This window comes from Pseudonaja textilis, chromosome 1, assembly GCF_049901715.1.
Source record: "Pseudonaja textilis isolate UNSWEBS1 chromosome 1, rPseTex1.2, whole genome shotgun sequence".
NCBI lineage: Eukaryota > Metazoa > Chordata > Lepidosauria > Squamata > Elapidae > Pseudonaja > Pseudonaja textilis.
Window position 1 is genome coordinate 10,389,527 of NC_141990.1, and position 280,755 is coordinate 10,670,281.

Sequence of the window (280,755 nt, forward strand, 5' to 3'; positions counted from 1 at the left end):
TGTTAAGTTTATAGTACACAGCATTGCTTCCTTTAAATGACAGAATGCAACAGTGGGAAAGAAGGATGTCGTACATTAACCGTTACTAAACACTAAAGATCATCAAATCTTGTTATGTTATACATGTACAGCAACTAACTGCTTTACAAAAAGCAAAATAATACAATATATTGTCACATGTATTTACAGTATAGTAAATATACTTTTTTTTCTGTCAAATTTTACACAAAAATATTTACAGGGTGAATATACGGCATTAAAAAAAGGATGTGGCAAATGCAAAAAAGTGAGTTCTATTAAAGTCTGTTGCATAACATTAAGACGTGCTTCATGGGGGAAGACAAAATTAAAGCAGAAACGATGTTGGGGTGTGGTAGGGAGAGGAGGTCTCTAATCCCCCCACAAACAGATCAAGAGAAAGAGCACCAGCCGTATCCTCAAATATTCCATCCTGCAAGCCCATGGGTTTTCAAATGTTCCCTGCCTATGGAAAATAAAAGGATGCACATCCGAGTGGAAAGCACAGATGGTTTTAAAAGGATTTTTTTTTTATGCACACAGGCACACGTTTTTTTAAAAAAAGCATGTTTTCAATTCAAAATCAAGGAAAGATGGCAGAAAAGCACAAGGAAAAAAAACCTGCAACCTGCTAAATATATACAGTACTTCAACAGCACACTCGGAAACTATGCTTTTAACAAGGAGTGTCAAAAGTTAACTTTTTATTTCCCCTCTTGAAGTTCTGACAGTTCTACACTGCAGGACAAAACTAGCTTTTCATGATACTGAAATCCCACTGGGATTGGTCAGTTGTAATACAGTCAAGTTTCTAGCCCTCTGCCAACACCTGCTGATAACCAGAAGTTGAGACATGCTGGTTGAGAAGTGCAAATTCACACTAGGCTTGCACAGGCAGGAAATCACTCTACTCTCCAGCAAGTTACATTACGCAGGAAAGCTTTGTTTCATGGATCTATCCTTTAAAAAGAGAAGGCACGTGGATACTCACCAGTCAACCCCTCCCCTCAGCAAAAGACACACTTTTCCCCTCTCCCGTGCTTGTCATATTTTTGGAGACAATTTTGATCGGTTGAAGTATCTTGGCTCCCTCCCCCCCCATGCTCCCTCCAACTTTAAAAAAAAAAAAGGAAAAGCAGGGATGTTGTAACTTTGGCAACTTTTAAGATCTGTGGACCTTAACACCCAGAGTTCCTCAGCCAACACTGTTGCTTAAGGTTGCCAAGGTTGGACACCTGTTTAAAGCAAGGGGGCATTTGAAGGTCCGCTGTCTACTGTGGGAGATACCAAGACAAGAAGAAAATGGGGGGGGGAAAGGACCTCAGCTGGGGGGGCAAAGGAGAGGGTGCTCCCCTCCCCCACAAAAATAAAAGGAAGCAACAGTTAAGGCACTGAGCAACTTAGCCAGAAGGGGTAACAGATTAAAAGAGTTAGAAAGGACCTTGTAGGTCATCTAGTCCAACCTCCCGCCCAAGCAGGTAGTTTTAAAATAGGAGGGCGCATCACTTCTGCCCTCTGGTGGAGGGAACAAGCATTTCCAGGCTGATTGAGAAGGCAATGTAGGGACATCGCTGAGACACAATTTAGATGGACATCTTGTTAAACTGCCAATTGTGATCTCAGGGGCCCTCAAGTGGTTCAGTTTTTGAGTAGTCCAAACTATCTCAGGCACAACTTTTCCGTCAGTCTTACTGAAATAAGCATTGTTGAAATTTGAAAATCTGCACTATTTTGCAGGCCTGAAAAATTGGAGAGGGTCATACATTTTATCACAACCTGGGTTAACTTTTACCATACCCAAAGGACTCATAGCATTTTGGAAAGGAAGAGATAGACTGGGACCCAAAGTTCTCTGGCTCGGCTCAGAGAAATGGTCAGGCTGAAAGAAGTCACACTTTGGACTGTCTTCACACAACACGCTCAATCCTAAACTCAGATTAAGAAAACATGGTGGCTCTCCTGCCATTAAAGGCTCAAACAAATACGTATACAGGAAGGTAGGTACCTCTCGACTTAAAACAGTTTGTTTAGTGACTGTTCAAAGTTACAATGGCACTGAACAATGTGACTTATGACCATTTTTCAGTTATGACCTTTGTAGCATTCGCATCATCTTGTCATATTTATGACCGTTGCTGTGTCACAAGGTTATGTGATCACCTTTTACAACCTTCTCACAAGCAAAATCAATGGGAAGCCAGATTCACTTAGCAACCGGGTTACTAGTGTATCAAGTGTTGTGATTCACTTAACAATGGTGGCAAGAAAGGTTGTAAAATGGGATAAAACTCATTTAACAAATGTCTCACTTAACAACAGAAATCTTGGGCTCAATTGTTGTCCTAATAGAATAGAATAACAGAGTTGGAAGGGACCTTGGAGGACTTCTAGTCCAACCCCCTGCTTAGGCAGGAAATCCTACACCACTTCAGAAAAATGGTTATCCAATCTCTTCTTAAAAACTTCCAGTGTTGGGGCATTTACAACGTCTGGAGGAAAGTTGTTCCACTGATTAATTGTTGAGGACTACCTGTAGTTTAAAGCAGGGGTCGCCAACCTTTTGGACCTCATGGACCACCAAACTCATAATTTTAAATCCTGCGGACCAGAGACCCTGGGAAAATCCCCAAAAAAGTCTGCAGGAAAATTCCACACCCCGTTTTCCTACCGATCGATCATTCATTATTTGGGATCACAGGATACCGTCACCAGCTCTGTTCTCGGGGAGAGAGAGGGAGACTTTTGGCTTCATGCAAGGAAAGCAGCAGAAGCAGCAGAAGTCTTTCTTTCTCTCTCCCAAACTCCACCAGAAATGAGCTTTTGTGAAACTTGTCGCGCCAGTGTAGCCTCTTGGAGCAGGATGCCTTGCAGGGTCCTGAAGACTCATTTCTGGCAGAGTTTGGGGGAGAGAAAGAAAGATTTTTGCTGCTTTCCTTGCATGCAGCCAAAAGCAGAAGAAGAAAGGAGCGGAAAGAAGCAGCCCGGTGGACAGGACAGGCGCGTGGGGCGAATGGGGCAAGTTCCCCCCTCTGCCCTTTCCCTCCTCCCCTAACTCGTGTTGTTTGCAATGCAAGCGACGCAAGCCTTGTGTTCCCACAGGCCATGTGGGTGGTACAGCCTTGTGTTCCTGCGCAGCCCGGATTAATTGCTTTGGGGGTGACATTTCTTGCAGACCACCAAAATTTTCTCACGGACCACCAGGGGTCCCCGGCCCATTGGTTGGCGACCACTGGTTTAAAGCAGGGGTATCCAATCTTGGCAACTTTTAAGACTTGTGGACTTCAACTCCCAGAATTCCCCAGACAGCAACTGAAATCCACAAGTCTAAAAAAGTTGCCAAAGTTGGATACCCCTGCTTTAAAGTGTTGTCCAAGCTCACCCAACATGGCTGGGTTTCTGAACCACAAACTGCCCAGCCTTACTTCAGCTCAGATTTGATGTGTGAACCTATCCTGATGGTTTCTTATAAGGGGAGACTTAACCACATACTATGGGGAGCACATCTGGGTGCATTCATACTGCTGTTCCTGTGCCATATCTGTCCGCCCCACAAAACCCCTCTACCCCCCCCCCACTTTTCTTTGTAAAGCTGAGCCCACCAAGGGCTTCAAAAGGTCCCCTGATACCCTGGAAAAAGGCAACTCTTCTTCCTCCTGCAGGTGAAAAACTTTCCAGCTGTGGTGCTGCACAGGGGACCACAAAGATGCTGCAATGAAACCAATTCTAAAATGGAATTTAAAACGTTCTTACAATTAGTCTGAATCCATGCCTCTTAAAAGTTCTCTGGGCGAAGAAAACCAGTTTCAGCAACTCAAAAAAGCTAACTTGGCAGGATATTTTTTTTTTTTGGGGGGGGGGGGATTAGCAAAGAGGAGGAGGACACAAAGCAGAGGGCTTCTTCTCAAAACCACCAGAAGTAGGACATTTACTAATCCCAAGGTCAACAAGTAACCTAGAGGTTGTTATCAGCTTTCTCCAGCTTGGTGTCCTCTAGAACAGGAACTTCCAAACCTGGCAACTTTACGACTTGTGGACTTCAACTCCCAGAATTCCTCAGCCAGCATGGCTAGCTAAAGAATTCTGGGAGCTGAAGTCCATAAGTGTTAAAACTTCCAGGTTTGGAGAGCCCTGCTCTGAAGTCGTTGGACAACATCTCTCAAAATCCCTAACCAATACCGCCAGCATGTCTCATTCTACAGGGAGACCAGTTTGGCCTCCTTTAACTGATTGATATAAGTACAATCTGGTTTCCTAGTTTCCAGGCAAGACCAAGCATCCCACTGGATGTAAATTTTAGGAGCAGCCGCCTTCCTACGTCTAGAAAAGGCCAGTCTAGAATGAACAGGCTTGTTTGGAATAAGATGTTTGGCTCTTAGATGGAGCCACCTCTCCAGGTGTGGTTTAAGTTACCGAACAGATGCAAGTAACCAGACAGAAGTCAAAAAGATTTGGGGCCCTTTTTGAAGAGCCTTCCTTGACTGCCAGCGAAATTTCCCCAACTCACCCACGTTTGTTGGCACTCAGTGATAATCCGCTTGGCTTCCACCTTTCCACACCACTGATTTTTGGCATGTGGTTGTGTCATCTGTGTGGCACATGGAGCAATTTTGGCAGAGTAGGTGTAACTTCTCCAAAACATCGGATTTGGCACAACAACATATATCACAAAGAGACCAGGAAAGAACCTGAGTCTTGGGACAATGCTGGGCCTCCTCTGAGTACAGAAATCTTCACTTAAAACCTGAAGGAACTTCCTCTTCTTCCATCTTTTTCACTCATGCTTCAATTAAATTCATTTCAGCTACAGATCCAATGGTTCAAGGGAATCCTCTCTTTCCCCATCAACTTCTTTGTGACTTTCCTTGGTTTGGCAGACAGTTGGCATTTGACACTGTATTCGCAGCCTGCCTCCCCTGACGTAACAAGATTAAACAGTTCTTCTCCGTACTGATACAATAAAAGCAATTATTTTTATATATACAAAAACACAACTACGCTTTGAATGAATTGCTAATATCACATGCTACCTGACAGTAATAAATCTGGACCTTCATTGTACCATCTCTGAAAGATTTAGCTGTGGAATTTCACTTACTGAAAGTTCATTACAGGGGTTTTAGGGGTAGTTTGGTTACTTGTGGAGGTGGTGGGAGTATAGTTTTCAACAATTCATTTTTAATTATTTCCCTGTTTAAAATCAAATTCAGACAGATGGAGCCTTTTTGGACAAAGTCAGCATGGTAAGGTTAGTTTATTCTGTTGTTTTGTCAGCTGAGGCTTCTCAAACCTTGGGGGAAGCAAGCGTCAAAATGTCAGAGAAAACAGCAAATCCAGGATATTCCACCTCCTTTTGGCCATAAAATTCAGGGGGTGGACATGGGTCAGTGATTTTTCTCTGTTTATTACTTCTACTTTACTGTGAAGTGTATGCAGCATAGCAATCCAAAAATATTCTGTAAAAGCACTTACCATAATTTAGGTCAGCCAGAGGGATGTATATGTGTGTATGAGTGTGTGTGTGTGTGCGCATGCAGGTATCCATGCACAGTTTGTCTAGGGAATCTAAAAAACAAAGTGGTGGAAAGTTTAACAAAACTCAAAAGAGTTTGTTCACTCTTGTACAAGGTGCCATTTTTGGAAGCATCAAGGGATACACCATCTCCTCAAATATCTAGATCATTATTTCTCAACCATGCCAATTTCTGAGGGAGTGGACTTCAACTCCCAGAATTCCACAGCTAGCATGGCCATTGAGGAGAATTCTGTATGTCAAAGTCCACACACCTGGAAACTGCCAAGGTTAGGAAACCCTGGTCTAAATGATTACATAAAGGAGTATCTTGACAACCTAAACTGTGTGTTCCCCTTACAACTTGTAACATTCAGAACTGGGCTCAGAGGACCAGTAAAAGGAAGTCCACAGCTAAAGAGGACACTACACTATGCAAGTTTATTGGCCCAAAAAAATTCTCACTAGTGTGCAAACAAGATTGAATATTAACACTTTAAAAAAAGTAGACACAAAATAAGCTGTAAAAAACAAACAATCCCCCCAATCAAAATAATCCCTCAACGTAAAAAAAAGAAAAAAAATGAAGCTATCCGAAGTAAGATGACCATGATTTCTGTGTCTTCGGATACAATTATCATCACTTCTGCCTATTATTCTTTTTTTTCTTCCAGTTCCTCACGTAGTCCCACTCATCAGCTTTGAAATCACTGGTGTGAAAATGATCAGAGGAGGAGCAAGTCTTAAAAAAAAGGCAGCTGTATGAAATCGAAGTGAAAATCCAAAATAAATGTACAAGAACTGTTTTAAAAGTTAATTGCCTGGCACCATGTCGGACAGGGGTGAGAAGGTGGGAGGATCAAATTTAAGTGCGGCATGATTGTTTTGGGGACATGGGGCCAGAGAGAATAAGTCAGGGTTGTTTTTTTAAAAAAGAAAAAGCTTCACACCATCTTCTTAACACTGTGGCGCTTGAAACTGCCGGTGCTCCGTTGCTTCTGCACTTGGCTAGCTGAGCCATGGCGAGTCCTTCCACTGTTGGAGTGTGCGGCCGTTGGAGAAAGTTCCACATTCTCTTTGTCGATTCCTTGAAAAAAATGAAATGCATCAAGAAAGAGCGAGCCACCGATAGGCAAATTAATGTAAAATCTTTGGCAGTCGATTATACAAATCTTAAAATAAGGTAACTGGCTGCATCAAGGGAATTTCAAAATAAGGGATAAGAGAGAGGAAGGAAGAAAAGGGGAGGAAGGAAGGAAGGAAGGAAGGAAGGAAGGAAGGAAGGAAGGAAGGAAGGAAGGAAGGAAGGAAGGAAGGAAGGAAGGAAGGAAGGTAGAAGTGCATATGGAGCCGAATTGAACTGGAAGGCAGCAGAGATCTAAGCACTCCCCACATGCTTGGGATCCAACCTCACCATCCTGCTGGCTACCAAACAGGTAGCTCAGGCTCCTGGTACCACTCAGTTCCAGGGAAATGGACTACATAACTTTTAAATTTATATAGATATAGACAAATAATCCTTGTGCAAGCCACAAGATCAGGCACTGTGAGAGGAGCAGTTAAGAGGCAACCTGAGTGCTTCTTGAACTTAAAGTCCACCATATCCCCTAAGATGGAGAGAGGTACCCTATTTTTCAGAGATTTAAAGACCAGGGTTTTGGATAGGTTTGTACCTATTTCCACCTTTCCAAAGCTCTTCTCCCCCTAAAACAGGGGGATATCTATCCAATTTAGGGAGGAATTTAAAGGTGAAATGAGTACCCTGCAAAAACTTCAGAAACACTGACAAGGAAAAAAGAAAACACAAAGTTCAGTTGGAAAAGCACCTTTTGGGATTGCCATGGCTTGGATGATTGAGCATCTCCATAGATATCTGTCAGGTCAACATTTATGACAAGGGAAGTCACAGAATACAAAATGCAGGCCTGAAGGTTTGTGGGGTGTGGGCTAAGGATTGAAAATGCTGACTCAAAACCTTTCCACCAAAAAGTATTTCAAATTTTTTAAAAAGAGGGACCATCTAGTTCCAGCCCATTTTGTGATTCAACAAGAGGTCGTGATCCCTCCATTTCTGGACTGCACTTTGCCTGGGCTCCAGCTAACCCCCCACTTCTCTGTCCCCCCACTTTTTCAGTGTAAGGGTGTGAACTGAATGTTACCCAAAGGATATGCAACTTGCATCTCTTTCTGAAGAGAGAGTATTTTTGAGATTTTAAATCAGGGACATCCCACCCTGGAACTTTTACGATTTGTAGACTTCTACTCCCAGAATTTTCCAACCAGCCAAAGTCGCCAAGGTAGGCCATCCCTGTTTTAAATCAAATTAATGGGTGGGGCGGAGGTAAAAAAATGGTTTAGAAGGAAAGAGAGAAATGGGTCAGAAAAATGAGAAAAAGAAGGAGAATGGAAAGAAGATGTAAGCTAGCATTCATGGGGAAGAAATTACAGAAACAGTTCAAAGGACTTAAGTATTCTCTAAAGAAGGAAGAAGAGCCTGAGAGGCACAGTAGTTAAGAGTGCAATACTGCAGGATACTTCTCCTGACTGCCGGCTGCCTGCAATTTGGCAAAATTTGGCAATTCAAATAGGTTGACTCATCCTTCTGAGGTGAGTAAAATGAGGACCCAGATTGTTGGGGGCAATATGCTGACTCTGTAAACCGTTTAGAGAGGGCTGTAAAGCACTGTTAAAGCAGTATATAAGTTCTAAGTGCTATTGCTATAAAGTACTGACAGATTTGGGGAGCAGATTTTTTTTTAAAAGTCAACTAAGGGATTAAGATAGAACATACCGGTATATGCAGATATGGGAAAGAACCCAGAATTATTTCCTTCTTTCTCCTGTCACTTTAAAACTGGAGACCATCCAAACGTAGTCTATTTAAGAAGATTTGGAGCAGATAGGGGAATGTCCCTAATATAACTGATAAGAATTTCCTAGGAGAGAGCCATTTAATATTTATCTGTAACCTGAATTTCACGGTCAGATCTTCAATCTCCAGGGCTAAGATAGGTAGCCCTTGACTTACAACCACAAATGACACCAAAATTTTTGTTGCTATGCGAGACAGTTGTTAAGTGAATTTTGCCCCATTTTACGATCTTTCTTGCCATGGTTGTTAAATGAATCTCGCTTCCCCATTGACTGCTTGTCAGAAGGTTGCAAAAGGTGATCACACATGACCCGGGACATTGCAACCGTCATAAATATGAGCCAGTTGCCAAGTGTCTGAATTTTGATTCCATGACCCTGGAGATGCTGTTGTGTGAAAACTGGTCATAGTTCACCTTTTTCAGTGCTGTTGTAACTTTGAACAGTTCCTAAACAAATGGTTGTAAGTCAAGGATTACCTGTACATTGTCTTCACAAAAATGGGGAGGAAGCAGGGAGGAAGAATGAGGTTTGCCAATGCTTAAGAAGAAATTTATCATTCAGCCCCATCCTAGAGTTGGAATTACCTGGCATAATCATTTTCGAACTTGGGTATAGAGTTATCACTTTGGAAAGCGGTTCTTGAAGGCGATTTGAGAAAGGCAGGGTGGGGGAGATGTACACTGATTACAGGTGAGACTTATGTTTGGTCTTTTGGACTTAGGTTTGTGGATGTTTCACTCCCCAACCGTGCACTGAGGATGCTACCTAGTTGGGTAATGAAATGTCTGCAAACAAACAATCAAGCTCTGAGAGCATCAAGAACTTCACAAAAGAAACAGGTTCCAGACAGATTCAAACAGTAATTTCTCAGATGGACTTCCACCACACCTAAAGCTTCTCAGATGGACTTCTACCACTGCTAAAGATTCTCAGATGGACTTCCACCCCAGCTAAAGCTTCTCAGATGGACTTCTACCGCTGCTAAAGCTTCTCAGATGGACTTCCACCACTGCTAAAGCTTCTCAGATTTACTTCCAGCGCTGCTAAAGCTTCTCAGATGGACTTCCAGCGCTGCTAAAGCTTCTCAGATGGACTTCCACCGCTGCTAAAGCTTCTCAGATGGACTTCCACCACTGCTAAAGCTTCTCAGATTTACTTCCAGCGCTGCTAAAGCTTCTCAGATGGACTTCTACCACAGCTAAAGCTTCTCAGATGGACTTCCACCACTGCTAAAGCTTCTCAGATGGACTTCCACCACTGCTAAAGCTTCTCAGATGGACTTCCACCACTGCTAAAGCTTCTCAGATGGACTTCCACCACTGCTAAAGCTTCTCAGATGGACTTCCACCACTGCTAAAGCTTCTCAGATGGACTTCCACCACACCTAAAGCTTCTCAGATGGACTTCCACCACTGCTAAAGCTTCTCAGATGGACTTCCACCACTGCTAAAGCTTCTCAGATGGACTTCCACCACACCTAAAGCTTCTCAGATGGACTTCCACCACTGCTAAAGCTTCTCAGATGGACTTCCACCACTGCTAAAGCTTCTCAGATGGACTTCCACCACACCTAAAGCTTCTCAGATGGACTTCTACCACTGCTAAAGCTTCTCAGATGGACTTCCACCACTGCTAAAGCTTCTCAGATTTACTTCCAGCGCTCCTAAAGCTTCTCAGATGGACTTCCACCGCTGCTAAAGCTTCTCAGATGGACTTCCACCACTGCTAAAGCTTCTCAGATTTACTTCCAGCGCTGCTAAAGCTTCTCAGATGGACTTCCAGCGCTGCTAAAGCTTCTCAGATGGACTTCTACCACTGCTAAAGCTTCTCAGATGGACTTCCACCGCAGCTAAAGCTTCTCAGATGGACTTCCACCGCTGCTAAAGCTTCTCAGATGGACTTCCACCGCTGCTAAAGCTTCTCAGATGGACTTCCACCACTGCTAAAGCTTCTCAGATGGACTTCCACCACAGCTAAAGCTTCTCAGGTGGACTTCCACTGCTGCTAAAGCTTCTCAGATGGACTTCCACCGCTGCTAAAGCTTCTCAGATGGACTTCCACCGCTGCTAAAGCTTCTCAGATGGACTTCCACCGCTGCTGAAGCAACATGGTTCATACTAACATTTCCTATTACCCAACCTTCTTATAAAGACAAAACTGGAGCTGGCATTGTGATTCAACAATGGCAGACTCCAGAATTCACTACACTTATACCTTGCCTCGCTCCAATCCCCAAAGTAGAGAGATTAACATGCATGAAGGACTCTAAATAGAATTAGCAGAACAGGATCAGTCTTTCGTAGAAATGAAAGCAAAATTGACTGTTGACTCTGTAACATCAATTCCAAACTAATATCCTGCCTCGTATATGGACAAACAAGGGAATAAAGGAGAGATTGGGTTGTCAGGGTGTAGCACGGAGTCCTTGCAGAATTGTGTAAGGATGGACAGTTTCTATAACACTTTGGCCAGCTTCGCCAGGCATCACTTGAATTATTATGTCCTGCAGCAGGAATATATACCCATTATATTCTTGGCAGCAATTGTGCCAGTTGCCACTTTTCTGCATGTAAATAAGTCTGCCCAGAGGCAAAGTTTTTTTGATGGATAATCTGAAGATCTCAAAGAAATGGGGGACAATAGTAGAATTAAGAAACAAAGCAATTCTGATTAAATCAAGGTTTTGTGAAAACCTCTCAGAACAGACATGTCCCTGAGTGAAGAGATTGCAATGGTTTGAACAGTTACAAGTGGGCAAGATATATTTGTGGCCTATGAAAGTGATCTGGCAGCTAATCATGTGCTAAACCATATCTCTCATAATCCCCAGGGCCATGCTGCCTCAGAATTATGGCAGTTGCACTCCAACATCCTTGGAATGCCCTACATCCAGTAATGGTTTAGATCTGGGACTCCATTGTGAGAGAGATCCAACCAATGTCACCCTCTTAAACATCAAAATTTTGTAGAGGAAGATCACAGAATAAGGTGAGCAACGCTAGCAAAGAAAAACAGTGAAGAAGACATCTATTAAAATTGGTAACCCAAAGAACCAAAGGGAACTTCTTATTCAGGAGCCCTGGTGGCGCAGTGGTTAAAATGTAGTACTGCAGGCTGACTCTGCCCACAGCCTGGAGTTCGATCCTGACGGGGCTCAAGGTTGACTCAGCCTCCAGCCTTCTGAGGTCGGTAACATGAGAACCCAGATTGTTGGGGGCAAGATGCTGATGTTATAAACCATTTAGAGAATGCTGTAAAGCATCATGGGACAGTATGTAAGACGGAGTGTTATTGCTATTGATCTGCCTCCTACAGAACAATGGCCAGAAACAATTTCCTTCAGTTGGGCCCTTCTGGGAAACAGGCTGCAGGACTCAACTGGGATCCTTGTCTTTTTCAAACCTCATCCTAAAATCTCAATGGGACGGGATCTCATTTTTTTTCTAAGACTCTGCTCTTCCTGTTACAATGACACTATTTGTTAAAATCCAAGACGCCAGTCCAGCATGAACTCTGAATCTATAGCTCGGAGGCGCACCAACATTTTCGGGATGAAGGTTGCATGTAGCACTCTAGGGAAACACGCCCAAAAGCGAACAGGGCAAGGCAGAAACCAAATTTGATGTAAACTTAAATAACATTAAATCACCAAAATTTGTGTTCTCTCCTTGTGTATTTAATAATTTATTTGTTCTACCACATTTAGTTTGGAGTTTATTGATGTGATGCATTCCACAGGAATAAGAGGCAGGTCAGTGCAGATGTGTTGTGTGAGAGAAAGAGGGTGAAAGCAGTTCCTCCGTAATAGTTCCCAGGGTTTTATATGGTAGATGCAGACAGTAGAGTGCTTAGGCTGGCAAGCTTCTATTTATAGGTGTGGTGCAATAAATAATTCACTACATGTCTTTCTTGGTTCTGGGGCCTTACATCAATCTTGCCCACATGAAGCATATCTGCCATATTCTCTCACCCTCTTTCTCTCGTATCATGTATCAGGACTGGGCTGCCCCTTATTGCCCTGGCACGCATGCCCCCTTCCTCCTGGGAATCCAATCTACTACATTCCATCATAACTGGCAACTTTGGAAGAAAGGATGGGGAAATGCCTGCGAGGCTTTGGAAGGGAATAGAACCAGATCTCCATCAGAGATGGAGCAGGACATCCACTGAAGGCCCAATCCATCCTGTTGCTCCTGAACGTGTCCTGTCTCTCCAGCATGGGAGCAGAAGCATTGGGCTCAGGCACTGGAGACCTGCACTCCCCTTTGCCAAAGGAATCATAGAATAGTAGGGCCAGAAGGGACCTTGGAGGTCTTCTAGTCCAATCCCTTGCCCAAGGCAGGAGTCCCTTATATCATTCCACACAAATGTTTGTCCAATCTTTTCTTGAAAGCAACAGAGCATCTACAACTCTCGGAGACAAGCTGTTCCACTGATTGACTGTTCTCACGGACAGAAATTTCCTCCTATTTCCAGGTTGAATCTCCCTCTGATGAGCTTCCACTCATTGCCTCGTGTCCTGCCCTCAAGTCCTATGGAGAATAAGTGGACACCCTCTTCCCTCTGACAAGCCCTTCAAGTGGGTAGACATCTTTTGACTAGCCATGTTACCCACCAATCAATCAATCAATCAATCAATCAATCCTTTCGTTTTCTAAAAGCCATAGCTCATGCAAGTAGAATGGAAAAGATGGAGGGGGAGAAAGAGAGAGAACGTGTACCTGGGCGAGGAAGGTTGGATGAAAACGGCTGATTTAGAGCAAGGCAGAGATGCTTCACACACACAAGATGAGGGAGGTAAGATGAGCGATCAACCGTCAGGATTGGGGGAAAGATACAAAACATTTACTGGACAGGGATAATATGTACATCTCTTTGTCCCTCCCGGTGTCCTTCCCCTGCCCAACTTATGCAATCATTCTTACTTCTACACAAATCGGGTATACAGAAAGCCCTCAACACGTTTTTGTTTGAATGGTGCACTTTTCAAGAGAACATTGGAGAAAGCCTCACTCTGGTCCCAGGGCCTGTTTCAGTGCAGAAGGAAGAGGCAAGCAAAACCACTGCTTGATGCAGCTATCATACCGTATGTCAAAAGGAGACCGGTTTTTTTTTTAAAAAAAGTCCTTTTTGATGTCTCTAGCTCACTCTCTCTCAGTCTTGACAACTTTTAAGATGTGGGGACTTCAACTCCTAGAATTCTCCAGTTAGCATGGTGGTTTAGGAACTCTGGGAGTTGAAGTCCATGCATCTTAAAGTTGCCACGGTGAAGAAACCCTCTTCTAGTCTAAAGCAGAGTGTCTTATTGGAACTTCCAAAGAAACCTCAACTAGAAGAAGTAGACACTATTATACATTGAAAGAATAGAAAATATTGATAGCTCGGGCTTTAGATTGTGGCAGTGGTTTGTTCTCCAAGCTTGTTTCAATTTAGTTTCTGAACATTTCATTACCAGACTAGGTAACATCATTAGCAAGATTTTCTTGTCCTATCCTCCTTGGCTTATAAAATGTATTCTGTGCCAGTTTGGTCAGTTGGTCGTGTGATTGGTTGTTTGTTTGGAGCTATATTTAAATTCTGAGCAGCAACAGGAGAACCAATCAGCTGCTCACAATTTAAATATAGCTCCAAATGAACTATCACACGACCAACTGACCCAACTTGCCACACTAGACATTTTATAAGCAAAGGAGAACGGGACAAGAAAATCCTGAGGACGGTGTCACCTAGTCTCATAATGAAACGTTCAGAAACGAAATTGAAACAAGCTTGGAGAGCAAACCACTGCCAAAATTATTATACTTTCTCCAAAAACTTCCAGAACTCTCAAAACTGTTCATATAATTGCTTCTCTGACTGAAGCAATCCTGCTTGGGCAAATCAAGAGATTTGCCCAATGTCTTTGAGTAAAAGTTCTCCCTCTGCTTCTGATGTAACTTTAGGAAGTGCAGAAGAACAAATACTTAGTCCTGCTTCTCTCAGCTGTGGCTCTGAACCTGCCTTCTGGCCGTTATTGCTTCAGATATTCACTTTGTCGGTCAAAGATCTGGCAAATTCCTGCTTTCTCGGTTTTTGCTTTTCACAGAAAACTCACTGCCCTCGCCCATGAAGAGGAATGAAATAGGAATTAATCCATTGAAACAAAAGGTAAGTCAGGGAAGGTTGAAAACCAATTTCTACATTTTTCTTTACAGTAATTCCATGAATGCTTTCAAGTAATGGACCACTGTATTTTACATGGAACAGGAGAGAAACCATGCAGCCTCTTCTCACGTTAAGGTAGAATTAGGAAGTACAAAACTATTTCAGTATAGGCCGTGTTCATATAACATGAGGGAACAGCAATAATAAAAATGCAACAGTGAAACAATCTGTCAAACAAACAAGAAAAGCCTAGTTCCAAATCAGCAACGTGTATTGAACTATACAATCCCTTGCTATCCCTCTACCTGGGAGAAAAGCCAGCTCTTGCCAGCTTTCTAGAAAGCAAAAAGATTGCAAGTTTGTTGGATGCCAGGAAAGGATGTTTCACAGCACAGGAGCTGCTACAGAAAAGACATGCTTCCTAGCTACCACTGAAGGGCGATGTTTGAGGGAAGAAAGGGGCCTGGAAGGGGATTATCACTCTTTAGTTGGCTGCTAGGGCCTGTCCAAAGATGCTTTTTCAGGAGGCAAGTGGACTTGTTTTTTCTTTCGAAGACGTTTGGCTTCTCATCCAAGAAGCTTCTTCAGCTCTAACAGGATAGTAGGGAGCTGAAGAAGCTTCTTGGATGAGAAGCAAAACATATTTGAAAGAAAAAAAAACAATGAAGTCCAGTTGCCTTCTGAAAAAGCACATTTGGGACAACCATGACCTGGATGATTGAGAATCTCTACAGATTGCTAGGGCCTAATTAAGGAACTTCCAAGAAAAAAACAACACCCCTACCAACACTGACAGGGCAAGTACACTGTATAAATAGAGAACAAACCCTATTCCTTTCTAGCATTGAAGATATTATCTGGTTGAGTAATGAAATGTCTGCAAGAAAACTACCAAGCTCAGAGAGCACCAAGGGCTCCACAACTGCATCATTCACCTGGATAATGGCATTGCAAGGCTTATTTTGTATGGTAATGGGTGTGAGTTAGGAACAAGCCGCAATTTGTTTTAGGCAAGAATAGTTGGGAAGGTAAAAATAATCTGTGACTCTGTACCTGTGTGCAACCAGCTGATCCTTCCTCCAATTATTACACAACCTTTAAAAATATAAATAAGGGAAAGATGAAGAATAGCATGGGAACACCATCAATTCTGATGTTCTGGCTATGTATTCACCAGAAGCTAAACATATTAGTTGATTCTTCAATCCAAGCTCATGGGTCTCCTTAAGTAAGTAGGAGTGGCAAACCTACTGAAGATGGGGACTTCTGGTGCAATGGGTGAGGAGAGAAAGGGTCTCCACCACCCACCACCCAAGGAAGATGGCCAAAACTGGAATTGGAATGGGATGACCTCAGGTTGAGAAATGGATGGCAAACTGACCTGGGGAATGCTGGGAAGTTGCAAGTGAGGTCATGGAATTTGAAAGGTTCAGGTTTGCAGTGATGCTGAGCTGGCTCTGCACTGCAGGAGGGTAGGGAGATGTTGGGGTTAGAAGGGACTCTTCGCTGATTTCCTCGTCCATTCCAGGCAAGTAGGTATCGATCAAGGCGTCCAGGAACTTCACAATAAGCTCAGCGTAGTCGGGTATTTGACTTTGCTAGAAGAAAATGAAAAAAAGAACTGAGCTTACTATTTCTTTCTTTGTTTGTTTTTGGTGGTGTCCTTGGTGAGTCTCCGAGCTTGGTTGTTTTCTTGCAGATGTTATATTACCCAACTAGGTAATGTAATCAGTGCTGGAAGAGGGTGGCTTCTATTCTCTGTTTATTTATAAGTAGCCTGCCCTGTTGATATGGGTGGGAACTGTCTTGGTGGCGCTTGGTTAGGCTGTTGGTTCAAGGAACCATCAAGAAAACTTCCACCAACTAACACAGCAAGCCATTAGACTAGAATATAAGCCCTACTCCCTTCTAGAACTGATGATGTTATCTAGTTGGATAATGAAACTTGTACAAGAAAACAACCAAGTAAAGAGATCACCAAGGACCCATAAGTTAAATGCTGAGCTACAAATATTTTATCAGAATCATTTCCCCCCTTATCTTAATCAATGGATCCCACACTCCCCAAGAGGTCTTCTCCAACTGGGACAACTCCTTTTACCCTTTGCCAATGTCAAAGTACTCCAGATCTAAGGCCAAATAGACTCCAGCTAATAAAGCAAATGGTCAGTCAGAAACTACGTGCTTTGAATCAAATTCTCTGAAAAAAGTCAACTGGATTGCACATGTTAAGTTCTTAACTATTTGATTTTTCCACAAAATAGGAAAAAAACCCAACATTCAACTACTTTTTATATATTTCTGATGGTACTTTTGACTACCTGTGTCAAATTTTTTAGGCTACCAAAGCTTCATGCGTTAAGAAATACATAGTTAGACTTCAGGTGCATGGGTCATAATGGCAGAACCCCTCAGTTAAAATAAGATTTTTTTAAAAAATAGGAATATGATTACCTAACACCACCCACTTCTGAAATCATGTTTCTTTGTTTCTACCAATTCAAAGTCAATTTGAGGTTGTGTCCATCCAATGTCACCTTGGTAACAAAACAATTTCTAATGTAGCATGTTAAGCTAATGCAAAATTGCTCATTTGGTTCATGGCTCAGTAATTCTAGATGGCTGTGAAGGAGAATCTCTGGAGAAAGGGGTGCTTGGTTTCAGCTGTGACTAGATATTTATCATCTGGCATAACAGGAGGCCAAGAAAAGGAAAGAGAGGCCTGGCGTTATGAAGAGTGAATGAGAACTAGCAACCAACAAGGCAAAGGATGGCACAATGGACTGGACCTAGATGCAGAATAGACTGGCTAACAGTGCTTGAGGCATCCATCTTGGCTTAATGGCTAGCAATGCTTGAGGCATCCATCTTGGCTTAGTTTCTTGACCTGAAGTATTTGGAGGTTCTTAGTCTAAAAGCACTTATTACACTGGAACCATTCAGGGAGGAAGGGTACAGCTACAGTAGAACCTCTGGTTGCGAACTCTTCCATTCCCGACCAAAGGGTGGCGATTTCCCCTTCTGCGCCATTTTTATTTTTACACGCATGTGCTTCCGGTGACGAGTAAATCAGGTGATGACCAAATTTTCAGAACGGATTAAGGTCATCACCGGAAGTTCCACTGTCTTCTTATCAGCACAGTTCTAGGACTGACTTTTGAGATTTGGAAGTACAGAAGCTTCCAGTTTATGTAAATTCAACAGAATTCTAGGAGAGAGAAACCTAGCTCCATAGAATCCCAGAACTGTCAAATTGGAAGGGACCACAAGAATCATCTAAGTCCAACCCTCTGCCCTACAAGTAATCTTCGACTTACAAACATTCATTTAGTGACTATTTGAAGTTACAGCAGCACTGATCAAAGTGGCTTATGACCAGTCCTTGCACTTACAATTATTGCAGCATCCACATGGTCATATGATCAAAATTCACAATATACGAATATGATATCGTATGATATATATGTCTGTAAAATATTTCAAGACTGAAAACATCCAAATCAGAAACATCCATTCCAAGATCAAAACAGATGGTTTGCCCCTCCCCCTCCAGCCCCATAACTGCTCTGAGATTAGTCTGTTTCCAGTGACTACTGATAATTTCCTTATTAACCCTCCAGCGGGACTCAACTCTCACATCCACCCTGATTTTACCAAGGCCACCATGTGGCATTCAATTGGAAAGAAGCCCAAATTACTCACCTTAGAAAATGGTCCTGCAAACCTCCACAAACCGTTAAATCCAAAACCTGCAAATCAGCAGCAGCAGCAACAAAGAGAGAGTAGTTTTATTAGGAAAACGATGAGAGAAAGCTAACTGCCACATAACCCGCAATCATTCCTTCTTATTCTTCGGTTGAAGCCTGGTCTACACATCCTGATTAATCACTTTGATGCCTGTACCACCCCAGGAACCCATCAAGGGACTCACCCTTACGGCCATAAGCACAATTGTCCTATCACCTCAGGTCCTAGAACTCCATTCTATACCTGGAGGTTAGTCAACAGGTACAGATAATTGAATGTATAGCAGACAAGGGAGATTTAATTCACACTTCTAAACCAGGTTGGGTGTGCAAAATGTAACATATCTTTTTCACTCTCTGAAGTGTTATGCTTGTTTAACATTCTTCAATGGTTCAGCTATCTATACATTTATCATCAAAATCGTAACTAATACTCCAACAATGTCTCAAAAACAGACATTTCCAATACATGTGCAATAAAATACATACAGTAGTCTAATGCCTAAGGCAGGATCCATACAGTTGTTAAAAACGCAATTGTTAAGGCATAAACCCTATATTTAAATTAGCCCTGAATTTGCTTTCTTGCAGTTCACCCATTAAAATGGGAGGGGAGGAACAACTTAAAACAAAGAGAATTGAATTGAGACTGTGTGTGTATGGGAGAGAAATTCTTCTGAAATCCTCACTGAAGGGAGATGGCTTTACTTCGTAAGTGAGTGGCATTTGTGTTGCTTTAAAACCAGGAGTGGGATTCAGCCGGTACGGACTGGTTTGGGTGAACCGGTAGTTCCGGTAATTATTTGGCCCTGCCCACCGGCCCCTGTGCTATCCTGTTCTATATTTCTTTTGTTTAAAGCCCAGCTGATAGGCATGGTAGCACCAATTGTCATGCCTCAGCTTTTTTTACTCACCGGGGCTGCAGTAAACAGTAAGTTTTCTTGCTATTTTCAAATGCAACGCACGCTCTCTCGCTCACCGAACTGGTTGTTAAACTGGTTGAATCCCACCACTGTTTAAAAACTTTGGTTACCTTTTTGTAGTTTTTAACCAACCTTTCTTATAAGAAATCTGCATGAAGGACAGTCATCATGAGGGAGTAAGTACCCAAAGGGCATTATTTTTAAATGTAAAATAAAATAGAATTAGTACTCTTGGCCGTTACTTTTAAGATAAGGCAATCCCTTTGCATCCCTCTGCAAACCTTTCAGATGAAATTGTGTGTGTCTTTTTGCAAAAGAAGTCAGAAAAGGTACGGCACAGTATTCCTTTAAGCCAAGGCACACACAACTGAAATGGACCATACAGACCATGGATTCCAGTTCTCAGTGGAGCCTTTTCAAGAGGTGACTGTCTGGCCTTCAGTGAAAGGGAGCCCACAAGCTCCCAGGATCAGGTGTTCCACTACAGTATCAAACTTCCTTCCCCCTCTCAAGAGGTAGAAGGGAGCGGGGAGGGAAATGTTAAAAAATGCTGTGCTGTTTCAATGGAGAATGAAAAAAATCCATCCCTCAAACAGCCTTTTGGTGTTTTACTACAATTCATTTTACTATACAGTTTTCTTTTGAAAGTAACCTAAGGTAACTATGAAAGAGGGTTTTTTTAAATATACATTTTAAAACGTTTACATTTTTTATATTTCTACATTATATTTGTTACATTTATATGCCACCCAACTCACTGTTTTGAATGACTCTAGGCCTCTAAATCACAATGTTTCCCAACTTTGGTCACTTCAAGATGTGTGGACTTCAACTCCCAGAATTCCCTGTCCAGTCTTGCTGGCTGGAGAATTCTGGGAATTGAAGTCCATAAAGTGACCAAGGTTGAGAAACACTGGCTTATATGCTATAAAAGATAAATATTGTGGGGAATACCTAAAATTATATACTCTATATCTGAGCAGACCTTTTCCCACCCAGTTCTTGAAAGAGTTGGAAGATACATACTCTGCAGGTAAGACGTCTGGTATTGTGGTGGAGATTCTTCGTGGTAAACCACACTCTGAACAATCCCATGAATGGGATTCAATAAATTTGGATCCTGACATTGCGATAAGAGAGTATTTATCTTGAAGTCCAATAAATTGTGCCTAGACAACAAAATATATGCAATGTTCAATCAGGTTACCCCGTTCAAGTTTTTACTGCAGCAAATAATTGGGTTTTCAAGGGTGTTTATCCATCAAGGTTTTTATTACAATATAGAAATGAGTATTGGCATAAAAATGGCTGTGAAAGTCAATTATTCTTGCCAGAGAATTTCACTCCCAGTGCTAGTTAGACAACTCATTCTTCAACACAGTGACTAAATTAGTAGACCAGCAAAATACTGTGGACATAATACACTGCTCAGAACAATAATAAACACAAAAATAAGACATCCTAGATCTGAATGAATGAAATATTCTTATTAAATACTTTGTTCATTACATAGTTGAATGTGCTGACAACAAAATCACACAAAAATTATCAATGGAAATCAAATTTAGCAACCCATGGAGGTCTGGATTTGGAGTTACACTCAAAATTAAGGTGGAAAAAAACACTATAGGCTGATCCAACTTTGATGTAATGTCCGTAAAACAAGTCAAAATGAGGCTCAATAGTGTGTGCGGCCTCCACATGCCTGTATGACCTCCCTACAATGCCTGGGCACGCTCCTGATGAGGTGGCAGATGGTGTCCTGAGGGATCTCCTCCCACACCTGGACTAAAGCATCCCCCAACTCCTGGACAGTCTGTGGTGCAACATGGCGTTGGTGGATGGAGCGAGACATGATGTCCCAGATGTGCTCAATTGGATTCAGGTCTGGGGAATGGGCGGGCCAGTCCATGGCATCAATGCCTTCATCTTGCAGGAACTGCTGACACACTCCAGCCACATGAGGTCGAGCATTGTCTTGCATTAGGAGGAACCCAGGGCCAACCGCACCAGCATATGGTCTCACAAGGGGTCTGAGGATCTCATCTCGGTATCTAATGGCAGTCAGGCTACCTCTGGCGAGCACATGGAGGGCTGTGCACCCCCCTAAAGAAGTGTCGCCCCACACCATTACTGACCCACTGCCAAATCGGTCATGCTGGAGGATGTTGCAGGCAGCAGAACGTTCTCCACGGCGTCTCCAGACCCTGTCACGTCTGTCACATGTGCTCAGTGTGAACCTGCTCCCATCTGTGAAGAGCACAGGGCGCCAGTGGCGAATTTGCCAATCTTGGTGTTCTCTGGCAAATGCCAAACGTCCTGTAATCACAACCCCCACCTGTGGACGTTGGGCCCTCATACCACCCTCATGGTGTCTGTTTCCGACCGTTTGAGCAGCCACATGCACATTTGTGGCCTGCTGAGGGTCATTTTGCAGAGCTCTGGCAATGCTCCTCCTGTCCCTCCTTGCACAAAGGCGGAGGTAGCGGTCCTGATGCTGGGTTGTTGCCCTCCTACGGCCTCCTCCACATCTCCTGATGTACTGGCCTGTCTCCTGGTAGCACCTCCATGCTCTGGACACTACTCTGACAGACACTGCAAACCTTCTTGCCACAGCTTGCATTGATGTGCCATCCTGGATGAGCTGCACTACCTGAGCCACTTGTGTGGGTTGTAGACTCCGTCTCATGCTACCACTAGAGCGAAAGCACCACCAGCATTCAAAAGTGACTAAACCATCAGCCAGAAAGCATAGGAACTGAGAAGTGCTCTGTGGTCACCACCTGCAGAACCACTCCTTTATTGGGGATGTCTTGCTAACTGCCTATGCTTTCCACCTGTTCCATTTGCACAACAGCATGTGAAATTGATTGTCAATCAATGTGGCTACCTAAGTGGACAGTTTGATTTCACAGAAGTGTGATTGATTTGGAGTTACATTGTGTTGTTTAAGTGTTCCATTTATTTTTTTGAGCAGTGTATATTTAGATTTCAGCAAGGCATTCGACAAAGTAGACCACAACCTACTCCTTAGTAAGCTAGAAAAAAAGTGGAATAGATAGCACCACCACTAGATGGACTCACAACTGGCTGGCAAACTGTACTCAACAAGTAGTACTTAATGGGTCTAAGTCTACATGGAGGGAAGTAAGCAGTGGGGTGCCACAAGGTTCCATCTTAGGCCCTTAGAATCTTCAATATCTTCATTAATGACTTAGATGAGGGAATAGAAGGGGAACTTACCAAATTTGCAGATGATACTAAGCTGGCAGGAATAGCTAACACCCCAAAAGACAGGCTCAAGATCCAGATGGATCTTGACAGAGTAGAACACTGGGCCATATCTAATAAAATGAAATTCAATGTAGAGAAAAGTAAAGTCCTACACTTAGGCAAGAAAAACCAAAAATACACATATAAACTGGGTGAATCCAGGCTCAATAGCAGTAACCGTGAGAGGGATCTTGGAGTCTTAGTGGACAACCAGCTAAATATGAGCCAGCAGTGTGCAGCAGTCGCCAAAAAAGCTAATGCAATCCTAAATTGTATTAACAGAGGGATCAATCAATCAAGATGAGGGGAAGTACTAATACCACTCTATAAAGCCTTAGTAAGATCACACCTAGAGTACTGCATCCAGTTTTGGTCACCACATTATAAAAAAGATGTTGAGACTCTAGAAAAAGTACAGAGAAGAGCAACCAGGATGATTAGGGGACTGGAGGCTAAAACATACAATGAATGGTTGCAGGAACTGGACTTGGCTAGTCTAGTAAAGAGAAGGACCAGGGGAGACAGGATAGCAGTCTTCCAATATTTGAGGGGCTGCCACAGAGAGGAGGAAGGGGTCAAGCTATTTTCTAAAGCGCCTGTAGGCCAAACAAAGAATAATGGATGGAAACTGAACAAGGAGAGATTTAACCTGGAAATAAGGAGAAACTTTCTGACACTGAGAACAATCAACCACTGGAACAGAAGTTGCCCATGGAAGTTGTGGGAGCGCCATCACTTGAGACTTTCAAGAAGAGATTGGACTGCCATTTGTCAGAAATGGTGTAGGGTCTCCCACTTGGGCGGGGGGTTGGACTAGATGACCTACAAGGTCCCTTCCAACTCTGATTATCTGTTAACTCCATAAAACCTTTTAAGCACCATATCAAAGTATAATCACTACCAGAATTCTAGGGTGCAGATGTAGGTAGATAAACCCACAATTGTCATGTTCATCTCGAAAGCCAACTCTTGTTTTTATAAATCTATAATCCCATCAGCTATACTATACTCTTGGAAACTGCATGACAAATTTGGGTGGGTTTTGGGAGGATCACACAGATGTTGGGCTGGGGAATTCTGCGAGTTGAAGTCCATCCATGGCTTAAAATGGCTAAAGTTGAGAAATGCTATTTTAAAGGCTGCTTCAGACATCACACAATTTTAAACTTGAGCACGTTTGCAGGGACTTCTTTAATATTTATGTCCCACCAAATATATTCCATCACATTCTTTCTTTCTGCCTGCATGATTTCAAGTGAACTCCTCCAGAGCCGGAGTACACAGGGAGATGTTCAAAAATCACATCTTGCAGATTAAGATTTGGCAAGGAAATTACTTCCTTTAAAAAATTCAACACTTACACAACAGGAAAGACCTTTGGGAAAACCACACTGGCTTCTGCTAAATACTCATACAGGATTCGCTGGTCAAACTCATCTGCTGTGTACTTTACCAACGTTGCCTGTCCAAAGAAAAAAGTGGGAGAGGGAAGAGGAGCAATGATAAACATTAATTAGCAATTTCTAATGAGCTATTAAGCTTAAATCAACTCTAGTTACAGACAGCACATAGTCAAAATGGGCAGAGCTTTTGTCTTACACACAGCACATAGAACCACAATGCTGGAAGGGAATTTGGAGGTCTTCTGTTTCGTCCAACCCTGTTTAAGGCAAGAGACCCTGTACCATCCCAGGCAAATAGTTGTCCAGTCTATTTTTGAGAACCTCCGGTGGATGGAGCACCCAGAAGCTATTCCACTAATTCATTGTTTTCACTATCAGGAATTTCTCCTTATTTCTAGGTTGGACCTCTCTTTAACAAGCTTCCACTCATTACTTCTTGTCCTGCCTTCTGGTGCTTTGGAGAATAGACCAATCCTCTTCTATGTGACAGCCCCTCAAGTTTTGGAAGACAGGCAATCATCTCCCCCAAATTCTTCTCTTCAATAGGCTAGATGTATCTAGTTCCCTCAACCACTCATCATATGATTTAGTTTTCCAGATCCTTTATCATCTCTGTTGCTCTTCTCTGCAAACTTTCTAGAGCAGAGATGTCAAACTCAATTTCATTGAGTGACATATCTGGGTTCTGTTTGACCTCGGGGGTCCAAGGTGGGCGTGGCCAGGCTCGACATCACTTGTGTCGGGGGCGCCTGTGGTGGCCCAAGCACTCTGCCAGCAAAAACAGGCTCCCAAGCTCCGTTTTCGGCTGTGACCCTCTGCCAGTGAAAACAGAGCTCAGGAGGGCCGCATGCAGTCCTCCCGAGCTCCATTTTCACTGGCAGAGGCACCGTAGAGCGGTCCTTCACAGTTTCCAGGACAACCCTGCAGGTCAGATCTAAGCATTCCGCGGGCCGGATCTGGCTCTAGGGCCTTGAATTTGACACACCTGTTCTAGAGCATCTTTTTTGTATTGAATATGTATGCCATCCTGACATGTTTTGTTCCTCAGCCTACCCTGGTTTGTGCAGAAATGCTTGGTTAGGATTTGTGTACTTTCCTTTCCATAAGTACCCAAATTAAGGACTTTCTGGAACAGGTCTCCTTAGGAAAGGGACCACCTATCATTGCAGTTGTTATTCTTCAAGCAGTATTTCCAGGAAGGATCGTCATGTGATCTGGATGATATACTTACAAGGACAGTCAGCAGCAGAGCTTGGATTTTGGGATCGGTGAGGACTTCCTCATCTAGGAGGACGTTAGACTCGGACACAGATACTTTACGGAGATGGGGGTGCTGTTGGGGTGATATCCTTTGTGTTTCTGCAGGAAGGAACCCATGTGTTATAACCAGGGATAGCAACAGCTCTTATGTTCTAGGTAAGGCTCACTCAATAACTATGAGACACAATGAAGTTTCAAATGAAAGAGTTGGGAAGACGACTGAGGATTCAATTCCAATCTTATCTCAACCATGAAACATCTCTGTAGTCAGACCAACAGTCATTGCTGTAACTAGACTGGCAAAAGGGCCTTTTTTCTGTGAGTGTCTTTCACACAGTTTTATTTATTTGTTAAATTTATTTGTCATCTCTCTTGCCATGGAGCTTCCCCAGGCAGCTTACAACAACAACAAGGAAGAAATAGGTAAACTGAAGTAAGATAGCAGAACAGTAAAATAAACAATGACAACATCTCATAGCATGCAAATGTTTTTATTCTAATTTAAACGTTTCAATTAGCGAGATCTATTTTATACTTCTGTAAGGTCCCAATTTTGGGCAGAAGCCAATGAACAATATCTACTGCAATATCTCTCTCATGAAACGGGAGGAAGAAATTCTCCAATGTACCCTTAGAATCTGTTCAGAAGGTGCTATGCACGGCAGATTCAGGGTGTGAGGTCCATCGCACAAATTAATTCCAACCCTGGGAAACTTTGCTCTATTGTGTATTGGTAGATTTTATTGTACTCTAGCATACCAAGTGAGCAACACCAAAATAAATAATTGTACAAAGCATTTTAATTAAATAAACACAGCAACTAGTTCTTAGGCCATTCTGCTTAAAGTCTTACCCATTTCATAATCATTTTCTGCTACTCTCCTCATTTTTGGAGGTGTGGTGATCCCGGATTCCATTTCTTGTCTTTTAGGGGCTTTTGTGTCCGACACTAAGTGGTCAAAACTTTTTCGGGTACCTATGAAAATGAAACCAGTTAAACTTGCTTGCTCCTGTAAGCCGTTCCTGTGTAGTCCTTGGTGTTTCCTGAGCATGGTTGTATGCTTGCAAATGCTTCATTACCCAACTAGGTAACACCATCAGTGAACACCAAGCAGAGAGGACTAAGGACTCCACAGTTCAATCCTGAACTACACATATTTTCTTCTATTGGAATCCACTTTGCAACCTGGATTAAACAGAGATTGCAAATAATAGTTTGTGATTCAAAGAATACTGGCAAGAAATTAAGCAGGATTTCCTGTTTTTTTCAGCAACAGTAGCCTCCATAGGCTGCAAAGTCGCAGCCTGGTGGAACTGAAGGGAGTATGAGATAACATGATTCTAGATTCTATCAACGTTCCACCTCTCCTCTATTTAATACAGGTAGTCCTCGACTTACACCCGTCCACTTAACAACGCTTCAATGTTACGATGGCCTTGGAAAAAGTGATCTAATGACCTGAACTTGCACTTATGATGGTCGCACCACCCCACAACCACATGATCGCAATTGGGGCGCTTGGCAACTGGCTTGCATTTAGGACTGGTTGTAGCGCCCTACGGTCATGTGATTGTGATTTGCAACCTTTTTTGTTGATTTTCAGCAAAAAAAAAACAAGCCCATTGGGGAAGCTGGATTTGTTAACGATTGTGTGATTCACTTAATGTCTGCGGTGATTCACTTAACAACTGCTATAAAAACTGTTCTAAAATCGGGTCCAACTCGATTTACAACTGCAACAACTTACAACGGGAATTCCGATCCCAATTGTGGTTGTAAGTCGAGGAATACCTGTATAGAAAACAAAAGGTATATTTGATGAGAATGTCTAAAGCAAGTTTGCAAATGGGCCTTTGTCTGTTCTGGTCGTGTTAATGCTTGTCCCAAATCTTTGTGGTTAAAAGATTGACACATCCAACCAACCTAGCAGCTTTTTAGTGTTGGCTTGAGAAGGCTGTCCCATATCCAGGCTCATGGATTTCCTTGTGCGGGGACTGATCTGCCCAACAGTTGGGTAACTAGCAGCGAGATGTCTGTCAGAGTTCTTGGGAGAAGACCAGGGCTGGTTTTCTCTTAGTGTCCTAAAGAGAAAAAAGAAAGCCGTCATTTCAAAAACAAACCATCTCCACACAGCCAGTCATTGGTCAGACAACGTGAGCTTTCTTCCTTTTACCAAATCGAGTGCAAATACCTTACATCTAGTGCTTTGGCCCAAAGTTGGGATGATTCAATGCCACAATGGATCTGAGCATTTTCCCAAGACATAGCTGGAATTAATATATTGATGCTGTGGACTTAATGATGCCATCACACAAGTGATGATGGATTTCATGGTTTGCTCGATGGTATCACGACATGTGTCACGTCATTTACTCTCTTACACCTCAGCAGATGCCCAGGTTCTACTGCCGCTTCTTTAGTGTCCGTTCTACTAGACTCCCCCAGAAGGAGACATAAGTAATGCGGCAGCGTATTTGGCGCCCAGACAATGAATGAATGTCATATCTTGTTTTAGGGTAATTTGAAAGCAGTTTGTTGAAAATTTATTCAGTGAAACTATGGGTTAATGTGAATGTGTCATGTCATGAATGGTTTGTTCAGGACAAGCTTCTAACCTTCAAGGAAGAGGAATTCGGAAAGATACAAAGCAAGCTCTATCTGTGTCCAAGTCTGACTCTGGCTTGTTCAAACAAACAGCAACTTCACACAATGGCTGTATACACACGAATCGCTAAACCACAACCACATCTTACCAGTATTTGAATATTCAATCTTTCTAATTCTGAATATTCAGTCTTTCTGATTCTGCGACTGGGGTTATACAACCCCAGTCACAGAGTTCTTGGTGTTTGCTTGCAACTGTTTTATAATCTGTATTATTAGCTAGATGGCATTAGCCTCAGAACTGATGATATTACCTAGTTGGGTCATAAATGGCCTGCAAGCAAATAACCAAGCTCAGAGACAACCAAGAAGCCCACAATTCATCCCCAAACTATAGATATTCTCTTCTATTGAAACATGTGGATTAACTAGAATGAAATAGAATGATTTATGGTTTAGCATATTATGAGAACTAGCCAGATTACTCTATGAACCAGGCTCTCATCCATAATTTATTTCAGTATAGCATGTCTCGTAAATACAGCGGTTAGATTATGTTAAAAATATTCCATAAAGTCAGCCCAGGAAACTGAATTCAGTTACCCTGGTTAATCTAACTATCATTTAGCATATTGTTTGAATGCAGCCAGTGTATGAATCTAGCTAGTGAAACACCATGCTTGAGCCTTCCAGGGTCAAGTCCTTTACAGCTCTTTTTTTCCCCAGAATAATTTTAGTTGCAAGTAATTTTGTCTTTTGCCTCCCACCTTTCCCCATTTTTTTTTCCTGTGCCATAAATCATTTATCCATAAATTATAAACCGCCTTTAGTAATTTGCAAAAACAAATTCTCTCCCAGCTGGAGAATAACTCGTGGGTTGAAGTGTCTTTCCAGGACCCTTCTTAAATGTCATTTTGCACCAAAGAACAGCATCAAGGGACAGATGTCTGAATTTAACGCACAATTCTATTAGATAGAATATTATAGAACTGTCCGTATCCTTAATAAAGTTTTCAAAAGTCCACTGACCTACAACTGGCTTCGTTGAGGTGCATGGGGTATGTCTCCATCGGAACGTTTTCCATTGAAATATCTGTCAAGAGGAGCGATTTCCTATGCTTTAAGCTGCACCGGCTCCTAACTTCCTCAGACATAGTCAGCAGAGCTGAACAGACAAAAAGAAAGGACATAAAAGTTCAAAGGGTATTTTACGTATTTCACATTCTTCTTCCAAAAGCAGAGATAGCATTCTTCTTTTAGAATTTAGTGAAAACTCACTATCAACTATTACATCAAAAACTCAGAATCTTGAGAAACTCAGTTCTGTTCATTTTCATTTTAAAGAAATAAAAATAAAATTCGGGGGGGGCGGGGGGGGGCGTGGCACTGCCAGTTCTCCACTGTGACAAAATTCTAGTCTCCAAAATTCTAAAGCATGATATGACTCTTGTTCAATCCTCAACAAAAGATACCCATCCCCCAACATTTCTATTACCATTTCTATTACATCTTGGCAAACCCTCCAAATGATTTTGGCAAATCTGCCTCTGGGTTTCCACGTGATGACAATGCCTACATAAGGAACCTCAAAGGAATACTGAACTCTCACAAGATTTTGGATATTTCATAACATTTCAGTCTGCATCTTTATATTATTATTTCAATGGAGGGGTGCAGATAGTGTTTTAGGATCACCGGATGCTATGATGATGATGATCCTTGTCTTAAAAGAAAAGGCTTATGGACTTAAACGGGTATGGCTCGTTCTTGACTTAATGCCACAATTGAGCCCAAAATTTATGCTGCTAAATGAGACAGTTGTTAAGTGAGTTTTGCCCCATTTTACGACCTTTCTTGGCATAGTTGTTAAGTGAATCACTGCAGTTGTTACGTTAGTAACATGATTGTTAAATGAATCTGGCTTCCTCATTGATTTTACTGGTCAGAAGGTCGCAAAAAGTGATCACATGATCCTGGGACTCTGCAACTGTCATAAATATGAACCAGTTGCCAAGCATCTGAATTTTAATCACGTGACCCTGGGGCAGCTGGAAGTTGAAGTCCACCTACCTTAACGTTTCCAAGACTGAGAACCTGGCAATTATAGTGAAAATATTCAAAGAAGGTCTCTAAGTGTTATAGCTGGGAATGGGGGGATTGAGTAAGGACTGAGATCAAGCCTTTCCATTTTAGGCAGTGTCATTACTATTATATATAGATGGCTATGGATACAGCTCACATTTTGTTATGGATTGAGAGGAACACTTTCATGCTGTGTATTACCCAGTTTGGGTTGGACCGGAATGGATACAAACCTCATAGATTTGGGGTTTTTACCTGCAAGGTAAGCCACACTCTGGGTATTCACCTCAAACTTATCACAGTTCCTATGTTTGTTAACCAGAGCCAGGAGTGTATGCAGAATCCTTACTGTTCTTGCTACTATGGTCGGAGATGGGTGCCGGTAACCTAGTGAAATAAACAGTGTGTTAAACAATCAGGTATCTGCAAAGAAAGAAAAGCGACGGTCAAAAAGTGGGGAAATGTCTTAAAGAGATGATGCATAAACTTAAACGGGCACTCAGAAACCGGGGTAGGAGTTGAACAGGTTTAGCCATCCAGTGAAAACTGGACTTCAGTAATCTGCATAGCACACGGCTGATTCTCATAACTAAAAGGTTTGTGCAAAGTTAGCAATACTAACCACTACTTTTTAGTGGTTTCCAAAGTGAGTGCGAATCTCCAGAAAGACAGCAAGAATGTACTGCAAGTAATCAAGCCTTAGAATCTGGGATTCTGGAGGAAAAAAGATGGAGAGATGGGCGGCATATAAATTTAATAAATAAAAAAAATGTGGTGCATTTTTGAGGCTTTTGCTCAAAGGGAAGAAGCACTGTTGACTCGAATTTAAAATCCCAAGTTTGAATGAAGGGACACTGAAAGGGATTGTGTTGTTTATTGTCAGGAGTATTGACACATCAATCCCTCAAAAACGCTAGGCCTAATTTACACAGAAAGATACCGATAGAACAAACATTACAAGATGGGAAAACCAGAATGATTTCTAAGCCTAATTGCTCCTCGGATGCAGAAAACTAGCAGTTCAGGAAGGGGGAAATTCAACAATGGCCAACATCTTGTGCTGCTACTTCTTTACTTACGCTTACATATATATTTTTTCACTCATTTGTTTTTCTATATGTAATCTGAAAGAGTGAGGGCCAGGTTTGCTATACTGGTTAAGGCATCAAGCTAGAATCTGGGAGACTGTGAGTTCTAGTCCTGCTTTAAGCAAAAGCCAGATGGGTGATCTTGGCCAGTCACTCCCGCTTGGCCCTAGGAAAGAGGCAATGGCAAACTACCTCTGAAAAACGTTGCCAAGAACATTGCAAGGGCTTGCTGAAGCAGTCTTTGAGAATCCGACACAATTGAATGGAAGAAAAAAATTTTTGAAAGAGGATAATCTATTCAACCATCTTGAATTCTAAAGCAAGGCACAAGGAGAAGAAAAGTGGGCAGCCACTTTGGCCTCTAACACATAGCAACAATTTCCCTTTGTCATCCAGAAACAATTCTTGAACAATAAACAGATCTTCCCTTTGCACCAATGACCCAAGTCTCAAATCAGGGCTTTGTTTGTGGAAACTGTGTCTTTTCCTGAAGTGCATCTCAGTTTCTATCACAACCGTTCCTTTCAGCCTATTAAGTCTAGGTATTTTTTTTTCTCTTTCCCCCTCCCGTCTCTCTCTTCAGTGTCTTCTGTTCCCCTTCAAGGAACTCTAAAGATCCTCTTCTGATGCAGTTCATAGGCACAGTATACAGAATACAGAATTCCTACAATTCTGGACACAATTGTTGTTGTGTACAGTTGACTGGGCCTTACAGCAAGAAAATTAAGCCACCACATTGCCTTCCTACCTTTTAGCAGATGTCCCACAAGTGCAAAGTTGAAATTGGAGTTGAAATTGAGTCCTACAAAATGGTCCATCTGCTTACAGTGCCACTCTAGAGGCCTCCTGATCTCCATGAAGACTTCCTCGGGGCTCTGTCCGGGAAGAAGCCAAGGTGCAGGCATCAGACACTCCGTCAGAAAAAGACCCCACACTTGCTCAATTCATTCCATGGAGACACATTCAACAGTCAACTCACGGAAGAAGAAAATATTTGTAGCTCAGGTCTGAACTGTGGAGATCTTGGTGTTCTCTGAGCTTGGTTGCTTGCTTACAGATATTTCATTACTCAACTAAGTGACATCATCAGCGGACACCAAGCAGAGAGCGGACCAAAGACTCCACAGTTCAGACCTGAGCTCCTTACATTCGCTTCTATTTTGGAATTCACTCTATATCCTGGATAAACAAAGACTGCTAATAACAGTTTATGGTCAAAGAACACTGGCAAGTAATTAAATTAAGTAGGGTTTCCTTTTTCAGCAGCATCTGTGGGCTGCAAAGTGCTCAAGATTGAACTGAGGAGTACTTGCTTCTTTCTAAGCTTGGTGGTTTCCTTGCAGACACTTCATTGCCCAACCAGTATTGGCTGGGAGTGTTCTTGGTGATTCCTGGAAGAGATTGTGTAAACATATCCACTATGTTTTATTTTATAAATCAGGATTTTAAAAAAAATAACAAGAACTTTTGAACAGTCTTTGGTCGGATTCACAGATAAGACCAACAGATTTTTAAACTGTGGCTTCATGTCTATGGAGATTCACAGTCATGCAGATCATGGTTGTCGCAAAGATGCTTTTTCGAGAGGCAAACTGGACTTTTTTGTTTTTCTTTGAAGGTGTTTCACTTCTCATCCAAAAAGCTTCTTCAGCTCTGACTGGATGATGGGGAATAGAATGATTTATACTCCTCGCAGACAGCTGGTCATTTGTATTCTTTTAGAATACATTCCATACGTTGCAGGAATGTCTGAAACATTCAGGATGATTTTCAACCAACACAACATGCGTGCACACTTTCAATCCAAGGATACACGAAAGCAGAAGCTTGTCTACCCCACGGATACCACAGACACAATGTGCAAATCTGCTCATTGGAGAAACAAAACAACCACTTCACAAACGCACGGCAAAACATACGAGAACAGACCCATCAGGACAAGATTCAGCAGTCCACCTGCATCTTAGAGACAAAGGCCACTGTTTTGAAAACAGCAAAGTCTACATTTTGGACAGAGAGGACCACTGGTTTGAAAGAGGGGTCCGAGAAGACAAGTATGTCAAAATTAACGGCCCTTTCTCAACCGGGGAGAGGGGGGAGTTACAACATCATCTATCTCCAGTCTACAACACAGCCCTTTCAGCAGTTCCAAGAAGGCTCCACACCCATTTGCACTTCTCAGGTGACCCTGAGGACAGAGATAAACTTCCAAGTGGACTCAATGACTCTCTAAAAGAATGCAAATGACCAGCTGTTTGTGAGGGGTATAAATCCTTCCATTCCCCACCATCCAGTCAGAGCTGGAGAAGCTTCTTGGATGAGAAGGGAAATGTCTTCAAAGAAAAACAAAGTACAGTTGCCTCTTGAAAAAGCACCTTGGGATAAACTGTGGCTTGTTGAACAAGACAAGTTGGCCTTGGTGGTATATAAAAAGTGAGCTAAAGTGATTGGAATTATATCTCACAAGAAACCAAAAGCAGTCTAAAAATACCTCTGGGGAAAAAAACAGCATAAGGTGGGTGCATCCAAGATCTATTTGTCTTTGCTTTTGTCTTCCACGTTCTATTTTGGTCTGCAGCCCTACTGGTCAATTTTAGTATGCATCACCTAATCTTACGACAGCGCTTGGAATTTTACTGGGATATTAAAAATAACCCTGGGCGCGATGAGATAAAAATCTCATTTCTTGAAACTCAAGGAACGTCAAACAACATTACATTCTTAAAACTCAAGCTACTTTTCAACAAGGAAGAAGCTCACTTTTTTCAAAACTGATTCACCACTGGTGAAAAGATGACGCCTATTACAACAACGCTAAAAGAACATTCAGGTTTTCTTTTGTTCTTGTGTGTTCTGGGAAATGGTTTGCTTACTTTATCATTAAATACCCGGAGGTTGTCCAGAGTGTGAAGGTTCTGCTCAAGTAAAGCTGTGCCTGCAGAATACAGATTGACCTCGTCCAGCTGTAGAACTGCCATGGCCACCCAAAACAGTACCTTGTGCATAGGTGAGTCCTAAACAGAAACAGAGGAACAAAATGACAGAATTGGAGCACGTCATTTTGATAGAAGGGAATACTTGTAATATAGGGTTAAACTGTGGGGTCTTTGGTGCTCTCTGAGCTTGGTGATTTGCAGCTTACAGACGTTTCATTACCACACTGAGTAACATCATCAGTGAGCACTGATCCTCTGAAAACAACAACTTTGGGCAGATGGAGTAGGAATATATGAACAGGCTGCCCCTTCATATTGCCCATGAAACTGCGTCAAACATATTTATTTTAGGAAAACTGACATGGCTATCCAATTTACCTGTGCTAACTCCAGGCGGCTTACAGAAATAAAACCTCAAATACAAAACCCAATAAACCCCCATGTAACAACAATCAATCCAACCACTTGATTAGGCAAGAAAAACCAAAAGTACACATATAGACTGGGTGAAACCAGGCTCAATAGCAGAAACTGTGAGAGGGATCTTGGAGTCTTAGTGGACAACCAGCTAAATATGAGCCAGCAGTGTGCAACAGCAGCCAAAAAAGCCAATGCAATCCTAAATTGTATTAACAGAGGGATACAATCAAGATCAAGGGAAGTACTAATACCACTCTATAATGCCTTAGTAAGACCACACCTAGAATACTGCATCCAGTTTTGGTCACCACATTATAAAAAAGATGTTGAGACTCTAGAAAAAGTACAGAGAAGAGCAACCAGGATGATTAGGGGACTGGAGGCTAAAACATACAATGAACGGTTGCAGGAACTGGACTTGGCTAGTCTAGTAAAGAGAAGGACCAGGGGAGACAGGATAGCAGTCTTCCAATATTTGAGGGGCTGCCACAGAGAGGAGGAAGGGGTCAAGCTATTTTCTAAAGTGCCTGTAGGCCAGACAAGGAATAATGGATGGAAACTGAACAAGGAGAGATTTAACCTGGAGAAACTTTCTGACAGGGAGAACAATCAACCAATGGAACAGAAGTTGCCCTCGGAAGTTGTGGGAGCACCATCACTTGAGACTTTCAAGAAGAAATTGGACTGCCATCTGTCAGAAATGGTGTAGGGTCTCCTGCTTGGGCGGGGGTTGGACTAGATGACCTACAAGATCCCTTCCAACTCTGAATATCTGTTATCTGTTATATCACCCTGGGATCCCCAGGCCTGCTGGCAGAACCATGTCTTCAGGGCCTTTGAAAGAATATCAAGGTGAGGCCAATCTTATCTCCATGGGGATGATGCTCCAAGAGGTTCAAGGGAAGGAGCCACCACTGAGAAGGATCTTCTTCTTGGTCTCACTAGATGGGACTCCTTGAGAGAGGAATCATCTTACACTCTGCCTCCCACTCTTTTGGGTAGATATAACTTCTTGTTCATGGAGATTCTCAATCATCCAGGTCAAGAGTGCTTTGCCTTCACTGACATGTGAAGGCGTTGTTCAAAGCTCCTTTTCCCCAAAAAGGAAACTGGACTTTCTTGGTTTTTTTCTCGGAAAACATTTCACTTCTCTTCCAAGAGACTTCTTGACAGGGGTGGGATCCTACTGGTTCGGTCCAGTTCTATAGAACCGGTAGCTCCGAAGAGCAGCTGACACTGAACCAGTTCACCGGGACGAGGTTTCGGTCTGCTGTTTGGCTCTCCCGCCTGGCTGGGCTCTAGGCTGACCTTTAGGGGTTGTATTTTCATCCTCAGCTGCTTTGCATGGCACAGCTGAGTGCCGCTCATCAGCTCGAGAAGGTAAATGTTTGGTAGCGTGCATGTGCGTGCAGCACACGTCTGATGCACATGCGCACGCTCCCCGAACCGGTTGTTATGCCAGTCGGATCCCACCCCTGCTTCTTTGGATGAAAAGCTAAATGTTTTCAAAGATACAAACCAAGAAAGTCCAGCAGAAAATAAAACATCTTTGGGACAAACCTCCCTTTTTCCCCTCCCACTTCTTTCTCTGAATATGGCCAAATCAATCACATGTCAGTGAAAACAAATTACTGCTGACTCTAAACAGAATTGGAAACTGCGGTTTGGACCGAATTTGCTGAGAACCAGGAAGCGATCAAGAGGCTGAAGGGAAGGAGGGGGGAACAGACACACCAAAACGATACCTCCAATCCTTCAGGATCTCCAGTAATCTAATAAATCATTGGCAAGATTTTCAAGATTTTCTAGTGAGCAATAAGGAACAGGTTTTAAAAAAAATGCAAGCATCGGCTTCCAAACATCCCCTCACCTGGAACATTCTAACACCCACTTTTTCTGCCCAGTGAGTCACACAGAACAAACTGCTGGAGACCCTACCAGTTTACCTTATTAAGGAGTGGCTGGAGCTTAGTCAGGGCTATGACGGTGGCCTCTATCAGAACTTGGCTGTTGTAGTTGTCTGGCCCTTTCAAGCAGCTCTCCAAACCCTGTCATTGGTTTAAAAAAACAATCAAAGTAATATCAGCTTATTTACACTGATTTTTAATCCCTGCAGATATGGGTTCTCCTTTCTTGTTTCCTCGTGCCTCAGTCAATCCAGAACGCCTCTGATAAAAGGAGTCATTTTGTTCTGCCTTGCTTTTCCTGGAACTGAGCCATTAAAACTATAGATGTTTCACTTTCTGCTTTCTCTAGCCTCGGCTTTTATCTCCTTCTGTGCTGATTTTTTAAAAAATTACTTGCACTTCACTTCTGCCTTGATTCTTCTCCATGACAGATTTCTTCCTAGTTAACCAAAAGCTCCAATCCCACGATGAGGAACCTTCATCCTCTTTTTTAGTTGACCTGTTCTACCAATATATTCCTGGCTAGCACATTCCCACTTGTGTACAGCTGCAGCATTAGCTCAGGGAATGAAAAACATTACGAGTGGATCCATATAAAACACAATTAGAAAAAAACAATCCACCTCTCTCTCTCTCTCTCTCCCCACATAAAACGAGGAAAAGATCAAGTATTTTAGTATCTAGTGGTCTCTCTGTGTGTGCATGCAGCATGTGTGAAATGAGATTCAGTACATGGTATCAAAGATGACTAGCACTGGATATTTATTAAAAACTCATTAGATTTTACTTCCAACTGTGGGTTGATCTGATTACGTAATTGGCATTTGTGGGCCCCAAACAGTTTCATGCGATGCTATACAGGTAGTCCTCAACTTACGACCACAATTGAGGCCAAAACTTTTGTTGCTCAGTGAGACATTTGATAAGTGAGTTTTGCCCCATTTTACGATCATTCTTGCAGTGGTCATTTAATGAATCTAGCTTCGACATTGTCTTTGGTTGTCAGAAAGGTCACAAAAGGTGATCATATGACCCTGGGACACTGCAGCCATCATAAATACGAGTCAGTTGCCAAGCGTCCAAATTTTGATCACATCATCGTGGAGACCCTGAATTGATGTAAGTATGAAAAACGGCCAGAAGTTTTTTTTTTCAAGTGTCGTCGTAACTTCGGACAGTCATTAAATGAACTGTGATTACCTGCACAAGAGGCAGCCTCAATGATTGGAGGAAAAGGCAGAGTTGCAGGAAACCAGCCTTCTCTATGATAGACCTGATAATTCCTTACTTTTCTCACTGGCCCTTTATTATTTGAGTAGCAAAAGGCCAAGGTGACTGTGGGGTTATTATTTGAGTAGGAAAAGGCCAAGGTGACTTCCTAAAACTGCCTGTCCCCAAAGGTTTACTTTAACTTCACCCTGGTGTATTTATCGTACTGCACGGACATTGCCTTGAGGACTGGATCTAGATGTACAATAATTTCTCAATCCTTTGGCCTTCAAGGGACTGTCCAACAATGGATGGAAACTAATCAAGGAGAGAAGCAACCTGGAACTAAGGAGAAATTTCCTAATAGGACAATCAACCAGTGGAACAGCTGGCCTCCAGAAGTTGTGGATGCTTCATATCACTGGAGGTTTTTAAGAAGAGACTGGACAGTCATTTGTCTGAAATGGTATAGGGTCTCCTACTTGAGCAGGGGGCTAGACTAGAAGACCTCCAAGGTCCCTTCCAGCTCTATTATGAACTGAACTGAATTTAAGGGATAGGAGAGAAAGGCTTTTGGCCCAGTACAGCTTTGCATGTTATAAAAACCAGACATTTAATGGTGGTATTGCGGTTTAATTTTCTACAATACAGCCTACTAAAATTTCTGGTTCTCTGCAGCATAAAGAGAAACAGTTGTTCCACTCAGTGTAAAATTCAGCACAGAAGCATTCGTTTAGTGACCATTCAAAGTTATAATGACACTGAAAAAAATGACTTACAATCAGTCCTTGCACTTATGACTGTTGCTGCATCCCCTAGTCACATAATCAAAATTGGGGTGCTTGGTAACTGGCACGTATTTAGGATGGTTATAGCACATAGAGGTCACGTGGCCGCCATTTGCAACCTTCCAATCCGGCTTTTGCCAAGCAAAGTCAATGGGGGGAAGTCGGTGTCAACTTTGGAAGCCACATTAGCACCAGAAGCTTCTACGCTGCTGCATTCTTGAGCCTGGGAAAATGGGAGGGGGGAATTTCGTGGAGCGTATGTAGTTAGACATAATAGCATTTTTCTTTAAAATCAAGGTCATGTTATTTCTGCACCTGGCTGAGGAATGGTTGAGGGAATGTCTCAAGTTGGGACAGATGGTGGTTTGGGGCATGTGATGGAATGATGGGTGCAGGGGGTGGATTTGTAATTTTTTATGTATTGGAGGGAAACTCGGAACTTTCAGATTCCCAGATGTGCCACTTTACTACTCTAATAAAAGGAACCTTTAAGAAGATGTCTGCCTCAGAGTTATTGATTGTAGTTGAGGTTTTTTGGAACACTGACAGTTGGATTCATTTAACAACCACATGATTCACTTAACAAGTACAACGACCTGTTTAACAGTGGCCAAAAAAACCCCAAAAACCGTCATAAAATTGGGCATGACTCACTTAACTGTGTTGCATAGTAATAGAAGTTCTGGTCCCAACTGTGATCATAAGTCAAGGACTACCTGTATGCAAATACAAAAGGAAGAAAAAAAAAGAAAGAGAGAGAGAGAAAGTTCTGGAAAGTCAAAACTGAAGGACACACCTTGCTCAGAATCCGGATGATTTGCTTTATCTGTCCATGTGACACCCGTTTGCTAATGCAACCAAACACCACAAGGGCTCGTGGCTGGAGGGATGGATTATACTGGAATGCAAACCTGTCAAGGAAGAAAGCCGGTCAACACCACTGATGAAAATGCCTCAGACAGAAATAGAAAGTAACAAAGTGACCCAGGCAAAGTCTGAAGGCAACAGGACTTACTTCTGAGCTAGTTCCGTCCACTGGTCAAGCCATTTGCAGGTTGGGATATCTCTCATGCACGCCTGCAGGAAAATCAAAAGGTCAGTTTATCTGATTATGTCATATTAAAGCATTTACTCAACCAAAAGTGAGCATTTCTGGAACAGGGACAATTGTGGTTTTGTATTTTACATGCTCCGGGAACTGAAAAAATAACACCCATTTTCTCTTTATTTTTCTCTGCTGGCAGCCTTAAACAATGGAAACAGTCCTCACTTAATGTCCATTCATTCAGAGATCGTTCAAAATTACAATTGCATCAGAGGGACTTATGACCTGTGCCCAAAGTTACAACTGTTACAGCACCCCACCTCCCATCGCTTTCGTGATTGCAACTTGGGCATTGGGCAACCTGTTTTCACTTATGGTGATTTGCCAAGTGCCCTGCGATCATATGTGATCCCACATGTGCCATTTTCCCTGCTGGCTTCCCCAGAGGTGGCTAGAGGTGACTCCCTCTGGGTCTTGAGGGGCTGGCTGAAAGTGGAAGGAATTTCAGGAGAGGCTTTTTCACACCCAGCCTCTATGAGAGCAAAAGCACAGCCTGACAGATATTCTGCAAGTGTTTGTGCTCTCAAGGAGGGAGTCCCTGCAGATTTTACTCTGCTAGCCATTGTTGACTACAGGAGATAGCGCTCATCCCTGTTTCAAGGGCCATTGTGATAGCACTATCTAAAGATGTTTCCATGGTCACATGGCCAGCATGATGTTGCAGAGCACTGTTACCTTCCCACTGAAGTGGTACCTATTTATCTACTTGCATCTGCATGTTTTCAAACTGCTAGTTGAGTAGGAGCTAAGGTGAGGATGGGAGCTCACCCCGTTGCGCAACGCTCAGGTCTCGAACCTGGACTGTTGGCTTTCCAGCCGATAAGCCCAGCATCTTAACTGCTTAGCCATTGCACTGCCTTCCCCAAGGAGACTGGGTGGAAAAAAAAAATTCCTCCCGAAATATTTCAGAACAAAATGTCTGCAGCACAGGGCGTTTGCAGCCAGTCCCCAGAAATGAGAGAACTTCCTCCTCTTTCTAGTGACTGGCCCAAACACCCAATGATGCAAATATTCCATCCTGCATGGATTTCTGGTCAATGTTCTTTTCTGCCATGGAAGGGAGGGGAACTTCAGCACTCGGCTGGAGAAGAGAAACCTGGATCTTGAAGATCTGAACTTCTTCTCTCCAGCCCAGCACTGCAGTTGCCTTCGGCACATGGCGGGGAGCTGCCTGACCCACTTCTGCAATCACTGAATGGGGAGAGCTGAGACTGCAGTTGTTGAGCCACATGATCACCTGAGCACCTCACTTAATGGCTGCAACAACTTATGACCTAATTGCTGAATTGTTTGTTTATCAGAGAGCACCAAGGATCCCTCAACTGTTGTTCTAGTGAGCCATGATGGTGCAGTGGTTAGAATGCAGTACTGCAGGCTACTTCTGTTGGCTGCCAACTGCCAGCAGTTTGGCTGTTCAAACCTCACCAGGCTCAAGGTTGACTCAGCCTTCCATGGTCAGCCAAATGACGACCCAGATTGTTGGAGGCAATATGCCGACTCTGTAAACCACTTAGAGAGAGAGCTGTAAAGCACTGTGAAGTGGTATATAAGTCTAAGTGCTATTGCTAAGCTGAGGACTATCGATACGTACTCACTGAGTGTAGATGCAGTACATACTTAAGTTGTGTCTATTCTCTGACCGCCAGAGATAGAAAATAATTTACAGATTTCCTCCCACTCTCTTTCTCTATTTCTTATACACACAAACACACACACACACAACTTTTACTTAGCCATGCATACATAATAGCCATCTATTTCAGCAAGAGGAAATGACAGTTGAATTTTAAGATAGGAAAATAGAACACACTGCGTTAAGTGTGGGAAAGGCTCATTTTTGAATGTTCTATTACATGAAAATAACAACCTAATCCACGTTTATAAACTGCTCAAAAAAATAAAGGGAACACAAAAATAAGACATCCTAGATCTGAATGAATGAAATATTCTTATTAAATACTTTGTTCATTAAATAGTTGAATGTGCTGACAACAAAATCACACAAAAATTATCAATGGAAATCAAATTTAGCAACCCAGGGAGGTCTGGATTTGGAGTTACACTCAAAATTAAGGTGGAAAAAAACACTACAGGCTGATGCAACTTTGATGTAATGTCCTTAAAACAAGTCAAAATGAGGTTCAGTAGTGTGTGTGGCCTCCACATGCCTGTATGACCTCCTTACAACGCCTGGGCATGCTCCTGATGAGGTGGCGGATGGTTTCCTGAGGGATCTCCTCCCACACCTGGACTAAAGCATCCCCCAACTCCTGGACAGTCTGTGGTGCAATGTGGCATTGGTGAATGGAGCGAGACATGATGTCCCAGATGTGCTCAATTGGATTCAGGTCTGGGGAATGGGCGGGCCAGTCCATGGCATCAATGCCTTCATCTTGCAGGAACTGCTGACACACTCCAGCCACATGAGGTCGAGCATTGTCTTGCATTAGGAGGAACCCAGGGCCAACCGCACCAGCATATGGTCTCACAAGGGGTCTGAGGATCTCATCTCGGTATCTAATGGCAGTCAGGCTACCTCTGGCGAGCACATGGAGGGCTGTGCACCCCCCTAAAGAAATGCCACCCCACACCATTACTGACCCACTGCCAAACTGGTCATGCTGGAGGATGTTGAAGGCAGCAGAACATTCTCCATGGCATCTCCAGACGCTGTCACGTCTGTCACATGTGCTCAGTGTGAACCTGCTCCCATCTGTGAAGAGCACAGGGCGCCAGTGGCGAATTTGCCAATCTTGGTGTTCTCTGGCAAATGCCAAACATCCTGTAATCACAACCCCCACCTGTGGACGTTGGGCCCTCATACCACCCTCATGGAGTCTGTTTCTTACCATTTGAGCAGCCACATGCACATTTGTGGCTTGCTGAGGGTCATTTTGCAGGGTTCTGGCAGTGTACCTCCTGTCCCTCCTTGCACAAAGGCGGAGGTAGCGGTCCTGATGCTGGGTTGTTGCCCTCCTATGGCCTCCTCCACGTCTCCTGGTGAACTGGCCTGTCTCCTGGTAGTGCCTCCCTGCTCTGGACACTACGCTGACAGACACTGCAAACTTTCTTGCCACAGGTCACATTGATGTGCCATCCTGGATGAGTTGCACTACCTGAGGCACTTGTGTGGGTTGTAGACTCCATTTCATACTACCATTAGAGTGAAAGCACCGCCAGCACTCAAAAGTGACTAAACCATCAGCCAGAAAGCATAGGAACTGACAAGTGGTCTGTGGTCACCACCTGCAGAACCACTCCTTTATTGGGGATGTCTTGCTAACTGCCTATGCTTTCCACCTGTTGTCTATTCCATTTGCACAACAGCATGTGAAATTGATTGTCAATCTGTGTTTCTACCTAAGTGGACAGTTTGATTTCACAGAAGTGTGATTGATTTGGAGTTACATTGTGTTGTTTAAGTGTTCCCTTTATTTTTTTGAGCAGCGTACATTCAGCATATGTATCAGGAAACAGACTGGGCTAAATCCTTTTTCTTTTTGTATATTTGTTTTACTTGCAAGGCATTTGTTTAAAATCTTAAATATATTATCCATTTCTTGATGTGTAAAATCCATTCCATCACTTTATTCTGCTATAAAGATTGTAAGCACAAATTCTCGATCAGATTAATTTAATATTTTCTTTTTTATTTCCTATCATAAAAACATTATACATCAGACTAAAACCAATCTTAAAACTTGTCAATGTATCTTAACTCTAATCTCTGCTGTGTAAAATATGCCCTTGCCATAATCAATGTACTAAAGTGCTCGTACTTGGATTATCTACAAATGACATATTTTGCAATCCTAATATCTTACTCATGCTTGTACACTCATATCGTGATGTCCTTGTCATACCTCCATAATTTCCAGCAATGCTTCTGTGACTGTTTCCAGAGATGTCAGTGCAAACGTTTCTCTCTCATAGGAACCAGGAGAGAATGACCGGTCCCGATAGCTGGATCGGAATGCAATGACTGCTGCCGATTTCACTTTGCTAATTCCAAACAGCAAGTAGAATTTGGGTAGCGAGAACTCCGTTAAACTCAGCCTCAAAACCTGCTTCGTTTCCTCTGTTGACAAAAAAAAGGAACAGACATTAAAGACTTTGATGTCAGTTCCACCTTTGAAAATAGAAATGCTTCAATCTCCACAATGGATGAATGGCTGCAAAAGTGGATGGAGTTAGCAGAGATAGCCAAATTGACTGCTTTGATCAAAGAAAAAAACACAAGTACGTTTGTTTCTACTTGGAAACCAGTTCTGAACTTTGTGCTTGGGATGGAAAAAAAATAAAACTTTAGAAATATAGGAATGGCTAATTTATACTATTGTGTAAAAGTAAAAAGTTGAGATTTGATGTTACTGTCTTATTCTACTGCACCAAAGGGAATCTGAAGTCAATGCCTTTTTTTTCTTTTTTCCTTTCTTTTCTATATTTCTCCTTTCCCTTTTCCTCCCCTTTCCCTCCTACTATTTGCTTTTGTATATTTGTATTTTATGTCACAAACTAATAAAAAATGAAAATTGAAATGCTAACACAAGTGTCTGGGAACTAGCTTATATTAATGTCTATTAATGAAAATTAATCCAATGTTTTTAGACTTTATATATAGACGTTGTTCCGTTGGCTTTGGGAGTCACCCACCAGCCACTCCATCATTCAGACATGCAAGCCCACGATGCACAAGCGAGTTGCAAAGTTTGCATGACCACATTCGGTAGCACCAGTGGCAGAGGAGCTGTGGAGAAGCAAAGTTCACCGGTTGTAAAGAGATGAATGCCTCTTTTTATTATGTCAAATATGTACCTCCTCAGGTGAATGGGGATACTGCACATGAGGTATAAGTATATAACACTGAACATCATATATAATGCTGAGCGCCACCAGCACATTGAAGATACCTCTCCCCCAACTTCTGGAGGAACTCTTAGCAGTGGGGAAAAGATGACCTCTGTGGGCCTCCACATGACAGCCATCACTGGCTTGATCCGTATCCTCCTTCCAAAACTGAGGTTATCCATCGAGGAAGGCATAGAACCCACTGTAAGCACCTCATCCCCCAACTCTTGTGGGTAATCAATAGCTCTGAAGGCCAAGGAAAGGTCCCCAAAGGATGAGAAGATACTCTCTTCTAGGTCCTAAGGAAGATTCTCACTTCGAACGACCAGTGTTGTCTTGGTTCCACGTTCAGGCTGAAAACCAGACTTCTTTCATGTCTTTTAGGCTACTCTGCAGCTAAATCCCACCCTTGATGGCTTTCCTTATTTTGTTGTTGACAGTCCTTCTTCAAAGCAATGGGGGAAATCAACTGTGATTGGAGGAAAGGCTCCAGGGACAAAAATAGGGGTTAAGAAGCACATTTGGCCATCCCGGCTTTTGCCACATACTGTAGTAGAATCATTGGCTAGAATAGAGGGGGTAGAATAGAGGGGGAGTAAAGAAGGGATCTAGTTTGGAATCTCTCCGTGGAAGAGGGCAGCAGGAGCCAGACTCTTGAAGTCTTTATCTGCCGGTTCTCAAGAGAATGCAGTTAGTCTGGCATGATCCTTGTAAATAGGTGATCAATAATAAAGAAACTCTTTTGGCCTATTCATGGTACCTTGCACTAAGTAGACATTTGGTGATTCTTGCCTTTATTGGTCTATTTTTTATGGATCAACTTTAAATCACTCTCTTAACCTAAACTGCTTCTGCCTTCAAGACGTTGGGAAAATTATGAAACACAGTGCAATTAATCAATATATGATTGCAACAAGGAGCCTACACTTCTATGGATTTGAAATCAGTGGCAAATGCATTTTGTTTCAGAAACTTCTGTTTGAAAGCCAGGGATGCTTCCTTGTTTCTGCAAGAGGAATTCTGACATACTGAATGACATAATGAAACAAAAGGCCTTTTGACATTGTGAACGATTTGGTAATCTGAGTCACACGAACACAAGGCATGTTTATATTATTCTAGGCATACTAAAATGAGTGTGTTACTTCTCAGGAATCAAATCTGAACAGGTGGAATATTCCTCTGTATCATTAGATGCATGGATTTGAGTAACATGGAGATTTCATTTTCCAACTATAGCTTTAAGAAGATTTCTACACGTTCAGTTGTAGGAAAGCTAACATTCCTATAACTAACATGTTAAATTTAATATGAAATCCAGCACTGCCGTCAGAGGAAGCTCCAGTGGAGTTTAAAAAAATGTGTAATATGCATGTACTTTACCCCTTGGGCCACACACAGAAGATATTCAAGGTATTGTCTTGTTCAACATATTTTCCAAATTATTTTCCCAGTTATTCTGTATTATTTCACTTAAAAGAACTGTGTGTGTGTGTGTGTGTGTGTGTGTGTGTGTGTGTGTGTATACAGGTAGTCCTTGATTTACGACCACAATTGAGCCCAGAAGTTCTGTAGTTCTGTAGTTAAACGCAACATTTGTTAAGGGAATTTCTCCCCATTTTACGACCTCTCTTGCCACAATTGCTAAGTGAATGGCTGCATTTGTTAAGTTACTAACAAGGTTGTTAAGTGAACCTGGCTTCCCCACTGACTTTGCTTGGTCAGAAGGTCACAAAAGGTGATCATATGACCCCAGGACACTGCAGTTGTCATAAATATGAGTCAGATGTCAAGCGCCTGAATTTTGATCATGTGACCACAGGGATGCTACAACGGTGAGTAAGCTTGAAAAATGGTCACAAGTCCTTTTTTTCCAGTGCCATTGTAACTTTGAATGGTAACTAAATTGAACTGTTGTAAATCGAGAACTATCTGTATATATATTTAACCTATAGCACATAATCTTTAAAGAAATAAAAGCACTCTGTTATTTCAATTCTGAAGGGGACTACACCTTTATTATGAAAGCAATCATCTGCACTGCTTTCGTAATTTTGTTATATGTTCTAATTATAGTTCCACATTCTCCTGTTTGGAAATGTTACCTACTTCTCAAGAAATGCTGTCTAGCTCTTTGAGAGACTTAACTTTTAAAGGTGGACTGGGTAACTTTGGGGGAAATTTCAGAGGCTGCACTTTATTAAAATCATTAGAAACTGGGCCATAATTAGGTAATTAACTGGGCATCAAATCTTAGAAGTAAAAAATATGAGGGGTTAGCGAAAAAAACACCGCCCCAGCTATGCTGGCTACCTGTATAGGAAATATACTATAAAAACTTTCCGAGTTATTACTTTATTTCATCCTTCAAAATTTAATTTCCTTCTACAGAGATAAAAGGGTAGGACTGAGGGGCAAGGAAGGCTAAGCAACCTTGTCATAAGTGTCGCAGAGGCTTGTAACAGATCCCGTTACACTAAAGACTGACGGCCACCTGCCCTACACCCTATTGTCTTCCTTCTTTTATATTCAATAAACGTGTGTTCACATGACACGTTAATGATTAATCATAGTTTTCTGGATATTTACTTCTAATCCATTTTTTTCTGTTTGCTGGGTTCACTTAATATGCTGACTAAAATGTGCCAATCTTTAGTTCGATATGTGGTTCAGTTTGATCCACAATCAGTTCTGGATGACCACATCCCATTTGTTGGCATGGAAAAGGTGTGCCATCAGGAGTCGCGGTGTGAGTTGTATGGCCATATAAATCTATTTAATAAACAAATATTCCTATCTCTCTACGACAGTAACTGAGCCTGCAATTACAGTCCTAAATTGTGATGGTCATTAAGCAGGTCACCACACAATTCTATGACCTTATTTGCAAGTCATTAAGCAAATGAAATGGTTGTTAAGTGAACTCCTTGTACCCAATGAGGTGGGGTGGGGGTGTCAGCCTTCAAGATCTACTGCTTTGCATCTTTTCTACTGCTTTGCATCTTTTGGCTGCCATAAGTAACGGGGGGAGGAGGGGCGGATATGGTCTGGGAAGAGAGCTGGAGGTGTTACATTCTTGCGTTGTGTAAATGAGGAGTGAGGGGAGTATAAATTCCTGCTTTTAGGTTTCTATTTCTCGCTTAGCTTTCTTTTCTCTGCGCAGCTGCAAACCTTTATCAAAATATGCCAAGGTCAACGGACAGAGGCCTCATCACCACCTGAAGATGCCCACATGATCATATTCACAACTTTTAATTGGAATAATCTTTTGAACTATGGGGGGTGGGAACAACTTCATCACTTTGTATATGTGATCTGCACGCCTAAATGCTCAGATTCAGAATCCTATTTGATGCTACCACTTCATTTTTCAGTAAAAGAATTCTTTTCTCTAATTTATGGAGTCTAAGTATTTCTTTCTTGGATTTTGAATGGAGCACCGGCTGACACTTGCCAGAAACTGGAAGTACACCAACACTGCACTATACAGTAGAATTCAATAGAGTTACTGCCCTGGGATAGAAGCTGTTTTTCAGCCTATTTGTCCTTGTTTTTTATTATTCTGTACCGTTTGCCAGATGGTAATAGTTCAAAAAAAGGGTGCCCAGGATGAGATGGATCTTTGAGAATGTTTTGAACTTTCTTATGGCAGCGGGAGCTATAAAGCTCTTCCAAAGAGGGGAGAGGACAACCAATGATCTTCTGGGCAATGATATTAACCCTCTGGAGTGCTTTCCTATCTGCCACTGTGCAATTGGCAAACCATACAGAGGTGCAGTATGTTAAAATGCTTTCTATGGTGCAGTGGTAGAAGGTCACCAGCAGTTTTTCATTCAGTTGTTGTTTTCTGAGAAGTCTCAGGTAGTATAATTTTTGCTGGGCCCTTTTGACCAGGGCTGCAATGTGGGCACCCCAGGTCAGGTCCTCTTTTAGGGTAACAGCCAGAAACTTAAAACTGGCCACTTGCTCCACTTGCTCTCCATTGATAAGCAAGGGCTGGATGTCTGAACTGTTCCTTCTATAGTCTACTATAAGCGCCTTGGTCTTATTGGTGTTGAGGACCAAGTTGTCGTCTCCACACCACGAAAACAACCAGTCCACCTCATCTCGGTAGGCAGACTCATCCCCCCGGAGATAAGTCCCACCACTGTTGTATCAGTTAGCAGCAATTTCAACAGTGAAATGTCAAGTTAACAAAAGGCTGCATAGCGGACATATGGTCCCCTTGTGCACCTATCTCAATGTGATGTAATATTTTCCCTATGCTAAATAATGCTTACATTGCTCTTCCACAAAATGAGATTAAAAATTGCTTAATTGCTTCACATTTTCTGCACTACTGATCTCTGCAGCACTGTACTGTTACTTAACCACAGGCACAAGCCCTTGTCTACCATTCTACTTTTAAATGTTGCGAACATTATATGTGTTCCTAATTTAAAGCCATGGCAGGCTCTAAATTGTACTTGACAGTGCTAATTTGTACAGTTGAGCCTGGATCGATCCTGTACTCTTTAGAGCTTGTTCAGGGACTTTAAAGATCCCATTAAAATGTCGCTTACTGAAAAGAACAAAATATATACATATATATCACCTGCATCTAAACATGAGACTTGAATATTTAAACATTACCGGTAAGTTATAAGGAGGCTAGAATCACCAGAAAATATGAGGCAAAGGATTCCATAGCTCTCTTCATACAATGAAATGATAAAAGCTTGGTTGGAAATGATTTGTGGCAAGATCACTAGAGGCACTGGGTCTTAAATCATGACTGATGAATTTAAAAAGACATCTGTGACATGTAACATCCTCTTCTCACATGTAAGAAGTTATACCTTCTGGCTAAGTGGCTAATAAGGACTCCCAGTTTAATTTGTGGTTCTTTTGATGTCTTCACTTTATTTTAAGCAGGGCTAAAGTGAGGATAGAATTAACTTATTGTCTGAGTTTTAGCTTCAGTATCATTATGTCCCTAGTGCTCTTTTCACTATTCATGCTGAAGGGCCCTTGGTGCTCTCTGAGTCTGGTTGTTTTCTTGCAGACGTTGCATTGCCCAAACTAGGTAACATCATCAGCACTGAAGAGGTTACCTAATTGGGCAATGAAATGTCTGCAAGAAAACAATCAAACTCAGAGAGCGCCCAGGACCCCTCATTTCCAATCCGAGCTAAAAGCTTTCTCTCCTATCAGTACTATTAATTATCTGAAATTTTAAAGGAGCGTTTTACCTTTTTATTTTATTACATTATAACCCCCTTGAAATTTCTTGGCCCAGGATAGCCTAAATTAATATTTTCCTATTGTAAAACTATCAACCCACAATCTGCCACTAGGGGATGGTAGCTTAGTAATGATTCAAAACTGAACTATTTGTGGGTTTTGAGCACTGGAGGGTCTATATGGGTTCAGCCCATCCAATGAACACAGCCATGCACCCCAGCAGCTTGTGGCACCATAAAAGTTATCCTCGCCTTTCTCATATTAGCATCTGCCCCATTTTAAAGAAAATAAACTGCTAAGCACAAGGTCACCCCCTTAGTTCTCTTGTTATTTTAATTATTATACATGCAGACAAACACACACATCAGAAAGACAGGCTGGCTACAGACTAAATCAGCTGAACCCGCTTCACACCCAAAGCAATAAACTATGCTTTAACTCCGCTTGATTTGAATTGGAACTAAATACAGGTACTTATGACCTACGACCACAATTGAACCCAAAATGTTTGTGGCTCGGTGACACATTTGTTAAATGAGTTTTACCCCATTTTATGACCTTTCCTGCCACAGCTGTTAAGTGAATCACTGCAGCTGTTATGTTAGTAACCCAATTGTTAAGTGAAACTGGCTTCCCCATTGATTTTGCTTGTCAGAAGGTCACAATAGGGGACCACAGGACCTTGGGACACAGCAATGTTCATAAATATGAACCAGTTGCCAAGCATCTGAATTTTGATCACATGATGCTGGGGATGCTGCAAAGGTCGTAAGTGTGAAAATGGTCATAAGTTACTTTTCCTGTGCCGTTGTACCTTTGAATGGTCACTAAACAAATTTAAAACAAGGACTACCTGTACAATTAATTTTATTGGGATTCAACTGGCATGCTCCATTCCTAGATTATGATAAAGTAGCATAAATTGGTGATTTATTGAACAAGCCGTCATGGCTTGGTGGGCACATCCATACATGAATAGAATAGAATAGAATAGAATAGAATAGAATAGAATAGAATAGAATAGAATAGAATAGAATTCTTTATTGGCCAAGTGTGATTGGACACACAAGGAATTGGTCTTGGTGTAAATACTCTCAATATACATAAAGAAAAGGTACATTCGTTAATAATCAAGAATCATAACGTACAACACTTAATGATAGTCATAGGGTACAATCAACAATCAAATCATACTAGGATGACAACTGGATGAATTATACTATATGACAAGTGGATGAGTTATATTCCACCCAGGTCAATGGTTGGGGCTCTGGCAGTCATTGTGGCCAACAAACAGAAATGAAACAAGGAAGAAAATGAACCAAAAGGGAGCAATGGACCATCAGAGTTGTGCAATGAGGCACTGCTAATCTGGGTTACCCTTCTAAAGATTAGTAATAGGTATTAAAATTTCAATTTTCAGGTCTCTTAACACATGAAGAAGCCATCAAACTGAGGAAAGCTAAGCTTCTTGTCTAAAGCAAGATTCCTTTTGTTACTTAAATTAATAATCTAAAAGGTCCAGAATTGGGGAATGATTCTGGGAATGCACCTTCCCACAGAGATATGGGGAAGTGTGCTAACCACTGAAATCTACTTTGAGTCTCATTAGACCCGAGGTCTCCAAACTAGCTATGCTGGATGAGGAATTCTGGGAGTTGAAGTCCACCAGTTTTAAAGTTGCCAATTTTGGGGACCCCTGCATTAGACAAAAGGAGATGGGTCTTAGGTTTAAAAATAAATATAAATAAAGACTTACCACTAAAGTGAAGTTGTGAACATGTGCACAGAGAATGAATGATGTTGATGACCAGGCCGTGGGTGGAAGCTCTGAGAGAAAGAGGACCGGTGGCCACCAACAGAGTAACAACGTGGAAGAGGTAAGGGAGATGTGTGGCCACATCGAGGGAATTGTTAAAAGACAGCATCAGCATGTAACGGGCTAGAATGGCAATGTCATCCCACATGAGGTGCTGCTCTAATGTAGCTGTTGGAGAGAGACAGGTCTTGTCGATTATCTTGCACATCCGTCCAATAACCTGGAAGGGAACAACCAGTCATGTTGAGTTACAAGGTGTGTGCTTTAGAGTAGACACCAGAACAAAAAGCTGACTTTAGGAACACCAGGATCCTATATCTCTAATCAAGGAAGAAATGAGGTGGAAGAATTAATCTAGGCCTTCCCAGGGGAGAAAGCATCACAGAAATTTTGGTGCATTTTGATAAGGACTCTCAAGTTATCTTGAGGGCTGATTTTCTTTCTCATTAATATGGACATAATAAAATCCTACAAAACCTATTAAGTACCACTTCTCATTCCTTTGAGCCATCTCCCAATACTCGCTTCTTCCAGGAAGCCTTTGGGCTTCAACTGTAAGCTTTATAAATATATGTATATGTATAGGATTTAATATATGGGGAAAAGAGTTTGTTCTCAGTGGGAAAATCTTGAACTGTTCCTCATTACACACACACACATATAAATAAATAAAAATAAAGGTTCCTCTCGCACATGCTAGTCGTTTCCGGCTGTAGGGGGAGGTGCTCATCTCCATTACAAAGCCAAAGAGCCAGCGCTGTCTGAAGGTGTCTCCGTGGTCATGTGGCCGGCATGACTAAATGCCAAAGGCACACAGAACACTGTTACCTTCCCACTAAAATGGTCCCTATTTTTCTACTTGCATTTTTGCAGGCTTTTGAACTGATAGGTTGGCAGAAGCTGAATGGGAGCTCACTCCTACACGGTGCTAGGGATTCGAACCGCCAAACTGACAACCTTACTGATTGACAAGCTCAGCGTCTTAGCCACTGAGCCACTACATCCCTATATATACCTACCTACCTACCTACCTACCTAAACATACACACAAACACACACATGTATGTATGTATGTATGAATGTATGTATGTAATGAGGAACAGTTCAAGATTTTCCCACCAAAGAACAAATTATTTTCCCCATATATTAAATCCTATCTATATTGGTCAAACAAAGAGCACAGAACTTTAGGAAGATCGTATGTCCTTGACCTATGACTGCAATGAACCCTGGCCATTATGATTGCACGTCATAATGGTCATGTGACTGACCTAACTTTATCACCATTTTTGTGGTGGTTCTCAAGCGAATCGCTGTGATTCTCTCCCCCACAGCCCCCAGGAATCACCCCAGTCAAGCGAATCCAGCCATTAAGCAAACCAATGGTTTGCTATGAGGCATAGTTTTGACAAAAATCGGAAGTGCCCATTTTAGGCAAAACCGTCACAAAATGTAGCCACCTGAGCACCAGATGTTGCAAACGGTTCTATGGCTGAATGCCCAGAGTTCTGTCACATGACTGCAGAGGGGGCCTGACTGAAGTTCGAATCCAGGTTGTAAGTCCCCCTTTTGGGGTCAGTCATAACTTCGAACAGTTGCCAAGTAACCGGTCACAGGTCGAGGACTTACTGTAATCCTGTCACTGGCTGTCCTATTTCATCCCTGTTAAACTTGTGTGCTACCCAGAGTGGTCAAGAGGCTATGTAGCTTCAGAAATGGGAAATTAAAATGAACAATCAATCAAATAAGCTGTTTGGAAAAGTTTGCGAAGAACATAGATATTACTGTATTGTGACGGGCTGAAGGGCCAACAAAGCAGTATTTCAAGAGCTACCACATCAACAGCCTGGAAATCCAGTTTCAGTTTACAGAGAACAATATATTTCTTTGAAGCTGTTCTTGTGGAGAAGGGTAACCGGGTAAAAAAAAATCCAGTGAATGTGATCGACAATATTGAAATTGAATACTTTTACTAACGCCTTAAAGCTGTGCTTCTGAGCTTCCCAGAATTATATAACAGTAACTGCCTGGCTACAGTGCATTGACCAGCAGGCTCATATTATTTTTGCTGTATTATAAAGGTAGTCCTTGACTTACGACCACTATTGAGCCCAAAATTTATGTTGCTAAGCGAGACAATTGTTAAGTGAGTTTTGTCCCATTTTACGACCTTTCTTGCCACAGTTGTTAAGTGAATCACTGCAGTTGCTAAGTTAGTAACATCGTTGTTAAGTGAATGGCTTCCTCACTGACTATGGCTTTTTTAAAATAAACTTTATTAGTCTTTTATATTTTTCAAAACCAAACAAAAAATGTAAATATTATGACATTAACAATGTGTGACATCTATCTCATATACTTCTATGTTGTGCTTATGTACAAATATATAAAATTTATGTGAATATGAACATTTAATCTATAAATTGCTTATCACTGATTCTTTCATCACCCATCTGTCTTAATTCAATCCAATCATACCATTTCCCCCAAATTCTATAATATTCAGACTCCTCTTTCTCTCGTAACATCAGGGTTAACTTATCCATCTCAGCACACACCATTATTTTTTGAATGATCAATTCATCTGATGGTATACAACTGTGCTTTCAACACTGAGCACAGGCAATTCTAAATGCTGTTAAAATTGACTATGTTTGTCAGAAGGTCGCAAAAGATGATCACATGACCCCAGGATTTTGCAACTGTCATAAATATGAGTCAGCTGCCAAAGCATCTGAATTTTGATCATATGACCATGGGGATGCCACAACGGTTGTAAGTGTGAAAAACAATTGTAAGTCACTTTTTGTCCAGTGCTGTAATAACCCTGAATGGTCACTAAGCAAACCATAGTAAGTTGAGGACTAATTGTAACATTTTTTGATATGGACATTGCTTAGTACCATCTGGTTAATATTTTTCCTGCTATCTGACAAAAGAAGGACAGAGGACAAGTGAAGGAGGAGAAAGAAATACCATTCACTGATTTCCATCCACATGTGAAGAGGTTAACTATAGTTAAATTCAAGAGGAGAATGCTTACTTTGCTGGAAACCAGCTTCACGTTTCCAGAAGCAAGAGCAACAGCTGTATCTGCCATGACCTCTGCTTTGATGGACCCCAGTCCTCCTGTGGCACTGGTTTTGATAAAACTGTCCAACACCACATCAAGTAGATCAGTTATCTGTCGAAAAGGCAAGAAAACAGCCGTGCTCAAGAACAGAACAACAGAACAGAATAATAGAAAAACAGAGTTGGAAGGGACCTTGGGAGGTCATCTAACCCAACCCCCTGCTCAGGCATGAAACCCTAATGCCATTTCAGACAAATGGTTGCCCAGTCTCTTCTTAAAAACTTTTGCTTTTGATGATAATAATGATGGTTTTGATTATTATCATTTTGTTGATGATAATCTTGGTGTTAAACTATGCTCATATCAGTCTTGTAAGTAGCTTCTTGCTAGCATCATTCAGTATTAAATGCCTATCAAAAGGTTGAATAACATATACAGTAAGCCACCTAGAGTCACCTCAGCGAGATTGGTGGCATAAAAGTTTGATAATAAATAAATAATCTGGTGTTCTGAAGGTTTAATTATATAGAAACATTCCTTGGGTTAAAATTAAGCTTGAATGTAGACAATTTTACTTTTCTAAATGTTTTTATCACTTTCATCATAAGAAAATGGTTAAGTGCCGAGAGCCTTCTAAAATAATGAGATAAAATGAGTACATTCTTTAATCAGATAGCTTAACCCAGATCTCTGTGAATTTTGCCCTTGAAAATAATATGGTAATAATAATAAATCTTTCCACAACTGTGCGACGCTGGAAGGTTGATTTTGACAGAAATGCCAATTTTTCTGCACATGAAAATTGATTCATTTACCAGCTTATTATCAACAAAAGTCCTGAAAGACAAATCCAAATAAACACCATAGTAATGTTTAAAAGATATTTAATAGTTTACTCGGAACAGGGAAAAAAAGGACAGTGTGGGGTAATGGCTATGGACTTGAGAAGTCCCAAATCCTCCCTTAGGCATGGAAACCTGAGCTACTTCCTTAAGAGCCAGTGTGGTTAATATAGTAGACAGAGTGGGAAGAGGGATAGAGGGAATGACCAGGCTGAGCCCAAGGGAAGAGTCAAATGCATCATCAATCTTGAGTCTCTTCCCATCCACAAGAGATCCAAGTCCAGCCCACCTTGCATTCCACCTTGAATTCCTATCTACCACCAATCTGCTTTTACTGTTAGTAGTTCCGATTCTTGTAGAGAGCATTAGCACAGAATAAACCTATATTTATTTGAACTGCCTGGGCTCCTGATTTCCTGTGCTCCCTTACGCACAGAAGCTGGCTGGGTGACCTTGGTCCAATCCTTTCCTTTTGGCTCAAGTCAGTGTCAGGCTCTGCAACCAGCCGGTTCATAAATAAGAGCACTTATCTTATCGGGTTATGTTAGCTTTGTTGAAAAAACTAGGTGACACTGCAGAAACCAGCAGATCCTATAACCACAGGGAAGAAATTGTAAAAAAAAATATTTCTGAACATAGAACACTTGGATTTTAGCAAATGTCCTTTCAATAACTTCACCAGGACATGGCAGAAATGGCTTTTGTGGAGGATATGTAAGTATAGTCTTGCATTGAATAGTACTGGATATAGTAGAAAACATATAGTTTATTCTTCAACCAAAAACTGAAAGCGGGGGACGGACAATCAAAAACAGTACCTGTCCCAAACTACCCCATATCTTGGCTTGAATGGAAGGATACATCTGTTTCTCATTTATTGTCATTGTGATAAGCTTATCAAGAATTGCTGTGACTCGCTGGCGCCGAGCATCATCATTATGTTTGCAGAAGCGGACCAGATTCAGTAACCAGGGGGTCATATATTCTAGGCAGAGATGTTTTAGTTCAATACCTGAAATTCGAATAAACAAAGAGACATATGAGAAAATAGTCTTGCGCAAATGTTTTGCCCAATTATCTTTTGGAACAAAGCTTGGTAGTTATGAAAAAAAAAAAGTAAAGTGTACTAGAAAGACGGCAAACAAGGATTTCTCTGTGCCAAGAGGCCCTGGATTGGTGATGTCCAGGCCCCCGTTCTTGAAAGGCAAGTTGTCTTTGGCCCCAAAAGTAGTGTGAGATATGATGCTGAATATGAGAAGAAACTAACAACATCTCTAGGTGTTCTACAATGTACCCAAATGGGCCTTGCATGGCAAATCGAAGGCAGGGCACCTTCAAATACAACAACGCATATATCAGGCTTCATGGATAAGACTCTCCAAATATTAGCAGAGCTGACAGCACCCTCTTGACTTTGTAATCTGTGTTGAATTCCTTCAGCAAGTCATGGTCATTTCCCAACAGAGAATTGTTTTGAGAGGGGAGATATGCCCAGGGCAAAGGAATCTTGGTTCTTCCCCTTAATTTGGACCATATCAAACAATTTCCTCAACAATACCAGGAAAACAGGCCAGACAGGGTTTTTTTTTTTTTTTAATTTCTCACACCTATTCCATGAACCTCTAAAGTTCCGTCTTCTTGGTGACTCTGACTTGTAAGAGCCGGGGAAGATAGTTCTTTTCCTTTTCCACCCACGCTTCCCACTGGAAAAACAGAAGGGATGTCAGGTGGGTGGGTTGGAATTTATTTTGAGCTTACAGACTCATGCTTGCTGGGAGGAAGGGGGGAAGAGAGGGAGAGAAAGAGAGAGAGAGAGAGAGAGAGAGGGAGGCTTCTACTACAACTTGGGCCAGAAGAAGAAAATGAGCAGGTGATTAATTCATTATCTTCTCAATGAAAGTAGCATGCATCATGACTTCTCAAATTTCAGATCCTGGGTTGAGGAATGCAAATTTTCAGCAATGTATTTCCTTGGGTGTTGGCCAAGCCTGAATACGATTCAAAACGTGTAGCCCAAGACTTAGGTTCAGCCCCCACCAAGATGACATTTCTGAACATCCTCTCGTCACTTCTTTTATTTCACCTCTTATTGTATATATTTATTGAGAAATTTTATATGTCTGCTCAACTCACAGCGACCACAGGTGACTTGAAGAAATAAAACCCACGGAAGATCAAGACCACCTCATGGGTTCACCAGGGAGGCAGGCCATGCTTAAGGACTACTTAAATAAAGGATTTAGGAGCAACCATTTTTAACGATCACTGCCTACTAACGAGCCTATTCAGATTAGGTGAGAAATGAAACCACTCTGGAGACATAGATGGGTTCCCCTAACCAATTTGCTCAGACTGAAGAAACTAACTAGGATAAGCAGTGAAATGTTTCAAACAAAAAAGAAAGGAAGTTGCCGTGACTTAACTTCCAGACTCTTTTAAAGAAACAGATCATTAAGAAACTGTAAGTTCTTTCTGCTACATTTGAGTCAGCATGCCTTTTGCCATCCTGAGGAGGGAATTCTGGGAGTTGAAGTCCACATATCTTCAAGTGGCCAAGGCTAAGGAACACTGTATTATATGTAGCATTTCAATCATTCTGGTTATCCATAGATTTTTTTTAACGAGAGCTGAGATTACATTTGCATATATACCGTAAAAGAGATGGAGCCTATTTTATTTTTAATATGGTGCTAGATTTGTAGAATTAATTCAGGGTTCCTAAAAGTGTATTTTGCTCTACATATTCAGGGTTTTTTTAAAGAACAATTCTCATATTTCAATGTAAATCTGCCTTTTACTAATTGCTGCACTCTTGGATTCACTAAAACTCTTAAATGTACTGAGTATGTGCTTGGGTATTTTGCCTACATACACACTTCTCTAACTCTACAACTGTACATTTTTTCATGTAATGTCTTCATTTTTGATGCCTTATTGCCACGGTGGCCCCTGCTACACCCTCTGGCACCTGGCAGTAACCCCCCCTTGGTTACTCAAGGCAGTAACCACCCTTGGTCCCACCACACTTGTGCTACAACAGCTCCTTACACACTTACAGGCCTGCTTGAGAACTGCTTACGACTTGTGACTTCGTGCTGGCTTTCCCATCGACTTTGCTTGCTGGAAGCTGTCAAGAAGTTGCCCAGAGGTCATTCCTTAATGACACATGATCCCCGCTTAATGACAACAATGGAATTGCTGGGGTTGCCGTTGCTAAGCAAGGTGATTGTATGTTCTGACCTAGGTTTCCCAAGACCATGAAGAACCCTTTTTATTTAGGTTAAAGGGAATTCCTCTCCATCAAAGTCCAAGCAAACAGTCTTTCATGAGATTTCACAACTACAGACCTTTATCAGGCTTGGAGAGTTGCCAGGCTGGTATCTTCCAAACGCCACACTATAGCAGCAATTACTTGGCAAGAAATGAGGAACAGATCTTCAGTCTAATGAATTGAACTAATTGTCTCCCGCAAACACCACTCCCCTTTCGCTTCTCTTTATTCCCTATGGGAGGAGCCATTCACCTTCCACCTGAGCCTTTATTCACGGTCAATCTTAACTGTTTCCTTCTCCTGGCAGCTCTGTGCATGCACACACTGAGAACAGGCTCCAGCTGTTCTTCTGCCCCACTGATCTCCGACTCCAAAGGCAGCTGATAACTGTCAGACGGCCCTGGCCCCATCTCTGCCTCCAGCACAGAGCACTCATCAGAGCCTTCCCCAGACTCCAAGACTGGCCCATGTTCCTCCCCAACCTCCTCACTATCCGAGTCTGCTGCCAGCTCTGCTGGCGGGCCACAACATCATATGACCTCATACTTTTTGACCACGTTTACTTAGTGACAGAAATTCTGGATCCAAATACCATTGTTAAGTGAGGATTCCCTGTATGATTAACTATTATTTAATATAGCTACAGCTCCATTTATCCCCAATATATGCGCTGCTGACTTCCTCATTGGAGCTGTCAAGCCATATTTGCCTTATATAAACAGGAAAAGTGAAGTAATATTACTTACTAGACTTGCTAAATCCAGAAATGCATTCTTCCAAAAACTCTAGGGTAAGGTGGGGTTCATTAGCTGCCAGAGTCTTACTAATGGAGACAATGAAAAGAGTGTTGTTTGCAGGAATACAAAGACCTGATGTTTCCAGTAATTGGCCTTCAATCTTTAAATTAAAAGTACAAGTTAAGGCACAGAGAAGATTATAGGCCGCAGACCTGTAACAAAAAATAAGGAATGCGTTAAGAAAACGTTTCCTTGGGGAGGTCCAGAAAGTCTAGTTCAGAAGACTATTTCTTTCTTTCTTTTTTCTTTCTTTCTTTCTTTCATCCATTCATTCAATTTCTATATCTGTCCAACTCAACCAAGTGATTACTTAGATATCAGCATATTTGGCCTCTGACCCTCCCAAATCGACTCAAGAATCTTATTTTGTCAGCCATAGAGAGCTCTCTCTATTAGGTGATGATGAAGTCTACATAAAACTAATCGGTGAAAGATTACAGGTAGTCCTCGACTTACAACAGTTTATTTAGTGGCCATTCAAAGTCTCAATAGCACTGGAAAAAGTGACTTACCACTATTTTTCATGCTTACAACCATTGCAGCGTCCCCGAGGTCACGTGATCCAAATTCAGGCGCTTGGCAATTGACTCATATTTATGACGGTTGCAGCGCCCAGGTTCATGTGATCAACTTTTGTGACCTTCCCTTAACCAGATTCACTTAACAACCGTGGCAAGAAAAGTTGTAACATAGAGCAAAACTGAACTGTCTCCCATAGCAACAGAAATTCTGGGCTCAACGGTGGTCGTAAGTCGAGGACTACCTATCATATCATTCTAAGAAAAACTGCATGCTCTATTTTAGATGATATAAACAAGCACTTTTCTTGGCATTACCTTAAAACAGGCATTCCCTCCTGGGAGATGAAAGAGTGAGGGGTGGGGGGTGAGAAATGTCTCTTTTGAAGGGTGCCAGCAAACCTACTTGCTTTTTTTTAAAAGTATTTGTATTCAGTAGAATAAAGACTTTTAAAAACATACTAATTGATTAATCAGAGCCAGCCTTGCAGTTCATCCCAATGCTTCCAAACTGGGCAATCTGACTTGAGTCATAAAAATCAATGAAGGCATGAATTGGATGCATGTCCTCCCTCCCAAAATACACTTTACAGAAACACTAGTCAGTGAAAGGAAAACAAATTACGCACAGGTGGTCCTCGACTTACAGCAGTTCGCTTAGTGACCATTCAAAAGTTACAGTGGCACTGAAAAAAGTGAGTTACGAACCATTTTTCGCACTTATGACCGTTGCAGCATCCCCATGGTCACGGGATTTACATTTGGATGCTTGACAACTGACTCACATTTATGACAGTGGCAGTGTCCAGGGTTGTGTGATCCCCTTTTAACGGCCTTCTGAGAAGCAAAGTGAATGGGAAAGCCAGATTCACTTAACGTTGCCAAAAAAAAAAAAGTAGAACAGGGCTAGACTAAATTTCTCACTTAGCAACTTTAAATTTTGGGCTCAATTGTGGTCATAAGTTGAGGACTACCTGTAATAGGGGGAAAAAGGCAGGGGAAAATAATCAGCCTCCATATTGAGTTAAGGAAAGCAAAGAATTTGGAGGAGGAAGAAATTCCGACTATGCAGAGCAATACATCTCTAGTTTTTATTCAGGTAAGTTCTCGACTTACAACTGTTCACTTAATGCCCATTCAAATTTACGAGGGGACTGAAGAAAGTGACTTATAACCAGTTCTCACACCTATGACCATTGCAGCATCCCCACAGTTATGTGATCAAATTTTGGGGGCTTCATAACTGGCGTATATTAAAAGATGGTCACAGCATGTTTTGGGATCATTATTTTCAACCTTCCTAGGAAGCTTCTGATAAGCAAAGTCAATGGGGAAAGCCAGACTGGCTTTACATATATGATTCACTTAACAGCTGTAGCGATTCGCTTAACAACCATGGCACAAAGGTCATAAAACGGGGCACAACTCACCTACCAACTACCATTGCTTAGCAATGGAAATTTTGGGCTCAATTGTGGTCGTAAGTCGAGGACTGCCTGCAGCTGGACTCAAAATCCCTACACAAATTGAAAGTGAGACGTACCGTAGACTTGGGTCCGAGCTCCCTAGATTAAGCAGCGCGATGTTCAGCAGCGTTCCTGGCACATCCTTGGGACGGATTTTCGTATGTTGCGGTATAGAGTCGGGCTGGGATAGTTCCCATCGTGTCCGTATATGAATGATGGACTGTACAATAGCTTCGCACTCCTGGTGCATGAAAGTCAGAGGTGTGCCTTGGTTGGCAATGGTTAAGGTGAACTGGTTTTCATCCACAAGGCAGATTTCTTCTATTTCAGAGGCATAGTAAATGTCATTCAGGAACACGGTCTGGCCCAGGACTCTGGTGCGCTCAGCTGAAGTCACTTGGACAGCGGTGGAGCCAACCTGTGGAAGGCATTGAGTTTGGTTGGGAGAAAAGGAAATCAAGGCACCCCAAATAGCGCCAGCTAGGGCAGGGGTGTCCAACATGACAACTTTAAGATGTGTGGACTTCAATGCCTGGAATTCTGGGAATTGAAGTCCACCCATCTTAAAGTTGACAAGGTTGAACACGCCTAAGTAATGGTACTCCCTTACAAAGATAAAAGGGTATCTCTCCCCTGCGATAGGCTTTCATATTCTTTCGAAATGTTTTGAAAATGGCATCACAATCATTACATCATTTTGTTACAAGATTCATAATCGCCTGGAATCCAAATCGAACTATTCTTAAGCAGGGGTTTCAAACTCGATCCTGTCATGGGCCACATCAGGATTTTGTTTGCCTTTGGGGGAGGGCTAGGGGGGGGCATAGCCTTGGTATCGCAGCCAACTAGGTAGGTATGACTGGGGCCGGTCCCTCGTCATCTCTGGCACAGCCCTTGGGCCAATTCCATGGCCTATCGCAGGGCAGATTCAGCCTGCGGGCCACGTCTTTGACACTCCTGTTCTTAAAGGTCAACTTTTTTCAAGTAGAAAGTACACGACTTTCATCTGACTTAGTACAGCTAGCTAGTTAGTTAAAGCAAGTAGCCACTGAAAGTTATGCAAAATGTGGGCAAAGAACTTTGTGTATAATATTAGGTCAAGTCTATCCCAATGTGTCCAACTCTAAGGCACAGTGTTCATCTCTGGTTCTTGGCTGAGGGAGCCAGCATTGTCTGAAGACATTTGCTGTGGTCATGTGGCCAGTATGGTATATGTCAAAAGTGCACAGTTTGCTGTTACTTTCCCACCAAAGTGATACTTATTTATCCACTTGCATTTGTATGCTTTTAAACTGCTAGGTGGGCAGGAGCTGGGGCTGGGGCAAGGAACAGGAGCTCACCCCATTGTGTGGCACTTGGGTCTCGAACCTGGGCTTTCCAGCTGACATGCTCAGTGTCTTTAACCACTGAGTCTTCACACCCACTCTCAGATATAATATTATGCTTGATTAAATATGAGCCAGCCATGTGCTGCAGCTGCCAAAAAAGCCAACACAGTTCTAGGCTGCATTAACAGAGGGATAGAATCACGATCACATGAGGTGCTAATACACTTTATAATGCCTTGGTAAGGCCACACTTGGAATCCTGCATCCAATTTTGATCGCCACAATGTAAAAAAGATGTTGACACTCTAGAAAGAGTGCAGAGAAGAGCAACAGAGGATTCAGGGACTGGAGGCTAAAACATACGAAGAATGGTTGCTGGAACTGGGTATGTCTAGTCTAATGAAAAGAAGGACTAGGGGAGACATGATAGCAATGTTCCAATATCTAAGGGGTTGCCACGAAGAAGAGGGAGTCAAGCTATTCTCCAAAACACCTGAAGGGCAGGACAAGAAGCAATGAATGGAAACTAATCAAGGAGTGAAACAACCTAGAATTCAGAAGAAATTTCCTGACAGTTAAAACAATTAACCAGTGGTACAACTTGCCTCTAGAGGTTGTGAATGCTCCAACCCTGGAAGTTTTTAAGAAGAGATTGGACAACCATTTGTCTGAAATTGTTGTGGTTCGCTGGGAGCAGGTACGGGCGGATGAGGAGAGCGAGGACTCAGATGAGGGGCCAGGACCATTAGAGAGTAGACTGCTGCCTTCAGAGATTGTGGGGGCTGGCAGCAGCGATGAGGAGGTTCCTGAGGAGCCTATGCCAAGTGCTCATATGTGCAGGATTGCTCGCAGGAAACAGCTGTTGTAGCTGTACCTTGTTGAAGCAAGGTAATGGCCCCTCTTTCAAGAAGATAAAAGCCAGCTGTGAAATGAACACTCTTTGCAGAAGGCAAATATGTTTTGAAACTCCAGCCTTGTGGGCATTCCAGTATCCTGAGTTTGTATTTGAAGATTCTTGTATTGCAAATTATTTCTTGTCTGTTATCTTTTGGCAAGTCTTGCACAGTTTGGCAAGTCTGGTGCTTATCACTGCTAATTATTTTGCAGAAGCATTAAAAGGTTTCTGTTCCCTTTGGATTGTGTTTGATTTGTTGGAAAAGGCATGGGTCAAAACAATAATGGCATGAGCAGAGGGTCGCCTGAGCAGGGGGTTGAACTAGAAGACCTCCAAGGTCCCTTCCAACTCTGTTACTCTATTCTATTCTAATCCTGGATTTGAGTTCACTCAACTTACAGTGGCCGTGGTTGAGAAGCATTTACTACAAGATACCAGATTGGGAAAACACTGCTGTAAATGCCAAAAATACAGTAAACTGGAGATCAAAAGCACGCGACTTACTTTAATGGAAACTTTGGTGTCTTTGTGGGCCAGTTTGAGGGCATTGTGGAAAACCTTCAGGTCTTCTTCCAAAGCCAAAGTGGCTGCTGGAAGTTTCTGCTGGTCATGGTCTATGTGCTCGGCCAATTTCCCAGGCGAGTCAATGAAAATGAGCCTCTTGCTGCCTTTCAGGCCCGTCAGGAGTCGCTCATGGTACTTGGTGTACTCCCTCACCCACGAGTTGCAGTTGTAGATGAAGACGGCAGAGACGTTTTCGTAAGCGAATCCCGGGAAAACTACAAACCACTTGGACAGGAAGTCTGTTTTGAAACGGTTGCTGGGCCCGGCGTGAGTGAGGTCAACTACGATCTCATATGGCTTGGCATAGTAAGGCTTCAGCGTCAACAAAACATGATATATCAACAGGTCACCATTGATTTGGCCGGTCTTAAACCTAGATGGGGGAAAATAAATCACAATTATACAATATACAAAAATAACAACGGAAAATAAATAACAAATTAGCTGTCATGATTTATTTATAGGTGAATTTAGCCAAGTGATTGTTAGAGGTATGTAGGATACAACACAATAGTCCATCCTTTTGGCATGCCTGGGCTGCTATGAAGAGAATTGTCTTGGACTACATAAAATATATATAATATACAGTAGTCGATGTATATAAATCACATAATAATGTTAGAAGTTTATAAATCTTGTGGGGCCATATTTACTAGCTTTCCAGGGTCACAGGTGGCCTATAGGTTGTCGGTTGGATACATTTGCACCAGAACCAAAACAACAATAATACAATCATATACACTAAAACCTAACACAACATGTACATATGGCACAATTGATCCCAGAAGTAGTAATTGATCCCAGAAGTAAATGCCTGGTGCTGAGAAACACACAGATTCATGTTCCAAGCTGCCTGGAAAACTAAATTCTTAGGAGTGTCTAGGAGGCTATAAATAAAGGTAACTATCAGTAAGAACTTACATACTCCAGAAATAGCATTCCTTACATCCCCAGCCAATATAGGTAGTCCTCAATTTACAACCGTTCATTTACTGATTGTTCAAAGTTACAATGGCACTGTAACCATTTTTCACACTTACAACCATTGCAGCATTCGGATGCTTGGCGACTTACTCATACTTACGACAGTTTCAGTATCTCGTGGTCATGTGATCCCCTTTGGCGACCTTCTGACAAAGACCGGGGAGGGGGGGAATCCAGACTCACGTAACAACCGTGTTACTAACTTAACAACTGCAGTGATTCACTTAACAACTGTGGTAAGAAAGGTTGTAAAATGGGGCAAAACTCACTTACCAACTGTCTTTGCTTGTGGGCTCAATCGTGGTCATAAGGTGAGGACTACCTGTAGATTACTGAAGATGTTATCTACCAGTTCCCAAGGGAATGCAGTCAGTCAGCTGAGATTCTTGTAAAATAGGTGTTCAATAATAAAGAAACTACATTGGATTACTCATGGAGTTGTTTGGGTTCTTTGCACTTCACATTAGGAAATAATGCCCTAATTTACAAAGTTACTGCAAGGACTACATGATATCCTGTAGAAAGTGCTTTAAGCCCCTAAGGGCTATGTAGTCCATCTTATTTGACAGAACTTTGCTACCTTAGCTTATCTTGAAAAAAAGCTAAATAGGCTTGGATCTGGTTAGTGCAATGTTCTCAACCTTGGCAACTTTTAAGACTTCAACTCCCAGAATTCCCCAGCCAACTCTGGGGAAACCACCAGGAAATTCACGTAATAAGCACGAGTTAAGGTGTTTTCACCTTATTAATTATCTGTCTTATTTTAAAAGGTATGTTTGAAAGCAAAATGGTCAATTGAAAGAGTCCATTGGATTGAGATGGGTGGCTATAGAACAATTTATTGAACAAATAAATAAATAAAATACATAATGGACAGCGATAGGCATTCGCAAACATGGATTTCAAACCTTTTATTAAACAGATGGGAATCCATAATAAGAACATGCTTGAAGAACACGCAATCCAAATTCAGTCTCTTGAAAGCAAGGTGGAAAATAGGTATAGGTTGTATTGCAAAAGCTCCATATATGTTATGTTTTATTGCAGCTTTCTCCAAGCACATGCCATCTATATGCACTGAGCTACAACACCACAATTCCGAGCAATTGACCATTTGGTTAATGAGGTTCTTCTCCACCTTGGGGAATGCCGTTAAAACAGTATTAAAATATGGAGATCTATGAATTAGAAAGGATTATTATTGACCCTATAAAAAAAATAAGGGTGTCCCTGCGGATTTTACTCCACTAGTGGTTACTGAGTATGTGGGGGGGAGTATTTACTCTGTTTCAAGCCCATTGAGCCAACGGTGTCTGAAGACATTTCTGTGATCACATGGCCAGCATTACATCACAGAGTGCTGTTACCTTCCCATCGAAGTGGTACCTATTTATCTACTTGCATTTGCATGCTGTTGTACTGCTAGGCTGGCAGGAGCTTGGGTGAGGACGGGAGCTCACCCCATAGTGGGGCAATCAGGTCTCGAACCTGGGCTGCTGAGTTTCCAGTTGACAAGCCCAGCATCTTAACTGCTGAGTCACTGCACCCCCATTATTGATCTTATAATCTCAACACATTACTTCACTATTGGTCTGAAAATCTCTCTGATGGCGGAAGTGGCTTCATAGATCACACACACACACACAGTTTTTCCACAAAATTCAATGATGCACAGAGAACTCTGTCCAGAAGAAATAGCAACAAAAGAATGATTCCATCAATGATTCAAAAAATTGGGCCCATTGGACATTGACAAACAAACCGGAAACTATCTCTCAGAACGAGTTCCACATGAAATCCCTATTGAATTGTGTAGTCTGCAAGTGTTCACATTACGCCCATGCTGAAACATGAGAATGAGGTCACTTATAAGAGCAGTGCTGTTGTAATTAATTTAACTACTGGCACTTCACTTACAAGCCCGGCTATTTAATGAGATAATAATTCAGATGCTTAATTTGCTGGGAGTTGAAATGTGGTGTCGTGCTACTTAATTGGATGTGTCCAAAAGCATCCAAATGATTAAAAGGAGATGAGCAGAAATATTGAGATACCTTCAGGATATCAACAAGTTCATTTACAGCAGTTCTTCTAACCTAGTTTTAAAAGTTCACTGTTTTCAGGGGGAAGATAAGATCTTAAAGATATTTAATGCAGCAGGTATTTGCAGATATTAACCAAATCTGGAGATATAAATAGTACATTAACACTGGAATAGTTGAGGGTCTCCTGGATTTTTTTCTTCTTACAGTTTAAATAATGCACTCAGAATCTGAAACAGTTCTAGGATTAGAAAAATACTGTCTTCTAACTAGTCACAACTGGGGTGGAACACTTTTAAATGTACTTTTGCTGCTACAGCTGCATAAGATCAGAAATTTGTTTGGAAAGATTATCATTAATAAGATTCAGAGAGCTCATCTGAAAAAAATGTACTCTCATCTTTCCCTGACTCTTTCAAAAGTATTATTCAGAGGATCCTAAGATTTAGGATCATGTGGTGTGCACATATATTTGTCTCGGTATGTACGGGCCATCTCTATGTTTGCCCACATGGCAAAGGTAGATAACATGGTGTGTATGTGTAGGTGTGTAGACAAACATAGTTTATATCCACTGTATGCAAAATTACCATTATTAGTGTCCAACCAGCTGGTAGCCCCTGGCTAAGCAGGATTAGGTCTGGTTAACACTTGGATGGGACAAGCCAAAGTGTCCTCTTGGAGTGGGGAGATGGGGCTAGGGGGGCAATGAATTGTGTTTTGTTTGTTGTATTTTTTAGGATGTGATTTTTTCAAGGGGGGGACGCCTGTCAGCTTTGAAAGCCATACTGAGATCAGATGCTCCCACATTGCCACATTTTGAGCCTGGGAAAATGGGAGGGGGGGAAATTCTTGGAGTGTATGAAGTTAGACATAACATTCTTTTTCTAATTCAAGGTCATGTTAGTTTACGCATAAATGAGGGGCAGTCTCCAGTTGGGACGGATGGTGATTGGGGCAGGTGATGTGATGATGGGTGCAGGGGATGGATTTGTAGTTTTTGCTTATCGCAAGGAAGCCCGGAACTTTCAGATTCAGGATTCCTCAGATGTGCCAATTAAAACAGAACTTTTGAGAAGATGTCTATCTCCGAGTTATTTGTTGGAGTGGAGATTTTCTGGAACACTGACAATACCATTGAAAATACTAATGCTGTAAACTAGATTGGGAAGTAAAAAATGAAATAAAAAATCCCAAGAGAGATGGCAAACCACTTCCATGTTGTTGCCAAGAGAACTAGAGAGCCATGTTCATCAAATTACCGGAAGTCAAGCTGACTCAAATAAGACTTTCATTTTGCCCAGCTAAGTAACTGATTTCAAAAATGAAATAGAGTAAGACCTGGACAGACCATGGTTAGGAAACCACCAGGAAATCCCAAGACGGCTAGACCAGAAATTGCAAAGACATTTTGGAAGAGGGCAACAACAAAACATTTCCTTATTTTTGCCAAGAAAATTACATGAAGATGTTCATGAAGTCAGGAGTTGAACATGACTCATGTGGAGACTTTATTCTGAATCTTGGTTCTGAATGGTTACAACAGAGTAGGTGATTTCTAACTGTATTTGCTCTTCTTACCCAGGGCAAAGTATCCATAAATGGTCACTACAGTACTGATGAAATTCAATCCCACTCAATCTAGCTACAATCTTGTGACATAAAACAAACAAAAAACCCCAATATTCTGAATCGATAGCCTATATTCTACCTGTCTTTTCTTAGGGAGGCTATTTCTAACAGTCACCCCAAAGATCCTTTTTCTCCTTCCATGTAACAGCTGGACAATTTGTTGGTCTAAATATAATGCTGTTGGTTTATCTTGCACTGGGTGCCACATATTCAATACCCCCATCTGTCCAGATCAATTCTACTTAGGCAAGGAAACTAATTAAGTAACATTGAGAGCCACTTTGGTATAGCGGTTAAGGTGCTGGCCTAGAAATAGGGAGACACTGAGCTGTAGTTCTGCCTTAGGCATGAAAGCCAACTGGGTGATTTTGGGCCAATCATCAGGAGACTGTGAGTTCTAGTCCCACCTTAGTCATGAAAGACAACTTGTTAACTTTGGGCCAGGTGCTCTGTCTTAGTCCAACCCAACGCACAGGGTTATTGTTGTGGGGAAAATAAGAGGGAGGAGTATTGTGTGTATGTCGAATTATTTAGAAAAATAATAAAGGCAGGATTAAAAACAAACAAATAAATAAAATATATGAGAAGGGCAAAGTGACATGCAGAATTCTTCAAAAGCTAACATTTCTTGGCCTCAAGTTAGTGGAATGTATATAAACTATAGCATGCTATAGGGACAGCCACATTTATCCATTTAACTATTTAATCTGAATAGCAAAAGAGAAAGAGACCTGGTGTCAAACAAATGCAACTAAAACTGAGCAAAAGAAAGGCCTTTGACACAATCCCTGAGATGTTTTTGTGCCTTTATTCTGCAATCTTGATGGCAAATTTGGGCAGAATGGTGATGGTTCCTCCTCCACCCCTTCCCTTTTTCCTCTAACACATCACATTATGCTTAGAGCAGAAAGGAAATGTGTCATCTTTGTGGTTTAGTTTTCTAAATGGAGAACTAAACCCCGTGTTTCAGACGCACATTCACTTTTAATACATAAAAACAACTCCAACATCCAGGCGGTGCAACGGTAAAACAGAGAAAAAATATCTCTGGGTTAGATTATCACCAATTTGCACAACAATACTTTCTGCTGGTGTCTCCTTCAGGTAAGTCTGCATTACTTTTGACATGACAGCAGTGTTCCAATATTTCGGGGTGGGTGGGTGGGGGGCTGCCACAAAGAAGGGAGGGGCAGCCTATTCTTCCGAAGCACCAGAAGGCAGAAGAAAAAGCAATGGGTGGAAACTAATCAAGGACGGAACCAACCTGGAACTAAGGAGAAATTTCCTGACAGAACAATTAAGTGGAATGACTTTCCTCCAGAAGTTGTGGATGCTCCAACACTGGAGGTTTTGAAGAAGAGATTGGTCAACCATTTGTCTGGAATGCATGGGGTCTCGTGCTTCAGCAGGGGGTTGGACTAGACGACCTCCAAGTTCCCTTCCAACTCTGTTGTTCTGTATTCTGTTATGTTTCCTTCTATACCTTTTAACTTGCTCTGTACCGTGGCTTACAGTACAAAAGAACCGAAAGTCTCCTACTGAGGTTGGCTTGGACTCAATGCAGGAAGCTTGTGGAAAAAAGAAAACAGGGCATGCTCCTAATTGTATCTTAAAGGTTATTAACACAGGAAAAGAGGGAGGGAGGGACAGAGAAAAATGCTTGGAAATTGGAAAGCTATCAGGAACCCGTCAAAGTAACTAGGGCAAACCCAACAAAACATTTTCTCAACAAAACAGACATGCAGTCAGAGGGAGCTTCAGTGGATGAGGGGTTCTGCCTTGGCTTTTGTCTGCTTAGGGTGAAATTCTGAACTCTACTATCAAGCACCACAATTAACAGTGGGAGCTTTGTGCTGGCAGTGGCAGTACTATACACAGACAGCTCTGTAATGATCAAGGCATGGTAAGGTTAGACATCTGCAGATGCTCTCAGTACCATGTTAATGATCCAACATCTTTGCAGCTCAGGGCTGGAGAGAAAAAAAATCAGCCACCCCAAATTGGAGTTAACTCAGTGGCAAACGTATACCAATTTATCACATGGTGTTATTCTGCTCCTCCTTGTGATATATACAAATGGGATGGGGTTTTAGGTGGGGTAGGGAGGAAAAATAGCAAGGCTTCTACATGCTTTGACTGTATAAAACCTCACATTTAGTCCACAGTATCTTCATCTTGAAGAGCATTTAAAGAAGGTCTAATACTAGCCACCTCATCCAATCTTTTGAGACTTCTAGCATTTGCCCAGAATTTCGATCAGCAGGATTATGGGTGGTAAGAGAGACTGGAAAACCATTTGTGTGAAATGGTACAGGGTTTCCTGCTTGATCGGAGGGTTGGACTAGAAGATCTCTGAGGTCCCTTCCAACTCTATTATTCTGTAGGGTGAGCACTTTAATTCATCTTCTCTGGTCTTTAGGAATGAACTTCTGTAGAAACGCTTTTCAATGCATAGGGAGAAACAGTCACAACATTTATTCCAATTTTATCAAAACCTAAGACACAACAAATAATCTCCATCCACTTTCCTCCCCAATATCTGCAATGACTGAAAGCTAGAATTTGAATTGTGTACAATCAAATCTTACATCTTGTGCTATTTGCGTAGATCTTCCTTCGCTTCAAAACATATAGAAATGTTCATTCAGTTCTGAATTGTCAGGGTCAAGAAGACAGAAATGTATTAAGCTTGGGGAATTCTTGGTGAAAGCCACTGTTTCCCAGTCTCAAATCAGGATGAACTTCAATCTGTTCTAGACAGCAACAGTCCCTACCTTTTAACTTTCTCTATAAACATGTAAATTAAACATACCGCAGGCTACTATGTGATTTATACATGCTTATAGTAAAAGGTTATCTTCAGAGATTGTTATAAATCTAAACCCAGTTCTATCATTTTGTCTTTTTTGCAGGTGACAAGATACCTCATAAATATGAGGCTGTTGGATCACATAGGCTTAGGATTTCTTCTGGGGATCATCCTTCCACCCTGCTCACAAGTAAGAGTGACGGCTGATTTGATGACAATTACATATTCTGCTCCTACTTCTCAGCCTTCAACATATCCAAAATCAAATCCCAGTCTTGTGACACTGGAATCACAGGAGACAACCGCTGACACAACATACACTTCCACTTCCGAATCTATTGCCACTGTCAGATCCAAACAACTAACAGAGACACCCACCTCTACAGCCCTACAATTATCTTCAACACTTCCAACAGAGGGGCTGCCTTCTTCCTCTGCTCTTGCTAGTACAGATCCTGAGCTCTCAACTCTTGGGGGCGATCCAACTAAAAACAAACCCTGTGAAGAAAATTACAAACAACAAATGCTGATTTTCCTGATCATAATTGGGGTGCTTGCATTCATTTGCGTGGTCCTGCTCTTGGTCATCGTTGTTACGGCAAGCAAACTGTCTTACGACAAGAGAAAACAGCCTAACAAGCGTTTTCCGAGGAGTAATGGTGATTTTCTAAGTACCAACAGCCTGTGGCCAATTGGATTGGAGACACTACAGAGGTTATCCACCGAGAGCCCAAAGCCCCGAGGCCTAAGCCTGGAGAGACCAATAGAAGGGCAAGGACAAAATGGGGATGAAATCAACAAAAAGCTGGTTAGTGAAATAGCAGATCGACAGAAGCAGAAGGAGATATCAGCAAACACATGCAAAACAATCATTACCACTGTTGAAATTTAAGCCTCACTTAAGACTTCTTATTTGGGAGAGAAGAAGAGGCATGGAAAAATCTGTGGGTAGTTATACTGGTTCCTGGGTGCTGGTAATTTTTCAGGTATTATACATAGTAAGATAGCATCATCTCAACCCTGTCAGGGACCATGTTAACATCAGAGGCCAAATCATCTTCACTACTACTACTCAAGGATGAGGATGGTTTCATTTCAACCAAAGTCTGACATGCAGGAAGAGAGCAAACTGGGGAAAACAGAGCAAATGGTTCCCAGCTCTATTTACACCTAACCAGAAGTATGGCTGAAAAGGCGAGACCAGCTTTATAAATACAGTCTTAAATATGCAGATGTTCATTCTTCCTCCGTTGCTAATGAAAGCTGGACCTCAGAGATGCTGCAAGCATACCTATCCACCACTATTCGCCTCACCTTAGCAGCATGGACACCAATTGGACTAGGAGACAAAATGCCTCCCTTACCTGTTCTTGCATGAAATTCTGGGAGGCAGATTAAGCCTTTGTGTTGTTTATCAGAGCCCTGCGGGGTCACTGGGTCCTTTCCTGGCCAACTTCTCCAAAACCTTTGTGGGAGGACATGATTTCAACTCCTTATGATCTCCGTCTGTTGAACTGAACGCATACGTTCCAAGCAAGGAAGCAAGCCTTTCCAAATCAATCTCACCTTCTCCTTTGTCCTGTCTGTTGCTTAGAGAGAAACTTGAGCAGGACTAGTAAAAATGCACAATGGAGTTGCCTTGACACAGGCCAACTGAAAATTTGATTTGCATCTACATAATAAACTAAACTTGTTTTGTTTTAATTTTAGATTATTCTTGTAGCTTAGAGCAGTGCTTCTCAACCTGGCTGGCTGAGGAATTTTGAGAGATGAAGTCCACCCATCTTCAAGTGGTCATAGTTGAGAAACACTGACTTAGAAGGTTATGTCATCCCATCACCTGGGTTTATGATTTTGTCTCTGTTGGGATTCCGAAAGCTAATTCTTTCTGTAAACCGGTTAAATGTACTATTTAAGCAGAGCTACTTTTTCCCTAAGGTAAGAAAACTACAGATCTCTCTCCTCAACCACACCCATCATCATAGCCTTATTACAGTAAAATATGTATGCAGTTTCTAAGTCCTTTGAGAATAATTTGAAATCGGGAAACTCTATGGAGACTTGCATATACAAAGAAAGGACCTAATAAGTCCTTCCACATATATAACGTTACACTAACCCTTTCAGCAGCAGTTATTTTACAAGACACTCTGGAAAAGTTAACAAACTAAAACTACTAATTGCTAGTGTCTAATAAAATCCTTGATTTCTTCCAAACAGAAGCTCTCATGTTTAAACAGGTTCTTTCTTTTTTTAAAAAAAATTTCTTCATTTATGAATCCTAGGGATAAAATTTTTCCTCTAGGATAGGAGCTAAGCATAGATCTAAGCAGGATACACATTGCTAATAATTCCAAAGGGACCTAAAGTAATTATTAATGGTGAAAATGAATTTGGAATGGGGAGGATTGGAAAAAATAAACTCCTCCATTTCACGAATTTTCTTTCCCCCTAGAAACCAAGAATAAACCTTTCCAAATATGGGCAATGCAAAACATCCAGCATCTGTCCAGAATACTTCATTCAGTCTGTGTTGAACGGAATTTGGGAAGGGGGTGTCACAGGTGTCCCAGAATCTGCCTTTCGTTCTGCCAAGATTCAGGCAGCAGAGAAGACCCCACCCGATTGCCTCACTCCCACCTGCTTTTCAGTTTTCCATATTCAAAGTTTCTATTCTGAAGAGCAACAGAGATGATCAGGGAACTGAAGGCTAAAACGTAAGAAGAACGTTGCAGTAATGGGGTATGTCTAGTTGAATGAAAAGAAGGACTTAGGGTGACGTGAGATCAGTGTTCTATTATCTCAGGGGCTGCCACAAAGAAGAGGAAATCAAGCTATATCTCCAAAGCACCTGAGGGCAGGACAAGAAGCAAGGGATGGAAACTAATGGGGAAAGAAGCAACCTAGGGCTAAGGAGAAATTTCCTGACAGATAGAACTATTAATCAATGGAATGGATTACCTCCGGAAGTTGTGGGTGCTCCAACACCAGAGGTTTTTAAGAAGCGATTGGACAACCATTTATCTGAAATGGTATAAGGTTTCCTGCCTGAGCATGGGGTTGGACTAGAAGACCTCCAAGGTCCCTTCCAACTCTGTTTTTCTATGAAAGGATCCTTCTCCATTTGTGGCTGTGGAGAGTCCTTCCATAGCATGGTGATTACTTTGTTTGTTTAATGAAGACTGAAAATCCCAATTTCCCTAGATGAATCAATCAGGGGAGTCAACAACAATGAGTTCTCCCGGTTGTTTTGTCTCCAACTAAACAAAATTTTGCAGACTGGGAGAAGAGGGGACGCTTTTTTTGTAAGCACTGCAGCAGTTTCAGACAAGAGGCTCTCTTTACGAATGATGGAGTCAAATGCAAATAATCTATGGAGATGCTCAGTCATCCAGGCCTTGGTGCTCCCAGAGGTGGTTTTTTTTTTTTTCAAAAGGTAACTGGATTTTCTTGTTTTTCTTGAAGGAAAACATTTTCAAGAAAAAAACAAAGTCCAGATGCCTTTTTGGGAAAAAAGCCCCTTTGGGACAGTCAAATGCAAAATCCTGAGGTTGGGCTAAAGTCCTTAGTAGTCCAACCTATTTTCCCTTGTTGTACTATGTTTCTTTGCTTTGAGAGAGGGAGAGGCAACACCTTTTGGTGACCATCTTTCAAATTTTTGGGAGGAGACAAAGATGCAAAGTAGTTGGGAATACCTCACTTAATGAATGGAATCAAGAGTGTCAATTTTATATTTCAGGTTTTCAGAAATATAAATGGAAACTGCCCAGATGTCTGAGTCATTCATCTGCGAAACTCAAACATGAAGGGCTTTTTATCTGGAAAACATAGCTAAGATTACTTTGGTATGATTTCCAAATCTAACTGGGGTTTCTTTCTGTTACTTCCTTCACCTAATGAGCAACCAGTCCTTTGAATGTACTTGGCACAGCAGACCACAATGTAAGAGAATTTCAACATGCTGGGCCATTGGGTGATGTCAGTTTTGGCCAATGTTTGAGAAAGCAGTTCAATTGTAGGTGATTTTTCTTGTTACAGATTACTCTTGTCATAATTTTTAAATTTGAAAGTCAGGCTTACCAGACCTTCCAAATTTCACAACAGATGGACAGACTTAACCATAGTTTCAGCAGAAAAACTATGACTATCCTAGACCAAAACGTGCTATAGAATTCCTGGAATTTTCTGGCACGCTGACAAATCGGCCATCAATAAGCATCCAGATATCAACAGCAACAACGTACCATTCAAAAGAGACTATCAACAAGCCAAAAAAGGAACAAAAAGACCAAAACACCCCCTACCATCAACAGTTAACACCCAGATGAGCACAGATTAACACCAAAATTTACCTCAGACCAACAGTCAAGAAGTAAATATTTCAATTTGCTAAATAAGCTAATAGTAAACAGGCTTTCAAGAAGAGATTGGACTACTATTTGTCAGAAATGGTGTGTAGTCTCCCGTTTGGGCGGGGGTTGGACTAGATGACCTATAAGGTCCCTTCCAACTCTGATTAGCTGTTATCTGGAAGATAGCAAAATAATCAAGATGTATATCAATATTAATGTTTAAAAGGCTAATCAAAGAACCCAAGGCCATTCCTACACCAACACTGACAGGGCAAACCCCACTCCCTACTAGCACTGATGATGTTACCTAGTTTGGGTAATGGAATATCTGTAAGAAAACAACCAAGCTCACCAAAGACCACGCACCACAAAAATCTGGACAACCTTAAGAAGGGAACAAGGAAGAACAGAAAAAACAACAACTCTGTTATTACTAGTTTCCACAGCCTCAGTCTTTGGCTGTCACTCTATAAAAGACAGATTTAATTCTGTCCATCTCACAGATGATAGACACTTGGGGTGGGGTAAAGTAAGTTTGTTAATGGACATATTTTGGGGAGAGTTCAGGGTTGGTTGGAGGATGGGCAGCTAAACGTTTCAAATAAATAAATAAATATTATAAAGCTTTAAGCAAGCATCACCTAGAGGAAGAACAGATGTTAGAAAAGCAGTTGGGGAGGGAAAGGTTTCAACAAAACTTGTCTTCTTAGTTTCAGAGAATCTGAAAGTTCTCCCCAAAGGGCGGATAACTGATGCAGCTGCCTCAACCCAGTTTTACTGAAATGCACGTACAGGATTTCCAAGTGTGTCTGTCGAAGGGCAGAGGATTCCAAGTTGAGGAGTAAACACCCTTTTCAGCTGCCTTGCAACGATTCCCAGCAATCTCATGTGTAACTGGGGAAGAAACATGTTTAAAAACCCAGGGAAACCACTGCTAGACAAGATGATGTAATCCTCCTGATGAGATGGACTACAACTTCTATCATTCCTAGCCAGCATGTTATTTCTGGAAAGATTGAAAAAAATGAGTTGAGTGGACCGGTGAATCTGACTTAGTAGAAGACACCTTTAAGTGTTTTTATGGTGGGACTGAAAGTACTGTGGGAAGGAATTTTATCAGCTCATTTCAGCCGGCCAGGATCTGTTTATGAAAAAAAATAAATCCAAAAATAGCTGGGATTAGAAATAGGATCTATGGTAGTCCCTTTAAAACAGCTGTTGTACAAAGGGAGCACCCAACAGAGGACATCCCAAGTCATGTGAAAGAAAGAAGTGGAGATGTAGACAAGACTCACACATGAAGCTAAAAAGTACATAGTATCTTCTAAGTAAACCAACCTGGAAATATAGAAAATCTTAGCTTGGAGGAACAGCTTCACCGGCCCATCCATTGACCACTATGATATTACCAGTTTTATCTTATCCAAAGCCTGCCTTGGTCCACATAGGGATGATCCCTATTTTCAAGAAGAAACCATTTGGGGAATATAATTGCCATGTAAGAATAACAGCCTTTCAAAGAGCACTCACTGTTCCTAATAGATGTTCTTGCAGTTGGTGAACTTTCCCTTTATTTTATTCCAACGTGACTCATGAAGTTCCTGCCCAGTCCTGCAAGGAAGAATTCTTCTTGTTCATTTCTAATTTTCTTCCCATTCACTCAGTCATCTACTTCCACAAACGTGAGAGCCAGGATTCACATGGTTAGAAGCAAACAGCCTGATCTGGCCCCAAACAAGGCACAGATGGAGGCTGTTTTTCCTTTAAAAAAGAACCGATGCTAGTCTTTAACGTAAGAGTAGGTGGGAGAATGCAAACATATCAATGGACCACAGTATAAAGAGAACTCATATTTGAGGACCAGGAAATTTCTTATTAAGCAGTCTGGTCATTAAGGGAGACATCACGTGGCTGCAATTTGTGACCTTCCCTGCCGACTACCCTATTGATTTTTTCTATGAGAAGCCAGCTAAGAAAGTCACAAAAGGTAATCACAAAAAACCCAGGATGCTGCAACTATTGTCAATTCAAGCCAATTGCCAAGAACTCCAATTCTGATCATGTGGGAAACTGCAATGGTTAAGTGCTAGGGTTAGTCATAAATCACTGTTGCTGAATACCACTATAACTTTGAAAGGTCAATAAATGAATGATCGTAGGTAGAAAACCACTGATACAAAGTCATCTTTGGCATTCCCTCCTAATGGTTTCTCTGCTATTCTACAACAAATTAGAAATTCTTGGTACCATTATATGTCAGTTTACTGATTCTATTGTAGCTGCTAGCAGAAGCCTAACTCCAAAATCCAACCACTTACCTCTTTATGACCTTATCTTGAGATTACAACTTCTCCCATCTAGCTTAAGAGGAGTACCTAGTCCCTGGGTAGAGTCAAGCCATTTCTCTTCCACTAACACAATACTTTCCCAGCTTGTTCTCTCCTCAATTCTCTTGGGAATATACAACGTTGAAGCCAACAAGCTAATGTCAATGGGTGACTGAATGGGTATAACTTTTCATCGGAATGGAGTTAAATGAAAGCTTGCAACAAGCACTATCAGTATACACTCAAATCAGGAGAGCAAGGAAGCAGAGAAAAGTAAAAGAGCCTGAATTGAGGGGTCCTTGGCGCTCTCTGAGCTTGGTTCTTTTCTCGCAGACCTTTCATTACCCAAACTAAGTAACATCATCAGTGATAGCCCTGATGATGTTACCTAGTTTGGGTAATGAAAGGTCTGCGAGAAAAGAACCAAGCTCAGAGAGTACCAAGGACCCCTCGTTTCAAAGCTGAGCTACAAATATTCTCCTTTATTAGAGCCTGAATTGCATTTAAATGGCATGACAGCAACCACTCCCATTGGACAGGCTTTGCAGTGAAGAATGAAAATGAAAGATAATTTTGAACAAGTAAGCTGTGTTCCAATATTTGAGGGGCTGCCACAAAGAAGAGGGGTCAGCCTATCCTCCAAATTACCTGAAGGCAGAACAAGAAGCCATGGAGGGAAACTAATCAAGGACAGAACCAGTCTAGAACCAAGGAGAAATTTCCTGACAGGGAGAACAATTAAAACCAGTGGAACGGCTTGCCTCCAGAAGTAGTGCTCCAACACTGGAGATTTTAAAGAAGAGATTGGACAGCCATCTGTCTGAAATGAGTTTCCTGCCTGAGCAGGGAGCTGGACTAGAAGACCTCCACGTCCCTTCCAACTCTGTTATTCTGTTAATCTTTAAGATAGGCAGTTTTGCAATGCTTTGGGTAGCCTTCTTCATCAAGTATCTTCCAAACGTCTTGGATTACTAGCATGGGGGTGGTTGGAGTTGTAGTTCAATCGCTCGAAGAAGCGTATTGAACAGGCTTTCCTCTCCCCTACCAAGAAAGAAGCATCTGTTGCAAAGAGCCCCAAAGGTCTACTATCATTTGCCAAATGGAAGAGGTCTTCTTCCTATTTGGCAGGAGCTTCCAGGAGGTCAAAGTGCTGAAGAACAAATAGCTCATTCCCAGATTGACAAGGAGGATGAGGCAGCCAAGTATATACCACAGGTGAACTATCATGCTGAATCCTTAGAAGCTTCCCATCTTAGCTGGAAGGGTTAGATGGGGGGGGGGGGCAAGGAGACCCCACCATCACCTCTTTGTTACCCTTAGCTGCTTAAGAATTACCACAACGAAGTCTCATCACTTTGAGCACCTCAAGCAATCTGGCGCCTGCAGTAATTCTCCAGTAAGGAACAAAACACCAAGCAGCCAAGCAAACTCTCCTAGGAAACAAAACATCACTTAGCTAACTGTGGAGGAAGATGTCTGGGCTGTGCAGCACCCACACACGCAACCACAAAGGAACACAGCGCTTCCTGCTCACAGCTCCCTCCATTGCTAAGAGCCATACAAAAATTGCTCATCAGGAAATCTATCCAGGCAAGGGCTTAATGACAGCCATATCAGCCTCTCTCTCCACCAAGCACAATTGTTTGATTACAGGTAGTCCACGACTTATGACCACAGTTGAGCCCAAAATATCTCTTGCTAAGCAAGACATTTGTTAAGTGAGTTTTGCCCCATTTTATGATCTTTCTTGCCACGGTTGTTAAGGAAATCACTGCCGTTGTTAAGTTAGTCACACGATTGTTACATGAATCTGGATTCCCCGCTGACTTTGCTTGTCAGAAGGTCACAAAAAAGGATTACATGACCCCGGGACACTGTAACTGTCATAAATATCTGCCAAGTGTCCTAGTTTTGATCATATGACCATGGTGACCACTGCAAGTGTGAAAAATGGTAATAATTCACTTTTTCCAGTGAATGGCTGTAAGACGATGACTATCTGTAATGATTTGGGTTCTTGTTCCTGCCATCGCTGCTTGTAACATATCATTCTGCTAGTTCAGTGATGCCGAACCTTCTAGGCTTGGCAATTCAAAAATGCAGAAAATGCCTACCTTGAATCTTCCAGTGTATCTCACACACACACACACACCCCTCCCCTGGATAAAGGAGACCTCTCCGGACCTCTTCTTCAGACCTCTGGAAGTCTCATGGGGCCTCTGGAAATCACATGAGAATGTTCACACAATTTCCAGACACCTGAGAGGCCCATAGCTATACGAACCCTGATCACCCAACACCTCTTTTGCTTCCAGTTAGAACTTCCAAATGTCCATTTTGAGCATCTTATAGAAGTGTCAAATCAACCACAGCTTCCATTTGTAGCCCTCTTCTCCCTCCCCCTTGACATCTTCAATGTTGTGTTTACAAAACAAAATCCATTATGGTTGATGGATGCCATAGCTTCATAGTACTTCTTTTTTAAACAGCAATGCTGTGAACAGCTCATCCAAAAACATCCAGAGGGAGAAAGCTTTAGGGCCAGAAGCACCTTTGAAGCATGTGATGGGTGTCAAGCATCAGGGAAATCAGGAAATCCAGGCAGTTCAAATGGGTATAAAGATTTATTGTAAGCTTAAGGTCTCTGTAAGAATCTGAAGTACTAACACTCAAAGCAATTTGGTGGGTAGATAAACAATTCACGGTGGGCTGGAATTAGATCTCTTGTGGGTGCAAAGGGACCCATGACTGATGACATGTTTGACCCTTCCCTCAGGATCAGCCTGGTTATCTCCTACAATGAGATACTCACAAAATGGTTGACTCTCAAGAAGATTGCCAGGGAGGCACGGACAGTAACAAGACAACCAGAAGGCAAAACAGTCTCCTAGATGTTGTCACCATTTCAATGGGCCCTTATGGATCCTGAAGATACATACCCCTGCACAAAACTACAATGCCAATGGCTGATACTTTGCTTTCAAATATGCTTTATTAAAAACCAAAGGGAACATTTGGGCACCCAGATTCCTGCAGGTGCTACCTTACCTACCTCTACTTTAGGGAAGCTTGTAGCATTTGATCACAGCCATCGCACTAGCTAAATAACACAATAAGAACTTCAGTCACTACTCTGTCCAACTCTTCACGACCCCATGGACCATAGCAGCCACCACACACTCCCTCCAGTCTTCCACTCTCTCCCTGAATCTATTGGAAGCTAAAACATATAAATGGCGGCTAAAATGTATAAAGAATGGTTGCTGGAATGGAATATGTCTAGTTGAATGAAAAGAAGGACTGGGGTGACATGATAGAAGTCTTCCAATATCTCAAGGGCTGCCACAAAGAAGAGGCAGTCAAGCTATTCTCCAAAGCACCTGAGGGCAAGACAAGAAGCAATGGATGGAAACTAATCAAATGTAGAAACAAGGAGAAATTTCCTGACAGTTAAAACAATTAAACAGGGGACAATTTGTCTTCCAACAGTGGAAGTTTTTGAGAAGAGATTGGACAATCATTTGTCTGAAATGGTATAAGGTTTCCTGTCTGAGCTGGGGGTTGGACTAGAAGATCTCCAAGGTGCCTTCCAACTCTGTTATTCAATTCAATTCTATTCTAATCTCCCCAAACTCATGCCCACTGTGTCGATGATCTAACCATTTCATCCTCTGCAGTCCTTTTCTCCTTTGGCTGTCCATCTTTCCCAACACCATCAGGATCTTTTCTAATGTGTTCCCTCTTCTCATTTGGGGATCAAAGTATCTGAACTTCAGCTAAAGTATCTGGTCCTTTGGAAGGGGCTGGTTTCCTTTAAGACTGATATAGTGAGAAACACTGGTTTTAATGATAGCTCATCAAATGTGTGGATTGTGTATTACCCTTCTTTTCTTTCTAACATGAATTCCTTCAGTCCTTAATAGTTTTATTATTTTCAGTGCTAATTAATTCTGGCTTGCTTTGGTAACTGTGTATTGTGCATTTCCTTCAAGAACTTGAGTTATACATGGCTTGCTCCAACACGCCCAGTCTTATTACTTACTACAATCACCCATCAGACAACCACAAGGTCATAGGTGCAAGATCACACAAAGATTGTCACAGCTGATTAGCTCCAAGCTAGGCCACCCTGGGTTTTGCTCATGGTTGCCATGACACTAAGCCACAAAGTGGTTGATTTCATCTTTCGGTTTGGTGTAATAATCTACCCATTATGGCTTTGTATTATCTCTAATCAGATCACTATGGCTTCTTTAGCAAATTGTAGCAAAAAATAGAAACAATAAGGATCTAGATGCATTAGTATTGGATATATCCCTTTGAAATTATAATTAGGAAAGTGTAAAGCATGTCTGAAGCTATTAGTCATAATTGATTAAATCCTGACAAGATATGAGTTTTCTTTAAATGCTAATACACAGCTTCTACGCTTCACAATTCTCATGAGAAAGTAACAAATCTAGGAGGAAGTAGTAATAATATCCAAAGCTATAATGTCCAAAGCTATGATGTATAGCTTGCAAAAAAATTAAGTTACTCTTTTTCAGAAATCATTAACCATGTTTCCTTATTCTTATACAACCAGAATCTATATTTAACTGCAATTTCCTGGGTTCTCCAACTCGGATAAAAGGAGAAGTAATGGGCTTGCAGGCTCATGCAAAAGGCTCATGCCTATTTGACTTTACAAAGTAGGACTGGAAAAAGTACTAGAGAATTCCTAGAAGCCTGGCACTTAAGACAAATTGGCCATCAACGATACATAGAGATGAACAACATCTACATACTATTCAAAAGAGACAATCAGAAAGCTAAAAGACCACAACACTTCCTGGCCTATATACAATGACAGCAAATCCCTCTCCCTTCTAGCGCTGATGGTGTTACCTAGTTTGGCAATCAAATGTCTGCAACAAAATAAACCCCACAAAAGTATGATCATCAAAACCAGATCAATACAGAAACACACCCACACCCTAACCTTTATTAAGACTCCTGAGAGAAACCTGTGAGTGATGAACGATATTCTCATAAGAAGTGGTGCAAGGAAATAGTGCAAGTAAGCAAGTAGGAAACTTTTTGCCCTGTAAGAGAAAAAAAAATAGTGGAAAATGTAGTTATGCCAATATTTTTCACTCAACTTTGTAATAGCCTCGATTCCTCCTGCTGTTGTTAACTTTTTGGCAGGAGTTTTGGTGTTCTCTCCCTCATCTATGGAAACAGCTATACTGACATATTTAAATATTTCTTAATTTGAGGGGCTTCCGGCATTGTTCACTGATAAACTTCCTCTTTATGTCAAGACTAAGATCCTTTTGCAATATGCAAACCATCATACCATTTAAAGTATTTTGCTGCATTCTCACTTCCCTGATGTGTAACAGTAAAAGTTATGCTATAAACAAGAGATTGAGTAGTGCAGGAGAAATCCGAAAGGTAAGCCAGATTTAATTGTACTTTTTGTTTAAAAAAATCCTCAAAACAAACGAATGACAACCAACTAATATGAAAAAAAATAGGAATAGGTTGGATCTCAAATGATCTTCACTCTTTACTCCTCCAAATAGCAATTTAACTGTCATGTGCTTCCTGCCGTATGTAAAACATATTAAAATAAGTTACTTTCTCGAAATTTCATACTGAAGTCTGTTTTGTGACTTGGACTTTCAATTGGTTAAATTCTAGTACTAGGATCCAAATTAGAGAATTAGTTCTGTGGTTAGATCTGTTTGTACGTAATGTTCAGCGCAAACAGGAGCCCAAAATTGGATAGTGAAAAATTCATAATTTTTGAAGTCAACCATCTCTTCAAGCTTCACCTTGTTCTGCAGAGCGGGTTACAAATGCAATTTTAATTTTTTAATGAGTCTGAGCAGAAATTCAATAGTTTCTATATGTGGTGTTCCTTTAACTGCAAGCCACACCATTTATGGCAGAATTTTATACATATTTATTCAAAAGAGTGTCCAGAGTTCAGTTTTGGAAATACCAGGATTAGTTGTTTTGAAAGGCAGACAAACTGCAGGAAAAAAAAGACCCAGTGTAGATGGCTCATTAATACAAGCTTAAAAATATAAATAAATAAATGTGATTTTACACATTTATGTATATGTTTGTGATTTCATTTTAATGTTGTAAGCCGCCCAGAATTGTCACGCATTCCACCTCATTCCTGAATGAATCTAAGTACTGGAGCCATTTTTTTAAATTAAGCTCTGGTATGAGGCATTAATTGTTTCAATCTTTGCACTAGTTTGTTGTAAATGGCAAATTACCCCCAATGCAAGAAAAAAAAATGACTCTCAGTAAAAGTCCTGCTCTGTTCTTATACTTATTTTGCACCCCATTGGGGGCAGGGGGGGGGGAGGCAACTTTCATGCCTAAAGTGGGACTAGAACTCACAATCTCCTAGTTTTCTAGTCCAGCACCCTCACCACCGGTCAAATTGCCTCTCAAACAATCAAGTCTTTTTGTTCTTTTCTGAACAAGTACAAGATGGGGCCTACGCCTGTTTATTTGTAGAATAAGACTGTTGGAAGGGACCTTTGAGGTCTTCTAGTCCAACCCCCTGGCTCAAGCAAGAGACCCTATAGAATTAATTCAGGTTTCTTAAAAATATATGTAGCTTTATCTCTTCAGGTTTTTCTTTTTAAAAAAGAAATTCTCATTTCAGTGTAAATTTGCCTTTTACTAATAGTTGTACTTTTGGATCCATTAAAACTATTAAATGTATGCAGTATATTGCCTGGGTATGTTGCCCGTACACACATTTTCCCACCCCTACAAATGTACATTTTTTTTCCTGTAAAGCCTTCATTTTTATTGCATTATATTCATTTAAGGACATTGTTTCCTTAACTTATATTTATACTGTACATTTGGTTTTATTGTTTTGTTCCCCAGCATGAAGGATGGCTAAAAAAAGGTGTTCATAAATTAATATGTTGTACACCAAAATACATTTTTAAAACAGATAGCCTTAAAAGCAGCAAATTAGCTGAAGCTAGAATTTGTTTCCTCAGAAATTTACTAAATTCTGGCTATTCTATCATGTACAGTGGTACCTTGGTACTCAACTGCTTTGAAACTCATCAAATTTGGTACTCAACACATTTTGATCACCCTGGTACTTGTCATTTGTTTGGTATTCAACACGCAAGGTAGAATTTGTCAGTGTTGGTTGCCTTGTGACTCACTATCCTTTCTGGGCGTAACAAATGATAACGTGTTAGTCTTGCCCTGTGCACATTCCCTATCTTTGCTTTGTGGTCATTTTACATATTTTCATGCTTTTTTTTCTTATCAGTACAGGTAAAATGAAGTTTTTACTTTATTTAATCCAAGTACTTATTTATTTTTAGGTTTATTTCACATGTAAGGTAATGATATACAACCCTATCTTTTTATGCATTGCCTTAAAAATGTGCATTGTCTTTGGTTTGGGAATGCATTAAATTTACTTACATTATTCCTTATGGGAAGAATTTGTTTAGTACTCATAGTTTTTTATACTCATTGTACCACCCGCAACCAATTAAACAAGTACCGAGATACCACAGTGTCACCTAGTACAGGGGTTCCCAACCAGAGGTGGGATTCTACTGGTTCGGACCGATACGGGTAAACTGGTAATTCGGGTGATCATTTGGCCCCGCCCACCTGCCCTAGTCTGTTCTTTATTTCTATGTTTTGCAGCTCAGCTGATTCATGCGGCACAGCAAATTGCCGTGCCTCAGCTGTTTTATTCACCGGGGCTGCAGTAGAAGGTAAATATTAGAGCTGAAATGATGAGTTTGCAAACGCTGTGCGTGCGCTCACCAAACCAGCTGTTAACACTGGTTGAATCCCACCCCTGGTCCCAACCCCTGGTCCCTGGACCGGCATTGGGCTGTGGCATGCCAGAAAGCATGCCGTGCAAACATGTGAAGCCCCATCCCATGGGATGCAGGCAGCATGTGAAACCACACCCCTTCTGGTTCACAGAAAAACCTCTCTCCACGGAATGGGTCCCTGGTGCCCAAAAGCTTGGGGGAGGGGGTGTTGATCTAGTATACAAGGGTTGGTTTATAAATGTTTATTGTCGCTAGGCTTTCAATAGGCAAAATGTGGTGCTGTTATTAATCCCTACCTTTTTATCTTCTTCATGCCACGAAAGAGATCCCCAGAATTTTGACAATGGCGACCAAGGCCATTGTTCTAATGTTCATCTATGGACAATTGTGGTGGAACCAAACTGATGGAAAGACAGAAGGCATGTTGCTCGATGATGAACCCCACAGCTTTCCATCTCAAGGAAGTCAATCGAAAGTCCCTACCAAAAATGAACAGCAAACACCATCCAGCAAGCCCCTGCTTCCTACCACAACAAAAGAACCTAAACTTGCAGATGAACATTTAATAGTCGCCGTGATTATTGGGGTCGTCTTGCTGCTCATGATTGTTATTATCGTTGCCATCTTCCTTTGGAGGCAACGGAAAAGGTCAAATGTACCTCTTCCCCACTGGGCAGGACGCTCCCCGTTTGCTGATGGAGACGTGCCCGACCTTATTGTAGATAGGGAACCGGTACAAGGCATAAAACGGATGTCCGTTCTCTCTCTTTTGCCATGGAAATTTAGCAAGGACACACAACTGCTGGACCATGCAGAAGGACAACTGTCTGAATCAAGGAAGACCTTGGACGTTCCACAGGGATCTGATGAGGCAGGTACAGAGAGTGAGTCAAGCCACACTGCCACGGCAACCTTGGATTCTTCAGCTAGCAGCCAACCCCAAATTTCCGAGGAACCAAACAACTTAACTGACATTTCGCTCCAGCCTGAGAGTCCAAAGCTACAAGACCCTCCTTCGACCAGCTGGCCCAGTGGAGTCAATGGGGATATTTTTATCCCCGAATCTCTTCCTATGGAACAACATGTAGAAATTCAGGGTTCTACACTGCCAGATATGGCCCAACAAAGTGTTGATGAAGCAGTGCTACTTCCTCCACCGCCAGAAGATTTTTTGTGTTATTGATTTTTATAGATGTTGGCACAAGTAATTGCTTCCTTCTGGGTTTATTTTTTTAAAATATGCTGAAAAAAATGGAATACATCCATTTACCTTCATCTTTTCATGCAGGTAGTACTCGACTTATGACCACAATTGGCACAATTTCTCTTGCTAAACAAGGTGGTTGTTAAATGAGTCATGCCCAATTTTATGACCTTTTTTGCCACCATTATTAAGCAAATTTATCCATTTATCTAACCATATTTATTTAACCATGTGTCTGAAATAGTATAGGGTCTTCCTGTCAGAGCAGCGAGTTGGATTAAAAGGCCTCCAAGGTTCCTTCCGACTGTGTTATTCTATGTTCTGAATCATCACAGTCAACTGATTCACATGATCATTAAGTTAATTCAGCTTCTCCCATTGCTTTTGCTTGTTAGAAACCATCTGGGAACATCCAAAATAGTGTTCACATGACCCTGGGACACCACAACTATTGTACATACCATACATGCCAGTTCCCAAGTGCTGGAATTTTGATCATGGGACTGTGGGGAATGCTGCGACTGTCGTAAGTGTGAGGCCTGGTTGTAAATCACTTTTTTCAGTGCTGTTATAACTTCAAACGGTCAATAAACGAATGACGGTAAGTTGAGGAATACATGTACTTCCAAAGATGCTTTCAGGAAGATTCATTCCTCAGCCAAACATTCTCTCGGTCTCTGATATTCCAGAGTGAGCTTTGGTTGCAAAGACAGATTTCAAGAACATCTACCCCATGGATTTATTCCTCCTAAATTCTTATGCTTGGAAAAGACTCATTTTTTTATGAGGGTTTTTTTTTTAAAGCCTTTATCACCCTGGAATCCTTTTAATCTGTTGTGAACTTTTTCTAATCAAAAAACCTGCACTTAATGTGACCATTTAGTGCTTTTAAATAATCACTCAGCAATGTACAAGTTTGACATTGGTGCCCGCACTTTGAAGTTGACCCTTTTGAGAAATTTTCTCTTTTGAAATTACAGCACCACTTCTGACTTAAACAGTCATTTTGAATTTCATAATTCTTTTCCTTCCCTTAATTATTACCCTTAGATGTTTGGCTGTGTCCTGTGTATCCACAAAGTTATCAAGAGTTTATTCTCTCCTAGTTTCCATTTTGCTTGAAAGCCTATTTATATATCTTATCTAAAAAGCTGTGCCCTGCCCCTCCTTTTTTTTGGCCCCAAAAAGCACCTGACCACAAACTGAGCTATTCTCAATTTCCAAATGCCTGCATGTTGGCCTATTGCGATACATAGTATTTTATTACGCACATTAGGTGGCAATGATAAGAATATATATTAGCTGCAGCTTTAGTGTGTGATGGGCTTGCAGGTTGCAGAAAACTATGTAATTGTGCAATTGCATTTCGATTCATACATAGAGAAACATGCCAATTATTCTAATTTAATTATTCTTATTAATGAGAAGGGATCAGATTACTAACGTTCAAGAGATCAGGATTTATTTCCCTACTAAAAAGAGCCACCACTTTATTCTCTCACAAGGACCATAATTTCTACATGCACTTCAGGAAAGATTTTAGCCCAGTTGTCACAAAGCATTAGAAACTTTAAAGCCAGCTTTCCTCAAGTTGGCTGGCAAATTGTAGGAGCGGTCATCCCAAAATATTTGAAGGGTATCAAATTGGAGAAGACTGGATGCTATGAATTAAGAACCATAAAGAGATTTTCCCTTAATGTTGTTCAACAAATGTTTGCAATTATTTTGTTAAGCTAGCCTGGGAAGTATTTTGTTTGGGAGAATTTTTACTAAAGGAATGCTACAGGTGATCAGAAGCAAAATTTGGGAAGTCTGGTCTTTAGCCAGGCAGGAGATACAGAGACCAAATTTTCGTCTTCAGTAGGTCACTGAGAAATGTATGAACGACACAGGAAAGAAGATGGTATGTTTCTTGCTATAGACAAAGTGGACAATAAAATGAATGATTAAATGGATGATTGGATGTTTTATGGAGACACAAAGTTGAAAGTTGATGGCTGAATGAGGTAAGAGGGGAATATGATGGAAGGAAACCCAGTGTGAGAATAAATAGCATATTTGGTTCAACATTGAGCAGAAGGCAAGAGACAAAACTGATATTCCCTTGCTTCTTTAATATAGTTATCAAGAATGTTTTTTGTGACATTAGAAATATATTGGGCAGGAAAATGAAAACACAGTACAGCTAATCCTGTGTTCTTGGAACAGTTGATAATAACATTTAAAACAGCAATGAATAGACGAATCTGTTTACTTAAGACAGGAAAATGGATGGAGAAATATTAAGACATGTAAATACTGGTAAAAGGATACAGGCAGTCCTCGACTTATGACCACAGTTGAGCCCAACATTTCTGTTGCTCAGTGCTAAGACATTTGTTAAGTGACTTTTGCCACATTTTGCAACCTTTCTCACCACAGTTGTTAAGTGAATCACTGCAGTTAAGTTAATAACCCAGTTGTTAAAATGAATCTGGCTTCCCCATTGACTTGGCTTGCCAGAAATTACAAAAAGTCATCACAAGACCCTGGGAGTCTGCAACGGTCATAAATATGAGTCAGTTGTCAAGCATCTGAATTTTGAGCATGTGACCCTGGAGATGTTGTAACGTTCGTAAATGTGAAAAACAGTCATAAGTCATTTTTTTTCCAGTGCTGTTACGGTCAGAACACGAACTGCTGTAAGTTGAGGATTACCTGTAGTTGTAAGCAATGAGTAACAAGAAATTAAAATGCCTTGTTTAGGAGCATGTTTTTGGCCATTCTGCTATAAAGTACGGGTCGGTTAGGCCAAGAGAAACAAACATTTTTGCAGTGGAAATGGGACTCTTCAGTGCACACAAGGACAAGAAGTGATAACGTCTAGAATAAGTATGGACCAACTATGGCAGTGAGTAAGTAACACGCTGGGGTGGTTTGGAAAAAGAATAAACGAGGATTCAATCACAAAATAGATGCATGAAGGAAGAGTAAATAGGCTGAGAGAACACGAGAAAGTAGCAATTGGGTAGCATTAAGAAAGTCCTGATTTTTCCTCTCATGCCTTCAATTATTATTCAATAGTATTGAAATATTATCCCTTGTTTTTTTTTCTGTGGTCTGAATAACCCTGCTTGTTTTGAAAGGGAATAGCTTGATGCGGTATGCATATATGCAAAAAAAGAGGTTTAAACAGTATCATGACCTAGAGGACTTGCCATCATTGACAGAAATATAAATTAAGTGTCATATCACAGAATGCTGCAGCAGAATACCAGGCCATGTATCAGGCCATGTATAAATGAAGTATCAGTGGGCTATACAGTGAACCCCAAACATACAAGGGAGTGAAGAACAATAAATGCAATGGTTTGGTCTAGATCTAAACTTGTAGCAGGATCTGAATCAAAGCCAGCAAAGAGAGATGGCAAAATCCTCAAATGTTACTACTGCAAGTTGAAATAACTGGCCATGGAGGAATGGGCTAAAATTCTTGCACAAGGATGTGAACGACTGATCATAAATCAGAAGGGGCACCTAGTGCACTTATTGCAACTGCAGTAAAGTCCATACAACCAGTTACTGAACTTAAGGAAGTAATTGTTGTTTCACAGTGGTATGTCCCAGGCTGGATAATTTTGTAAAGAAATGTATGAAGCAAGCCCTGAATGATGGTGGTATTTGTTTACTCAGACTTCCTTTACATATCAGCCTCTGATAACATCTGGTGATAAAGACTGGGGTGGGGTGGGGGGTGGAATGAGAGAAAATGGAAAGGGGGCAGCTACTTTTCCCTAAAACTGTACATTAGAGTACCAATTGCTACAGGTGAAAAGAGACTCAACCTCTCATGGTATTTAAACTCAGTGAAGTTTGAGGGTGAAGGTTTGCTCTCAGAGCTTGTGGGATGGTTTCCAAACATTTTGTTACCAGGCTAGGTACCATCTTCTCTTTGTAAGGGCTTCGGGTGCGAGTGAGGGTGATGTGATGGATCAGCTGTGGGTCATCAATGAGTGTTGTGATGGATCTTGTGATGGGGAGGTCGTATCAGATCAGGGTCCTTGGGAGGTGAACTGCGGGGAGGGTTTCCATGGATTGGTTGAGGGTCAGTGCTGCCTCTGGTTGGCTGTGCAGTTAATTTGGATTCTGAGGGCTTTGTAGGCTGGTTGCAGGTCAATGTGTCTGTTGATGGAATTGCTTGTCGAGTGCCAGGCTTAGAGGAATTCACAAGCATGTGGTGAGTGGTAGCGTGGCCATTGATTTTTGTTCTGCTCTTTAGTTTTCCAGGGAGTCTTGAGTAGCTGGGTAAACATGTTTAGATCCACTGTGTACTAACCCTACATCAGATCTCTGCAGGAATTTTAGAGAAGTAAGCCTTGCTTATATTTCAAAAGCATTTTCCTGTTTGAGAGGATTCATCTCACAAAAAGAATGGCCTGGCTTGATTGGATAATGCTTGTATAATTTTCTTCTTTTTACTTAACTAAGATTTTCCCCAGGATCCGTAAATATCTAGCATCACGGGGCTTTAGTTCCTCAAAGTAACTTTATGGTAATTTCAGATGTAACAAATAGATGTACTGCTAATAAACTACATCTGTATAATGTCTGCTGTTAATCTGCACATTTCCAATTGTTAAGTAATGGAAATAACCAGATAGGAAAGCTATTTCCTGATAGAAAAATTTCTGATTTATTCTGTCCTCCGGGGAATTCATGTGTTTGAGTGAATACATGAATCCAGACAACTTCTCATAAAATATTCCATGCTTGTTTCAAACACACGCTGAGTTGATACTGAACGTAATTCTTGAGTTAACACATTGCAGTAAACAATTCTTTAATTATTTATTGAATAAACTGCTATTGGCTGGGTTCACACAACAGTCTAAGCTAAAATCAAACAGAATATATGAACTGGCCTTGTGATATATGAAGAGAGAGAAAGGGAATGAATATGAGAATAAACAACATACAGGGTTTGTGTGCTCACATAACATGAAAAACTTAACATGCTGTATAATATATGATCTGCTTAACTATGATTTATTGAATTAACAATAAACCCCCGTTTACAAATAACTCTTCCATAAAAAAAAAATCATACATGCTAATCCTCAAACATGTAAGCCACTTTATAGGTTTATATGTTGTGTGAACCCAGTCAAGATCTCTATAATTTCATCCATAAAATGGGGTTAGAGCAAATAGTACTTGATTACTTGGGTCATGGAGAGTGTTTATGAGGAATTACATTTAATTAAAAGCTGAATTAATTAAAATTGGAGGGTGAAATACTAATGGTAGGGAAAGAGTAGAACAGTGTTTAGAACTGAGCCAAACCACCAGCCTACCACATGCAAGAATACACAACCATATGTTGGTCCAGATACACCTATTAGTTAAACAAAAACTGTTGTGTATTGTTCTTAAAGGACTTGTAAAACAGGAAATTGGCATTTCAGATGTGGCTAATTTCTTGTCAAATATGCAAAGAGCGTGCTACTTACTTTCCTTCCACCCAACCATCACTGTAGTTGTTCACACTATCCACATATTCACACAGAAACTGGAACTCTGAGTCCTGCACTGATCCTACAATCATAAAAAGGTTCTTCCTGGTCTGGTTTTGCATGTGTCATCTATGCCATCCACCTGTCTAAGATCTTCCCAGACACCAACAATGCTGGCGACTAAGAAATAGAAACTCTGACTAGAGTACAGGTAGCGGTAAAATTACAACCACAATTGAGTCCAAAATTTCTGTTGCTAAGCAAGACAGTTATAAAGTGAATTTTTCCCAATTTTACAGTGAATCACTGCAGTTCTTAAATGAGTAACAGATTTGTTAAGTGAATCGGGTTTCCCCACTGACTTTGCTTGTCAAAAGGTTGAAAATTGTGATCAGGTGACAGCCCTCCCCCCCTGACCCCCCAGGACACTGAAGCCATCATAAATACGAGCCAGTTGCCAAGTGTCTGAATCTTGATCACAGAACCCCTGGTTTGGCCTTGAAATGTCAATACTACCCTGTTTCCCTGGAAACAGGATATACCCTGAAAGTAAGCCCTAGCTTGATTTTTACACGTGTCCAATATAAACCCTATCCCCAAAATAAGCCCTAATTAAGATCCCATCCATGGGTAAAAATTAAGCTAGGGTGGGGATGGGGGCGTGGAGCTGCCCTACAGGCCTCGCATGTTAGTCAGTGAAGACAACTGACAAAAACCTTCTTCATAGGTTTGAGAGATGAGTGCAGCAGCATCAATGTTGGTTTATGCAACAAAAGGGCGCGTCTCTGCATTGCGCCAATGTGACTGCAGTATAAATTGATCCATTTCTAGGCAACAGCAATAGCACTTAGACTTATATACCGCTTTAGAGCGCTTTATAATATAAATATATTGTATTTATAACACAAGCAACTGTGGGATGGATCTTGGAGTCTTAGTGGACAACCAGTTAAATATGAGCCAGCAGTGTGCAGCAGCAGCCAAAAAAGCCAATGCAACCCTAAACTGCATTAACAGACGGATATAATCAAGATCAAGTGAGGTACTAATACCACTCTATGAAGCCTTAGTAAGACCACACCTATAGTACTACATCCAGTTTTGATCACCACACTATAAAAAAGATGTTGAGACTCTAGAAAGAGTGCAGAGAAGAGCAACCAGGATGATTAGGAGACTGGAGGCTAAAGCATACGATGAACGGTTACAGGAACTGAACATGGCTAGTCTAGTGAAGAGAAGGAGCAGGGAAGACCTGATAGAAGTGAGGAACTGTCACAGAGAGAATAATGGATGGAAGCTGATCAAGGAGAGATTTAATCTGGAAATAAGGAGAAATGTTCTGACAATGAGAACGATCAACCCCATGGAACAGAAGTTGCCTTTGGAAGTTATGGGAGCTTCATCACTGGAAGTTTTCAGGAAGAGACTGGACTGCCAGCTGTCAGAAATGGTGTAGGGTCTCCCGCTTGGACAGAGAGTTGGACTAGATGACCTACAAGGTGCCCTCCAACTCTGTTATTCTGTTATGCACTCAAAATTCAATTCTATTCTTGTTCCAAAGCTCTCTCCTTGACTCCACCACATTTGCCAATGTTCTTCGTCAAATGCAATTCCTATAGTGGTGTAGAGTTTTTATGGGTGGCTGGGTGGAGTACAGTTACTCCTTGACTTACAATAGTTCATTTAGTGACTGTTTAAAGTTACAACAGCACTGAAAAAAGTGATTTATGACCATTTTTCACACTTACGACTGTAGCAGTGTCCCCATAGTCATGTGATCAAAATTCAGATACTTGGCAACTAACTCATATTTATGATGGCTTGCCGTGTCCTGGGGGGGGGGTCACACGATCCCCTTTTTGTGACCTTCTGACAAGCAAAGTCAACAGGGAAGCCACATTCACTTAACAACTGTGTTACTAACTTAATAACTGCAGTGATTCACTTAACAACTGTGGCACAAAAGATCGTAAAAGGGGGCAACATTTCACTTTAAAAATGTTTCACTTCACCCTCAAAAATTCTGGGCTCAATTGTGGTCTTAAGTCAAGGACCACTGGTATTTAAATATTTTAAAATATTTTTTTTGCATACTTGCAAACCTCTGGTTTGTCTACCCCCCCAGCTCACTCTATGGATGCATGATGTCTCCTTGTTTATACAGACAAATTAAGGTTCCCAAAATAGTTATCAGAAACAGGAGGAGTTCCATTGTGCTGGATCTTCTCACCGGGAAACTATTTTTTTTTTCCCTAACCAGAAGCCACACCGTCTCTGCTATCTGGGTGTGCAACTAAAAAAGCGTAATGGAGGATTGCAATGCAAGCCGATAATTATTGAGGCAGCGTCTGCCAGAAAAGAATCCAGCAATGCAGAGCCAGGAGTAGCCAAAAACTGTGAAATAAGTAGTACTTTCAATGCTGCAAAGTACATAAAAGACCATAGACTGAAATAGACAAAACCAAACTTGTTCTTGGACCGAGAAGGATCTTCCCAGTTTAATCAAACAGAGAACTGTCCATAATGCAGACTATGTCCTAACCCCACGCAAGCAAGCTGCAAGCACATCACTAAAAGTGAGGCTGTGATCATCTGTACCTGAGGCAAAGGGGAAGGAATTAGCATTGGTACAAAAAATGGGCACAGATAGTCCTCGACTTACGACCACAACGGAGAGCAAACTTTCTGTTGCGTTGTTAATTGAATTTTCTCCCATTTAATGACCTTTCTTGCCACAGCTGTTAAGTGAATCACTGCAATTGTTAAGTTAGTAACTTGGTTGTTAAGTGAACCTGGCTTCCCCCACTGATCTTGCCTATAAAGAGGAGGTTGCAAACTTTTATCACATGAACCTGGGACAATGCAGCCGTCATAAATATCAGTCAGTTGCCAAGCATCCAAATTTTGATCATGTGACCATGGGGGTGCTGAAATGGTCAAAAGTGTGAAAAATGGTCATAAGTACTTTTTTCAGCGGCGTTGGAAGTTTCAAACAGTCACTAAATGAACTGTTGTAGGTCGAGGACTATCTGTATCTCTAAACAGGACCAAGTTATATAAAAGAAGGCGCAGTGTTTTCAGGGTCCTAGTTGAGATGATCTAATCTTTTGTGCAAGGTGAACATGTGTCCTTAGCAAGATGATTTAGTACTAGTTCAGATTTTTATTGTATTGGCAATTTATGAAGTAGGAGGAGTTGGGGTGGAAGAAGAGGAGGAGGAGGTGGGGTGGGAGGAGGAGGAAGAAGGCATGGTGGTGGTGGTGGTGAAGGAGGAGGTGGAGGGAGGGAGAAGAGGACAACAGGGGAGGTGGTGATGGAGGAGGAAGAGGAGGGGGAGGAAGAGGTGGGGGAGAAGGAAGAGGAAGAGGAGGAGAGGGGAAGGGAGGGAGGAGGGGTGGAGGAGGAGGAGGAAGGGTGGTGGAAGAGGAGGAGGAGGAGGAAGAGGGGGAGGAGGTGGGGGAGGAGGAAGAGGTGTGGTGGTGGAGGAGGAAGAGGAGGGGGAAGAGGAGGGGGAGGAGGTGCGGAGAGGAGGAAGAGGAGGAGATGGGGAAAGAGGAAGGGGTGGTGGTGGAGGGGGAAGAGGAGGGGGAGGAAGAGGTGGTAGAGGAGGTGGGGAGAGGAGGAAGAGGAGGAGATGGGGAAAGAGGAAGAGGAGATGGTGGAAGAGGAAGGGGTGGTGGAAGAGGAGATGGTGGAGGAGGAAGAGGGGGAGGCTACAACCACAGATAATCTAGGGGAGGTCTGCCATGGATACCCAATGGGTGTTGGACTGCAGTAAATCCAAGCTGATCTCATCCAGAGTGCAGGCCTTGATCAGTATGGGGATGTGCACCTCCCATTCAGCATCACATTGCTGACTCCTGCTTCCAAAAACCTCAGGAGAATTGCCTGCGAGGATGAAACCCCAGCACTGGAAGCGATTACTCCAATTTTATGACTCACTCAAATGTGTCCGGTATTTATACCTACATCAATATTTTTCCACTTATTAAACGTACGACTTTTCATCTTGGTTTGCAATGCAGGAATCAGTTTGATATACCCTTGACATCCCGAACCGACAGATTCCTTCAAACCTTACCCTGGCAAGTGCCTCCAACAATCTCGAAGCACACAAGCTATACACCTTGCAAAAAAAACAACAACCCAGTGACATAACCAGAATATCTGAGATAAACTCCACTACAGGGATCATCCACTTTTTCAGGCCACAAACAAATAAATTTGAAGAAAAAGAGAGAATACGAAATTTCAGCTGCTTTTAAACATAGCATAGGGTTGAAAGAGACCATGGAGATCTAGAATCTAGCCTAACCAACTGCCCAGGGCAGAAATCCCCAGACTAGATCAGGCAAATAGCTGTCTGAATTTTGCTTGAAAACCTCCAGTGATGGAGGACCTATGACTTCAGGCGGTTCCACTGCTTAACCGCTCTCACAATCAGGAAATACCTCCTTATTCTAAATTGGAATCTCTCCGTGTAAAGCTTTCACCCACTGAGCCTTTAGTTATTGTCCTACCTCAGTGATAGCTAATCTTTTCAGCTTGGTGTGTCGAAAATCGGGAAAAAGTGTAGCCTTCCTCGGGTCGTGTGTCACTTCAAGAAATATCAATAATTTGGTTTATGACGGACTGGGCTGGGGTGATCACACAGGGCTGTGAAACTCGTCTCCCTGGTCTCAGGGCTGCAGGTGCAGGATGTGGGGATCGGAAGGCCACCTTACAGGGCTGTGAACCTCATGGATCTCCTTTCCTCCTGTAGCGTTCCTGAGGTAATGAAACTGACAAACCTCAGTTTATGGCGGTTAAAACTGGTTCTCTGCTGCAAAGATCTTGCGGCAGCGGTGACACCACGCCTCCACGCAACAAGCTGGGAGCAGGGATTGGAGCAGAGCACAGGCAGCCTCTAAATGTGCAGGTTTTCCCCACACCAACAGGCGTGTCAGTCAAAGTGCCTCAGCACGTCACGAGTGACACGCATGTCATAGGTTAGCCATCACTGTCCTACCTGGAAGCCCTACGAAAATAATTCATTTCCTGTTCCCTGGGAAAGCCCTACAACTATTGGGAGAGGCCACCATGTCTCTGCTTGGTTTTCTCTACTTTAAATGTACCCAGTCCCTTTAATTAATCTTCATAAGATTTGGTCTCCAAGTCCCTCCCTATCTTCATTATTCTTCTTTGCATTTTTTCCAAGTCCTCAGTGTCCTTCTGGTATTGTGATGATGATGATGATGATGATGATGATGATGATGATGATGTGTGTGTGTGTGTGTGTGTGTGTGTGGTTTTTTTTAAGTCCATATTTATTTATTTTTACAAAAAAAGGTTGGGGCAATGCAGATATTAGCACCATATTAAAGAACAACAAGCAACTTGGGCCCAGGACATTATGAAATTTTAGTGGTTTATTAAAAAGCTGAAAGGAATAGGTGCTATCCAAGAACATAGAGGACTGCTGTGGTAAGAAGTGAAAGCAAGATCTGCAAAGGAAATAACCCAAACTGGCAAGCTAACTTAAGGACTGGAGGTGTGGGAGGTGGAAAGATTGTGTGGGTGAACAAGAAGTGGCACAGAATTATTTTGTGCATCAGAAGCCACTTGTGGTAACTGGCAAAGAGTTGGCCCTCTCTACCCTGAAATCCAGAAACCAGCCAAAATTCTCACCACTTGAAACACACTTTCAAATGCACTTTAAACAAGTAATGAGATTAAAGCTCACTTCTCTTCTTTGTCCCTCCCTAACTAGACCCAAATTGTGGTTTTCTGCTTGTGCTAAGGGGTAACAGGGAAATGGAGTTCTTCACACAATTGGTCAGAAATGGGGGGGGCATTAATTAGGGGACTTAAGGATGGTTGGGAGGAAGAAGGAAAAATATAAAACAGGTAGATTTATCTGATTACGGATAAATAACAAGTTCTTATTTCTGGTGATGCTGATTGGTTAACTGGTTTGAATAGAATTTCTTTCTGGAAATATCTAACAGGGTAAGGGATTAGCTCTTGATAGCTAAATAAAAGGTTATTATTTCAGATAATGTTTATTGGTTTTTAATTTGGGGGGCAATATTTAATTGTTTAGAGAAAGATGAGGGGAACTTTCCCCTAATGGAAAGGGGATTCTGTATTTATGTCATTAGGTATTTTTGTTCATTTTTACCAGATCTTTGCTGACTTATAAGAGCTGAAGATTTAGAATTGAATTTATCTAAAAGGAGGGGAGGTGTGGAATAAAGAGTTACTTGGTTGTATTTTAAGAGACAGTGGTAAATTGCTAATGTTGAGTATACCTGTTGGAGGATAAAGAGGAAAGTTTCTTCCTTCCTTCCTTCCTTCCTCTCCTCCCCTCCCTCGGGTTCTCTACTCTCTTAATATTTTTTAAATATATTTCCGTATAAGCTGTTTGTATCTGTTTAATAGGTTTAATACAATTGTGCTAAAAAAAGAAATGAAGGCCAATTAATCATCTCCACCCACACTCCCTCACTACACCAATTCTTCCTGTAAAATGGCAATTTCAAATTATTTATAAGTGATAACTTTCGAAAAAGAAAATTTCAAAGGAATCATCAACCGCACTTGAAAAAGCTCACTTTGCAATCAACAATAGGAATTTACAAACAGTTCACTAGAATTCTAAAGTAAACCAAGGAATATTCCTGCCTAAAGAAAAATATGTTGGCCTATCTTTTACCAGAAATGTTAAGCTTTCATAGCAAATGCAGAAAACTTGGGGAAAAAAATCATGTTCCAGTCCAGAGGATTTAATTCATTATCACGTGCTGAATTTACTGAAGCCCCTGCCATGATGCAGAGATGGCGACTAGATTAAATGACTTCATAATAATTTCATGAAGGGCAGTATCAACAGCTGCCATCACAGAGGCTTTATGAAACTCGTATATTCAGACATGATTTCTCTCTCTCTCTCTCTCTCTCCCTCTCTGAATGTTAGAGGCTGTCTAGAAAAGGTTTCATTTCCTATCGGCTTCCCAAAAAGGAGAGTTTTGATTTAGATGGACCCCTTCAATCCAATCTAAACATTATATAACCTTGTTCTGATGAGAGTGTCAGTGTGCCTCATCGATTAAATAAAGATTAACACTCGCCTCTTCTTTGTCCCTTCCTAGTTATATTTAATTTATTTATTTATTTTTGTTTGTTTGTTTTAGTTTGTCAAGCATGTCTGAGAAAATAAGCATAAATATGAACACAAATGGGTATAAGTATATACATAGTAAATGAGTATGAATAAATGGGAACAGTAGGACAGGGACTGTAGGCACGCTGGTACGCTTATGCATGCCCCCTTACAGACCTCTTAGGAATGGAGTGAGGTCCACAGGAGACAGTTTAAGGTTAAAGTTTTGGGGGTTTGAGGATGTAACAACAGAGTCAGGTAGTGAGTTCCAGGCATTGGCCACTCCGTTGCTGAAGTCGTATTTTCTGCAATCGAGTTTGGAGTGGTTTACTTTGAGTTTGTATCTATTGTTTGCCCATGTGTTATTGCATTTTTATTGGGTTATTTTTATTGTGTTATTGTATTACTGTATTGTTATTGTGTATTGTTATTTATTATTATTTTTAATATTTATTACTGTATTATTATATTTACCCTGTTGTGGTTTTTCTGAAGACCTTATATAAGATGTAGAATTCTATCAGTCATGAGAACACAGTCATGCGCTCCCATGAGTAACTATGGTCATGACACTGGCAAGAAGAGACTGGTTTTCCATAAAGTCTAGTAACCACAGAGCCCTCTCATACATTCCTGCATATTCCATGACCATTGGGAAGCTTCAGGGAAATCAGTACAGGTAGTCCTCGACTTATAACAGTTCATTTAGTGATCGTTCAGTTACAACCGTACTGAAAAAAGTGACTTATGACCGGTTTTCACATTCACAACTGTTGCAGCAACCCCATGGTCACATGATCAAAATTCAAACATGTGGGAAACTGGCTCACATTTATGACGGTTGCAGGGTCTTGAGGTCATGTGATCCCCTTTGGCCCCCTTCTGACAAGCAAAGTCAATGGGAAAGCCAGATTCATTTAACCGAAGTGTTACTAATTTAACAACTGCAGTGATTCACTTTACAACTGTGGCAAGAATAGTCGTAAAATGGGGCAAAATCCACTTAGAAAATGTCTCCCTTAGCAACAAAACGTTTGGGGTCAATTGTGGTCGTAAGTTGAAGGTTGTGTGTAGAATGCAAGTACTATGCACTGATAGGATAAAGGAAAACTGAGCTCAAAATAGGCTTAAGATCCAGATGGATCTCAACGGACTCGAACTGGAGATTCAATGGAGAGAAAAATAATCTTTACCCTCAGGCAAGAAAAACCAAATGTACAGGTACAGATTAAGTGAAATTTGGCTCAATAGCAATAACTGTTGAGAAGAATCTTTCGAGGAGCCCACCTACCTGAAAATAATTATTGTACTCTAGGACTATCATTAAGTGTTCTACCTTATGATTCTCGACTCTTGACGAATGTTCCTTTTCTTTTATGTATACTTAGAGTATTTACACCAAGACAAATTCCTTGTGTGTCCAATCACACTTGTCCAATAAAGTATTCTATAACCAAGGTTGGGGGAAAACTGATCTACATCCTAAGGCTCTACACATACAAGCAAAGTCTTTCTCTGAAACAACACATTATTTTGGACCATGAAAGAGGACATTAATAAAGGAAGGTTTTGGAAAAGAGAAAAGGGTTTGACAGGAGCTGAACCTTACATTAAGCTACAAGAGATATTTAAACCTCTTCACAGAAGGAAAAAACAAAACCACTGTTGGCTGTGATAGTAAAATTTAGCTATATTCTTAATTCTCTAGATTAAAGCTACTATCAGGTTTAGTTACCCACTCTCAGTAGCCCAGTCTGGTCAAAATAAGCCAAAAATATAAAGCATGCTAAAAATATAGCTAAGTACATATCATTATGGCAGTGTATTTTTAAAGCAGCTACTGAAATAGGATAAAGTAAGGAAATATTGCTGAAAAAATGAGATTTTACTGATTCTTTTTATGTACACATGGGCTTTCCAAAATTCCTATGCATCAATCACTAATTTCCATTGCCATTGCCATTGGAACAGCCCACTTCACTCTGGATAGCAAGTTTTAATAAACTTGTTTCTTAAAAATGCTAGGAATTTTCTGTTTTTTTTTTCCCATGCAAATGGAAGGGACAATGGGAGTTGAAACGAATTAAGGCTGAGTGGTGATTCACATGAGCTTCTGAAAGAGAAGATGAGGCTGGACGAAATAATCCTTGGGTCCTTGTAAAATAAATTTCATTTAAAACTGCCAGAGTCTTTTTTTTTTTTTTTAAAGAGTCTCCGTTTGGAAATGTACGATGATTTCAGAAAGACAAAATGCTTAAACACAAATGCAGGCTGATGGAGCTTAAAGCCCTAATTTTAAAAAAAAACACACACATGCAGATAAAAAGGTGGAACTGGATGCAATTTGCACAAAGCATGCACACTGCATCTTAACGCCCCGAGAGACATCCCAGAAGAAGAGCCAGAGGGGGGAACATAATGTAAGAAGTTTAGAAACTTGGCTTTCCCCATCAAAAAAGGGGACTGCCCATTCTGTTGAGCGTGCACCCCTTGCAATAAATTTGAGTCAGCACAACAACAGCTCTGCAGTCTTCTGAAGGGAAGCTGATCAGGTGGTTGCAGAGCCCCTGGAAACGGCAGTACGATGCAGCTGAAGAGGCAACGCACAACCCACAGACAAACTGTGGCTCGGCTGGAGAGCAAACCGACCTTTGCATTTGAATCTTCCAGGGAAATGATGCACTAAAGGCTACAGTGGAGAGAGTGAGGTAAGTTGCTTTGGCCGTTCCCTTTGCCTCCTTTTATGACCCAATCCTCTTGCCAGAGAATGAGGTATGTGCGCGCTGGTGTGTTATGTGCCTAAAATAAGAAAAAATATAAAAAATCGAGAGAGACGGGGGGAAAATATGGGTGGTGGTGGGGAAACTGTCGTCTAACTTGGCAGTTCCCTGCACCAGCGATCTGCTGCAGTGACAGCTACAAAATCGCCGCTTAAATGTTTGATTTGGTCCTGAAACTGTTTCTATCTTGAAAAAAAGGGGCTTAGGGTAAGAATGGAGAAGAAGCACCTCAAGAAGAAACCCAGGCAGGGAAGTGTGCTTTAATAGTCTCCGAATGCATATTTGAGAATTGTTGAGAATATTCTCAGCGATTTCTAAGCATGCCTCAAATTGCTCCGAATGCATTTTGGAACTATGGACGCCGTTTGCTCTTGCGTGCCTTACAGCTACGGCATGGCTAAAGGGAGCTGCTATAACGACCGCTGGCATTTTAAGACCTAACGCTTACATCCAGCTCAAGTCTGCCTGCCACCTTCGCACAGAAGCATCATTTTATAACAGAAAGAATATCCGACAGACAAACCGGGGATTCAGACTGAGAGAGAGAGAGAGAGAGAGAAAGCAGACATTGTACAACGTTTGGAAGAGCCTAGCAGTTTGGGAAGAATGCTACCATTAGGAGCTGGAGGAGGATGGGAGAGTGGAAAAGGGAAGGGAGAGAGATGAGGTGGAAACAGATCAGGCTGTTTTGACAGACAGCAAGACAGGACGATGGAGAGTTTCGCTAGAAATAAGCATGTTTTTTCGGCACCGTTAAGGATGATGCCACAGGGATATGCCACAGGGGTGAGGGTATGTCTGACTTTATTAAAATGCAACTCTACTGGCAAGGGGTACGTGCTTCCCCCCCCACCCCAACAAAAAAACAACAACCAGCCTTCTAAAATTTGTGATAAACTGGGCATGTGTTACATGTTTGCTTCTAGGCAACAATGGAGACCCGGATCTTGAAGGCAACGCTTGGCACCCTGGCTCTTCTCGTCTTTATACCAGCCATTCAGGGTATTTGTCCTTCTTTGTGTTCATGCTCAGGAAATGATAGAAACGTGGACTGTTCTGGCAGAAACCTGACCACGCTGCCCTATGGACTTCAGGACAACATTACCTATTTGAATTTGTCGTATAATCGTTTTGTGGACCTCAACCACCAGCTGACTCAGTTTGCGAATCTGAGAACCTTGGATGTTTCCAACAATTGGCTCCGGAGCCTCCCAGCTCAACTGCCCAGGTCTCTGTGGGAAATATATGCCACGCACAACAGCATCAGGGTTCTCCAAAAGCTTGACACGGCCTACCAGTGGAATCTTAAAGTCCTTGACGTGTCCAGGAACATGGTGGAAAGGGCTGTGCTTATTAACAACACAATGAGCAGCCTCGTGTTCCTCAACCTCAGCAGCAACAAGCTTTGGACTGTCCCCACCAACATTCCCATCCATGTGGAGATCGTGGATCTATCCAACAACTTCTTGTCACAAATCCTTCACGGCACGCTGAGGAGGCTCACCCACCTTTCCCAACTTTATCTGCACAACAATAAGTTCACCTACATCCCTGACAAAGCATTTGACCAGCTGGCTCAGCTACAACTCATCACACTTTACAACAATCCCTGGGCGTGCAAGGATAAACCAGCAGCCCTCTCTTATTTGCGGGATTGGGTAGGTAAAACACAAGCCACAATCTTTGGGGTGCCGTGCCCGGAGGAGGAGGAGGAGGAGGTGTCATGGGAAGGCTCCGGGCCATTCTCAGCTACTCCAACCCTGGCACAGAACCACCTCTTCGTGAAAGCCATAAAGGCAGTGGATACAACCGACTCTGCAGAAGCAACTGAACAGAGTGAATTAGCGTATGAACAACAGTCCGGAATGACGGACACCAATGTAAACAGCACCGATGACCCAACAATAGCATTCACCAGCACTGACAGGCCACTGATTCCCTACCCCCAAAATCTCAGCACAGAGAACCTTAATTCTTTCGAAGTGGCTGCAGCCACGCACAGGGTCTACATCCAAGATACCACCTCTGCGAAGTCCAGAACAAAAGGTCTGGCCGAAGTCCCCACAATTCCTATGACCTTGAGGATCACCAGCGGGGTGCCTACAAACTACCCAACAAAACAACAAAGCACAACCATAAAGAAAGAAGAACGCACCACAAAAATGAGCCCTCGCGCACCCTCTAAAGCAAATGTGCCCAGGGGGTATTTGTTCTCTACTGTCATGCTTGCTGTGGTGGCCCTGGCAACTGGCAGTGAATTTGTGTTTAAATGAATGAATTGCTTCATTATTCCATATTAATAACATGTCTGGGGAGGGGGAGGAGGGGGAGAGAGAGATGCTCCTGTTCCACAATGAATTACTGTAGATGCAAGAAGAAATGCCTGTTTTTAAGATTCTGAAATATGACTGAAGAATATAATAACTCCTCTTGGATGGCAGGGCTGCAGAAAATCACGTCTTGGTAACCAAGCTGCTACTTAAATTATGTCTTACTGAATTAAGAAAATAAAAAAAGGAAGAAAATTATACCCAATAATACGATTGTTTTTATGAAATGTGTTATTTTGTATTTACATTTTTAATTTTCTTTCACAAAAATATTTAAAAATGTCAGTATTTTCTGTATTGATTATGAATAGTTTTGTCATTAAACATCTCAAAACAAAAACATCCAAAGGCCTGTGTTATACATCTACTGGCTGAGTTGCCAGGCAGAGAACCTTGGAATATATAAATGCTAATTCTTTATCAAAGATGACAATGCATAGAGGGGGGGAAAAAGAGAGGGCGGGATAAAGATATCTAAAACACAACTACCTCTAACCGTGGTTTGTTGCCATAACTCTTACTAACATCCTAGAGGAGATGGCACACGAGGCTATTTGCCAGCTCCCATCAAGTTTTCATTCAGTATTAATGTCTAATTACTGTTTAAATGGCCAAGATGCTGAGCTTGTCGATCAGAAAGGTTGGCAGTTTGGCGATTCGAATCCCTAGCCCTGTGTAACGGGGTGAGCTCCCGTTACTTATCCCAGCTTCTGCCAACCTAGCAGCTGGAAAGCATGTAAAAAAGGCAAGTAGAAAAATAGGGACCCCTTTGGTGGGAAAGTAACAGTGTCCTGTGACTCTTCGGGCGTTTAGTCATGCTGGCCACATGAGCACAGAGATGTCTTCGGACAGCGCTGGCTCTTCGGCTTTGTAACGGAGATGAGCACCCCGCCCTTAGAGCCAGAAACGACTAGCACGTATGTGCGAGTGGAACCTTTACCTTTACTGTTTAAGTAGGCCTGGGAGCCTGAAGTCCTTAAGATGTTGCAGAAAGATTTCACTTATTCATTAGAGTTATGTCATATTTCCCTTTCATTCGGAGCTGAAGGTAGTACAACGAAGTGTTGTCCTCTCATTTTGCCCACAACAATTTTGAAAGGTAGGCTGGCCCGAGAATGAATGACTGGCTCAATGTCACCTCAATGTTCCCATCCCTAGGTCTCTCCTGGGCCAGCGAGTACCCTGACTGCTACTCACAGCAAACAAACAATGGTTTAAGTATTTCAAACCTAGCCCATAGCTCTCTTAATGTCATAATCCTCCACACAGGTTGAAAGTCAACATCAGTGGCCCCATGCTCACTCAGCCTCAGGTTGGGGAGAGCAGACCTACTGTATTTGATTTCTTTCATCAAATTTCTACCCAACGGTCAGCCCTGCGAGGCAGGCAAGGCCAACCACACAAGCATAGCATGGATTCAGGTAATGCTTTTGACTGCTGCAGAGTAGAACAACAGAATCTTGCAAGCCCAGTTGAGTTTCTCTCTGACCCAGCTAGTACTAAGCAGAATCCAGGGGTCATTTTGAGTTTCTTTCATGTGCTTCCCTCTTTGTCGAGCAGAATAATATTTTCTGAAAGTTCCCTCTGCAACAGTTTGCTCCCTCCCTCCTCATTCCTAAGGCCAGCTTTCCATTCTTCCACAGTACAGGAACCATTTTTCACTGATAAACGAACACAGTGACTTAGTAGTCTGGAAACTAACCGCAAAGTTTAAGGTGAGCCAATGTTGCATTTTTGAGGGCTTAACAGAGGTGGGGAACTATGGCCCTTTTATGACTTGGGGACTTCAATTCCCAGAATTCCTGACCCAGCCATGCTGGCTCAGGAATTCTGGGAATTGAAGTCCCCAAGTCATAAAGGGGCCATAGTTCCTCACCCTTGGCTTAGAACCACAAACTGAGATAAATAAATATGTTTGCATCATTTAATCAGGTGAACATGGCATATAATAAAATGCCCTGACGTGCCACGCAGGTGTGGGCACACAGGAACTGTCTATCTAGCTCTGGATGGAGCCCCATCTCTGAAGGTGTCCATTATTGCTTAATGGATGCCTTCAGAAGATTCATCCTTGAATGATTACCTAAACCTCAAGCCTCCTTTGTTTAAGTTTAATGCAGTTTCTATTCAAAAAGCAAAGGGCGGGTGGGGGTGGGGGTCATTATGAGAGTCTAACAAAAGAGGTCAGGTACAGGTGGAATTGCCACGAAGTTTCATTGATGAGAACCTGGCTGGCTGGAAAAAGTCCAAGCCTTAGTATCTCTAGATTGAAAAGGATCTGGGAAGCAAAGGATGGGAAACACCCTTCTCTGCAAACCCATCCTAGAGTGCCATCAATCTGGAGCGCTACCGCTATCGCTACTACTCCCAAACTTCCTGCCCAGCAACGCCAATGGCCATACCAACTGGGGAATCTGGGAGATTGCAATCTTAATGTTTAGGAAAGGTTGGCATGAACCACACCGAATAGTGCAATATACACTATCCCAGTGTTTTTCAACCTTGCCAACTTGAAATAATGTGGACTTCAACTCCCAGAATTCCCCAACCAGCAAAGTTAAAGAGCGTTGACATCCACATCTCTTTTAAGTTGTCGAGGTTATGTGTCTCAGGGTCTTTTCCGTATACCCAAGTCAGTGGGCTCCAAAACCCAAGAGAACCAACACAACCGTTATCTTGGGCAACTTATCCAGATATTATGAGAATCAGCCTGAAGGAGTCTGGGCTAATCAGAGATGTCACCAATAAGAATGATGGGCAGGTAATCTTTGACTTACAACCACAATTTAGACCTGAATTTCTATTGCTGAATAAGGGGGTTAAGTGAATTGCACCCAATGTTATGACCTTTTTTTGCCATGGTTAAGCAAATCACTGCAGGTGTTAAGTAAAACATGTGGTCCTTAAATGAATCCAGTTTCTCTCATTGACTTTGCTGATTGTAAGCTGGCTGAGAAGGTTGCAAGCATTGATCACATGACCCTAGGACACTCCATCATAAATACATGCCTATTGTCAAGCACCCAGGTCATGAGCACGAGGACTGGGTGTAAGTCACTTTTTCTCAGTGCAGCTGAACTCTGAACAGGCGAGGATTGTAAGGCGAGGATGGCCTGTAATTGATATGTGGGCAGGAAGTTAGGAAGAGCCACAAAATACTTGTAGGATGCAGCTCCTGCAAGTGTTTCTCAACTTTAAGGCATGTGGACTTCAACTCCCAGAATACCTTGCTAGCTGGGGTATTCTGGGAGTTGAAGTCCACGGTCGCTTAAAGTTGTCCAGCTTGAAAAAAACAGACTTGCTGGAGAACAGAGAAGCTGCAGGAAGTTCCTACTTGGTGAAAACAGTGAGGATGCTGCTCCAAGGAGCAATTATTTTGGTTCTGCTCTCTTTTCTCTTTGCTACTGCAGCTTCCAAGCAATGAAGGCTGCAAAGAAATCCACGCCCGTTTCCCTTTGGAGAGGCTGTGGACAGCGGCTCCCTGACCAGAATGTAAATTGTCTGAGCTGGATGCAAGAGGTAGAGGGACAGGATTGGCATAACTGCCTGTTCTTCTGCCTATTCCTCCTCTGCAGCTTCCCCAACAGGTTCCATATTGCAGCAGCCATTTCCATGGTTACCTGAAGCAGAGGATTCAGAAAAAGGAGGTCTGCTGTCCTCATTAGAAAACCGTATATTTTCCCCACTGTGGATCAAGGGGACAGAATGGCAAAACAATGAAGGCAGGAGAATTGACAAGCTCGGTGCATTGTTAGATAAATGCAGCACGGCAATTTCATTAAGCCTAGTTGCAATGGGGTCAGCTCAGGGAAAGGAACAGCCAAGGGGTCTGGTGCAGCTCACCTGTGCCAAGGCCAGAAAGACAAAGTAAAAACAAGATACAACACACACACACACGCATCCAAGTCCTTTTAGCAACCTTTTCTGAGTGAGAATAGGAATAAACAGATTAACAGAGTTGAAAGGGACCTTGTAGGTCATCTAGTCCATCCACCCTCTCCACCCAAGCAGGAAACCCTACACCATTTCTGACAGGTGGCAGTCCAGTCTCTTCTTGAAAGCAAGAGCTTAAAGAGGAATAAGCAATAGCACTTAAGGCTTATATGCCGCTTCACAGCGCTTTACAGCCCTCTCTAAGCGTTTTAGAGAGTTTTCACCATGAAGTTTCCGGATGGAATTCAAAGTGCTGGTTTTGACTTAAAATATCCTGTGGCACTTACAGGTCTGCCACACAGAAGCAGCCTCTGAACTCGGCTAATAGGGATTTGCTGCCAACTTCCCTCAGAAGTTTGCCCTTCCCTCAGGGCAAAGGGGCAGCCCTTGTTTGGTGGCAGCCTCCATATTACGAAACAGCCTCTGGACATTAGGTTGGCACCGGTACTATTGGCTTTCTAGAAATCATTGAGACAGAATGTTTGAGAGGGCTTTTGGGTGGACATAATCCCCATTGCATTAAGCATTTTTCTTTTCTTTCTTTTTTTATGTGTTCACATCCAAGAGTCCTTCTCATCTACTAACTTCTGGTTTCTTGTTAACCTTTCTTCAAGTTAGCAGTATTTTGAAGGGAAGGGAGTGCTGTTCATTTAATTGAATACAGAATAACAGATTTGGAAAAGGGCTCAGAGGTCTTCTAGTCCAACCCACTGCTCAAGTAGGAGACTCATAAAACATTTCTAAGGTGTTCCCCATGGCCATATGTGTCTCAGAGTCAGCTACATCCAGGCAATGCTGGACAATTTAGTTCCCAATAAATCCTTTTTAAGTTTTGGAAGTTTGGTTCAAGACTCATGATTTAAATGGGAGTAACTGCCGGAATCCTGACACGTATTATGTCAGACAAGTGACCACCTAGTCTCTTCTTAGAAAACCTCCAGTAATAGAGCACCCACAAATTCTGGAGGTGAGTAACTCCACTGATGAATTGGTCTTACTGAAAGGAAATTTCTCCTTAGTTTTAGGCTGGATCTCTCTTCAACAAGTTTCCAGCCATTACTCCATGTTCTCCCCTCAGGTGCAATCGAGAGTAGACCCCTCTCTTCTTTGTGGCAGCCCCTCAAGTATTGAAAGACTGCTAGCATGTCACCCCTAGTCCTTCTTTTTTGTTAGAATTTTTTACACATCTACTGTAAATCTTTCAGCGATGTGTTAAATCAGGGGGTCCTCAAACTTGGCAACTTTAAGACTTGTGGACTTCAACCCCCAGAATTCCTCAGCCAGCTTTGCAATATCCAACTTCCTTCAGTAGAATATGTCGTATAACCTGATTATGTCCAGCTTTTTTGCTGCAACATTTACCAGCGGTTCATTTTCAGTTTTGCACACTGAATTCCAAAAAAAGACTACAGAGTCAGGAAATGTTGGTCTCACTGAATCATTACAAACTTAAAGAGATCAGCAGCCCAGTGCCCTGGTTTCTGCAAAACACACATGGGCTGCCCTACAAAGGTCAAAACCTTTCACACCAAAGAAAGAAAGGCACATGCTACTTTTTAAAAAGGCAGAGGCATCCAAATTTACCTCCACCCACTCTCCTTTCTAAAACTGAGTAACCATCAAAGAGAGAGAGGGGAAGTGAATGCACACCTAAAACTTGGGTGTTTTGAAAAAGGTTTAGAATATAATGCTGGGGAGGGAACCTTTTGGTGGGCAAGATCCACAAGGAACTTTTTTCTTTTTGGCGAGATGAAGTATTGCAGTACAAAGGGAAACAGTGAAAGCTTCCAGGGCTGGGATTTCCCTCTCCTTAAAAAAAAAAATAGGAGAGGATCTGTTTGGTTTTTTTAAGTGTTATCGTATCTATTTTGAGATTTGTGTTACTGTTTTTATGTTTCCTCCATCAATATTGCAGGGTGGCCTTGGTATTATAAGCTATCTCTCTGCCATAATGAATTACCAAGGATTTTCGTTAATCAGGCTGCAAAAGTTAACAAAGTGCGAAATATGACTGTCAGCATTAAAATAGTTATGCTCCTAAGCCATCTGTAGTTTTAACCTATGCTTATGATCAAAAACCTTGTTGCCAATTTCTCTTGGGATACTTTAATCTCGTTCAGGGGCATTCAATGTTAATCCATCAATTCATGGAATAAAGCAGCTGTAGATAATAAGGTGCATTGTTACTGTACAAGCAGTAGAGGTGAAATATGCTTTGAACGTTTTTAAAAATACTTCCCGAACCATACAGATAGTCTTTCTATTTAAAACAATATTGACTTTGGATTTTGGTTTGCAAACAAGGAAATGAGTCCTTTGTTAGCTGTGTGCTTACATCACTCTTGACATAAATTGCCACCCTTGATATTCTGGGACAGCTATTTCGAAGTCTGGATAGTAGTAGTTAAGCTAAGGAAGAGCTTTCCATCTTCCAAGGCGACATTCAGAAGGAGAAGAGAAGGCAGAAAGAGGTATGGAATTTGATACAGTTGTGTAACTGCATCATTTCTGTAAATGATGGTAACTGATCCTTTGATTTTTGCCTGCTGTCCCACTTTATCCCAAGGACACAAGAATTGCAAGTTTAGTGTTGGTGGTTTAGCTGGTTATTTATTTATTTTTTGTCTCAATGTGTTAGGTTGTCAGGTGCAGAACATGTACAGGTTTTGCTTTGCCTGGGTGGTTGGCTTTGGAATGAGTGATCTTAATTTTAAAGGAGGATATTTGTAGCTCAGGGTTGAAATGACGGGTCCTTGGTGCTCTCTGAGCTTGGTTGTTTTCTTGCAGACGTTTTTTTATCCCAAACTAGGTAACATCATCAGTGCTAGCTAGCACTGATGATGTTACCTAATTTGGTTGGTGAAATGTCTGCAAGGAAACAACCAAGCTCAGAGAGCACTAAAGACACCTGATCCTAATTATATATTTGTGGGAGAAAGAGTGATCTGGATTTTGGATGGCAAGTCTTGCAACTTTTTCCCATTCCTGTGTGTGTTCCTTTGCTCAAGGAGCAAAAGCAGAATCACAGGAATAGGAGGAGAAGCTGGGCTGTAAGAAGAATGTCAGACCAGCAAGCTTCTTTTAAATACGAAGATGCTTAATTCTTGACAAGGAACAGAAGAAGCAAAGGACCACTATATCTATGTGTGTGTGTGTGTGTGTGTGTGTGTGTATCTATATCTATATCTATGTATATATATATATATATATATATATATATATATATATATATATATATATATATATATATATATATATATACCACACACACACACACCTGTAAAATCATGTTTTTAGAATGGATTAACAGGGGTTTTTGCTGCTTTTGTTTAATTTGGATTGGGAATCTGCCAACTACTGCAAATTGTTCTATTCTGGATCCCCACTTCCACGTAATGCTGGCAAGCAGCAGTATGGAGAATGAGAATGTTAATCTATACCAGTGTTTCTCAACCTTGATGTTTTTAAGATGTGTGGACCAACTCTCAGGATTCTCCAGCGAGAACATTCAGGGGGATGAAGTGCATACATCTTACAGTTGCCAAGGTTGGGAAACACGGATCTAAATGGATGAATTTCTGATAGCACAGAAAACAGATTCCAATCCTGAAGAACTGACAAGCAAGGTTCAGTTCTCCAAATATATCTGCCAGGCTTGATTTCATCACTAGGAACCAAAATTGAATGTATTATTGTCTTTAAAATACTGGAGGGTCACATATGAGGGTCATTATAATCATACACATCTTAGAATGAGCATAGAAAGGGGCATTAGGAAAGCACAGTTCAGTATAATGATCAAACATGAAAAATATGTGAAAGTATAATGTGCAAAATAATTGTTAAAACAACTGAACTTGCAAACAAAGAAGCATAAGGAGAGAGAAATCCGTACGTGGACCTTTCTGTCTTATGTTGACTTACAAGAGACAGGGACACGGGAGAGAATGACACGGATTTCTATTGAACATTTCAGTTGTAAACATCTGATGATCTTTCTAAATAGACTGCAGCCTAACATACAACTGTCTCACCAGATGTGCTCTGCAAGAGATCTTTCTCCCATAAGTCATCCAGACACAAATAAACACACACAAACCAAAAGGGCAAAGCAAGAAACTCCCATTTTCTTAACTTGCATTCTCTCCATACAATTCTCAGAAATTTGTAATGGATCAATCTGACTAAGGGGAAATGCTTTCCACTGCACCAGTACAGCAGAAAGAGTTTTCATTAACTGAATTGAATACTTTATGTGGCCAAGTGTGATTAGACACACAGGGAATTCATCTCTGGAGCAGAAGCTCTCAGTGTACATGCAAAGCAACAGAACAATGATAACCAACATCATCATCTTATCAATAAAGAGGGGGAATAAAGAAGATAATTTGTATCGTCTTTAATCTGTATCACTGGGAATTTTGGGAGTTGTAACTGTAATCCCAGAAAGTCTGAGGAAAACCAAGGACAATATAATCATCATAGACCGCTTGGCATCTGCTGAGCTAGGAAATAAACAAAAATCCATTTATACCTCACAATAGTTAATATAGAAATGGTATTTTTAGGGCTTCCAGGCTCAATAAGGAGCCGATCCACTTCTTGCTGGAAGAGTGAAAAAGGCAACTTCATTGCAATGCAGCTTTTCCTTTACAGGTAGTCCTTGACTTACAACCACAATACAGCCCAAAATTGCTGTTGTTAAGTGAGAGATTTGTTAAGTGACTTTTGCCCCATTTCTTGCTACATTTGTTAAGTGAATCCCTGCAGTGGTTATGTTAGTAATCCGGTTGCTAAGTGAATCTGGTTTCCCCATTGTCAGAAAGTCGTAAGAAGGGATCACATGACCCTGGGACACTCTAACCATCATAAATAGGAACCAGTTGACAAGCGTCTAGATTTTGTTCACATGCTGCGGAAGTTGTAATTGTGAAAATTGGTCATAAGTCACTTTTTTCAATGCTGTTGTAACTTTGAACGGTCACTAAATGAACTGTTGTAAGTCGAGAGATACCTGTATTAGCTGAGCCCTAAATAGCATCAGACGCAATGGGTGTTAATCCCTTTAGATCATTGGTCGCCAACCAGTGGGCCGAGGACCACTGATGGTCCATGAGAAAATTTGGGTGGTCCGCAGAGAAATGTCCCCCGCCCAAAGCAATTAATCCAGGCTGTGCAGGAACACAAGGCTGCGCCACCCACATGGACCATGGGAACACAAGGCTTGCATTGCTTGCACTGCGAACAACACGAGTTAGTGAGGTGGGAGAAGGGCGGAGGGGGGAACTTGCCCCACTCATCCCACACGCCTGGCCTGGCCACCGGGCTGCTTCTTTCCGCTTCTTTCTTCTTCTGCTTTTGGCTGCATGCAAGGAAAGCAGCAGAAGTCTTTCTTTTCCTCCCCCCAAAATGAGTCTTTGGGACCCTGCAAGGCCTCCTGCTCCAACAAGGCTGTGCTGGCAAAGACTCATTTCTGGTGGAATTTGGGGGAGGGAAAGAAAGACTTCTGCTGCTTCTGCTGCTTTCCTTGCATGAAGCCAAAGGTCTCTCTTTCTCCCCCTGAGAACGGAGCAAGAGACTGTATCATGCGATCCCAAATAAAAAAAGATTGATCAGTAGAAAACAGGGTGGGGAATTTTCCTGCAGACTTTTTTTGGGATTTTCCCAGGGTCTCTGGTCCACGGGATTTAAAATTATGAGTTTAGTGGTCCCTGAGGTCCAAAAGGTTGGCGACCCCTGCTTTAGATTATACCTTTTATTAAGAGCATAAACTGGACGTGCACAACTATTAAGCTCTGATTGATGCTGGTCCAAGGATAAATTCAGCTTTTAATCTACAAAATGCCCTCTAGGCAACATTGAAAGAAATCTTGGCTGGAACTCAGAGACATCAGGAAAAGGTATAGCATGAACCTATCCCTGATGTTGGATAACCATTTTGTCTGAAGTGGTGTAGGGCTTCCTGCCTAGGCAGGGGGTTGGACTAGAAGACCTTCAAGGTCCCTTCCAACTCTATTATTCTATACTAACATAGGCAATATGAAGCTCAGGCAAAATCCCATGAATTTGACTTTGGGAAAGGAAATAAGATTGTTGGGCTGGTCATCAGTGGAGAACAATCCTCCAAAGTCTGAAATGACTGTTCTTTCATTTTTTGTCTACTGTAGAGGTGCATGATGAAGCCCCAACTGTACTCCATCATTATTCTACTGCTTGCCAGGGTTACCTACATGAAAAACACAAACAGTTCTACCCAAGATGCTGCAACTTCTAGCACACAACTGTCTCTGATTCCTAACACCACCTCTGTTGCTAAAACCCCCGAGGAAAGTGTCGAATCTACTACCAAAGCTCCCGATGACCACAAAACCTCTGCCTCTGAGAACAACGTCGCGTCTGTTACCAAAGCCCCCAAGGGCAACACCACCTCTGTTGCCAAAACCTCTCATGAAACCACTAACAAGATCACGGTTGTTTCTGAAGCCCCCAACAGCAAGGCCAGCCTGGCCCCCAACGTGTCACCCAGCCTGGCCCCCAACGTGTCATCACTTCGCACCACCAAAGAATTTACAATGACAACCAGGAGTGACGGCATACCGAGGGCAACTGGGAGCACCAGCATATCGATAGGAAAGGAGACATCGAATCCTACACCTGCTCCCAGCCGGGCCCCCAACGTGTCATCAGTTCACACCACCAAAGAATTTACAATGACAACCGGGAGTGGCGGCATATCGATAGGAAAGCAGACATCGAATCCTACACCGGCTCGAAATGCAACCACACAACGGATCAACAAAGTCACTAACACAGTCCATAAGACAACAAGGCCCACTTCAACCAAATCAACTACTGCTAAAGCCACTGGGAACAGAATCAGCACCTTCCCAGTGCCTTTGTTGTTTGCAATCGTGTTGCTTGTCGTTTCTGTACTCTGTTTTTAAGAAAGATTGTTCTGCTGCACGCTGCCATTCTGGGTGAAAGGGGAGGGATATTTTTTCTTTTTTGCTGTTAATAAATTTTCCATAGTCAGTTCTCTTATAAGTCCTCCAGTGCATTTGCCAATATCTTCTCTCTCACCAGCCTTCAATGGAAAAACTGCCAATTTTCTAACCCAAGGAGTATGCCGTTTTGCTTCAGTTAGGTCAGACTGAGCTATGGCTATGACTCTTTAATCAAAATCACAGCTAATATTATAAACAAGGCAAACACTGACAGCTTAACTGTGCTGCTGGGTATGTAAATGGCTAATCTTTAGGCATTGCTTTTTAGCATATCCACTAGTCTTCCTGTATGTACATAGTCTTCTGTTTCTAAAAGCAAGAGCCAACATCTCCCCACCATTCCCTCCAGTTTTCTTTATTTATATTTGCACTGCAGTAAGTGGAGGAAATGTCTGAATTGGGAAGACTTCCTGCTGTCTCTGAAATCCGTGATTTCTACCATTGCTTGAGAAGCAGCAAAAAAAGTCCTGAAATCAGTTGGGAATATCTCCCTCAAAAGCTTTCAACCAACCCAGATTTTATTTGTCAGGTCTACAACAGCAAGGATAGTACTTTGGGTTTACCATAGCTCATGACCACCCCATAATTTGCAACAAGCAACCAAGAAGCACTCTCCAAAAAGAGGCAGGTACTCACACCCTCAAGATTCAAAAAAAGGTTTGCAATCAAGTCACACCATGAGGAAAGCTGGCCTTTCTTGTTGGAGATCCCTGAAAGGACCTACAAGGACAGACAGTTGAGCAGAATGCAACTGAAAGACACTTCATGGGTCAAGACCAAATGTGTGAAAATCCCTCGAGACTCAAATTTTGCTTTGGCAATCAACAAAATTTCCTTCTGACCAAGACTTCTGACTACAGATGTTACCTGCATATATATTTATGTACGGGAGGGTATAATGTGCTTTCTACTGTTGTGTTTATTAAAAGCAAACAGAATTAAGGTACCAATAATGCAAATTAAAATGGCTTCATAAAACTCAGATATCATCATGGCAACAACCAATAGTTTTTTCCAAACGTTTGCCTTCTACCGCTCTTGAGATTCCAAAGCGCTGCCCACCCATGACTTATGGATAAATATTGCCTTTTTTTTTTTAAATGTTCATATGAGGAGAATGGGGAGGGGGGGGCTCGATGGCTTAGTGGGTAAAGACTCTGAATTTGTCAGCTGGAATGCTGACAGCCCGGTTTGAGACCTGAGCGCTGTAAGACAGGATGAGCTCCCATTCCTCACCCCAGCTCCTGCCCACCTAGTTGCTCAAAAACACACACATGTGAATAGATAAATAGGTACCACTTTAGTGGGAGAATAACAGCATTCCATGCGCCTCGGCGTAAATGCCGGTCACATGACCATGGAAACATTTTTGGATAAAGCTGGCTCCCCCGGTAAAGAAACGGAGATGAGCAGTACCCTCTAGAGTTGGACATGACTGGACAGGTGAAACCTTTACCTTTTGGTAGAGAATATTTAATCACTCAGGGACACTGTAGCTGTATTGGACCATTCCTTTCTCCAAGCAGCCTTACACCTTGCCCCAGGAAACACTTTGATTGCAATAACTGCTGGACAATGAATTGGTGGGGTCATTTGTAAGGCACAACCTGTTCTATATGTTTGCTTAGCTAACAAAAAAAAAAAAAACCACTTCTCCATTCAGAGGAAACTAATACATCAGCCCTTCATTTGCTGATACCTGATCTGTGCAACATTTAATACTGCATTTTTTTTTTCTATGTTGATTGACTATACTTATTTCCATGTACTCTCAGGCTTTTTAATTTTTTGGACACATTGCTTTTTGTGCGTGTGTGTTTTTTTTTCTTTTGTCCTCCTTTCACAAACATTCTCTGTAGGAAAACCTATAATATCCAAGGTGGCATTAACCATAAACAAACCACAGCTCAAAATCAGAGACAAACTTTTCCCTACCCACCCTTTCATTTTTCTGCTAAATAGAGCAATTTACTTGCATGGTTTAGAACATGATTAAATCAGGCTGGAGAAAACACCTAAAACTGGACCTCCCTTCAGCTTCTCCCTAAAGAAGTAAGCCTCTACTTTTACATACCGTTCAACTTTACTAAGAGGACAGCCACTGTTTGAAGTTTATAGAGAGTAGAAAACAAACTGTCCTTCCCTAACATAAAATATTCTTCACATTTAGTGAGATTATTCCCTGGGTAATCGTTTAACTGCCGTGGTCTTCAAGGAGTGTCCCACACATTTTTCGCCACAAAAAAAGATGTACATTAATAAATAAGGGCAATAGGAGTTGAAAACAGAGCAAAGGAACCTGTTTGGTCTGGGTGGGGAAGGAGATACCATGCTAGAAACCAGGAGACGGAGAGTTCTAGTCCCACCTTAAGGATGACAGTCTGTTTGGTGACTTTGGGCCAATCACTCAGCTCAGCTCGAAGGGTTTGCTGCCTTGAGTTGCTTATTAAAAAGTAATAAAGTTGGGATTTAAAAAGATATTTAAAAAGGAAGAGAAATACAACCAAAGCAAAATCAAAAACCCATTTTATATCCCTAAAGAGCCAGGTGACAAGAACTCAGTATCTTTTCCTTCATAGATGATTGTGAAGGATAATGAAGAGGCGATGGGGCATGTCTTCAGCCTGGAACTGGCAAGGCAAACAGAAGCTTAATACAGACGGTCCTCAACTTACAGCAATTCATTCAGTGACCGTTCAAAGTAACAACCGCACTTTAAAAAGGGACTTATGACCTGTTTTCATACTTCCAACCACTGCGGCATCCCTGTGGTCATGTGATCAAAATTCAGGCGTTTGACAAATGACTCATATTGATGACGGTTGAAGTTTCCCGGGGTCATGTGATCACATTTTGTGATCTTCAGTCAGGCAAAATCAACTGGGAAGCCAGATTCACTTAACAACCATGTTACTAGCTTACTGACTGCAGTGAGTCACCATACAACTGTGAACAAGAGAGATGGGAAATTGGGGCAAAATTCACTTAACGAATGTCTCACTTAACAACAGACATTTGGGGCTCAACCGTGGTCATAAATCAAGGACTAACTGCACCAGAGAAATGGGATGGTTCTATTAGTTGTTTCTTTTGCAACTGTTTGAAATCTTAGCGCTGGGAAAGTCTGGCTCAACACAGATGGAACAATATCAGGGAGGAAATGGCTGTCTGTTAGTCTTGTTTTCTAACACGAGGGACTTCAAAAAATGTGATGGCTTGCTTGCCAGTTCTAAACCATGCCAACAACAAAACTTTTCAAATTCTTTTGACTTCCTTGGTGATTTAGTGCAAATGTATCTTTAAATAGCTTTCTCCTCCTCAGAGGGTTAACGGAACATACTTTTAACAGTCGCCAAGATAATCCAAGCTCATTGTTCTGTTAAACCATAGGTGTCCAATCTTTTGGCTTGCCTGGGCCACACTCAGTGAAGAGAAACTCTCCTGGGCTGTATATAAAATACAGCTAGTCCTCGACTTAAGACCACAATTGAGCCCAACATTTCTGTTGCTAAGTGAGCAATTCGTTAAGTGAATTTTGCCCTATTTACGACCTTTCTTGCCACAATTGTTAAGTAAATCACTGAAGTTGTCAAGTCGGTGACATAGTTCAGTGAATCTGGCTTCCCTGTTTGATTTTGCTTGTTGGAAGATCTCAAAAGGGGATCATGTGACCCCGGGACACTGCAACCGTTATAAATATGAGTCAGTTGACAAGTGTCTAAACTTTGATCGCTTGACTATAGGGATGCTGCAACGGTCGTAAGTGTAAAAACAGTCATAACTCACTTTTTCAGTGCCGTTGTAACTGAACAGTCACTAAATGAACTGTTGTAAGTCGTGGACTATCTGTATTACCATATAGCTAATGTACGTAAATAACAAACATCCTCTATTTATCTTGTGGGGCTGCATTACTAGCCGTCCAGGGCTGCATGCAGCCCGCACACAACAGGTTGGACATGCCTGTGATAAACAAATAATAATAAAATGTGTTTTCCCTCACTCTCCTAGGGAACCAAAACATCTGACTTACAGGCTTCAAACAGAAAGTGGTGCTTAACAGATTGTCCTGGAAAGCCGCCACCAGAGGCTCCATTTTATCAGAACTCAGTCCAACTCAGGAGACCAAAGCCCGATAACATTTAGGTGACCTGCAGTTGGAAGGATGATGACCAGGGAACGGGGAACGCAAGTGCCAGTTTCTGAACAATAGCAGGAAACCTTCAAAACTCAGAGACTGTAACCCTGATAACATTAAACTAAACAATGCTTCCGCCTACGGCGATGGAAAAAGTAGCACGTAGCCCTTAAGACGGCAAGTGAACCTCCTGACTGCTGAAATCATGCCCTCCAAAGGATAAGTGCACAACAAAAACAGAACTTAATTGTTACATGCAAGGGACATGTACAATACAGTACATGTACATGTCAATAATGTAAATGTACTGGACTTTTACTGTACAGGACTTTTACCAGCTTCAGCAAGAGAGACACACTTTGGGAAGCTTACTAACACAACTATGGCTAAATCAACTCCCCCGCCCCCCCCACCCAAATTCAGCTGGAGCAGAAAAGTATATGCTATGACAACAAAGGTTCAGCCTTCATATTACTTTTCATGCTTAGGTTTCAGGTGCATCCTTGAATGATAGGGAAATACATGTTCACTGTCCATAAGGACAACTGTTGTAAAAGAAAGTGAGGCCAGGGTCATTGTTTTTTTTACAAAGCCGCAGTTCTTAATTACTGAACAACAGCAAAAGGACAGAGGCTAACTTTCTGCTGATGCCCAGATTACAATTCTTGGGAGTTCCAAGTGAGCAAAACCAATGGAGCTAGAATTCACTGATTTGGGTAGTACTACTTTTTTTGTCAATCTGTCTATGCTTCTAGACTCTCTTATCTAACTTTTTTTTTCCTCTCTCTTTCTCTCTCTCCCTCCCTCCTTCCTTCCTTCCTTCCTTCCTCCTTCCCTTCTTTTCTTTTTTGGTTGCCCTATCTATCTATCTATCTATCTATCTATCCATCCATCCATCCATCCATCCATCCATCCATCCCCATCCCTCCATCTCCATCCATCCATCCATCTACATTTCCTGACTGCTCAATTCCAGGGACAGATTTAACCCAAAAGATGGATTTGAGTAACATTGCTCACTTACAAATCCTAAAAAACAGAAGCCCCCTTTAAACTAAATGCAATCCAATAAACAGGTAGCTACAAAAGTGCTATAGGAACTAGCAAAAGCAATTCTTTAAAGGAAACACTGAAGGAAGAAATATGAAGAAGTTCTAAACATTAAATCACAAGTTACATGTCATCCTAAATGGAGGGAGGAGCAGGAGCCAACACTAACGAAGGAGCCCACGGTGCTCATGCCCCCTCTGGTGGCCACATTGGGAAAGCATCTGTGCTTCTTTGTTGAGAAGGACTAACCCTGATTGTGCATTGCATCATTGTAGGCAGTGTAGAAGTAACTTCATTTTCAGCATTTCTGAAAAGTGATTTTGGTAAAGGCTGGAGTCAGATGTTTTGCTCTAGGGCTAGACCATGATTTGCTCTATTCGTGGCTTACTGAATAAGCTATAAACCATAATTTGTTATCTACTATGGCGTATAATGGTTTCTATTAGACAGTTTGATGTAGCGGTTAAGGTGCTAGTCTAGAAATCAAGAGATTGGGAATTCTAGTCCTACCTTAGGCATAAAAGCCAGAAGAGGAGAAACAATTAAATAAGTAAATAAATATACAATGGCATATACATTAGTGCAGTCAAAAACCAACCAACTATCAAATGGCTTATTCATTAAATTTATTCCTCACCCTTATTATTTTTACAAATAATTCAAGATAATGAACATACTCCTCCCGCCACCTATTTTCTCCACAACAACCACCCTGTGAGGTGGATCTGGCCGAGAAAGAATAACTGGCCTAAAGTCACCGAGCTAGTTTTCATGTTTAAGGCAGAACTAGAACTTGGTGTCTCCTGTTGACTGGCCTAACCTAAGGCAAGAATAGAGCTCTCAGTCCCCAGGTGTCTAAACTGCAGTGGTGGTTAAGATAATATTGTGGGGCAATTTTGTCAGAAATATGAAGTAAATGCCAGTTTTCAGCAAAAACATTGAAGAACATGGTCATATGACCATGGAACACTGCAAGTAGTCATGAATGTGACTCTATTACTGAATTCCTACAGTTTGGTTAAATGACCGCAGAGGAGACCTGACCATGGGAACTTCAAATCCAGGTAATGTTCCCTTTTTCAGGTCAGTCGTAACTTCCTGCAGATAGTTAGTCAAAAATCATCTGTACTTCCAAAGAAAGCAACTAGAAAATCTGTCAATATCTTTTTGCCATACCAGTTGCCTTATCGACCTCCACAAAATTCAAATTTCTTGTGATTTAATTCTGTGGGGAGTAGTTTTCATAATATCAGTATCAACAAAGCAAAGGACTACAAACCTTATCTTTTAATACCATAATATGAATTATATCTATGGTTTCACATATAGCATGTCTCAGGTTTCCTTCTTCAGCCACCTGATTAATTTTTCAATTACAGCATTTCAGGAAATGCTTTCTTAAAGTTTGTTTAGATCGGGGCTGGCTTATTCACACAACACTGAACCTTTTGCTATATCTCTGCAACAAGCCAAAAAGTAAATCATATGATGTCTTAATGCTTACAGCTCAGTTCACACAACACGCTACGGCAATGGCTGCATTTCTACAACATACTGAACACAAATCACCCCATTTTGTCCTAGTTTACAGGTAGTCCCTCAATTTACAACAGTTCACTTAGTGACCATTCAAAGTTACAACAGAACTGAAAAAAGTGACTTGTGACCATTTTTCACGGTAACAACCTTTGCAGGATCCCAATGGTCACATTTTCAAAATTTAGATGTTTGGCAACTAGTTCGTTATGATGGTTGCTATGTCCCAGGCTCACCTTTCGTGACCTTCTGGCAAGCAAAGTCGATGGGAAAGCCACATTCACTTAACAACCGGGTTACTAGCTTAATAGCTGTGACAAGAAATGTTGTAAAATGGGACAAAACTCACTTAAGAAATGTCTCACTTAATGATGGAAACTTTGGGCTCAATTGTGGTCGTAAGTCGAAGACCACCTGTATTGTGATTTGTAAATTCAGCCATTAAACATTATCTTTTTTAAACAAAAAAATTAAAAAATTGTTGAAGTCTGGTTGTCTAGATGAAAGTGAAACTAAAGGATCCCTGCAAAGATATGAAATAGAAGAAAGACGGCCTAATCTTCTAGACAGATTTCACCCGCTGCATTGCCATCTGCTTTGGAGACAAATGATGCCATAGCTACTGATGCTTTTGGAAAATAACCACTGTTTCTTTGTTCTCACCATGAAACCACAAATCTAAAAAAAAAAAAAAACTTTTGATGTTCCATTCCTCATTCATCTTATTCTGGGCAAGGGTTAGCCTGCTATTGTAAAGAGCCAACCATTCTAGGAAAGGTTATACATAACCACCCTTCCTCTAGTTACTATTGACACTATTAATCCATGGAATGGTTTGCCTTCACAAGATGGAGTATTCCACATCACGGGAGACGTTAAAGAAGAGATTGGACAGCCATTTGTCGGAATGGGATGGGGAGGCCTCCTGCTTGAGCAAGGGGTGGACTAGATATCCTAGATCCCTTCTAACTCTGTTATTCTGTATTATGTGGGCCCTTTTCAGTTGGATTTCAGGCCAAGGTATGAAAGGGAAACAGCACTGGTTGCGTTTTTAGATGACCTCTGGGAAGAGAGGGATGGGGGAAGTGCATCCAGGGATGGCCATGGTGGGCGTGGCCTAGTCGGCCTCCTGCACCACGGCGGGGGAGAGGGGGCATTTTTGGGCTCTGGGGGCTTTCTTCGAGCCTCCAGGAAGGCGAAAATGGCTCCGAAGGCTCTCTGGAAGCCAGAAAGGGGCCCATTTCCGGCCTTCTCGAACTTCTGGGAGGCCCGTTTTTCACCCTCACCAAGCCTTCGCCTGTGCCCTGCATTTACCTGCATCCAAAACGGGTCGCTTGGGGACTCCTGGGAGCAGCGGGATGGGGAGGCAGCCGGGGGCGGGTTTCAGTTGGCCAAGAAACAGAAACGATACGAATCAGTAAGAAGCTGCTTCTCTTCTCCTCAGCATTTAGCCATACAGAAATTCAGAAATTGACATCAAATCACAACTTTTTGCTTTTTCATAATAATATGAACCAGTCGTTTCTGTATAGGTCTATCAATCTACTCAGTAAAATCCAAAATCAAAGTTTCATTCTTGGAATGAAAGAGGGGGAAAAAGAAGAAGGATCTGCTGTAACTTCAAACAAGCAACCGATCATTAAGTGAGGGCTACCTGAAAATAAAACTGGTTTTGACACTGATAATTTTTTTAAAAATTTTACCGCCACCAAAGCAGTTAGGTTTTCCCCTCGCTCCAGATATTATGTGTACCTTTCATCACAAAAAGTACAAGTAGTCCTCAACTTACGACCACAATTGAGCCCAAAATTTCTGCTGCTAAGTAAGACATTTGTTAAGTGAATTTAGCCCCATTTTACGGCCTTTCTTGCCTCAGTGGTTAAGTGACTCACTGCAGTTGATAAGTTAGTAACCCGGTTGTTAAGTGAATCTGGCTTCCCCTTGACTTTGCTTGCCAGGAGGGGATCACATGACCTCGGGACACAGCAATGGTCATAAGTATGAACCAGTTGCCAAGCGGCTGAATTTTGATGACCAGTTGCCAAGCAGCTGAATTTCATGGGGATGCTGCAAAGGTCATAACTGTGAAGAAAGGTCAAAAGTCACTTTTTTGAGTGCTGTTGTAACTCTGAACGGTCACTAAATGAACTTTTGTAAGTCAAGGTCTACCTGTACAATCTAACCCAGTGGTTGTCAACCAGTGGGCCGAGGACCACTGGTGGTCCGCGACAAAATTTTGGTGGTCCGCAGAGAAATGTCACCCCCAGAGCACCCCCTCCCCAAAGCAATTAATCCAGACTGCATGGGAACACAAGGCTGTGCCACCCACATGATCTGTAGGAACACAAGGCTTGTGTCACTTGCATTGCGAACAACACAAGGTAGTGAGGGAAGAGGGGAAAGGGCGGAGGGGGATAACTTGCCCCAGTCGCCTGGCCTAGCCGCCAGGCTGCTTCTTCCTTCTGCTTTTGGCAGCACGCGAGGAAAGCAGCAAAAGTCTTTCTCTCCTCCAAGCTCCTCCAGAAATGAGTCTTTGGGACTCTGCAAGGCATCCTGCTCCCAGAGGCTGCGCTGGCTCGACAAGTCTCATAGAGACTAATTTCTGGCAGAGTTTGGGGGAGAGAAAGAAAGCCTTCTGCTACTTTCCTTGCATGAAGCCAAAAATCTCTCTCTCCCCCTGAGAACGGAGCTGGAGATGGTATCCTGAGATCCCAAATAAAGAATGATTGAGCGGTAGGAAAACGGGGTGGGGAATTTTCCTGCAGACTTTTTGGGGGATTTTCCCAGGGTCTCTGGTCCGTGGGATTTAAAATTATGAGTTTGGTGGTCCCTGAGGTCCAAAAGCTTGGCAACCCCTGATCTAACCAGTCCACAGCATGCCAGCAGCCAGTCTGCATAAACAAACGAAGCCCCATCTGTGGGATGCAGGCAGCACGCGAAACCGCACCCCCTCTGATCTGCAGAAAAACCTCCCTCCATGGAACCGGTTCCTGATGCCCCAAAGATTGGGGGCAGCTGATCTAAGGGGCATATGTTGTTGTTTTGAAAGAAATTTACTGCCCCGCCGCAGACATGGAGAATCCCTCAAACAAAATATGCGCTTGGGCAAAACAACTACCGGATAATGTCAAACCTTGTCCCTCACGGCCAATATTACAAACACTTGACGGGGCACTTTTGTGTACAAACATATTGGGAGTCCTCGACTTATGACCACAATCTGGACCAGAATTTTCATTGCTAAGCAAAGAGGTTATTAAGTGAGTTGTGCCCAATTTTTTTTTTTTTTGCCAAAAAAAGAAAAAGAAAGAATCCTTCCAGTTGTTAAGAGAATCATGTGATTGTTAAGTGAAAACAGCTTCCCCCATTTGACTTTGCTTGTTGGAAGGGGCCAGAAAAGTTGCAAATCGCGATCACACGACCCTGGGATTCTGCAGCCATTCTAAACACAGGATGGTTGACAAGCCCCTCAAATTTTGATCATGTGACCCATGGGGTATGCTCACAAATACGAAGACCATTTATAAGTCGCTTTTTTTCAGTGTCGCTACAAATTCAAACAGGTTGCTAAATGAATGGCTGTTGAGTCGAGGATTACCATTATGTCCACCATCTCTGGCTAACCCTTTCAGAGTACGAAGAAAACACCACCAAATGGCAAATCAAACGTCCCTGTTCAAAACGAAACCAAAACTGGGACTGCAAATCTCACCAATTCTCAGGGGTCTGGTTTAAGGAGGAAGAGAAAACTGTCTTACCGGCGAGCAATGTAGTAGAAGACAGGGTTGCCAGCTTTTGTCGTCCCAGCTTGGTAAAAAATGTTGAGGGTTTTCAAGGCTTTGAACTCTTCTTTCTCGTGTACCTGGTGCCTAAGGACACAAATATAGGCAGGAAAGCAGCAATTTATCCTGGTTGTGACCGTTATCAGACATTCCCTAAATTTTGTGGCTAGTGGATCTATTTGGAATTACAAGTCACTGAAGATCCCACAATATGGCACCCACGGCAAGCACAGCATAGCAGAGTTGGAAGGGACCTTAGAGGCCTTCTAGTCCAACTCCTTATTCAGGCGGGAAACCCTATAGCACTTCAGACAAAATGGCTGCCCAATCTCTTCTTCAAAACCCCCCAATGTTTGGAACACCCACAACTTCTGGAGACAAGTCGTTTCACTGATTAATTGTTCTCACTGTCGGGAAATATCTCCTTAATTCTAGGTTGCTTCTCTCGATTAGTTTTCCTCCTTCGTTTCTTGTCTTGCCCTCACAGATCAGAAGGCTTCTGCTAATGCTGCTTCTCGCCACTCTAGTTTTCCAAGATGCACCCTTCCTCTCCCTCCCCCGCCCCCCAAAATCCTGGTTGCAGCCCATTACCCTTTTCTGCTTTCTAAGAATTCTGCTAGGGCCTGATTCCCAAAGGATCCTTGGAATTAAAGATGCTTGCTGGCTTCCCACTTAATGGTTAAGAATCTAAATAAAATCACAATAGATTTTCAGTTTAATATAGCGTTCAAGGAGAGAAGAATAGGTTAATATGTTGAATCTATAAAAGACATTAATTGCATCCATTTATATCCATTTGCGTTATGGGAGCCTTGGCTGTTGAGAGTTCGAATTTAACATCTGGGAGGAAATACTTTGGGCATCCCTCAAGAGTTCACAACAGGCCAGCAAACATTTGGATTCATTTACCTTGTCATAAATTCTTCAAACTTGGAACTAGTGAGGTTTATACTGGACCACTGTGTGTCTGCCACCGGCTTGTGCTCAGGAGGACCCAGGTATGCAAGCAAAGTTGCCATCTTGTCAAATGGTCGCCTTCCAACAGCCTTATGGTCCCTAGAGGATGATCATAATTTAGGGATATAAGAAGCTTGAGGGATATAATGTTTTTCAAACTGCAAGTTGCTATAGACAACTTCATGTTAAAAAGGTAATCCTTGACTTGTAACAATATTTTTTTGGGTGGGATGGGGGTTGACACAATCGTATGTCTAGGACTACCTTATACGGTAAGTCATGGTTTCTCAGTCTTAGAATTTTTAAGTTGTGTGGATTTCAACTCCTAGAATTCCCCAACCAGCATGGAGTTCTGGGAGTTAAAGTCCACATATCTTAAAAGTTGCTAAGACTAAAAAACACAGCATGAAAAATGCTATTTATATAATTTAAAAAAACACTAAAAGCCTGCTTGTTCACTACACCTAAAGGCCACATCTTTTGTATTAAATGGCAACTCTTCCTTCTCCATTCCAAGATTTATTGATGTGTAGGAACAACTAAGTCCTATTCCATGTTACATTTTTATAGCAAATAAGCAAATGTTCTCCCTCCCAGTTTAAGATTCTCAAACCTCCCACAAGGTACAATCTACTCCATCTTATCTACACTTTGGGTCCACTCTATGCTCAATACTATTGGGTAATTAATTGAATTTGTTTGCCTCCCATCTTGTAAGGAAATGGCCCGGGGAGGCTTCCAGTTTAGCACTTTGTAAGTATATATATAATTATTTCTCAAGATGATATAGGGCATTTTAGTTGTACATATTCTTTTTTATTATTATTATTTTATTAATTTCAAAAATACATATTCATTTACATTTTAACAGTACTGTGTCACTGCAGGCTAATTCTGCTGACTTCTGGCTGCTTGCAGTTCGGCAATTCGAATCTCACCAGGCTCAAGGTTAACTCAGCCTTCCATCCTTCCGAGGTCAATAAAATGAGGGCCCAAACTGTTGGGGGCAAGCGGCTGATTCTGTAAACTGCTTAGAGAGGGCTGTAAGGCGCTTTTGAAGCAGTATAGAGGTCTAAGTGCTGTTGCTATTTCTCGGCCTTTTTACCCCTAGTCAGGTACTATTACCTGTTGCTGGAAAGGTACTGCCCGATCTTCTCTTGATTGTTCCACAGCAAACGATGTAGTGCAAGCACATTGCCATCACTGATGAAAGAGAGGCTGTGATTGACTGTATCACTAGCTGGACAATCTGAGGCAATGTCAAGGAAAAACCTATATGGAAAGAGAAGATATTGTGCCCTTTCTTATCAAAGCATCTGCAAAAAAATGCGGATATGGATGACGAGGACTCAAATTGGCTTCAGCATCAAGAACTTTCCAACAGAAGTTAATAAATGTGCACTAACAAATCTAACTTCTTTTTAACAGAACAACAGAGTTGGAAGGGACCTGGAAGATTTAGTCCATTCCTCTGCTCAAGCAGAGACCCTATACCATTTTTGAATCATGTAAAAGCACCTGTGTTAGACCAAAATATTCATCTATTAATCATTATCGTGTTTCCTAAAAAAAACAACAACACTACAGATATCTCCAGGAAGCACATAAGAAAGCTCTGAAGGTAAAGCTCTCCAACACAGTAGTTCTTTCCATGCATCTAATTTTAGGGCCACCTGGATATCCCATTGACCAATAGCACTGAGAAGAATTTTCCCTCTTCACCGATGTTTGAAATCTTCCTTTAAACCTATCACAGCTAAAGAATTCTGTAGACTAGATCGTCCACCTATCTTTTGGGTCTATTTATTATTATAATGGTTGGTTGCACTGTCAGCTAGATGTTTAGAGTGGATTTGGCATTTTTATTTGCCTATCGAGTCCTTCCCAAAGACCCTGGGAGAGGCAGGTATTATTTGATGGTATTAAAGGTATCCTCCTAAGATGGAAGCTGTTCCAAGTAAAGCTGTCCTTTGCTCTGGGCTGGTGGTGATTTTGTCAATCTCAGTTTGTATTCAAGTGGTGTATGCTGGGACTCATTACCTGCCTCTAGCCTATGCTCTCTAACTCTGGCTTGAAAAACTGGAGAGGCAAAACTTGCTTCAAAAAAAATCAAAACACTCTTACTGGCTTACCTTCTTGCAGCATCAAAGTTGCTTTTCACAAAGTCGTTAAAAGGCCGCATGTGCTCCTCCTTTGTAAACAAGACATGGTTAGCGATGCTCTGAAGTACCTGAGCAAAAGAGACCAACCGAGTGAGTGAGTCATGCAAACCACATTTGAAGAAGTTTCCTTCCTAGAATTACATGCCAAGTATTGTAGAAGATTTGTTCTAATCTAAGATATTTGGTAGTATGAATGTAATGTAATGTAATGCGTTGGCATGTAATGTAATGTGTTGGCTTACAGTGAAATTCCATCAAATGCCCATTTCCTCTAAAACAGGGGTCCCCAACCACCGGTCCGGGGACCGGGACCGGTCCGGGGAACAATTTCTACCGGGCCACCGGTTTGCTGGGCGCCGCCATCTTGTTTTGATGAAAAAGTGCTTCCGGTGAGCTTTTCTGGGTAGAAAGTGGCGTTTGGGTGCTGAAAGAATCCTCGCGCCTTAGTTTCATCGGGGGAACGGCTTCGAACAAAACTAAGGCGCAAGGATTCTTTCAGCACGCATGGCAAGGTGAGCCGAGCGACCATCCTGAAGCCGTCCCGAAGCCCATCGACACAGGTACAAAGGAGGAGTTGAAGGTGGCGGGGAGAAGCGGGGGACGACTGGCTGGACGGTCGCTCGGCTAGCCTTGCCATGCGTGCTGATGCCGGTACCGGGCCGCGGATGATTTTGTGATGCCGGTACCGGGCCGCGGCACAAAAAAGGTTGGGGACCACTGCTCTAAAACGTCTTCAGGCTAGGAATAAATTCACTAGTAGTTAAAAGCAGCCTTCCCCAATCTGATGCTTATCTCACGTACTGGACTCCCAGCATCACTTGTCAGCAGGGAAGACAACCAACTGCTTAAGGGAAAGTTCTACACAACGGAGTCTGCACTAGATTGGCGAAGGTTTGAGTATGCAGGCGGGTCTTAAAATTGGAGTGTTTTATTTGAGCAAAGAAGTATACTTCAGTGCATACCAGGGTTGTAAAGGTAATCCTCGGGTTATGACAGCAATTGGGACAAGGATTTCCATCCCTAAGCGAGGTGGTTGTAAAATATAATATCATTGGAATGGAACATTTTGTGATGGCAATCTCTGCAGTCCCTTTTGTCATTGTTAGGCAAGGACCTCATGTGACCGCAAGATGGGAAGAGGTACTGAAACTGCACCAAGGGCAAGCAAGCTAACAGACAAGAACTACAGGTGGGTGGGTACTGTGGGCAAGTCCTATAAAGTTCAAGCAGGAGCCGTGGTGGCACAGTGGTTATAATGCAGCATTGCAAGCTGACTCTGCCCAATGCCAGGAGTTTGTGCCTGGCTGGCTCAAGGTTGACTCAGCTTTATAACCTTCCATGGTTGGTAAAATGAGGACCCAGATTGTTGGGAGCAATATGCTGACTCTGTACACCGCTTAAGGAGTGCTGCTACAGTAGGTAGGCAGGTACTGCAGGCTGATGCTACGGAGGGTGTACAACTAGGTGGCATGGACAGGTACTATGGAGTATGAGATCCCCATGGCTCCTTGGGAGAAAAAGTGGTGGGAGGGACCACAAGGAACAATTAACAGTTTCCTACCAGCTTCCCCACTGACTTTGCTGATGAGAAGCCAACAGGGAAGGCTGTAAATGATGATCATGTGACCAAAGGATGTTGCGATGGCCAAAACTTCAAGGGCCAGTTGTAAGTCCCCATCGTTCAGTGCCATCATAACTTTGAATAGATACTTAGTTGACAGTCATAACCTGAAGACTACCTGCAATCCAAACCTCAAGCTTGTGGCAAACTATATTTGAATTTAATTTCTGTTGAATTAACTATTGTTTATATAACAATATATAACATAATCATTCCTATATTTAATAATTTTTCACCTCTGCTACCTATTACAATTACACTCTGTGTCAACGTTTGGAAGGGCTTCAAGAATCACATCCAAATCCTCAGAGCCACAAGCAGATTGCCATCTCTTGAGCTCTTTTAGCCCTTCCATAAAAACAAGATGCCCAGTTCCACCACCATCACTTCCCCGCTATTCCCTCCCATCCAGCATAAAAGAGACACTGCTTCTCACCTTTGACATTAACTTCAGACCCCTTTCGATTCTTGGTGGAGGCTTCTTATCCAATATACCAGCTTCATATGGGGACACAATAGCTGGATTAATGAATCTCAAGAACATGGCACTCCCAACCGCTCCAATGCTGTTCTGAGGAAACCGCTGGCTGACCACCTAAACAGCACAGGATGGAAATTAAGAAAGCCATCATTTAAATGTAGGATAAAAAGCTAGTTCAATAGAGGAGAACACTTGATCCATCTCTCCCTTACATGTCATTGTTTCAGAATGACACTAGACAAGTAACCAAATGGTTTCTATGTTAAGCAGGTTCCAGAGGCAAGAGCCAAATTGTTATAAGGAGGAAATGAAGAAAGAGTTATTGAAAATAGTATAGAGAAGGCATGATTTAACAACAGGGGTTACATTCACTTTCATACAGACAAACATCTTACTGTGAAGCCAGCGTGTGAGCAATTTATATCTCCTAAAATAAAACTAAAAAGATATTTCAAAATATACTAATTAGGAACAAAAGAGTTTACTCTATATTGAGCCCAACATTTAAAAAATTCTGATTTAAAAAAATCAATAATATAACCCAATTGATTCACTCATTCAGTTCATAACAATTAATGCACCAGAGAATGATTCTCATAGCAACAACTTTCCATAAAACATGAATGGAAATCATCCATTCATTTGAAAAATCATACATAACCTCTGTGGAAAAAAAATAGCCACACAAAATGGTACTCACTCGTGTAGGAGAATAACTGCATTTACTATACAGGCAAGAAAATATATCTGTCTGTCTGTCTGTCTGTCTCTCTCTCTCTCTCTCTCTCTCTCTCTCTCTCTCTCTCCCAATATTTGTAACTCACGATTAAAAAGAGGGGTCTTTGGTGCTCTCAGAACTTGGTTGTTGTTTTTTTGCAGACGTTTCATTACCAAACTAGGTAACATCATCAGCCATTTATGATGTTACTTAGTTTGGTAATGATACATCTGCAAGAAAACAACCAAGCTCAGAGAACACCAAGGACCCCCCATTAATTTATTAAACTTCTATGCCGCTAATACAGCGAGACTCTGAGTGGCTTTACTTTAGAGAAGGATGAGGAGGGAAGGGGAAAGGATCAGAACAAATATATTCAAACTATTTTCTTCTGCCCTGAACACTTTGGGTTTCAAAGAGCCATTCCAATCAAAGGTGATTTGGAAAGGCATCAATGTCCTTCAAGCTTAAGAACTTGCTACTCACTTAGGACAGGATTCTGGTTTCTGATCTTAGTTTCTAAGAGTCCCTGTAAGTAAGTAATCAGGATCAAAGCCTACCCCATCCCATTCCCATTAAAGGTCTTCGGATCTGCTACACATCCTAACAAGATTAAGAATTCTTATGCAAAAACAGACTTTATGCAGATTGGATAGCCCATGTTAGTTGCAATTTATGCAAAGAATGTAGAGTCCGCATTAGTTGCAATTTCAGCGCAGACAAAGAAGGTCCTGTAGACACATTACTATCTATCACTGCATTTCTTTCCATGCCCAAAGTCGAGGTGGCACGCTTTCTGTGTAATTTCCTATCCAAAGTCCGGCTGGACTGAGAATTCTTCAAATCTAATAAAAGTGTAGAACTGCTCTCCTAATTCAGAGAACAAATGAACTCAATAACTCAAACAGAATTCAAAACCCTTATCCAAAGTCTTGGGAATTTCAAATGGTGGGTGTGATGCTAGGGAACAGAGCTTTGTTTTGACAGAAAAGAATAAGGCCTAAAAATAGGGACTGGCATGTTTCGGCAAGGGGGAATCTCTAGGCCACGACCTGACAATTCATAAAGGGTTAGAGAAGATGACCCACACCGTAAAAATTGACCTAGAAGTCAAAAGGCAAATTGTGGACCTTATACAACCCAGAGAACATTTGGGCAAGCAAACAACATGGGCTAAATTGGCAACACACTTTTCCTACCTTGACTGACTGAACTGGGGCACAGGAAGAACCACAGGAAGAAAATGAATCAACAGACTCAGAATCCATGATACTAATGAGGACCTACCAGAAGTGGCATTGAGGAACCTCCTCCATGCAAAGAATCCAGATGGTCATGTGGTTGCGCCCCTTTCCACACTCCTCAAAAGCCAAACTCCTGTTGCATCTTCCATATCATCACTCATCTATGGAGATTCTCAGTCATCCAAGTCATGGTTGTTCCAAAGGTGCTTTTTCAAAAGGCAACTGGACTTTGATTTTCCTCGAAGATGTCTCATATCTCATCCAAGAAGCTTCTTCAGTTCAGAACCGAACTGAAGAAGCTCTGAACTGAACTGAAAAAGTTTCTCGGATGAGAAGTGAAACGTCTTCAAGGAAAAACAAACAAAATCCAGTTGGCTTTTGAAAAAGCATCTTTGTGACATATTCAAATCTCATCAGATACCAGACTTTTAAGAGAAAGAGAGAGAGAGAGAAATGGAGGAAGCTGACAATACTTTTATGAAGGGGTCTCCAATCTTGGCAACTTTAAGACCTGTGAACTTCAACTCCCACAATTCCTTCTGGAATTGAAGTCCACAATTCTTAAGGTTGCCAAGGTTGGGGACCCCTGCTCTTATAGATGATCTGGTCCACTCAGCTGCCATTGACCTACCCCTCAGAGAAGAAGGGAGACCCTTTTATTACTCAAAGAGAACGGCACATAATCAACAAATCTCCTTTGGTCAAAACTGCAAAAACAAGGCACTCTTAAACTATCAGACCATCTGCATATATTCAACGCATATGTAGTCAAATGTTTAATCTTATTTAGGCAGCAGAAGGAATACAAAATACATTTTTAAAATGGAGAAAACAATGTCATCATTTTGCTTAGCAACCTCTCTTTAAAAATCCAGGCAAAGCAAACCAGCCTCTCTGCAAAGACCCCAGGCCACTTCTCTTTGCTTGACCAAGGAAGGAAAGTTAGACAGTAAGTTCCACTCCATTTAGCAACCATATTCCCTACTCTACCTCCAAAATGATGCAGAAAAGAAACGAGTATAGGTGGCCCTCGACTTACAACTGTTCGTTTAGCAACTGTTCAAAGTTATGACAGCACTAAACAAAATGACAAGCAACTGGTCCTCGCACTTACTACAACAGTTGTAGCATCTCCATGGGCAAGTGAACAAAATTTGGCTCTTGACAACCAACATTTATAATGGTTGTGGCATCCCAGGGTCACATCACTGCCATCTGAGACTCTCCCACCGAGCTTCCAATAAGCAAAGTCAACAGAGGAAGCCAGATTCACTCAATGACTTCATGATTTATTTAACAACAGCAGCGATTCGCTTAACAACCGTGGCAAAAAAATCATAAAATCGGGCACGGCTGCCTTAACAATTACTTTGCTTAGCAATGAAAATTCTGGTCCCTGTGTGTTCTTAAGTCGAGGACTGACCATATTTGACAGTCATGCTTTGATTACTGCGGTGTTCTCCCTCACTCCTTTCCAGCTTTGAAAACTGGCTCCATTAGAAAAGATGAACATGCACTAACTGTGCAGCCACACAGCTCTCATCACAACAACGAGGTCCTCTTTATCTGACACACACTTCCAAATCAACATTCCCCTCCCCACATGCTGCTGCTCACATTTTGATAAGTTTTATAAAACCCCTGTGGTTTCCTGAGAGGCTTCTTCAATGCCATCAAGGGAAAATGAAAGGATACGGAGATCTCTTTAGGATAGGTGGAGGAGGGAGGGGCTTTCCTCTCCCCCCCACCCAGACCAGAGGTCTCCAAACTTGGCAACTTTAAGACTTGTGGACTTCAACTCCCAGAATTCCTCAGCCAGAATTCCTCAGGTTGGAGACCCTTGCATAAGAGTATTGTCAGCTCTGCTGGCTGAGGAATTCTGGGAGTTGAAGTCCACAAGTCTTAAAGTTGCCAAGTTTGGGGACCCCTGTCCTAGACAGTCCAACTAATACAAAGGCAACCGCACTCCTCGTCTTTCATTTCTGAGTTTTCCCTTAGTTTCTTAGCATGCAACTGTTGGCAAAGAGGGAAAGCTGTTGTGGAGCGGCAGAGATTTCCTTCCGAAGGGAAAAAGAAAAAGGCACATTCAGGTTTTTTTTTTTTTTAAACCAGCCATCACTTCAACGGAGTGTTAATTCAATTTAAAAGCGTCTTTAGTGCCAGAATTAGTAGAACGATTTGACAATGAGTGTCAAAGAAGGTTGGAAGGAAAGAGTTTTGGGAACAAAGAGCAAAAGCAGAAAGTGGGGAAGAGGATGTTTGTGTGCTTTGAAAGAAATGGCTTAATAAAACTTCTCCAAAACTTACTGCTTTTTTGTTTTCCTTTTTTTCTTTTACGGTAGCTTTATTCAGGAGAGAGTGGCAAGTTGCCTACAGAACAGAGATGAGCACAAACAAGTCACAGCACCAACCACATACAGCAAAAAGAAAAATGTTGTTCTGAACATGAAATCACACAATCAAATGTAACAGAATGAAACAAAAAAAAAAGTGAAGTGCGCACACTAGCGCTGGATGAAACTTCTATTCCGTGTTGGTGACCACCATCTAGTCACAAGTAGTAAGCAAGCAAATGTCGTTCCAATCATTTCTACTATTTCTGGCTAGGTTAAGTACAGTAGTTCAAAAAGAGCATTTGCTAATGAGGCACTTACAAGATCTGAATTGTTCTGAACACGTTCCAGCAAAAAATCAAATATATTCTTCCCAAAAAGCATTTCCAGCTTAACAGTGATCGGTGACATTTAATTCTGTCTCTTGTGGGTTTATCTACTTTTCCCAAACAGCAGTACCACGTACATTTATAGATTTCATTTTATAAACTCATGCTGAAGTGGTCTCCAAAGACAAATCTTAATAGAGGTAGTCCTCAATTTACAAGTTCATTTAGTGACCCTTCAAAGTTACAATGGCACTAAAAAGTGATTTATGACCATTTTTCACATTTACGACCACAGCAGCATCCTCATGATCACATGATCAAAAGTCCTGACGCTTGGCAACTGACTCATAATTATGAGGGCTGCAGTGTCCTGGGGTCATGTGATCCCCTTCTGTGACCATCTGACAAGCAAAGTCAACAGGGAAGCCAGATTCACCGAACAACCACATTCTTAAACTTAACAACTGCAGTGTTTCACTTAACAAATGTTGGGAAGAAAGGTTGTAAAATGGGGCAAAGTTCATTTAACAAATGTTTTGCTTAGCAACATAAATCTGGGGTTCAATTGTGGCCTTAAGTTGAGGACTATCTGTGAAGGTTAATGTCCCCAAATTGCAAAGGCTTGTGAAGGTGCTACTTCTCTTCTATCCATTTACAATGTTGCGCAACAGGCTTTGGCAAGCTATCTCAAATGGTGTGATGCCCAAGAGTTATGGTTCTGCAGTGTTTTTTACTGAAACATCCGCTGAGACAGCAGAATAAGCTCAGCTGAGTAATAAACAACAATAAAAAAGATGATTACCGAAGTCATTTTCCAACCAGTTACAAAACTGACTGTGAGCCCAAAGTATTTTCCAAACCTTGAGAGACATTATTTTAACCTTAATAAATAAGGCTGCTTCGGTGTATTTTTCATACCATTTCATACATACAGATTGTACGGTACAAAGCCAAAAAAAAATGAATGCAGATCCTATCATATCTTCAGATATTATGATCTTTATTCCAGCATTCAGACAAGGATTGGGAGATAGACTCATTACACACACCAAAAAAAATTCAACGATCAGTTGTATTTTTATTATTTGTAGCTCTATTCCCACACCCGTACACTCAGGTCATTGAATTTTGTAGATACTGAAACAGGGACTTCTATGGAAATGTTTTTGAAAACAAACTGGAAGTTGCAGTTGTACAAAATAACAAAAAATGTAATGCTGCTTAGGAAGCTCAACTTAAATCATCGGTACCGATCTTCAAAGCCCTCAGTTGGCTTAAGGCTGAGGAACACGCTCCTTGTAGGAAAGAATCTTGTTTTCAAGACATACAGAAGTCCTCCCTACCAAAAGGTCTGCCAAGAGGAACTACACCTATGTTTTCTCTGCCTATAGAATGCACCTCCTGGTTGACTTTAGAATTTACATTACTAATTTTAATGTGCACTTTTAAATTTAACATTCTGCTTCTGTTTTTAAATGCTGTTAATTGCTTTGAGCACTTGCTAGAGTCAAAAGCCTGTGCTGACTAAATAAGGAAAAATATCAGCTTCAAACTTCTGGCTTTGAGGATCACTCATTCCTTTCAACACACCTGTGTGTTCTCAAGAAGTATCCAGGTCAAAGAGCATTTGTTTATCAATTCATCCTCCACTGAGGACTCAAGGGTATTTCAAGAGTCTTTAGCACAAGGAGACAAGGAACAAGTCGACACCATACGAGCTGCTGGATTGTTGCGAACATCCATCAACTTTACCACGTGATTAAAAAAGAAAAGCTCTATAATAGGAACTGTTAAGGAGTTGTTTATGGTGATTCTCCGTCATGGTTGTCCCAAAGGTGCTTTTTCAAAAGGCAAGTGGACTTCGTTTTTCCTTGAAGACGTTTCATTTCGCTTCTCATCCAAGAAGCCTTTTCCATTTAGTTTTGTTAGAGTTAACACATTTCCTCTATTAATTAGCACAAATTACTTCCAATTAAGTTTCAGGACTGAGATTGCATTGGCTGCACTTGTTGACGACCTATGGCAAGACCAAGTTTAGGCCTTGAAATTTCTTGACTTACCAGCTATCCTTAATACCATTAATGATGATATCCTTTGGGGCTAGCTCAGGGAAGGAGGTGTGGGAAGCCTGGTATCGTGGTGGTTCTCATTCTTTTAGGGCAGTTCCAATCAGTATTGGAATGGGAGTGGAGAGATTTAACTCAAGCCCCTACTTTCTGGAATGCCGCAAAGTTCAATGTTTCTCTTAGTCAACATCTGTGTATGAAGGTGTTACACGAGGTCATCCAGCATCATGGGGTTGTGTATCTAGCTATGTACCCAGGTCCCTTGTCATCCAAAAGACATTGTCAAAGGGTAAAGTACAAAAAGGCCAGAATGCAGTACCGCAGGCTACTTCTCTCGAGGCTCAAGGTTAACTCAGCCTTCCATCCAAGGTTGGCAAAATGAGGACTCAGATTGTTGGGGGAAATATGCTGATTCTTAGAGAGGGCTGTAAAAGACTATGAAGCGGTATATAAGTCTAAATGCTCTTGCTAGCTACGTGTGAAGGTTAAATTACACTGATTTGTTGTTAAAAGCCTATGCGCAGGAACCTTCTCAACTGACCGCACCGGGTCAGAGTTAGACAACCATGTAGTGATTCTGATCTCTCTTTCCACCCTTTCCCCTGGATCTGCCAGTCCTTCTCCTACACAAAGTTCTGTTTCAGTATTTGGAGACTGTGGTGGAGGGAACAAGCTCGGGCTCCTTTGTTTTTCCAGACCTACAGACAGATATCTTGCCAAACTGAAGCAATTACAGATAGTCCTGGATTTACAACCTTTCATTTAGTGACTGTTGTAACGGTACTGAACAAAGTGACTTATGACTTTTCCACATGACTGTTGCAGCATCCCCATGGTCATGTGATCAAAATTCAGATTCCTATTTATGAAGGTTGCAGTATCCCAGGGCCATGTGATCACCTTGTGCAACCTTATGATAATCAAAACCAATTGGGGAGCCAGATTCACTTAACAACCATGTTACTAGCTTAAGAACTGCAGTGACTCACTTAACAGCTGTGGCAAGAAAGGTCATAAAATGGGGCAAAATTCACTTGACAACCATCTCTTTTAGTAACAGAAATCTGGGGTCCCGTTGTGGTTGAAAAGCGGAGGACTATCTCTATATCCAGGATGGATGGGGTAGAGGAAGGGAAAAAGAGAGATGACACAATTTATCATCCAAGTACTGCATATCATGTCTTGTTCTCTTCCTTTCAGTGCTGGGTTATTGTGCTCAGAAGAATCCTATAATACCATCCATGGCTGTGTGCCCTCTGAATGAAAGGCAGAGCCCACCTGTTTTAAGTCTCTGCTTCTGAACCACAAACATCATGCCCAGCTATGCAGAAAAGCTGTAGTCCAAGAAACCATGGATTTTTGTTTTTATATATGACAACAGCAGTGAGACTTTTGCACGCAGAGGTACAGAGGCCTACAAATTCCTACTAATGGAAGAATGGATGGTGAAATTAATGGAATGGACAAAATTGTTTCCTCTGATTGAAGAAAAGACCTTGTGTACCTTGGAAATCATTTTTGGAACTTTTTGCAAGACATGGAAAGAAAGTGTAATTTTGGGGATTTGATCAAAACTGGATCAAATGGAAACACTGTGTTTTATGGCTGATTTTCCATACAGCTTAATCTGTTACCAAAGAAAATTGGAAGTTATTCCTTTTCTATTGCCTTTTATCTACACTAATTTTGCTTTTTTTCTGAACTTTTCTAATTCCTATTTTTCAGTTTCTTTGTATTTTATCTTTTGTTGAAATGTAACGGTTTTTTTAAAATACTCTACTTAAGCCTATTATTAGGCCTTCCATTTTTCTGAGAGGGAAGCGTTTGTGAAGAGAAGTGTTCAATTATGCCATGTCCTACTTAGATGGGATAATCCCATTATCCTATGATCCCCCTGAGCATACTATTTCTGCTTCACACATATAAAACTTTTGGGAGGAACAAGCACAGAAGCTCCCGCATCCTATATAGGAGCTTTCGTTGTGCACAAAACATGTAGAACAATAAGGAGCCTTCTTGTTCCAAGCTGTAAACAGAACTTCATAGAACAACGTGCCATTTTTTGGTCCCAAATGGACCACTTTTTCCCAAAGCATGAGACAAAATGATGAAAGGAAGAATGTTTGTTCCATATCCAGAATACTGGAAATTTCCCTTCGGTACTTTGAACATTTTACATGCTTTAAACTTTAAAGTTCACCTCAGCACAAAGGTGACATTTGACACATCCAAAGTACAACCCAGGATCCATCCCACTTTGGTGATTCTAATAAAGCAGCTAGTTGACAACCGAATAAGGAATTTTCTTGCTGGAAAACAAAAATAAAAAAACCAACCAAGCATAACAAAAACTAGAGAAAAAATTACCACTGCTATTTCGAAATGCCAAAAAGGCTGTAAGACAAAACCACCATTGAATTTTAAATTGTCCCCCGCCCCTTTTTTACACAAATTTTGGGCCAAGGTAGGCAACTTGTTGACCAAAAAATTACATGTGCCCCCCCAAACAAAATCTCATTCCTGTGACACTGTCTAGCTTGACACTGGTTTGCCATTTTTCAACTGCATGTTTTTCTTTTAAAAAATGGCAGATATAAATTAGCTGCATTCCATCTCCAGTTTGAATTAACCTAATAATCTTGCCTTAAAGCACACAAACAAAAAAGGAACCAAATAGTTTGACCTCAAAGGGGCATGATGGCTCAGTGGTTAAAGATGCTGAGCTTATCAGCTGGAAAGTGACAGCTCGGGTTTGAGACCCGAGCGCCATGTGACTGAGTGAGCTTCTGTGACTCACCCCAGCTCCTGACAACCTAGCCGCTCAAAAGCATGCAAATGTGAGTAGATAAACAGGTACCACTTTGGTGGGAAGGTAACAGCATTCCGTGCACTTTTGGCATACAGCAATGTGGGCCAAATAACCACAGAAATGTCTTCGGAAAATGCTGGCTCCCTCAGCTAAGAAGCCGAGATAAATATCATCTCCTAGAGTCAGGCATGACTGGACAAAGGAAACCTTTACCTTTAGTTTGACTTCAAATGTCTACTGAATCTCTCATCCCAAACAGTCTCCAGGTACAGTATATAAAAGATTGCTAGTTCCCAGGAGTTTACATCCTGCTATTTATGTGCCAGCCATACCCCTCTCAATGCAAAAGGCTGGGTTCCAGGTGATTCTTCCTACACTTGGCTTCAAGGAATGAACGACTTCCCCACAGTTTTGGAACTCAAATATTCAGAAAAATAGTGAAAATTCTTTTTTTTTTAAATATATGGGAGATTGTGCAATGCCTGGAAGAAACACTGACCTGGAGAAAGGAAACCACTGTTGATATATGGCACACCCCAAAATCTGCACAAGTTCTTCTTGTTTTCTAAGCATCCTGGAAAATCTTAGGAAGTCTCACCCCTCTGCCTTCCAAAGGGGAGAGCAGGAAAGTCTGCTCTTATAGAAACATTTAGGAATTGGGCAAAGGTCCAGCCATTTTTTGAATACATCCAAAACCAGAGCATTATGAAGGGGAATCTTTGCTCCTTGAGGTTTGGGAACAGTGAGAACCACAGGGAAGGCTAAATGTTCTCCATCATCGGATTTGGCTCGAACGTCTCTCCCCAGGAAGCCATAAATTTGACTCATCAGGTCTTAAACATGACAGTCAGTATCTGAGAAGACGGAACACAGCCTACATTACTAACATTATAGTGTAGATCAAAACAAGAGGCAGATGATTGGTGGCATTCCACAGTGCTCAACAATTTCGATTAATGCTTTGGAGAATATTGAGGGAATTTTACATTTAATAATATCTGGGAAGTTCAGAAATAAGTGGCCACAGCCACAGGTGACTTATGCCTGAATTTAAAAAAAAAAGAAGCAAAAGAATGATGAGCAATGAATAAGCATTTCCTTGAGCCAGCTGCTTGTTCTCCAGGGAGTCATGGATAGGCGAATAGAAATGTTGCAGGATCCAATCTGGTTCAGTCACTGGGCTTAGAGGTTTTATCTTCCAATCTTTTGGACTCATGCTGGAGCCCATCCATAGGGAAATTCACCGCATAGAAAACAACCCAGAGCACACAGACACGTGCCCTGAGGATGGGCTCCAGCATGAATCCGAAAGCTCGGGAGACAAAATATCTGATCCCAGTGACTGACCTGGATCAGATCCTGCAGTCCTGGATAGGCTTCCTAAGTTTCACTGTCTCCTGTTTATTCTAAAAGTAACAGCACAGTGCTTTTAGTCTTTCTTTCCCCAGTTCCCAATGTAGCAACAGTGGAGGACAGTTTCATACCTGATAGAGACAGTGGCAGACACTCCGCAGCTGGGGTGGGAACTCGGTGGAAGAGTTGATGATGGCATGGAAGAACTTCTCGGTCATCTGAAGAAGGCTCCGCTGGTTACTATCGAGGCTTTCACTGGATTCCAACCTGTAAGACAAGCCTGTGATAGCTCTCCCAAGTTCCCTCGCTTCCGTTTAAAAAATGGGTCAGGTGTGTGGTTTCCGCAAGATTCACATTGCAACTATGGTTCTCTCCTGTTTAGGGCTACCAACAAAGAAGGAAGGCAGACTTCCCCAACTTGGAAATTCCCAAGTGAATTAGAGTAGAAATTAACAACAGAATTGCCATGCTGCTGAATTGTCTGGGAGTTGCCATTCCAACACGAGGTAGAAACTCTATCAGTGATGGCGAACATTTTGAGCTTGACATGTCAAAAATCCAGAAAATGCCTGCCTTGACTCTGCTGGTATGTCACACAGACACAGATATACACACCCCGGACATACAAGGCCACTTCAGACCCTCTGAAAGTCATGCAAGTCAGCTCTGCTCTCAGAAGGCCCCTGCAGCCTCCGAAAATCATGTAAAAATGCTCACGTGACTTTTGGAGGTTCCAGAGGACCCACAAGGACAAGGCCCTCTTGCAGGATTTCCAGGGGGTCCAGAGGCCACAGGTGTCAAAAGTTCACCATCACCAGTCTACATTCAAGATTCCAACTGTATCATCAATAATCAGTTGATTGAGTCTTCACCATTAGCTCTTCATAATCATCACTGCCTGCCTGCAACTATTTTCCCAGTGAATGGTAAAAGTTGGCTTTTGAACTTTATTACCATCTGCCTATGTCCAGGAGAAAAAAACACTGCAAATATTAAAACTGACTCCTAATTATATTGTATCTATGTAATGATATGCCTACATTTTTATTATTTATCTGCCTGATCAAATGTGGGTACCGCCCATCTCATTCTCAGCTATAAAACTGCTCTGAGAACCAGATGAAAAACAGAATGTGCATATAAGAAAAAAAAAAAGAATTGAGTTCTTAGCAAGAGTAATTTCATTTCAGTATCTCATCACCTGCTACACTCCAAAGTATACATATCTAAAGTTGGTAACAAAAAATTCAACAATGACGGTGAAGGAATGAGTGCATTCCCCACTGCTCCAAGAAAAAGGCTATTTTTCTCTGTTTCTACCCATCCCATCATAAATAGGAGAGGGAGGCTCCCGATGTTGATTAGAGAATGTAATCTAGATCAGCCTTTCTCAAACTTGCCACCTTTAAAATGTGTGGACTTCAACTCCCAGAATTCCAAGAGCAGGTGTCCACACATCTCAAAGTTGCCAAGGCCAAAAAACATTGATCCAGACCAGTGTTTCTCAATCTTGATGACTTTTAAGATGTATGGAGTTCAACTCTCGGAATACCCAGCCAGCCATGCTGGTTTAGGTATTCTGGGAGTTGAAGTCCACAAATCGTAAAGTTGTTATGGTTGATTGACAGACTTATCTCTTATTTTTCCCCACAACAATCCTACTGGTCGTTTTAAAAAACCCTCAAGTCCTGGCTCTTTTGCTGGTATTTTAAAAAATGTTGAGGAAAAAAAAATAGCCTTGAAAGAAAGCTCCTGTCTTGCCTTTTTTCAACAAAGATCCAGGGATAAGACCCTTACTATGCAAACTTCAAAACCAGGGAGAAAAAAAAAAGAGGAGGAAAAATAAGAAAAAGAGTAGAAACTTCGCCCCATCACAATTCCAAAATCAAACCTTGTAGGGTCCACTTCGAAGCTCACAGGCTGCCATTCTGGGGATGTAATTACAGTTCTTAATAAAGGCTCCAAAAGCTTCTGCAGATAGGTTGCACCATACACCTGCATGACAGAATTTACCCCATTCAAATTAGTTTCAGCCAAGGGGAGGGGAGTATACGTTTGTTCCCACCGTTAGCTTCTTACTGCCTGATCATTTTGTTTCTTTTCATACTTTTGTACATAACATCTGCTCGGAGTCAGCATGGTCGGCCACCTGCCTGAACCAACACCTCTTTTCGGGGTCAGGGATCTTTTCCCTATGCAAGTTTTCAATAAAGTACAGTTTTCCTATTGGCACACAAAGAAAAGAGGCTGATTGGGAGATCCAGCAAGCAGAGCTGAGAACAAAAAGGAAGGGGATATCCCGAAACACGAGGTCCACAGGCAATCCAAAATCTGAAACTGCTGCAGCAAAAAATATTGACCGCTGTCACTTAGACATTTAAAAAGTCAGCATGTCACCCTAAATTAGATTTTTAAAAGGTCTGCATGCATCCTTAATAACTGCTATCCTGGGAATTCTGTGGATTGGTGTAAAATCAGCATACAGAATCATTTTACTGTGATTTTATTCAGACAACAGCTACAACTTCAAACCTGCATCTTAAGAGGGAAGGCCAAATTTTTCTAAGTCCATCTGGTTTGGTGTGTCTTAACCTTTTGGCCCCAAATCTCTCTGCACCACAAACCAGATTCGAAGGTCAAATGTACCTTAAAGCAGAAAGTCATTATTTTGCTAGCCAGACTGTTTCCCCTGAAGAGCGTCTGCATGGAATCAGCCAGCTCCACTTCTTTAGAAAACATGTTCCAGAGCAGTTGGTAAAGCAAATGCCTTGAGTCAAAAAGGGTGACGAGAACACGAGCTAGTTCATCCTTCGGGGAAAAAGAAGAAGAAGAAAACAGAGAGAGTTTTAAATTAGTTCTTGATTTGTTGAATAAGCCACAGTTGGTTGGGTTTGTGCAGCACTCAAAACTACAAGCCAATACAGTTAACAAGACTGGACTTACAGTTACAATATACAGGCAGTCCTTGTTTAATGACCATTCACTTAGCAGTCATTTGAAGCTCCAATAGTCCTCCCCAAAGCTACTTATTACCTGTTTTTGAAGTTCTGATGGCCAGGCACACACACTCTGCAGTCAGAGGATTCCCATTTGGGGTGCTTGGCAACCAGCTTGCATTTATGGCCATTTGCAGTATCCTGCAGTCACCCAAAGGTCCTTTTTCAGAAGGTACCTGGACTTTCTTATTTTTTCTTTGAAGACGTTTCACTTCTCATTCAAGAAGCTTCTTCAGTTCTGAGCTAAAGAAGCTTCTTAGAGGAGAAGCGAAATGTCTTCAAAAAAACAAAAAAACCTTTGGGAGAACTATGACCTGGATGACTGAGAATCTCCATAGACATTTATTTTTCTTATATGTATCAGTGTATTCATAACTATGTTTTTACTTATACCTATTATTCTGCAAGCAATTGACAAAAATAAATAAATAAATAAAGCCATTCTGAGGTCACATGATCACGATTTTCAGCCTTTTTTTTGCATGCTTCCAGAATTTAATTCTGCTTTTTGGCAGAAAAAAGCTGTTGGGAAAATGGGTTCACTTGATGACTGAGATGTTTGCTTATCAACTGTGGAGTTCACTTAATAACCACCGCAAAAAAATAAAATAAAATCAGAGGCAGTTATGCAGTGAACCAACTAACAAATGTCACAAGTGACAAGTTACAGCCATAATTCCGGGGTCAATTACAGTTGTAAATCAACGACTACTCTAATGAAAAAGTGTGATGGATGGGAGGAGCCCGCGCCGTGGCGAGTACGGTTTGCAATCGAGCTCCTCGATTGCAGCCGATATCTCCGCTACCGGCCGGTCCAACGGACCTACGCTGTCCCGTAGGGGCAGCCACCCGTGAAAGAGCGTACCCTGAGGACTCGGGGATACATAAAATCCCTGGAGAGCCCGGGTGAAGCTCTTCTTGCCAGCAGCGGAGAGGCAGCCCCATGCTGCTGAAGCAGGGCGGCTCAGAAGAAGAGTTTGAGAAAGAGTTCGTCGGTTGGGTGAGAACTTTTTTTTTTTTTTATTTAATTTTTGAGTTTTGAAAGTTTACTCTGACTATTTGAAGAAACCTGTGTGATTTTTTTTTTTGACAAAACTGACTAAGCGGCGTTCTTTTAGGGAAACGTCAAAGAGAGAATCCATTTTTTTTTTTTTTTTCTTTGCTTCCGGACTTCATTGTTATTTATTGGATAACTGGACTGTTTTTTTTTTATATATTCATATGTTTTATTCTTCTTCTGGACTTTTTATTTTTGGGCTAGAGGCTCCTCTAGATTTTGTTTAGCTTTTGTGTATTCCACGTCGGCTTTCCCTTGTTTATCATGCTTTTCAGAGAGGAGGGGAAAGTGAGAACTAAGATACTTTGTAACACTGCCACCTAGAGGCTCGGAAATATTTTACTTGAACTGGAAAAAACAGACTCTTCTTCTCAAGGACATCCTCTGATAAGATAGAAGAAAGCACTCTGTGGAATATTATTACAGGTGTCTTTCTGGATATTTATGGCTTAGCTTTGAAGCTTGTGGGAAGAGAAGGGAGTTATAATTAGAGCCTTGGATAATTAAATAGAGTGCAGTGTATTGTTGCTTATTCTCTTTTTTTTAATTTTTTTTTGAGTTCTGCCAACCCCTCCACTAACATCAAGGTCTTTACTTTTAAGCTTGATTTATTTGCAAAGGAAGCCTCTGAATTTTTTTTTAAAATTTTATTTTGATTTAACTTGTTTTATTTTTTCTCTTGCCCATTTGGATTCTGTTTTTCTTTTTTTCTCCCTTTTTAATGTACATCAGTGGACTATTTCTTTTTTTTTTTCAACTGGAGGTTTCTTTTTTTCTGGCTGGACTAAGGTGTGGAATTTGAAGAAACTTATTTTTCTTGGTTTTTGTCTTTGTTTTGTTTTGTTTTCTCTTTTTCTTTTTCCCTTCTTCTTTTTTGGCTTTGTCTTGCTTATTATTATTATTGGGTTTTATTCTTACTTTTACTCCTTTTTTGGATTATTTTTTTCTTTTTTTTTTTTTTTTTTGGATTAAGGTCAGGAAGAATTTGAAGAATTTTTTTCTCTTCTTTTTTTTTTTTTCTCTCACTATTGGCTTTTTATTGTTGGCCTTCTTATCTTGGATTATAACTTCATATTTTTTTATCTTCTTTTTTTTTTTTTTTCTGGATTAAAATTTGAAAGAACTTGAAGAGTTGGAACCACTTAAAATGAGTAAAAAACTTATATCTTTGGGTGCCTCTATGTCTCGCCTGCCTCCCCACCATCTGGACAGCGGCATTCAATTCTCAGACATTGTTAAAGCAAGATAAAGAAAAAGAAAAGAACAGAAAAGAAGTATCCTTTCAGATGATTATGCAAGGAATTTCAAGATCTTAAGATAAAAATGGATACTATTGAACAAAGAACAGGTAGGATGGAACAGATGATGGTAAAATACGAGGAGAGACTTTAAAATGTTGAAGAGGGGGCAAGCGAAGAGAGGGAGAAGATTGGAAATATTGATAATAGATTAACAGTGATTGAACAAGAAAAAAGTGAGATGTTGAAGTGGGAGTTGGATAGATCAGAATTTTATCTCAGATTTCAAAATATAGAAGAAGAAAAAAGGACAAGATTTGGCTGCGATAATAGTAGGAATTTTAGGCGGAGGCGCTCGGGATAACAGAAGAGAAGATGATGGATGGAATAGATGAGATATACTCGAGTTTTACAAGATATGCGATGAGAAATAACCTACCAGAAGTTCATATTAGATTTATTAAAAAATCTATGAAGACACAAGTATTGCAAGTAGCAAGAGAGAAGCCACTGAAATACAAAGGTAAAGAAATTTTGGTTTAAAACAAATACCTAGAAGAGTGAGAGAGATGAGAAGAATATCGATTCCTGACTAAAGGTTATTGGAAAAAGGTGTCTTACAGATGGTTGATTCCAGAAGGATTGATGTTTGCAGTGGCAGGAACAGAGACACAGAATTGATTCAATCGAGAAAGCAGAACTGTTTTGTGCAGAGGTTCTGGGAGGGAGAGTAGGGAGGAGCAGGAAAGGAGGTCCCATCAATTGAATCCCAAGAGGAACAAATGGAGATCGGAAAAGAAGAAGGTGCAGTAGGTGGACAAGTGGATATTAAAGATCAACGTGAGGCAAGACCACGAGAGTGGTTAAATCTAAATATAAAACATAATTATGGAAGAGAAAAAATTGATTACAATGAATATAAATGGACTTAATTCAGCTGCTAAGAGAAGGAAGATTTTCCATAAATTAATGAAATTAAGTTTGACATAATTTGCTTACAAGTTCATATTAAAAAGCAACATGAACAATTGTTATTACAACCAAAATTAGGAAATTGTTTTTACCTCTTTGACACAATCCAAGAAAAGAGGGGTGGTTCTATATATTAAAGAGGCCATACCAGCAAAAATGATTTATATAGATGATGATGGGAGAATATTAATGGTAGAAATAATGGACAATAATAGAAAGATACTTTTGATTGCAATTTATGCTCCGAATGATAAACAGGAAGAATTTTATAGAAAATTACATACTAAGATTGCTGAATTTGATTATGCTAATACAATTATGATGGGAGACTTTAGCGGAATTGTGGATAATAAACTTGATTATATCGCAACAGCAGTAAAGCATAATAGAAAAACTCTTCCTAAATCCTTTTTAAAATGATAGATGAATTAACTTTAAAAGACATATGGAGAAAGAAATAATAAATCTAAGCAATTTACGTTCTATTCAAATAGGCATTTATCATGGTCCAGACTGGATATGATTTGGATTTCAACAGATTTAATGTCTAGTATTCAAGAAGTTAATATTGAAACAAGCACTTGGGCTGACCATAACCCATTGACAATTAAATGGAAGGGACAAAGGAAAAGATCGAGATGGACATTAAATAATACTATCTTAAAGGATAAGGAATGTATACAATGGATGGAGAAAGAATTGGCCTTCTTCTTTAAAGAGAATAGAAAAGAAGACACCTCAACACAGAATGTTTGGGACACAATGAAGGCCTATGTTAGAGGCTTGATGATAGACTATACAAGAAAAAGAATATTAGGAAAAAGGCAAACTCTTAAAGCCTTGGATGACGAATATAAGAGACTTGAAAAAGAATTACAGAAAATGCCACACAGAAAAGATGTCAAACTGAAACTGGATATAACCAAACATAAAATGGACTTAATAGAAAGAAGAATTGGCACAGAAAATTAGGAATGCTAAACAGAATTATTTTGAAGATGCAAATAAGCCAGGTAGTTGGCTAGCATACAAATTGAGAAAGGAGAAAGAGTCGAGGAAAATACTGCAGTTAATAGATGACCAAGGTAAAATTTGTTATGGCAGCAAGGAAAAAAAAAAGAAATTATTTATGATTTTTATAAGCATTTGTATAAGAAAGAAGACATTGATGAGGAGAAAGTTAAACAATACTTGCAGAATGTAAATTTACCTAAGATACCTAAAGAGATTGAAGAAATGCTAGAAAGCAATATAACAATGATGGAGTTAAGCCAAGCACTTAAGAAACAAAATAATGGAAAGGCACCAGGTCCAGATGGACTTCCTGTAGAATTTTATAAAACTTTTCAAGAATTACTTTGTATTCCACTGTTAGAAGTTATGAATGAAGTTATGGTAAAAAAGATAATTCCTAAAACATGGTCAGAAACATATTACACTTATTCCAAAAGGAGGCGGATCTACTTCAAATCAAGAATTACAGACCGATTTCTTTATTAAATGCAGACTATAAAATTTTTGCTTCAATATTAGCAGAAAGACTTAAAAAGTATTTGAATAACTTTATTCACCCAGATCAAAATGGGTTTCTGCCAAAGCGACAAATTAGAGATAATATGAGAGTAATTTTGGAGACACCTTGGAATATTATGAGGCGCACCCTGAAAAGCAAATGGCTTTGATATTTTTAGATGCTCAAAGGCATTTGATAATGTAAATTGGAGGTTTATGGTACTCCTAATGGAACAGATGGGCTTTGCTAGAAGATTTATTCAAGCAATAGAAGCAATTTACAATGAACAAACAGCTAAGGTAATGATGGAAGGAGAATATACAGATTCTATTAATATAAGAAAAGGTACAAGACAAGGTTGTCCTCTTTCGCCTTTGTTATTTGTATTGACTTTGGAAGTGTTGAATAGAAACATTAGAGAAGATAAAACTATAAAAGGAATGAAAATCAAAAGGAGGAATTCAAATTACAAGCTTTTGCAGATGACCTAGTCTTTATTTTGGAAGATCCTATAGAAACAGCCTCGAAGCTGTTGGAAAGATAGAGCCTATGGGGAGGTGGCAGGTCTGAAAATAAATAGAGATAAAACAAAGATCTTGTCAAAGAACATGTTGCTGAAACAAAGAGAAGAGCTGGCAGAACTGTTAAAAATCCAAGTTACAAACAAGGTTAAGTATCTGGGGATATATTTGACATCAAGATGTAGTACATTGAAGGAGAATAATTATATTAAACTTAAACAACAGATAGCTCAAGATTTGAAAAAATGGGAGAACTTACAATTGTCATTAATAGGAAGGATTTCAACAATTAAGATGAATATTTTACCCAGAGTCTTATTTTTCTTTCAAACAATACCAATTAGGCTTGGTAAAGAATATTTTGAGGATTTAAATAAAATTGTTTTGAAGTATATATGGCAAGGCAAGAAAGCAAGAATAAAGTTAAAGCTTTTTACAGGATGCTAGATTTAGAGGAGGGTTTGGTCTGCCTAATTGGGAGTTGTACTACCAAGCTGCAAATTTGACGTGGGTTAAAGAATGGATAACATTAAGGAAAACCAGATTGTTGACATTAGAAGGTCATGATTTGTTGTTGGGCTGGCATGCTTTTTTATGGTACAAGGGAACCAAAACACAGGGGTATTTTAGAAGACATTATATACGGGAGTCTCTGTGGTTAAATTGGGAGAAGATAAAAAAAACAGTGTTATTTGAAAATTCCAGTTTGGTTATAACGATAGAAGCGTTCTCTTATCCTATAATCTATAAAAGGAACAAACAGTTAACTATGAAATTATTAGATGAAAAGGGTGAACTTAAATCAATGCAAAAACTGGAAGAGCAAGGTATACAGATGAATTGGTTTTCATATTTGCAAATACATTCAAAGTATTATGAGGATTCCAAAGCAGAGGGATTTTATGATAAACAAACTGACTTGGATAAGATTTTGATGGGTACTGATGAAAAGGTGATTAAAAAATTGTATGGTTATTTATTGCAAATTAAGCTTGAGGAAGAACAAGTTAAAGAAACTATGATTGCGTGGGGAGGAATTTTGGATATGGGATTGATTTAGAGAAATGGCAGAAATTATGGTCGCAAAATTATAAAATGACAATGTCTACAGCCTATAAAGAGAACTTGTATAAGATGTTTTACAGGTGGCATTTTCCCCGACAAGGATAGCAAGAATGTTTAAGAACAAATCTGAAAAATGCTGGAAGTGTCATCAGAAACCTGGTTCATACTATCACATGTGGTGGACTTGTGAGGATGCTAGAAAATATTGGACTAAAATCCACATGTGGCTGGAAAAAATGACGAAGAAGCATATAGACTTGAAACCGGAGTTTTTCTATTGGGAATCCTACCAGATACTTATAGTAAAGAGTTGAAATATTTGATTGTAAATGTATTGACTGCTGCTAGGATTGTATTTGCAAAAAATGGAAAAATGAGAGAATTCCATTGCAAGAAGAAGTTGTAAAGAAAATTTTGGAATGTGCTGAGATGAGTAGATTGACTTTGAAATTAGAGAGCAAGAAGATAGACAATTTTATTTAGTTTGGGATCTTTTCTATCAATGGTTGAATGATGAAATATTAAAATATAAAAGTTAGATAATAAGGAATAATAATGATTTTATTTTCCCTTTCCTTTTATTGGTTTTTGATACTATATATATATAATAGTTTTCCTGTTTCTTTCTTTTTTCTATTTGGGATAGAATTGGTATGATTATAAGATTTGTTTTAGAATAAAATATTTAAAATATAGTTATCTCATAAAGGCATGACCGAATAAAAGTTTAGTCAAATTTTCTTTCTTTTTTTTTAATAGCGATACTATGATTTATTAATTTGTATTGATAAGAGTATTATATAAGGTAATTGTAATTGTGACTATGAGGGTGAATGCACAAAACTGATGGACCAACCGACTTACTGTGTGTACAAAAATATGGGGGAGCTGATACTTTTATGTTTTGTCGTTGTGTTTTGTATGTTAAAAAACAATAAAAAAAAATTTTTTTTTAAAAAAAGTGTATGACTCATTTCAGAATGAGCTCAAATATATCCAATATATCCAGGTCAAGTTCCTTTTAAACTGCTTCTTAAAATAAGATCTTGTAGATATTCCTTTTATTAAGTTGTTGAGAAAGAAAAAAACCCGTCATTGGGGAGTGTAGACCTCCTAAAGCAGGGGTGTCGAACTCAATGCCCACAGGCTGGATCCAATCCGTGGGGTGCCTAGATCTGGCCCATGGGGCCGGCCTGGAAACAGAAAAGGACCGGCCTGCAGTGTCTCTGCTAGTGAAAATGGAGCTGGGGAGGGCACAGGCTCCCTTTTTGCTGGCAGAGAACTATCAAAACAAACTAAAAACAAAACGAGAAATGTTTCCCCTTTTGCATTTGAGCATGCAAGAAGAGAAAGGATAGGAGAAAGGGAAAGAGGAAAGACAAAGAAAAAGGAAAGAGAGGAGGAGGAGGAGGAGGAGGAGGAGGAGGAGGAGGAGGAGGAGGAGGAGGAGGAGGAGGAGGAGGAGGAGGAGGAGGAGGAGGAGGAGGAGGAGGGGGGAAATGAAGAGGGAAGGAAAAAGAAGGAAGGAAGGAAGGAAGGAAGGAAGGAAGGAAGGAAGGAAGGAAGGAAGGAAGGAAGGAAGGAAGGAAGGAAGGAAGATTATAATGAGAGTGAAGAAAGGTCTCAGGAAGTCCTGCCTTAGCACTTGGCCACCACCACAAGTGCCCCCGACATGTCACGCCCACCATGGCCATGTCTCCGCCTGGCCCTCTGAGGTCAAACATAACCCTGATGAAATCGAGTTTGATACCCCTGTCCTAAAGGAAACCAGTAGATTGTGATCTCCCTTTTGTCTGTCCTCACTGTATATACCCCAACTGTAACTCAGATTTAGCATTCACCAATGTAAAGGCATATAGGAGCAACCCACAGTGAGATTCATCTTACCCATTGGGAACAAGGCACCACGTTTGCCAAGGCCATGGCAATGGGCAATTCTCCCTGGTCACCCATCATGGTGACCAACTCCACCAATCTCTCAAACCGATCCGCCAGCACAGTTTCCGCCAGGGTGTCGAACTCAGTGCCCTGTTGCAGAATTTTGGTGAGGACCTCCATGAACGTAGCTCTTGTCTGGAGATCTTTGTGATATCCTAACCCTACCAACCAACAACAAAAAGATAAGAGTTTGGGTATCGTTTTGCACTTCCAAAGTCCACAAAGTAAAGGAGAAGCTCATCCGTTTTTACCTATAGAGTGCATAAGGCCGCTATCCACGTTTGCATTGAGCAAGTTTGACATAGCCAGAACGGTGCAGTGCCGCAAGGAAGCCAACCTTCGAGACATCCCACGTTTCCGCCCGCCTGTTTGTGCACTCTCATCTTCCACTTCACTGCAGTCATTAAGGAGGTTCATAAACAGGGTGAAGTACCTAAATGTATATTAAAAAAAGGTTTGCATCTCTCCAGGAAGATCTTCTTATAATCAATAAAAGTGGTCACCTCAAACATTTTATCTGCAAAATAATTTTATCTGCAAAATAGGTGCCTTTCTTCATGACATATTCAGTGTTCAAGCATACATTCTTCCCAAGTTCATTTGCAGGATATCTGCTCTTACAGTGGATATAAAAAGTCTAGATTTTTATTGTTGTTTTTCTTATTCTTCAATTCTTCTTGGATGAGAACTGAAAATTTTTCAAAGAAAACACCCAAAAATGTCCAGGTGCCTTTTGGAAAAGGACCTTTGGGATAACCATGACCTGATTGAGAATCTTCACAGTCATTACAGTTTGTTTTTCAACTGAATTGCGGAGTTTATATCTTATATTAGAGGTAGAAAAACATTCTGAAGTGATTTATCTTAGTCTAATCTTGTTACATCTCAAAAACTTGGCATTTTAACCGGGGTGTTTAGACCATATAGCCACTGTATACATTCATGCCCAGACAATGCTTATTGACCAAGTAGAAGAGAAGTTTAGCTATTTCAATTATTAAGTGCTAAAAAATAGGCCTTTACTTGAGAAATAACTGAGATTTAGCTTCCATCAATTCAACTCCATCTCCTTCTTCTGGTTGAAGTGGAAGCCCGGCCAGAAGAGAGACAACAGCTTCCATGCTTGCCTGGTCCAAGTCTCTAAACAGTAAAACAATGAATGGAATAAATCAATGAAAAGTGCATTTTTCACTTGATTTTCACATGGGAAGCATGGGGTCTAATTCAACCAAGAGTGTTAAGGCTGCTCATCTTGAGCTGAGAAGTAGGGGCCTGATTAAAGTCACACTGGACTTTCCATAGCTAGGGGTGGACTTGAACTTGAGTTTCTTCTTTTCTAAACCAGCACTTTCATCACTACCCAGCTTTTGGGTGACAGGAAGGAGCTGACCCAAAGTTGCCATGGATTCCATGCCTAAGAGAGGATTAGAGCCTGGGTCTTCCCAGGTCCAACACTTGGACCTCTGTATCACACTGGTTCTTGAGAGAGGAGTGATGGCCTGAAGCAACACCTCCCCACCTTTCCAGGAAGATCTTGTAGATGGGGAGGACTAGAACCAGGGCCTCCCCACTTCTATTCCAGAACTTAATTAGCAGTATATCAGGCTGTCTCTTGGTCTGGGAATGACGAGCCCAAAATGACCCATGGAGCTTCTGTGGCTGAAGGTGGATTAAAATCAGACTCTTCCACTTCTAGTCCAAATATACCAGACTGATTCTTATAAACATAAACACAAAGAACTCAAGGTGCAGTTGCTGTAATTTGTTTTCTATTCCGTCCACCATTCATTAATTCATTCATTCATTCATAGCATTCAACCTCAAGCCAATGAATTCCATCTGTTATTAATCAACCACCCTATAAATTATTTTTAACAACCTGCTGCATAGTCAGTGTATTCTTTTTACCTTGTCAGACATTTCACATCCTCATCTGTAGCCTGGTTGGATGTTCCCATAACCCAGTCTGTCAAATATTCCACCATCTTGTTCCTGGAGTTCAGAATTACAGAGCAAAATGTATAGAAACAACATCTGACAAAATCCAAATGAAAGAGACTATGTGGAACATTTTCCAAATGCTAGATAAAATGATATCTTGGAAATCTTATATTGAGCCCTCCCTCGCCACAGAATCAATACAATTACATTCTTTTCTCTTACAGCAACCATGCCTATTTTCTGCCACTAGCTAAATAAGGTATTAGTAGCTATCACATAAAACAGCCAGGCAGCATTAGCTAACTAACTTTGGCTAACATGAAAAAGTTGAGGTGGTTTGTGACTGGCTAGTACATAGATGGCATCCACTAGAAAATCTTATAGATCTTTTGAGTATAGGAAACTGAAGTAAAAAGTTTGTAAAAATATTAGAACTTGAGTTTAATCTGGAGGAGATTTTATTTTTATTTATTAAAATATGTTTTTAGTTGTTATTTCTAGGACTTATGCTCCTCTTTCTCTTAAATTCCAAGAATTCTGTTGTTTTCACTTTCTCCTCTCTCCTAAATTTATTTACTATCTGCCCACTAAATTTGTTTGCATGCCCTCACCATTCCTATTCCAAAATCAAACCTTGTAGGGTCCCCTTCAATGCTAATAGGCTGCCATTTTGAAGATGTAATCATAGTTCTTAATAAAGGCTCCAAAAGTTTCAATCAAATCTCACCTGAATTTCATTTCTTGGCAGAAGGACAGATCATCTCGTCTCTCCATCATTACCTTCACAAGTTGGCAGAGTTTGGTTTTGATCTGAATTGCATGCACCAGATTCCCGAGGACACGCACATACCTGTCAGGTGATATGAGATAAGGCCTCTCAATTAATGAAACTTCCGACAACTGCCAACATCCTCTGAGCAACTCCTCCAAAGCCATCACAGGCCAAAACTGGATTTTCCCTAATAAATCAGCATTCCCATACTGGTACCTGGGTTGGACTATACTATTGTGGGGGAATCTGATGTTGGGTTGCAGGAAGGAGGGGGTCTTTCCCCAAAAATGTAAAAAACAAATCAGCCTTGAGTTCCTGGTATGCAGAAGGAAGTCAGAAGGGATCCTCCCTAAACCTTTCATAGGCTTTATCTGATAGTTATGCAGATTGTGCTTTAGTCTGGCAAGACACTATGGGTGAACAGCAATAAAGAAATTATTCGGAGTAATTCATTGTGTCATTCTTGGTTCCTTGCCCTGATACCTATCTGGGGATTATAAAGGTTGAACTTCAACCTATCCATAGGACATCCAGTTTCAAGGCATGGATAAATTTTATCTGTTGAACTAAGCCATCATAACACCATGATTGAAAATATATGAATGATACAGCACAAAAAACAAATAAACAAAAGCTTTCAATGGATCCTCTTATCCATGAAATAACAATGGTATCTTTGGAGGTGGTTCAGCTTTGACAGCCCGTGAATTAACAGTTAAAAAAAAGAAATGGTTGCATATTAGAAAGGATTGCTGAAAAAATTTCAAGAAGTTTTTAGGATTTTAATTTTGAGGAGTTTCCTTTCCTCCCAGTTGTTCTTTTTTATTGGAAAGCCTTTGACAGATTTTTACAAATAGAAATCACATGAGAATAAAGATACAAAAAGGGAAGTAAGATGATAAAAATAAAACATAAGTAAAAACCTTATAAAAACATGTAAGGCCTTTTTTTTATAATGGTTATGATTTTTCAAACATGTAAATTAAGCACAGAAAATACCTTTGCTTCGTTTCTCAATCTGAAGGAGTTTTACAAGAGAGATTCAGGGAAACGTAGGTAGTCTATTGGTTATACGTTACCTATTCTTTCTCTTAGATAGGTTGCCTATCCTTTTTATACGGTCTCCTGAATATGAATCAGAGGCTGAAAGGCATGATTCAACCAGCTGTGATTCTTAGGAGCTGGTAGGAGATCAACTCCCTGAAGCAGACCAAGGAGATTATAACCAGGAGAATATGAGGTCAGATACTAGGTCTAGGACAAGTGGTCACTCTGAAGGACAGCATGAAGGATCATTTATTTGGGAAGCAGTGAGAATGCCTCTTATTAATTCATGCCCACAACCGAGCCTTGTTAGGAGCAGCTACCAGCACATTACTCTCTGTTAGACTGGTGTTCTAGGGCAGTGGACCCCAACCTTTTGGGCACCAGGACAGGTTCCATGGAGACAAGTTTTTCTGCAGTTCAGAGGGAGCGTGGTTGCGTGTGCTGCCTCCATCCCATGGATGGGGCTTCGCTTATTTGTGCAGCCCAGTTTCTGGCATGCTGCGGCCCAGTACCAGTCCGTGGATTGGGGATCCCTGTTCTAAGAGACCAGTTAGTGGAACTCCCTGTTGTTTTGAACCCTACATGGACAGACTAGTCTTATTACTCTACTGCTGCTTCATCCCCCTTCCGAGACTCATGTGATCTTAGGTACTTACTTTCTGGATCTGCCATATGTCTCTTTTGGCTATGACTTTGGGTAGACTCTGCAGGCTCTGAATGCCTGAGCTCTCAGCTTCAATCTCCACTGGCACTACCAGCATTGCGCCCAGGGTATCAGGCAAGATCTATGATACCAGGAGCCATGGTGGCACAGTGGTTAGAATGCAGTATTGCAGGCTAACTCTGTCCACAGCCAGGAGTTCGATCTTGACCAGCTCAAGGTTGCGTCAGCCTTCCACTCTTCCAAGGTCAGTAAAATGAGGACTCAGAATTTTGGGGAACATACGATGACTTTGTAAGCTGCCTAGACAGTGCTATAAAACACTATATATAGTGGCATCTGCTACTGCTATCTTGCCTTACTGGTATTTTTTCTGGAACTTGGGTGCAACTGCTCAGCCAAGCCCACTACTTGCCCTTTTGTTATCTAAATTACAGTCCCGCCATTCAACAAAATTCAGCTTGCTTCTGCGTGATTGTTGGGTCTAAAAGCAGACACCCTCGCTCTGCTATAAACACACAGGCCACAGGGGAGAATCAGAGGAGTGAACTGACTTGCCTAACTAGATTCAGCATCATGGTCTCAATCCTGGCTTGCCCAAGGTGTTCTGAGCTGCCTTCAGTGTGGTTATCAAGCAGGTTCTTCATGATCGCGATAGTCTGCTCCACAAACTGCGTATTGGTGTCATTTAACAAGACCTGCGCAGGAGCAAAACATGCTGATGGTTATAAATTTTCACCATATTTCCTTTGAAATTCTTCTAATTTTCCGCTTTGTGTCTCAGCAATTTTTTCAGACCCTTGAGAAATTTCTGATAGCCCACCTGTGCTGTCAAATCCCATCTGAGAACATAGTTATTTTGCAAGATTTGGGTATCCCATAATATCTCAATGGTTAACATATGCTAACTATAATATATACTATAACTTCTGCTGTAACTTTTTAAGTAGTATTTCAAGGAGCTATGACATCATCTAACCATAATAAAGGCATCATATTTACACTTCTTTTGATAGAAAAAAGATAAAGTGATTGATGTCTATGGAAATTTTCAATCATCCAGATCATGGTTGTCCCAAAGGTGCTTTTTCCAAAGGCAAATGGACTTTGTTTTTCCTTGAAGAAAACTGAAGAAGCTTCTTGGATTACAAGCAAAACGTCTTCAAGGAAAAGCAAAGGTCAGTTGCCTTTTGAGAAAGCATCAACAGGACCAAATGACTGATAGTATCTTAATAAAGAAAGGCAAAGCAAAAACATCTAGATATTGAGGATGGAAAACCAGCTAGTACTTCTACAAAATTCTGCTAACGACAAATTACTCCACAATATTAATTTCCTATGTAGAAATCTCCAGAATCAGCCAACTACCTAATCAACCAAACAATGAATCAATCAATCAGGGGGTCTGTCAATTAAACAAACTGAGTCCAAGAGCAAAAGATGGCTTATACGGACATCCAGCCAGTTACCGTGGCTGAAGGTAGATCTGATTCTTGAGTTATTTTGTTTCTGAGTACTAACCTTATCCCATTCGTCAATCTGATTTGTCTTCTAAATACAGGAATGTGGCAGAAAGGAGGAATCCTTCATATGGGTAATCCTGCACTTACAACCACAACTGAGCCCAAAATTCCATTGCTATGCAAGGCAATTGTTGAGTTTTGGCCCAGTTTACAAGTTTTCTTGCCACGGCTGCTAAGTGAATTAAATGAAACTGAACGTTTACCTGCCCTTGCGAGTCGAAGAACTTGCTGATGATGTTCTTTAATTTGTTGAAAAGCATTGGATAAAGGGCGGGGCTCAGCTCCAGGCCTATGAGGTCCTTAATGTTAGTCCGTATCTGCAGACCCACTTTCTCGTGGGTACAGACCATCAGGGACAACAAGCGGTCCATGAACTTGCTCACAGGAGTCTCAGTGTTGCCGTCAGTCGACAGCATGGAGATCATGGAGCCTTTCCTCTCACTCACGGGGCCCATGGGGGGACTATAGGATGGAAAGGGTGTATTGCCGCGATACTGCAAGCACACTCCACCAAGGGCGCACAGAAAGCCGGTCATGTTGATCCACTCTTGCAAAGAGTCTGTGTCTGACAGATCAATGGAACCTCCACCACTGACGTGGGACATCCGCCTCTTGACTATGGTCTTGTGAAGACTTTCAGCAACCTGCAGAGAGTGACATACAGGAAGGTGGAGTGAGGACAGCGGCCGGAATTCTATAAGTGCAAAAGTGGAAAGATGTGTGAATTCTCACAATGGAACTAAGAATGGAAAAAGTGATGGAGTTGGTGGAGATGGCAAAGCTAACGGTTTTAATTAAAGAGAATTAGCCAGTTTGGTTTCCACTTTGGAAACCACTTCTGGTTTCATGCCACACACACACACACACACACACACACACACACACACACACAGAGTGATCTTAGGTGCAGCACAAGCAAACTGTCAACTCATAAAACATTTCTATGCCTGTTTTAGAGTTGCCATGAACAGAAGGGGGAGGGGGAGAAATTTGAAAGAGCAGTGCAGCAGTTTGGAACCGAAAGTGTATTCCATTCTTATCTTGCAAAGATTATAACTAAGCTATTGGAATTTCTGCCCAGCAAATCTCTAATTGGAGAACGTGATTGATGACTCTTGGCTATGAACGTGATACACGCAGAGGGGTGGGGGAAAACCAGGGTCAAGGGTGACAGTGAATTACATCTCTCAGAATCGACTTCATACAGGTCATGCCGACATGTTCGCTCCTAATAAATCCTTTGAAGTTTTTGAAGCTTAGCTCGAGGCCCATGATTTAATTAGGGCAACTGCCGGAATCCTGACACAAACAACAGCCCACAATGTAATAGCTAAGTCATCAACACCCCAATCGACCAATAAGAAGCCACATCCAATCAGACACCACATAAATACAATGCACAGAATAGTCCAAAGCACACATTCTGGCAGAGAGAAGCTCCCTGAGGATGGGCTCCAGGACAAGTCCGAAAGCTCAGAAGATAAACCTCTGGTCCCGGTGACCGACCCAAATTGGACCCTGCAACATTACCCTGGGATACATATATTTGTCTTCTTTTGAGTATTAGAAGTTCCACTCAAACAGAAATGAACTTGCTTTCATTTCTCAAATGCAAAATGAAGTGGAATTTTCTGGAGTAGCAACAGAAGATTAAGGATAAGTTGGAAGTTGTAACCCAACATTTCTAGAGGGGATGTTCCTCTAAGAGCCTTGGTCTTACCTGGCCATCTTCCATCTTAGTCTTTGGATAGTTGAGGATCAATTTTGTAGCCGCCTCCCATTTAAAATGTGTATCTTCCCAAGCCTACAACAAATCAGAAAAGATATTGGTTGATCACACAGCATAAACAACAATTGGTGACTGCTAAAACTAACTTTTTTTCTAAGAAAAGGAAAAAGCCTACCTCGGTGTTACCTGCTGTTGGATGTTCAATACGCCTAAGCAGGGCCATCACTCTCTTCTGAAGAGCTGTTCTTCCTACAAAGAGTTGCAGTCAGAAACTGAGAATATTTTCTGTTTTGTTAACAGCAGAATTAAACTCAGTTTTACTAACATCCGAATCTTAAATACCCCCATAATTTTGAATGGTTGCTGAGTGACTGGTCATAAGTCAAAAACTACTTATATGACATAAACTCTTGTATTATCATTGCTGTGATCACTCAGACCAAGTCCATATTCTGAAAGTGTACTTTTGAGTTTCTAAGGCATCAATGTTACATGGAAACCGAAGCAACAGGCATCAAGATACATGAACCTGTACACACCTATGGCTCCAGTTGCAAAAGATTAAGAATTTAAAGAAGCGCCTGATCTTTATCTATTGAAAATATGGTGAATATACTGAAAAGAAATATCTTACGTTTAATAGTTCAGGTTTATGTGTACTGCAATGAGACCTCCTCTTACCTGTAGACATCATATTGCTCACAGAAGCAAACTCCATGAAGGTATTATAGTTGGGCAAGAAGTTGTGAACGGACACTTCATCTACCCCACACCTGATGTCTGCTTCCTCACAGAGATGTCGGAAACAGGACATTGCCACAAGCACTGCCTCAGTGTCGGGGCTCCAGAGAGACATATACAAGGCAACCTCTAACTTGGTTTGGGCTTGGCGACATATTGGTGTCCCACTGCAACCGACAGTGCTTTCCTTTGGAGACAAAACATTGGAAAAGTGGTGGTCGTTTTTCATATGCAGTATTTCAAGCCTAATATATGTTCAGTGAATCTTCAATTTGCAACAATTATTTTAGCTAACATCCAGTGTTATAATGGCAAGTTACAATGGAAAAAGTAACTTACAACTTATGACCATCACAGCATCCTCATGTCACATGATCAACATGTGGACACTTGTCAACCAATGGGTATTTATGAAGGCTGCAGCATCCCAAGGTCATGTGTTTGCCATTGGGGGGGGGTGATTCACTTAACAACCATATGATTTACTTAACAACTGCAGAAACCTGCTTAACAACCATGACAAAAAAGATCATTAAATTGAGTGTGACTTAACAACCATCTCGCTTACCAACAGAAATTCTGATTCTGATTGTGGTCATAAGTCAAGGATTACCATTTTCTAGCACTTTAGATACTGAATAGTCCTGGAGTTCCTATCCAAAATAGGTTTTTGTGACAAATTTGCAAGACCAAAAGGAAGTTTCTTTAACGGAAGAGACCATTATGCCACCAAGAAGCAAACTAGTGGGTTTTTCCCCTTTGGATAATTCCCCATTCACCTGCTTGGGTGTCTACAGAGGCTGGGATTGCATAGCAGGCTTAGTTAAACGTTAAGAGTTTGGAGGAGACCACTCCTTGGGAATTTCATGTCTATACAGGTAGTCCTCAACTTACAAGCATAACTGAACCCCAAATTTCTGTTACTAAGTGATACAGTTCTTAAGTGACTTTTGTCCCATCTTACGACTAATGGTGCCATAGTTGTTAAGTGAATCACTGCAGCTGTGAAGTTAGTAACATGACGAAGTGAATCTGGTTTCCCCATCCCTGTATAGTTTATTGAACAAGCTACCAAGATTGGGTTCACTCAAGAAAACATCACACACACAAAAATCCAGACCGAGCAGGAAGATTTTTATATTGTAACCATAACCTTAAAAATCACAGGGTGTGTGAGATAAATCCAGCCAGGCATATGATTCAAGGTGACATTTTTCATCACACATCACATAGCCAGTTACTGGTGATACTAAAGACTGCTGCTTCCCTACTCAGCAACCTCTGAAAGGACAGGAAGTATTTCTGTAGCAAGGCCAAAGGTCAGAAAATAGAATTAAAGCATAGAGTTACAACACTGCACTTACAGATATCAGACCATTACACTAAACGTCACCCACCCTTTAGAAATTTAAATTAAATCAAACTACATTGGCCAACAATTCAGAAGACGTTTGGGTTTTTTTTCCATACAAGATTTCACGAGGCTGCTGAGAAGCAAGGAAGAAGGGATCAAGTCAAAGAAGATTGCCAGGTCCTAAATGGGCATAATCTGAGGAGACGGACAGGCAGGCAGAAAAAGAAAACTCAGGCACAAAAATCTAAGTGACTATTAGGCTTGTAACACCACATACAGGTTAGTCCTCGACTTACAACAGTTTGCTTAGTGACCGTTCAAGGTTACATCATAAATGTGAAAAAAGTGACTTATGACCATTTTTCACATTTATGATCATTGCCAACATCCCCATGGTCGCATAATCAAAATTCAGACACTTGGCAACTGATTCATATTTATGACATTTGCCATGTGTGTGTGTGTGTGGGGGGGGGATCATGTGATCACCTTTTGTAACTTTCTGATAAGCCAAGTCAATGGGGAAACCAGATTCACTTAACAACCCTGTCACTTACTTAACAACCGCAGTGATTCACAAAACTATGGCAAAAAAGATCGTCAAGGTCTTTCCAGCCACAGTGTTAAGGCAAAATTCACTTGACAACTGTCTCACTTAGCAGCATAAATTTTGGGGCTCTATTGTGGTCATAAGTCAAGGACTGCTTGTAGCCCAGGCAAGAAATTTTAGGGTTAAATAGCATTCCATGGAGCCCTTTACTCACCATGCAGAAACTCCCTTTGCCCTTCCTGAGCGGAGCTCCCGGGATACAGCGCATCATCTCTTCGTGGTCAAGAGAAATTGGATTAGCTCCACCCCCAGAGACATCACATCCTACCCCATAAAGGAAGAGAAAAGGGCAGGAACTCCTATCTGATTGCTACAAAGAGAAGGAAGAAGAATTTAAGAGTCATCCAACTTTTGAAAGGAGCGAAAAATATCAAAGAAAAATGGGAAGGAAAGAAAGGTGGGTGAAGGTCCTACATTTATGAAAGGAGAGAAAACGCGTGTAATAGGAGTAAAAGCATCATGAACGACACAAATTGATCTCCCCCTCCCCCTTCTTCACAAAAGAGGAGTCCTCAAATGAGAGGATTAGAAATTTAACACCCACATAAGGGACTCTTTTTCAGGGAACTGGTTCATTTATCTTTTGAGAAAAGCTCGTATAGTACTCGCTGTAATTCTATGGTAGTCATTTTATACCATCTGAAACAAATCCCACTGCTAATCCTCTGTGCTTGCATGCAATACACGCAGTCCTCAAGTTACAGCTGTATTTGAGCCCAGAATTACGGTCACAAGTTGTGCTGGTTATCGAGTGGATAATCACGTGACTGTGACTGATTTTATTACCTTTTTTGCAGCAGTTATTAGGTGAATACCACACCTAATTTACCTACACAGAGGAGGCTGAGAAATGCTAACTGATCCAAGATTGAACTTTACCCTCCTAGTAGGGATCTGAGCTGTTCAAAGCTGAAATTCTTCCCCATAAAATCAAACTGGTCCCTGATACAATCGGCAAAATGCTTTCTCCTTGGGTGACCGCCAATTCCTAAACCAAGATCTGTCCTTAAGGTGCTTTTCAAAAGGCAAATGGATTTCCTTATTTTTTCCTGGAAAACATTTGGTTTCTTATCCAAGATGTTTCTTCCGTTTCTTCTTCTGAACTGAAGAAGCTTCTTGGATAAGAAGTGAAAAGTTTTCAAGGAAAAAAATCCAAGAAAGTACAATTGCCTTTTGAAAGTCAGCTTTGGGACAACCATGATCTGGATGATTGACAATTTCCATAGACAACTAGCCCAAGAGGTGTTCACCTAAAGAATAGTGTATGAAATCCTTACAGAAGTCCTGAATTAAATGTGTAAATGTCCAACAGGATCATACACCAAAAGACACTAATAGACAAATAGTGTGCTTTGATACATGGGATTACTCAAAATTCAAACTCCCCAAACAGATGTAGAAGAGATAAACAGTAGCAATATCTTGAGCAACAAAAGAAATAAAGATTTTAGAAAAGGTTTTCATTTTCTTGCCAAGGAGATAAAATCTAGTTCACAATGTTAAGAAAACTGTTATGGTACATTTTCACTTCCTTTACTGAGCAAGAATGTTACAAATAGCTGGAGCTAGTCAAATTTTCTTTCCATGAACTTCTAAGCTTCCAGTAAGTAGACAAGCCAGCAACAAGTTCTAACTTCAAGCCTCCCTAAGATTTAGTTTAGTTTACTTTATTGTCATTGCACCTTGCATAATGAAATTAAATAAATAGATTTTCACTTACTTTGTTTTTCAGAAGAAATTTGTTCCTGCAGATCAAAATCTCTCGCAACCACTTGAGGATTTCCGTGCTGCTGAGAATCTGATTGCTTGTTAGTCTCTTGCATATACAAAATAGCATTTGTGAACTTCAGGAACATGCAAATAAGAAAATAGCCACAATCAGTTATCAATCAGAGCATTCTATATCATCCAAGGCAACGTTTTAAGGATGTTGTTTACTGCAATAGTCATGACAATTTACAATTTCCCTAATTCTGCACACTCGTCCGCCTCCCCTCCAAATCCCACAAACTGCAACACTATCCCAGGAAAATACTTAATTTGCTCAATCCTCGGGGCTCAAAGTTCTGAGTAGAAAATGATAAGATCTTCACAAACGTATAAATGTTTATACAAAACACTAGAAGGAAGCAGTTTTATCCATAATTCACACCAACGCGTCAAGGGTTGAGACTTGTTTCTGATAAGTTTAAGAGGTGAAAGCACAAAACATATCCCTTACAACTTTGAGTGTCTGAAAGACATCCTCATTTATTTTTATTTGTTTATTTTTTATTTATTTTATTTGGTTTGTCAATTGCTTACAACATAATAGGTATAAGTAAAAACATAGTTATGAATACATGGATAAATATAAGAAAAATAAAAGAAACATTAGGACAGGGACAGTAGGCACGTTGGTGTGCTTATGCATGCCCCCTACAGAGCTCTCAGGAAAGGGGTGAGGTCAATAGTAGAAAGTCTATGGTTGAAGTTTTTGGGGTTTGGGGAAGAAACCACAGAGTCAGGTAGAGTATTCTAGACATTGACCACTCTGTTGCTGAAGTCATATTTCCTGCAATCAAGTTTGGTGCGATTAACCTTGAGTTTGTATCTATTGTTTGCTCTTGTATTGTTATGGTTGAAGCTGAAATATTCATTGACAGGTAGGACATTGCAATGTGTAATTTTATATACTAAGATCAGACCGAAGGCAGCGTAGTTCTAGGTTTTCTAGGTCTAGAATTTCAAGTCTGGTGGCATAATTTATTCTGCAAAGAGTACAGGAGTGGAGAACTCTTCTTGTGAAATATTTCTGGACTTTCTCAACTGTGCTAATATCAGATACATAATATGGGTTCCAGACTTATGAGTTGTATTCGAGTATTGGTCTAGCAAATGTTTTTTATGCTGTAGTTAGTAGTGTGATATTACCAGAGAAAAAGCAACGTAGGATTAGGTTAACAACTCTTAATGCCTTTTTGGCTATGTAGTTACAGTGGGCTCTGCCACTTAGATCATTAGAGATGAGTATTCCAAGGTCCTTTACAGAGCTTGGATCATCAACAAGGTCTTGACTATTCAGCTTGTATTTTATTTTCTGGGTTTTTTTGCCAGTATGTAAGACAGAGCATTTATTTGTTGAGATTTGAAGTTGCCATTTGATTGACCATTGTGATACAGAGTTGAGGACTTATTGAAGGGTAGCAGTATTGTCTGTGGTGTTGAACAGCTTTACATCATCAGCGAAGAGAACGCAGTTGCTCTTAATATGATCACAGAGGTCATTTATGTAGAGTATGAAGAGAGCTGGTCCTAGAACACTGCCTTGGGGAACACCATTGTTGATAGGTACAGAATTTGATAGGACACTCCCAATTTTGACCATTTGCTGTCTGTTTGAGAGGAATGTTTCTATCCAGTTATGCAGGTGTCCAGAGATACCATAAGATTTTAGTTTTAGGAGTAGTTTGTCGTGTACCACTGACTCAAAGGCTTTACAGAAGTCTATGTAGATTGTGTCTATTGTTTTGCCCCGATTGGGTTTTTGCCCTGATTGAGTTCTTCCCTTACCCTTCTCCTTTCCCATCCTTCCCTTTTCTCATTCCCTTTCCTCCGCTCCTCTTTCTCTCTCTCTCACTCTCCGACACAGCATTTACTTTTATAACTGGAAACCAGCTATGGTTTACTGCTCTTTGACTGTCCTTGAATACACACACACACACACACACACACACACACACACAGGCAGAAAGCAATGGAAGCTCCTGCTGGCCATCGCCAGCTTTTCCTTCCATACTACTTAATGACTCACTCAAATACAATATGATGCTGCAAAAGCCCAAGTCTGAGTACTTTGTTTTGTGTTTGGAACTCTACAAATCTTTTCAGAAACCTCAACTCTTCTCTCAAAACGATGATGCTAACTGTATTACCAATAATTTTGTCTCATTTCAGCTTGGACTGGAATAAGACTTTTTTCCCCCTTTTCTGGTGAGTTTTACTTCTGCTGACAATTCTCTTGACTTGGTTGCTATTTAAATTGTCTATTGCTTTGCCCTGATCGAGTTGTGTAGTCAATATGTTTTTGCAGTGTAAGAGTTGCAGATTACAGGATAGTTTTTTTCTGAAACCAAATTGTTTATTAGAGAGTAGGTTGTTTGTCTCTAAGTGGAAGATAATGGATTGGTTAATAATTGATTCCATGACTTTACAGGTGACGCAGCATGAAGAGATTGGTCTGTAATTTTCAACCAGGCTGGGGTCTCCCTTTTTGAAGATGGGGATGACTGTGGCTTGTGGCCATAGTTTTGGAAAGGAGCTGGTCCTTAAAGATTTTTCAAAGATTATGCTTAGAGATTCGGCTATGGCAGTGGATAGCTTTTTTAAGAAGTAGGCATGTATTCCGTCCAGTACAATAGATAGAGATGGTTTTGGATTGCGTAGTGCTTTTTCAACATTGTCTACTGTAAAATCGATATGTATTAGATCATTGTAGTTGTCTGTGGTTCGACTACTAAATACTGGGCATGATCCATTGCTGTTTACAAATACTGAGCCAAAGAATGTGTTAAAGAGGTTGGCTTTAATAGTGTCGTCGTTGCAGTCTTTACCATTAGGTCCTTTCAGGGGTGGGATGGACCTTGAGTCTTTTAGTTTGTTGTTTACATTCTTTGTTGTTATGAAAAATTGGCAGGAGTAGCCATTAGGTAAATATTGGGTGCATGTAATTTTGCAGATTCTTAATCTCAAAAACATCCTTGTCAGCATCTTAAAATGTGAGAAGAAAAAGAAAAGTAGCAGAGGGGAAAAATGGTAATAAAGGTACTCCCTATTTTTCTTCTACAAGTTTGGAGTTCTCATGAATCCACATTTGTAACACTTTTAAAAATTAATTTAACTTGTTAAAAGAAATAAAGTCTACAAAATATGTTATTTTGGTTAAAAGAAAATAAGTACAACCCCAATCCCCAATTAGCATTGAAGTATTCCATATAATATATAGATACCTACATGAAATTAATTCAGTTGCTAAGCTTGATGTTAAACCTATAGCAAAGTACTTTGACATCTTCTCATTTTTAGAACATAAAAACTTTTCAGAAACAAGTAACCTGCAAAGCAATACATAGCTGTCCTCACAACATAGCTGTGTAGTATTGCAACCCACACACCCCAGATCTAAGATCAGCACTCCATAGGGAGAAAAGTATAATGAAGAACATTACAACTAATACACAGGTTTGATGGTCTTAGAGTGCTACCACTAGAATGAAAGCCCTGCCAGCATTCAAAAGTGACCAAACCATCAGCCAGAAAGCATAGGAACTGAGAAGTGGTCTATGGTCACCACCTGCAGAACCACTCCTTTATTGGGGATGTCTTGCTAACTGCCTATGCTTTCCACCTGTTGTCTATTCCATTTGCGCAACAGCATGTGAAATTGATTGTCAATCAGTGTTGCTACCTAAGTGGACAGTCTGATTTCACAGAAGTGTTGACATGTGTTTATGATGGTTGAGGAACCCAATGGCATGTGATCACCTTTCTGACAAGCAGAATTAATGGGGAAGCCAGATTCACTTAGCAACCATGTTACTATTTTAACAACTGCTTGATTCACTTAACAGCTGTGGGAAGAAAGATCTTAAAATGGGGCAAAATTCACTTAACAACCATCTTGCTTAGCCACCGAAAATTTGAGCTCAATCGTGATCATAAGTTGAGAACTACCTGTACACTTGTTCTAAAACACTGCTTTGGTTAGCATGCAGAATTTTGCCTTTGTCCATGAAAGATAAATGTTTGGTCTGGATCCCAAATATTCTGATGGAGTTCTTGTCCCATGCAAAATTCCAGGATCCTAAGCTCTGTTTTTGGTTTTCTGTCTTTAGGGAGATGGGGCAGATATCCATCAGGATCTTCAGGGTGCTTCTCAAAAAACAGCTTCTTTTAACCAAGTATCTAATTCAGTTTTTTGGGGGAGATAATCTACGTTAACAGGAATGTGTTTATCCCCAAATGAGACTCTCCCCCAAAGCAATCAGGTTCATGATCTAGAAATTCCTAGACTCAGCCTAACAGCAGATCTTCAAGCATTGGCATGACTTCTATAACTAGGACAGCAACTGAATCTCTTCCCCAACAACATCACACTTATCCACTATTGCAACTATATACCTTACAGATTATAATTGTTGCTGTGTGCTCTACTTAGTGATCCCTTTGAGGAATTCTCAGAAACTCCAATATGACCAAAGAATAGCAGGATTGGCATTAATAGATATAGGCCTGCCTTGTAACACTGTCCTAGTCCCTTATCTATCTCAAAGCACAAATGGGTGGCAACGTTCAAAAGCCCCAATGCAGAATATTTTAGAGATCCATCTTCCTGGACCCAGGAACTGATGGAGGAGCCTTGGAAAGGAAGCAGCTGAGAAAAAAACCGAAATTGCCTTCTCCCTGGCTGTCCTCAAATTGTGGAATGGGTTGCTTCATAAAGCTCAACTGATACCCATTTGTTGCTTGTCTTGCAACAAAAACATTTAAAATTGATTGGTTACTTTGCAACAAATAGATTTTTAAAAAATTACGCAGTCCTTTGTTTCGGCAGACAATCTTTTTTCTGTGGGGTTTTTGGTGCTCCTTACCCAACTGGGGAATATATCATTTGTAGTTTGCTAGTTTGAGCAAACCACACCCCTTCTAGCACTGGTGTTGTTACCTAGTTGGGTAATGAAATGTCTGCAAGAAAACAAACATGCTCAAAGAGGACCAAGGACCCCACAGGCCAACAGTGAGCTACAAATATTCTCTTCTGTTAATCTTTTACCTGCCATTGTCAGGGCTCCAACAAATCCCCCTCATTCAAAGCAAAAGTCTCTAGCCGCATCTCAGAAAAAGTAAATTGGTTTATTAGAAATTGCAATGTCGGTGCGTGGCTGGATGCAGCCGGTACTAAATCCCATCATACATTTCCTCCTTGATCCTGATCTTTCCACCACCCACTGGATGTGACTTCTCCAATGGGACACATCAGTATCTCTCGTGAAGAGTCATCCATCGTGCTCTCCAATAACCTTCTTATGCTCCAACAACTTTGGTCTGCTGAGTTGATATCTAAGCATTTCAAGAATGCCTTGGTTTTCCCCCACTCCCTTTTTCTGGCAGCTAAAAAGACCAAAGGAGTATCTTTTTAATTGACAGCCATCTTGTTTCGTCTGCTGAATCAATACTGCTTTATTGTCCTGCTATTCTAGGGAAATATCATTTAGCTGCAACCCATCTTAACCACTTCAATGGGATGATTAGTGAGTCAGCTGCTATTTTTCTATGCTTAAGAATTCTAGCTGTGATACAAGGTCCAGGAAAAGGAGTCAGTGGTGAGTCTGAACTGACCTGATTTCCCAGAATGTTTCGATGGGTGCATCAGGGTTCCATAAGTCAATGCTGTCTAATTGATGAAGCACAAGCAAGGCCTGGAAGCATAAACGTAGAAAAAAGAATCTGCATGAACATAACCCTAAGCGGAAGATTTCTGCATCACGGGAATAAAAAGATTAGACCATCCTTCTTGCCCTGCCCTGAGGTGCTTTGGAGAATAGATGGACTCCCTCTTCTTTGTGGCAGCCCTTGAGATATCGGAACGCTGTTATCATGTCTCTCCCTAGTCCTTCTTTACATTAAACTAGACATACCCAATTCCTGTAATCATTCTTCATATGTTTTAGGTTCCAGTTCCCTAATCATCTTTGTTGCTCTTCTCTGCATTCTTTCTACAGTCTCAACATCTTTTTTACATCATGGTGATCAAAACTGGATGCAGTATTCCAAGTGTGGTCCTATACTGTAAATACTAATTCAGTTTCCTTACCTCCATGGCCTCTTGTGCTATTTCTGGCATGCTGGCCTGGGGAACAAGCTGGACAAGGCCTGTTATGAGTTCAGCTGTGCTGCCTTGTGTTTCAGGCCCCTGTTTCTTTGGATTCTGTATGAAAAGACAGAAACGACGACGCATTTGTTCGTCAGTGAGAACTGCCTCCTGGATTCTACAAACATGAAAAGAGCCACACAAAATACAGCCCAATTGGTTGAATTGGTTTTGCATGAGGTTTGTGATTAGTAGGAATCTCTTCAGATACTGTGACTTAAAAGTTTTAATTCAATATAGTCTACTGCTGAAACTTGGTCACTGGAAATCAGAAAACCTAGACTGTCTCAGGATTTATATGGAATTGCTGCAATTTGTCTCAGATGGGATGCTACATCCCATATGTACCACAAATTAAAAGAAGCGTTGCAAATCAAAAGGCAAGTATTACGTGTTTTGTAACCTCCACTTCTGGAATACATATTTGTTCCTTTTGATATTTTTAAAATCTGGATTGATTTATTCTATTTTTTATTTTTTTGAGCCTGTGAATCTTTTGCCAACGACTGTTTTAAGAACTTTGCGTGGATCTACATAAGAAGCTGGAATAAATAGGTAGGAATAAAGTTGGTGCTTGTTTTATTTGGAAAAACAAAGTCCTCCAACATGTGTGAAGTAATTTAGGCTCAACAGATGATTGTACCATTTTCAGCTACAATAACGCTTTCCTGCAACTGTAGGTCCGAAGGGACATACACAAAACAAAAGGACATTTTGTCCAGTTCTAAAACAAACCATCCTCTTCCAGATCCTTTCCTCAAAGTCACTTTCCATGAAGTGGGTGGATTGATTAATTTCAGATTAGCTGCAAAATCTAAAACCCAGAACAACCCAGGGTTGTTCTAGGTTTCAGTTGAAACAAAATCTGGATAAATCCTGGAGTGATTTTACGAGGAGGGGAGGGTTAGGTCCTCTCTTACTCTGAAAAGTTTGGGCCCAGATTACTTGTCTTCTAACCCAGGGGTCCCCAACCACCGGTCCCTGGACCGGCACCGGTCCGTGGATCATTTTTTACCGGGCCGCAAAGCTTGGGCACCGCGAGGGGGAGAGGGAGAAAAGAGCCCTACAGTATGCCCCAGCGCTAGTCTCCCCTTTCCTCTCCTTCGCCTTCTCCCCCACACACAACCACACACATGCACGCGCACAGATAAAGCTATTGCTGTTGCTGCTGCACCATGACCCGGAGGAACAGATTGAGCACAGGCGCTGAAGGAGCGCCATGGCGTCAGTTGCCAGAGTGCAAAGAAGCAGAAGCAGCTGCGGCGGTGGTAGCCGCGCCTCCAACTTTCCCAGGGAAGGTCATTCCCTAACCAGTCCCGCTTCCCGGCCCACGCTTGCACCCCTCGGCCCCCCCCCGCCCCCCACTTCCTCGCAGGCGGAGGCGGGAAGCTATGAGGAATTCAGGCGTGCTTTCTAGCCGGCTGTACCAAGTCTTTTTTTTTTTTTTTTGCCCGAGGCTGGAAAGAAAAAGGGCGACAGGTCACTGAGGAAGGTGAGAGAGACTGAGAAGGGAGAGAGAAGCCCAGCTAAAGCAGCTCCGCGCTGCTTTAGGGACTAGTAGTAGAAGGTACCGGTCCATGGAAGAATAAATAATCGTAAAACCGGTCCCTGGTTCAAAAAAGGTTGGGGGCCACTGTTCTAACCAATCCAGCACCTTCCCTTCCCTGCTTCCCCTCAGCAGCGCCTCTGCAGCATAGCATATCCCACTATCACACCCACAGCCTAATTCAATGCCTCCCCTTCAATTTCCGTCCCTCAAAATGATTCTCACAGTCCATTAAAATTTTCACTGACCAAAATACATAGTTTATTTAGGTGGGATTCAAACACATTTAAACTTTTTCATTAATTTGTATAAAATGTTTCAACTGTTACTGTTTTTCTAATTATTCCAAGGGTCAAGACGATTTTTATTCAGCACTTTCTGGATTTTGCACACTTTCCAAATCAGGTAGCAACAAATATGAATCTAAAATAGTTGTCAAGTTTTAAAAGTCCTTCAGCTGCTTTAACATCTGCATGTTATATTATGTTTATAGAAATGAATATTTTTGGCAGAAGGACTGTTTAAAAAAAGCAATTCACAATCTTTAAAAAAAAACAGGTTTTCACTTACATAGAGTAAGAGTTTGGGGTCAGCATGGATCAGTTTTACAATAGATAACAACAAAACTTTATAACTTCTGGTTTCAACGTCTGTAGGTTTTTCTTTAAACTTCAGGCTTGTCATTTTCTCTTTAAATGTAAGGCTCTAAGAAAAATAAAACATTAACAAAGTAATAAATATTCCAAACATGGAACTCATTTCAAACAGCAGTATATCAACTATTGGTTCTAACACATCTATTGCTGAAATATGAGTTGTACAGCTGATATTTTTTAATCAGTCTTTTTTTAATTAGTCTTGAATTGGAATTTCCATGGGGGTCTTCCATTATGATGCAATATTCTCTTTATCTTATCCATTTCATTACTAAAGAGAAGGATTCTGAGGACACCTGAACAGGCTGAAAGCAACAAGTCAGTTATACTAACAAGGCACACAGCATGAAAAATTGTTGCATGAGAAATGAGGAAACTAGCGTATCATATCAACCTGCTCAATGCAGAAATTAAAATATTTCAAGATTGAGAAAGGTAGACTCACCAGTGTGTAGAAACCAAATTCCACTGCTCTGTTGTTTTTATTTGCTGAGACTTTTTCTAAGATTAAATCAGTATTTTCCAACCTTGAGAATTTCCAGGAATCTGGACTTCCAGATTTTTCATCAAGGATCATGCTGGCTGTGGAATTCTGGGAGTTGAAGTCCGTTCCTGGAAATTCCCATGGTTAGAAAATCCTGCCTTACTGTTTAATCCCTTGTAGGTTACCAAATTGCCTAGCAATATTCATGCCAGTTTGACAGCCAGGGAATGTTTGACTTTTCTTGCCTATGATCTGAGAACACCACCACCGCCACATGCTAAGTTTTTTGACCTTAGGTTTTACATTGGAAAGATCACTAGGGAAAAAGGGAGAAACTTTTTTTTTTAATGGCCACCAAATGGGTACTGCTGGATGCAACATTAGAACATCAAAAGGGGAACAAGTGCATTTCCTCAATATTCTGTACCAACTAATTAACAAAAAGCAAAGCCTCACCGGGGTCATACGGATTGGGGTATGCACACCAGAGCCCTGTAAAGCTTTATGGAGAGTTTCACTGAACATGCTGCGGAGTTCCACGGAGTGGCAATAGACAGCATCGATCTTGGGCCACCAATCTAATGCAGACTAGATGAGGAAGAAGATCAAAGGCCAGCGGAGATTAGACAACAGGAGGATTCCAAAGAGCATACAGTCTAGCACGGAATTCACAATGAAGTGGCCCAAGTATGACTGTGTCACTGCTTTTAGCAGATTTCCTAAAGCAGGTCACAATGGCTTTGATAGTGACATCATCCTGCATCACAGATATCATAAGAAGGCATGGTGGCTTAGTGGCTTAAAGACACTGGAGATGGTCTTTGCTCCAGCAGTTCAGGTCCCAGCATTGGGTGGCAAAGTGAGCTCCCATCACTTGCCTCAGCTTCTGCCCACCTAGCAGTTCGAAAGCATGCTACGTGCAAATAGATAAATAGGTACCACTTCAGTGGGAAAATAGTGGTGTTTTGTATAGTAGCATGAACCCAGCCAGTGCTAGACTTTCCCCAATTCAACACCCAAGCATGAGGCGACATCAGGAGAGAGAGAAGCCTGGATCATGCTGCAGAATGCTGTTGGAACTTTTCTGAATGTGGCAATAGTCCACCCCCTTGTGGTGCACTCTGGATAGGGCTGTGAATTAAATGGACTAGCAATTGTCAGCAGCCAAACAATTATTTTGTACTAACACTATAATCTCCTGGTTAATGTAACATCACTATACACTAAATAAATAACAGACATCATAAGTGATGTCCTGTCTCTTTCTCTGCCCTATGGTACCAGTTTACCAGTCCTTTAACACCTTGCTCCTCTGACAAAAAGGATGCAGCTGATAAGAATAAATTTAGAGAATGGACAAACTATTCTATTTGTGGCATACATAAGCCTTTAAAGATCAACATGCTGGCCCAGACAAACTTTATGTATACCTCCCATCTTCCTCACTCCCATCTTTCTTTCTTGTTAGATTGCCACTAACTTGGGAAATTACCCAGGGATTTAAAAACTTAAAAACTTACATTTGTAATTATACGGTGGAGTGAATTTACCAGCACATAATGAAACGTGGATGGGGAATTCTGTGCCAGGCAAGTCTAGAAAAGACAAGGGGGAGGGGGTTAAGTTTCCTTCAGAAACAAACCTGGAAATCCAAAGTACAAACTCACCAGCAACATCTCTACTGCAAGCAAACGAACAGGACCAGGACAAGGGGGCACCACTGTGAGGCATGAATGAACACAGACCCACCTACAAGGCAGGGATTTCATCAACATTTCATCAAAAATTTCAGAAGAACAAACGCTGGGCCACAGAGTTCTTGATTCTTCTTGAATCCTGGCCATTTGACTCAACTGTCCAATCCCATTCTCAGGACCAACTTTAGCTAGGGAGCGGAGACCCAAGGAGCCACATCCTTACCTTGAAGTGTTGGTTATTGTGGGGGTTGATTCGGAAGCAGGACACTAAGCAGTCGATCATGAGGTCTATGTCTGCATTCTGGTTGCCTCTGGAGAAAGGCTTGTTTGGGTTGAAGAGCAGGTTCTTTAAGACAACAAACATAGGTCCTTGTTAATACAATCACTCCTAGGCCATGTTGAAAGAGATGGGGAACCAACAAAAGGTGGCTGAGCAAAGATTGTGATAAATCCCTTGTAGGCGAAAGTAGGAAAAATAATATTGCCACCATACTAGTTTAAGCCAGATATCCATGTATCTCATGGACGTCCTAAAGGTGCTTTTTCAAAGGTCAACTGGACTTTGTTTTTTCTTGAACATTTTTCACTTCTCATTCAAGAAGCTTCTTCAGACTGAAGCTTTTTGGATCAGAAGTGAAATGTCTTCAAGGAAAAACAGTTGCCTTCTGAAAAAGCACTTTAGGGATAACCATGACCCGGATGACTGAGAATCACCATAGACAATTATCTCATGGACAGTCATAAGCCCAGCATATCATCCCAGATGCAGAGATAGGCAACCGTAGAACAATCCATGCAATGGTTCTAAAACTCTTGAGATTTACTTCCCCATCCAGCCTTTTCTTGAACCATTAAGAGTGAAGATTTTTTTCAACAGAAAAGGCAGGACTCTCATAAGGTGAAGCAATGGCTGTTAACTACCATTAATCAACTTAGACACAATACGAAGCCAAGATCTGACAGGCTGCCCTCAAAGAATAATTAAAGGTTCAGAGTTCAAAATCTCACACATACAAAGCAGTGTATATTGTTTGAGTTCCTTTTACTATTTTACCTTGAGATCTACTACCATGGACTGCACTAGAAGAAAAATAACTGAATTGTCTTCCCAGCTGATGTATGTTGATGCTTTGCACAATTTTACACAAGCGATGGCTGCACTATCGGTTAGCTGCCTACTTCCACTGTGGCCCGCCAGAGCCTTCCTGAGGTTGTCCAAGAATTGTTTCTGTAGTGTCCAAAACATAAGAATTAGAAAATAAGTTAAAATTGTATCTAAATTCAAATTTCATGACAGACACTGTTCTGCCTGAAGAAGATCACCATTTACTTGTCAAGCATGGGAAATCAGGAGTCCAGCCAGTTCAAATGAGTATAAAAGTTTATTGCAAGCTTAAGCTCTCTACAAGAATCTGAACTACTAACAACCAAAGCAAATTGGTGGTAGCTAAGAGTCAATGGATTTCAAGGTGGGCTGAACTTAGATCTCTTGTGGGTGCTAAGGGACCCAAGACTGATGCCGCATTTGACCCCTCCCTCAGGTTCAGTCTTGTCATATTCTACAGCACTGATGCAAAAGATGTTTGTTAAGGTTAAGGTCCTACAATATTCTGAGTCCAAACCACTTTTGGAATGCAAAACCACTTTTGCATTGTTATACTCCAGTAGAAAAATCAAAATTTGGAGGCAGAGGATTAAAGGCTAATGTCCTAATATCACATTAGATGATTAGATTAGTTTGCTCAAGAGCTGTAGTGGCGCAGTGGTTAGAATGCAGGCTAATTCACTGCTCACTGCCAGGAGTTCGATTATGGTCAGCTCAAGGTTGACTCAGCCTTCTATCCTTCCAAGGTTGGTAAAATGAGGACCCAGATTGTTGGGGCAATATGCTGACTCTGTAAACTTCTTAGAGAGAGCTGTGAAGCATTATAGAGCGATACATAAGTCTAAATGCTATTGCTACTGCTTTATCACTTAGTAGTAAAAGGAAGCGGGCTGGAAATCCCTTAATAGAAATATAATCCTGCGCTTAAAAAAAATTAGCATGTTGAAAAAATGGACTGCTCACCAACATATAGTGCAGGTAGTTAGACCATTCTAAGCTACAATGGACCCCACCTCCAACCCAAAAGCTACTTATGACCTGGTCCTGGAGTCCCCACAGCTGCACACGGCCTCACATTTTAGGTGCTTGGCAACCGGCTCACTTTTATGGCCAATTGCCATAAAGTGTTCCTTGGACACATGAGTACAACTTATGACTTTTTTGCCAGTTTCTGACATTTTTGGCCAGCTTGCAATAAAAAACATCCATAGGAATACATGGATTCATTTAACAATCATCCTGTTTTCTCAACGATCATGACATTTGCTTAATGAGCACTGCAAAAATTTTTATAAAATTGTATCCAGTCATGTAGGTTCCTCGACTTACAATCCTCATGACTTCCAACAGAAATTCCAGGCTCCGTTCTAGACGTAAGTCAAAGGCAACCTAAATGCATTCATGAATTGGATGTTTTGAATATGGCTTTAATTAAAAATCATATCTGGTTGTTTTTTAATGTTGCCGAAATTCTCTTTTTTTCCCCAACCATTATTTGCTTACTGGGGTTAAACAGAGAAGAAACCAGAAATGGGATGGAAAACAATATATTGAGTAGAAAGCTGAAGAATGAAAAAATACACATGTTCATATCTACACCTTGTAAAGAAATAAAGGTCACAAAAGAGGATTCACAGGAAAAACTATTTTTTAAAAAACTTAACAAGCGGACCACAAAAGAAACGGGGGGAAAAGAATGTTGGGAGGATCCTTCCATTTTACCAGGAAATCAAATTGGCCCCAACCCTGCTGGCCTTTTGCAAGGATCTGAAAACATGGTTTTTGCCAAGGGCCATCGGGACATGGGAATGGAATTGAGCCACCTCAGTGGTGGTATTGTTATTGGAGGATGTAATTACCTTGACTTTTTGGTGTATTTTATTATAGTTTTATATGTCTTTTTATGTTATTCTGTGTTTTTAAGACTACTATATTGGTTTGCTGTTTGTAAGCCACCCAGGGTCATATATATGATATGGGTGGGGAAAGGAAGAGAGAAAGAGAGGAAGAAAGAGAGGAAGAAAGAGAGAAAGAAAGAAGAGAGAGAGAGAGAGAGAGAGAGAGAGAAAGAAAGAAAGAAAGAAAGAAAGAAAGAAAGAAAGAAAGAAAGAAAGAAAGAAAGAAAGAAAGAAAGAAAGAAAGAAAGAAAGAAAGTCAGTCAGTCAAAGGGCAAGTAGTCCATTAGAATGCTTCCCAATGTTCGGTTATGTATTTTGTAAATAGTCTGAGAGATAGAAAGACTAAAAAGATAGGCAGTACTGCAGAAAACAAAAACTGTAGAAAAAAACAGAAGTATAAAAATGACTTCCACAAAAAAGATAAAGCTTAATTTCAACCTTTATTTTAGGATTATTCTATAGTATCCATTTTACAAATAGTCAACAGTTTTCACCAATCATCCTATCCCTATGTTTGGTCCTTGATGGGCTATTTACCACCACAATGCAGGCAGCATCCTTTACATACCAGCTGCTGGAGAAGAGTGGGAGATTGCCCTCTTCATTAAACAGACAAGCTTCCCAAAGGGACCTCTTGAAACAGACCCATGCAGAAGATTACAGTAGCTTGCTCCAACAGGACTGCACTTATATTTCTCGCTTTTGCATTTGTTTTAAAATAAACCAACTCTCCATATAAAACCCCCTGATTGGAAGGTATTTCGGCTTTCATTACCTTGTTCATTTTGTTTTCCTCTACTACGTCCTTCGCAATGTCTTGGATGATTTCTGGACAAAGGACGAGGAGGATAATTTGCAAGGGCCAAACAGCTGCTTTGCGTTTCGTGCTTTCAGCAAATCCATCTACCAGATCAAACAGCTTCTCTGCACAATCTGAATCAAAGAAATGAGAAGATATAAAACATGCTGAGTTCCACTTACAGGAGGAGGATAAATGCTAAAATCCCTCCCAGGTTTAACACAATATCAATAATTAACAGTACTCCAATGATATGACTCTTGGACGAGGGAGGGAGGGAGGAAAGACAGAATAAAAGGCAAAAAGGCAGGAAGGAGGGAGGGAGGAAGGGAAGGCAGGCCTAAATAATTACGACCTTCAAGAAGAAAACACAACACAACCTAAACATTCAGCCTGCCTTTTTTCCCCAAGTACAGGATGAAGACCATCTTGAGAAGTACAAACATTTTCTCTAAAAAAAAACATTACATAGAACCAGTTTGAGATCTGCAGGCCAGATGTTAACACAGAAGACCATTTCTGCCTTAGTGACCACAAGCTTAAATGTCTTTTTTTTTTCCACAAAGATGCTGGGTAATCACAAACGGTTAAACCAAAATGGCATGACTATTAACATTTTGGCTGAGATTAAGAGGAACTGGAGTCCTGGCAACTACAGAGCCACAAATTCATCAAGGTAATGAGGTGAGGGATGAAGTCTTGGTGAGAGGCGAATCTTCAGGGTTGCTTTCAATTTGGGACTCACATCCAGAGACCATGTTCAAAACAAGTCACTTTAGAAGATTAAAATGGTTGATTTGTAATTATATGAGCCTAGCCATGCAGGGAGACTCTCTTGGATGTAACAAGAAAATTTATTTGGCAATAAAATAAACCCTTACCTGATAGATCTGTCTGTGGTGTCTGGTATAGCTTAGTGAATTCATCTGGATAGTTTTCCACCCAGTTCCAAAATGCCTAGACAATATTTGTCAGAAAGCACAATTAAAACAAAGAATACATTTTGTATAGGAGCTACATTTCTTGATTTCACATGAGAAAGCAAATACAGAAAAGCAAACACATAAAATGTTCCGCTCTTTCTCTGTAATGCACAAATCAACTCAGAATGTAACTAAATGTACTACTAAGTTACCATTATGATGTGTATGACAGAAAAGAACATCATCTAACCTCATAATTCTGGCTTTTTGCTTAAACTAAAAGGTATTCAAATAACTTTCTTAGGACTCATGTATGTTCAATTAGTATGGCAAACTAAGAGACACTTAAAACCAACCTACATAAAATTCCAATAGTAAATACATATATCTCAAAAGAAATAAATTAAAAATGCAAAACACTTCGTTTGGTAAAACACAAACAGCATATTGTAGTGTTTTTCAACCTTGGCTATTTGAAGACTCCAATTCCCAGAATTCCTCAGCCAGCATGACTGGCTGGGGAATTCTGGGAGTTGAAGTCCACACATCTTCTAGTCGCCAATGCTGAGAAACACCAGCATAGTGTAAGTGAGTCAATCAATTCTTTCTTAACAGTCAATTATTTCTTCATCTTCCCTTAACTTAATAAAGGATGGAGAAACAGCTTATCTAGTATTTATATTGCTAGACTAGGAACAGGGAGGCTGTATTTTAGGTACTGAGGCCAGCTGAATGACTTTGGGCCCGTCACTCCCTTTCAGCTCTTGGAAAAAAGGCAATGGCAAACCACTTTTGAAAATACTGCCAAGAAAGCTGCAAAGACGTGTCCACTGGGACCCACTTAATTCAGGCAACTACTCCAGTGTCCCAAAGGTGCTTTTTCAGGAGGCAACTGGACTTTCTTTTTTTTTCCTTTGAAGATGTTTCACTTCTCCTCCAAGAAGCTTCTTCAGCTCTGACTGGATCACCACCAAAAGAAAAACAAGGAAGTTCAATTGCCCCCTGAAAAAGCCCCTTTGAGACAAACATGACCTGGATGACTGAGAATCTCCATAGACGCTTAACTACTCCAGTGAACAAATGCTGGAAATCAGCCACAGCAAGTCTACAAAAGTCAGACTAGGCCCAGACCAGCCAAAATATCAGTTTTCTGCTCCAGTCCAACTGAACTCTTACTTCTGCTCTCCTTCCCTTAAATGAAATGTGGGTCCCCTTCAGGCTACAGATTCAAAATTGGAACAAGGGGAGGGGGCGGCGCTTCCACACTTAGTGAGACTACAGACTCCATTTCAGTTCAGGAGGCACTTTGGCCAAATAAAGACAGGGAGAAAAGGTTACAAGGTAGGTGCTGTCTTGGGGGGAAAAAAAGCACCTGACCCAAACATGTTTCTGAGAAAATGGTAAAGATTATTCTTCTGCCCAATCAAATTCTTCTTCAAGTACAGGTAGTCCTCGACTTACGACCACAATTGAGCCCAGTATTTCCCTTGCTAAGGAAGACACTTAAGTGAGTTTTGCTCCGGTATATGACCTTTCTTGCCACAGTTGTTAAGTGAATCACTGCAGATGTTAAGTTAGTAACACAGCTGTTAAGTCAGAAGGTGGCAAAAGGGGATCACCGCAACAGTGTAGTTACGGCTCCCAAGAATCCAAATGTTGATTTGCATGATTATGGGGATGCTGCCAAAGTTGTAAATGTGAAAAATAATCATAAGTCACTTTTTTCAGTGCCGTTATAACTTTGAAGGATTACTAAACAAATTGTTTTAAGTCAGGGACTACCTGTAACTTTTTTAATTCACTTGTTCAGCAACCCCACCTTGCCAAGGTGACTCTAGGCAGTGAATATAATTTTTAAAACATCACCAACGAAAATGAACACAACGATCAAAATATAATTTTAAAAAGCAAAAAAAAAAAAATGCAGCTGAGGATAATTCCTCAACAACTGTTGTCAACAACTCTCTTGAGTCCCACTAAGATTGTCTGTGAGATACTAAAACTTGAGGCGATCTCATGAAGGGTCAAAGATGGATTCAGGCCAGACAAAATAAAGGAGTTAACTTCAACTCTACAAATCCCAGAGATGCACAGTGCTCACAAATGTGAATGACATAAAACTGACAAAGACTGACAAAAGTCAACAGTGAAATATGCTCTTAAAAGAAGTGAGCATGGCTCCCAATAAAATTTAGACTAGTTTTCTGCAGAGCAGACAGTCCACAGCAACTAGTCAAGAGAGCTCTACTGATGATGATGATGATGATGATTGCAGTTTATCATTTAATACCATTTGGTCAAGCAGAAGGATGCTATTATTTTTCCATTCTTCTCTAGGACAGAATACTGGATTCAGAGACTCCTTTAATCCTTGGAAATTTTTTTTTCTTACTATATATTCACTCAATTTGGCTTCCATTTCTGGGCATAAAACAAAACTGGGCATGCATTGGAAGATGACAGAAACATGTAAACACATCCATAGGCTTCTCTAATTGCACTGTTGGGAAACTCTACTTCTCTGCTCAAAGACAACCTGAAAAAGATACAAGCAAGGGAAATGACATACCTTTTCAAGACTATTGATAACTGCCAGTTGTGCTGCTTTCTTGAGAGTTTTGAACTTAAAGACGGTCTCTGTAAAAATCAGAAAATGGGGAGTTCATATTGTAAATCAGACTTCACTTATCTGGTATCCTTGGAATATAGTCCCCATCATCTGCACATAGCAATGTTAGGTGTGGAGGGGATGAAATAATTTACAGCCCAGCCTATGTGGAAAGTATTAACTGAGGAAAGCTTAGACCGTGATAAACAAAAAAAACAAAAATAGCCGTTTGCTTTTATACATGTGGGCTTCCAATTTCAACAATATCTTTTCAAAACATATAATCAGATCCACAGCTTTAAACTTTAAACTATCAAGAGCTTCGTTGCGTACCTTGTAGTATCCGCTTTAATTTAATACAGTCCACGCTGATGTATTGCAATAACTCAATATCATGGACATCAGCATTGTCTTCAGAGCACACTGTCAATTCCTGCAATCTGCAAAAATAAACACCCTTCTTAAAATAGAGGAGAAAGCTTGGGTGGTAAAGTGGAGAGAGAGATATTAAGTGATTTTGAATCCACGAATGCAAAGGAAGATAACTCTTCAACCTCTAGAATTATGTTGAAAATGTACAGATGATGCAACAGAGTTAGGGACTCAGGATTTGAAATGATTCAGTACAGGCAGTCCCCCGTAACTCTGTCTTTAACTTGAATTTGTATGCAAGTCAGAATGTGTACTTACAAATGAACTGCATGTTATTAAAATTGGCAATTGGGGTTGTCCTTCTGCGAGCCAACAAACCACAGAATCCCCCCAATGCTTTCAGGAACCACTGAAAATAGGCTGTATATTAAAAACATGCAGCTTCAGCAGTTCCTGAAAGTTCATCGCCTTGAGAAAAAAGAATGCCATCCACCATTTTTGGTAATTGGCAGTTCAGTTGTATTTAGGGGTTGTCCTTAAGTCAGACTTTCTTAACTTGGGGACTGAGTGTATTTCCTTATTCTATAAAGCTGCTGATCACACACTCCTACTTGAATGGAATTGCCTATTGATTTGACTCTAAGCCGCTCTACCAGAAAACCATTTCTTGATTAAAAACTGGTAACGTTTCCATAAAGTTATTTTAATCCCACCAATTTTATAAAGTGTAGTGAGAAATTTTACTGTGTCCACTACTCCATGTACGCTATGCTCTTCCCCTGCACAGACTATGTACTATATAGAAAATACTATATAAATTACTTCTACTTTTTGACATCCAAGGGCAACTAGACCAACACTTTGGCCTATGGCATAGAGCCACTACTTCACCGTATAATGAAGTATCTGAATCAAACCTTTGCTCTATAAATATGAAGAGGAAAAGTATATAATCAATTAACAGAAATTGTAATGGCATGCAGGAAAGACCTTGGGAGAAAGGATAAAGGGATGATGCCAAAGGAATGGTCAGCTAAAAGGGAGCTTAGCCCACAGCTGCATAGTGGGTGCATCTAAAAGCTCAAAAGTGACCCTCCCTAACTTCTCAGGATGTAAAGGAAAAGGCAAGAGAATTGTACTTTCAGACTAGCAAGTTTCTGTTAATATAGCCTTACAATAAAAAAGAATGAGCTCATCGGGTAATGATTCCTATCCGGTTAACCCAGTAAGGCCAACAGCAATACAGTGTTAAGATAAAGGTAAAGGTTTCTCCTGCCCAGTTGTGTCTGAGTCTAGAAGGTGGCGTTCATCTCCGCTTCTTAGCCAAGGGAGCCAGCGTTTCCAAAGAACTTTCTGTGGTCTTGTGACCAGCATGACTACCATAATGGCGAACCTATGGCACACGTGCTGGAAGTGGCACACAGAGCCATCTCTCTGGGCATGCCAGCCATCATCTGTTGCTCTTCCAGGCTCCGGTGCCTGCAAGCACGCCAGCCAGCTAGTCTTCACATGTATGGGAGCGCGGGAAACTCTAAGAGCATCTCGGGAAGCTGAGCTTCTGGGTTTTGGCGTGCATCTGGTCTTTGCGCGTGCATGCGTGCCAGAAACTGGAAGACCAGGTGGCTGGTGTGCACGTGTGTGCCAGAAACAGGAAGCTCGGCTTCCCCGAGCACACATGAGCACCGGGAAGCTGCTCTTCCGGTTTCCAGTGCTCCCTCACACACACACTCCCATTTCGGCACTCAGTGCCGAAAAGGTTCGCCAACACTGCTATATACGAAGGTGCACAGAGCGCTATTTCCTTCCCACCAAAGTGGTACCTTTTTATCTACTTGCATTACATGCTAGGTTGGCAAGAGCTGGACCATATTAACATCATGCAGCACTCGGGTCTGGAACTTGGGCTGTAAAGGCATCAGCATCTTTAAACGCTGAGCATCCCCTCAGTGTTTGTATCCCCTACAGCGTTACGTATATGCTATTAATTTATATGCAATAAAGTCACTAATGAATTTTCCATGAGTGCAGTTCCTTGATATCATTCACAGCTCCAGAATGAAGCCTGCCAAAAAACAAAACTTCCAACCATTCATGCCCTGACCCCAATTCAATTATTTGCATAATTAAATTTACATGTCTATCTTCTTATTTTCTAAATGACCCGTGCTCTGGCCAGGGAGCTGCAAATAACTGAATCAGGTATTCAATGAAAGTTTGAGGGTGGGGGAACAACCCTGGTTGCCTAAGTTTCAAATCTATAGAGATGCATATCTGAAAACAGAAAGACTAAGGGAGTTGTTCATGTCATCCAGGCACAAAAATATTGAATTACTCCAGCCTGTCATGGGAATGTGATGGAAACCCCTCTGTAGATCTTAAAGCAAAAGCAGGGCTCTCCAGAGAAGCAGCAGCAATATTACACTTGCAGATGGGAGACAAATGGCCACCTCTTTAACGCCTCTGCAACTGAGATCACAAATTAAAAGCATCAATTGAAATCAGCCCCTGCCCATCTTCCCAACCAATACAGCTAAGATGAGGAAAGAGGATGCCGAATGAAATGGTTCAAGCAGCATTATTGTTGTCTCCTGTCTCATGGCCCCCTCCTATGAATATCGGGTGACATGATGGCAATGTTCCAATATCTAAGGGGCTGCCACAAAGAAGAGGGGATCAACTTATTCCCCAAAGCCCCTGAAGGCAGGACAAGAAGGAATGGATGGGAACTAATCTAGGAGAGAAGCAACCTAGAACTACGAAAAAATTTCCTGACGGTTAGAACAATTAATCAGGGGAGCAGCTTGCCCCCAGAAGTTGTGGGTTCCCTCCTCACTGGAGGTTTTAAGAAGAGATTGAACAACCATTTGTCTGAAATGGTATAGGGTTTTCTGCCTGAGGAGAGAGTTGGACTAGATACTAGTAGACCTCCAAGGTCTCTTCCCTCTGTTATTTTGAATGAGACGTCATCTATCCTAGACACAAGCTGTCATTAAGACATTTAGTAGAAAAGAAAAAGTCCACTTGCTTTCAAAGCTGGATGTGTGAAACAACTCTTTGGAACAGATGTTACAAAAGGTTTTCAAAGTTTAACTGACACAGCCTTTAATCATAGATCTGTCACTGTGATGACTAGGGCCCGAAGCTTTTCCTATCCAGAACATATTTCCACTCAAAAACTTGGCCTAATCCCATGCCTTTTCGGTGCACTGGAGGCTACATTTCCCAGAATTTTCAGTCAACATGGCCAATTGTGTAGATACAAAATGTGGAAGAAGCTTTCCGACAAGTGGCATGTTTTGAATGCATCTGGTCTTGAAAGCTTATATTTTAGAGAAAATACTAGTGAGAATGCTTCTCACGATCATATCTATAACCTAGGATGCCCAGTCAATTTTTCCTTTTTTTTTTTTTTTGCTTTCCTAGGCAGATAGGCATACTTTCAAATAAAGGATTGCCTTGTGATCACCAACCACTTTAATTTCTTTAGGAAGAACGTAAGCGTAGAACTATTCTCAACAGTAGTTTATTCAATGAATTAAATATACATTTTAAGAGGGTAGCAATTTGCCACATTATTTTCAGTTAAAAACAGACCTTTGCCCGTTTTCTAGATTTATAATAGTTTAAATGGAATCTCCAGCTCAACGCTATTGCTAGTCAAAAAAGATACAAGAAAGCAGTCTTCCTCAGATCAGGAGGCTTGTCCGCCACAATCTTCTAATTTAAATATGGCTCTCAAATACAGGAAGTTCTTGACTTGTGTATCATAATGGAGCCTGGGATTTCCATCATAAACCATGACAGTCATTAGTCTAGGTATCGATATGACCAGACCCTATTTTGACTTTTTTTACAGCAATTGTTAAGCAAATCAATGTACCCCTATGGATGAGTTTGAAGGAGACTTTAAGTATAGAGGAGTTTGTCTCTCAGCAATCTTTCCACTTTTATTTTAGAAGGAGAAAAGAAATCACACCAAAACTTGGCTGTTGACCATCAGATCTTAATGGTGCAATCTTGAAATGGGCCATACAAAGCCCAAAGGCTGTCGGTCTTTTTCAAGGACAGACAGCATGGGACGGAACTGGGATCGAAGTATCAATGGCCTCTGTGTCAGAAATCAAATTATGTTAGTGAGATCTATTATTTTCATTGCTGCACATCTTTCTACCCATCTTCATGTGCGCTCTTTCAAATGACAAAATTAATGTAAACCTTCACTGATAATTGAAATCCAAGCAAACAGTATACTATAAATAGATTACAAGGGCACAGGAGACAGGCTATCTTGGGTAGCAATATTTCATTCAACAATGTCTTTATCTTACAGTAAAGTATCCCACATTCAGAGGGTGCCAGCACAACTTCAATGACATTTTAAAGAATGACCCGGAAGTAAGACCTCCTCAAGCACTCACCTGGTAGAGATACGGCTGAACACCGCATTAAAATTGTTGCAGCTGAGAGAAAAGAGAACCCCAGAGGCAGAATTGCGTAACTCTGTAGCATGTTGATTCCCTTCACGGTAGGTGTGGATAAAATGGCAGATCTCTGGCAACAGTTGCTTGACCAACATTGTCTCATCCAGCCGCATGGTGTCTTTGGGTTGCTGGAAGACAAATGTTGAGATGGAATTGCCATGAGGCATTTCCATGGCTCTGATATTCCAGAGACCAAGGAAGTGTCCTTTACTCGTTAGGCATCCAAGTATTTTTCTGTAAGGAAACTACAGAAATGTTCAAAAGCACAGCTGATAAAAACCTCCACTCTCCTGGTTATTTACCTAACTATGTGTGCTTCTAGGACCCAGTTGGGAATGTCTTTGTTAACCATGTGGTTTAGCCAGTGGTGGTATTCAAATAAAGTTGCCACCAGTTCAGTGGGCGCGGCTTGGTGGCTGCTCTTTGCGCGCATGCACACTTTGCGTGCATGCACACGCCAAACATGCACTTTGCGTAGGTGCAGAGGCGTTCTAACTTGCCTCCTGCAAGCCTGCACAATGCTGGTTGCTGCACCAGCTGCCGCACAGCGCTATTTTGCGCTTTGAATTCTGGCCATAAAAGTGAGTATGGGAGCCCGGGCAGGCAGGTGGGCCAAACACAGAGCAGCGAAGAGAACCGGTTCGGTCTCCACTGCTCATCGCCGCTACCGGCTCTCCAGAACCAGGCAGAACTGGTCGAATACCACCACTGGGTTTATCCGTTAACAGCCGTTCCATACCCCACAAAAGAGTCTGGAGGATTCTCATGGAGGATATAAGGGAATGAAAAGCTAGAGAGAGTTCCTAGAGGGGACTCTAGGAAGAAGAAAAGAGGTCATTTAAATCCCCAGTCAGCTGTTTCATTGACACAGCTAATTCATTTGCTTACTTATAAGGGCAGAGATTGTACACTGTTTCAATCCAGAGGAATCACTGATTGGGAAAAATATTTTAATAACACACGTCTATGGAGATTTTCAACCATCCAGATCATGACTGTCTCAAAGATGATGTTTAAAAGGCAACTGAGTTTTTTTTTTCCCTTGAAAGCATTTCACAAGGCTTCTTGGATGTGAAGCAAAACATTTTCAAGGGAAAAAAAAAAAACCAAGAAAAGCCAGCTGCCTTTTGAACAGCACCTTTGGGTTAATTGCAAACACAGCAGGAGCTATCTGAAGCTAAATCTAAATTAGGATTAGTTGACTGGCTCCACTGACCTTGTTTCTTTATTCACACAATGTGCTGGCCACATCCGGCAGGCACCAATTAAGCATGATATATGAACAAGGCCACCCTATGTCTGAAATATTGGGAAATATGTTAGTTAATTGTGGAAAAATACAGTACTTTGGCCACCCTCAGGCTAATTTGCTGCAGGGATTGATGCCGTCTCTTCAGACATTTTTAAGACGGCTAAGCAAAGCAAAACAAGACATTGTGATCCTTTTAACATAGCATTCCACTGTAGAGGAAACTCTTTTTCTGCATAAGGACTATTCTTCTACAGCAAGTCAGACTGAGCTAAAATGGAATCAGCCAGCTTGTAATTCAATGTTTTAGAAGACACTCATTCACTTCCTTAGTATGCTATGTGAATAAGACCACTGTGCTAAGTCAAAACATAGTTAATCTGAGGAGCATTGCATTTTACGTGAAAGCAATAGTGACTTGTGTTAATGCAGTACATATTTAGGATTAATAATGTTGTATACCTTTGTGGGAATCCTTAAGACTATGAACTTAAAAACAGATGTCTCAATTCCCTTCAGATATTGGTTGTATCCCTAAATTATGCAGTGCCTTTCTATCAATTAGCTTTGCAGTCTCTTTGAGAAAAAAAAAGATTGATCATAAAGGATAACAGCAAAATGAAGCATAGAATTTAGAGAAGGAGTAGGAAAACTATGGCTACTTAACAACATGTGGACTTCAAAGCTCAGCATTCCTGAGCCAGCCATGCTAGCTCAGGAATTCTGGGAGTTGAAATCCACAGGTTGCAAAATTAAAATAGTTAGAACATTTGTCTAAAATTTTAGAACATCTGTCTGTCTGCCTGGAAGCATTTCTGCTTCTTGAGGGAAGGAACAAGACTGACAGAGACACTAACAAGCAAGAGAATACAGATAGTCCTCAACTTATGACCGATTGCTTAGCAACTACCTGAAGTCACGACCGGTTTCCCAAAAAAGTACTTACAACCCAGTTCCAAAGTTACAACATCTACCTAAAGCTGGTTACATGACTGCATTTTGAGCACATGGCAACCAACCTCCCCTTAAAGGCAACTGTGGTCACACAACCACAATTAGCATCCCACCCCTTGAAACTGGTGTTTATATTCATTTTCTTGGGTGGGTGGGTGGGTGGGGAATGCCCCATTGCAAACTTAAATCCTGTAGAAAAAGACTGTAAAATTGGGTGTGATCATGGCCATCACAAATTTAAGACCTTAATTATCAAGCTCAATTATGGTTGTAAGTCAAGAACTACCTGTAGTCAGCTCAATGCCGATGGAACCATATCGCTCCGGTCACCATCTTTATATTTTAAGTTTATTCATCTTGAATTTGCAGGCTAAAATAAGGCAATGTTGAACATTAGGTAGTCCTTGACTTACAACCATTCATTTAGTGACCGTTCAAAGTTACAACAGCACTGAAAAAAGCGTCAGAAGGCTCCTTGGGGTGCTACCCTACAGGGCCAGAGAGCGGATTAATGGTAACTAAAGCAAACAAAAGGCTTTTCAGTGGTAACCCCTTCCCAGCAGAACACTCTTCCCAGGGATGCTCAGTCAATGCCAAGTCTGGGCAGAAGACTAAGCTTCTGCGTGCCCAGATTTTCAAAGTGCTTCCTTTTTATGGAAATTTAATGCTTCACATCAATTCTACTTGCACTTGGTTCTTTTACTGTGGTTTTATTTTTTCCCCCTTTGGAAATTCTACTGTAAATAATTAATTCAAGCCCTTTGCAGCACGCCGGGTGGAGCCGGGCTGAAGCCTGGTGGAAAAGTGTAATGCAATTAAAGAACTAGAAAGGGCATGCTAGGTTGCTCTGTTCTTCAGAGAAAGGTGCAATTTAGTTTCACAACACTATTTACAATTACTGGTAACACCCTTTCTGTGCCAGCCTCCTCCCCCTCCCAATTTAAATAGCAACCAAGTCAAGAGAATTATCAGCAGAAGTAAAACTCACCAGAAAAGGGGGAAAAAAGTCTTATTCCAGTCCAAGCTGAAATGAGACAAAATTATTGGCAATACAGTTAGCATCATCGTTTTGAGAGAAGAGTTGAGGTTTCTGAAAAGATTTGTAGAGTTCCAAACACAAAACAAAGTACTCAGACTTGGGCTTTTGCAGCATCATATTGTATTTGGGTGAATCATTAAGTAGTGTGGAAGGAAAAGCTGGCAATGGCCAGCAGGAGCTTCCATTTCTTTCTTCCCGTGTGTGTGTGTGTGTGTGTGTGTGTGTGTGTGTGTGTGTGTGTTCAAGGACAGTCAAAGAGCAGTAAACCATAGCTGGTTTCCAGTTATAAAAGTAAATGCTGTGTCGGAGAGTGAGAGAGAGAGAAAGAGGAGAGGAGGAAAGGGAATGAGAAAAGGGAAGGATGGGAAAGGAGAAGGGTAAGGGAAGAACTCGATCAGGGCAAAACAATAGACACAATCTACATAGACTTCTGTAAAGCCTTTGAGTCAGTGGTACACGACAAACTACTCCTAAAACTAAAATCTTATGGTATCTCTGGACACCTGCATAACTGGATAGAAGAATTCCTGTCAAACAGACAACAAATGGTCAAAATTGGGAGTGTCCTATCAAATTCTGTACCTATCAACAATGGTGTCCCCCAAGGCAGTGTTCTAGGACCAACTCTCTTCATACTCTACATAAATGACCTCTGTGATCATATTAAGAGCAACTGCATTCTCTTCGCTGATGATGTAAAACTGTTCAACACCACAGACAATACTACTACCCTCCAAAAAGACCTCGACTCTGTATCACAATGGTCAATCAAATGGCAACTTCAAATCTCAACAAATAAATGCTCTATCTTACATATTGGCAAAAAAAAAACAGAAAATAAAATACAAGCTGAATAGTCAAGACCTTGTTGATGATCCAAGCTCTGTAAAGGACCTTGGAATACTCATCTCTAATGATCTAAGTGCCAGAGCCCACTGTAACGACATAGCCAAAAAGGCATGAAGAGTTGTTAACCTAATCCTACGTAGCTTTTTCTCTGGTAATATCACACTACTAACTAGAGCATACAAAACGTGTGCTAGACCAATACTCGAATACAACTCATCAGTCTGGAACCCATATTACGTATCTGATATTAGCACAGTTGAGAAAGTCCAGAAATGTTTCACAAGGAGAGTTCTCCACTCCTGTACTCTACTCTTTGCAGAATAAATTATGCCACCAGACTTGAAATTCTAGACCTAGAAAACCTTGAATTACGCCGTCTTCGGTCTGATCTAAGTATGGTATATAAAATTGTTGTGATTGGAAGGATCGTGGATTGACGTCAGAACCAGGAAACGTTAATCTGAAGGGCAAGCCAGTTAATTAGCACGTTGCCTTAATGGGTATAAAAGGACACAGCTGAGCTGGTGCCTTTTGCCAGAAACAAAATGACTATTTTGAATGAGGATGTTACTGCAAAGAGATCTGTTTGTTTGAATTTTGAAGGGGAGTCCTAACAGTTTCTGTCAGCCGTTATCTTGTTATTTTCCTTCAGTTTGATTTGATTGTGAAACGGCTGCTTTGTGTTTGTTCGTTTGAATTTCCAAGAGGAGACATAACATAAAATTATACATGGCAATGACTAACCTGTCAATGAATACTTCAGCTTCAACCATAACAACACAAGAGCATACAACAGATACAAACTCAAGGGTAATCACACCAAACTTGATTGCAGGAAATATGACTTCAGCAACAGAGTGGTCAATGTCTAGAATACTCTACCTGACTCTGTGGTTTCTTCCCCAAACCCCAAAAACTTTAACTTTAGACTCTCTATTGACCTCACCCCTTTCCTAAAAGGTCTGTAGGGGGCGTGCATAAGCGCACCAATGTGCCTACCATCCCTGTCCTATTGTTTCTTTTTATTTTTCTTATATGTATCCATTTCATGTATTCATAATTGTGTTTATACTTATACTTGTTATCTTGTAAGCGATTGACGAATCAAAATAAATAAATAAATAAATAAATAAATAAATAAATAAATAAATAAAGGGGGAAGGCGAAGGGAAAACAAAAAGGAAGGAAGGGGAAAGGAAGGGAAAGGGAAAGCAAAAGAAGGGGAAGGAAATGGGGAGAGGAAGGAAGTTGAAAGGAAAGTAAAAGGGAAAGAGAAGGAAGGGGAAGCAAAAAAGGAGAAAGGGAAGGGAAGAAAGGAGGAAAGGGAAGAAAGGGAAAGCAAAAAGGGAGGAAGGGGAATGAGAATGGAAGGAAGGGGAAGGGAAAACAAAAGGGGAAAAAAGGGATGGGGAAGGGAAGAAAGGGAAGGAAGGGGAAGGGGATGCGAAAGGGAATAGAGAAAGGGAAAGTGAGGACTCTTGCAGTCTGCAGGATGCCCAGCTGCTGGTAAAGCATCTTCCTTCAACCACCACTTCCAAAAAAAGTGACAGACTGAGGGACCATACAAAACCAATGCTTCAGCAGCAGGTCAGAATATCCTCTGATAGCAAGAGAGGCCAACTAACTTGAAGATGACTAAACAATGGCTCAAGACTTGGTCATGAGCTTGGGCAATAAAGAAGTATGGAATTGTTAAGATGTCTTAGGAATCATGCATAAGTGTAGACATTAATGTAAGTATAGCACAGATATGTAATAAATTAATTTAGATAAGTTTGTTAAGCTTTTCGTATAACAAAAGCCTCTGGGGACACAGTAGCCATCTTAAATACATGCCAGTTGCCAACCATCTGAATTTTGATCATGTGACCATCACATGACCATGGGGATGCTGCAACGGTCATAAGTCACTTTTTCAGTGCCATTGTAACTCCAAACAGTCACTAAACAAATGGTTGGAATTTGAGGACTATTTTTATATACTCAACAAATTCCATGAGGATTGGACTATAATCATCCTTTCAGTTTAAATAATATTGCATCAGCAGTTTCAATTACTTTTTTTTTCTTTTCTTGATTTTTTATAATTAACACAACAGTGGGTTTTGTTCTTCTAAGTAGTTGTCATTCAGGAGAAATCCAACAATATTGGCTGACCTCTTGGCTCTTCCTTGCCAATGAAAATCTATCTAGGATTCAATGTAAAATTCTATACCTAAATGTTCAGCTAATGGCCTTTCAATAAGCCAAATGAAGGGTTTCTTTTTTATATCTGTGGGAAACAATGAATTCTTCCAGGGTCTCCTTAGTGTCAAAATAGTTGGCCTCATAGGATTGGAAGCAACCATCAGGATAAAGTGCAGCTTAGCAATCACCTGATGTTGAAGAAAGAGCAGACTTCACAAAGAAAAATGAAATCAGAGCCTACACACAGGAAGAGACCAGGAGTTTCCAACCTTGGCAACTTTAAGACTTGTAAACTTCAATTCCCAGTATTCTGGCTGGGGAATTCTGGGAGTTGAAGTCCACAAGTCTTCAAGTTGCCATGGTTGAACACTCCAGCAATAGACCATCAGAACAGAGCCTACACAGGTCACCCGATTCTTACAGCCAGTTTAGTCAATGTGCAAATATTCTCAACTGGACCAACCTACTCCTAGATGTTTTGACATGCAGCCATGCCAACCCACATATCCCTCCCTACTAGTTGTTTATGGTGAAGTTACTGTAAGGTGGGTAGATGAGGCTTGGGTTTGGATTCTCGATTTTTGGCAGCAAAGCAATTCTTATAAGTATCTATCTCATGTATTCAAAACTATATTTATTCTTATACCTGTCTCTTGTAAGCGATTGACAAATCAAATAAATACTAAAATACTAAATACTAAAGAAAGATCATTATTGATAGGCTCAACCTCTCTGCATCTGTCCTCTTCAGTGCCTCATCTTGTTTTTCCTATGGTATCTTATCTGAGTATTCACAAGCCACTGGGAAGACATTTTCCCAAACATGACTGCTCCAAATGTGTTGGGCTAGAATTCACTTCACAAGGGAATGATAGAAAGTTGTGTCCAACATATACAATGAGATCAGAAAGAGGTAATATAGAATGTTGTTTATACAAGCGTCAAATAACCCAAGTCTTCTTCCTGCTGTGGCTTGGAACTCAATCTTTCAAAACCATTTGTGGAGAATCACAGGCAGCTTATGGAAGATCTGATTACATTAAACTTGGAACTGCATTGAGGAAACCTTCAGGAATAAACATATATTCTTCAATTTCACAAAGCCCAGGTTTAGCTTTACAATTCTGCTTCATACAAGACACTAACTAATGAGTGACATTCCCAAAGAAACAAGCGTGGGGGCAAGGGGAGTGAGAGCTGACTATCTCTGAGAACAGAACCAAATAAAAATTGGATTTTTTTCCCCCAGAAAGTACAAGATGACATTCCCTCTGGAAGTTTAACAAAACAAAGAAATATAAACTAAGAAGCACCTGCAAAAGTCATCTTTAACAATGGGACAGATGTTTCATGAGTACAATGCCGAACTGAATCAACCCAAAATAAAACCAGAAAGTCAAAGGAGAACACTAAACTTATTTTGCAGTCACTAAACTGGAGTGCTCCTGATATATTACGGTAAACATGACCCTCAATTTACGATCAGTATTGGGTCTGGAATATCCACTGCTAGTTGTTAAGGTAGTTGTTAAGAAGTCGTGCCCGATTTTATGACCTTTTTGCCACAAAGAACTGAATCATCCGGTTGTTAAGTGAATCATGAGCTCATTAAGCAAATCCAGCTTCCCCCACTGACTTTGTCAGAAAGGAGGTCAAAGATTGCAATCACATGACACAGCAACCATCATAAATACATGCCTGTTGCCATGAGCCCTGAATTGTGATGTGACTGTGGAAATGTTGCAACAGTTATATGTGTGAGGACCATTATAAGCCACTTTTTTCAGTGCCATTGTAACTTAGAACAGTTGCTAAACCAATGGTTGCAATTCAAGGACTACCCATATACAGTGCCTATCATGTTTTTTAAACTTTGATAATATTATCTGGGAGCACCGTCAGTTTGAAGTTTCTCTTATAATAGTCAAATGTATTTTTTTTTATCCATCTGGGCCATATCAGAGGCTTGAAGTGTAAATTTCCAATTTACAAAAAACAAAACGAAATGAAAAAACTATTCCATTTAAAGGGCAAAAGAAAACCCACGCAGAGCTGAGCCATACAGACATTGAAAATAAATGCACAATGCTTCACAACTAAGCTGAGGTATATATCATATTTGTTTATTTATTTAACAGATTTTTGTTCCATATTTTAAAATCCTCACTTTTTACAAGCAACTTTGTACTTCAACTTCAGGAAGGCAACAAAACAAGACTGCAAGTTTACTAAAAGTAACCTCCAGATTTGTTCTGCTACAATTCTCAGAATTCCCACAATTCAATTACAATTCTCAGCATTTACAGAATGCACTTTAGAAGTTGCAGCCAAACATATCTGGAGGGCACCTAGTTGACCAATGCTGTATTAAAACAATAAAAAAACATTACACGCATAAACTAACTGGTGTTGATGTCAACATCTTGTTAAGAAAATTACAGGCTACTCACCCCAGCAAGACACTTTTCCAGTGTATCCAAAATAATCAACTGAGAAAGATACAAGTTCTTTTCAGCAGCTTCACTAAATATTCTCTATAAGAAAAAAAAATCAAAATATTAGTTTAGTTTTTGGTAACAAAGCTGACTTATACTGTCACCCACCCGATCGGCATGCTACTTCCAAAAGAACATAACCTCCCTGATACCCTCTATAGCTTTTGAATGAGCAACTTTATTACACTTCACAGATCCTCCAAACGTAACAAAATAAAAACAGTAAGATAAAATATAGAGCAAAATAAAGTAAGAACAATCTATCCTCTACACAATAATCGGTAATCAATTCCAAAGTACCATTTCTGCAGACTGCAAAAATAAATTCAATGACAACTTTGTGTTGTTTTAGCGTCTTTGTCTGCCAGAGTTTTACATAAAATTCTTCTGGTTATTCAGGAAGTTACCTAATGAGGGGGTGTTAGAAACTTACTATGAGATGAGAGATTACAGAAATTACAATACCGATGGGCCTGTAGCTGTTAAATATTCTTTTCGAGAGTTTATTGTGGTTTCTCTTCTGTCCTGTCACATCCCAATCCTCTGATAAGCTCACACATACTAAATCCTTATATAACTTTCAAAACATGGTGCTATTATTCTCCTAACATTAAACGCCAAAGTGTGCTGGTGCTCTGTGAGAAAATGTTGGTGGTCCGCAGAGAAATGGCCATGTAGGGGGCTGATTTAGCATCCACAATGGACAGCATAGCTAGGGTTGACTCCTACTGCTTCTCTCCACTAACAGGTGGCCAAGCTATCCGCAAACTGTTTCTCAAGAAGCGCTCGCTGGAGTGGTGTGGGAAACTTTGGTCGGGCTTGAGAGATGAGAGTGACTCCGGCTGCTTCTTTCCAGGGTCCGGGAAGCATAACAAGCACAGAGAAGCAGCCGGAGTCACTCTCGCCTCTCAAGGAGCCCAGTCGAAGTTTCCCACGCCGCTTCAGCGAACACTCCTTGAGAGACAAGAGTGGCTCTGGCTGCTTCTCTCTGCACTACGGACGCTTTTTACCGAGGTCCAAGAGGTAGGAGACGGGGGCTCCCTTGTCGCCACCAGCTGCTGCAAGTATACCACAGTGAATGCAGAATTCCACACAAATGTGAGTAGCGCTTTTCTCCTGCACCTTCCAGCCACCGCTTTGCGGTGTTTGCACCGCCTACCCTACCACCGCCGCAACAGCACCATTACCTCGTTGCGGCCAGCGAGGGCTGCACTCCTTTTTGTATGTTGCACCACCTGCAAAGTTGTACATTCCACGTGCCATCCCCCTATGGCGGGGATTTTCAGCCCCACCACAGGCCGGTCCCATATTCCAGAGCTGTAGTAGTCACAGGACTGGCCCTTTGGTCATCCCGGAGCAGCTCCTTTATGGCAGGCTGGTGCACCCAGGTGGAGGAGCTGCTCCGGGACGACCAAAGGGCCAGTCTTGTGACTACTACAGCTCTGGAATATGGGACCAACTTTCCCACCAACATCAGCAAGCCACCGTCAGTCTTCCCATCATTTTCCTTCATTCAGATTGACCGTTTTGTAATAATTACACTAACTTTAATAATTTTGTGACAATTAAACAACCTTTAAAGATTTTGTTGATTAAATAAGCATTCATGATTTTGTTATAAATAAGCATTTATAATGTTATATTAATTAGGTGCATTTCATATTAATAAAATGGAAGTTCTCTGATCATTATTTTACAAATGCATTTATTTTTTTAAAAAAATCATATTAGTGGTCCGCAGGATTTAAAATTATGAATTTGGTGGTCCCTGAGGTCCAAAAGGTTGGAGAACCCTGGTCTAGAGAGACCTACTATTCCCAGCAAGAAGACCCTAATTTCAGTTTTTCCTCAGGAAAGGACAGAGACAGAAGGAAAAAATAAGACATACATCAATACACAAGCAGTTCTTTTCCCAAAAGAAACACTAGCTACAGAATCAAATATTTAATCATTTTTCCACCATGGCTTCAGAAGTTGATAGAGTTGGCAGAAATGCCTAAATTGACTGTTTTGATCAAAGAAAAGAATATAAGTACTTTTGTTGGTACATGAAGACCACTTCTGGACTTTGTGCTTGAGAGGGGGGGGGAATGAAACTTTGATTTGGGGTTTTACTGATTATACTGATTTTTAAATGACTAGTTTATATTATTATGGAAAAGTAAAAAGTTGAGGTTTCTTCTTTTTTCCTTCCCATTTCTCTTTCTCCTCCCCCCACTGTATTTTCTATTTGCTTTTGTATTTTTGTATCTTATTCTATAATCTAATAAAATGTTTAAATAATTAATAATAATCAATCAAATAAGCATTTCCACTGGTTTTAATCACAAACTGCAGCCATCTTATTCTATGTCACATACACTTCAGATATCCAAAGTTTTATATAAAATTACACTTTATGATTTTTTTTGCTTTTTTGCTTTATATAAAGTTCCATTATATAGACATGAACAATGTTATTTATCCTGGTTTTACCAAGGATAGAATTGATCTGTATTTAGCCAGTCTTCATCAGTGGGGGGAATCTTTGTCATATAACTCTACAGATAGGAAATGGATGTATTGTATTTTCTCAGAGCTTCTAATTATAATAGGCATCCAATTCTCATAAAAATAAAACAAGCCAATATATATATTTATCTATCTACGTAGACTTAAAAAAATATTTCTCTTGCTCCACATCAAAAGAAGATTAAGTCAATGAGAAAATATCACTTACCATGTTGTTAACATTTTTTAAGATATTTGTGAGGCCACTAATAACCAGAGAGAACTTATACTTGGAAATGTTGATGAGACATTCCTTGTTATGTTCCGTGCTGACTTTGGTGTGAGTATTCTGCTGGCTGGTTTTGATCGGAAGCTGCAATAAAGGGAAGTTTGGAAAGCTGTTATACAGAAGAAAATTTACAGTATAGTACAGTTTATTATGCAAGAATTAGAGAGCAAGTTTGGCCTAATGGCTACGGTGATGTCCTAGTAACCAGGAGACTGCGAGTTCTAGTCCTACCTTAGGCATGAAAGCCGGATGGGCAACTTTGGACCAACCCATTTCACTGGGTTTTTCGTGGGAAAAATAGGAAAAGGAAGGAGTATTATGTAAGTTCATTGCCCTGAGTTACTTACGAAGTAATAAGGGCAGGATAAAAAAGCAAGTCAAATCAAATCAGTCATTCAATAAAATAAATGCATGATAGGTCAACAATCAGCATTTTCTGATTGTCACCACCATTTTCATTTTCTTAAAATTTTGTAAACATCAAAACATGTCAGAAGAAGGCAGCAGCAACCACTTCCAAACTGGCCAGAAACAAAACCAATATGTCCACATTGCACCAAAAATCAATCTCAACTTTAAGGACATTTTATTTAATTAACATAGTTTAACTTTTATTTAAATTATTACAGCTCTGAGCAAACAAGTCCCAGGTCTCCCTCCATCTTTGGAGTCACACCAAGGACTGCAATACTGTTTCTCTTAAGAGTAAAGGCAATTTTAATGAATATTTGACCCCCTTGTGACAGCCAGACAAGAGCTAAATTATTATCTAACATAGGGGCAGGGGGCCACAGCCACTCCAAGTTTTACTTTAGTAACCAATGACTATTTCTTTTAAAAAATGAAGAACCTTGATTTAAATATATCCGATATTTTACTCCCACTCAAAAATAGGCTTATTGGACTCAATAAGACTTTTGCACAAATATATACAATAAAAGTGGACAACAATGTGCCTTATCAGTTTCTTTTTTATTATTTTTTATTGTTCTTTTTCACATTTTACAAATCTTGAACTTAATAACTGGACATGACATCATTATTACATATATCGATCACACACACACACACACACACATATATATATATATACACACACACACACACGCACACACACATACATACATTTGTCTACAATTTTCTTATCTCTAACATTCTTATTTCTATTGTTCAACCATTTGTATCACTTGTCCCAAACTTCATAATACTCTGACTCTTCTTTATCTGTTAATTTTAACATACGTTTATCCATTTCAGTACAATCTAAAATTTTCTGAATTACTAATTCCTCTCAGGGCATGTTATTTTGTTTCCAACATTGTGCAAATGCTATTCTTGGTGCTGTCAATATATGGAGTAGAATATATTTAATCGTGCCTTATCAGTTTCACAGGATTCTACTCTCTCCCACCTCTATTTATCATCGACATCAGGGTTTCCCGATCCCCAGGCTGTGGCAAGCTAGCAGCCAGTCCAGGCAAACAGGCAAATCCCCATCTGTGGGATGCAAGCAGCTTGTGAAACCACAACCACTCCGGTCCATGGAAAACTCTCTCTCCACGCAAACAGTCCCTAGTGCCCCAAAGATGGGGGGGTCACTGATCTACATGAAGCTATTAGGTGACAGAACCCATTAATATCAGGTCACTAAATGATTCCATCTAAATGCTTTCCCAATGCCTGAAGATTTGGGATCTGGATGGGGGAAAAATTGACCTCAGCTCAACCTTGACAAGACTAAATAGCTGTGGGATTTAGGGCTCCTCATAACTAGTATTTTTCCATCACTGACTCTGGATGGAGTAATACTCCCTCAGACAGAGTTGGAATGCAATCTAGGGTCATCCTAGAGTCACAAGTGATAGTTACTGCCTATTCCAGATGAAGGAGCAAGCTTTGATCCTATCAGTGAAGAATGTCCCACAGTGGGTTCCAGGAAACATCATTTCTGTACGTAGTCCTCAACCTACAACAGTTTGCTTAGTGACTATTTGAATTTACAACAGTGCTGAAAAAAAGTGACATATTACCATTTTTCACACTTATGACCACTGCAGCATCCCCATGGTCATTTGACTTACATTTGGATGCTTGACAACTGACTCACATTTATGAACTGATTCATAATTATGACAGCTGCAGTGTCCCAAGGTCATGTGATCCCCTTTTGCAACTTTCTGACAAGCAAAGTCAATGGGGAAGCCAGATTCCCTTAATAACCATATTACTGAGCAACTGCAGTGATTCACTTAACAATTGTGGCAAGAAAAATGGGACAAAACCCACTTAACATTTTCACTTAGCAACATTAATTTTGGGCTCAAATTTGGTCATAAGTTGAGGACTTGTATTGTGCTACCTGTCTTGTTACCATCCTGCCTTCTGATATGGACAGCCCCGCATCCCTTACTGGCCTTTTCAAAGACTGTGAAGACTCAGCTATTCCCAGGGTGGGGCCAGAGTGTTAATAGAAGTCTGACTTGCATGCAGCTGTCCTTGACATGTTGCTAATGTGATTCTTTATGGGTTTCAACCTAATTAAATGGACTGGGAAATTGATTTTGTTTTCTCTTCTTTGCTGCCTTCGATGATGAGCTGTCATGTAAATATGCTAAAAATAAAAGCTTCTAAGATGTAGCATGTCAACATACTAACCAAAGGGGAGTTGACAGCTGTAGTCTAGCACACCTGGAAACACCAAGTTGAAGAAAACTGATCTCCTCTGCTGTGGGAGTAACCAATCATTAAGTTAGTAACATGACTGTTAAGTGAATCTGGTTTCCCGCTTACTTTGCTTGTCAGAAGGTCACAAAAGGGGATTACATGACCCCGGGACACTGTAAGTATTATGAATGAGTCAGTTGCCAAGCGTCTGAATTTTGTTTGCTCGAGCAAGGGGATGCTGCAACAGTTCATGTGAAAAATGGACTTTTTTCAGTGCCATTGCAACTTCGAACAGTCACTAAATGGAGTGTCGTAAGTCAAGGATCACATGTACTGAAGCTGAATGTTAATTTTCCTTACCCCATATACCCTACTGGTATATTCACCATCTTATATGCAAAAAGGAATGAAAAACATACAACTCCTATCATTCCTCTCCTGATTTTCTATTGGGAATAGTCACATCTCCATAACTGTGTACTAGGAGTAAGGATACAGTAAATGTTCTCTGAAAGATCTCCAGATGAGTGGTAGCACCCTTGACTGTTTTTAAGGGAAAATGTTCAAAGAGTTCATGAATTCAGAGCAGGATGAGGATGGTGCATTTAACGAATTTCTGGAAAACTACCTGCTGGCACAAAATCTACTTTTCACAATTTCTGCTAGTTTGGAACGATGCAGAAACTGGTTATGGCTGCTATTCCCAGGCCAACACATCCTTCTTGTACATCACAAATCCTGTACCTACAAGGTGAATCTGCTGCAAAATTCAAGATGCAGAGAAAAAGTGGGAATTTCAATCTAAAACTACCCAACCTCAAGGATGATGAAGAGATGCCACTGAATTGCAGAGGGCCCATAAGCCCCTGAAGCTTTGTGGCCCAATTCAGTACAGGCAGTCCTCGACTTACAACCACAATTGATCCCCAAATTGCTGTTGTTAAACTCACTTAATTGTTAAGTGAGTTTTGCCCCATTTTACGACCTTTCCTGCTACAGTTGTTAAGCGAATCACTGCAGTTGATAAGTTAGTAACCCGGTTAAGTGAATCTGGCTTCCCCAATGACTCTTGCTTGTCAGAAGTTTGCAAAAGGGGGTCATGTGTCTCTAGGACACTGTAACCATCAATAAATATGAACCAATTGCCAAGAATCTGAATTTGGATCACATGGCCATGGGGATGCTGCAAAGGTTGTAACTTTGAAAAAGGGTCATAAATCACATTCTTCAATGCCATTGTAACTTCGGTCACTAAACAAACTGTTGTAAGTCAAGGACTACCTGTATAAGGAATGAGCCCAGTAAGACCTTAAGCTTATATGGAAGCACTCCTGTCTTCTCTATGAACATAACCATGAAGAAACTTTGCAAGATTTTAATTTCAGTTTTTGCTTAACTGAAACTTAGGTAAGCAAATGTGCAATTATAGTTTGTTTGCTCTAACCTCACTTAAAACAACAGTTTGAAAATTAAATGGAGCTTAAACCCAAATAATTAAACCCCATAATTTAGTGCAAGAAAGCAAAAAAATGTGACCCTAATGACATAAATAGCGAGTCTGCAACATCTTTGGGACTTCCAGAGCTCCAAAGATTACAAATAGCCAAAATTCATTTCCAAATTCTCTTTTACATTTTTACCATGGTTTATATTTACTACAAAGGTAGTGATATTTTTTCCTGAGCTGTACATTTTTTCCCTGTTCTCTTGGGGAACAAGATAGCTCCAGAGCCCACATATGCAGGAACAAATCTGCAACTTTTTTTGAAATTATTTTTGGGATGTTGGGAGGGAATTCACTCAAAATAACTGGTTTTAACTTGCCAGATACTTGGGACATCGATTTTGAGTATTGCATCAGTTAAATAAAAGCATAACAATTGCAAAAATGAGCAATTTGCCATCAAATTTCAGGAGCACAATTTTGGAGAGTGCAAAACCTTGGCTGCATGCTACCTGGAAGTACAGGCTACTCAGGCCTCATTTAAGGAATCAACTACATTTGGTTGTGTTTGCACAAGTACATGCTACTAAAACAAAACAAACTTCATTACCATAAAATCAGACTACACTCTGTGGCATCTAAGCAGGGTGGATAAAAACTGATGCTTTTTTAAAAATTGGGTTTTTTTTCAATTTAAATCAGATTTTTAACTTTTTTTATCAAATATATTTTAATAAAATGCTTTTGGAGTAAAAATCTATCTAAAAGTTGCTTTCTATTTAAGATATATCAATAATGTAGTTTATTCAGCATGAAATAGAGCTTAGTTATGTAGAATGAGGCTGTATATTCTGCAATATTGGAACTGTTGGTAAGTCAACAGTGGGTCAGAGGAGAAGCTGCTGCGGGACAGAGATGACAGTTGTTCTTTTAAAATATGATTTAAATTGAGTTAATTAAAATCAAGCCTTTTTACTTGTGATTTAAATCATGATTTAAATCAACGATGTAAATCAAATCCAGCTTGCATCTAACGAAAGAGACTATCATTGTTAAAACTTTTAATATCTGGAATATCTGAAATTTAACTCAAGTTATAGTCATCATCTATCTTTCATATAAGAGATTGTAGAACTGTTCAGTTTTTAAAAACTCCAATCCTGTGATTCACGAAAGAATTCTGTATGATCCTCTTGTGTCAAAACTTTGGAGTTTGGAGAAGTATGTGGTAGTAGAGATAAGATGTGCAATGATTCCACGGACCCAAGACACTAATCCTCTTCCATGAACACTAGTCACTTTGTTGCAAGCTGCATCCACACATTCTTAAAAAGGTCACAGACCAATCATTTCCCTTATGCGTCATGTACCAGTCAATTGGTTGCAAGTAACCTTCAACTCTGTAATAAAATTCTTTTCAAAAGTCCACTTTGAGGAAGTTGGATTTTGGATTAAAGTCAACAGCTTTGGATCAGAGCAATATATGACACATGCAGCTGTACCTAATACACACACACACACAATTTGACAGGAAATATGGATGATTTTTAGTGGCAGGAACCTCATGGCAATACTTTCCTCTCATTCCTTAACAAAAATTCTGAATACTCGAGTCTACACACAGGAACTCTGTGCCATCGAACAAAGCAATTATGTCCAACTGTTAAGTCTCAGAACACAGGCAGTCCTCGACTTAGAACAGTTCATTTAGTGACTGTTCAAAGTTATGTCACTGAAAAAAAGTGACTTATGACCATTTTTCTCCCTTGGAGTCATGAACAAAATTCAGACAGTTGGCAATTGACTCATAGTTATGACAGTTGCAGAGTCCCGGGGTTGTGATCCCCTTTTGTGACCTTCTAACAAGGTCAATGGGGAAGGCAGATTTACTTAACAACCATGTTACTAACTTAACAACTGCAGCGATTCACTTAACAGCTGTGCTGAGAAAGGTTGCAAAATGGGGCAAAACTCACTTCTCACTTAACAAATTGCTTAGCAACATAAATTGCTTAGCAAAATAAATTATGGGCTCAATTTTGGTCATAAATCGAGGACTACCTGTACTGTGGCATAATTTTAGTTAGACAGTCAATGATCAACTCAGCTAACACTCCTGTTTCACAGATATACATATTTATATGGGCCAGGAGAAATTGTTTTACTCCAACACCTATAAATTCTACTTGGAAATCTGAGTTTTTCTCCAAGTCACCCCCATTTTATTTTATTAAACCACAACCATGCCAATCCAACAACCTATAGGTAGTCCTCAACTTACGATCACAGTTGACCAGAATTTCTATTTCTGAGCAAGATGGTTGTTGTTAAGGGAATCACATTCAATTTTACAACTTTTTTGCCATAGTTGTTGAATCCAGCTTCCCTCGTTGACTTTGCTTGTTGGAAGCCAGCTGGGAATGTCACAAATGGCAAATCACATGACTCCACAATGCTGCAATCATCATAAATACAAATTTTGATCAAATGACTGTGGGATGCTACAACAGTCATAAATGTGAGAACTGACTGTCACTTTTTTCAGTGCCATTGTAACTTTGAATGGCTGCTAAACAAATAGTTGTAAGTCAAGGACTACCTATAGTAAATTGCCATTTTTTAGAAATTAGCTAGCATATGTTCCACATCTTTGTCCATCTGAACCAGATGACCTGCTCTAAACAGCTTTCAAAAGTTTTTACAAATGTCAGGCCAATGTCTTTCTTCTTAATCATGGCTTTAGAAAAAAGAACATGAAAATTCCAGAGATTACACCTGAGGCCTGTTTGCCTGCAAGCCATAAGCACTATTGCGCCTCTACAAATATATATTACAAATAAGACAGATGGGGCAAACTAATTGGATTCAGATAAAACTATAAGCCAGAATTTCAGAGAACCCTGCATAATTTCTTAAGCTGTTCTGCTGTCTATTCCTACCTACCTCGTTCTGTTTTGTTTTGTTCACTAGATGATACACAAGAATTCTTGACCATTTTTTTTTGCATGTTTGTCTTTTTGTGTGTACAATACAATAAAACATAACAAAACAATAACGTAACATAGAGCCAGTTTAATGTAGTGGTTACTACAGGAGACTGAGTTCTCGTCCCACTTAGAGATGAAAGCTGGCTGGGTGACTTTGTGCTGATCACCAGGAAGCTGTGAATTCTAGTTCTGCCTTAGGCATGAAAAACAGTTGGGTAACTTCTTAGTCCAACCAATTCATAAGGTTGTTGTTGTGAGGAAAATAGGAGGAAGAAGAAATATTATGTATGTTCACCACCTTGAATTACTTATAAAGTAATAAAGATGGGATAAAAATCTAATGAATAAATATTTTGTTAAAACAAGATGCTCAGGCTTATTCACTCAACTTGCTAAGATACTGAACACCCTACAAACATGTAATCACCTATTACACATGTTTCTACAAAAACTGAACATCTGGGTAAGTTTCACCCAAAACTCAGTACCAGTTCCAGCAGGTACATTTCAAAAACAGATGTGGGACCAGAACAAATGGTACATTTGATTTCATTTATTTTTAGCTGAACTACAATTAAATGTAGCTGACATGGTTATATTCTAGCAATATAGTTCATAAAGTTCATAATATTCACTTTCTATCATAACAAAAACAGTTATTTGGTAAACACTTTGGAGATCAAAGATAGCTTGATCTAAGGTTTCCAAGGGCTAAATGTAACTCTGGATGCTAAGAATGTGCCTTTCTCTTCAAGACAAGAAATATGAAACCTGGAATATACATTTAGGACAAGAAATGCTGACCAATTTATTTTTAAACTCCAAATTTTATTAGTTCTCCCTAGAAATGAAGTAGAAATGCTTTCTAAACTACTATACTACATGTATAGTTTACAAAATCCTGCCTGCTAAAATTAGGCTCAGAATTAAAAATTCTGGCATTTGGCAACCCAACTTGAGAGCATAGCTTTTACCTCTCAAAGACCAGCCAAGTCCTTCTAGCAGAATTCAGAAAAAAGACATTGGAAAGACACCCCTCTGCTCAGCTAAAAGTCCTCTTCCATTGAACTCTTTCTCTCCCTCAAAGTCTTTAACTGCACAATACAAAGTTTATTTAAGTTTGAAAATTTGTACCTAGAACTGATATTTTTCATCTTTCCCATCCTTTTTTTCTCTTTTGTGTTCTGTTTTTTATAGTAAACCTATGAATAGGGAATGTCTTGTTCTCATTGACTGTACTTTCACACTGAACAATTGCATAAAAATTCATTGAGCAAATAATAGTGGTATCTAAATACTCTTATTGTTACAAAACACAAGCAAATTAGATTTTTAATTTGGGGATAGCAACAAGGAGGTACTTCCAAAGACACCATCAATAGTCATAATCTACCACTGTACACAATGTACATTTCATTAGAACATTTAGGGCAAAAGGCTATTTTAAAAAAAAGTGAATTTGAGGCTATTTTCCAAATTAGCAACAATTATTAAACCAATCTATTATAAACAAAGGCAGTCAAACATCTTGGTCCCCAATCATTTCCCAGAGTCTGTAATTAAACAATTGAATCACTCAGAGAAGCTATATTGTTTCTTCTTTCATATTCACAGGAACAATTCTCATTTCAACAAGAATTAAAGTTGGGGGGAAAAGGTTGGATTGCTCAGTCACTAAGAGAATGGATTCACATAGTGTAATGTCATAATATGCTTTATGCCATGTGAGAAATAAGCTATTGTATATTATAAATCATGTATCATGGTATTACTTGGGTAATAGGTAACTGACATATTAAACCATGACTTAGATTAAAAGTGTTACATTATACTTACAAAATACACCTACTGGTACCTTATCCAGAGCATCATTACATTTAATTTTGACTGCTGCAGATAGTTAAATAAACCATGTCCTATTACTGTTCTATCTTGGCTGAATAATTTAAGTGCATTTAAAAGTTTCTCTGAATCCTGTCTTGATGACTGTCATCCTCCTCCTCCTCACCAACATAAATATTAATTTTAATTTTTTTTACGTTAACAAGGAAAATAGTTGATCCTTGCAATAGACCTAAAACATTTTAACTCAGGTGAACAATTCTAAGTCTATACATGCCATATGGCACTCAGCATCCTCCTTATTTAGGATATTGACCGCCTCCAATTTTAGAAAAATCTTATTTAGGATAAATAAAATTTGCTATTTAAATACACAACAAACACATATGCTCAAACAAAGAGTATGTATATGTATGTATGTATGTATATATATGTATATGTATATGTATATATATATGTATATGTGTATATCTATCTATCTATCTATCTATCTATCTATCTATCTATCTATCTATCTATCTTTGGTTATTCGGGTTTTCTCCCGTGTAAGAATGGAAGTATCTAGGCAACGTTTCAATGAAGTCTCATTCATCATCTTCAGGCTTGTGTCTTCAGCTCTGTGCTTCTCAGAGGAGGAGGAAGAAGAGAAGCACAGAGCTGAAGACACAAGCTTGAAGATGATGAATGAGACTTCATCGAAACGTTGCCTAGATACTTCCAATCTTACGCGGGAGAAAACCCGAATAACCAAAGATCCACATACTAATACCCGCGAGAACCTCAGAACACACACACACACACACACACACACACACACACATATATATATATATATATATGTAGATTTTCACGGGTACAGGTATGTAGGTCTAGGTGTGTTCGGGTCTCTCCCCGTGTAAGATTAAGATACTCTTAATCTTACATGGGAAAAGACCCGAACACACCTAGACCTACATATATATGTATGTATATATATATGCATGCACGCACGCAATTTTCTAAATTTGCTTGACCACATGGCAGCAGTCTAATGTGTATCAGTTTCTGTGCATAAACCCTATAGATCCACCCATTACAGCAAAATGAAATAAGAATGTATCACATTTCTTCTCAAACATCAAAAATGATGGGATTGAGGATCTCCATGGGAACAATCGAAGAGGGGAACAATCTAAGCACCTGTTTTCCTTCCAAGGCAGTTTTTAGTTTTCCCAATCAGAGACCCAGAAAAGTTTCCTGCATCTCTCCCAAAAGTAACAAAGACCAAGCACTTTCAATATTTCTTAAAAGAAAAGTAACTACAAAATAAGTTGACTGAAAAATAGTTCCCCAGTTCTCTTATAGGCTAACAATATCACTCCTGATATTGTTAGGATCACTCCTTTCTAAATCTTTAAAAGTTATTTTAAAAACCCTCTCTTGTGACAGGTGGGGGAAATTCTTCAATCTCCCCCGTTTAAAGGACCCTAAAGGACCCCTAGAATGGTTAAGCAATAGACAACTTGTTTCTTCCAATCTCACTATAGACAGTTTGTATTTTATTCTTCTTCATACAAGGGAACCCTATCGAGATGCTACAAGAATGGAGTTCAAACATATCCACAATTATAACTTTATTCCACAGAGAATTCCTGCATCCTATAAGTAAATAGTGGCAGCAACGTCTTTTCCCATGTTATCTATGGAAACTCCAAATTTGACCAACAACAGGATTATATGTTCTTAACCCACCAAATTTAAGACAGATTATATTTACTTTCTTAATACATTCCCTATAATGAGAGTCCAGAAGAATCTTCAACTTTTTATCCCAGACAAATATAAGTGGTCCTCAACTTCTGACCACAGTTTAATACAAAATTTGTTGCTAAGCAAGACAGTTAAGTGAGGTTTGCTCCATTAAGTGAATCACTGCGTTAAGTTAGTATCGCAGTTGTTAAATGAATCTGGCTTCCCCATTGACTTTGCTTGTCAGAAGGTGTTTAAATGACGCCTGGGGCACTTGCAACTATCATAAACATGAGTAAGTTGTCAAGTGTTTGAATTTTGCTCATGTGACCAATGCTGCAACAATGGTAAGTGTGAAAAACTGTCATGTCACTTTTTTCAATGCCACTGTAACTTGAAGCAAGCCTCAGCAAACTGTTGTTAAATCAAGGACTGCCTGTACTCTTCATTGTGAGGAGGGGAGGAGGAAGAGAAGGAGGAACAACCACCATCACAACAAAAGTACAAGAAACTATATTACATCCAGGTATTTTTCCATCTCCCTCAAAAGAAATGCATTCAATATGTGTTTGGCTTTCCCACACAAAGACTCATTTTGAGAAACCCCTTTCTGTGGAATTCAGCAACCACCTATTCCAGACTATTTAAAAAAAATAGTTCAAGTGGCATTGGGAGACTTAAAGTAACTAACATTCTTAAGATTTTCAACAAAGCTTTCCTCTCTAAACTCTTCCTCATAGAGAGGAACTGTAGAACATCACTTAGCTACCCACAGGCCATCTCAAAACTTCATGGAGAAAAAACTGACAGATCATTTGCTTTCTTCTGTGTCATCCCAGGCATCCTTCAATAATGACAGCATGCTATCAATAAAAAAGAGAGGAGTGGGATCATTGCTTTAGATTTAAGACCCCCTGCAATCCACATTTTAATAGCCTGACTATAACTTTGATTTAAATTGTTTAATAATATCCTAACATGATTTATGTTGCTTATTTAGTATCCATGACTATCACTAAGTGTTGTAGCTAATGTATTATGACGAATATATATTTTACAATGACTATAATGATCTATCACTATTGTTTTATGTACACTGAGAGTTTATGCACCGTGTGTGTCTGATCACACTTGACTAATAAAGAATTCTAATTCTCATGAAAGAATGGCATATTCCTATATAACTAAAACATATACAATATCTATTTCTGCCCACAGGAGATGAAGAAACTATCACATATGTAAAGTCATCACATAAATTGGCTAATTTAATGCTAACTAGAAAAGAACCAAAAATATATATTTCAGCTCTTTTTGCCTCTATTCAAACTTAATGGGTTTTTTTTTTGTCCTGTTGAGGTGAACTCCACCCATTTTGGCCATGCCATTACTGTATACAGAATCACAGAAAAACAGAGTTGGAAGGGGCCTTGGAGGTCTTCTAGTCCAACCCCCTCCCTGCTCAGGCAGGAAACCCTATACCATTTCAGACAAATGGTTGTCCAATCTATTCTTAAAAACCTCCAATGTTGGAGTATCCACAACTTTTGGAGGCAAGTCGTTCCACTAATTAATTGTTCTGTCAGAAAATTTCTCCTTAGTTCTAAGTCGCTTCTCTCCTTTCCTCAAAAGAAAATGAAATATTCCAGCAGCCTTCTCCAAACTTGAATGCTGCCATTCCTGTGCAATTTGGGTGCAGGGTGGGTACAGCTTTCTCTCAACCTGTTGCCTCTAATCAACTGAACATCGGAGTGCAGATAGTCCTCGACTTACAACTGTTTGCTTAGTGACCAAAGTTACAATGGCTCTGAAGAAAGTGACTTATGACCATTTTTCACACATGACCATTGCAGTATCCCCCCTCCCCCATGGTAAGGTGATCAGAATTCAGCTGCTTGGCAACCAACTCATATTTATGACCTTTGATGTATCCCAGGGTCATGCAATCCCCTTTTGTGACCTCTTGACCAGCAAACTCAAGGGGGGACGGGGAGCCAAATTCACTGAACAACTGCATTACTAATTCAACAACTGCAGAGATTCACTGAACGAGGGAGTCAAGGAAGGTCATAAAAATAGGACAACCATCACTAAACAAACCCCTCCCTCAGCAACAGAAATGTGTGGCTCAATTTCGCTCAATTTCGCCCATTCGAGGACTACCTGTCGTACCTAACCAGTCTGCAGAACTCCGGCTTAGGAAGTCCTGCTTCCATCCTACTAATAATCCCCATCAAAATTACACTTTAAAGAGCCCTCTCTATTTTACACCCTCCTCCCTGGCGTGAAAGTCGGCCCCACTTTCCTCCCACAAGAGCCCGCAAGGGGTGAAAGAACACACCCACACGGAGGCCTTCCACCCCCCTCTCCTCCTCCCCGCCCAGCTCCTTCCTACCACTCTCAAGCCAAGAAGCCCGGCTGGGCTCGTCCTCACCAGAGCTGGCCTGCAAGCTATCCATCCTTCGGCCGCTTCCCAGCCCAGGGAGCTGAAAGCACCGCTCCGGCTGAGGAAAGGACGAAAGGCGGCGACCCCCGTCCTCGCACCCTCTTCTTACCAAGCCTCCCCCGAGCTTCTTTCTTCTCCCTCCCCGCCTCTCCAGAGAAGCCCATTTGCCCTGAGGGCCGCTCCTCACAGCCCAGGCCAGTTTACCTGCTCGTCGAAGCGGTTCACTACAGCCTGCACCCATTCCACCGGCTTGTGGGCCGCCATCTCCCGCCGCCCGCCAGGCCGAGGGGGAGACGGGGACAAGAAGGGTCCGGCGCCCCCTTCCCTTCGGCTCAGTGCAGCCACCGAGCTCTCAGCTCCCCTCCTCCTCCTTCTCAGCCATCAAAGCCCACCGGCCACCATGACACCACACCGGAAGCGGGAAACCGAGTCCGCCCCCAACACCAGCCCGGGCCGCCAGAGGGGAGAGACAAGTGGGAAGGGGTGGAAGGGAAGGGGGGGGGGGAAAGAGACGAAAAAAGCAAAAGCGCATGCGTGAGGAGCTCGGCCAAAAAAAAAAAAAAAAAAGAGAAGAGAGGGGACGGGCAGACGTGAGGCCAGGCGCACGCGCGCCGGTGCACGAAGGCTAAGGAAACCCTCGGCCAGCAACGCGCATGAGCGGGAGGGGAGGAGTGGCGCTTGCGCAACGGGCTAGGAAAAAGGCGGAGCCAGGTTCGCGGCATGCCCGCGGGTAGTACGGCATCAGCTCGAGGAAAGTGTAAGAACTGCGCGTGTGCAACAAACTAAGACGAGACCCGGAAGAGAAGGAAATGCGGAGAAAAGCCAATGAACTGCGCGCGCCGGGGAAGGCGATGACAGCCAGTGCGCACGCGTTGACTCGCTCGTAAGGCAGCCAGGTGTAGAAGTACTGCGCACGCGCAAAAGTAAAGCGGTATCTTCCAGGTGTTAACAAACCCGGAATTATTAAATTACTTAACTCATATTTCAGCAGAAATGAAATAACGTTGGGGGGGAAATTATTTAAGCTGCTCTGACGGTTCTAGGATAAATAAAAGATACATCAAATATAAAATGCGTGTTATGGTTATATCTTTATTAAACCAGTTCTAGGACAAAACTGAAAATGTCTACATTTTCTTAAGCATTTTCGCAGTTAAAAGAGTAAAAAAATGGTTTTGGAATGGATTTTGCATTTTATTACTGCCTTAAAATAATGCAGTAGCTTCCAAAACCTGGTTAACAGCAAAAAAAAAAAAAGTTCAGATGATTCAAATACTAATCCACAGGTCATGAAGGCTGCTTTATCATGGGCTATGTTTCAATCAGATGATTTAGAAGAAAACAAGGATCCTTGGAAATTTATGTTATGTTGACCTTGTGGTATTTCGCACTTCATTTGTGGGTTTTGGTTTTGTTTTGTTTTGTTTTGTTTGTGGAATAGAAGGTAGCAGATACTCCACTGAGTACTGAAATTGCTTTGCACTGCATCCAAATCTCCATTGTTACATCAGATATTTTCCTCCTTCCTCATGTTCCAATTTGCTTACCATTTTGCCTGCCCCAGTTCCCAAAAACTCAAAAGGTTGCATAATATACAGATGGGTGATGTAGGTGCTGCAAGTCACAAAAAGTTATGCCTGTTGATAAATTTTATTAATTAGAAAAGATGCTATGAGGTTCCTGATGTTTCACTATCAAACTAATTTGGATCTCCAATTATAACAAATATATCTATGTAATTTTTTGAACACAACGATGAAGAGCATTGCAACTGCCTTCTTCATATACATATTTCCTAATCCAACCTACAACCGTGAAATTTCCTAATGGTTTCTCAGCCAAATGTTAGTCAGGTCCAACTCTGATTAGATTTTGACCTCTGAAGTTTATCCCTTATCAACTCCGCCTTAGATGGAACTGTATCCTAATAACCAACTATTACTTGTTTTATGCAGAGATGGGAACTCTTCCCATTTACATCCACAAACAGAATTTAAAGCTGAAACTGAACATTTATGTTAAAGTCCTTCCAAATGCCTAGTTTTAGAATTGGCAGTCATTCCAATTTCAAAACTAGCACCCTTAATCTTGATATTTCTGTCAATTTAGCAGCAAATTTCTGTAGTGACTTTGTCCACTAGAGGTCACCAAAACTTTTTTCACCCTGGAAATAATGAGGAAGAAATGGGGGGAGGGTGTCTTTTATCTGTTTAAAAGGACTGAAATGCTGAATTTTAAAAACTTCATGTTATTCATCCTTCTGCTCTGAGGCAACCTTATTGCTTAATGCAAATGTGTATCCCATCTTTCTAAATCTAAGCCATGAATTGCAACTGGATTGTATTGTAGAAATTGCCATTAAAATTTTTAAATATAAAGCTGAGTAGCAGACTAAAAGGAGAACTGTTCTCCATGAAAATTTGTTCCTTTTCATTTATGGATTCATATCCAGAGATAGATAAAAATAAAGAAATAAAAAGGAACAAAAAATACATTACATTGAGGTAAAAAAAATCGAGGTAACAAGCATATGCAATATTATTTTTGATCCTTGCTTTATACAATGTTTTGGCATACTCTGTTGTGTGAACTCAAAATGGCTGCCAACTTGGATCTTTTTAATCCAGATGATTTAACCAATAAGAAATCTAAATATAAGTCTCAAACTTTCTCCAATTAGCTGCTGGAAAACAATCTGGAGAATACCATGAATAGCCAGGACAACAAATTGATTATCAAACAAATCAATCTGGACTTCTTACTTGAGGCATAAATAATTAAGTTCATATTTTGAATTCATGACAGATAATCCTCGATTTGCAACCACAATTGAGCCCAAAATTCCTGTTGCTATGTGAGACATTTGTTAGGTGAGTTTGTTCCATTTTACAACTTTTCTTGCCACAGTTGTTAAGTGAATTACTGCAGTTGTCAAGTTAGTAACATGTTGTTAAGTGAATCTGGCTTCCCCGTTGACTTTGCTTGACCCCAGGACACTGTAACTATCATAAATACAAGTTACTTGCCCAAGCATCTGAATTTTGACAACATGACAATGGGGATGCTGTAATAGTCATAAGTATGAAAAATGTCATAAGTTGCTTTTTTCAGTGCCGTAACTTTGGTCACTAAATGAACTATTGTAAGTCGAGGACTTTTCCCTCTGAGAAAACTGGAAGGAAAGAGAATGGGAGAACGAGCAGCAGCAAAGTGGATTGACTCATAGAAGGGAATATTGTAGTTCGGAGGTGAAATGATGGCTTGGTGTTCTCTGAGCTTAGTGGTTTTCTTGCAGATATTTCATTACCAAATTAGGTAACATCATCATTACACACAGTGAGGAGACCTGAAGAACCAGACCAGAAATAGATCATACTGGAGAATGTCTGTCTAATCAGTGGTTCTCAACCTTGGCAACTTCAAGATGTTTAACATTTCAAATCATGGTATTACCTACTCTGTATTTCAGCATTGATGCTACAACTCATGTTCTTCAAAAAAAGTATAACTGCAGAGATGTTTCTGTTCCTATCATTATTTCCACTATGAATCAAATGGAATACAGTATAATATAATGTAAAATAATGTAATGTAATTTAAAGAGCTACCTGATGTAGTGGTTTGGGGCACCAGCTTAGAATACAGAAAACTGAGGCATGAAAGCAGTAGGTAACTTTGGCAGGTCACCAGAGGTGGTATTCAACAGGTTCTGACCAGTTCTGGAGAACCAATAGCGGAAATTTTGAATAGTTCGGCGAACCGGTAATGGAAATTTTGAATAGTTTGGAGAACCGGTGGTGGAAATTTTGAGTAGTTCAGAGAACCGGTAGCGGAAATTTTGAGTAGTTCGGAATATCCCCTCTGACTAGCCCCACCCTCATCTATTCTCTGCTTTCCGAGTCCCAGCTGATCGGCTGGGTCTTCTTTTGTTGCCCTGTACAGAACAGAGCTGGAAAGCAGGTTAGTGGTGGGGAGGGAATGGGGATTTTACAGTATCCTTCCCCCGCCATGCCCAATAAGCCATGCCTGCCAAGCCAAGCTACACCCACGAAGCCACACCCTCCAAGTCACGCCCACAGAACTGGTAGTAAAAAAAAATTGAATCCCACCCCTGCAGGTCACTCTCCCTTAGGCCTTCAGAAAAAGAGTAGGGCAAATCACTTCTGAAATTGTACTAATAAAATTGCAAGGCTTCATGTAAATCCTCAAGAGTCAAAACTTACTAAAAGCCCTCCTCCAAATATATATGCCCGCCTCCCTCAAATGCATTGTAACCTGAGAGTACGTGGTTTGTTAGGATTAGGATAGGAAAACATTTGTATATGTGTCAATGTGGATCCTATATTATTACAACTATTCATTTAAGTGACCATTCAAAGTTACAAAGGCCCTGAAAAAAGTGACTTATGACCATTTGCACATTTACAACTGCTGGTCAAGTGATCACAATTTGGCAACAGTGTCTTGGGGTCGTGTGATCCCCTTTTGCGAACTTCTGACAAGCAAACTCAATGGGGAAGCCAAATTCAATGAGCAACTGTGTTAACTTAATAACTGCAATGATTCACTTAAAGAGCATGACAACCAGTTCATAATATGAGACTGTCTTGCTTAGCAATGGAAATTTTAAGCTCAATTGTGATCATGAGTTCAGTACTACCAGTACATTCATCATGATTCAGGTTCAGGTTAAGAACAATTACAGGTGGGAAAGAATTTGGAAACCAGACAGGTTGTATGATTAAGAACCTTGTGACTTACAATACAATCAGAAAAGAGCTGGAAGAGTTGTTTGAGGTTTTCTAATCCAATCCTTGCTCAAGCAGGAAACCTGTACCATTTCAGATTTTAAAAACTTGTCCAGTCGCCTCTTAAAAACTTCCAGCGTGAATTACCCACAACTTCTGATGGCAAGTTGTTCCACTGGTTAATTGTTCTCATTGTTAGGATGTTTCTCCTTCATTCCAGGTTGCTTTACTCCTTGATTAGTTTCCATCCATTGTTTCTTTTCTTGCCTTCTGGTGCTTTGGAAAATAAGTTGACCCCCTCCTCTTTGTGGCAACCTCTTAAATACTAGAATACTGCTATCATATCCTCTCCCCGGCCCAGTGCTTCTTCTCTCTAGATCAGCCAAACCCATTCTATGGACTTGAACATTCCATAATGATGAAGTTGATTCGTTGTGTATTCACATTACGATAAATAACGCTGTGATGATACGTCATGTGACGACATGAGTTTGACACCCCTGGTTTAGAAGATTAAAGTATCAGGTAACAAACATGGAAAACAAATTTTTACATTTTCAGTCACAAATTGACTTCCGTGGACCTTACTTCATACTTAAGTGGTCAGTAGGCAGGGTGTGCATAAGTGCACTAACGTGCCTATCGTCCCTGTCATTGTACTTTTGTTCTCTTATTCTTGTTCTCGACGAATTCCAATAAATAAATAAATAAAATGGTTGCCCTAGACTTCAAAACTCTGGTGAGATGTGGCCCATTCTGGACTGAATGGACAATGGGGTTTCCTGCACAGCTAATGCCTGCCCAATGGAAGCTACTTTGGCTGTGTTTGCCATACTAATAGACAGGTAGTCCTTGACTTATGACTACAACTGAGTTCAAAATATGTTGCTAAGTGAGACATTTACTGAACTTTTGCCCCATTCTACACCCTTTCTTGCCACATTTGTTAAGTAAAACACTGTAGTTATTAAATTAGTTGCACGGTTGTTAAGTGTGTCTGGCTTCCGCATTGTCTTTGTTTGTCAGAAGGTTTTAAGAGGGAAATTGCATGGATAATGCAACCCTCACAAATATGAACCAGTGGCTGAGCATGTGAATTTTGACCTGGTGGCCATGGGGATGCTTGCAACGGTCATAAGGGTGATAAGTCACTTTTTTCATTGTAACTTCAAATGGTCACTAAACAAATCGTTGTAAGTTGAGGACTACCTGTAGCCAACAACAACAACAACACACACACATACACACACGTACACAATGACCACCCACCCACCCAGTACAGCCTTCACTGATCTGTTGAAAGTTGTGTGAATACAACTGGCAACTTGCAGCTGTATTTGTGTCCACAGTAGCCTCTTTTCCCTCCTACTTTTTCTCACCAAACCTGTCTTTGGCATTTTTATATACTTCCAGACTCGATCCCACATTGCATTCCATACATTCTACTGGAGGCTATGGCTGACTCTCTGCCAAGCAGGTTGCGAAGTCCAGACAGATCAGAGTCTGACTGTTTGCTCTGAAAATCAAAACATAAAATAACCGTCACAGGATTCAAGGTTTCTTAAGCAAGAACAACGTCCCATAAACACAGAGCTTGTTTTTCCACAAATTCTCAATCTTGTTAACTTAGCACCCTAGAAAAGGTGTACAGAGTTTACTTTTTAGCATCTCCTGTTTTAACTGCCTCAGTTTTCACATTGACATCAGTTGTTATTCATCAGAGACGTTAGCAGGGTGAAGCGGGATACAGCTGCCAGCATCTTACACACTTACATTTAAATGGTTATTGCAAACAGAAAAGTTTTTATTGCTCCATCACAGACTGAGGGTTTTCTTTGAAGTCCTTGCAAGGTTTTGCAATGTGAAATATCTTGCATATTTTTCCAAATACGTGCTTGTGTGCATGCATGTGCACATAAGGCTGCGGGTGTGGCTTTGTCAATATATATTTATATGTCTATGTGCATGTATAATTTCTGCGATAGAGAAATTATAGAATCTGTGGCCTCCCAAATGTTCTTTCTCCATGGAACCTATTGATTAAAAAAATTTCTACAGTGATCTTCACTTTTTCTTCTTTTCTTATTCTAAGCCTGCCTGCCTGCCTGCCTGCTTGCCTTTACTTGCAAGCTTTTGTGAACCTGATCCCAGGTTTGTAAAACCGTAGCCCAAACAAACCTAGATAAGGAATCATGGGCCAATAATTATGGAAAATGTACAGATAGTCCTTGACTTATGACCACAATTGAGCCCAAAATTTCTGTTGGTGAGACATTTGTTAAGTGAATTTTGCCCCATTTTATGACCTTTCTTGCCACTGCTGTTACGTGAATCACTACAATTGACAAATTCGTAACACAGTTGTTCAGTAAATCTGGCTTCCCCGTTAATTTTGCTTGTCAAAAGGTTGCAAAAGGTGGATGATGTGACCTTGGAACACAGCAACGGTCATAAGTATGAACCAGTTGCCAAGCATCTGAGTTTTGATCTCCTGATCATGGGGATGCTGCAAAGGTTATAAGTGTGAAAAATGGTCATCAAGTCACTTTTTTCAGTGCTGTTGTAAATGAACTGTTGTGTAAGATGAGTACTATCTATACTTAGCTCTTCAGAACAGTTGCAGTAACAGCAGCTGAAATGGTGTCACATTAGCCCGTCTTCCCATTGCAAAGAACAGAGAATGGGCTAGAAAGAAAGACTTTTCAGATAGCTTGTGCAGTGGGAGGTTTCAAATAGCAACATTATCTAGGTTAGGTACATTCAGCCGACACACTCCACAGAACTCACCCTTAAAGGACTTTGAATTCTGGTGCATCTTCTTCTAAACTTATTTTTGCTAACTTTGAAGGCCTGGCACCTTCAATTTACCAAAATATCAAAACAACAACTGATCTAACTCTGGCTAGGTCTCTGTGTTTCCATAGTGAATCATTGCTATTTTTTTCTTGGTATAGTCTGCCAGAACAACAATAAAAATAAAAATAAAAACATTTTGTTTTATTATATCATTGGTTGGAAAATAGCAGTCCTACTTCAATGGGGCAGGAAAGTGTCCTAAAACTCAACTATAACGGTAAGAACTGAGCACAGTATATTAATTCTCCCATATTTGGACCCACTAACTAACACAATAGGCTTGGATCCCTTATAGGAGAAGGTCTCCAAAACTTGGAAGCTTGATAACTCATGGACTGGCTGGGGAATTCTGGGTGTTGAAGTCCACAAGTCTTAAAGTTACCAACTTTGGAGACCCCTGCGTTATAGTATATAGGTAATCTAGAGATTCTCAGTCATCCAAGTCATGGTTGTCCCAAAAGTGCTTTTTCAGGAGGCAACTGGACTTTCTTATTTTTTTCTTTGAAGACATTTCGCTTCTTATCCAAGAAGCTTCTTCAGCTCTTGACAGGATATCCTTCCATTCCCACTATCCAGTCAGAGCTGAAGAAGCTTCTTGGATGAGAAGCAAAACATCTTCAAAGAAAAAAACAAGAAAGTCCAGTTGCCTCCTGAAAAAGCACCTCTGGGGACAGTGTAGGTAGTCCTCAACTTACAACCAAAACTGGGACCAGAATTTACATTGCTGTGGAAGGTAACAGTTGTTAAGTGACTTGTGCCCAATTTTACAACTGTTTTTCCTAGACTAGTTAACCAAATTAACTGCACTTAAATAAATCATGTGGTCATTAAGTGCATCCAATTTCCCCCATTGATGTTCTTCGGAAGCTGACTTGCAAGGTTGCAAATGATGACACGTGACCCCAAAGGGCATTGCAACTCTTGTAGATGCATGTCACTTGCCATGCAACCAGATTTTGACCACATGACTATGGCGATGCTGTAACAATCATAATGCAAGGATCGGTTCTACGTCACACTTTTTCAGGGATATTGTAACTTTGAACAATCACTAAATGGATGTCTGTAAGTCAAGGATTCGTTTATGTCAAGTCACCCTTCGCATAACTTCACACTGAACAAAATTCTCCTTGCTTGTATCATGCAACATTGCACAAGTATGTCATCTGATACATTCTTCTTTTCTTCTTTCCTTGTTTGTCTGAAATTAGACTGAAGGTGATAAACAAGACACAGACACTTTTCTCGTAGTCCATCCAGTTTGCATAAAAGACTTTCAGCTGTCCTTTGGCGACATTCTTCTGACATCAGCTATGATGTCACTCTGGATCCAGTTATGCAAAATTTGAGCCAATAAGCACACCTTGGAATATTGAGAGCACTTGTGGCTACGCTTTCCATATATCACTACTGAGTCATTGTGAGTGAATGGGGCGGCTATATAAATTTCATTTATAAATAAATAAAAAATAAAATGGCTGCCATGATACCAGTGCAAGGTTCAAAAAATGGTTGCCAGAATGAGCAGGGCCAGGGGGACAAAAAAAACATTGAACAGGAAATAAACTGGGGAGGTGACACCCCGTCATTCAGTCTAAACCTCTAGGGTATACAATACTGAATACAGCGGTAACTCAGTACTCATCATTAATAGGTTCTGGGAGGTGCAATAAATACCAAAAACAATAAGTACCAAACAATTTTTCCCCCAATAAGGAATAATGTTGTGAGTCACAAGGCAGCCAACATCAACAAGTTCTAGCTTGTGCATTGAGTATCAAACAAATGATGAGGATCGGGACAAAACGTTTGCATCAAAATGCACTGAGTTCCAAATTCAGTGAGTTTCAAAGCAGTTGAGCACCAAGGTTCCATTGTATTTGTAGTTCAGGGTTGAACGCAGAGTTTTTGATACTCTGATCTTAGTTGTTTGCCCTGGTGTAGCAGTTAAGATACAGTATTTCAGGCAAACTCTGTCCACAGCCTGGAGTTCGATCCTGACTGGGCTCAAGGTTGACTTGGCCTTCCATTTTTCTGAGGTCAGTAAAATGAGGGCCCAAATTGTTGGGGGCAATATGCTGACACTGTACACTGCCCAGAGAGCATTGTAAAGAATTGGAATTGTATGTAAGTTTAAATGCTATTGCTATTGCTTACAAATGTTTCATGACCCAAGTGGGTAACATCATCAGTGCCATTGATGGTGCACTGATCATTACGATTGAGTAAATTTGCCTCCATGGATCATGAAACATCTGTACAAGCAGCCAAACTCAGAGAGCACCAGGGACTCCATATTTCTAGAATATTATCTAATATAGGGGTGACAAACTCGATTTCATTGAGGGCCACATCAGGGGTGTGTTTGAACTTGGGGGTGGAGGGTGAGGGAGGCGGTGGCCAGCTCAACATCACTCATGTCGAGGGCATCTGTTATGGCCCGAGCACACTGCCAGCGAAAACGGGCTCCCGAGCTCCGTTTTCACTGGCAGAAGTACTGCGGGCCGATCCTTCGCTGTTTACAGGGTGGCCCCGCAAGCCATATCCAAGCACCACGTGGGCCGGATCCAGCCCTTGAGTTTCACACCCCTGATCTAATCCCCCAGCTAACTTCTTTCTTTTCTTTTTCTAAGTGAACACATTTCAAAATCCTCTTTTTGTTTTGTACAATGCCAGGAACATCTGTATGGGTTTATGACCATGATAGGACATATCTTTCTTTTTTTTAAACAGGATGCCAGGTTTTGCTCTTTTTTTAAAAATTAAAAGTCCAGGTAGTCCTCAACTTAAAAACCATTTGTTTAATGATCATTCAAAGTTGAACAATAGGGAAAAAAATTAAAACCAGCCCCTTGCACCTGAGGCAGTTGCAACATTCCCCATGGGTCATATCAGAGGTGGGATTCAGCAGGTTCTGACTAGTTCTGGAGAACCGGTAGCGGAAATTTTGAGTAGTTTGGAGAAGCAGCAAATACCACCTCTGACTGGAGATTTTACAGTATCCTTCCCCTGCTACGTCCACCAGTCCACGCCCACAGAACCGTGAATAAAAAAAAAATTGAATCCCACCACTGGGTAATGTGGTCAAAATTCGGGCCCTTGGCAACTGGCATGTATTTACAATGATTGCAGCATCCTGGGGACACGTGATTGCCATTGTGACCTTCCCTGCCAGCTTTCAAACAAGCAAAATCAACGGGGGAAGCCGGATTGTTTTAATAAGCATATGATTCAGTGGTGGGATTAAAAAAAAATTACTACTGGTTTTATGAGCGTGGCTTGGTGGCCAATGGTGTGGCTTGGTGGGCATGGCAGGGTGGGCATGGCTTGGTGGGCATGGCAGGGGAAGGATACTTCAAAATCCCCATTGCCTCCCCATCCCACTAACCTGCTTTCCAGCTCTGTTCTCCTGTGCAGGGCAACCAAAGAAGACCCAGCTGATCTGCTGGGACTCAATGGGAGGCAGAGAATAGATGGGGGAGGGGCCAGTCAGAGGTGGTATTCCAAACTACTCAAAATTTCCGCTACTGGTTCTCCAAAACTGGTCAGAACCTGCTGAATACCACCTCTGGTATGATTCGCTTTTTAAAAAATGCAAGGATTCACTTAACAACTGGGCAGAAAAAGATATAAAACAAGGTGCAACCCATGTAATAACCACCTTGCTTAGCAACAAAAATTCCACTTAGAATAGAATAGAACAACTTCCACTTAGAATAGAATAGAATAATAGAGTTGGAAGGGACATTGGAGGTCTTCTAGTCCAACCTCCTGCTTAGGCAGGAAACCCTACACCACTTCAGACAAATGGTTATCTCTTCTTAAAAACTTCCAAGTCGTTCTTCCACTTCCAAATGTGGTCATAAGTTAAGGACTATCTGTACCTTAAAACTACTGTATGTAGTACCAAAGATGGCATATGTCACCATACAGTATTACCGACACAGATATAGATGATCATTTTCAACATTTCTGTATGCGTATGTCTATTAGTGGGAGATCCAATGTGATTTATTGGGGAAGGTGCTTGGCTAAAAGGATGGAGACCCAGATTCCAAGTTTTTTTTTTTCCTTTGGCACAGAAGGCCTCTGGGTGACCTTGGTTCAGGGTTCCTCTTTCTCAAGCAACTGAAAAACAAACTCCTTGTTGAATTTTGATGTCTTCCCCATGTGAATTATGCAAGTGGAATGCAAACATGCAGGTGTTGCAACTAAGTGGGACAAAAGCTAAGAAAAATTAATCAATGGAATAGCTTACCTCTAGAAGTTGTAAATACATCACTGGAGGTTTTCAAGAAGAGACTGGACAGCCATTTGTCCCAAATGGAATAGGGCAGGGGTGTCAAATTCATGTCATCATGGCAGCATCACGTGACATATCAGGACTTTCCCTCCCTTTGCTAAACTGGGCATAGGCGTGGCCAGTGTGTGACACATCTGGCCCATAGAATAGAATAGAATAGAATAGAATAGAATAGAATAGAATAGAATAGAATAGAATAGAATAGAATAGAATAGAATAACAGAGTTGGAAGGGACCTTGAAGGTCTTCTAATCCAACCCCCTGCTTAGGTAGGAAACCCTACACCACTTCAGACAAATGGTTATCCAATCTCTTCTTAAAAACTTTCAGTGTTAGAGCATTCACAGCTTCTGAGGCAACTTGTTCCACTGATTAATTGTTCTGTCAGGAAATTTCTCTTTAGTTTTAGGTTGCTTCTCTCAATTAGTTTCCTTTCATTGCTTCTTGTCCTGCCTTCAGGTGCTTTGGAGAATAGATTGACTCACTCTTCTTTGTGGCAGCCCCTGAGATACTGGAACACTGCTATCATGTTACCCCTAGTCTCTTCTTTTCATTAAACTAGACATACCCAGTTCCTGCAACTGTTCTTCATATGTTTTAGCCTCCAGTCCCCTAATCATCTTTGTTGTTCTTCTCTGCACTCTTTCCAGCATTACAATGATATGGCTAAAGGATATCGCAGCCGCATAGACTTCTTACTTTTTAAAAAATGTAATTTGCATTCAAGTGCTTAACCCTTAGCCTAAAAATCTTGTTTTGTCCCGGATTTCTTATTGCAGATAATAGAACCTCTATTACAGGGAAGAAGAATATAGAATACAGAATAACAGAGTTGGAAGGGACCTTGGAGGTCTTCCAGTCCAACCCCCTGCTCAAACAGCAAATCCTACACCAGTCTGGACCAGTCTCTACTTGAAAACCTCTAGTGATAGAGCACCCACAACTTCTGGAGACAAGTTGTTCCACTGATTGTTCTGACTGTCGGGAAATTCCTCCTAACTTCCAGGTTGGATCTCTCTCTAACAAGCTTCCACCCGTTGTTTATTGTCCTGCCTTCAGGTGTTCTGGAGAATTGGTCAACCCCCTCTTCTTTTTGGCGGCTCCTCAAATATTGGATGGCTGCTATCTTGTCATCTCTCATGGTTCTCTTTGTTAGACAAGACATATTCAGTTCCTGCAACTGTTTATTGTATGTTTTAGCCTCCGGTCCCCTAATCATTTAAATAATTTTTAGAAACCTCAGGATTCACAAAAAAGGGAAACATTTGGTTCTTCCTCTTCCAATGCATTCTGAACAAAACAAAAGGGTGAGTACCCACATATGCACATACTATGCACATGCACAAAATGAGGAAGTTGCCAATTGTATGAATTGCCAACAAAAAATGTGATAGGGTATAATGGGTTTGCTTAACTACCTCAACGTTCACATGAATGCAGAAAAAGGTTAAAATTGGGTGCGGTCCCAGGGTAAGCTGCTTAACCGCCATAACTTGCAACCATAATTCCGAGCTCATTCACAGTCGTAAGTCAAGGACTAACTACCTGTATTCAGTTCCTTAGTGCCTCTTCACAGGACTTCTTGTCTACAGATCCATCTGTATTGCTCTCAAACTGTTCCTGCATAGTAGCTTTTTACAAAAGAGATATCATACATTAATCAGCCAAAGGTCACTGCAGATAAAGTTTAATCCATGTGTTTGGGAGGCAAACATAGTCATTATACAAAGTTGTCTGCTAAAGGAGCCTGTGAAATACAAACAAATATAAAGGATTTCTTTTTTCCCCCAGCTGTTTCTTACCGCTGCACAGCATTTCACACTTCTTGGAAAGGCTGCTATAAAAAGCCTTTGGAACTTGCAAATGTATGTAATCTTTATGAAAATTTTGCAATCTCCCACCTTTCCTACTGTTAATAAATTACCATATTCAATTCTAGATCCAGGGCAAAGAGCTTGCAAACTGGGGGTTGAGGGTAGATGGAAAAACTGGCTGGGAACAAATCCAGTGATTTTCCATTCTGTTCATATTTGGAAAGAGGAGAATGATACTTTAGCTGTGGGATGAGTTAGCATTTGACCTCAACAGTCAAGCCAAGCAGACATTTTCATTTTAACCCAATCACAAAAATGTTAGTACTTTGCAGATATAAATATTTTGTAACTGATATGTCAACCTAATATCTTCTGAATGTTATAATCTGCAAACATGAATGGCCAAGTGTAATCTTTCTAGCTTTGGAAACATTTTTAATGGATTTTTTTTCCTTTCCATTTTAAAATTTTAATTTCAGTCTCCTTCTCAAAGAAACTAGTCTTGGGCTACTTTTGCTGTTAAAAAACTTTCCTAGAAAAACTTGATTTCTATTAAAGGACCTACATCCTGTTGTTCTTCCCTTATAGAAATGGAGAAGTCCTACATTGCTACAGTTAGCCTCAATTTACACGCACAACTGGGATCAGAATTTCTGTTGCTAAGCAATGTGGTCATAAATCAGTTGCGCCTGATTTTACAAACTTTTTTGCCTTAGTCATTGAGCAAATCACCGTGGTCATTCAGTGAATAACATGGTTGTTATGCGAATCTATCTTCCCCATTGATGTTGCTTGTCAGAAGCATTCTGGGATTGGAAGGTTGCAAATGGCAACCTTGTGTCTCCAGCACACTGCAAATATCATAAATACATGCCAGTTACCAAGCGCCTGAATTTTGTTCATGTGGGAACGTTGTCATGCTCCTGTCAGAATCTGATTCTGAGGGGGAGGCCTCTGCTCTATGGAACATCCTCCCTTTGGATATCAGAATGGCCCCCAACCCTGTTAGCTTTCTATAAGACCCTAAAAACCTGACTTCTTCTTCCCTTGCTTAGGGTACTGAATGTATTAAAGGCCCATTTCTTAACTGAATTGTTAACTGGTAAATATCTTGCATAGTTATAGGCATAGTTAAAATATTTTATATTTTCAAGCACAAAACTTCCTAGAACAGCTAACAACCACGGAGGACCAACTCACTAGGGAGAAAATCCAAAGGAATATGCAGGAAGATCGTAACCGCCACAGGAACAAAGAAGAAAGACCTGTCCAAATTCAAGGGAAAGACAACTTACAACGAGAAAGAGAAGAAACAACTTCATATCAATCACAAGAAGAGAGCCGTAGAGTTACGAGACAAAAAGCGAGGCAGACTTAAGTAAATGGACGAAGGAAGGAAAATTCTTTCCATTAATATAAACGGCCTAAATTCAAGAGCTAAAAGGAAAAGGATTCTAACCAAACTAATAAAACAAAATGTTGATATAATTTGCATACAAGAAACACACATTAGGAAAAGTGAGGAGAAATTCCTAGATTGTCCGAAACTGGGAAAATTATTTACAGCACCAGCTGATAAACACAAAAAGAAAGGTATTGCAATCTATGTGAGAGATGACTTAAAAGCGGAGTTAATCTGGGCGGACCCTGAAGGAAGAACTCTGGTGGTACAAATTTCGATTAATGGCATTACACTCTTACTGGTAGTAATCTATGCCCCAAATGATGATCAAGGTAAATTTTTTAAACATCTCCATCAAAAAATAACAGAATTTGAAAATGGTAATATTATTTTGATTGGCGATTTTAACTCTATTGCTGACTATCGGAAGGATCATAGTAATAGGAGTAAGAACAAAAAGGAAATAGAGAATTCTCTAAGCCATGTAAGGATATGTTGAATGAAATGAATCTGGTAGATATCTGGAGAAAATTAAATCCCCAAAAAGAACAGTTTACTTATTATTCTAACCCACATAAAATTTGGACAAGAATAGATATGGCTTGGATAAACGGTGAATTATTTAATGAAATCAAAGATAGCGAAATCTTACCAAATGATTGGGCTGACCACAACCCAATTCAAATAACCTGGAGGGGTAGAAGAAAACCAAAGAAAAGATGGACTTTTAACACTCATTTAATAAAAGAAGAAGAATATACTAATAAATTGAAAGAAGAACTGAACTTCTTCTTAAAGGAAAATAATAATGATCTAACTTCGAAACAAAATATATGGGACACATTAAAAGCATATATAAGAGGTATAACAATCTCTTACAATGCTATGAGAAATAAAAGAAAGTATGCCCAACAAAGTAACTTACAACAAGAAATTAAGGATTTAGAAACCCAATTACAAAAGAACCCCAAAAACCAAAGAATACAGAACCAGTTATTAACAACTAAACATAAACTAAATTTACTGGAACAAGAAAAATTGGAGATTAGTCTGAAAATGACTAAACAAATCTACTTTGAGCATGCAAACAAGCCAGGGAGATGGTTAGCCCACAAACTTAAGAAAACGAAAGAAAAAGATTGATACACCAATTAATGGATGAGGGGGCAATATGCAAGAGGAGATAGAGAAGAAAAAAGAGATCACTTCTAATTACTTTGGGAAATTATACAAAAAGAAGAAGTCTCTGAGGATAAAATAATGAAATACCTGGAGGAAGCGAATGACAAAGCAATTGGAGAGGAAGAGATAGAATTATTAAACCAAAATATAACATGGTCCGAACTGAAGTCAGCAATAGAGAAGCAAAGTAACAATAAAGCACCAGGACCAGACGGGATACCGGTAGAACTTTACAAAATTATCATAGAACAAATTGGACCACTGATGCTGGATGTATTTAATGAGGTACTGTTAGCAGCCAAGATGCCGGACTCGTGGAGGGGAGCCTTAATTTCGCTGATCCCGAAGGAGGACCTTGATCATAGACTTATTAATAATTATAGACCAATTTCGCTCCTGAATGCAGATTATAAATTATTCTCTTCTATAATAGCCAATAGATTAAAACAGGTTTTAAATACTTATATCCATGAAGATCAAAACGGATTTCTCCCATTTCGACAAATTAAGAATAATTTAAGAACAGTGATAGACATTTCAGAATACTATGAAGCCCACCCAGAAAAACAATTTGCATTTATGTTCTTGGATGCTGAAAAAGCATTCGACAACTTAAATTGGCATTTCTTAATTCAAAAATATATAATATGAATCTTGGCACCAGATTTGAAAATGTCATCACTACAATTTACCACACTCAACAGGCAAACATTCTAATAAATGGGGAACAAACTGGCCCGATAAAAATAGAAAAAGGGGTAAGACAGGGTTGCCCTCTCTCCCCTCTGCTTTTCATATTCGCTCTAGAATCTCTTCTGACGTACATTAGGCAAAATTTGAGAATTAGAGGTTTGAGGATCAAATCAGAAGAATATAAAGTACAGGCTTTCGCAGATGATTTGGTTTTTTTCTGGAGGAGCCCATAGAAAAAGGACACAACTTATTAGAAGAACTAGAACGATTTGGAGAAGTTGCGGGATTTAAAATAAACAGGGGAAAAACAAAATTAATGACTAAAAATTTAACAGGAGACCAGAATAAAGAGCTAGAGACAACAATGGGAATACAAGTGACAAAAAAAAATTAAATACTTAGGAATTTGGCTAACTCCACAAAGCAAATCGTTAAAAGAAAACAATTATGATAAACTTCTCCAACAAACTAAGAAAGACTTAGATTTTTGGAGCAATTTACAACTTTCCTTATTGGGCAGGATTGCTTTGATTAAGATGAATATTCTGCCAAAATTTCTATATTTATTCCAGACAATACCAATTAAACTAAATAAAAAATTTTTTACGGAACTAAACAAGATAACATTGAATTTCATTTGGCAGGGGAAAAAAGCTAGGATTAACGTAAAAGCCCTACAAGATTTGAAAAGCAGAGGAGGGTTAGCCTTGCCAAACTGGGAAATATATCATACGGCAGCCACCCTCCTATGGATAAAGGATTGGGTGAACCTAACCAACAAAAGAACACTAGTATTAGAAGGCCACGATATGCAGAAAGGATGGCATGCCTTTCTGTGGGAATCTGGGAAACCCAGGCAATCATATTTCCATAGGCATCTTATCAGGGACTCTTTATTAACTAATTGGAAAAAAGTACGTAAAAAGATTTATTTAAAAATACCGATTTGGATATCCCCAATGGAAGCGATAGTACACCCTAATAATTTGGATATAACCAAAATGATTAAGTACGAAAATTTATTAGACCCACAAGGAAAATTGAAAACACGACAAGAACTGCAAGAGCGAGGATCTATAATTGATCAGTGGGTGTACCTACAAATTCATAGTAAATACAAACAAGACATTAAGGAATTCGAATCTACAATAAATTACAGACCCTAGACAAAATTCTACTAGGACCAAGTAAAAAAATATATCTAAATTTTACAAATATTTATTAGAAACAGAACTAGAACAAGAAATTGTCAAGGGAAATATGATTGCGTGGAGCAGAAATGTGGGTCGGAGCATTACCCTAGCAGAATGGGAAAAGATCTGGAACAGGAACATTAAGATCACAAAATCAGCAGCTTATAAAGAAAACTTATATAAAATGTTTTATAGATGGCACCTGCCCCCTTCGAGATTGGCGAAGATGCACCCCAACACGAGCCCCAAGTGTTGGAAATGTCAACACATAGAAGGTACCTTCTTTCACATGTGGTGGTCATGCAAGGAAACCCAGAAGTATTGGCAAAAAATTAGGCACTGGCTAGAGGAAATAACCATGGAACAAATTGAGTACAAACCAGAGTCCTTCCTTCTAGGAATTTTTGATAAACAAATATCCAAAAAGTCAAAGTATATTACAATCCACATCTTAACTGGCCAGACTGGCATTTGCCCAGTGCTGGAAACTACCCTCTATCCCCACTGATCTTATGGTTATTCAGAAAATCTTACAATGCTACCGAAATGGACAAACTAACACAAGCATTAAAAAATAAAGAATCTTCAACCTATTATAGCAATTGGAATCCTTTGTACATTTGGCTTAATCAAAGATAGATCACCTCTAAGAAAATTAAGGCCGAGGCCTCCGAGGCAGAGATAAAGAAAAGCACTGCCGATGATAGTCTGGAAGAAGAAAAGACCTTACAGACAGTCACAAAAATATGGTTTTATTATAAATGTTTTCTCTACTTCTGTTATCCCCACTTTCCCCCCCACCCTTCCCTTCCCTTTCCCTCTTTCCTCTCTCAAGCTTTCCTCTCTTTCCCTCTTGGCCCATGCCAAGACTTGTTCGTCTTTTTGTTGTATATACTTTGTAGCTGTGTTGTCGTTGACTTTTTAAAAAGTAAAACTAATAAAGTTTATTAAAAAAAAAATATATATTTTATATTTTATTGTTTTAAAATGTTTTTAGTATTTTTAATTAAATATTTTTTCTGTTTGAACTGTGAACCATCCAGACTCATTGACTGTGATGGGCAGCTATAGGAAATAAATAAATAAATATAGAAAACCATTCCTCAACTGCAAAAATATGGATTACCATCAGATGATAGCAAAGAGACTCAGAAAGGCTCAGCTTTTGCAGTGGCTCAGAGTTTTGCAGCCCAGGTATAGCAGCCTAAGATACTTTACAGGCGGTCCTTAATTTATGTCTATAATTGGGACTGGATTGGTCATCACTAAGCAAAGCGGTTGTTAAATGAGTTGCGCCTAATTTTCTGATATTTTTTTTTGCTATGATCAAATCAAAATGGTCATTAAACAAATCTGATTTGCACCACTGACTTTATTGGAAAGCTGCTGGGAAGGTCACAAATGTTGATTATGGGACTCTGCAACCATCATAAATGCTAGCTGGTTTCTAAGCACTCAAATTTTGACTGGTCATAAGTCACTTTTTCAGTACCATTGTACCTTCAAACAGTCATTAAATAAATGATTGTATGTTGAGGCCTACCAATGGGTGAAGGAGAAACAGTTCAGGCAAGACTAAGGAATCGTGGGATAAGAAAATTCTAATGCTGCTTGTGGATTTAAGCCAAGCTACAGATCTCTAGTCATTTATAAGATTCCAGACCAGGCAGTATAAGTATTACAATTGTTCCATGCTAATTATGGGGTTCATCCTTGCTCCAAAATCATCCTCCACGATGCCCTGATTTTCCCAGGCTGTAAGCTTCTGTTTCTGTGAATCCTCCAACAAATTTCCTCAGCCTCCATCAAAAGAAACAAATTCATTAACCATTCAAAGGTTTAGGCTATAGATCCAAAATACTGAGGAAGGAAGGAAGGAAGGAAGGACGGGCTGCAGTTAGTTGTGGCTTATGCTGACATACCCTTGCCTCGTATTTCTTTAATTTTCTCTCCTTTGTTGCAGTGTGCTTATTTTAAGATTGTAAGCTCCAAGGTATGGTTTCATATAGGTCAGTTTTCTCATAATTTCATTCTCTTCCTAATGTTTCAAGTTAATTTCTGCCAACTGCTCAACTTTTCTAGCCTCTATTTTACCAGTTCCACTTTCAAAAACATTGACAAAAAGATATTTAGCGTGTATAAGGAAGTTTTGTTATCATTTGTCTTTTAACCACATGATTACTACAGGACAGATGACTGTGGTTTCACAACATCAACAACTTCTCTTTTGATTTGAGTTGGATACTTAATGATTACTTGGTCATGCCTGTACAATTTTCTTGGAAATAATACAAATGTTTATTGCTTCTTTCTGGGACGGTAGCGTCCCATCTAATAATTTAGCTTTGGGGGAATGAGCCAAAATTGGCTAATTGCTGCTACCTTCTCTCTCCCAAGTTTAGATTAGGCAGAAATAGGTTTGTATACTTTGGGATTCAGCATATTGTGAATACCAGGTGTTGCCTTCATAAGGCAACATTAAACTTATTATATGCGTTATTTGGCTATAGCATGTGTGGCACCTGAATTGTGTTTTCTGAATCCAGGTTTAGAAGGTTGTTTGAACACAGCCTATGTGCATAATAAACAGGAAACAGCCACCAATAGAAAAATGGATAGAAGTTGGACAGATCAGTGCAATGCAATGCAATACAATACTACAAACAGTACATGTTTTTTTCAGTTCATGTAAACTTGAATTTCAAACAAATTAGGAAAGATTACTCCAAACACACCTTCTGGTTATCTAGTTTGCTTTCAGAATAAGTAATTTTCAGGTAATCCTCAACTTACAAGCACAATTGAGCTCAAATTTTCCATTGCTAAACAAGACAGTTGTTAAGTGAGTTTTGCCTCATTTTATGACCTTTCTTGCCACCGTTGTTAAGTGAACCACTGCAGTTATTAAGTTAGTAATATGGTTGTTAAGTAAATCTGGCTTCCCCCACTGACTTTGCTTGTTAGAAGGTAAAGTTGCAAAAGGTGATCACATGACCCTGGGACACTGCAACCATTATAAATATATTCCAGTTGCCAAGCGGCTGAATTTTGATCATGTGACCATGAGTATGCTACAGCAGCCATGTGAAAAACAGCTATAAGTCACTTTTCTCCATGCTGCTGTAATTTCAAATGTCACTGAACAAATGGTTATAAATAGAAGACTATATGTACTTGCTAATGGCAGATCATCATCAATGATATTTTTATTTCCTTTTTTGGCACAATGTGTTTGGACAACGTGACATTGACTTTTATTATCTTATGGCCAAAGCATTTTAGGGATGAGTGGGCCAATCTGTACTTGAAAGCAAAATGATGTTATTGTATGCCAATGACAATCAGGAAGAAAAACTCTGATTTATTTTCATGGCCGTTCAAATTCAACCAATGTGGAAGTTTTACTTATCCGTTCTCTTACTGTGCAACAGCTCTTCCTTCAGTCTCTCAAGGTTATTCCTGTTGAGGTAATTCCTCGTTAGGAGAATGAGTGCACACAGGGAGTCGTAGTGAGAGTGATGTTGAATAACATTGAATAACAATAACACTCTCAGAATTCCTCCTCCAGTCATGTTAGTTCAGGAATTCTGGAAGTTGAAGTTCACAAATCTTAAAGCTGTCAAGTTTGAAGACCCTTGCTCTAGACTAGACTATCCATGATGACAGGGTGCCCACTGATGTGTGGTTTCGTGTGTCAAGCATAAATTTTTTCACACTTTTATCTCTTAGTTTTAAAATTAAGGCATGAGATTGCCAGGGTAGAATCAAAAGCACAAACTGGGTCATCCCCATCTATGCAGGGGAAAGCATATTTGAATCGCTCTTTTGAACAAATGTAAGACTGAATTTCTGATTGTTACAGTTCATTCCTAATCTTGTTAACTAAGACATTTTTCCCAGCCAGCAACCAAAGATTGAAATGTTACTCTTGTATGCAAAAAAAAAAAGGGGGGAAATAACAACTGAATTACAGCCTCGATGGTTTTTGCTGTTTGTTGTTTAAGGAATATCAAGAGCAAAGGCATATTCTTTTTGTTGAGCCTGAAACATTGTGAGAACGTGCAACAAGTCATTCAGCTCTGAAGGACATTGTCTTCCACGTGACGCTTTCTGAGACTGACTATTGAGTGGCTGGGATGAATCATTTCCCAAGCATGCTCTTGCTGATACAGTCAAGAATTTTAATAATAACTATTCTAGTTCATTGGGGAAGGCTTTTTAGCTAATATCAGAATGAGAAATAAGTCAGTCATGCCATCAACCGTTTGTTTAACAATTGTTCCAGAGGTGGTATTCAGCAGGTTCTGACCAGTTCTGGAGAATCGATAGCGGAAATTTTAAGTAGTTTAGAGAACCGGCAAATACCACCTCTGACTAGCCCTGCCCCCATCTTCTCTCTGCCTCCTAAGTCCCAGCTGATCAGCTGGGTCTTCTTTTGTTGCCCTGCACAGGAGAACGGAGCTGGAAAGCAGGTTAGTGGGGTGGTGTGGGGAGGGAATGGAGATTTTACAGTATCCTTCTGCTGCCATGCTCACCAAGCCACGCCACGCCCACAGAACCAGTGGTAAAAAAATTTGAATCCCACCACTGGACTGTTTGAAGTTATAAAAGCATTGGAAAAAGTGACTTAAGATCAGGTCTCGCACTTACGACCATCACAGCATCCCTACGATGTGATCAAAATTCTGGCACTTGGCAACCAGCACTGTCCCAGGTTCATGAGATTATAATTTGCAATCTTCTCAGCTGGCTTCCAACAAGCAAAGTCAATGGAAGAAGCTGAATTTGCTTAATGACTGCATGCTTAACAACAGTGACAAGTGACAAAAAGGCCATAAAATCAGGTGTAATTCACTTAGCAACTACTTTGCTTAGCAATGGAAATTCTGGTCCCAATTGTAGTCATATGTCAAGGACTACCTGCAATTAATACAAGTACTATATCAAGACAGTATTTTGGAATCAGAGTTTGATGGTTGGGGAGAGAGTAAAAACACTTAAATGGAAGCATAATTTTATTTCTAAATACAATACAATGAGAAGCTCTGCTGGATTCAGGAGTCCAGATACCCATTCTGCAGAACCAGTTTATCTGCTTGAAAGTCAGTCTCATCCTATGATAGCACCCTGCACAGTTCCTGCATAAATTTTGGCTACCTTAAGTTCTAAAAACAGCATTCCTTGTTTCTGGGATAGCTAAGGCTTATCTTCATTTCATAAGCACTTCTTACTCAAATCAACTTTAGTGTCAGCAAATAAACTTCACCACTGCTGTTTAAACCATTTCATATGGGCATTTTGAACACAGTAGGAGCCTGAGAGATTGTAATTTGGTGCATTGTCGAAATGGTTCCCCTTGTGAAATTAGGAATGACGGAAGTTGCTTTTTAAAATGGAGCTTTTTCACAAGAATTTGCTGCGTGCTTCATTTTCAACGTCAGGCAGCTAAAGCTACATCTGCTTGCTGCAACTTTCTCAACCGCTGGGAGTTCATATTTGGAGTACTTTTCGACAGCCATAAATCTTAACAGAACAGAGACATATTGAAAAAGTTTCCAGATCTCCAATTATTTCATATTTAGCAAATGCCAAGAAAAGGGTGCGGTTAAACTCCATCTTGGCATAATGAAAAAGTTATTTTAAGGCATTTGAGGCACATCCCCCCTTGGGCCTCTACTGTTAGGATCAAAACATTAGAATCATAGAATAATAGGGACTTTGGAAGTCTTCATTAAAAGCAAAACAATATGTGGGAGGAAACAAAGAGATAATTCCGTGTTGGTCAAAATGAAAGTGTAATCTCAGAACAGTGTTAGAACAGACTGAAACATCTGATCACAGCTGACAGATTAAAATATTAATATTCCCACAGCAAATTTACTGGGTGATGTTGGGCCAGCCCACTCTCTCAGCCCAACCAGCCTCACAGGGTGGTGGTTGTTGTTGGGATAAAATGAAGGGAAGATATGCAGTGGGTGAATCTAAAGCATTTTTCACTTTTTGCATATGAAAATTACAGTACACCTTTGTACAAAATCCCATGTAAGTTGTCTTGTATTCTTGGAGGAAAAGGAAGATACAAATAAGTGAGTGGTTGTTTCTTTATTTAGTAAATGTTATCCACCTTTCATACTTTTCAAGTTCTTTCCTTTTCTTTTTCCCCACAACAACCATCTTAAATTACTTGACTGCTACAGGTTTTAATTTAACAAGTCACATCCCAATAGAAATATATTGGGTTGTAATTTTAAGAAAACCTCTATTCCCTCCTTTTCTTCACATAATGGATTCTTCCAACGGACCATCTTCCCTGGTGGGCCTATCGTATTCTAACTAAAAAAAAAGGGGGGAACCTAAAAAAAAAACAAAGAGATTTCACCCCCGTTAAGGGGCTGAAAAAAAGACAGAACGAGCGTCTTCCCCTAAGCCGCCCCACCGCCCTTCACGCAGGGGCGTGGCTTGGCGGATCCCCGCCAAGCCACGCCCCCTCTTTATAATGCTTCCTGCGCCGGCCATTTTGTCTGTCTTTCTTTGGCTGCGAGTGGGAGAGGTTGACAGTTCTGTCCTTCTTTCCTTCCTTCGTTTACTTTTTTTAAACCCTTGTTCAGAGCCGGAGTGAAGGGCCGCTCCGTAGATGGCCAGCTTTCCTCCGAGTGTTAACGAGAATCTCATTGGTAAGAAAAAGCCCGTTCACGTTTTTTTTTTAAAGGAAATGTTTCGTTGCCAGGCTTATGGTTAATAAACGGCGGGACGGTTGAGAGAAATCCGTTGGGTATGTATAGGTCGACCTGTTTGAGGGGCGGGGGAAAGTAGCTTTATGTTGTGCATGCTTGCTTAAAAAAATTCATTGGGGACGGTCTTACTCCCTGGTAAGTAAGCTCGATTTCCTCCGTCTCGCATTTTCCCGATTATTTGGTTTGCAGCTGATGTTGGTCTCGGTCACTTTTTGTTTCTGGGGAGACAAATAATGAGAGCCTCTAATAAGTCTGGAGGGCGCCAGGTTGGGGAAGGGCAGTCTATTTAAGCTAGCCTTTAAAAGCCACTTTTTTAAAAAAGCAAAATTTTAAATGCCTGGGTATGCTGACTTAAGAAGCGAAAGCTTCGTTTTCCTGCAAAGAATAATGGTGCACAGTAGGAATTGTTGGGGCGTATGTGTATTTGTATAATATAAATGCAGATGTCAATACTTCGGTGTCTCAAAAGGAATACAGGTAGTCCTCAACTTAAAACAGTTCAGTGACAGTTTGACATTACGCCTACACTGAAAAAAGTGACATGACTGGTTTCCATACTTAAGACTGTTTGTAGTATCCCCATGGTCATGTGATTTACATTCGGATGCTTGACCGCTAATTTACATTTACGATGGTTGCAGTCTCCCTGAATCACGAGGTCCCCTTTTGTGCCCTTCCGGCAAGCGAAGTCAATGGGGAAACCAAATTCACTTTTAACAACCATGTTACCAATTTTACAATTTCAGTAACTCACTTCACAAATCTGCCCCCACTCCCCAAAAAAGTAAAATAGGGCAAAACTCACTTTACAAATTTCTCACAACAGAAATTTTGGCCTCAATTATGGTCGTAAGTTGAGGACTACCAGTAGTCATGTACAGGGAAAGAAAGCAAAGCCATTTGCAAGCAAAAGAAGAGGAACTTGATGTCAGCTTCCAGAAGTGGGGGGGATGTCAGTCTGCTTCTGCCTTAATAGGAATGATCCAACCCATTTCAGAGAAATTGCATCTGGGTGGATATTGGAAGCAGCCCTACATTTATAGGGAGAAAGGTTATGGTGACACTAATAATTCCTCCGTAAGGGAATCTTTTGCTTTGCCTTTAGCATCCTTGCCAATCTAAAAATAGTGGCTAAGGAGACGACTCCTGACCCCTCAGTTATTTGAAGGATGTGGGTGGGTGTGATGATTGAAGGGGAGGTTGGGCACGTTGACAGTAGAGCCTTTGTGGTCAGAGTCAAGGGCTTGTAGTGTCTGCAGTTATAGAAGAGTAGTTCACACCATTCCCACTTTGCACACTAAAAAGGAGATGACGTGGACTGTAGTTCCAACATGTCTGAAGGAGAGACGGTCATGCTGGCTGTTGAGCAAATGTAATTCTTGAATAATGTTTTTCAGCTGGCAGGAGGCATCTGGAGAATGAGTTGATGGTGGCCCTATTTTTGGATTGGTGGTTTAGTCCATCTGGACAAACCAGGGCTGAAGAAAACGAAATTAGCTGCGGTTTATAGTTGGGTTCCAAATTGAAATGGAGGTGGGTGGGAGTGGACTTAGAGCCCAATCACAAGACAAGAAACATGGGAGTTGGAGGTAAGGGTGAAGAAGAGGCTGGCGTCAGGGATTTGATCAAATGGGAATAAGTATCAGAAGGTTAAAAGAGTTTTTATCTTTGACTGTACTTGCCTCTACAGATAACAGCAAAGCATAAAATGCTACCTTAGCCTGCAGAATAGCCAATAACATTTTGTGTTGATTGCTATATCATGTTCCAAAGGCAACTGGACTTTGTTTTTTTCCGTGAGGACATTTTGCTTCTCATCCAAGAAGTTCTTTCAGTTCTGAAGAAGAGAACTAAATAAGCTTCTTGGATGAGAAGGGAAGCGTTCCAAGAAGAAAACAAAGTCCAGTTTCCTGTAGAAAATTACCTTTGGAACAACCATGACCTGGATGGCTGAAAATCTCCATAGACATTTGATATATTGTGGATGTTCTTCCTTTCATGAACATGATTTCAGTTTTCCTTTTCTGACAATTTATGTGTTCTCCATAATGGCCCTTCCCAGGAAATTAAAGCATATAGTACACATACAAACAGAGGGTGCAGTTTCAAGTAACAGACTCAGATATAAGAATTCAACTGAAATACAAATTGTGATACGTTAAAGATGAACAAATTGATTGTATCCTAGCTTTTTGATAATTTTGTTAATCTTTAAGCTACCCAGAGAGTCTTTAGAGCTGCTGCAGAAAACTAACCATAATTTCAGGGAGTATGGGTGAATTATCTCCGTATAGAAACAACTACTAAAACATCCATGTCCAATTTCATAAGTCCTTTGAATGAACAAGACTGAAAACCTCAAGCACATACAGAATGCATTGATACTAACATTGTTTAAATTGTCATATTTTGAATAAATAGTGCAATAAATTATTTCCCAATTGCTACATCTAGTAGGTCCAATGGTCTAGGAGCAGGAAACCTGGGTTCAGGTCCTCCCTTAGGCATGAAACCACCTGGCTAGGTGACTGGGCTAGTCCCAGTTGCTCTGTCTTTGGAAGATGACATGGGCAAGCCACTTCCAAAAATGCTACCCAAAACCTTCATGGATTTTTCTATGTAATCATCACAATTCTCATCTGACTCAAAACAGCAACAACAATAAAAAAAAACCACACATAATTTCTAATCCTCAATTGTAATATCTAAATTGTGTTGCATGTGGCAGCAGGAGGAATTACAACTTTTTATCCCTTATAATTTTTGAAATGACAAGCCATTTTCTTTTTTATATGCTTAGATTCTGTTCAGATTTATGTTGTTTATCATGTTTCTGACTTTGAAATTGTGTGTTTATATTTTTTTATATTCTGTTGTGGGGAATTGAAAGCGGAATCAGGTTACACATGCACAATTGTTCAAAACGTTTAACTTCTGTATGAAGTTATACTATTGAATGCCTGACAAATGATGAACTTTATTTTTTTTAGGAAGGTCACGGACAGTAGGAGAACTCTTAGCTCCAGTTTCTCCTTTCGATAAGAAGTCTGGCCGTGAAAACTGGACAGTTGCTTTTGCTCCAGATGGCTCCTACTTTGCTTGGTCACAAGGCCATCGCATAGTAAAGCTTGTTCCCTGGTCTCAGTGCCTTAAGAACTTGTGAGTATGGCTGGCTTAGAAAAGTCTATTTGTCTATTTGTTTGAGACCTTTCTACAGTCTTCCTATTATGGATTTTTTAAAAATTTAAATTAAGTACAATATCAGAGAAAGATTGCAGATTAAACTCAGTTATATTTTGCCTGAATATATACATTGTGCTCGATTATGGTTTGCTTAAATATAGCATATGTCATGACCACATTAAGTGTAACTTAAATGCCACCGTGTAGTTTGCATAATACACTACTGCACTTACCAAGCAGCTGCGTTATGTCTTACCACAGTGTTAAACAGTAGTAAAAATATGGTTTAAGTTTGTTTTGTCTTTTCTCATTGGCTTCATGGGAATTGCCCATTCTTAACTTTTTCTACCTTTTGGTCTTCTAAATAATATTGGATAAATTCCCCAAATCCCTCATGTTAGGAAAGACTGCTCTGTTCTAAGCAGAAAAAAATATTTAACCCAATAAGAGAGTGATTTCTCAAAGGATTGTGGGAACTAAAGAAAAGGATGTGGTTCTTCAGTTTAATCATACTTCCTCATGATGAAGCAAACTAGTTGTAGCTCAGTGGGTTGACATTTAGATTTGAATCTAGAAGACATGGATACATTCTACCTTGGCCTTGGTATGCCCTCTGCTTTGTTTCTGTCCCAAGAAGTAGCCTGTTTCTTAGGAATAGAGAGAAAATGCTTTCTTCTAGCTAGAACTGATCATCTTTCTTCATGTATTGAATACTAGATTGCAAATATTCTTCATTATGAGGTGATCGATGTTAGTATTGTCTACTGACGACCTCCATAAAGAAATGTTTACTAGAAAACCAGAATCCCTTGTCGGTGATGATCCTTCTTGATGTTCTTTGGACTTAAAGACCAAAGGGCTGGGATGTGATAACAGTTTATAACAGGCTATTTAAATAAACTGGCATGCCTTTGGATCTTGCTTTTGCAGAATATTTACCCTTAATTTTTTCACCCACAGCTCTTTGCACGGTGGAAAGAATTTTGCCAACTTAAATCATTCCAAGCTTTTAAGGCAGAGCAGCGATGGCGACCAGAAAAACAAGCCTTGTGAGCAGGTCATAGATTGTGGCGACATAGTCTGGAGTCTTGCATTTGGATCATCAGTACCTGAGAAACAGAGTCGTTGTGTGAATATAGAATGGCACCGTTTCAGATTTGGTCAAGACCAGCTTCTATTAGCAACAGGCTTAGCCAATGGACGCATCAAAATATGGGATGCCTATACAGGTAAGGAAGGACATTTTGCCAGAACTCATGCGTCTTGCTTTCCTTCTAAAATAACAATGAGTTTAGCTCCCTTCAGATGTTGCCATAGTACAGCTTCTACCAGTCTTGCACCTACATGACTTGGGACCAGGTTATTTGAAGGACCACCTTTCTATTACTTCTATTCAGCCCACCAGAACAGAAAGACAGGGCATGTTACAGGTCCCACTGATTGGAGATTATAATCTGGTGGGACCGTGTTAAAGGGCCTTCTTGGTGACGGCCCATTCTTTATGGAACATTCTCCCTGAGGAGAATTTGTGCACCCACTCCCTGTGCTGCTTTTCTGAAAGGCCCTAAAAGGTAAATTTGTCAGCAGGCCTGGGCATCACGGATGGCGATGGAGCTTATCAAATGGCAAATTTGATTGTGTTGTCATTGCCATTGGAAGTGGTTGGGTGGAGGTTTTGTAATGGATTTCTAAATTTTTATAGGCTGCCAGGATTCACCTATATGTGACTTGGGTGGCTATATAAATTTATTTAATAAATAAGTAATACGGTCTTGTTGGTTGGAATTGAGAGGAAGCTAGAGATATCTGGAGAAGCATTCCTATTTTTTTATTTAGAAGATGAGCAAGAATGGCATACAATAAGTGAAAAGACTCTTGTTACTTGTGAGCCACTGTTTTATGTGTTCATTTAGTACAAATTATTTCACTTCCTGAAAGTGTATTTACAACTGTAATTTTCATCTAGTTTAACTTTTATTTAATCTGAATACAAGTTGATGCCCAATTCTTCAAAACTGAAATACAAACAGCATTGTGCTGCATAAACATCAAATGTTGATCCAGTGGCTTTTGTATTAAAATCTGGAAACTGCTTGGGAGATATGTTATCATGGCACTTTTTTATAAAGTTTATCCAGTAGATAAGTCAAGTATATTGACTTAAAGGAGGTCTATTTGGGATCAAAGGTTTCTTTAAAAAAACAAAATAAACATAAGTTTATGTGCAATACCTCATTAGTTCAATATAGGACCTAGCGATCAAAAGGGCTATTGAAAGACCTGGATTTGTTTAGCATCAGAAAAAGACAACCTGGGGTGGTACAATAACTGCCTTTGAATATTTGAAGGACTGCCATGAAGGTCAGGGACAAGCAACACACACAAAGCGTGCAAAATAATGTGTGCACAATGTGTTCTGTACAAGCACAGCTGGTTTTGGGTGGTTCACGTAAAAGCTGTAATATGCATGTTTGGTCGGGATAAGAGAGAAAGGGGGATGGGGATTGTTCCAGATAAAAGACTGAACTGGAATTGTCCAGGTGGGAGTGTTCATAGGGGAAGGTAGAGAGCAAGGTAACTCCAAAGACATGGCAGGTTGCTAGATGGTGGAGGAAAGAAATTATGCTGGGAAAATTAGAGGTGAGGATAAACCAATGAGAGATATATGGGTGCACCAGCCTTCTACATTGTAAAATAATTCTGGGATTCCTGTGAGTGTGTTTTTTCCCAGTCCAAATCTGGAATCACTGTAACGTTTTTTTATGCTGAACGATAGCCAACCCTGAAGTCCCGGCAGGACTTCTTAAACTGATTTGTCCCATGTTGTGCACATCCTTGGGATATTAAATTCACTGATGTTTATCTTTCTATCCACCAATCTCTCTGCTCCTCCTGATTATTTAAATAGCAAACTCTTTCCAATAGGGGAAACCTATTTATGGGTGATGTTGGGCCCACAAAGACCCATTATAACAGTAGGGAATATCTTTGTGTTCTAGTTCACCCTCTGATAAATGGCTGTTTTGTAACTGGCTGTGGCTAACCTGTCAGCCATTTTATGAATAAGCAAGTTTTCCCAGGCAGACATTTTGTGAAAATGCCCACCTCATGCTAACAGAACTCAAAAGTGCATGTAAGAATGGCCATCCCATCCCTGCTGGAGCAAACTTGTCTGGCAATATGGATGGACAGTCTTTTGGGGGGGGTCAAGTCTGTATTTTAACTATAAAATTTTGGTAATTCTCCAAAGGTTCCAGGCCTATTTTGGGGAGTAAGAATTCTGGAGACTGGGAGTAAAATAGATACATTTTGTTTCTCAAAAGCTCAGTACAAAAATTTATTTCTTATTTTGGCTAAAGAATGTGAGAACCTATACCACCTAAAATGTTCTTTTTTGCCACAAAGAATTTCTAGGGCATTTGAGCTGTTACGTAGAAGTTGTGGGTAATGTTGTATATGCATTTGATTTAAAATTTCCTATATTAATATTACAAAATATAAAATAGCACTCAATTGCTTGCAAGCAGAAACAATATAAAAATTTGGGTTTCATGGCATTGGATACCACACTTTTCAATATTTATAAATGTATATGAATTACATGTTCAAAATAATAATAGAGAAGGGAAAGCTATTACAGCTTCTCAATTTAAAACTATCTCAAGAGCTGCAATATTTCATAGGATGATCTTTGTCCTCTGCCTTAACTATGGAATATCAAGCACATAAAGATAAGTGCAATTGGAAGACTAAAATGTATTATTCCTACAGGGAAGCTCCTCCTTAACTTAATGGACCATACTGAAGTTGTCAGACACTTGACTTTTGCCCCTGATGGCAGCCTGATACTAGTATCGGCCTCAAGAGACAAAACATTACGAGTGTGGGACCTAAAGGATGATGGTATGTTTTTGGGAAAGGGACAACTGTGTTATAGAGCCTACAGTCACCAAAATCTTAGGTGTTCTAATTCTCCTAGAAGCCGCCACTGTTGTAATATCACAAATATACCACAAATCACTATACTATCTTAAATTAAAATTAAGGCATATAAAAGGCCTAGTCCTTTGTATCTTGTAGCACGCTTCTTAAAGATTACATGTGGTCCTTGGCAGAAAATACATTACAGATCCTTTTACTACAAAGGATGATAAAAGACCAGGGAGCCATTTATTCAGTAGCAGCAGCATGTTCTAAATAAATTGAATGGAATTTTGAAATGATGTTCTTTTCCTGTGAAACCCACCCTGGTTCAACCTCAAATGTATTGAAATTTGATTCCCTACTTGTAAGGAAGTTGCTACAATTCATTTTTAAAAGTTGTTGCTGCTTATTTAATGGCACCACCTTCTTGAGAAGATGGAAAGCTGATTTTGTTTTCTATTCACTTTAAAGAACAACCAATGTCCTGCTACCATCAGGAACACAATAAGATTTGGGCTAGTGTATTCACCAATAATATAACACTTTTTTGGATTTTTCATAATTTTTCTTGGTGTTGTTAACATCTTTTTAAGTTGGCAACTGGTTTAACTTCATGCAGGCAAAGAACAGTGGCTATTACATAGACTAAGTGCCAATCACTATAATCCAGAGAGTGATTGATACCAATCCATTTTCTTCTCTTAATTTTCCAGGAAATATGATGAAAGTATTAAGAGGACACCCAAACTGGGTGTATAGCTGTGCTTTTTCTCCTGATTCTTCCATTCTCTGCTCTGTGGGAACCAATAAAACAGTAGGTATCAAAGTTTCATAATCTTCAGCTTGTATTTCAATTGTGAGCAAAGAATAATTTGGAATATTAAAATAAAATACGTTTGTGCTTGGTGTCATGCTGCTTTGATGATGATGTGAGGATTTGCATGACCAAAATATTTACAGTAATTAGCATAAGGTTGCTAAGTTATGTGTTACTGAGCTGACACTGCGTTGCTTTTAGATTCAGAGGAAATGAATCTTTGCATGTCTCCATCTGTTCCATAATTCTTTACAAATAAATACAAATTGCAGTTTCAGAAGAAATGGTTTAATATTAGTAGAAATATATGTTTTGTTCTTGGTGCCTCTTATATTTTCCTCCTAAAGCCTGGGCTGCTCTCCTATGTAATAATACAGTAGCATTCCTGGTTGGTATTTAACTACAAGCAACCCTTGTGCCTTGTAAAGAGCTACTATGATATGTTAGTTTTAAATAAAATTGCAATGCCCTGCTGCAAAGTTCAGAATTAAGTTAATTTTCAACATAAAGGGCCTTCTCCAACCTGATTCTCTCCAGATGTTCTTTAACATGGGATAGTTCAATTAAGATGGCAAATGGACAGTGATGCTATTGGAAAAACATCTTGAAAGACTCAGGTTGTGAAGACTGGAAGTTGTAGAACTACCTTGGGAGGGAAGCCATTAGTTTTAATCAGTGGGACTAAGTTTTGGGAAGCATATGTGAGACTTTCTTATATATACCATAATAAATTTCACATTGAACTCGTATACGGGTGGGCAACTTGTGTCTCCTGAGGCTTATTTATATGGAGTCAAGAGTCTTGTTGGGATCGGGAATTCTACATTTCCTGCAAAAAGTTAAATTTCTAGCATAAATGGTTGGCTGTAAGCCTGGAAAAATAATGAGCAAAATCCAAGGTTTGCAATGCGCTGGGAGGATGACCCAGATTCACCGTTGTAAAGCTTTTGGGTTAAAGATTTCTTTTAAAAAATAGATCCTCTTTAAAACAAAAATAAAAAAAGAATTTGGGGTGTGGTTTTGTATCTTCCTTCAGAGCCACCGCTTCAGAATTGATTTTATGGCATTGCAATTGCACAGCTCTTAATTACAGACTTAGCCCAGCCAAATTCTTGCAAGACGGATATTTCGGCTTTTGTTGGGTGCTGCGGCTATTAGTCAGTTTTTAAATTATTCTGCAGTGGCCTTCAGCGTTGACCAAGTTGTCCATCCTATGGGTTAGCAAGAATCCTGGCTTCAGCTTAGCAGGTTAGCCAGGTTAGCATGGTTGGGGATTGGGGGAAGAACATATTTTTAAAATTACGAAGCAGCGGCATAGAGAGGGCAGACTAGTCAGTAATTAAACAGAACAGATGTGGATGTATGCCTTGATCTTTTAGGCTGTGTGTTTTCCATAAGCTTCTTGCTTTCCCTGTCACAGGTGGTGGCAGCAATATTGGTGTGATTGAGGGTAAGCTGGCACCACTCAGACAAGCGCACAATGGTGTTAGCTGGGCAGAAAGATTGGCACCTCCGGCTACCAGGCTGGAGGCGAACTTTACCATAGGACGAAGTAACCTTGCATTCGGCTGCAGGGTGTACTGTACGTACGCAGGTGCTGGTTGATGTCCACCTTCTGCTTTTTTTTCCCTTTCTTTTCTTTTTTATTTTCTCATTGGTGAGAGCCACAGACTCCTTTTTAAAGAAAAAGAAAAAAAAACCCTATCAACTTTAATATTTTAGTTTTCCATTCCTGTGGAATCTTGGGAGTCTTATAACTTTGAGGCAATTGTCAGTTTACTGTAGCTGATTTAACAAAGTTTTGTTATAGTAACCTAACAGAGACTTAACTTACTTGCTCTACATATTATGCACAAATTCATGTTGTGCACAAATTCATGTTGTGCGACCGTATGTTTAAAAGCTCTGCCTAGTGTTGAGGCTCAGAGTGATTTACTATACACATATGTATATATTTTTTTAAAACTTTGTTATTAAAATAACAGCCACAACCCATCTTCTGTGCAGATTTGTTTTCATTGCTAGACTATTGATAATACACAGAAGTATGTAGTATGAATTTGATAGTTTCTCCCAGGCGTGCTTAAAATTGACCGCAATGTGACAAAGCATTTAAATGCATGTGAACTGTATTAAAGCCATGCCTGCCAGTAGAAATGCTTATTTATTGAAACCTTATTTAAGGAAAGAGCCTGGCAATAAGTTTGATTTTTATACTTAAAAGTAAGCTTAAAATGTGCATACTTTTAATAACTTGGATTAATTTTTATTTTTGCCAAGTGTCATGTCATTTGGCTGTGACAATACCTGTTTTTGCTTGCAGTATCTGTTTCTCTTCCTAGGCTGTCGTTGGAGATCCAAGCCTCTTGTAAACAAGTGGTCTTAAACTCACAGGGAATTCCACGGGAGTAACAATATGTTAACCTTCCTTTTTTTTTTCTGTCTGTATATTTCTTAAATTGGGGGTAGATAATTGAACAGAATGGGGACGTTAGTACTTTAACCCTATTACGGTTATTTTAAAAGTAGATAAATATTACATGCCTTTCAGTTAAGAACCCTACACCGTTAAATTTTTACTTGACACTTATCTTTAATTATTATTGGCTTACATTATGAATAACACTTAACATGTTAGCACTGCATGTATACTTTTAATTTCTGTAATTCTGAGTATGACACTGAGCATATTCTTTAATTGTAGTAGTTCATCATGCTTGGCCTTTAATTTTAATTCCAAGTACTAGTACAAAGATCTGGGGTGGGGGAGGGGAGAGGTGTGAAAATGGCTCCCCTAGAATTGAACAGAACTATAACATGGCCTTGTTTTGATTACAGGTATTCCTTTGGAATATGGATAAATACATCCTCATCCGAAAACTGGTGGGGCATCACAACGATGTTGTAGCCTGTGAGTTTTCCCCTGATGGAGCCTTGCTGGCTACTGCATCTTACGACACCCGCGTCTACATCTGGGACCCCCATATTGGAGCAATATTGATGGAGTTTGGGTAAGCCTGTGCTTCTGGTCTGATCCGCTCGTTCTTAAGTTTGGCAACTTCAAGATGCACGAACTTCAACACCCAGCAAAGCAATGACAGCAGGGGAGCAGTAGGGTGATTTCCATTTTGTTCATGCAGAATGGATTTCCCCCTTCTTTTTCCATCTTGAGATTCTCTGTACCCCAGGCTCTTCTCCCCTCCCCTCCCCCCAAAAATAAACCCCACCCTCTCCCCGGGCAGTTTGGAAATACCTGTAAGCACTGATGGATGCTTCTAACGGGGAAGCATTTTTGAGATCAAAAGAATAAAGGAAGCTCTGGCCCATTTTGGAAACCTAAGATTCTGCAAACTGTTGATTCTGGTGGTAATTTATTGACTGCTTCACATCAATACAGGTGATCCTCAACTTACAACAGTTCATTTAGTGACTATTTGAAGTTACAACGGCACTGAAAAAAGCGGACTGATGACCTTTTTTTCACACTTGCGAATGTCGCAGCATCGCTGTGATCACATGATCAAAATGCTTGGCAAGTGACTCATTTATGATGGTCACAGTGTCCCAGGGTCATGTGATCACCTTCTGCAAAGTTAATGGAGAACTTAGATTCACTTTACAACCGTGCTTCTAATTTAACAATGACAGGGATTCACTTAACAACTGTGGCAAAAAAAGTAAAATGGGGCAAAACTGACTTAACAAATGTCTTGCTTAGCAACATAAATTTTGGGCTCAGTTATTGTTCTAAGTCAAGGACTACCTGTATGTCATTCGGTGCTTTGCTTTAAACTAGCTATACCTTGTAGGTTGTTAAGTAGCCCTAAGACGCTTTTGACAAAGTCTCTTCCTATTTGAAAGAAAACAGAAAGAATGCTAATTTAAATGTTGGCTTTTGTCCAAGCAAATTGAAAAGGAGAGATTTTGGAAGGGATCTTCTGCGACTGAAGCTGGGAGAGCTTCACAGATCTTCCCTCATTCTCTGGCACTTGGTCACAGATCCCAAGGACCTCTGTTGTAGATCTTAAAGATTAAATAAATTGCAACTGCTTCCAAAGCTTTGATACAACGTTTCGTTTTTGTCACCAGGCATCTGTTTCCCCCTCCAACTCCAATATTTGCTGGAGGAGCAAATGACCGCTGGGTCAGATCTGTATCTTTCAGTCATGACGGACAGCATATTGCAACACTTGCTGATGACAAGTACGTATAACAAAGCATGCTGGATTTTGCTAGTTCTTGCTGGTCAAGAAAATAATCTTGTTCGTTAAACCCTTGCACTGGTTCATGTAGGTGGATGAGAAAAATATGGCCCTAACTGCCATTAAAGATCCATGATAATCAAATTAAAATATAATCATTCATTTATAATTTCAGTTTTCTACAGTGGCTGCCTGAGCAGTAACTGAGCCAGAAGCAAGATAATGTCTAAGTTTAATCATCAAGAGAGGCACATATCTCAAATGATTTTTTTTAAAAAAGCCAAAGTTGGGTTTTAAAAATACTTTGAAAGCTCTCTTAAAAATCAAGAAAGGGTGTCAGCTGTTATGTTCAAGGACAGGATTTAACAAATGTTGCTGCTTGCAGTCAGAGAATGGATTAGCCTTGCATCCTAATCAGCCATGCCTGGGAAAGTTGTGGGATAATCTAGGTCAGAGGTGGGGAACTCTGGCCCCTTTATGACCTGTGGACGTCAACTCCCAGAATTCCTGAGCATGCTTTCTATCAGAAAGCGCAGCCCATTCAGGAAATAAAATAGAACTGTGATGACTCAGTGACTATGGTCAGCCCTGAGTAATCATTAAGTGTCAAAGGTTAATTCATATTAGAAAGGAAAAGGAAAAAACTGTCAAAAGTTTAATGAAGTGCAACGCATAATGTAGCAGCTTTAATGTATGTGTCGGACATTTCTGTCTGATAACAGATGCTCAAAAATGGTCAGTGCCTCTAGAGTTCAGCTAGTAAGAAAACCATAAAATAACCTGCCGTTGTAGTAAGAGCAGATGAGAAAGATGGGCCTGAAAGATCCGGTTCATCACACCTGAAAGTATAATTGCAATCTTTCACTGGGATTTGTGCTGGTTGGCAACACATTAGAGCCTGCCAAGGAGAACGCTCTCAATGTCATGGTCTCCAGAGAAGAAAAGATAATTCAGAGCCTGTAAGGCTTTCCAGAGATACAGCTGAATGCGAGTCCCAAAGGTCTCCAAAAGGCATTGGGACTCAGTTTTTTTCCTTTCTTGAACATTTTTTTTGCGTCTCATCCAAGCTTTTCAGTTCAAACTGACTGGTCATTTAGAATTGAAGAAGCTTCTTAGATGAGGAGCAAAAGGTTAAGAAAGGAAAAAACCCAAGAAAATCTAGTTGTCTTTTGAAAAAAGCACCTTCTGGACAACCATGACTTAAATGATTGAGAATCTCCATAGAGTCTAGACAGTTGAGTAGAAGATGCATAAAGCGGATAAGGCAAGGTTTGGGTATGAACATACTGAAGTCCAGAATGCTATTCTTAAATAAGACAATTGCATACTGCAAAATTTGGCAGTGGCCAATTGTAGTTGCATACTTCACAAAATGATGCTTAAATTGGTTTGGGGTATAAGTGGACAGTCCCCTGCCCACCTCTCATACTGTGGACGTATGAGACTTTAAGCACAGAACCAAAAACAAGCCACAATATTCTGTTTCAGCAAGAAATATAATTTTCCCTTTGGTCCTATAAAAGGTGTGCGTTACTTTGGATTGCTGCTGAGTTACAATGGTTGCATTTGCATGTTACGCAAAGCCAATTTTTGTTTTGTCTGCCTTTGGATGAATATTTTGCATATTCATCAGTTATTATGGTTTAAATATCATGGTTTGTTGCTTATCAGGCATCAGCCCCCATCAGGTAGACCAGACTAGGAAAACAAAGTATGCAAGTTAATACCAGTTTTATTATAAGGTTTTAATGAACAAAATCTTGCAAGTCTTGAATATGTTTCCTCCCTTCCTGCCTTTATCTTTATTAGAACTAGGAAGGGTCTTGTCTGAGGCGCTTCCTTGGGTTACAGTCCTGGCTTGGACTCAGATTTATTTTTAAAGTTTGCATCCAGTTGGCTGATCCAAAACCACACCCAAACTCTGTATTTATGTTCTTTCATGGATCCTCAGTTCCTTCGAGAATCCTCTGGAAGCCATCTCACGCCTGGGATAAGCAAAACACTTTGCAAGTGACATCTCCATCAAGCCTCTAATTTGTCTGCTGCTGTTTCTTTCAGGCTGGTTCGGTTCTGGAGAATTGATGAGGATTACCCTGTGCAAGTTGCACCTTTAAAGAATGGACTTTGCTGTGCCTTTTCTACTGATGGCAGTGTTTTAGCTGCTGGGTAAGGAGAAAATATTATACATTTACAATTACTTACTTTTACTCTGTCTATTCTTTTGATTTATCCACCTTTTGTTTACAAGTAATTCAAGGTGGCAAACATACATGATATTCCTTCCTCTTCTCCACAACAACAACTCAGTGGGTTGAGAGTGAGTTACTGGACCAGCAGGCTTTCATGCCTAAGACAGGACTAGAACTCAGCATATCCTGGTTTCTAGGCCGGCACCTTAACCGCTGTACAAACTGCCTCCCTCCGAATAGCCTTCCTTTTTGCAGTGATATGGCCTCTGCCCTTTACCTTCCAAGCAGCATATATATGTCACAATGCTGGAGCAAGGCAGCTCAGTGCATAAAATTTAAACTCTCAAAAGAAGAGCTACCCTTTTTATTTATTTGTTAGCTTTAGATCCCACCTTTATACCCTCCAGAAAACCAGTGTAGAATACACAGCGTGCCCATCTGCCAGTTCCTTTTATGATCCCATAAAATCAAACAGGCTCTGTTGTGCCCTCGCAAAGTTTGAAGGGCATCCTACAGTTAGCCAAGATTGGCAATCTCTCAAGATCTGGCTATTTTTTTAAAAAAGTATTTTGGTATCACAAAAATTGCATAATCATTAACGGGGGGGTATTAATAACCTTGGCAGCAGATGAGTTAGATGGGTTTTTCTGGGTCCAACTCATTGTCTTCTAGAAAATCATATCTGTATCTATATATTTAATATTTTGTATTTCTAGATTGCCCTTCTCCCTCAAAGAGGAGCGGCTCTGAGTGCTGCACAGCACAGTACAAAATAACAGAACATTAAAATATTGAAGTTAATTTAGGATTTAAAACTTAAAATTATAAGATTATAAAACTACAGCCATTTCATTGGGTCACAAAATTCCAAGAAGGCAATTTAACTGTTAAAATTGATCAATAAAGGCAGAGACTCTTATGGCGTGATTCGATGGTCTTTTGTGCCTCCCATGCAAGTCCGCAGAGCCAAATATTGGCTGGCGAATACTGGCTGGCAAGTGCTGGGAGATGAAGTCCAACATCTTAAACTTGCCAGGGTCAAGAAACATTGCTCTTTAGAGCTTGGATTCCATCCCCTCCAGCTGAAGATGAGGATTGCAGTCTGTATGACCGCTAGTATTCCTCGGAGAAAAAGCAAGCGCACGGCACTTAATTTATTCCTGTATGTTTTTTTTCTCCCCCGCACAGAACACAGGATGGAAGCGTGTATTTCTGGACCTCTCCCAAACACATTCCCAGCCTCCAGCATTTGTGTCGGATGGCTGTCAGACGGGTGATGCCTACAAGAAAAGTGGAGAACTTGCCTGTTCCTTCAGCCATCATCTCTTTCCTTTCCTACCGGAGTTAGAAAAACAATTAGAAACGAATAAAAGAGCATCAGGCTTTTTAAAGCCCTCTGTGCTTCGGTGATCCACAGGTTTTAACATGGCTTTATTTCCTGAGACTAGATAATCAGGTTCCCAAATATGGACCACTTTGAATTTGTAAAGGTATTATTTATAGAAAAACATCAAAGTAGGTGTGTTTCCCGAAGTTGTGGAATAGCTTTTTCAAAAGCAAGCTCTTAACTGTGAAACCTTGTACGTAATTGGATGTAAGCTGCTATGTGCTATCCATGTATATCTTTTGAGATTGCGTTTTTTAATTAGTGTGTAGCGTGCATGCACAGACAGGAGTCCACGTGTATATAAGTGTGTGCATGAGGGTATATTCACAGTACAAAAGCCTCTTAAGATTCACCAGTATTTGCCTCTTTTCCTCCACATGTAAGAAACATTATACCAACTTGCACAATACATCCAGCACATACATTCATGTGTCTGTTGTCTCCGGAGCCATCGGCAAAATCGGTGCTGTGTAAAATAACTAGACAGTATCATGTTAGATAAATGCTGGCAAAATCTTGAGCATCTTTTGTCGTGTAAATTAAGTGAGCTATACAAAGCTGATCTTGTGTTGTTCATCTTACAATAGGGATGGGCAGCTATGGCCCCTTTATGGCCTATGAATTTCAATTCCCAGAATTCCTGAGCCAGCATAACTCAAGAACACCATCGCTGGCTCAGGAATTCTGGGAATTGAAGTTCACAGGCCATAAAGGGGCCATAGCTGCCCATCCTTGATCTTACAAGGCAGAAGCAGGGAATTTTCTTGAACCCGCCAACACAGGGTGATTTAGCAGGGATATATCTCCTTTCCCAAGGAGGCCTTAATTTTGCAGCAAAAGTTTGGGAGCATGTGAAGTCAAAACTCTTGAATTCCTGCCTGAAGACTTCCAATAAATGAGCTATCCACAAGCTTTTTCATTATCCTGTGAGGTTTTATTATATCAGCGCAAAATGCTAGGTGAACTACCAAAGACAAACAACTTAGTTTTTCCTGGCTTTTGCCTTCAGTTTATCTGGACATGCAGATTCAAAAAAATGTATGCATTGCTTAAAATGCCTGACTATATTTTGTTTGAATTTTTTTATATGTATATTAAATCATTGTACAAAAAAAATCAGAATTCAAAGGCTGGTTATTTACACATGGAAAGAACAAGGAAGGATTTAAAGATACGTGCAATGTGTGTTACAACCAAAGTGAATGACTTTGAAGGTACCATGATTATGTGTTTTTAAAGGACAAATGCTATTTTAGACTGGATAAACAGAAATGTAATTTCCAAATCCTAAGGATTGGTTCTTCCACTTCTTTATGTGTCGGTCAGATGGTATATGATATCCCATTCTGGGCATCACTTTCCATTCTCCAGATTTGGAGAGGGCAGCGATCAGAAGATTAGTTCTTAAGCCCTGTGAAAAGAGTTTGGAGGAGCTGGATATATATATATAGCCGAGACAGGACAAAGGAGGTTGGCAGAGAGCGGTTCAGGCAACAAGAAAATAAAGGAATTGGGGAGGAGAGTTGTTTGTGCCTTGTGCCCTTCTTTCTATTAAGTAATTATCTTGAATCCAACCTCTCATTTTTAATCCTGAAGAATTCTTTTTTTTTAAATATCAGCACAAAATTCTACCCAATTATTATTTCTAATTTGACTTGTTTTAATTATTTTTTGGCTGCCCGGGATATCTCTGGTAAGCAGGCAACTGTATAAATTCATAACATCCCACAAAAAGTGGCATACAAAAAGAATCCACCCCTTGATCTCCCGAAAGCAGGCCACGGAAAAATAGTTCTAAATAGCAAAAGACAAGTTTTCATTTGATTGGTAGGTAATGCACAATATTTCAGTAACTGACCCTGCTGTCTTAACTGACCGAGAACTGCTTAATCCTGAGTTTGGCAATTATTTTGATACTCATGTTCCATAAATTTGCGTGAGAGGTAGTGAGACAAAGCAACCAGAAGACTTTCAACAGTTAGCTGCTATGTTTACAAGGATCTGCTCAGACTGGCTACATTCCCTTGGGAATGACGCGATAGGGCTTCAAGGATTCCAGGAGAGGTCCAGCTAGGTCCACTTACTGCAGTGCAATGATTCTAAACATAGGCCCTTTTTGACCCGTCTAGTCTAGCTGGAGATTCCACTGCACAGACAACTTGATGGTGTTCAGAGTTGGAAAAGTATAGACAGTCATCTACTAAAATAGTCCATTTAGTGACCATTAAAAGTTACAAAAAAGTGACATGGCCATTCACAATTACGACCTTTGCAGCATCCCCAGGATCATGTGATCAAGATTCAGATGCTTGGCAACTGGTTCATATTTATGATGGTTGCTGTGTCCCAGGTTCACGTGATCACCTTTTGCAACCTGAGAAGTAACGTCAATGGGGAGGCCAGATTCACTTAACCAGGTTACTAACTTAATCAGCTGCATTGCTAAGTTTTCTTGCCACAGTTGCCCTTAACAACTGTGGCAAGAATCGTAAAATGGGGCAAAACAAATGCAACAGAAATTTTGAGCTCAATTGTGGTACTACTTCGAGGACTCCTTGTAGCAATCTTTATATACCCTCCTAGCTTGGAGAAGGATGGCATATATATAGGATGGAAGAAAAAGAAATAGAAACCACAATTTTGTGTGGGATGATGGGCCTGCTAAATAAATTGGAACAGGAGAACAAAAACAATGGAAATCTTCCAAGCCTGGAAGGATGATTCAAGAAGCATTTCCTGAAGAACGAAGAAAAAACAAGCAAGGCAGGAAGTGCCTGCTTTGTGGTCAGGGACTTGGTTCTTCCTTCCCCCAGTAACGGAGGGATCCTCCCCTCCCATAATAACAGATGGAAATCAGAAATCCCCAGAAGAGTGTATGTACACAAGCTGCTGTACCCATAAATTAGTAGCTGTATTGCATATTTGTGAATTATGATGGTTCTGCTTCCTTTGCAAAAGTGCTTTGTCTAGGATTTAATGTCCAATAAATGTTTGCCTAAGGCAATTCTCTGTCAATGATTAATAAAGTATTGTGGTTTAATATTTTCTGGTGATAAGTGAACCAACAGCAAATCCAAGAGAAATAGAAACGAATTTCCACAGACATTGGTTATTTTCTATGCCTCTTTTTGCTGCTTTCTATTGGACCATAAATTGTTTCCATGAATTTTCCATAAATCGTTTCAAGAATCAGGGTTTTCTTTTTGCAAGTTTATTTTGAGCTACTTTGTTTTAAACCTTACACATTTTTCAAGCATGCACTGATCAACAATGCTGGACATTACATTAAAAAATATGTATCAACAAGAAAGTAAGCAAACCAGAAATTACACAAAAGCAAAAAGCCAGCATTATGGAGAGCTTTATATAAACACAGATAACTCTTGACAACTGGCAGCAGCTGCTTAAGCTTGGCTGGACTTGGAAACCAGACAAGGTTAGCTCCACTTAATAGGCGAAAGGGATTGTACCAGGGCGGTAAAGATGAGCTTTAGTTATACTAGCAAAATGAGTTGATGAGCTGAGGATTATCAAAGAACGATGCAACAACTAAGTGGAAAACCTGGCTTATACTCTCATTATACTTTTATACATTATACTTCATTGAGCCATGGTGGTGCAGTGGTTAGAATGCAGTATTGCAGGCTAATTCTGCTCACCGCCGGCTGCCAATAGTTCGGCAATTCGAATCTCACTGGCTCAAGGTTGACTCAGTCTTCCATCCTTCCGAGGTTGGTAAAAGGAGGACCCAGATTGTTGTGGGGGAGAGGCTGACTCTGTAAACCGCTTAGAGAGGGCTGTAAAAGCACTGTGAAGCAATACATAAGTCCAAATGCTATTGCTAAGTTCTATTAAGTATCTGCCTTAGTACCTAATGATTAACTAAATGGATATTTCCCATCATATTCTTTGAATATTGTGCCCCAATTAATTTGCTGCAGCAAAAAAAGTAAAAAGAAAAGAAAACCTAGCAGCTTACACACTTTGTGGTATGTATGTTTGTTTAACTAGCTTAAATAAACATCTGGTTTGCAAAAGTTTCTAAGCAAACAAACGAGCAAGGGCAACTTTAGGTTATCAATCCAAAGAAAATTCTATTAAGTGCAGTGCACCCTCTTGGCCAACTGTTGATAACGAGTCTCTGAATTGGACCTGGTTTTTGCAAAGATTGCACGCATGGAAGCTTCTTAACAACTCAGTGACTTTCTCAACAAGCTGAACTGGGTCAGCGAAAAGGGGTAACTCAATGTGTTGCGTGAGAATACTAAAAAGGGATTGGTTGACCTAAGCAATTAACCTCCGAAGTCATTCACAGGATGATTAATGTTGTAAACTGAGAAGCTGTTCCCCTGATTTAGCCCTCCAAGGCAAAGAGCCGGAGTTAGAAAAGGGAGTTTTTTCCCCTTTATTTATTTATTTTTATTTATTTGTTTATTTTGTCGAGCGATTATAAGATAACAGGTATAAGTATAAACATAGTTATAAATACATGAAATGGATACATATAAGAAAAATAAAAAGAAACAATAGGACAGGGGACGGTAGGCATGTTGGTGCACTTATGCCTCTTAAGAAAGGGGTGAGGTCAATAGTAGACAGTCTAGTTTTGGGGGTTTGGGGAAGAACCCACAGAGTCAGGTACAGTATTCCAGACATTGACCACTCTGTTGCTGAAGTCGTATTTCCTGCAATCAAGTTTAGTGAGATTAACCTTCAGTTTGTATCTATTGTGTGCTCTTGTGTTGTTATGGTTGAAACTGAAGTATTCATTGACAGGTAGGACATTGCAATGTATGATTTTATATACTATACTTAGATCAGACTGAAGGCGGCATAGTTCTAGATTTTCTAGGTCTAGAATTTCAAGTCTGGTGGCATAAAGTATTTTGCAACGAGTAGAGGAGTGGAGAACTCTTTTTGTGAAATATTTCTGGACTTTCTCAACTGTGTTAATATCAGATATGTAATGCGAGTTCCAGACTGATGAGCTGTATTCAAGTATTGGTCTAGCAAATGTTTTGCATGCTCCAGTTAGTAGTGTGATATTACCAGAGAAAAAGCTATGCAGGATTAGGTTAACAACTCTTAACGCCTTTTTGGCTATGTAGTTACAGAACTTACCAACAAGTCCTGGTAGTACAGGTAGTCCTTGACTTACAAGCACAATTGAGCCCCAAAATTTCTGCTGCTAAGGGAGACGTGTGCTAAGTGAATTTTGTCCCATTTTATGACCTTTCTTGCCACAGTTCTTAAGCGAATCATTGCAGTTGTTAAGTTAGTAACACAGTTGTTAAGTGAATCTGGCTTCCCCATTGACTTTGCTTGCCAGAAGGTCGCACAAGAGGATCTCATGACCCGGGGCACTGCAACCGTCATAAATATGAGTCACTGCCAAGTGTCTGAATTTTCATCACATGACCATGGAGAAGCTGCAGTGGTTGTAAGTGTGAAAAATGGTCATTTTCTTTACTACAGTTGTAACTTTAAATGGTTGCTAAGTGAACTGTTGTAAGTTGAGGACTACCTGAACAGAATACACATCCAAAATATCTACTATAACTACGATACAGGTAGTCCTTGACTTATGACAAGTTGCTTCGTGATCACAGGGGCAACACCCTTTACCATGACTTACCATCATGATTAGTAACTTCCATTACAGTTATAAGTCGAGGACTACCTGTAGCCCAGATCAGCTTAGTGCTGATTGCCAGGCTAATGAAGGAGGAGCTAGGGAAGTGCCTTGTCCCTTCAGTTCTTGCTCAGAGGTTTATGGGATACCTAGTCCTCCTTTAAGAAAGTAAATTGTATTTTTCCCATTGTTAAAAATCCATTCAATGCACAATTAATCAGTGGAACAATTTCCCTCCAGAAGTTGTGAATGCTCCAACACTGGAAGTTTTCAAGAAGAGATTGGATAACCATTTGTCTGAAGTGGTGTAGGGTTTCCTGCCTAGGTAGGGGGTTGGACTACAAGACCTCTAAGATCCCTTCCAACTGTCTTATTCTATTCTATTCTATTCTAAATGGAGGAATAACAATAATGAAATGTTACGGCATGCTCCCTCCCTACTGTTGGCTTCCCATACGCAATGTTTGATTGCCTCGCCACGAGGGAACAACCAGTTTGCCTAATTAAATTGAATATTGGCAGGTCCTGAGCTCCAATACAGGTAGTCCTTGACTTACAACAGTTCATTTAGTGACTGTGCAAAGTTACATCACTGAAAAAAGTGACTTATGACTTATTCTTCACACTTAGAACCATCCTTATGGTCACGTGGTCAAAATTCAGACTGTTGGCAACTGTCTCAAATTTATGACCGTTGTAGTGTCCTGGGATCCTGGGATTCCCTTCTGCGACCTTCTGACAAGCAATAAAAAAGCCAAATTTACTTAACAAACTTGTTCCTCACTTAACAACTGCAATGGTTCACTTAACAACTGTGACCAGAAAGGTCGCAAAATGGGGTAAATATCATTTAACAAATGTCTCACTTAGCAACATAAATTTGGGGCTCTGTTGTGGTCATAAGCCGGGTACTACCTGTAAGTTCAGAGCACATTTTGCCAATTAGATTACAATTTCTGTTAATGGATTATTTTGATGATTCATCCTTTCACAGCTTTGGACAATTGCCGAAATGTGAATGGCCCGGGGCCTTTGCTGACGGGCAAGAATGCCAAAGGCTTCACTATTGATCCAATCCAACATCACAAAACTAGGCATGCACACCCCTAACTACCTCTATTCCAACCACAACTGGCCTTAAATGCAAGCTACTCAATGCAAGAAGCCTTGTAAATAAAATACCTGAAATTCTAGACCTAGAAAACCTAGAACTACGCGGCCTTCGGTCTGAATCTAAGTATAGTATATAAAATCATACATTGCAATGTCCTACCTGTCAATGAATACTTCAGCTTCAACCATAACAATACAAAAGCAAACAATAGATACAAACTCAACTAAACTGCACCAAACTTGATTGCAGGAAATACGAATTCAGCATCAGAGGGGACTGCAGTAGAAGGTAAGTATTAGAGCTTTTTGAAACACGGAGTGCAGTGGTGGTATTCTACCAGTTCAGCCCGGTTCTGCCGAGCCAGTAGCGGCGATGAGCAGCAAAGACTCAAACCGATTCCCTCCGCCACTCTGCTGTTGGGCCCGGCCACCCGCCCGGGCTCCTTAGTCACCTTTATCCTCCATTTTGGAAGCGCAGCTGCTTTGCGCGGCACAGAATAGTGTTGCGTGGCAGCTGCTGAAGCAACCAGGAGAGTTCAGGCTTGCAGGAGGTGAGTTGGAATGCCTCTGCGCCTGCCCAGAGTGCGCATTTGGCCCGTGTGCGCATGCAAAGCCATGCCTACCAAACTGGTGGTGAAGCTTTTTGAATCCCACCACTGGCGGGGCGCATGTGCGATGTGTGTGTTTGGCACGCATTCGCGTGATCACCAAACCATTTGTTATACCGGTGGAATCCCACCCCTGGGTACATATAACTCTGCAACAATTTTGGGCTCGACTGTGGTGATAAGTTGAGCACTTACCTGTAAACCGTTTATAAAGCATTGACACTTCAATATATCTCGGGTTGGATAAGTGTGAATCTCATTATCAGTATGGATAATAGGTCCAGAGTATCACATCTGCAAATCTCCCCACTTCCAACCCCATTTTTGACATCCTCCCTCATTAAGAGTTTGCAAAGAGTCTGATTTTAATTTACAAACGCTCAATTGTATAACCTAATATAGTAAAGCAGGGGTGTCAGACTGAGGGCCTGGGGGCCAGAACCAGCCCATGGACTGCTTAAATCTGGCCCACTCGGGCTGCCCTGGAAACAGCAAAGGACCGGTGCTACGGTGCCTCTGGCAGGGAAAATGGAGCTCAGTGAGGCTGCATGCCCCCCCCCCTGATCTTTTTTTGCCGGCAGAGGGCTGCAGGAGGCCATCATGGCCAAAAACGGAGCCTGGGAGGGTCACATGTGGGCCCACCCAGCCCCTGAGCCCCGTTTTTGCTGGCAGAGGGCTGCAGGAGACCATCGCAGCTGAAAACAGAGCTCAGGAGCCCGTTTTCACTGGGCCACCACAGGTGCCTCTGACGCGAGTGACCTCAAGCTGGTCACGCCCACCAAGGCCACACCCCCAGACCCCCCAGGTCAAACACAACCCTGATGCAGCCCTCAATGAAATCGTGTTGGACACCCCTGTAGTAAAGGAATTGCCTTACTATCAATTCAATGATTCTGGATTGTCATTTTAGTCATTAGTGCCCTCTGGTGGTTATGCTTTGACATGAAGGATCTGTTTTCACAAAAAGCAGCCTTACACAGCAATGAACCAGGACATTCGGTTTTGCAGGATCCAATCTGGGTGGGGAACAGAGTTTTTGTCTTCCGAGCTTTCGGACTCTAACTGGAGCTCACCCTCAGAGAGGTTCCTGGGGGTTGGGTTCCAGCACAAGTCCGTTAGACATCAGATCACAAAACCTCTGGTCCCAGTGTTTATGGAGATTCTGAGTCAGCCCGGTCATGGTTTACCCAAAGGTGCTTTTTCAGGAGGCAACTGGACTTTCTTGTTTTTCTTTGAAGATTTTTCGCTTCTCATCCAAGAAGCTTCTTCAGTTTTGAGGCTTCTTCAGTTTTGACTGGATGGACTTATATTTCTTGCAGAAGAAATATGTAAAAGAACCTTTGGGACAACCGTGACCTGGATGACTGACAATCTCCATAAAGATTTAGCTGTGCAATTTGGGATGAACACCTTTCGAATGGTGTGGAAGTATGAGTGGATTTCCAGAAAAATTGCAGACTACAGGAACCGTTTGTGCTTCAGTTTGAGATGCAGACAACACAGGCTCATCCCCAACAGCCCGAGCCTGTCTTCAACAGGGAAGGGACACAGGGCAGACAACATCCTGCAGCCAAGAAGGCTTCATACCCATTTGCACTACCCAGGTGACCCTGAGGACACACATAAACCTCCAAGTGTCCTCAATGTCTCTCTAAAAAGAATGCAAATGACCAGCTGTCTGCAAGGAGCATAAATCCTTCCATTCCCCACCATCCAGTCAGAGCTGAAGAAGCTTCTTGGATGAGAAGCAAAACATTGTCAACAAAAAGCGAAGAAGTCCAGTTGCCTCCTGAAAAAGCAGCTTTGGGACACTCTAGCCCCAGTGACTGAACCTGACTGGATCCTGCAATATTATCCTGGGACACATACATTCGCCTTTGTTCCAGTGGTGGGATTCTAATTTTTTTACTACTGGTTCTGTGGGCGTGGCTTGGTGGGCATGATGTGGCTTGGTGGGCGTGATGTGGCTTGGTGGGCATGGCTTGGTAGGCGTGGCTGGGGAAGGGCACTGTAAAATCTCTATTCTCACCCCACTCCAGGGGAAGGTTACTGCAAAATCCCATTCTCTCCCCACCCCACTAACCTGATTTCCAGCTCCGTTCTCCTGTGCAGGGCAACAAAAGAAAGCCCAGCCGATCAGCTGGGACTTGGGAGGCAAAGAATAGGTGGGGGCAGGGCCAGTCAGAGGTGGTATTTGCTGGTTCTCCAAACTATTCAAAATTTCTGCTAGCGGTTCTCCAGAACTGGTCAGAACCTGCTGAATACCACCTTTGCTTTGTTCATTCAATTTTGCAGCTACTAAAATTGTTGGACGAGCAGGCACAAAAACAGCCAGGGAAATGATTTGAAACCTGGGAAATGGACCCCTCGTGAGTCAACAGGAGTGCTGATTTACCCCCAGCTTCTCAAGTCCTTAGGAGGTGAGGGCTTGGCAGCACAAGCATACAACAGCCAACGACCCAATAGTCAGCCATCAACACCCCAATCAGCATCTAAAAAGCCACATATAAGAGGTGCCATATAAACACCACACACAGAATGGCACACACTCTCTGCTAGAGAGAAGATCCCTGAAAATGGGCTCCAGCACAAGCCCAAAAGCTTGGAATACAAATCCTCTCGTCCCGGGGATTGGATCCCTAACCAGCAGTGCCCCCAAATGATTTAATTACATAGAAATCTAGGTAAAATCTGCTTTGAGTCAAACTCTGAGCTGAGGATGAATAAATGGATCAGTTCTTCTCGCTTTCTTTGCAACAATACACATGACAGATGTACCTGACAGTTTCCCAAATCCAAATCTTTTCCAAGAACAATTCTCTTTTTTCCCCAAAAAATTTTTTTTATTTTTATTTTTTTAAAAAACCACATCCATCTTTCAGTCCTACAGTGTGTCGATTGGGTACATATATCTTGTGCACATATTGATATTTGTATAAATTTCTTAGTAAATTTATATTCATATTACAACATATTCAACATTATATATCATTATAACAATATCATTTGATTTCTTACTTTATTTTCCAACCATTTATAAAATAAACCCCAAATCATATAATACTTCATTTCTTCTTGTTCTCTAATTGCCAGTGTTAACCTACTCATTTCTGCACATTCCAATATTTTTTTAATCACCTCCTCCTCCATCGGAACCTTTTCATTTTTCCCATTTTGAGCAAATGCAGTTCTAGCTGCTGTTAATATATGTATAATTAAATATGTTTTTCTTTACTCTAATTCTCGGGTAGGATCCCCAATGGAAATATCTCAGGCTTTAAATCTATATGTTGTTTTATCATCTTTTCAAACCATGTATGTATTTTTGTCCAATATTATTTATCTTCTGTGCACGTCCATCACATATGGTAATATGATCTAGGTATCCGATGACATTTCAAACATTTCGCTGATTTGTCTTTAAACTTCCTTACTAGGGCAAAGTGCCATCTGTAAAACATCTATGCAAATTTTCTTTATAAGCTGTTGAGATTGTTAATTTATAGTTTCTATCCCATAGTTTCTGCCATTTATCCAAGTCTATCACATAACCAAAATTTTTTCCCACAGGCTATCATCGTCTCCTTGACTTGTTCTTCTTCTAATTTCACTCCTAGAAAATAAACATACAATTTTATAATAATCTTTTCTTCTGCAAGAACAACTCATAATAAAGACTCTAAGGTAGGACCAGAATTCACCATCTCCCATTTTTACCCACAGATAGGGAGCTCTGGTTCTCTGAGAATTTTCTCTCTACACTTTTGAGTTGAAAGTCATTTGTTATGTTTCAAAAAACAAACCACCCACCCACCACGTTTACAGATAATCCTTGACTTAAAACCACAATTGAGACCAAAGTTTTTGTTGGTAAGCAAGACATTTAAGTGAGTGGCACTCCATTTTACGACCTTTTTGCTACCATGGTTAAGCAAGTCATTGCAATTTTTAAGTGAATCATGCAATCGTGAAGCAAATCTGGCTTTTACATTGCTGTAAAAGTCGCAAATGGTAATCACACGACCCGCGGACAGAGACCAATGGAAAAAGAATTATTCCATAGTAAGGTACTCTTTAATATACAGGTAGTCCTCGACTTATGACCATTGAGCCCCAAATTTCTGTTGTTAAGTGAGACATTTGTTCAGGGAGCTTTGCCCCATTTTACGACCTTTCTTGCCATAGCTGTTCAGTGAATCACTGCAGTAGGTACCCTGGTTATTAAATGAATCTGGCTTCTCCATTGACTTTGCTTGTCAGAAGGTTGTGAAAGGGGACCACAAGACCTTGGGACACTGTAATGGTCCTAAGTATGAACCAGTTGCCAAGCATCTGAATTTTGATCTCATATTCCTGGGGATTCTACTAAGATCATAATTGTGAAAAATGGTCATAAGCGGAGGTGGTATGCAGCAGGTTTTCACCAGTTCTGGAGAACCGGTAGTGGAAAGTTTGAGTAGTTCGGAGAACCGGCAAATCCCACCTCTGACTGGCTTCGCCCCCATCTCTTCTCTGCCTCCCGAATCCCAGATGGTCGGCTGGGTCTTCTTGTGTTGCCCTGCACAGGAGAACAGAGCTGTAAAGCAGGTTAGTGGGGTGGGAAGAGAATGGGGATTTTGCAGTAACCTTCTCCCAGAGTGGGGTGGGAATGGAGAATTTATAGTATCCTTCCCCTGCCATACCCACCAAGCCACACCCGCCAAGTCACACCATGCCACCAAGACACGGCCACAGAACCAGTAGTAAAAAAATTTGAATCCCACCACTGGATCAAAGGCAAATAAATATATGTGTCCCAGGATAATATTGAAGGATCCAGTCAGGTTCAGTCACTGGGACTAGTGTCCCAAAGCTGCTTTTTCAGGAGGCAACTGGACTTCCTTGTATTTTGTTGAAAATGTTTTGTCACGGCCACAGAACCGGTAGTAAAAAAATTTAAATCCCACCACTGGATAAGTCACTTTTTTCGGTGTCGTGGTAACTTTGAAAGGTCACAAAATGGATTGTGGTGAGTTGAGGACTACCTGTAGTCTAGTACAGAAAATGGGGATAATGTGATCTCAGTCTTCCAATATCTCAGGGGCTGCCCCAAAGAAGAGGGAGTCAAGCTATTCTCCAAAGCACCTGAGGGTAGAACAAGAAGCCATGGATGGAAACTAATCAAGGAAAGAAGCCATCTGGAACTAAGAAGACATTTCCTGACAGTTAGAACAATTAACCGGTGGAACGGTTGTGAGTGCTCCATTACACTAGAGGTCTCTAAGAAGAGACTGGGTAGCTGTTTGTCTGGAATAGTATGGGGTCTCCTGCTTGAGTAAGGGGTTAGACTAGAAGACCTTTAACCCTGTTATTCTGTAGAGCCAAATTCTTTAGATATGAAAAAAAAAAAATCTAACAAGTGAGTATGGATGGGGCTACATCTTTTATATTGTCCTTTGCATCCTGACCCCCTTTGATCTTCAGAATGTTTATGACAAAGATATTCAAGGGCAGCGTTTCAAAAATGCAAGGAATTGCCAATAGGCATTTACCCTACAAGGCTGCTTTCTCCTCTCCCATCACAGCCATTTCCGACTATTGTTTTGGATTCCTGTTTCACAGTTCGACACAATAGCCATTCCACTGCTGCCTACTGGCTGACTCACTTCCTGCGCTGTGGTCTTGGCTTGTGGCCCAGCCTCTTGGAAAAACTAGCTTTCAAGAGAGAGAAATAAAAAGAATTGTTTCTGCTCTTCCGAAGGTTCTCCTGAAATTCTCCTCAAAGCTGTTGGCTGTAGATGGCACCAGAAGATAAGGAGAGAAATGTTAATGGGCCATCACAACATCAAAGTCTCACTTGAGGCTTTGACAGATGAGGAATAATAGAGTAGTAAGGGATCTTGGAGGTCTTCTAGTCCAGCCCCCCTGCTCAGGCAGGAGACCTTTTCAGACAAATGGTTCTCCGATCTTTTCTTAAAAATCTTCCAGTGTTAGAGCATTTACAACTTCTGGAGGCAAGTTGTTCCACTGATTAATTGTTCTAACTGTCAGGAAATTTCTCTTTATTCCTAGGTTGCTTCTCTCCTTGATTAGTTTCCACCAATTGTTTCTTGTCCTGCCTTCTGGTGTTTTGGGGGATAGGCTGACCCCCTCTTCTTTGTGGTAATTTCTTAGATATTGGAAGACTGGCATCATGTCATTTTCATTAAACTAGACATACCCAATTCCTGCAATCATTCTCCATATGAGTTAGCCTCTGGTTCCCTAATCATCTTTGTTGCTTTTTTCTGCATTCTATAGTCTCAACATTTTTTTTTCATATCGTGGCAACTAAAATTAGATGCAGTACCAAGGCATTATAAAGTGGTATTAACACTTCTCATTATCTTGACTCTATCTCTCTGTTAATGCAGCCTAGAACTGTGTTGGCTTTTTTGGCAGCTGCAGTCAATTTCTGGCTCATATTTAAGTGATTGTCCACTAGGACTCCAAGATTACTATTGACCCAGGTCCTACCTGTTCTATACCTGTGCATTGAGATAGCTTCAAATATTTCTTTAGCTTCAAATATTTCTCGGATCTAAAAAGCAGACATGACCCCCTTTATGGTTCCATTCACAAGAGACATCGATCCAGAGTCTGTTTTGTCAAGGTTTACTGAATAAAGTAGATGCCAACCAGGATGCAGAAGCCACAAAATCTAGCTTTGGACAATGCAATGTGGAGTACACTGACAAACACATTGCGTGATGGTTTGGTGTGATAGTGGGTGATTGTTCTGTCTTCTCACTAGGAAAATTTCTGGCTTGTGGCAAGGAAATTGTATCACACCAATCTTCCCTCAAAGACATGGTCTTGAGGACCATTTATTGTCTTCTAAATTACAGATGACATAGAATTTAGTGTCAGGAAAAATGCGTTGGGCAAAATGTATTTTCTGGTCCTGCATCTTGGCGCACTGATCTCCTTGGAGAAATCCGGCAGAAGGGGGTGACCGACTCAAAGGAACGTCGCTTCAGGCACTCAGACCTGGCAAACAGCCGAGGCTGGCTGAGACTCTTGGTCTGGGGCCAAGAAATGACATCAGAAAGGCAACCCTAGGCTGAGGTTCATGCTGCCTGGTTTAGAGAGAGGAAAAATAAAATGCACTTTTTCAACTTTCCCCAAAGTAGCTATTATGTTTGAAAACAATGGCTTAATGTCTGCCTTCTCTGCCTCTGTGAAACTGGGGGTTGGGTTGGGAGTAGAAACAAGCTGTATCGAGTGGACTCTTTTGTTGTTGTTAATATTGCCCTGGCATAAAGTTTCTATCCTACTTTCAATTTTCCCATGGGAAAAAAATGACCAGCCTATCATGAAGTCTGGTAGTCCTCGACTTACAACCATTCGTTTAGTGACTGTTTGAAGGTTAACATGGCCCTGAAACAAAATGAAAACTGTCGCAGCATCCCCATGGTCATGTGATCAAAATTCAAGCAACTGGCATGTATTGATGACAATTGCAGTGTCCTGGGGTCAGGTCATGTGATTGCCATAAGTGACCTTCCCAGCCAGCTTCCAACAAGTAAAGTCAACGGAGTGAGCTGGAGTTGCTTAACGACCGTGTGATTCACTTAATAACCATGGCGAAACAGGTTGCAAAAATTGGGTGGGGCTCACTTAACAATCCCCTTGCTTAGCAATGAAAGTTTTGGTTCCAATTGTGGTGTAAGCCATCTGTAGCCCTACCAAATTTGGCTGCAAATTTAGGAGGATTTGACCTTGGAGGGCAGCAAAGAGTCATCCAAACCAGGGATCCCCAACCACCGGTCCACGGACCGGTACCAGTCCGTGGAACAATTTCTACCGGGCCACCGGTTTGCTGGGCACCGCCATCTTGTTTTGATGAAAAAGTGCTTCCGGTGAGCTTTTCCGGGTAGAAAGCGGCGTTTGGGTGCTGAAAGAATCCTCGCGCCTTAGTTTCATTGAGGGGGGGGGCGGCTTCGAACAAAACTAAGGCGCGAGGATTCTTTCAGCATGCATGGCAAGGCAAGCTGAGCGACCGTCCCGAAGCCGTCCCGAAGCCCATTGACACAGGTACAAAGGAGGAGTTGAAGGTGGCGGGGAGAAGCAGGGGACAGCTGGCTGGCTGGTTGCTTGGCTCGCCTTGCCATGCGTGCTGATGCTGGTACCGGGCCGTGGATGATTTTGTGATGCCAGTACCGGGCCGCGGCACAAAAAAGGTTGGGGACCACTGATCCAAACCAAACTGCTGCCTCTAGTGGTCATCTGAAATTTCAGATCTGGTAGCCCTAAAGCAGGGTTTCAAATTCAATTTCACTGAGGCCACATCAGAGTTGTGTTTGACCTGGAGGGGAAGAGGGCTGGCATGGGTGTGGCCAGAATGGGCATGGCCAGCTCGATGTCACTCATGTTGGGGGCACCTGTGGCAGCCCAAGCGCTCTGCCAGTGAAAATGGGCTCCCGAGCTGCATTTCTGGCTGCGATGGCCTCCTGGCAGAGGGCCTTTCACTCCCTCTGCAAGTGAAAATGGAGCTTGGGAGGACCACATGCATGGCAGAGTTGCAGGAGGCTGTTGCTTCCAGAAACGGAGCTTGGGAGCCTGTTTTCGCTGACAGAGCAGTGGTGGTATGCTAGCAGTTTGGATGCCTCCGATCAGCTGACATCCGCTGACAGGATAAAAGACTGACAAGGGCCTGGGTGGGCCGGAGGGTCATTCCTAGCTTTTCATTTCTTCATCCTCTCAGCTGATTGGCTTGTTAGAGGGGCGCACGTTATCATTAGGAAAATTCAAACCTTGGAAACATCTGTGATTGGGAAAGATATTTCCCCATTTGACCTAAAAAGATTGCTTTTTATAAAACGGATTTCAAACAGAATAGAAAAGTCTTAAGTTGAAGGAAGTTGAAATTTTGAATGATTAATGAAATGATATAAATAGATTAAGTTGTAAATATGTAGAATATATGAATAAGGAAGGTAGAGAATGAATAAAAATAAAGAAGCTGATATAAAATAACTTACGAGAATATAAAGATGAAAAATGATAATAGATAATGTAGTGATGTTGGAAAGTTGTATTTGTGATTATGGACATTATTGATTTAAAATGTAAAACACCTGGAACCACACTGTTCTCGCAAAGATGTATTTAAACAATTAAAAAATAAAAAAACTTTCTGACAAAAAAAAAGAGAATCTCCATAGACCAAAAAAAAAAAAAAAGGTTAAAAAACACTGACCTGGGTTTTTCTTAGCTTGGGGATGACTCAAGCAGCCCACAACAATAAGCAACACAATTTTCCCCTAAAATCCAGTAAAAGCCATTTCTGCAAATAAACGCCCCACCAGACGGAGCAATCTGCTGTGATGACAACTCTGCAGGCAGCAGAGACATGCACAGCTTGTAAACCCAGACAGCGCAAAGAAGCCAGGACATTTTCCTTATCAGAGAGGCTGAAGAAAGCCAGAACTTGGTGAAGTGGCTTCAAAGATCTTGTTTCCTCCAGTTGAGCTGGAGACTCTGATAACAAGGCAGGCTTAAAACAATTCTTTGTGCGAGGCCTTCTCTCCACCTCCTGCCAGGGTTTAAAACACCCGAAACTTATGTTTTGTTTTGAAGCGTTTGTTTGAATGTTGAACTCTAATAAAGGCATTCTTAACGAAGTTTTTTTGTGAACCAACACACCCATCTCTATTGTTTTCATATGTGCAAGACTGACCGGTAAGCCTAAGAAATTGGATACGTTTTCTTGAATTGCACTAGCCGAATGGAACGGAGCGTGTGAGAGCATGAATGCCATGCCGTTCCCATCCATGGCACCTTAAGGCAGAATCCTCCACACTTCATAACCTCTTTTGGAGGTTGAAAATGCAGCACTGCAAAAATCCAACAGCCAGTTGTGTTTTGTTCAACAAGCCACACTTAAGCAAGGAACAGCTTATCACGATATCATGGTTTTATTTGCCAGGATGCACTGAACAAGCTGACATTGGCTACGTACATCAAAGGTTGCTAAGCCATAATGATTGGATTCACGGAATATGCTTAGAAGTGCAATTAAAGCCAACAGAAGTAATAGGTAATCCTCAAATTAAGACAATAATGGAGCCTGCCCCATCATGGTTGTAAGTCGTGGTGGTCATGTGACCAACCTGATCTTATGACTTTTTTGGCAGAGGTTGGAATGCGGTAGCTGTAAAGCAGCCACTGTGATTGTTAAGCAAACAAAGCTAGGGTGCAGTTTCACTAAAAAAAAAAAAAACAGAAGTAAATGCTTACAAATGAAGGCAAATGCTGGGTTTTGGCAAAATTGTTGTAAAACGTGGTCACACAACAACAGGCGCTGCAAATGACTGTAAACAGAGGTCAGTCGTGAAGTGTCCAAACTGCTGACTGCTGGAACTTTGAATCCAGGTCATAAGTAGCCCCTGGTAAGTCTGTCATAATTTCAAATGGTTGTTAAATCATCAGTCATAAGTTGAGAACTACCAGCATACTCAGCTTGGTTAATTAGGTGATGAAACTTCATCTTTATCCTCTATGGCAGTTTTTCCCAACCGTGGCAACTTTAAGGTGTGTAAACTTCAATTCCCAGAATTCACATTGACTGGAGAATTTTGGGTGTTGAAGTCCACACATCTTAAAGTAACTGAATTGGAAAAACTCTGATTAATAGAGTCCAATGCTATACTTAAAAATAAGGAGCTGATTGCATTATAGGACAGTTAGTTATTGTTGAAAATTGGCAATTGCTTGAAATTTAAGATTATCATCCAGATAGAGAAGAAACAGAGATAGCCATAAATTGACTCCTGCCATATTAACAGACCCCTCATAAACTGGACATAAACTGTTTCAACTCCTACCCTCAAAACGACGCTATAGAGCCCTGCACACCACAACAACTAGACACAAGGACAGTTTTTTCCCCAAACGCCATTACTCTGCTAAACAAATTCCCTCAACAGTGTTGAACTATTTACAAAGTCTGCACTACTATTACTATTAATTTTCTCATCCTTCCTTTGACCCATCTCCTCCCACTTCTGACTGTATGACTGTAATTTTGTAGTTTGTATCCTTACAATTTATATTGACTGTTTCCTAGTATGATTTGATTGCTTATTGTACCCTATGACTATCATTAAGTGCTATACCTGATGATTCTTGACTCTTGATGAATGTTTCTTTTCTTTTATGTACACTGAAAGCATTTGCACCAAGACAAATTCCTTGTTTGTCCAATCACACTTGGCCAATAAAGAATTCTATTCTATTCTATTCTATTCTATTCTATTCTATTCTATTCTATTCTATTCTATTCTATTCTATTCGTTGACTGTGGAATTCTGGGAGTTGAAGTCCACACATCTTCAAGTGGCCAAGGTTGAGAAACACGAGCCTAGACTTTAATAACAGAATCTTGAAATCTTCACAGCAGTTCTCCTTCCTTCCAACTTATACAAGTAATCTTCATCTTAAAAATAGTTCATTTTGTGACTGTTCAAAGTTACAACGGCACTGAAAAAAGTGACTTTTGACTGCTTTTCACACTAACTACTGTTCCAGCATCTCTGTAGTCATGTGATCAAAATTCAGGTGCTTGACAACCGACTCATAACCGTTGCTGTGTCCCAAGGTCATGTGATCACTTTCTGCAACCTTCTGACAAGCAAAAATGAAGGGGAAGCCAGGTTCACTTAACATAGGGGGCCCCAAACTTGGCAACTTTTAAGACTTGTGGACTTCAACTCCCAGAATTTTCCACCCAGCTATGTTACCAAACCGGTAATAACTCCGTTTGAATCCCACTCCAGCCAAAGGTGCTTTTTCAAGAGACAACTGGACCTTAGAAAAGGGACCTCATATCATTGCAGTTGTTACCCTTGAAGCGGTATTGCCAGGAGGGATCTTCATGTGACATACGGATTATATACTGCTGACCACCCAAGTTTTCTTCTCATTCCAACTCCCAGAACAATAGACTTAAAGTGCTTCCCACATATGTTTGTCTCGGCAGCAGCAAAGGAGCCATTTTTGTCCTAACACAGCACATTTTTCCTCCCTTCCCTCTGCTCTGCAGAGGATGCACAGATTGTACATGTTCCCTGAAAGACAGATTTCAAGAACAGACTTGGAGCAAAACAAGCTCCTGGCTCTGCCAATTTCTGTTCTTTGTGGCAGATTCAAATGGTCCCAAACAGATGGGAGAGGAATAGTTTGCCCTTGGTTAGTCACAGAAACTCCTGCAAGCAACTTGTCCAAAATGATCCCACAGGCTTAAGAAAATAAAAAAGTCAAATTTGTAGTGGGATCAAAGCTGTGCCTGTTTTTTTTTTTTTAGGTTGGTTATGTGAATTCACCAGAATAGAATAGAATAGAATAGAATAGAATAGAATAGAATAGAATAGAATATTGGCCAAGTGTGATTGGACAAACAAGGAATTTGTCTTGGTGCAAATGCTTTCAGTGTACATAAAAGAAAAGATACATTCGTCGAGGGTCAAGTATCATCAGGTACAACACTTAATGATAGTCATAGGATACAATAAGCATTCAAGTCATACTAGGAAACAGTCAGTATAGATTGTAAGGATACAAGCTGCAAAGTTACAGTCATACAGTCACAAGTGAGAGGGGATAGGTGATAAGAATGTAATTCACCCAACAAATTTCAACTGAGGAACATGATGGGTAAAGCAAATCAGGGAGAATTAATTTTTTAAGGCCTCAGTGTGGCTCCTGCGGGCATTGAGGGGGGTCAAGAAGAGACAAATGGCTTCGTACCCTACAACATCATTTGCAAAAGACGGGAAGGATCTCATTTGCAAATTATACAATTCACATCATTTGCACTGTGACTTACATGGCACACAGGACAGCCTCGAGGCTTATAAGAGACCCCTTTGGTTGTGATTTAGCATGTTTTGTGAATCTAACCAGTTTGGTTTGCTAATGTGTGTAACCTTGAGGAACAGGAAAAAGAGTCTCAGGAAGACATTGATCAGATAAAAGAAACTTGAGTCTAAAGCAGAAATGTAATATGAGCAAAAGTCCCAGACTAGCTCCTCCCTAGCGCCCTCTAGTGGGGGGAATAATAATATAAATTACACAATTTAGGTTAGCCCTAAGAATAGTTTAGAGCAGGAATTTATTTATTTATTTATTTATTTAATTTATATATTTTGTCAAGCAATTATAAGATAACAGGTATAAGTATAAACATAGTTATGGATACATGAAATGGATACATATAAGAAAAATAAAACAAATAAAAATAAAAAAGAAACAATTGGGCAGGGACGGTAGGCACGTTGGTGCGCTTATGCATGCCCCCTACAGACCTCTTAGGAAAGGGGTGAGGTCTGTCTAAGGTTAAAGACTGTCTAAGGTTAAAGGTTTTGGGATTTGGGGAAGAAACCACAGAGTCAGGTAGAGTATTCCAGAGACTGACCACTCTGTTTCTGAAGTCGGATTTCCTGCAATCAAGTTTGGTGCGGTTTACCTTGAGTTTATATCTATTGTGTGCTGTTGTATTGTTATGGTTGAAGCTGAAGTATTCATTGACAGGTAGGATATTGCAATGTATAATTTTATATACTGTATATATAAAATTATATGTATATATATAAAATTATATATGTATGGTATTCAGCTTTGTTCGGGTATTTTCCCACATCGTTATAGTTGTGCTTTTAAAGTTGTAGCAACATTTTGGCAGAATCTCATCTGCCATCATCAGGCCTCTGTATTGTGTTTGTCTGTGATTCAGACTTTCGCAGCCTTTTCTGTTTTAAATTTGGGGCTAGCCTACTGCTGTGCCAGAATGGTTTTTTCTTCATCTTGATTGGTTGGGAATCTTGGTCTGTGTTTATTGGTCTTGGAGTTTGCTGTGTTCTGCTTGATTGGTGTTTCTAATATCTTCTGTCTGTTTTGTAGCTTTTTTTGTCTTGATTGGCTGGCAACATTGTGTTTCCTGTATTGGAGGCTTTTAGTGCGGCTTGGCTCCAAGTAAATGGACGGCTATCATTTATTAGGAAGCTAGGTTTCATCTGGGTGCCTGGTTGGGGTGTGTTTGAGCTGGAGGTTTGAGCCAGCCAATCAAGACAAAAAAAGCTACAAAACAGAATAATTTTATATCCTGGAGGACTTCAACTCCCAGAATTCCCCAGCCAGCAAAGCTGCAGGCTTAAAGTTGCCAAGGTTGGAGACCCCTGATTTAGAGCAGGGGTGTCAAACTGGATTTCTTTGAGGGCTAGACCAGCATTGTAGTCCTCCTCTATGGGCTCATGGAGGGGTTTGTATGGTGGTGGGGAGGTGGGATGGATGCCTCCTGCAGCACCCTGCTGACCAAAACATGATTTAACAGATTTAATAGATAATCAGAGTTGGAAGGGACCTTGTAGGTCATCTAGTCCAACCTGCTGCCCAAGTGGGAGACCCTACACCATTTCTGACAAATGGCAGTCCAATCTCTTCTTGAAAGTCTCAACTGATGGCGCTCCCACAACTTCCGAGGGCAACTTCTGTTCCATTGGTTGATTCTTTTCACTGTTAGAAAGTTTCTCCCTATTTCCAGGTTAAATCTCTCCTTGTTCAGTTTCCATCTGGCTGGCCTACAGGTAATTTAGAAAATAGCTTGACCCCTTCCTCTCTGTGGCAGGCCCTCAAATATTGGAAGACCTCTATCGTGTCTCCCCTGGTCCTTCTCTTCACTAGATCAGCCAAGCCCAGTTCCTACATCCGTTCATTGTATGTTTTAGCCCCCAGTCCCCTAATCATCCTGGTTGATCTTCTCTGTACTTTTTCTAGAGTCTCAACATCTTTTTTATTTGATGCAAGGGGTCCACGCATGTCACCCACAGCCCATGGCCTCCTGCAACACAGCCGGCCAAAACAGGGTGCGAGGGGTCTGTGCATGCCCCATGCCTTGTTTTCACCCTCCATGGCCTCCTGCAGCACTCTGCCAGCCAATAACGGGCCACATGGCCCATTTTCGGCCCATTTTTCAGCCTTTGGGGGCATGTTTGGCCCATGTTGAGTTCATTTTTGGCCTGTTTTTGGCTGGCAGAGTGCTGCAGGAGGCCATGGAAGGTGAAAACGAGGCACGCAGCCCATTTTAGCCACCAGAGGCAACACGGGCCGGTCCTTTGATAGCTCCAGGCCGGACCCGCAGGCTTTGAACTTGACACCCCTGGTTTAGAGTAAAAAACCAAAATTATGAAGATTAATATTTTTATTATAAGGTTTCTGTCAGGATTCTGATACTTAGCCCCATTTAAATCATGAGTCTTGAGGCAAACTTCCAAAACATCAAAAAGATTTATTGGGAGTTAAAAGGCGAGGCACTGCCTGGGTTTAGCCGACTCTGAGACACATCGTTCATTGTCACCCTTGACCCAGGTTTCCCCCCACTCCCTGTGTGTATCGTAATTCATATTCTCCAATGGGACACATCCATAGCCAAGAGTCATCAATCATGCTCTCCAATTAGAATCTTGCACTACAGAAACTTCGGTCACCTAGTTACTATCTTTGAAAATATTTATGGAATGCAGTTTCGGTTTACGAACTGTCACACTGCTCCCCCCTTCCTTTTTGTTGGCACCTCTAAAAGACCATAGAAATATTTTATGAGTTGACAGTAACAGTGACTTGTAGAGAATAAAGAAGAAGTTGACATATATGCAAAAGCCACATTTATGACTGATTGGAAACCCCTTATGGGCTTTTTGCACATAGTAGAGAAAAATGCAGTTAGAAATTGTGGTTTTGATGATTGAAAACAAAAGTAGATAATAGAAGATTTTCCTGTAATCATACAGTAAAAGGTAATTTTGTAATTGTACTTATATTTGCTGCAAAGGAAAACAGAAGCTTCATAGTTTTATTTCTTTTTACATGTTTTCTTTTTTGCTTTCTTATTCCTTTCTTTCTTTACTGCTTTTATTTATTAGTTGGGCTTAGTTTTTAATGTTCTTTGTACAAAATCAGATGCCTTGACAAAAAAAAGCATTTTGAAGTCAGAACATCCAGATAACATTTGGAAGTGAATTGGATAGATGCCTCCCTAACTGATTGATCGAATTATTTCAGATCTGAAAGATTCTTATAGCCAATCTCAACAAAAATAGTTTTAGCCTTGAGTTGATTTCCTGATCTGGTCTACCTAGTGGGCCTGACAGATTTATAAACCATTATACATGGTTAAGTGTTTTGTGTGATCCTGTCCACCCTCAACAAACTATTATTAAGCCACCAATGGCTCAACTTTGCTGAATAAACCTGGCCAGAAAGTTTATTTTCCCCCCTAAGATTCCTCCTCGGAAGTCAGATTTATCCTGTTCTGTGGGATTTGCTTGCAGACAAATATGCAATTGCCAAGATGAATGGCATTGATTAGAAACTGCCATTAACACATCTAAAAATAAGAACCCTTTCTTAAAATAATTGCAGTCAGCACTGCAGACTCGCAACTCAGGCTTATTGTACTGTGAGGCAGCCACAGAGCAGAGAAAAAAGGTACCTTAAGTGAATATGTGGGAGGCAGCTTTTCAAAGAAAATTGTAAATTTAAGAAAAGAGACATTGATCTTTCTTTGAAAACAATCAACATCCCAGCTCTTGAAATCCTGCGGCTCTACAACCTCTCAAAACAATGTTACAGCTGCATGTGTTTAAACAGATCACATTTAATGACTGTTTTTTTAAAATATTATGATTCCAGCTCCAGGTAAATAAACTAAAAGGCAATAGAGGAATCTGGTACAGCCTGGTGTGAAGCACAACTGACTTGTTCTCTTGCATTGTCTATATGGGTTTTTCCTGTAGAGAGGGTAGGGAGGTCTATAGGAGATCAAAAGTCCTGACAATGGATACAACTGTGCAATTTAAGCCCTGCCCACCTTTTATATGAATTGGGTGTGCGATACACATTTGGGACTAGACTTTAATTACACAATCACAGACGCCACCTCTCCCCCACCTTCTTCGGGTACCAAACAGTTTTAGATACTAAACAGACAAATATCAACATTAGGCTAATCCTAGGTGCTTGACTTACGACTCAGCAAATGGGTTTCCCTAACATGGTTTTTTTTGTGGGGCGGGGGGAGAGAGGAGAGAATTACTGAACGAATTTAGTTGGGTGTGTGTGTGTCACACAATCTGTTAAATCATAAATCAATCAGATAGACTAAAAATTTGCCCAACATACAGGTAGTCCTCAACTTACGACCGCAATTGAACCCAAATTTTCCGTTGCTGAGCGAGCGTTGTTAAGTGAATTTTGCTCCAGTTTATGACCTTTCTTGCCACAGTTGTTAAGGGAATCACTGCAGTTGTTAACATAGCAACACGGTTGTTAAGTGAACCTGGCTCCCCTATTGGCTTTGTTTGTCAGAAGTTTGCAAAAGGGATCACATGACCCCAGGATGCTGCAACCATCATAAACATGAGTCGGTTGCCAAGCATCTGAATTTTGATCGCGAGATGCTACAATAGTTATTAAGTGTGAAAAATGGTAATAAGTCACCTTTTTCAGTGCTGTTTTACTTTGAACGGTCACTAAATGAATGGCTGTATGTTGAGGATTACCCGGTAGTCAAATTCCCAAGAACAAAATGCAAAGGTTTAAGGCTAACCCTATCCCAGTTTATGAGTTGTACAAATGAAGTTCCAAAGCAAGGGTCTTCCAACTTGGCAAGTTTAAGACTTGTGGACTTCAACTCCCAGAATTCCTGAGCTAACATGACTTGAGGAGGAATCCTCGGGATTGATGTCCACAAGTCTTAAAACTGTCAAGTTTGAAGGCCTCTGTTCCAGAGTCTTCAAATGAGTCTCCATTGAGCTTGTTCTGTAAATGCAGCAAAAGTGTTGTGTGAACTCAGCCAAAGTGCCTGGAAGACCTCACAGAAATCAAGATGGTGGCCAGGAGGACCCCATTAAAAAAAAGGGCGGGAGTTCAGTCATAGCCATCATCTTAACTTTGACAAAAGTGGTTTGATGATGATACCCAGAAGCACAAACTAGCTAATCATGTTTCAACCATGCTATGATGAAATGTGTTTTGACTCAGAGAAGGAGGAATGCTTAGCCATTACAAAACATATGATTGATTCCCAGTAAAGAATAAGAACCTCAAAACAATTCTGGCTTGATTGTATTCGGTACGTGTTGAAATAGAGAAGTGCTTTCAATAAGCTTTAAAGATTTTCTCCTACTACAACATCAAAGTTCACTTAAATCACATTCATGACTCCTAACAACTCTTGGTCTCTAATCTTGCCTACCTTGCAGGTCTGATGCAAGCATTCCACTGTTTGCAAATTGCACATTGAACAATGTTTTGGCAAAACGCCAGGTAGAGAACATTATGGTCTGGATAAGGAATCCAGAGCCAGATTTAAATCTAATGAGACCCTAAACTAGTTTTTCTCAGCCTTGGCATCTTTAAGATGCATAAACTTCGATTCCCAGAATCTGCCAGGCTGAGGAATTCTGGGAGTCGAAAGTCCACGCATCTGAAAGATGTCACGGTTGAGAAGCACTACCTTTAACTATGGAAAGCTGTAGAAATTCCCCTTGTGGAGTATTAACAGACAACAAAACATTAGAATGGTTGAGGATGGCAAGAAGGCCACCACAATATTTAGCAAACTGTAATGAGATGGGGAAGGGTCCTCTTTGAACGGAAGGCATGGATGCCAGGCACAAACAAAGTTAAAACAGCACTGAAAAAAGTGATTACGACCGTTTTTCACACTTACAACTGGGGCAAAACTCACTTGGCAATTATCTTGCTTAGCTACAGAAATTTCGGGCTACCTGTATTTATTTTCATGAACGAAGGTTTTGCGCATCACATCATCCTGATTATCCTACTCCTGTCATGTCCTCCCCTTAGTGACCATTCAAAGTTACATCACTGAAAACAGTGACTTATGATCATAACCGCAGAATCCCAAAATCATGTGATCAACTTTTGCAACCTTCTGATGAGCAAAATCAATAGGGAAGCCAGATTCAGTTAACAGCCTGTGTTACTAACTTAATAACTGCAGTGATTCACTTAACAACGGTGGCAAGAAAGGCCATCAAAAAGGGACAAAATGCACTCAATGTTTCGCTTAGCAGCATAAATTTTGGGCTCAATTGTGGGCGTAAGTCAAGGACTGCCTGTACTGTCCTTCTGTCAGCTTCTGAGAAGTCTGTTTCCTGGATTTGCATAACACAGCAAACCATAAATCAATCATACAAGTGATATTTCTCTTGCACACTGAGTCACACATTTGCCAACCAGGTTTGAGCTTAGCTTGAGTTGTGTAAACCCAGCCCATGCGCCTAGTTAGTTTTGTAAAAAGCAGCTGAAGAAAACCATGGGTGGGGCCCCCACAAAACTGTGAGAAAGATTGTGTTCTGACCACACATTATCCGATAAAACGAAAGCAGCCTCCCTTTGCAAGCTGTTTTGACCTCCAGGAAGAAAATCTGGCTACAGATTTTTAAAAAACCCTATGATTAATTAAACCATGGTTTGCTGAATTGACCAGGGTGTCAGGGATTGCACTAGACAATGAACCACAAACTCAGGAGCCAA

The 280,755-nt window shown here is 40.7% G+C and overlaps 5 protein-coding genes and 3 long non-coding RNA genes across 10 annotated transcripts; 6 read left to right on the forward strand and 2 right to left on the reverse strand.

Moving 5' to 3' along the window:
• Positions 1-5,949: 5,949 nt before the first annotated feature.
• Positions 5,950-213,850, reverse strand: NF1 (neurofibromin 1). 2 transcript variants are annotated; one of them, XM_026710277.2, is made up of 58 exons: positions 213,402-213,850; positions 200,027-200,170; positions 197,263-197,346; positions 188,472-188,662; positions 184,015-184,121; positions 183,643-183,710; positions 181,032-181,107; positions 180,127-180,284; positions 177,403-177,576; positions 176,572-176,694; positions 176,172-176,246; positions 175,108-175,239; positions 174,082-174,216; positions 171,909-172,022; positions 171,434-171,513; positions 165,777-165,900; positions 164,211-164,366; positions 162,033-162,279; positions 161,527-161,600; positions 161,343-161,426; positions 159,826-160,266; positions 158,658-158,797; positions 156,347-156,469; positions 155,587-155,670; positions 154,702-154,818; positions 153,930-154,111; positions 153,628-153,839; positions 145,025-145,186; positions 144,270-144,373; positions 142,510-142,645; positions 135,796-135,858; positions 131,482-131,640; positions 129,395-129,492; positions 128,388-128,534; positions 127,215-127,361; positions 126,282-126,392; positions 63,875-64,307; positions 61,225-61,565; positions 59,113-59,315; positions 55,914-56,107; positions 54,224-54,364; positions 51,121-51,400; positions 43,154-43,368; positions 39,201-39,262; positions 38,982-39,096; positions 36,228-36,329; positions 33,799-33,939; positions 31,674-31,800; positions 30,093-30,224; positions 28,785-28,920; positions 27,075-27,232; positions 26,004-26,126; positions 25,122-25,249; positions 23,849-23,949; positions 20,241-20,383; positions 18,248-18,294; positions 15,927-16,143; positions 5,950-6,614 (listed from the first exon to the last, which is right to left on the reverse strand). In XM_026710277.2, exons 1-58 carry the CDS (start codon positions 213,459-213,461, stop codon positions 6,472-6,474), a joined length of 8,514 nt encoding a protein of 2,837 aa, XP_026566062.1. In that variant the 5' UTR covers positions 213,462-213,850; the 3' UTR covers positions 5,950-6,471. The 2 variants fall into 2 exon arrangements, with proteins under 2 accessions (XP_026566062.1, XP_026566063.1); XM_026710278.2 differs by lacking the exon at positions 135,796-135,858.
• EVI2A (ecotropic viral integration site 2A) lies at positions 67,472-73,105 on the forward strand. The gene is made up of 2 exons (XM_087923410.1): positions 67,472-67,480; positions 71,505-73,105. Exons 1-2 carry the CDS (start codon positions 67,472-67,474, stop codon positions 72,291-72,293), a joined length of 798 nt encoding a protein of 265 aa, XP_087779536.1. The 3' UTR covers positions 72,294-73,105.
• Positions 83,385-87,986, forward strand: EVI2B (ecotropic viral integration site 2B). 2 transcript variants are annotated; one of them, XM_087925810.1, is made up of 3 exons: positions 83,404-83,516; positions 85,776-85,846; positions 86,236-87,986. In XM_087925810.1, the coding sequence occupies exon 3, from the start codon at positions 86,256-86,258 to the stop codon at positions 87,093-87,095; it is 840 nt and encodes a 279-aa protein (XP_087781936.1). In that variant the 5' UTR covers positions 83,404-83,516; positions 85,776-85,846; positions 86,236-86,255; the 3' UTR covers positions 87,096-87,986. The 2 variants fall into 2 exon arrangements, with proteins under 2 accessions (XP_026566073.1, XP_087781936.1); XM_026710288.2 differs by lacking the exon at positions 85,776-85,846 and having other exon boundaries at positions 83,385-83,516.
• OMG (oligodendrocyte myelin glycoprotein) lies at positions 102,280-105,192 on the forward strand. The gene is made up of 2 exons (XM_026710286.2): positions 102,280-102,460; positions 103,459-105,192. The coding sequence occupies exon 2, from the start codon at positions 103,465-103,467 to the stop codon at positions 104,803-104,805; it is 1,341 nt and encodes a 446-aa protein (XP_026566071.2). The 5' UTR covers positions 102,280-102,460; positions 103,459-103,464; the 3' UTR covers positions 104,806-105,192.
• On the forward strand, positions 111,135-116,781 carry LOC113442604 (uncharacterized). The gene is made up of 2 exons (XR_015741989.1): positions 111,135-111,266; positions 114,963-116,781. It is a non-coding gene; the product is annotated as an uncharacterized LOC113442604 (long non-coding RNA).
• On the reverse strand, positions 115,330-117,489 carry LOC148127502 (uncharacterized). The gene is made up of 2 exons (XR_015741992.1): positions 115,561-117,489; positions 115,330-115,449 (listed from the first exon to the last, which is right to left on the reverse strand). It is a non-coding gene; the product is annotated as an uncharacterized LOC148127502 (long non-coding RNA).
• Positions 213,851-213,891: 41 nt separating the features above from the next.
• Positions 213,892-226,276, forward strand: LOC113442606 (uncharacterized). The gene is made up of 3 exons (XR_015740935.1): positions 213,892-214,128; positions 222,013-222,221; positions 225,884-226,276. It is a non-coding gene; the product is annotated as an uncharacterized LOC113442606 (long non-coding RNA).
• Positions 226,277-237,911: 11,635 nt separating this feature from the next.
• On the forward strand, positions 237,912-254,211 carry WSB1 (WD repeat and SOCS box containing 1). Its single transcript, XM_026710287.2, has 9 exons — positions 237,912-238,062; positions 241,113-241,281; positions 242,266-242,534; positions 245,077-245,208; positions 245,943-246,043; positions 248,885-249,057; positions 250,136-250,249; positions 252,307-252,414; positions 253,626-254,211. Exons 1-9 carry the CDS (start codon positions 238,023-238,025, stop codon positions 253,783-253,785), a joined length of 1,266 nt encoding a protein of 421 aa, XP_026566072.1. The 5' UTR covers positions 237,912-238,022; the 3' UTR covers positions 253,786-254,211.
• Positions 254,212-280,755: the final 26,544 nt, after the last annotated feature.

What these genes read in the sequence shown, in the direction of transcription:
- OMG (XM_026710286.2), top strand. Translation starts at nt 103,465, where the DNA reads ATGGAGACCCGGATCTTGAAGGCAACGCTTGGCACCCTGGCTCTTCTC.
- WSB1 (XM_026710287.2), top strand. Translation starts at nt 238,023, where the DNA reads ATGGCCAGCTTTCCTCCGAGTGTTAACGAGAATCTCATTG. An exon ending in GCAACACTTGCTGATGACAA is followed by an intron (nt 250,250 to 252,306) that starts GTACGTATAACA and finishes TGTTTCTTTCAG; the next exon opens with GCTGGTTCGGTTCTGGAGAA. An exon ending in GGCAGTGTTTTAGCTGCTGG is followed by an intron (nt 252,415 to 253,625) that starts GTAAGGAGAAAA and finishes TCCCCCGCACAG; the next exon opens with AACACAGGATGGAAGCGTGT.
- EVI2B (XM_026710288.2), top strand. Translation starts at nt 86,256, where the DNA reads ATGGCGACCAAGGCCATTGTTCTAATGTTCATCTATGGACAATTGTGG.
- NF1 (XM_026710277.2), bottom strand. Translation starts at nt 213,461, where the DNA reads ATGGCGGCCCACAAGCCGGTGGAATGGGTGCAGGCTGTAGTGAACCGC. An exon ending in TCATCCGGATTCTGAGCAAG is followed by an intron (nt 36,330 to 38,981) that starts GTGTGTCCTTCA and finishes AACCAATGACAG; the next exon opens with GGTTTGGAGAGCTGCTTGAA. An exon ending in AGAAAATGATTATGAAATGG is followed by an intron (nt 25,250 to 26,003) that starts GTAAGACTTTAA and finishes TCCTTCCTGCAG; the next exon opens with AAACACAAAGGATATCACCC.